Source organism: Danio rerio, chromosome 10, assembly GCF_052040795.2.
Source record: "Danio rerio strain M-AB ecotype USA chromosome 10, GRCz13ab, whole genome shotgun sequence".
Taxonomy (NCBI): domain Eukaryota; kingdom Metazoa; phylum Chordata; class Actinopteri; order Cypriniformes; family Danionidae; genus Danio; species Danio rerio.
The window spans coordinates 47,880,001-48,152,500 of record NC_141030.1 but is presented as its reverse complement, the minus strand read 5'-3'; the positions used below and the strand labels follow the sequence as shown (position 1 = coordinate 48,152,500).

At 36.4% G+C, this 272,500-nt stretch overlaps 7 protein-coding genes and 1 long non-coding RNA gene across 28 annotated transcripts in view; 4 read left to right on the top strand and 4 right to left on the bottom strand.

The window, feature by feature from the left end:
* The window catches only part of myo18b (myosin XVIIIB), an 880,426-nt gene extending 858,422 nt beyond the window's left edge, over positions 1-22,004 (bottom strand). For 3 of the 5 annotated variants that reach the window (XR_015501483.1, XM_087271234.1, XM_087271235.1), the window contains exons 1-7: positions 21,865-22,004; positions 15,508-15,639; positions 12,888-13,034; positions 12,006-12,380; positions 8,736-8,796; positions 3,997-4,109; positions 1,396-1,563 (exon numbers count right to left, since the gene is read on the bottom strand). Coding sequence is in view for 4 of the 5 variants with exons in the window: in XM_087271234.1 (XP_087127360.1) it covers positions 1,396-1,563; positions 3,997-4,109; positions 8,736-8,796; positions 12,006-12,305 (642 nt within the window). In the remaining variant the exon portion in view is untranslated. Of the gene's footprint in view, positions 1-1,395; positions 1,564-3,996; positions 4,110-8,735; positions 8,797-12,005; positions 12,381-12,887; positions 13,037-15,507; positions 15,640-21,864 lie in introns of all 5 variants that reach the window. The other 2 variants (XM_087271232.1, XM_087271233.1) reach the window with 2 other exon arrangements.
* A 9,395-nt stretch (positions 22,005-31,399) lies between these two features.
* Positions 31,400-177,869, bottom strand: grk3 (G protein-coupled receptor kinase 3). 9 transcript variants are annotated; one of them, XR_015500516.1, is made up of 23 exons: positions 175,996-177,869; positions 149,306-149,382; positions 106,030-106,103; positions 103,212-103,313; positions 102,678-102,752; positions 102,491-102,552; positions 100,556-100,607; positions 100,376-100,467; positions 100,190-100,289; positions 97,332-97,410; positions 92,954-93,084; positions 88,180-88,274; positions 86,818-86,925; positions 80,449-80,515; positions 68,009-68,109; positions 64,674-64,740; positions 57,729-57,824; positions 53,288-53,450; positions 43,902-44,038; positions 43,439-43,477; positions 39,438-39,551; positions 34,945-35,594; positions 31,400-33,808 (listed from the first exon to the last, which is right to left on the bottom strand). XR_015500516.1 is itself a non-coding variant. In XM_087269696.1 (22 exons), the coding sequence occupies exons 1-22, from the start codon at positions 176,106-176,108 to the stop codon at positions 35,433-35,435; spliced, it is 2,106 nt and encodes a 701-aa protein (XP_087125822.1). In that variant the 5' UTR covers positions 176,109-177,869; the 3' UTR covers positions 31,400-35,432.
* Positions 156,630-160,689, top strand: LOC147842216 (uncharacterized). Its single transcript, XR_015501674.1, has 2 exons — positions 156,630-158,583; positions 158,887-160,689. It is a non-coding gene; the product is annotated as an uncharacterized LOC147842216 (long non-coding RNA).
* A 4,753-nt stretch (positions 177,870-182,622) lies between the features above and the next one.
* cryba4 (crystallin, beta A4) lies at positions 182,623-194,518 on the bottom strand. Of its 2 annotated transcripts, none has more exons than XM_087269488.1 (6): positions 194,481-194,518; positions 193,786-193,832; positions 189,050-189,168; positions 186,834-186,975; positions 184,403-184,545; positions 182,623-182,846 (listed from the first exon to the last, which is right to left on the bottom strand). In XM_087269488.1, the coding sequence occupies exons 2-6, from the start codon at positions 193,822-193,824 to the stop codon at positions 182,699-182,701; spliced, it is 591 nt and encodes a 196-aa protein (XP_087125614.1). In that variant the 5' UTR covers positions 193,825-193,832; positions 194,481-194,518; the 3' UTR covers positions 182,623-182,698.
* Positions 194,519-206,559: 12,041 nt separating this feature from the next.
* Positions 206,560-212,834, top strand: crybb1 (crystallin, beta B1). Of its 3 annotated transcripts, none has more exons than XR_015500221.1 (6): positions 206,560-206,599; positions 207,574-207,720; positions 209,208-209,326; positions 210,431-210,918; positions 211,010-211,577; positions 212,484-212,834. XR_015500221.1 is itself a non-coding variant. In NM_173231.3 (6 exon segments), coding segments are annotated over 5 exon segments (699 nt in total). In that variant the 5' UTR covers positions 206,560-206,599; positions 207,574-207,594; the 3' UTR covers positions 212,662-212,834.
* Positions 212,835-214,298: 1,464 nt separating this feature from the next.
* On the top strand, positions 214,299-235,098 carry acads (acyl-CoA dehydrogenase short chain). Of its 2 annotated transcripts, none has more exons than XR_015500329.1 (10): positions 214,299-214,338; positions 216,412-216,572; positions 218,224-218,373; positions 226,033-226,144; positions 227,035-227,186; positions 227,758-228,900; positions 230,803-230,940; positions 232,791-232,886; positions 234,494-234,550; positions 234,628-235,098. XR_015500329.1 is itself a non-coding variant. In NM_001003743.1 (10 exon segments), coding segments are annotated over 10 exon segments (1,218 nt in total). In that variant the 5' UTR covers positions 214,302-214,310; the 3' UTR covers positions 234,781-235,098.
* Positions 235,099-238,295: 3,197 nt separating this feature from the next.
* Positions 238,296-239,935, bottom strand: cldn5b (claudin 5b). Its single transcript, NM_001006044.2, is given in 1 exon segment — positions 238,296-239,935. A coding segment is annotated over 1 exon segment (663 nt). The 5' UTR covers positions 239,852-239,935; the 3' UTR covers positions 238,296-239,188.
* A 28,302-nt stretch (positions 239,936-268,237) lies between these two features.
* septin5b (septin 5b) overlaps positions 268,238-272,500 on the top strand; it is a 26,655-nt gene continuing 22,392 nt past the window's right edge. For 3 of the 5 annotated variants that reach the window (XM_087269317.1, XM_087269316.1, XM_087269319.1), the window contains exon 1: positions 268,238-268,313. In XM_087269317.1, coding sequence (XP_087125443.1) covers positions 268,263-268,313 — 51 coding nt within the window. In that variant the 5' untranslated portion in view covers positions 268,238-268,262. 5 annotated transcript variants of the gene reach the window in all.

The window sequence follows — 272,500 nt, the reverse complement described above, 5'->3', positions numbered from 1 at the left end:
AAAGCAGTCTGAGATGATTGAGCTTTATGACATGCTGCGTTATCCTGCTGGAAGTAGCCATCAGAAGATGGAGACACTGTGCTCATTAAGGGATGGACATGGTCAGCAGCAATACTCAGGTAGGCTGTGGCGTTGATGCTCAATTGGTAATAATGGACCCAAAGAAAATCTCCCCCACACCATTACACCACCACCACCAGCCTGAACCGCTGATACAAGGCAGGATGATCCATGCTTTCATGTTGTTGAGGCCAAATTCTGAGCTGAGCGTCCAAATGTGTCAGCAGAAATGGAGACTCATCAGAGCAGCAACGTTTCTCCAATCTTCTATTGTCCAGTTTTGGTGAGTCTGTGTGAATTGTAGCCTCAGTTTCCTGTTCTTAGCTGACAGGAGCGGCACCCGGTGTGCTCTTCTGCTGCTGTAGCCCATCCGCCTCAAGGTTGGCGGTGTTGTGTGTTCAGAGATGCTCTTCTGCAGAGCTCGGTTGTAACGAGTGCTTATTTGAGTTACTGTTGCCTTTCTATCAGCTGGAACCAGTCTGGCCATTCTCCTCTGACCTCTGGCACCAACAAGGCATTTGCGCCCACAGAACTGCTGCTCACTGGATATTTCCTCTTTTCAATTTTCTGTAAACTCTACAGATGGTTGTGCATGAAAATCCCAGTAGATCAGCAGTTTCTGAAATACTCAGAGCAGCCCGTCTGGCAGCAACAACCATGCCACATTCAAAGCCACAGAGCAGTTGGAGAGGTGTACCTAATAAAGTGGCCGGTGAATGTATCTCACAATTCAGTCATTCTTAAATGTTTTTTTTGTTTGTTTGTTTTTAGAGTTTGTCTCTAAATGAAGCTTTTTTATGAGTTTTTATATTGTTCAATTTCAATTTAAAAAAACAATTTTGATTAATAATCACAACCCTTAAAAAAACAAACATAAAAAACTCAAAATGTAAACTGAATTTAATAGAGAGATTTTTCAACACATTTCTAACTGATTTTGTTAATCTACACCATGATGACAGCACATAATATTAGACTAGATATTCTTCAAGACACTAGTATTCAGCTTAAAGTGACATTTAAAGGCTTCACTAGGGTAATTAGGCAAGTTAGGGTAATTAAAACAAACATTGTTTAACAAGGCGAATAATATTGACTTTAAAACAATTAAAAACTGCTTTTATTTTACTTGAAATAAAACAAATAAGACTTTCCCCACAAGAACAAATATTAGAGGAAATACTGTGAGAAATTCCTGAATCTGTTCAATATTTGAAAGAGGAAAACATTCACAAGAGGGTGAATCATTTTGACTTCAACTGTGTTAAATACGCATATACAATACTAAATAATACTCTGCGCTAAAACAAAATGTAGAAGGTTCTGTAAGCTGACCTTGGTGGATGAAGACACTGGAGGCCACAGGGCCAGTAGATTGGGTCCGGCGTGGGTCAGCGGTAGATGAGCTTTAGCTCTACTGCTCAAAGTGTGAAGTGCACTCGACTCATTCACACTAACAAGGTCACTCAGGTCCTCACACAGGTCCAGCTCAGGTGGATTCAGCTGGAGAACAGCAGAGGTCAACACTGGTCACATATCATATGATGAGTTTACTACAGGATAATGCACACTTAGATGGCTGTTATTGCTGAATAAACTCAGAGAGGAAGATTAACTATAATTTTATGCCATGGGTTAATAATGATCATTCTAACTTTTATAAAAATGATCCATTTTCAATCCAAACAATTCAGATTTTTTGCAATTCTTAATTTGAATTAATAGTTTACAGTATATTTTGCAGCTTATTTTTTTCCCACAAAGCTCTGACTTTATTAATAGCAGTTTATTTCTTTATTTCTATAAGTTTATTAACAAACTTAACTCTTATATGTCTATACTTTGTTAATCAACGATGAAAACATTAAGGAAGTGCATACATATGAAATGAACAAAGGTCAATCTGTTTAAGTGAATGCTGAATATGCAGTGGGTTTGTTTTACAGTGGAATTAGTGGTTGTTTATCAGCCTACATGTATAAGGCTCCGTTTGTTTATTGCAAACATGCATACAAATTCAAATACTCCAGTATATTCAGAGCACAGAGACACCTGAGATGAAACTGTCACTGCAGTATCATGGTTCATGTAGTTTTTCCACAATAAAAGCTTCATGGTTGTTAATTTTACCTCATTTGAAGCCATTGAGATACGCTTTGTCTATTTTTGTCTCATTTTCATATGCTTATTTGCTTTAAAACAGTCTGTAATGTTGTGATTCTCCTTGTCAGATCAGATCTACCTAGCCTTACTGCCTAATGACTACAGCCCCATTGACACCCTCTGCCAGTGCATTGATGAAATGAGCAATTGGATGTGCCAAACTTTTCTTCAGTTAAACAAAGAGAAAACTGAAGTCATTGCGTTTGGGAACAAAGATGAGGTTCTCAAGGTGAATGCGTTACCTTGGCTTTAAGGGTCAAACAACAAAAAATAAGGTCAAGAATCTTGGTGTGACTCTGGAGTCAGATCAGAGTTTCAATAGTCATGTCAAAGCAGTCAGTAAATCAGCATACTATCATCTCAAAAACATTGCAAGAATCAGATGCTTTGTTTCCAGTGAAGACTTGGAGAAACTTGTTGATGCTTTTATCAGGAGCAGAGTGGATTACTGTAATGGACTCCTCACTGGTCTTCCTAAAAAGACAGTTAGACAGTTGCAGCTCATCCAGAACGCTGCAGCCAGAATTCTGACCAGAAGCAGGAAATCAGAGCACATCACACCTGTCCTCAGGTCTCTACACTGGCTGCCAGTTACATTCAGAATAGATTTTAAAGTATTATTACTGGTCTATAAATCACTAAATGGCCTAGGACCTCAATACATCACAGATATGCTCACTAAATACAAACCCAAGAGATCACTCAGATCTTAAGGATCATATAAACTAGAAATTTCAAGAGTCCAGTCAAAGCAAGGTGAAGCCACTACGCCCCTCGCTGCTGGAATCAGCTTCCAGAAATGATCAGATGTGCACCAACATTAGGCACATTCAAATCAAGACTGAAAACACATCTGTTTAGCTGTGCCTTTACTGAATGAGCACTGTGCTGCGTCCGACAGATTGCACTATCATGTTTTTCGTTTTCTTTTTTATTCTTTTATAACACATTATAAATTGTTTTTATCTGTTTTTAATCATTTTTATTGTCTGCATTTTATGTCCTAAACTTGTCTTTTTTTATTCCTGTTTATGTAAAGCACTTTGAATTGCCACTGTGTATCAAATGTGCTATATAAATAAACTTGACTTGCCTTGCCTTGTAAAATGGTTTATGTTAGGGATAAAATACATCCAGTAATCACAGAATAAAGCCTGATGCTGTTGTATAAGACTGGAGGGTTTATTCTGAGAAAACAACCAATGTTTATGTATTTTTATCCAGCTTATCACACAGCTACTTGTCACAAAACCTAAAAAGTTAGACATAAAACATTGTTCTTAGATGTAATAGTTTATTAATTATTTAATTAAATGCAAAGCTGACGGAAACAGAAAACAGCTGATGAGGGATACACTAACCAACACATTTTTCAGCCACTAGATGGCGCCAAACAGTCAAAAATACAAAGCTGACAGAAGTGAAACTGTTTGAATGGAGCACACACCAACCTATGTATTATCCATTCACAAGACAGCTCCAAACAGTAAGAGACACGTCTATGGAACGAATTCACTGAGGGTCAAGGTGATCATCAGTTCCCAGATGAGCCTGTGTTATTTAGCGGTTGTTATCTGGGAACAGCTTTCTTTGAAATGTCACAACTGACCAATCAGAATCAAGAATTCCAAACAAGGTGTATTAAGAATGTTTCCTATATATCATCCAAAAACCAGAGCTACTGGAAAAAGTGGGCGGGCACTAACACTATCCCTAGAACTGACTGACCAATCAGAATCAAGCATTAAAAATACAGCATCGAATGAAACTTACCTTTTCGATCTCATACTGGGACACATCATGAATGGACTGATCAGAGGAGAGTCGAACCCTCACGCGGCCGTCGGGGAGCTCCGGCGTGCCCTCGTCCGGCTTCAGCTGAGTGGCTGAGACAGGTCAGACATGTCAGAGATCAACGTAACGCTCACCGTAAACTGTGTTTTCACTCAATAGGGAACAACAATACATGTGCTAATAATTAATAATGCAATATGTCATCATAATGAACATGCATGACGTTATTCAGTGCACTTTAAAATACTGTGTAAAGCTGAGCAATATGATGATATATATCGTATGGACAAAATAAAAAGTGTACCGTTTCATATTATGCTTTTTCATAATTAATATGAGTGCAATATTACATAAGCCATTTCAGGAATGCAGACAGAAATGTTATTAATAACATCATCAGACAGTTTGCATTTTATTTAGCATTTGTTTACATTTTTATTTCATAATTCTACATTCAACATTTGCTCTAAAGTGAGAAATATGATCACATATGAATGAGGAGATTATTGAGTATATACATTAAAATATTTTTAAAAACTGTTTTCTTTGTGTTTGTATATATGTATATATATATGTATATATATATATATATATATATATATATATATATATATATATATATATATATATATATATATATATATATATAAATATATATATATATATATATATATATATATATATATATATATATATATATATATATATATATATATATATATATATAGTTGAAGTCAGAATTATTAGCCCCCCTGAATTATTAGCGCCCCTGTTTATTTTTTTTTCCACCTATTTCTTTTTTTAATAAATTCCTTCAAAAACAATATGCAGTGGTGCTCATTCATTTTTGTTGGTGCTCCTAAATGTTTTCTGGTGCTCCTAAATATTTGAAGTTGGGAGCACGGGTACTACAAAGTAAAAAAGTTCATTTCCAGCCCTATTATTTAACAACCTGTTTATTGGTTATTGAACGCATACCTATGCACCTTGCTATATGCTGATTGTCTATGGCATGTTTTTCTGTGTTCAAAAAATACAAAATAAAAGAAAAGTTTGATAGAAAAAAAGTGTTTTCTTTCCACTTTCCATGAGGTCAATGTGTAAACTATTAACTGATTGAATTCATACAAAAGGTAAATAGGGCGTCACGGTTGCACAGTGGTTAGCACTGTAGCCTCACAGGAAGAAGGTTGCTGGTTTGAGCCTCGGCTGGCGTTTCTGTGTGGAGTTTGCATGTTCTCCCTGTGTTGGCGTGGGTTTCCTCCGGCGGCTCGGGTTTCCCCCACAGTCCAAACACATGTGGTATAGGGGAATTGGGAAGACTAAATTGGCTGTAATATATGTGTGGGATTTCCCGGAGATGGGTTGCGGCTGTAAAACTTGTGCTACTGCGTAAAAACTTGCTGGATAAGTTGGTGGTTCATTCCGCTGTGGCGACCTTAATAAAGAGACTAAGCAAGAAAATGAATGAATATGTGTGTGAATGTTTCCCAGTGATGGGTTGTGGCTGGAAGGGTATCCACTGCGTAAAACATAGAATAGCTGGAATAGTTGGCGGTTCATTCCGCTGTGGCAGATATGACAAAGATATGATGATGCATTAAGAATTAGCACACGGAACATCAAATCTTGCATAACAAACCATACAGCTCATCTTTAAGTTGCTTCTGTTGTTTGTTTTCGAGCCTGGCAGCTTCAGCTTGAGTAAGTAACTGCAGTACTGAGTGCTTTTTTGCAGTAATCTTTTAATCTTATAACATGGCAGCTTCAGCACGTCGATTAGCGCAGCTATGAGCCTGATAAGATAAGAACACTAAACCCATTCATCAGTAAACTGAGAGGACGCTAAAGCTAACGACACCGCAGATCTGATCAGGGAGAAGATTAGCCTGTGAGAAACACAACCGCTTACAACGCTTTCATGCAGAGACCAGAACCTTCCAGCTGAAAAACGTGTTTAATGCAATAATGAGAGAGGGGTAGACTGCTTTTGTAGACATAGCTTGTAGTCAGAGGTAAAATATCTTTAATTACACATTTATAGTAAAATAATTTGACTACTTTTGGATTACTTTTTGATTACTTTTGTGCTGTTATTTGATTACATGATAAAATGTTTAGTCAGTAGTATAATCTCTTAGTTTAAACATTTATAGTACTGTAATCTGACTACATGTGGATTACATTTAGATTACTTTTGTCTAAATTTGCTATTTAATTAGATATGAATATGTTTAGTTAGTAAAAAAATATCTTAAATTAACCATTTATGGTAATGTAATCTGACTACTTTTGGATTACATTTATTGAAGATTACATTTGTGCTAACAATAAATGATCCATTTGTGCTTTTTAAATAAACGATAATGTTTAATCAGTTCTATAGTATAATAGATTACACATTTCTAGTAAGGTAATCAGACTACTTTTGGATTACATTTAGATTACTTCGATGCTAACTTAATTTAATTAGATGTTAATATTTTTAGGCAGTGATATATCTTAGATTACACTGTAATCAGACTACTGTTGTGCTACTCATTATTTGTTTAAAGTTAATATTTCAGGCAGTAATTTAATATCTTTGATTTATGGTAATGTAATCAGTTTATTTTTGGATTACATCTAGATTACTTTTGGGGTAACTTTCTATTTAATTAGATAATATTTTTCGTCAGTAACATAATATTTAAGATTAACCATTTACAGTAATGTAATCTAACTACTTTTGGATTACATTTATATTAATTCTACGCTAATATTCTATTTACCGTAATTAGATGATATTTTTCGTCAGTAACATAATATTAGATTACACATTTACAGTAATGTAATCTAACTACTTGTGGATTACATTTAGATTACTTTTACACTAATATTCTGTTTAATTAGATTATAGTTTCGTCAGTAACGTAATATATTAGATTACACATATACAGTAATGTAATCTAACTACTTTTGGATTACATTTAGATTATTGTTACGCTAATATTCTATTTAATTAGATGATATTTTTCATCAGTAACGTAATATATTAGATTACACATTCACACTAATGTAATCTAACTACTTTTGGATGACATTTAGATTATTTCTATGCTAATATTCTATTTAATTAGATAATATTTTTTGTCAGTAACATAATATTTAAGATTAACCATTTACAGTAATGTAATCTAACTTCTTTTGGATTACATTTATATTTATTCTACGCTAATATTCTATTTACTGTAATTAGATGATATTTTTCATCAGTAACATAATATTAAATTACACATTTACAGTAATGTAATCTAACTACTTTTGGATTACATTTAGATTACTTTTACACTAATATTCTGTTTAATTACATTATAGTTTCGTCAGTAACGTAATATATTAGATTACACATTTACAGTAATGTAATCTAACTACTTTTGGATTACATTTAGATTATTTTTACGCTAATATTCTATTTATTAGATGATATTTTTTATCAGTAACGTAATATATTAGATTACACATTTACACTAATGTAATCTAACTACTTTTGGATGACATTTAGATTATTTCTATGCTAATATTCTATTTAATTAGATAATATTTTTCGTCAGTAACATAATATTTAAGATTAACCATTTACAGTAATGTAATCTAACTTCTTTTGGATTACATTTATATTAATTCTACGCTAATATTCTATTTACCGTAATTAGATGATATTTTTCGTCAGTAACATAATATTAGATTACACATTTACAGTAATGTAATCTAACTACTTTTGGATTACATTTAGATTACTTTTACACTAATATTCTTTTTAATTAGATTATAGTTTCGTCAGTAACGTAATATATTAGATTACACATATACAGTAATGTAATCTAACTACTTTTGGATTACATTTAGATTATTGTTACGCTAATATTCTATTTAATTAGATTATATTTTTCATCAGTAACGTCATTTATTAGATTATACATTTACACTAATGTAATATAACTACTTTTGGATGACATTTAGATTATTTCTATGCTAATATTCTATTTAATTAGATGATATTTTTCATCAGTAACCTAATATATTTGATTACACATTTACAGTAATGTAATATAACTACTTGTGGATTACATTTAGATTACTTTTACACTGATATTCTGTTTAATTAGATTATAGTTTCGTCAGTAACGTAATATATTACATTACACATGTACAGTAATGTAATCTAACTACTTGTGGATTACATTTAGATTACTTTTGTGCTAACTTTTTTAAATTAGATGTTAATATATTTAGTGAGTAGTATAATATATTAGATTATAGATTATTATGAATATATTACACATTCATGGTAATGTAATATGACTACTTTTGGATTACATTTAGATTACTAGTTTTGATTACGATTGGAGTCTGATTAATAATACAGATTAAATATAACCCACTACTACCCAGCTCTGACAACAATGTAAAAAAAAAAGCTGTGCTGCTTTAACGTGATATGACAGCAATGGCCTCTGGGACAGACCCACAAACAATAATCAGGCCACACGTAAATATAGCATCCCTAAAACAACACGATATTAATAACCTGCAACTCAACACCACAGCAGAGCTGTTCTAGCGCTCACATATACATAAAAATGAGCAATGATGCAGCAAAACAACTCAAAATACCAGGCCAGGGCTTGATAAACACAGAATTCAGCGTTTTAAATGTCAGGTAAACACAGACTGACCGAGTGTGTACCCGTCTTTGTGAGTGAACCACACCTGTCCAGCTTCATACCACACGTCCTTCTGCAGACAAGAGGAGAGAGACAGAATTAGACATGTTAAATTATATGATTTTAGCATCAATATCGCAATGTGCGCATCTGTAATAGTCATATGTTGAGTTGATACTATAGTTCACCAGGAGCCACAATTGCAAAGTATAACCATAATAGAGTAAATATTAATCTGCTGCATGTGTTTTTAAGGCCTATGTGTTCCATTTACAACACTTTAAATGTCCTGTGAAATTAAAATAAAACATTTTAGATGTTAGTATTAGTCTGTCAGTGACAAAATTTGCATTTAGAAAATATAAACCTGATATAAGCACATCAAGTTTGCAGGTTGTTATTCCTCCTAAATGGATCAATGATTTTTTTGACATCACCTTATACTTCAGTTTCTCATCAAATATTCTGACCAATCAGATGCTCTATAGTATCTGACATGCTCCACCCCCTTGTTCTCATTGGCTGTTCATTTGATGCACTTGAGCTTAACCACTCTTACTGGCGGAGCTGTGTTAATTACTCTATCTAGGAATTAATTCTTAATTTTTTAGTTGCGATTACATCCCACATCAAATAAAAACATTGCACATTTCAAAACACTTCACGGGACATTTAAAGCATTAAGGCACATGAACTTGTAGTTTGTAACTTTAATAAAGGTTAAATGTATAGAATTATTAATATTATGAAGACTATGCAGTGCTGTTTAACATTGTGTTATTAAATTTCTATTATTATTAAAAATCTATTATTCGCCCCCTTCGATTTTTTTTCTTCTTTTTAAAATATTTTTCAAATGACAGAGCAATGACATTTTCACAGTATGTCTGATAATATTTTTTCTTCTGGAGAAAGTCTTGTTTGTTTTATTTTCGGCTAGAATAAAAGCAGTTTTGAATTTTTTATGAACCATTTTAGGGACAAAATTATTAGCCCCTTTAAGCTATATTTTTTCTCAATAATCTACAGAACAAATTATACAATAATTTGTATATAATAACTTACAAATAACAATAACTTGCCTAATTACCCTAACCTGCCTAGTTCACCTTATTAACCTAGTGAAGCCTTTAAATGTCACTTTAAGCTGTACAGAAGTGTCTTGAAAAATATCAAGTAAAATATTATTTACTGTCATCATGGCAAATATAAAATAAATCAGTTATTAGAGATGAGTTATTAAACTATAGTGTTTAGAAATGTGTTACAAAAATCTTCTCTTCGTTAAACAGAAATTGGGGAAAAAATAAACAAGCGGTCTAATAATTTAGGGGGGCTAATAATTCAGACTTCAACTGTATATATAAATATATATATAAATAATTGTTATTAGAGATGAGTTATTAAAACTATTATGTGCATAAATGTGCTGAAAAATAACTTCTTTCCAGGGGGGCTAATTATTCAGGGCGGCTAATATACACACACACACACACACACACACACACACACACACATATATATATATATATATATATATATATATATATACATATATATATATATATATATATATATATATATATATATATATATATATATATATATATATATATATATATATATACAGAGAGAGAGAGAGAGAGAGAGAGAGAGAGAGACTTATTTTTATCTTTGCATATCTTGTTTACAATTTTAACAATTATAATATATATAATATAAATTATAACTGATTTATTTTCTCTTTGTCATGATGACAGTAAAGAATATTAGACTAGATATTCTTCAAGACACTTCTATACAGCTTAAAGTGACATTTAAAGGCTAAACTAGGTTAATTAGGGTAACTAGGCAGGTTAGGGTAATCAGGCAAGTTACTGTATAATGATGGTTGGTTCTGTAGACTATCGGAAAAAAATATTGCAAAGGGGCTAAAAATATTGAACTTAAAAAATTAAAAACTGCTTTTATTCTAGCCAAAATCAAACAAATAAGACTTCAGAAGAAAAATATTATCAGACATACTGTGAACATTTCCTTTTTCTGTTAAACATCATTTGGGAAACATTTAAAAAAGAAAAAAAAATTCAAAGGGGGGCAAATAATTCTGACTTCAACTGTATATTTATATATATATATATATATATATATATATATATATATATATATATATATATATATATATATATATATATATATATATATATATATAATCTCTATAAAATAATTAACATTCCAGCTTCATTTAGTGTACCATAAATAATAGATTAAATACAAAATTGTAAAAAAAAAAAAACTATAGAAATAAACACTGATTTTATTATTAACGCTTTCAAAAAAACTCTCTTTTCTCTCTCTCTCTAAATAAATAAACATGTGTATACTGTATATATGTTGTATACATGTTTGTACTTTTATTTTAGTTGTCTTTTATTTCTTTAATTTTAATCCTCATTGCAATTAAGTTCACAATGATAATAAAGCTTGTTAACACATATTTAATGATTAATGGAGGAATCAATTGTTTCATTATTTCATCTTCATTTACAAGTAGCAGAGTATTTGCAGCTACTGTATATTTCCGTCCCTTTGTTCCCCCTGGTGGCATAGTCGTTAGCGGTTACACCTAAAAACCCGTTCTTAATCCCTTAAGTCGCCTTTCCACTGCACACGCATTCGGACACGACTGTCAAAACACACCCCCTCATGGCAATTGCACAGAATATTCAGTTTTGACGTGCACCATGTGAAGCTGATTCTCGAGGTAGTGTCCGAAATAAAGTAATGTGAAACCAGGAGCCTTTATCCTCTGTGTGTTCACCATTAAAAATTTTGCAGGGGATGTGGAGACAACATTAAAATAATAATATTTTTTACTAGTCATTTATGAATGGAAATGTTTGGACAACACTGAAATACATCACATCCGGTCGGCGGTCGCATACAGTCTAGTCGCAAATTTTTTAATGAATCTGCAGCTTAGTTCGGATCAAAATTTTCCACATACGGAGAGGATCGTAACTCTACGCAGCTCACGGACTAATCTCCATTGGAAATACATGACGTCCGGTCTGATGCTTGCCGTTTGTCGTGTGCAGTGGAAAGGGTGCTTTATGCCACCATAGGCTGTGGTAATGCTCCATTTATAGCATCACCCACTGTAAAAAATCTCTCTGTCTCTCTTTATATATATATATATATATATTAGAAACACAAAACAAAACAACATAAAGCCCAATAACAGAATCCCAGTGATAATTCTCTAACTCTGGATCTACTCACCACAGGCACCTTGCTCTCCTCCTTCATATGAGTAACAGTGATCTGACCCTCCGGCTCCTGTCTTACGCCCTTGACTTCCTGTTTCGGGGGTTGGGCTTCCTGCAGCAGCTTCACCTGCTCCTCCTTCTGCGGTGTGTGTGTGTCTGGACTGACCTCAGGACTGCAGGTCTGTGTTTCTGCTCTGGGGCTTTTGGGGTTTTCGGGTGAGATGATCCTCCTGGATGAAGATGTCTTCTTCTCTGACATAGCGATGTGCCGTCCGCGCTCCCCGTTCACCGGCTGCTCCGCTCGCAGCGACATCTCGGCCTCCAGAATCGGCGGAGTTTCATCGGGAAGAAGGAAATTCTGGACCAGGTTGTCGCTGAGTTTGCTGGGCTGTGAAGAAAGTTCAAATCCATCAATCAATTATATTTATGTAGCCCTTACTACCACCAGTTTTTACCCCAATTTCTCCTCACACTGATTATAAAATATTACTTCTTACATATAACGCTTTAAATAATCTTTAATGCGTTATATGTAAGGATATATATGTCTTGGTTAGTTTATCTAACCAACCTTGTCTCACTACAATCCAACCCATTCTCAAAACTCAGAGCTTCTGGTAGTACCTAGAATAGCAAAGTCTACTAAAGGAGGTCAAGCCTTCTCATATATGGCTCCTAAACTCTTGAATAGCCTTCCTGATTACGTCCTCAGTCCAGAACTACATTTAAGACCTATCTTTTCAGTAAAGCATACACACAATGCATCGCATAACAGTATGATGGACGAGGTGAACCATCGAGGATTTTATTATATAGAGCTGCTAATAATTCAGGAGGGTTTAATAGTTCTGACTTTCACTGTAGATCTGTTTTCTGCATCTTCAGAGTCACTCACCGGTTTGTCTTCCTTGATTTCGGGCTCTCGGTGTCGCGTCTCCTTCTCGGTTTCTCGGACCAGCTGCTTGAGGAATCCTCCAGGAACAGCAGACAGTGGAGGAGGAGGCTGAGCGGCGGCCTCTGGAGCTTTCTTCTCCTCCTTTATCTGTGGAGACGCAGGAGATCCAGTCATTGTCAGGGTTCTGCCACTCTGTAAATTCTTGTTTCGGTGGCAGAGCCCGGACACTTGGTCTTGTCCTGTCTCTGTCATTGTGTGTCTCCGTGTGCATGCGCGCCATCGTGGGTGTACGCAGAGTGTGCACGGGCTCTTGTACTTGTGTTTGTGTTTTGTTCTGTCGGCATCGCACTGTTTTATTCTTAGCGTCTTCATCTAGTTGGTTTCAGTTTTGGTTGACGCTGAGATGAAACATGCACGTTGCATATGTGTGAACGCACGGTAAGGTGTTCATCTATCGTGTGCTCGTGTCTTGCGTCTATTTGTGTTGTCCAAGCAGTTGGCTCTGTGTTGACACTGTGGCCGCGTGCTTCAGTCTTGTCCTGTTGTTGTGAACGCGTGGTTATTGAGTTCTCTCATTGGCTGTGTGTTCTAGTCTTGTCTAATGTGAGCGCATGGCTTGTGTTGTCTCTCTGTGTCATGTGCTCTCCCGTCTATTGTCTAGTCCCAGCCTCCTTGTTAACCCATTATTAGTTAATTATGTTCATCTGTTTGTGTGTTAATTTACTACAGTTTATAATCCCCTCATGTCTGCTGTCCTGGGCCAGTTCGTTATTGTATGTCACCGTTTCTCTCCTTGTCTTGTCGTGTGTTCGAGCCGTGATCCCTACCAGCCTGCCCAGTCAAGTTTGTTTGTTTGTTTATTTGTTTAGCTAGTGTTTTCCCCCTTGGGGTAGTTTATTTTGCTGTTTATTTTATTTTTACCATTAATAATTACCCATTTCTTTGCAATTGAGTCCTCGCTCCTTTTTCCCCAACCACCGATCGTGACAGTCATCACCTCCACACACACTACAAACATGCATCCTCCCAATATCTGGTTATATTTATCCGAAACACTAGATAGGGTGTACAGTAACAGCTCTTCCTGATGACTAGTCAGTGGGCAAAACCTCAGTGAGTGTGCGACAGTACAGTCATGACAGCTGATAATAGCTGGAAAAGTCATTTACATGAGTTTGTTTAGGATGATGAAGACCTGATGACATATTTAAGAGAGGTAAAACCCTAAATATACCATAGACCGTCAGCAATGCTAAAAATACAGTCATGCAAGTGCACACAACAGGGATTGAGACCCACTACAGAGAGCCACTGGAAACAACACGAGTCACACTGAGAGAATTACAGCATGCTTAAAAATCAGCTATGAAATATTGATGAATTATTTGGTGTTGGACACGTTTGGTGAGACGTTCTAAACAATGATGTCAAACTGAGCTTTATTATATGACTCTATAATATATTAACTTGTTATGTATTTCTCTTATTTATTAAAACAATACAATTATTTGAAGTATTGAGTTTGTCTGTGTTGTTGTATATGCCTCTGTTTGTTGTGGTTCTCTTCTCTCTGCCTCTATCCGCTGTCTTTCCGGCAGGTTTCATTTTGAGTGCACCGGTGTCAACATGTGGAAGCTTGCTGCCGTGTTGGTGAAGTGTATTTAAACCGGACTGGAACATCGTTTGGAGAGTCTCCTCTCTCCAGCTTGATTTGTGAAAAACTTGAGTTGTATTTGCTCGGCGACACTGCCGAAGTTTTAACGTTGAGTGTTGACTATTGAGATCAATACGGACACGCATGTGATGAGGATGGTGCCTTGGTGGTTTAGTAGGGAGGTGAATGTTCATTTGTTTTATTTCATGTGCAGGTAGGAGGTTTTAAAACTTAGTTGTTGAGTTTCTTGTTTATTATTTTGGCTTTACCTCCGCAAGATTTTTATGTCTCCTTTAAAGGTAAATGTCAAATAAATTCGACTTTACGTTATTTCTTTGGTCAATCATCTTTGTTGTTGTTTTTTATTTTGACCGGGAGACGAGACTCTGAGCTCCTCATTAATTAGGAGGTGTCCTGTTTATTTTAATTTTATTTTACTTATTGTTACAGGTTTAGCTTGCTTTGTGGAGCCGTGCACAGTTAGGAAATGTTACTACTACATAAAGTAATTTGTATGTTTACACACACATACAGTCAAAACTTTAAGCCCTTATGTGAATTCATTTTTTCTTTCTCAAATATTTGGATGCTGAGCAGATTCAGGTGCTTTTCACAGTATTTCCTATTATACTTGTTCTTCTGGAGAAACTCCTATTTGTCTTATTTCGGCTAGAATAAAAGCAGTTTTAATTGTTTTAAACACATGTTAAGGTCAATATTATTCGCCCCTTCAGCAATATTAGTGTTGAATTGTCTCCAGAACAAACCACTGTTATACAATGACTTGCCTAATTACTCTAACTTTACCCTAATTACCCTAGTGAAGCCTTTACATGCCACTTTAAGCTGAATAAAATGTGTAAAGTCCAAATATGAACTCGTATGTGATCAATTTCATTTGCATATATATACTGCAATATATCAGATTTGCACATGGGTTAGTAACGTGTTAGTCAAACGCTGCACCTCCCTTCTGCTCCCAGAGCTTTAAGCGCGAGGAGAGAGCCATGAGGACGAGGGTCAAAGGTCAAGCAGGAGATCCCGACCAGGAGACACGAGACCAGGAGAAGCAAAACCCCCAACAGTGACACTGTGAACCTGAAACACACACACACACACACACACATCACAGCACTGAGCTCACATCACATCTAAAAAGCATAGCATAACATATATTTAAAAACTTAATTCTAAATTGCTAACATTTTAGCATGCATGTACTGCAAAGACAAGAGAATATCACAGTATTTGAGTAAATCTCATGATAAATGCCAGGCGCACATTTCATCATCTTTTATTACTATTGTTATTATTATATCTCATTTCATATTTTTAGCATGCAAGCAAAGACAGAGAATATATTTTCTGGTATTTATAGTGATAATTATATTAATAACGATAATTAATTTATTCAAGCCCAGAGCTCAACTTTTTCTGACCTGACACGAAAAAGAAGGAAGATTATACACCGCCTTTTGAGAAAAAATAAATAAATATTAATATATGTGTGTATTTGTGTGTGAGGCGGCGAGGTGGCGCAGTGGGTAGCGCTGTCGCCTCACAGTGAGAAGGTCGCTGGTTCGAGTCCAGGCTGGGTCAGTTGGTTTTTCTGTGTGGAGTTTGCATGTTCTCCCCGAGTTGGTGTGGGCTTCCTCCAGGTGCTCCTGTTTCCCCCACAGTCCAAACACATGCGCTATAGGGGAACTGATGAAGTAAATCGGCCGTAATGTATGTGTGTGTGTGTGAATGAATGTGCATGGATGTTTCCCAGTGATGGGTTGCAGCTGGAAGGGCATCCACTGCGTAAAACATATGCTGGATTAATTGGCGGTTCATTCCGCTGTGGTGACCCCAGATTAAAAAAGGGACTAAGCCAAAAAGAAAATTAATCAGACCTTAAACGCGCCAATTCTGTAATGGCATACAGTTCACCGGAAGCGCTTAACCCTGGTTACTGGCAAATTAAAAGTCCTTCTGCATATACCCTATTGTACAGACATGCAGTGGGAAACCCCCTGTAGCCGATTCATCTTGCAGTGTGAACAGCACCGACTGAACACTAGTCCAGATAGTCATGCAGTGTGGAAACATCTGTGATGCACCTACTTTGAAAATCCTGCAGTCTCTGTTGGAAAAACATTATTAGATATTTCAAAACGCCAGCACTAACAGCCAAATATACAAATAAGTCTCCAAAATGCTGGCGTAACTGCGGATGCAATGAAGCAAACCATTATCATATATTTTGGGAATTTATATATATTCAAGAATATTGGAAAGAAATACAGGAGGCTCTCGAACATATATTTGAAGAAGATATATCTCTAGAGGAGGGCGAGGCAGTGGCGCAGTAGGTAGTGCTGCCGCCTCACAGCAAGAAAGTTACTGGGTCGCTGGTTCGAACCTCGGCTCAGTTGGCGTTTCTGTGTGGAGTTTGCATGTTCTCCCTGCCTTCGCGTGGGTTTCCTCCGGGGTGCTCCGGTTTCCCCCACAGTCCAAACACATGCGGTACAGGTGAATTGGGTAGGCTAAACTGTCAGTAGTGTATGAGTGTGTGTGTGGATGTTTCCCAGATATGGGTTGCGGCTGGAAGGGCATTCGCTGCGTAAAAACTTGCTGGATAAGTTGGCGGTTCATTCCGCTGTGGCGACCACGGATTAATAAAGGGACTAAGCTGACAAGAAAATGAATGAATGAATGAATGAATGAGTACTACTGTGTAGTAAATACACCTGACAATAATGTACGTAATTTTTATACCACTTAAGCTCACATACTGAGATGCCAATGTAGCTTGAAATGCTGTATGATTGTACTCAATTAAATGTTCACAATAAACATAAAATAAAAAAAGGAAAATACTCTGTAAAACTCACAAGATCCTAAAATAAAACAAAACCTTATATAAAAAATAAAAAATAAAGAAAATCCTGGACTTTAAATTCAGTAAAATGGGCGGAGCCGAGACGAGACAAGAAAATGACAACAGCCAATCAGAGTCAGAATATCTGCTGAGGTTTTCTGAATGTTTGCACCAGTTTTTTTGTCTGAATTATAATGAAATAAATCTGAAAAACATAATTTTACCTGTTTATTTTAATATCACTACATAAGTAATGATTTAAAATCATAGCTAATATAAATAGCGTTCTAGGGAATTGTTATATCATAAGAAATACAATTATCACAGTAATCAACAACATTGCATATTTTCCAAGTATGATGCAGCCCTGATACTGCCTAACAATTACTCAGAACACTTTGACAACTGCCTAACAACAACTCAGAACACCTTAGCAACAGCCTTACAACAACTCACAAGAGACAAGCAACCCAACCTCATAACAACAACTCAGAACACCTTAGTGACCTCATAGCAACCCCTTGACCAGCAGCCGGAGGAGTTCAGCCTCTTCACAGCAGACCAGCAGAAGATGTGAGCTACTGCAGGCAGTAATGCTGTAATAAAGCCGACTGTGCTGAGTGAAGAAAACAGAGCTCTGCTTCACAACACAAACAAACCCAGAAGCCGCTCTAATGAAGAACAAACGGCAGGAACGGCCTGGAAACAGAGCAGATCTGAGCTCCATTAACATCAGGCATTTGAGGAACAGGCTTCACTGTGTTGACTTACAGTTGAAGTCACAATTATTCGCTATCCTGTTTAATTTTTCCCCATTTTCTGTTTAACAGAGAGCAGATTTCTTCAGCACATTTCTAAACATAACAGTTTAATAACTAATTTCTAATGATAACTGATTTATTTTCTCTTTGCCATGATGACAGTAAATAATATTAGACTAGATATTTTTCAAGACATTTCTATACAGCTTAAAGTGACATTTAAAGGCTTCACTAGGGTAATTAGTTTAACTAGGCAGGTTAGGGTAATTAGGCAAGTCATTGTATAATGATGGTTTGTTCTGGAGACTATCGGAAAAATATAGCCTGAAAGGGCTAATAATATTGACCTTAAAATGGTGTTTAAAAAATTCCAAACTTGCTTTTATTCTAGCCGAAATAAAACAAATAAGACTTTCTCCAGAAGAAAAAATATTATCAGACACACTGTGAAAACTTCCTTGCTCTGTTAAACATCATTTGGGAAATATTTAAAAAAAGAAGAAAAAAAATTTAAAGGGGGCGAATAATTCTGACTTCAACTGTAAGATGAACAGTTCAGCACTTCAATGCAAACCAGCAACTTCAACAAATCTAACAAAATAAGACAGAACAAAAACCTGTGGTAAATAGCTTTTTTAGGTAACCAATTCTAAGTATTAACCAGTGGCTGCCTGTTATTGGCCATTCATTAGTAGTTACTTACAAAGTAAACATTGTGCATGATCTTTTTCCCTAGACCCACACGGAATCTGTGCACACAGAAATCTGCAGATGTTTAGTCCATCAATGAGTCTTTATATTTACTTGTCTAAATGTGTGTAAAATATATTTATTCAGTTTTTAAATTGATTTCAGTAATATAATTGACTATTATGAAAATGTTCATATAATTATTCAGAATACAGTGTGTAAAGTAATCATTTCTGTCTTTTAGAGGAGATATTATATGAGAAACTTACTTTATTTACCAATTTATTCTATCTAATTTGATTTGCATTGTAAATATTAAATAAAAGATAAAAAGGTATTATTTTATGTCATATATCAAAGTCCTTCCGCATAAATGCACATATTTAAAAAATAAATGTTTGCAGATTCTGTCTGGCCCTATTTATCCCTTATCCTACCAATCCTACCAGCTAATTAATGGTTTGTCAAAAGCAAGAATTGTACCTTAAAATAAAATGACCAAATCGCAGTTTTTTGTGGAGAAAAAAGTTCATATAAATTAAATGTACACAAAATTAAAATAAAAAAATAGACTTGATAAAAAAACAAATGGTGAGCAGTATATATATATATATATATATATATATATATATATATATATATATATATATATATATATATATACACACACACAGTGTGAAGCAAGAATTATTATCCGCCCTGTTTATTTTTTTCTGTAATTTCTGTTTAATGGAGAGGTTTCTTTAACACATTTCTAATCATAATAGTTTTAAAAACCCATCTGTAATAACCGATTTATTTTCTTTTATTCTTATTTTAGTTTTCTTGCTCTGTTAAACATCATTTGGGAAATATTTCAAAAAGAAAAATTCAAAGGGGGCTAATAAATTAGACTTCAACTGTACACACACACACACACACACACACACACACACACACACACACACACACACACACACACACACACACACACACACACACAAATGAATAAGTTAAATATATGTAAAATTGTAATAGAATGCAATATAAAGTGTAAAGAAAAGCTATAACTAATGAATAAATTAAGTAATTAACTAAAAAAACATTAATAGCTTGCTACAAAATGAATTCAAAATATGAAATTATTAACCCTGTACACAGTAAATGCTTTAAAAATGTATACAAATAATAAAAATGTATTGTTTGCTATATATATATATATATATATATATATATATATATATATATATATATATATATATACAGTAAAAAGTTACATGGCATAACGTTGTTGTTTTATTTACTTTTTTGTTTTTGAAAACAATAAATTTTTTAAGTTTCTTTAAGAATGAAATTATAACTATGTCTAAAAAATGTTTTTGTTTAATATTAAAATGTTGAAATCCTAGATAAATTAATTTCTGACATTGAAAGCATGGACTGCAAAAGATTTTGGTAGGGGTTACATACAGTAGTAGCATAACAAGTACCTTGGTGTACCATAAAAATCATTCGTAACACTTTAAGTACCAATTCTCACTATTAGTGGTTTATTATCCGTCTATTATAAAGATATTGGTTGTTTATTAATACTTATAAAGTACATTTTTTCACAATAAATTTCTACAAGACAAAATCTTGCAGACATTTTTTTTATATTTCTGCTGAGAATTTAGTTAAAAATCTGCAGAATTATGTGGAATTATTTTGGGAGTATCATAATTATAAACCTAATATATGAAATAAAAATAAAACATGTTTAACTTTTCTTTAAAGTTTAAAATGCAAATCTAATTAGATCCACTTATTTGGTAAACAAAGCACGTCACTCGTATGATAGATCTCCTAAAAGGCTGAAAATAAGACTTTACACGCTGTATTGTCACTAAATCATGTGAACATTTTCATATCAGTCAATAATATTACTGAAACTATAATAAAAACCGAATTAATATAAATTGACACACACTTACACAAGTTAATAAATAGACTCAATGATGGGCTAAAAATCGGCAGATTTCAGCAGACTACAACAGCTACCTTAATAGACCTTTTTTAGAGATGTAAACAAAAACAATGGTCCCAACGTATCTCCTGTTTTACATTTTTAATTTCTTTCGCGAACAAGAATCCTAAAAGATCGCTGTGATATATGCTGTTAATAGCTATTTTAACATTATGTTAAGTCTTGTCGTACTTATGAAATAGTTTGATAATAGGCAGGAAACATTTATTGGCCAATGACATGACCACATAGAAATGATCTATATCTAATAATAAACAGCAATTTAGGAGTTTATTTAGGCAAACGTCATCGTTAATGTTTTGTTAAAGCAGAGTTCACCCAAAAATTGACATTTTACTCATAATTTAATCACACTAAAATGATTCTCAGGTTTTTTTTTAAAGTTGAGCACAAAAGAAGATATCTGAGGAATGTTGGAAACCAGTAACCATTGACATTCATAGTAAAAACAAAAACACTATTACAGTCAATTTTTCCCCAACATTCTTCAGTATATCTTTTGTGTTCAAATGAAGAAACTAGTGGAGGATGAGCTAATGATGACAGAACTTTCATCTTGAGTCTTTAACTGTGTCTTAAAATAAAGTGTGACCAAATAATGTTCTGCAAATAAATCTACCTTTACGCATGGTCACATCAAACAAAATACAGATTGATGTGTGAGATTTAAATCACATTTCCAATCACCCCAAACCTCGACATCTTGTCATCCACTCAGACATTACACAGCAAACACAAAACAAATCAGTCACAGGCTGAAAATGATCCTGCGAGTCAGAGCTCATGTTTCAGCAGAGCCACGTTTAGTCCCTCAATCTCCCGCAGATCCAAGCGGAGGCCTTCAAATTCTGTCAAAACACTCAATATCAGGGCACCAAAACTCATGAGCTCAACAAACACCGGCCCTACAGGAGCTATTAATAAACGTGTCTCCACTAAAGAGGAACGGAGCACATTTGGGGGGTCAGTAAAACGACAAACACACGTCTGGTGAACACACATACCTTCCGATGGCTTCCTTTATGAATGGAAAATACATCCAATGAGAGAAAGTGTGTGTGTCAAACTCCGGAGAATAGATAGTTGGAGGCCAAAAAGTAAAGCTCAGAGTCTCACTGTCACTGCGAGGGTGAAGCTGCAATCTGAAATAGAGTGGCATGAACACACACACACACACACACACACACACACACACACACACACACACACACACACGGAGATAAGCATGGCAGCTGAGTTAACACAAGTCTCCGCTATAAATAACCCTCAGTCAGAGGAGGTGGGCCGCAATACCCTGTTTGGGAAACACTTGAGTGCTGTAAACGAGGGCAAACTGGACGGACACACCGGAGACCCAATTGATGATTTCAAAACACGGTACATTCATACGGGCGCGATAGATTTAACGTTACTCACCCATGCGTTTTTCCAAAGACACACGACTTTCGTTTGTTACAACAATGAGATATTTTAAATAACTTAACCGTGACGATTCAAGATGTTCGTGAGGAGAATACGACATGATTTAATTTAGTATTTATTAACAAACAACGAGCGTTAAACGTCGATTAACGAACTATTCAACGATTCCCGGGCAACATCAGAGGACGATCCTCATTGGTTGTTGTAAAGGCTCAAGAATGCCGCGTGACATGCAACAATGAAACTCATTGGTTGTCAAGTATGATCATAGACTGTATGAACATCTATAAACCATCCATTTTGGTTTTCGACAATAGTGATTTTATATAGACCATTTTGAGGGATGTAAACGAAAACAGTGGTCCCAACCTTCCTGTTTTACATTTTCAACCCCGAAAATCCAAAAAGAGACACATATTGATAAATAATGTTATTTACATTTACATTTAGTCATTTAGCAGACGCTTTTATCCAAAGCGACTTACAAATGAGGACAAGGAAGCAATTTACACAACTAAGAGCAACAATGAATAAGTACTAAAGGCAAGTTTCAGGTCTGTAAAGTCTAAGAAGGGAAGTGTTAGTAGTTTTTTTTTTTTTTTTTTTTTTTGTACAATTAGTGTGATATTCAAAGAGGCAATTGCAGATTAGGAAGTGAAGTGGAGACTAAATAGTTGAGTTTTTAGTCGTTTCTTGAAAATAGCGAGTGACTCTGCTGTTCTGATGCAGTTAGGGAGTTCATTCCACCAACTGGGCAGATTGAGCGTGAGCGTTCGCGAAAGTGATTTTTTCCCTCTTTGGGATGGAACCACGAGGCGACGTTCATTCACAGAACGCAAGTTTCTGGAGGGCACATAGATCTGCAGAAGTGAGTGCAGATAAGAAGGTGCTAGGCCAGAAGTCACTTTGTAGGCAAACATCAGAGTTTTGAATTTGATGCGAGCAGCAACTGGCAGCCAGTGCAAACGGACTAGCAGCGGAGTGACATGTGCTCGTTTAGGTTCATTGAAGACAACCCGTGCTGCTGCATTCTGGAGCAGTTGAAGAGGCTTGATAGAGTTAGCTGGAAGCCCAGCTAGTAGAGAGTTGCAGTAATCCAGTTTGGAGAGAACAAGAGCTTGAACAAGGAGTTGAGCTGCATGTTCAGATAAGAAGGGTCGGATCTTTCTGATGTTATAGAGTGCAAATCTGCACGATCGAGCAGTTCTAGAAATGTGGTCAGAGAAGTTTAGTTGGTCATCAATCGTTACTCCAAGGCTTTTCTTTTTTGTTATGATAGCTGTTTTAACATTAAGTTGAATCTCTTCCCTGCCGAAAAAAACAGCTTAAACCAGCCTAGGCTGGTTTGCTGGTTTTAGCTGGTCGACCAGGCTGGTTTTAGAGGGGTTTTGGCAATTTCCAGGCTTGTTTTCCAGCTATTTGCAGCCTGGTCTTTGCTGGTCAGACTGGGAGATGAACAGCTAAAACCAGCTTGACCAGCCTAGCCAGGCTGAGAGCCCAGCCAAAACCAGCTATGTCCAGCTTAAACCAGGCTGGAAACTAGCCTGGAAATGGCCAAAACCCCTCTAAAACCAGGCTGGTCAACCAGCTAAAACCAGCCTAGGCTGGTTTAAGCTGTTTTTTTCAGCAGGGTTGTTACAGTCATGAAATAGTTTGATGATAAATAGGACAAGACATGACCACATTGAAATATTCTATAGGTTGAATCATTAAAAAGCGTCTTATAAAATGTCAAAATATGGTTGAAATAGTGTAACAACAATGTAAAAACATTAAGCTGTACTTACTGCTATAAGCATTCACCATAGATACAGTAAATATCGCATACAGACCCTGAGCATGCGTCAACACCACCACCATATTTGGACAGTGCTCCCAGCACAAAAGTCATTCAACTGCACTAGTCAAGTACAGTAAAGTAATTCAATTAATCTATTGTTGTATTACTATTGTTGCTATGGTAACACAAGTCTAATATATCCCTACTGAAAAAAAAAACAGCTTGAACCAGCCTAATAAGCTCTTTTGACACTAATTTTGATCAAATCAAACACTGAAGTAATTGTTTGTTAGCGTAATGTTTTACACCATTTATGCCATAAAACCTGGTCATTTTCAGGAATCGCTTTAATAATCAATGACCTTACTGGCATGTCTGATGTTGCTACTTGTTAGAAAGTTTGTCAGAGTGTGCAGTTGGGTCTCCGCAACGGCCGCTTCAACAAACCCAACAGCAGGTGGCGCTGTCTGAGAAAACGATAGGTCTGTGCGAGCAGGTCTGAGCCTGCAGTTGGGCCTGCAGCTTCACCTTACTCCATTTGGCGGGTGTTAATGTCCAGCCCTGGGCCTAAGTATGGTCATTAACATGAATATTGGGGGCAAATTGTGATCAGCAGATGAATCAGAATTTTTTGATCTATAAACCATTTTACACTCATTATTTTGTTAAAAAAAAACAAACAGACACAGAACAGTACACATGTCAATGCACACAAACAGTAAAGGCACTGTTTGGACTCCTCTGTGTTCAAATGTGAATTATTAAATCAATTATTACCTCCAGAACGGTCTTGAGTGTCTCCAAAAGCCAGCGTATTGCGCTCCTTGCGTTTTCATCATCGTCTTCTGAGGCAAAACTCATTAATTAGAGATGTTGATACGGCCACAGCTGCCCAAGAGCGTTCACTCAATGAAGCTAAGCAGGGCTGAGCCTGGTCAGTGTCTGGATGGGAGACCACATGGGAACTCTAGGTTGCTCTTGAAAGTGTTAGTTTGGGCCAGCAGGAGCCGCTTAACCTGTGGTCTATGTGAGTCCTAACGCCCCAGTATAGTGAAGGGGACTGTATACTGTAAGTGAGCGCCGTCTTTCAGATAAGATGTTAAACTGAGATCTTGACTCTGTTTGCTCATTAATAATCCCATGGCACTTCTGGTACAGAGTAGAGGTGTAAATTACCCCCATCAGCCCTTACCCATCATGATCTCCTAATCCAAATCCAATCCCATGACCATACACAAATGTGCTGCTGTATGTAAAATATACACATTACATTACACGAAAAAACACCGCAGTGGCTTCTCCAACAAAACTAAACTCCATTTCTCTGATCAGTATGTGCTCCGGTTGATCAGGACGTGACTGTTTGTTCTCATTTGCGCTCTTATTGAATAAACTGCTGCTTTATTCTCTGATGTTTACGCTATACTCTAATGTTTTGCTCTGATTTGCATCTTCAGATGTAAACATACAGCAGGTTTCTTCCAGCGTTCTTCAGAATATCTTCGTTTGTGTTCGACAGCAGACAGAAACTCTATCAGGATTGAATAAACGACACATCTTCATGATTGTGTGAACTGTGCCTTTAACCTTGCTGTAAACGATCAATTTTAACAGTATACCCAATGGCAGACGATGATCCAGGATAAAGCAGTGAACCTGGAAATGGATCTGGATATAGATCTGTGTTGGCATCAGCTGAAAAAAGCGCAGTGTGTGTGTGTGTGTGTGTGTGTGTGTGTGTGTGTGTGACGGACAGACTCAGCTGTGGAGGTGAAGCTGTCGGGGAGAATTAGAGCTGATCTTCACAGTCATCTTCATCTTGCTGAGGATTCGCCGCCGGACACCGGGTGATGATGATGATGATGATGATGATGATGCACTTTATAAAACAGGCCAGATGATGAAGCTGAATATCTCAGACAAGCGTCCGCATCTTAAAATCTGTGCATTACAACGTTAATCTTCAGCCTTCTTGATGATCTTCTGCTAAATCAAACTTCCAATCACTGATTTATTTTCTCTTTGTCATGATGACAGCACATAATATTAGCCTAGATCTTCTTCAAGACACTAGTATTCAGCTTAAAGTGACATTTAAAGGCTTCACTAGGGTAATTAGGGTAAAGTTAGGGTAATTAGGCAAGTCATTGTATAAAAGTGGTTTGTTCTGGAGACAATCCAACACTAGTATTGCTGAAGGGGCGAATAATATTGAGCTTTAAATGGCTTTAAAACTATTATAAATTCTAGCCAAAATAAAACTAATAAGGATTTCTCCAGAAGAAAAAAAAATATTAGAGGAAATACTGTGAACAATTCCCGAATCTGTTCAACATCATCTGGGAAATATTTGAAAATGAATAAATATGTCGCAAGGGGGTGAATACTTTTGCCCTCAACTGTATATGCATCAGGCACTTTGTTAGACCCACTTTACGTTTTCTTTTCTTGGTATAGCTTCTTATATATATATTTATATATATGTTCTCCATATCTAAGGTTATTTACCTATTTTCTATAGCTTTAACTTCTATTTGCATGTCTAATTCTGTGTGCTTTTGCTCCTTGTCATTTTCAATAATTTAGAGTCTGATTATTTCGTTTTTTTAAGGTCATACTGAGTGTTGGGGGTAACACATTACAAGTAACATGAGTAATGTAATGATGACAATAATTAAATAATTCCTTACATTTATAATACACTCAAAGCGCTTTACACATCGTGGGAATCTCCTCATCCAGCGCCATTATGCAGCATCCAATTATGATATGGGGAGGGTTAGGAGGTCATGATGGACAGAGGCCAGTGGGCAGATTTGGCCAGGATGCCGGGGTTAAACCCCTACTCTTTTTCCAAGGACATCCTGGGATTTTTAACGACCACAGAGAGTCAGGACCTCGGTTTAACGTCTCATCTGAAAGACGGAGCTCACTGAGCAGTATAGAGTCCCCTTCGCTATACTGGGGCATTAGGACCCACACAGACGGCAGGTTGAGCGCCCCCTGCTGGCCTCACTAACACCACTTGTCAGCAATAATATTACATTTCTAAGTAACATTCATTCATTTTCTTGTCTGCTTAGTCCCTTTATTAATCCAGGGTAGCCACAGCGGAATGAACCGCCAACTTATCCAGCAAGTTTTTACGCAGCGGATGCCCTTCCAGCCACAACCCATCTCTGGGATTCTAAGTAACAGGTAACGCACATTCAAAATTAAGTAATAATATTCAAGTTACTTTTTAGTTTAGTTAATTTACTATTAAAAAATAAACTGCTGAATTAAAATAAAGGCAGTCATGTTGATTTCGCCTGCAATGAGAGAATGCAGGAACTGAAATGAAAATAGCAGAGCCTTACATTACTGTGATGGAAATTCATTCATTCATTTTCTTGTCTGCTTAGTCCCTTTATTAATCCGGGGTCGCCACAGTGGAATGAACCGCCAACTTATCCAGCAAGTTTTTACGCAGCGGATGCCCTTCCAGCTGCAACCCATCTCTGGGAGACATCCACACACACACTCATACACTACGGACAATTTAGCCTACCCAATGCACCTGTACCGCATGTGTTTGGACTGTGGGGGAAACCGGAGGAAACCCGCGCGAAGGCAAGGAGAACATGCAAACTCCACACAGAAACGCCAACTGAGCCGAGGCTCGAACCAGCGACCTTCTTGCTGTGAGGCGACAGCACTACCTACCGCGCCACTGCATCGCCCTGTGATGGAAATATTCTCATTATTTTAAACACACTGAAGAAAAGGAAAAGAGGATTATCTAATGAACAGAGATTTTACTGCAACTAATAAGACAAAAAGTACAAAAGCAGTGAACACATTGCTTTAAACCGTCATTAATCTGTTTGCAGAGCTCTGGAGTCGGGAAGTTCTCTGAAGATAACATCATCCTACATTCATTTTCATGTGTCTTTTTTAAGGTAAGTGAAGGTTAAACAGTAGAGAAACCCTGCAAAAACAGGTCAAGCCTCAGCAGGTCAGAGAATGCAATGCAAACGTAACTCAAAAGTAACAAAGCATTACTTACCACAAAAATTAACTAAGTACCACCACTAGTTACTTTTTTGGAGAGTAACTCAATATTGTGCATTACTTTCAGAAGTAACTTTCCCCAACACTGCTCACATGGATAATTTCACTGCATATACTGTGCATGTCACAAATACAAATAACCTGCCAACATTCTTCAGTTCATCTTGTTGTGTTCATCAGTAGACCAGGTTTGGAGGAAGCGGAGAATGGGGAAACGGCAGAACTCATCTGTTTAAGTGAACCGTCCCTTTAAGAAGTAAAACTTCAGGGTTTGTTTACATGCACAGTCAATCTGAACTGGTCTCAGATATGGAGAGTTACTCGTTTACATGAGGCTTTAGAGTTTCAAACTGATTGACCTAAGGGTTGTTGTAACACTACATTGGGGCAAATATGGACAAAAGATGTAAAGTGTGAAATAAACAAGTACAATGTTTATTTTGCTAGTGCAAATAGTGTTATTTTTTTAGATGAACAATTAATTTGACAAGTAAATCTGCTGTAAAAAAAAAAAGTTTTGGTAATCATCAATCAAAGTCTGATTGTTTGACGCTTCAGTCACAATATTGTCAACCCCAGATGTCCAAACTAGGGCCCACGAGCCAAAGTTGGCCTGTGGTAGGCTTTGATTTGGACCGCCATCCCATTTGAGGAAAAAAATTGTGTGAAATGTCTTGCTGTTATTTTTGATTAAAATGTGGTCGCTAAATAAACGCTGTCATATCTTTTTGTGCCATTAACATGTGGTGTTCCTCAGGGCTTAAGCTTGGGTCCGGTTTTGTTTTTCTTTTACTTACTTCCATCAGGAAAGGCTTTAATTGTCATGGAATAAATTACCATCGGCATGCTAATGATTCTCAAATCTATTTGCCTATAAAATCCAGTGAGAAATTCTTTCTTGAGTCTTTGTTTAACTCAGAGATGTCCAAACTAAGGTAAGCAGGCCAAAGTTGGCCCCCCATCCCATCTGAAAACAGGAGAATAGATGGTGAGCATTGCGGAGAATCCTTTAACAGAGATCATCGTTTGAATTTAATGTGACCTTTTTCTGTTTGTTTCATAGTTGAGCTATAAAAAAGCAAACTGAAATGAAACGTTTCAAATGAAATGTTGTAAAGAAAACAGATTGTTAAAAATATAAATACTGTCCCTTGACGAATAGAGGACAGTGCACAGAGTATCATATGCAAACGCTTGACTTGTGTAGCTAATCAGCATTGTGGGATAACTGAGAGCATTTTGTTTGTACTGTAATAAGTTCATTATATTTTTAATTTTTTTAATTATGCCGCAGGAGTTTATATAAAATAAAGTTTTCTAGTTTTTAATATTAGGAAAATAAATTAGGATTAATTAATTACTGATGGCAGCTTTAATGTAATACAGTTTACTATATTTCCCTTTGGCGTCCTCAATCAAGTTTGGTTTTTAGTCCTTCATAAGTTAAAGTTTGGGCACCCCTGCTCAACGAAGCCATTCTTACAGTTTGACTTTGTGATTATTTTTCATGATTTCTCAAGATAAATACTCAATTTTAGGATATAAACGGTTAAATTTTAAGGAAGAAAACTCAGATTTGTCAGTTTGTCGTCTTGAAATGGAGTTAATAAACTTGCATTTGGCTTTTTTTTGGTCAAAATTTAAAAGAAAAAGTCGACACAGCCAGATACAAACTGAGAACTGCAGAAATCAAACAATTAATACAATCAGCATTGTGAAATAGAAACTTTCAAGAGAGGAAAAAAAAAGGAAACATCGTGTTTCCAACATAATATTTTAAAATGAACTGCATAAACATGAATTATTCCTCTCTTTATTCATTATTGTTTTTAATAAAAATGCTATTGAATTATTTTGGTCTGTAAGTAAAACTGAAGCCGCCCAGGTTATTTTCAAAAATAAATCAGAAATAGAGCTTTTTTTGTTGTTATTAGAAAATAGAAACTTACTTATATGTTTGTTTACAGAAGAGGATTAGATCTAAAAAAAAAAAAAGATCAGCAGATGAAGCTGATTACATTTCTGCTGAAAGTTATGAAGATGTTTGCTTGCGAATCACAGATAAAATTCCTGAAGCCCTGATGAAGCTGCAATGCAAGTCACTCCGTCTACTGTAGATGTGTCCACCACATGCATAAATGAAAACAAATACTGTAACCGCATCCGCCAAACACATTACAGAAGACGAGTAAAACTCCAGTGGTGTTTTCAGAAATAATGAGTCAAAAAATGAGTATTTCTGTAAAATATGCCAAATAATCTGCCAATGGGACAGGGCTCAACAACACGAAAGCATGGATCATCCTGCCTTGTATCAGCGGTATCAGTGGTGGTGTAATGGTGTGGGGGAGATTTTCTTTGGGTCCATTAGTACCAATTGAGCATCAACGCCACAGCCTACCTGAGTATTGCTGCTGACCATGTCCATCCCTTTATGAGCTCAGTGTTTCCATCTTCTGATGGCTACTTCCAGCAGGATAACGCAGCATGTCATAAAGCTCAATCATCTCAGACTGGTGTCTTGAACATGACGATGAGTTCACTTTGCTCAAATGGCCTCCACAGTCCCCAGATATCAATCCAATAGAGCAGCTTTGGGATGTGGTGGAACGGGAGATTGGCATCATGGATGTGCAGTCGACAAATCTGCAGCAACTGTGTGATGCTATCATGACAATATGGAGCAAAATCTCTGAGGAATATTTCCAGTAGCTTGTTCAATCTATACCACGAAGGATTAAAGAGGCAAGAGGGGGTCCAAACTGGTGCTAGTAAGGTGTACCTAATAAAGTGGCCAGTGAGTGCAGTACTTTCAACCCAAAAATAAGTTCATATCCCTTTACCCCCCCCCCCCCCCCCCCCCCCCCCATTAGCAGATTATTGAGCTTGTTTTGAGGAAAAACTTGCTGAAAACAATTGAACACATCTAGAAAATGCTTCTTGGTTTAATTCAGGGGTCACCAATTTTGGCCCTGGAGGGCCGGTGTCCCTGCAGGGTTTTGCTCCAACTTGCCTCAGCACACCTGCCTGGATGTTTCTAGTATACCTAGTAAGAGCTTGATTTGCTTGTTCGGGTGTGTTTGATTAGGGTTGGAGTGAAAATCTGCAGGACACCGGCCCTCCAGGAACAAGTTTGGTTATCCCTGTCTTAATTTCTTTAGATAATTAGACTAGAAACAAAGCACAAACTTGAAGTAATGAAAACAGCATTGTAAAGTGGGTTTCGACCCGTCGCATGTCCAGAACAGAATGAATGTGGAACAGACGGAGACCACAGACACGGCAACACGAAAAAGGGGCTTTTATTTCTGAACTGTTTTATAAGCAGTCCAACACACACGTTTCCTAGCTGTTCTGAAAAACGAAAACCAAAGAAAATAATTGTAGTAACAATTATCATTCATTGAATAATATTATCATCATCATCATCATCATAGCCGTAATGGTAATAACCCCAGACAGTAGTATCTGCGTTTGTTTTGTGGCACATGAAAAAGAGTTCGGGCTGAGCGTGATCGCCCGGAAAACTCCGTGTCCCATAAACCCACGCACACAGGGACTAGCCTACTCCCCGAACAGACAATAAATATGAAAGAGAGCCGTATTAAACCAACAAAAATAATAATCTGGAACTCGTAGGTACAATATCTAAACGCTTTTAATGTGCAAGATCTGAGCGGATTCTTCACCACAAATACTCACATCCGACCCCATCCCTGAACCCAGAGTCTCAAATCATCTCCTGTGTGTGTGTGTGTGTGTCTACGTCGTAAAATCTTTTTAAATACCCTAAGCTCATTTGTATTCATTTCATATACACATATATATTTATATATATATATACTTGTTAGTTATTTTTTTCTTCCTATTTATCGTCCTCTTCTGCGTTCGGTTACGGAAAACAGACACACACACCAGCTATTGAATGAAGCAAACACTGAACGAAAAGCTACCGTTAAAATCAAAATTAAAATCATAATACAAAAACCCCTGAATAAAACATGGATATTTGGGCCTGGAGGTGCCACCCTTGTGGAGAAGCAGGCAGTTTCTGGCCTGTCGCCGCTCAGTAGCTCTCGAGGCGTTGCGGTAATGACGTTCAATCGCTCACGTCACCTGAATTTGGTCACATTTGTTTTGTACCCTTTCTCGAAAAGCCGCCGGCGCTCGCGCGTACCGATGTGAGACATCCGGCTGGAGCTTTTCATTGGTTCATTCTCCTACAGTCGTTTGGCACGTGTATTTTTCATCAGCTCGTGAAGCGTGGAGGAAAAAAGTGCAGTGATGAGATTTCATTTTGGTTTCGAAATAAAACTAAGCTCAGGATGGCACCTCCCCACACGTAAAGGCTACAAAAACTGATCCCACTCCTAAAACCCGGCAATATTTGCATGGCATAGGAGGAAAAAGAATCACTGCATCAAACGAAAACCTGAATATACATAAAGAAAATCAACTCATGCCTCCGTTTCCATTCAAAACACACACTCCAAAACAAAACGAATCTGCATTCGAGACCGACAATAGAAAAATGGAAACTATATTCAACTCAAGCCTTGCGACAAACAGTTTCGCGAACGCCTTACGGATGGACAAGAAGACCTCCATCATCTCGCACCTCATTATGAGATAAACCACCCAAACAACTCAGCATTCTCTCACACGCAAAAACACACACTCCTCCGTCTGTCAGCCTGAGGATTTAACCGACCCCCCCGCCCCGAAACCCCCCCGCCACAGAGACTAACACAGACAGGCAGAGACAGAGAGATTCGCCATATATGCAAACATTGTCAAGAGGATTATACTGTAGATGCACAGAGAAAGATTCATATGTACAGTCAGATACAAGACTCCAGGGATGCTGTTCTGCTGCTGCTCTTTCCTCCTGGTCCCTCAAACCGAGACATCATGCATGGAGGTTCGGTATCCGACACATCTCCCTCCGCAAACGGCAGGAGTTCTCAAAGGTTTATTTCATTGGCACTTTTTGCACTTCAAGTGGAAGGAGTTTAAAAACAAAGGGGGTAAACGTCCTGCCCCCCTCTCAAAGTCCTTCCCATCGTATCAAGCAGCGTAAATCACCTCCAACGAACGAACGAACGAACGAAAATAAGCGAGAAGAGAAATGAAAAATACATTCAAGGCCAAAAAGAAAACTTCTCCCCAACAACAACATCATCTTGCATCGCAGCAACCCAACCAAAACGTGGTGTATACCGGGGCTGAGCACCAAAACTAAATCAAAAGGACTGAAAGAAATCGCTCCCTATGTGGTGTTTGTACACTATACGGAGTCTTGATGCACACAACACTCGCAGCTCTCGCTAACGCAGTCAATCCAACAACTCGGGACGTCTCAAAGTCTGTACACACAAATGCTGTCTTACTTAAAACACTCGCCGTTTCTGATCTGAAATATCCCCAAATCAAGAAGCTTTTGCTGGAAGAGTAACAGCAGAGTTTTATTTCCTTAAAACAAGCTGAATGATCTGCCAATGGGGGAAGCAGAATAATCCTGATTTCAGTTGGAAGTACAGGCGTATTATTTAAGGTTTATTAAGGAAAGATCTCACTTAACTTGGACTAAATTCTGAAAACAAAACTGCACTTTTTACTCGTCTGTTAAAAGCTTCTTGATTTAACAATGTTTAGATCAGAAACTCTCAAATAAGGGTAACACTTGATAATATCTGCACACTGTCAGCCATTTATTAAGCATTAGCATCTAGTGAATTCATCATCTGTTCAGCATTAACTCAACATTAATAAGCGTTAGTCAGCAGTTTATAACTGCACATACAAATGCTGGATTCTTGACTTATAATTACATTTATAATGTGCTTAATACTTGTACTTTCATACTTTAATGATTTATTTTCATTAAATTTATTTACAAACTAGCTATATTTAAAAGTAGCTGAGGGTTTTAAGATGGTTCAGAATGAGTTAGTAAATGATTAATAAACTATTGAAATCAACGTTTCTATAGCTTATTATTCAGGCATATAGTAAAGGTGACTAATAAAAGCTTAACAAGTCAACTTCATGCAGAGCTAATCTAAAGTGAGGAGTAGTTATGCTTTATAAATCCCTCATCAATGACAATTAAAGGCTCGGTATCATATAAACTAGAATCTTTGCAATCTTATCTAAAAAGTTAAGCAACAGTAAAGTTTAAACATTGCTGAATAACAGGAGTGTCGAAATACCACATCAGATTTGATAAAACAACAACAAGATAATCATTTAACACTATAATAAGATGCAATCTTTAAACTCTACAGTCATTTCATGTTAGACAGGGTTGCAGAGGTTTATTTTTCAGGTATGAATAATGTCGTTTGAGCTATTTTCTTCTGTTTAGAAATTAACCGAGTCGTTAACTGTCATTGATAAGGTATAAACAGTCCTCACTTTAGATTAGTCCACAAAATTGGATGAAGTTGAGTTAATAAAGCATTTATTAACATATACATTAACTATTATAGTGTAAGCCTGATTAATGAGAATTAAAAATGTTAATTTGAATAGTTTATTAATCATTTATAAATAATGCAGTAGTTAATTTATTCATGAAATTAAATCATTAAAGTATGAAAGTATTAAGCACATTATAAATGTAGTTATAAGTCAAGAATCCAGCATTTGTGTGTGCAGTTATAAACTGCTGACTAACGCTTATTAATGTAGAGTTAATGCTGAACAGAGGATGAATTCACTAGATGCTAATGCTTAATAAATGGCTCACGTTGTGCAGATATTATCAAGTGTTACTGAAAGCATTTGTTGCAGTGTAAGTATGGAGGTCGATGCCATGACACTTCACAAATCTGCATCCGCTAGCATGAAACATGCATGCCGTACGCCACATCGTTGACAGACAGTGGTGCAGTGTGCGCGCTTCAGGAATGGCGGTCAACAGCGTTTCCTTGAAGAACGACAGGAGAAATATCAGTCATACATCTCCATCCACTGGATCAGAGCTCTCTCGGCTTCTGTTTCCCGCAGCAGAGGTGTTCATACAGTCGATCTGCCGCTTATGGAGGATTAAAGTTAGCCACTTTTTTTCATGTCTGAGCATGCCAGGAGAAGATTGGAGGAGAAACGAGTGCAGTTTCCCAGCCTGCACCGCTGATGATCATTATCCGTGTCTGCGAGTGCGTGTGCGCATTTAATTCACAAACTATTGAGGAACAGCAGGGCACAATCCAGCAGAAGCTTCCGGATTGGACAAGCAAGTGTGTGTGTGTGTGTGCGTGTGTGTAAGTGTGTGTGTGTGAGGATGAAGAGTGGATCAGGTGCAGGAGAAGCGGATCACAGGCCGTTGCTGTTGCGGTGTGTGAGCGGAGGTTTGGAGAGCTCCACCACGTTAGTTCTGCCCTTGCCGATGACTTTAGGAGCTCGACGCAGCAGCTTCTGGGCCTCGGTGAACGCTTCGGTCAGCTCCTTCTTCCACTGGACGAACTCTGGGTCGCTCTGGAGAAGAGGAAGAGCATTAGCTGTGCACTCTGAGCTGATTTATTAGATTTATTTTCAGCACTCATGATCAGTTTTGGGGGTGACACAGTTAGTTATATTTTAAGGAGCAACTCAAGATTGTACTGCATTACTTTCTAGCAACTTTCCCCAACACTCTCTATAACATGCACTACCTGACAAAGTCTTGTTGCCTATCCAAGATTTAGCAACAGCATATAAGAACTTCTAGTTCATGATTTTCTTCCCTCTTCATTATTTTATTTTATGTATTATAGAAGTATCGGATCAGCAAGGCAAACTTTATTAATAGAGCTCAATTTCACACAACCGTAGTTGATCCAAAGTGCTTTACAATAAAATAAAATAAATAAAATAAGGGTGCTTTCACATCTGTAGTTCGCTTCATTTGGTCTGTACCAATGATGCATTGTCGCATCTTCTGCCGTCTTTGGGTCGTTTTCACACCACACTGCTGGCTTTGGTCCGAACCAATTGAAATGAACCAAAATGCAGTCATCTGACAAAATCCACATCTCTCATTGGCCAGATGTTGTTGAACACATTTCCTAAACTGCTTATTGATTGGCCAGAATTCACGTGCGGGAAAATGCGAATGAACTCCCGCAGGTAAACAAACCGGCAGACACAACATGTCGTTTTTACTCTGGATGGATGACTGCGCTGACTGATTATATCCCTGCTTTAGACAAACTCTACATTTCGTGAATGAAGCGCGGCCGCGGCTGGAAAACAGTGTTTAATGCATCGCTCGTCACTTCAGGAGGAGGCGTGAATTAATAGCTAAACTGCGACATGCTCATCTTGCGGAAATATTACCAACGATCCATCAGCTAATGTTTTCCCCTCTCTCTGTAAAGCGCTGTCAACAAATATTTTTCCTTCATATCCCATAATGCACAGCGCATCGGCCTACGGCAACTGGATTAGTCCAAAAGGCGCAGTACTTTTTGCGGTTGGACCTGTTTTAGTACGGATCATATTCTCACCACAAACGAATGATCCAGAGTTCATTTGAAAGCGCACCGAGAGCACCTCTTCAAGCAGGTCTCGGAATGCTTATTTAGTGCACACTCGAGTACGATTGCTATATTCTCACCTGCCCAAACGACAACGCACCAAAACAGAAAACGAACTCTAGTGCGATTCAATCCAACTAAATAAGGCAGGTGTGAACGCACCCTAAAACACTGCGATTAAAAATATAAGAAAAGGAAATAAGTAATACTAAAATACAGATAAGATCTATAAATTAGATTTAAAAGCATCCAATAAAGGGAAACCCTGATGTTCAGAGGGAGATTGTTCCAGAGCCTTGGGGCCGCTACACAGAGAGCTCGATCACCTTTTGATTTGCAGCGAGACCGAGGGACAGACAAAAGAAACTGGTCATGGGATCTTAGCGCTCTACAAGCTGTATAAGGCCTAATACGCTCACTGACATAGGCCGGGGCAGAATTGTGCAATACTTAATGTGAAAAGAAGGATTTTAAAATCAACTCTGAATTTTATAGGAAGCCACTGCAATGAGGCGAGGACAGGGGAGATACAGCTGACGTCAGAATTATTCACACCCCTGTTAATTTTTTTTTTCTCTTTAAAAAAATATTTTCCAAATGATGTTGAACAGAGTCAAGAAATTTTCACAGTATGTCTGATAATATTTTTTCTTCTGTAGAAAGTCTTATTTGTTTTATTTCGGCTAGAATAAAAGCAGTTTTAAATTTTTTAAACACCATTTTAAGATCAAAATTATTAGCCCCCTTAAGCTATTTTTTTCTGATATTGTATGAAAATGGTTTGTTCTGTAGACTAACTTACCTAATTACCCTAACCTGCTTAGTTACCCTAATTAACCTAGTGAAGCCTTTAAATGTCACTTGAAGCTGTATAGAAGTGTCGTGAAGAATATCTAGTCTAATATGATTTACTGTCATCATGACAAAGATAAAATAAATCAGTTATTAGAGATGAGTTATTAAAACTATTATGCTTAGAATTGTGTAGAAAAAATATTTTCACTAAACAGAAATTGAGGAAAAAATAAACAAGGGGGCTAATAATTCAGGGGGGCTAATAATTCTGAATTCAACTGTATGATCTCTTTTCTTAGTTGCTATAATTAATCTTCTGCATTTTGGACCAAATATAACCTAGAGAGTGTTGACTGAGGTAGACCAATGTACAAGGAGTTGCAGTAGTCTAACCCAGAGGACATTAAAGCATGTGTTATGAACAGGGTCACACTTTACAATAAGGTTCATTAGTTAATGTTAATTAATGCATTTACTAACATGAACAAACATTGAACAATTAATTTACTACAGTATTTGTTTATGTTAGTTAACGTTAGTTAATGAAAATACAGTAGTTCATTGTTAGTTCATGATAACTCATGGTCCATTAACTAATGTTAACAAGCATGGACTTGGATGTTAATAATGCATTAGTAAATGTTCAGTTATGATTAATAAATGCTGTACATGCGTTGTTCATGATTAGTTCATGTTAGTAAATGCATTAACTAATGAACCTTATTGTAAAGTGTTACCAGAAACGGTTTAACTTTTGCCACCAATCTAAGCTGCTCTTCACAACTGCATTTACATGTTTATTATTATTATTATAACCTTTATTTTACCAGGAAAGACACATTGAGATTAAAAATCTCTTTTACAAGAAAGTCCTGGCCAAGATTAGGCAGTACACAAGTCACATAGTTCAACAGACAACAAATAAAAAACTATTTACAGTTAATATGAATCACACTGACAACTATTCAAAACATCTACAAACCTGTTCCAACTTCTAAAACTTTTATAGTCTTTTTAAAAGCATGTAGTGAAATCAAGTCTTTAAACTGCAACTGTGTTTGCAGATTATTCCAAGCAGAAGCTGCTGCGTACTTAAAAGCCTTTTTTCCCCATCTCAGTCCGCACTTTAGGGACAGAGAGTAAATGAATATCCTGTGAGCGAAGACCATAGTTAAGAACAGGCTTTTTACAAATAGAATTCTGGAGATATGATGGGAGGAAACCCAGTATAGATTTGTAAACAACAATATGAAAATGCTTTAGCCTACGAATGGACAAAGCAGACCAACCTACCCTAGTATACAGCACACAATGATGAGTAAGGGATTTAAAATTAGTTATAAATCTTAGTGCACCATGGTAAACAGTATCCAATGCATTCAGACATTGAGACGAAGCATGCATATAGATTACATCACCGTAGTCCAATGTCGAGATGAATGTTGCCTCAAACATCTTCTTTTTAGCACCAAAAGAAAGGCGGTTCTTAATTCTAAAATAGAAGCCTAAAATAACTTTTAATTTTTTCACCAATTGCTGAATGTGAGTACTAAAAGAAAGTGTATCATCAATTAAAATTATTGCAGTTTATCAAACTGCAAGAGTGGATCAAAGATACCTCCGAGATTCTTGCCGTGATTGTGCAGATTGTTATGTAGGAAGACTAGCTGAGTTTTAATTCAATAGTTGGCAGCAGCGGGACCTAATAATAACACTTCTGTATTATTTTCATTTAGTTGCAGAGAGTTTTTTGTCATCCAGGTCTTAATGTCGGTTATCGGTCAGGACCAGGGTCAGGTCAGGATCGGGTTTCGGTAGGTACTCAAAATCAAATGACTCCGACTCGAAAGCAAAACAAAAACCTGATCATGACATCCCTAGTATTAATCCATATGTCACGACTAACAAGCCAACAGACAAGTGGAGAATTCTACAGTCGACACTGAGAACAGAAGGACATGATAAGGTTTCTTAAAGCATTATAGCGATGCGTCTGAAGGTTTCCCACCTCACACTGCAGGACGAACTGCTTCCCTCCTTTAACCCTCAGCAGGATGCACTTCTTGTCCTTGATCTGCGTCTCCTCCACCGTCACGATATGCTCCATGGTCAGCAGGTTTTGCTGGAGGGACAAAAGGATAATCAGCACATCCCTTTATGAGTCTTCTGATAGACTTCGCTACGCTAAGTGGGATTTAGCCTAAGCTAGAGGTTTTACGCTTCTGTCTGTAGCTGTGTTTCCATCCAAAGACGTAAATTAGACTTGCAATATAAACAGCATAAAACAGTAAATAAAGCAGAAATTACAGTGAATGAGTATCAAAATCATCACTTCCTAATAAACTGGAGCAAATATCAGCTGGAGAAGTGCAGTTTGATGTGATGGGATTTGCCACTGTGGTGTTTTTCCTTCTCTAATAAATGAGTTGCACCTCAGAAGATGAAGACAAAACACAATGCATGCTTCTAAAAGAATAATAAAAAGTTTATGCATATATAAGTGCAGTTAATGCTGTAAAGAAATGATTATCTTCAATGCAGGCCATTTCTCACAAGATAAAAGTCATCACGGGCTTCTCTCAGCTCTTTTCTTGTTATCAGATGCTCTGATTGGATCAGAAATTGGTGCGTTCGTTGATGAGAGTCGGGGTGCATGTGTAAGATGCTCACTTTAAGTCTAATTAGACGTGTTTCCAAATTAGGTAATGAAAAAGAAGTGTGCATAAGTTTACACCCCCCTATAAAATAAGCAGAATTCAGTCATTTAAAGGGGAAAATGTCCTGTTGTTCTTATTTTGTTATATTATATGCTATACTTCCATCCTTAGATGTGAATTTATAATGCATAAATGTGAAGTATCTGCATACTGCATAAAACACGTCAATAAATTGGCTTTCAGTACAATCAGAAACAAGCAGAACATGCTAACATAACAGAAGAATAATAATACTGAAGCACTGTGATGATGGACTGATGGAGAGCTGAGGCCTTTTACAATCAGCACAACAACACTTCACATCTGCAACAATGGAGAGCTGGAGACATGGAGATCTGCAGACCAACATTACTGACGCAAACAACCTCACACACACACATTTATATCTGATCAGCATCTGTCAAAAACAGTCGACTGAAGCGCAGATACTGATGAAGAACAGGCTTTACTCAATACATCTGTTTATGAGCATCAGATAAAAAAGTTTTTCCTATTCAGCATCAAAATGTGCATGAAAATAGATGGATGGAAACACAGCTTGTGTCACTTACACTGCTAGTGGTTTTGTGGGAATACGGGGAGCAAAAACACAGATCACAAGCTTCTACTCAATGAGGAACAGCAGCCGCAGATCTCATGTCACTGATACCTGATTCCTGAAATCACTTCTGTACAATCATCTGCCCTTTAAACACTTACTGCACTCAGACTGCTTGATTTTACACCACACTCAAGATCTCCAGTGATTTGTCTGACAGTGTTTTGTTCACTGTAAAAGACATTGGGAATATCAATAATAGTACATTAATTCAAATAGATGGTAAACAAAAAATATTTGCATTTGAAATGCATTAGTGTATGTATGGGACATTATTTTTTAGAAGACAATTAAAATGAAAACAATTAACCAAAGTTCAGATCTTTATGAGCCCATGTTTTTGCAGTCAAACATTTGTATTAATCTATCGTGTCAGTTCCTAATCAGTTAATGAAATTTAAACAAAAACAATTTCATTTCTTTGATTAGGAACAGATATGATATACATAATACTGCAAGTAAATCAATCAATCAATCAATCAATCAGTAAAAGACCAAATATAATTATTTCACAAAGCCAAAACAAATAAATAAATAAAACAAAAAAAATGTAATATTTTGTAATTGTTTTTTGTGATTATGCAGTGAATACTAATTAAATAAATGTTTTGCTCTATTTTATCTATTTTGTATTATATCTTTATATTTATCTATTGTCAGTTAAAGAGTTAAATAGCTCAATATACAGTATAATAAATAAATAATTATCTTGTAATACTATATTTGACTATCCTATAAATATTAGGTAAAACAAAATTCTTGTTTTGTTCAAAGCTTAAAATGAACAGTTAAAAAGCACAAATAATAAACAATAAAAAAATCAAATGCATACTATTATTTTGAAATGCTATATTTGACTAACGTGTCAATATTAAACAAACTGCTTATTTTGCTCAAAGCTTGAAATGAACAGTTGAAAAGCACAACATAAAGGATATAAATTAATTTATAAATATATATATACATTTTGTAATGCTACATTTGACTAGCCGATGAATATGAGTTAAACTAATTTTTTATATTTTGCTCAAAGCTTGAAATGAACTGTTAAAAAGCTCAATATACAAGATATAAATAAATAAATAAATAAATAAATAAAACTATTATTTTGTAACGCTACATTGACTATCCTGTAAATATTATTTAACCACGTTCTCTGTCTTGCTCAAAGCTTGAAATAAACAGTTAAAAAGTGTAATATACAGGAAATAAATTAATAAACTATTATTTTGTAATGCTATATTTGACTATCTTATGAATATTAATTAAACAAAATCCTTGCCTTGTTCAAAGCTTGAAATGAACAGCTTAAAAGTGCAATATAGAAGATTTAAACAAATAAATGAATGAACTCTTTTGCTTCATTCACACTAGCAGCGACTTTGCAGACCAGACCCGTGTAGGTCTACAGCACAGAGAATACAACTGGCCTCTGAGTGAGCTGAGAGAGGATCATGAGAGCTCTGCTGGCGCTCCTATTGGCTGTCGCTCAAGAAAGTCGCTCTTCATTTGCATAAAGTTGAAGGATTCTTAACTTGGACACGCCCACCTGATCGCCAACGGTTGCTTGCGCAGATGGAGGTCGCCAGAAGTCACTCACTCTCCATTGAAATGAATGGTTGATTGGCGCTTTGCCACTGTGAGTCGCCCGCAGTGTGAATGAGGCTTTATTTGGCTTTAATTCTAATGGCTATATTTAACTATCCTGTAAATGCTAATTAAACAAACTCTTTATTTTGTTCAAAGCTTGATATGAACTGTTAAAAAGTGCAGTACGCAGGATATAAATAAACAAGCCTCAACAGATGCAAGATAGTCAAGCATCAGCCTTTCTAAAGCTCTTGTTCAACATGATGTGATCCACTCTTCAGATTGGAGATCTCGGAGTTTAACAGAAATGCAGTGGAAATCTGCACTTCTCCAGAATAATCTTAGTTACAGATGAGGACAGAAAGCGTGTGTCCCCGGGGAACCTGCACTGACCTACTTCTGATCTGAGCGCAGACGCAAAGCCTCTCTCCGTCCGCTGGGAAACACTGAGCTGTGCTGGAGCGCAGGAGTAAAGCAGAGGATGTGGATCACGGCTGCAGGTACTACAGGAATATACCGCAGCGGGATGGAGGAAAACCACACGCTAATCTCTAGAGCAGTGCTGTTCCTCCTCGTCTTCTTCGAGAAACAGAAATCACTCGACTGGAGGGCAAAGACTGCTGGAGACACAGTTATTAGCGCTCCTGCCAAATTTGGATCCTTTTACAAATATTTCACACGTCATGTTTAACCGGTATGAGTGTGTGTGCAAGAGTGGGTTGCATTTGGAAGGGCATCAGCTGTGTAATGCATATGCTGGAATAGTTGGTGGTTCATTCCATTGTGGCAACCCTTGATACCAAGCTGAAGGAACATGAATAAATGAATGAATGTTTACCCGAGAAAAAGGACTTTTATTCACAGTAGGGCTGCACAATATAACATTGGAGCATTGATATTGCAATGTGTGCACCAGCAATGGTCACACCGTAGGGTTAGCTTAATTAAAGATTAACAGATATAATTAAATATCATTAGTTTTCAATAATTATATAATGATGATAATCTTGTTTTGCCCTCCAGTGTGTGCCGTCATGTGAAAACTATTAATAGATTATAAAAACCGAGGAAGAGGAGGAATCAGCTCAAACGCACCAGACTCACCTTGAATTTACGTTTTTTTAACGTTTTAGTCCAACGTTCCTACAGCGTATGGACAAACAGGCAACATTCAATCTCAGAAATCTGTCGGTTAACCAATTATATTGATATAAACAGCACTGACAACACACACACCACACACACACATTTGTTTTTGTGAAAAGTGGGGACATTACATGAGTTTCCATTCATTTTATACTGTCCAAACCGTATATTGTATTGCCCTCACCCCACCCCTAAACCCAACCATCACAGGAGACTGTGTGCAGCTTTACTCTCTGATTAAACTCATCCTGTAGGATTTATAAGCATTTTGAGAAATGAGGATGTCACCAATGTCCTCATATTTCACCTCCTTTTTGTAATACCTGTGTCATACCCATGCCATTATACAGATTTGTGTCCTGATATGTCACAAAAAACACGTACACACACACACACACACACACACACACACAGCTCTTACCCGAGACTCTCCTTCACCTCTCCACTCCACACGGTTGGGGAACAGATAGAAATAGCGCCGCTGCCACTGCGTCAGGAAGGGGTTTCCTAGCTTTAGCATGTAGCCGTGCATGATGCAGTCCTTCCCCAGCGCGTAATCTGCACAAAAGTCACACACAAGGAGAATGATCATATGCTTATAACACTCATATGGAGTGTTATATCCAAATTGAAAAAAAAAGCTGAATTAATTTACATCTATTTTTAATTATTACTGTAGGAGCCATTTTTTGTGCAATTTTCTCACACCACTAGAGGGTGTATAATGCATTTTAATGTATTTATGCTCTCCTATTGATGACCTGCAGGGCGTAAAAGAAGGTCAAACAAACCTTTTGACTATGATGGACTTGAGAATGAGTTCATGTTTATTTGGATGTTTACTTTTGACTAAATGGACAATAAATAGATTGAGACATCTAACTTTATTCTCAAAGACACGGACATTTTATTTTATTATCAAACTGTTCAAGATACAAATGCGTCGGAACCAATGATCTAATCATACGCACCTACAATTACATTTAAATAAATAGTTCAAAATAAGGTTTTAAAAACACGTTTTTACAGTAATTCTTTACTTTTTGATTAATCGGCTACTTCGTATGACTTCGTACAATCTCATTCGTACAATTTAGTAGGATCTGCTTATCCCCAAATCATGGATGGGTTTAGGGGTGTGGTTGGGTGCCACTCCTCCATTTTACAAATGCTAATTAGTACAAGTTCAGTCATAGGAAAGTGTACGAATAAGCCACTAATCTGACATTAAAAAGTTTCCTTGTGAGATTAGCCTTGGTTTGAAAAAAAAAAAAGCATCCATTAAGAATAAAAACAATATTTGCAGATAAAAAATAAGTGGAAACTGCTGTAGCTTAATTTTCCTCCATAGTAAATTTGCTGTTCATAACATCAAGATAACATCATACAGCTGTATTACATCCAGTTTAAAAAGTCAACCTTTCTTAGTTTCAGTCGTACCTAATTTACATGTTTTCTTATCAAACAAAAAGCCATTTTAGTCCACATTTAAAAACTGCTGTATTTACACATTTTGGTGTTTGAATCCACCAATTTAACACAAAATCGCACACACACACACACACACACACACACACACACACACACACACACACACACACACACACACACACACACACACACACACACACACACACGAGTAAACGGATGAAAACAGAGCTATTGATGATTAAATGAAATGTGAGCTGAAATCGACACTTGTCTTCTGTTGGGTTGAATAACAAATGAACCGACGTAAACAAGACATGAACATCTTCTTTTAAAAATATTTTATAAACATTATATAGGGCAGGGGGTGGGGGAAGGGGTTAAAGTGCCTTGATAATCCAGAAAAAAACACTGGGAACTAAGAAAGCAACAACTACATTTGTAAAAGCAAGCAACCACTACATTTTTTATAATGCCATGTCCACTTGCTTCTATGGCTATTTTCATGGAGATATAGATTATATTGAGGTTTGGCTTTAGATTATTGCTAAAACTCTTAATTTACACTGTTTTACTTCAAAGGAATGAACAAACTTAAAGTTGACCTATTATATCCCTGTTAATGTTGTAAAATATGTGCCTAGGGTGTGTGTGTGTGTGAAGATTCAGCTCAAAATAGCACACAGATAACATCTCTAAGGGTGTACTCACACTATGCTATCCGAACCGTGCCCAGACCCGTTTCCTGGATCGTTTGAGAAGTGTGAGTGCGCTGAATCGGGCTCAGGCACGGTTCACTTGGCCGGCCCTGGCCCCGTTGGAAGTGGTGTGCCAGAGCCCGGTTCACTTGCGTGTAGTGTGAGTGCAAAGCGCTCCTGAGCCCATAACTGAAGACGAGACGTGACTTTTACGTGCGTGTCTCCGCATATGAAACAAATAAAACGATATAACTAAAGAAATCTCCGGCCGCTGTGCTGAGCGAGAGCGCTTACTGAACAGCACACCATCAATGAAGAGTGCCCAGGCCTGAATGTAATGTGAGTGTGGGCCGTCGGGGGAGGAGACAAGCGTGCTTCGGCACGGCTCAAGGCAACTGTACATAGTGTGAGTACACCCTTACTCCCTGAAACTGACCCTTTTAGGCTTAGATCCTAATGGTGGCGTTTTGGTGACTGTCGCTTTAAATTCAAATTAGATTGTGCTCTTTATAGAAGAGGGCGGAGCAACAAATGCCTGTGTCAGCATAGTGGCAGATTCAAAATTGACCAATATTGATTGACAGCCTCACGTAGCATGTCACGGTAGTCACGTGTATAATCATGTCGACAAGACCAGACGAGCGCAAAGCAACTGAGAATAAAAGGTGTGTTCAGTTCGCTAGGATCATCAATCGCCATCAAATGATGGTCAAGAGTGAGTTTCACAAGTTTAACATGTTTTAAAACAGAGCACGTGTGTAATGAAGTACAGCGATTCACTTCAGCTTTACTTCATCAGCACATCCGCGGTTAGTGGACGTTAAATCAGGTTTATTTTGTACATTAACATGACGGATATCCACACAGCAGTGGAGATTAACCTGTATCCTGTCACATATGCCTGCAGAAAGAGTGTGAAGCTAAACGCGCTCTGTCTGTCAGAGTGTGTGTGTTTATCTGTGTGTGCGTGAACTTTGTACATTGACTCATCGATGCATCTCCACAACAAATACTCATTGGTAAAGTTCTTCCTGTAGTATTTCTCACGAAAGCTACGTGAGATCTTCTTCCTAAGTCTGTCTGTCTGTTGTCTGACGCAGCCAAGGGAGGAGATTTAGGAGCGCAGAAAGACACGTAGAAACGGTGGGCGGGGCAGACTATCCTTAAAGGGCCATGAAAGCCCCTCGTTTCAGCAGCGTGTTTTCACACCTCTACTTTGGAAAAAGTCAGAAAAGTGGGCGTGTCCAGCTCTGTTTAGGGGGGAGTGTCGGAGGAAGAAAAGTGGGATGGTGTGGGAGTGTCTATTTGGGCACGCGCTGAATTTCAGAGTCAAAACACACAACCACAGTAGAAAGTGATGGTGTTTAACCTACATGGACATCTGTAGTTAAATTATTTGCCAAATGATTAAATGTTGGACTTTAACTGCAGTTTGGCTCTTTCATTCAGGGAATTCAGTCATGTCCCTCACGACAAATCAGATATTTGATTGGAGGAACTGCTGTAAGCGTGTATTTTTCATGCAATGTTTGATACCGCACGGCGAATGAGAGAAAAAAAACTCTGCATTTCCCGGAAACTTAGATGCACACGTCAGGTAGCGTCAGAAAGCCGCGTGTGTTATTCCGGTCACAAAATGCAGTGAAAACCCTACACGAGGTTAAAGTTTGGTTGTGGTGGTAACATGTTTACACTCGGTGCAATAGTTAACTTAGTTTGATACGAACAAACTGAATAAACAAAGAGCGCTGCTCGCTCACTTACCAAATCTGTAGAGACAGGACAATCACCAGCAACTAGAGCCGCGTCTTTATTAAGTGGAGACTACAAGCGAATCCGGATCTCAGCGTTTGCAGATGAGAACAGCTCTCAGGTAAACAATAATCCTCCTTAGACACGTAAGTTATTGTTGTCGAGCGTCGCGTACACTGTTAATCCACACGTGACTCCAGCTGAGCTCTCACAGAGAGAAAATGAAAACAAAACTGAACTGCAGCAAACTATAAAAGCAACACTTCACGCTTGTTTTGCCAACACAACGTGGCGTCTCTGTCGTCTAAACACTGTGACAGTAATGAATATTAATGAAGTTGCACAATAGAGCGCTCTGATTGGTTTGAACCAAGCCTTACTCATGCATTAATGCAGCACACTGTAAGACGTAATAAGATTCACTCTGGCACAGACGTCCAGTCTGCACGCTGGAATACACGCTATTATGTCATGACCGTGACGCAACTTCAAAAATGAGTTTCAAACCGGAAGTACGAATTTGCTTGAAATAACGCAAAAACAACCAATTTACGCTTTTTAGTGAAATATAGGTGTCCTAATAGTGTTTATAGCAGTGTGGGACACATATACCACTGTCAACAGCTCAACACATGTGTTCTGGTGTTTCGTGACCCTTTAAAGGCGCAGTACGACTTAACGGTCCCATAGGGGAAAAATGTTAAAAAAAGATCTTGTAAAAGGTATCATGACAAATCTGATGGGTGTTTTGAGCTGAAACTTTACACACACACATTCTGGAGACGCAAAACGAAGCCAACAAACATGCTTGAATGTTAAACTGCTTTTACAAATAGATCATGTGGGAGGATCTTCTCCAAGAGTTAAAATGTGTCTGTGATGCTATATATATATATATATATATATATATATATATATATATATATATATATATATATATATATATATATATATGTCGATATAAGTTGTTACTGCTTCTAGATTTAAAAGAGTATCCCAACAATGAATGAAGCCACAAAACTAAGAGGGTCCACTAAACATACTTCGGCTGATAAAATTTCGGTGGCCGAAAATTCGGTACATCTCGAAGATCAACACACTTGTGGATTTCCATTGTTGCAGTGATACTGACATCAATTTTATTGCGATTCAAAATGATATATTATCCTATGCTGAAACGAACAGATTATACAAAGAGATCAATCAATAAATAAATCAATATAAATATAAATAAAATAAACAAATCAATCTGATTGCACCTGTGTTCACACTGTTTTGCCTCATTCTCTTTGGCATGTGTTATTAATGTATGACCACAATCGTTCGTTTTACATCCAAAGCAGGTCACTATTATTCCTAACTCCCGTTGAGCTTTAACCAGCTCTGGATTCCTGCGCTTGTGTCTTCAGGTCACACGATTAATTCGGTGTTTGCTAAATGACACGGCCTCTTTCAGATCTATTTCTGACCATCACACAGCCGGTCATGTGATGGTGCTGTGTCTTTCCCTGGGGGGAAACAGCGCTGTGTGACAAACACACAGGGTTCAAGCCTCTGCTCGAGGTCGCAGGCGGAAATGATGCTGCGTCTGTGAAAGTCAATTAGCTGACGTCAGTCGTGAGCTTCAATTCAGGCTGGAGAATGTAGCACTGCTGTACAACAGGCCTTTAACTCCTGCACCACTGTGTGAAATTCAGTAGACAGCACATGCTTTAACACACACTAGAGTTCACATCAGAAAAAAAAGGATAATAATCTGCTTAAAGGAGACATATTATGCACCTTTTAACAAGATGTAAATAAGTATCTGATGTGTTTAGTGTGTGTGTGAGAAGTTTGAGCTCAAAATATCACACAGATGATGTTTTCCATCTCTCTGAAATTGACCCTTTCAGGCTTTGATCCTAATTGTGGTGTTTTGGTGATTGTCACTTTAAATTCAAATGAGATTGTGGTCTTTTCAGAAGAGGGCGGAGCTACAGATGTCTGTGCATCAGCATAGTGGCAGATTCAAAAGCAGCACTGATGTTATCTGTGTTAAAATGGTTGCGGTCAGTGTGTGCTTGATGCTTCTGTCAGTCTATGTCGCTCCTGTCGCTGTTCATCTAAAGCTCCACATCTATAATCATCCTCTGACATTATCTTCAGCAGCTCAAACACTCTAATGGCTAATGGACAGACGGCTGCTTCTCACTCAGGGCTGCTGGAGATGCTAATGAGGGAGAGATGGGCACTAGTAGGCGGGGCTTTCCCCCTTTGATGACACGTACAGGGAGGATGTCAATCACAGTGTTTCTGCATTAAGTCTGATCATTACAAATACAAATAATTCAAACATTTTACCTCCAAAAACAACACGGGTAAACAGGTAAAGGTACATCTGCGTAAATTTGAGACCAACCAAAAACTATCATTGGGTCACAAGACTCTTCTAAAGCTTAACAATACCATAATATGTTTGCAGATGTTAAATAAACATATGTTTAATCTGAAAAACAATACTTTCAATAAACAATAAAGTCTGATGTTCTGCTTTGAGGATGTGCATTTCGTGTCAGATTGTGTGTCTTTGCCACTACTAGTTTAGCCAATTGTATTGCAGCATCCCAGGTTGCCTTAAAAACAGTGTATTTCATTTCAGTCTTGAAGGCTCTATCGAAGTAAACAGGCACAGCTAAAAATACGACCTCTGGAGGACAGAAGCCGCCTCCGAAATGAGACGCAGATTCAGAGTTCCACATCCACATACGTTTTTTTAATTTGTTTTTTTAGAAAATAATACAAATATTACAGATGTAAACATTAGCTCAGCAGTTTAAAGTGTAAGCTAGTGAGCTAGCTGCTGTTTGTGTCGTCAATAAGTGTGTGCAACAAGTCAAAGTCAGAGGAGGGTCGCCTTTCCAACTGTAACACTTCCATCAACCACAAGGTCAATCCTACATTCTGCACCTTTAAGAGTGCGTAGTTAGCCTTGTGCCGCAGACAACATGTCGCCTGGATAGAGCGCTCATTAAAACAAATTTAAAATATGTGCCTTGACCATCTGGATGTCCGAAATACAAGCCGCTGTGGAGCAGACTCCCTCAGTTCTCAGAGGTTGAAAATGAGAGTGCGCTGAATGAGAGCAAACAGGATGTTTACAAACAGCATTTTGCAAGCAGCTGTTCTGTGTACACGGCCACGACACCCTCGCTACTCACAAATATCTGGACTTCTGGAAGAAAAACAATCCTCGAAATATCGACAGTATCTACATTAATAATGATGACACATTCCCCACACAAAAAGCTCTGCTTTACATAACATATAGAGTTAATTAACTTAATTATCAGCCCTCCTGTGAAAGCTGAAATCTTAGTTATTATTTACATATTTTTGATGTTTCAAAAAGCAAAAACAATTTTCACAGTATTTAAAATCAGTAGTCTTTAACTGGCACTTTAAGCTGAAAACTAGTATCTTGAAGAATAACTAGTCAAATATTATGTGCTGTCATCATGACAAACACACATGAAATCAGTTATGAGAAATGCATTATCACATGAAAAAAAAACTTTCTGTTAAATACTAAGAATTACCTTTATTATGTGTGTATAATATTGAAATTCAGCTTTTAATAACAGGAATAAAGAAATATATTATAATACATAGTATTTATTTCAAAATGTAATAATATATCAATGTTTCTATATTTAAAGGCAATTAAATGCAGCACCGGTGAGTAAAAACATTACTTTTTATAAAGTAAAGAGATAGTTGTCTAAAAGTATATATTTATTTTATATTTCTTTAAATATATTTAGTTCTTCCCACACATAAACTTTACTTAGGCAGGTATATTTGCTGGAGACACATGAATAATACTGTTATTTTCATCCCTTTATATTTTATTTGTATTTGAATATTTTTTGACTTTTGAGCCTAAATGTGTCTGACCGTAGTTTCTGAATCTCCTAAAATGTCCAGGATTCAGGTTTTACTTTCGCTTTCTAAAGTTGCTATTATTAATCAGGGTATATGCAGGAATCCTAAAGGTCATTTCAATACCTTTTTAAGACTTTTTAAAGAGCTTCTCAGAATATTTGAAGACCTCTTCGCCACTTCAAGTTCTAATCAGTATCAAATCTTTAACTTAAGCAGTAGTTAATGAACAGTTGTAGTTAAATAAATGAATGGAGCACAACCGTGCAACAGAACTCAGACAAGCCCAGAAGAAACAAAGCTTGAAAGAATAAATTATGCAGTTGTTTTCAGCGACAGGCTTCAGACACTGTTAAAACTCGTCTTTGTCCAACCAGGAGTAAGCAAACTTTCATTTTCTCATTTTGCTGTTTGTTTCTCTACATGTGGAGAGCGTCACATCACCTTCCTGCGTCTGTCGCAAATTATGTGACATTTCCCAGACGAGGTAGCCTTGCTGGATGCACCCCAGCCCAAACCAATCGCATGGATCAAGCGCACGATTGTTAATATTAGGAGGAAAATAAATATATTTATGCTTTTTTGGAGTCAAACACGTTGGACAACGCTCGAACAAAATTTAAGACCTCATAAAAACACAACTTCATTTTCTCATAATTAATCAACTTTTAATACTTTAAGACCTCGCGGACACCCTGTTCGTATGTGTTTTTCCATTACCTACTACTATTACTACTGACCGCATGCGCACAGCCACAAGAGAAACATTAAATGATTAATCACTGAATAAAGGACTCAGATAAACTCTACTGTATACTCGGAGAGAATAAAACACGCTCGCTACAAAATATTGGTTTACTATTAGAATCGGGTAATCAACTAAATTGCCTTATTTAAATAATCTACACTTTTTATTCCTAGCAAATATTATAATTTTGAGCAATAATGTCTATTTCTATACAATTTTTCGGATATTTATTTCTGATTTGCTGTATATTTTATTAATTTAATTATGTTAATATATTACATACTTTATGCAAGTATTATATCTATATTATATCATATTATATCTAAAATGCTTTAGCAATACTGTAAATGTCATGCCAATAAAGCAACTTTAGAGAGAGAGAGAGAGAGAGAGAGAGAGAGAGAGAGAGAGAGAGAGAGAGAGAGAGAGAGAGAGAGAGAGAGAGAGAGAGAGAGAGAGAGAGAGAGGCAGATTTGACCTGTCAGTGGGTGCACATGGCTCTTAAATAGCCTAAAAGTAAAAAAAAAATAGTGGATTTCTTTTATTTCAACAGCCTTTTTAAATAACTTTAACCCATTGTAAAGAAAAGGTGTTTAACAGTGTCATTATAAATAAAAATATAGTTAAAAATCACATTATTTATAAACAATAATGATCCTTTATGTGCTGTGGATAAAAGATGCGTTTCAATCCGGCTACCACACCAAGTATATTTCAAACCTGTGGGAAGCCCTGACATTTATATTTCTTTTTATATATGTTTTTATATTTCTATATGCCTTGAATATAATTATTTTTAGGGTTTTTTCATCTTTATTATAATATTGGACAGTGAGATTTCAGACAGGATAGCATCGAGAGCAGAGAGAGGGGACCGAGCTGGGAATCAAACTCAGGTGTATAAATGCTGGCACACAGTACTACTAGGCTGTTGGAGCAGATAAGTTTCCTCATTTCTGCTGAACACAAAAGAAGATACTTTGAAGAATGCTGGAAACTGGCATGCATAGTAGGAAAGACACATGTTATGAAAATCAAAGACAACATTCTTCAAAATATCTTCACAAACAAAAACTCAAACAGGTTTAAGAGAAGTGAAGGCTGAGTAAATGAGGAAAGGATGAACATTTTGAGTGAATTATTCCTTTAAACATACAGAATTTAGCATTTCTGATCAACTACAATGATTCCAGTAATAGGGATTTTAATAGGGAGGAAATAAAATCACAATAAAGCCAATGATGAAGTGCGGTGTCTGACCTTCTTCGTGGCCTTGCTGCTTGTTTTTGGCCCTCTTGCGAGCCTCGTTTTTATCCGTGTCGCTGTTCACAGCTTCATACACGGTCTCGGCCACCTCCTGCTGCCAGCGCTCGGAGATCACCAGCGGAAAGTTCTTATACAGCTCCTGATCGCTGTCCAGAAGCTGAGAGAAAACACAAACAACACAATAACTTTCAATTCAGACACTCTTGGTGCGTCCAAAATCACACACTTATTGTCAGGGTATATACAGGAATCAGACTCAAATTCAATACTTTAAGGCAGGGGTGCAAAAGTCGGTCCTGGAGGGCTGGTGTCCTGCTGAATTTTGCTCCAACATGCTTCAACACACCAGCCTGGAAGTTTCTAGTATACCTGGTAAGAGCTTGATTAGTTGCTTCATGTGTGTTTGATTAAGGTTGGAGCTAAACCCTTCAGGACACCAGCCCTCCAGGACAGAGTGTGGACACCCCCTGCTTTAAGAAGACTCTTTCCACACACATTAGGACCTTACTGTGCAATGCATTAAAATTTGGTTTTGATTTTGGCCTCGAACGATTATGAAAAATGAACTGAGATTAAATGATTATTGCATCATATCCCACCCCTTTCCAGCAGTACGCATCGGTTGCTATTCAAAGCTCAGTTTCATATAGAAATGAGTAAAAGCGTGCGCTGTTACAGGACTTTTGCAGCATCTGATGTGCTTTTATTGATGTGTATTCAATATATTCATGTTTGTAAAAGCATGAAAGAGAATGCATGCATGTCTGCGCGCTGAGCCTCAGAGATTAGCTAAACACACATCACACTAGGAGTGTTTGGTTCGGGGTTTTTGGAGTCGACTTCGATTCTCGACTCCTAATTTTGGAGTCGGTGGAATCGACTCCATTTGCATTCACTTAAAATAGCGCAAGGATTAAACATGCTGTCTTAAATCGCGCTTTGCACACTGCTATTGCGTCAATTGCAACACTGTGCAGTTCTCTGGTCAGACAAAACCAGCAGTAAATCATTTCCAGCCAAAATAAAATAGTTATCAACCTATGCTTTTTTTACAGCATATTTTAATTGTCTAGTTTAGATAACTTAGAAAATTACATTGCAATCTTGAAGACAGAAAGTTAAAACATTAATTTATTATTGAAATGTTTAATGGAAAGATGAGTAGCAGTTCATTAACAAATAATAATTAAAAAAACATCCCAATTGAGCCCAAACAACATTAAAAAAAGTATATAGAATAGTCTAAATATAACTAAACGCTCCAGGGACAGACGAGTCTTCGCTGAGGCCATCTTCCAGCCTCCACCGCGGTGACTGAAGCTCTGCACAAGACTTTTGGCCAGCGGAGAAATTAAAATGGTCGTGCCCAACTGAGTCTGGTTCTCTCAAGGTTTTTTTTCTTCACTCCCATCAGGTGAAGTTTTTTTTCCCTCTCTGCTGTCGCCACTGCCTCGCATGGTTCAGGATTGGTAGAGCTACGCATCGATGAATTTGCTCTTCAGTGTTTGAACTCTCAGTAATGATTAAATCACACTGAACTGAGCTAAACTGAACTGAACTGAACTTAAACACTAAAACCTGAACCACACTGTTCCAGTTACTGAACCACACTGTTCCAGTTACTATGACCATTTATGTGAAGCTGCTTTGACACAATCTACATTGTAAAAGCGCTATACAAATAAAGCTGAATTGAATTGAATTCTTAATATAAAGGTTTGATTAGATGTGAAGTAGAGATAGCTAATCACACACGTTTTGGTCATGATCTAAAATTACCACATTCTGGCAATTATTATTGAATTTTTTTTCAAATGTTTTACATGCATCAATTGATTCTTGCCCTATTATAGGAATATTTGGTTTAATCACAGATCCCAGTTAAAACGTTTAGACAATAATACTAAAACAACTAAAATAACCATCTTACAATGGAGAAGATTCAGTACTCCACCAAAGGCTGCAGTCAAAAATTTGATCTTATTTGGCAGCCAGTGCTGACATATACAAAACAAATGGATCCAAACTTAATATTTTCAGTTTAACCGTTGTTCAAATGTAATAATTTTATTTCTTTATTTTTCTTTTCCTAAGCCTGCTGTGACTCGTTGTGTGCGTATGTATGTACAATAGATGAGTGAACATATAATAGAACTTTTATCTACTTGTCTTGTATGTGTATATATTTCAAGACACAATGTAAAACAGATAAAATATGGGCATAGCATATTGTATAGAAATGGTGCAGTGGAGCGGGGGGCTCTGTTGGAGCAAAGAGAACTGTCTCTGTTTTTCAAATACTTTTGAAATTGTTTTATTGACCAAAATGTAAATAAAAAGATCAGAAAAAAATAAAAAGATCTATTAAAAAAAAAAAAAAAAAAAAAATATATATATATATATATATATATATATATATATATATATATATATATATGATGTGTGTATATGTGTGTGTGTGTGTGTGTGTGTGTGTATATATATATATATATATATATATATATATGTGTGTGTGTGTGTGTGTGTGTGTGTATATGATATATGTGTGTGTGTATACATATATATATATATATATATATATATATATATATATATATATATGTGTGTGTGTGTGTGTGTGTGTGTGTGTGTATATGATATATGTGTGTGTGTGTGTATATATATATATATATATATATATATATATATATATATGTGTGTGTGTGTGTGTGTGTGTGTGTGTGTGTGTGTGTGTGTGTGTGTGTGTGTATATAAAAATGTTTGTTAATAAATGTTTATGTTAATAAATAATTAAATGACCAATTAATTATTAAACCCCAAACACGAAAGATTTAACTTAATTCATACATAAACCTAAAATGATAAATAAAATCAGCGTGACAGACTGCGCCTAAAGCATCTCATATTGCTCTCTCTCTCTCTCTCTCTCTCTCTCTCTCTCTCTCTCTCTCGTAAATGTGTTTTCTTTAAAGTGTACTTTTCAATAGCTCATTACTTTCCTTTTAAATATCACTGTTTGCTTTGTGCAATTTGTTTATTATTGTAATTTAATAAGGGTGTGTTCATAATGGGACGACATAGTCTACGTCGGAAGATAGGGAGTGAGTCAGACCAAGTTTTTGAACATTTAACCTCGGCTATATTTTTATTTACAAATCCTCTTTTGGAAACGAATTTCATTTGGTAAAACTCTAATCTATTTTTGTGGTGATTAAAAAATTAAGTGTGTTCGGGGCCAAAACCAGAACACATGTATTGTCAGATTTTGTGACAATAATCTACTTTTGTCATTATGATTGGAGTTTTATTTATTTATTCGTGAAATGTGCATGGGTTAAATAAATATTTTAATTGAGCCTATAGCAGCCAACAGCCTAACATAACATCATACATTTACCTGCAGTGCTAATTTAAGACATCGATCCGCCAATATCCGATCTGCACCACATTCGCACACATATACAACTATATTTCATTTATATCACAGCAAGCTTGACATCGCAGGCAGATCCAAACCAAAATGCAAAGGTGCGTGTGCTTATAGGAGTTTGAAAAGGAAAGCAAACTTCATCCCGCAGCACTATTTAATAGCCTAGACTGCTTTAGGTGGCGGAATTCAAAAGCAAAAGCGTAAACAGTGTGATCGCGCATTCACAGCGGGCGCCTTCGGTGTTCATCGCACTCAAGAATAAGCATTATAACTGGAGCACGTAACTGCTTCATGCAGGAGGACTTGAAAAAACAGACGACTCTGGGAGAGGCGAGGAATCAACTCTTTTGGAGTCGTCTCCCCATCCCTATATTACACACACACCATGTTCACGATTCACAACAATATTCCCAGTATCACCCAGCTCAGTGTTATTGCGTATAAACGCGCTACTTATGACTGGTTATATAGTCCAGTCACATATAGTTATTAAAATCCTCAGCATCAATTTTCCATATTCTCCCAGTATCACCCAGCTCAGTGTTATTGCGTATAAACACTCTACTTATGACTGGTTATATAGTCCAGTCACATATAGTTATTAAAATCCTCAGCATCAATTTTCCATATTCTCCCAGCATCATCCAGCTCAGTGTTATTGCGTATAAACACTCTACTTATGACTGGTTATATAGTCCAGTCACATATAGTTATTAAAATCCTCAGCATCAATTTTCCATATTCTCCCAGCATCATCCAGCTCAGTGTTATTGCGTATAAACACACTAAGATCCAGCTGCAGGGAGTCATTTAAAGCTCACAGCATAGTGGAAAATTCCTGCAGATGTCCAAGCATGAAACACAAGCTCAAGTGCTCTTAGGTCTGACATGCTCCATCTCCAGTCCACTTTAAAACCTACACAAGAGTCAGTCAGTGAGCTGAAGCAGAGCCTGCAGAGCCCAGAGGGAAGAGGGAAGGTTTGCTCTCATGGTTCGTGGGTTTACCTTGATTCCCTTGGTGTCCTCTTCGTCGAAGGAGCCGATGTCGAAGGCGTCCGCAGCGTTGACCTCACCTCTGGGGGGAATGAGTGGTGGAGGATACTGAAAGCCATTATAGATAGATAGTTAATGAATCGCAATATTAATGCAAACATGAACAGGCTTTAAAATGAGCATGAGAGGGATGTGCTTATGCATTGTAGACCAATTCTGCTGCTATAATTTTTCTTTTTTGGTTTTTTAATCTCACACAGGGTTTGTAAACATTTTCCCTAATAACACTGCATGACTTCAAGACCTTCAGGGAAATATTGATAACGATTTATCGTTGTACGATTTATTGCGATGCAAAAATGTCTCGATATGCATCGTGGCGTTATGACGATTTGATTACGATATGACGTCCGTTTTCTCTTATTAGTTGAGCTGTTTGCACGTGAGCTACGTTCCACCTGCTGTCGCACGTGAGTTCAGATTGCAGCAGCAGTAATGTTAGCAGACCAAGATGAGTGGAGCTGAAATAGAGGATGGCCCATCCTCTCAAAATCAGACGTCTGGCAACATTTCGGTTGTACAGTCATTGCTTTAGTCTCGTCCGCTTTTTGACACGCATACTGGGTCACACATCCTAAGTTTTAAAGTCTTCACAGTGATTTACATACTTTGCACAGCGACAGGGATACCTCCTAATGGTGTTGAAAGAGTCACATACTGTATTTATAAGGTACAATTCACCCTAAAATATCATTCTGTCTTCATATAATGTTCCTGCCGCAAAATCACACATGACGTGAGCTGTTACTACAGAGGGCGGACTATGATAGACGCGCGCGTATGGCAAGCCGTTTTAGCATTTAAACCTTTGATCTGACTATCCATATTTAGTGATATCTCTAATTATATTTTGACTAGTCATAATTATAATTCAACTAGTCAGAATGACAATTAGAGATATCTGCAATTACAATTGTACTAGTACGAAATCAGATTGGAGATATCTGCAAATATATTATGACCAGTCATATTCCTCCATTGACTTCCATTGAAAAATATTTGCAGATATCTCTAAATGAGTTTTGACTAGTCACAATTGTAATTAGAGATATCTCTAAATGAATTTAATTAAATATGAATTAAATACCTGGAAATGTGGATTTTTTTTTTGCACACACAAAAAATAAAGTGACCAAGCAAAGCCTTAAGCTCTTACTGTTAAATTCAATTGAATAGAAAGCTTTTTTTTTTGCACCTTTACTTAAATTGTTCCTTAATTTTGTCTCTGTCATTTCAATAATATTTTTAAGAAGTTTTTAAATTGTTTTATTTTCCAGGGACAGGCCTGTTTAATTTATTTTCTTAAAGAAGGTTCAGTTTAACAAGTTGAAACAAAAGAAATACATAAAAAATAGTTTACTTGGTAAAATTTGCATTTCAGTTTCATTTTCAATTTTTATTCCAAATATCGTGATACATATCGAATCGTGAACATTATATCGTGATACACATCGTATCGTGAGCTGAGTGTATTGTTACACCCCTATTGATGACATAATGTGATTCATATTAAAGGCTGATTTATACTTCTGCTTCAAGTGTACAAGAGTGGTCCAGCGCAGTCTTCGCAGTCGCATACCCTTCACCTCTAGAAAAAAGACAGTAACTACACGTTGCAATGACATGTAGCGCAAGTTCTGTGATTGGTCGGCTTGGTAGTGCTGACAAGTGTGGCTAGGAAATGAGTGAGCCTGCTGGCACAACAAGTGTGGAATCCTGTGGAAGAGCTCCATCCGAATCATTATGCTTTGTGATTACTTTAACCACTTAAACTCTGCGGACTCGGTACGGGGTCCGTGACGTCATCGACTTTCGCTTTCAGATTTAAAGGGCTAGCGTTGCACCAGACCCCCGTAAGTGGTGTCATTTGAAAGTGTAGAATCTATATTTTATGCACATGTGCATCACTTTGGTTTTTGTTCTACTGTATATAAGTTATTTACACTTAAATACACATTATTTTGATACCCGAACTAGGTATTTTACATTGGTTCATTTTCCTATTTTTATATGACACATGTACAAGTTATAGCTCAAATGAAAGCTCTTGCCGGTGCTCATACAGTTCTAGCATTCTTTTTACTGAATTATATTCACATATCAAACAGTTGCCGAATGAATCGCGGTGTTTGCATTGTGCAGAAGTGAAAGCAATACATTCATGATCAATAAGCAGCCCCAGATAGCACAGACAGCTGTCATCTCTTACCTTATGCTGTGCGCTTCAGGGTCATTCTCCTCTGTTTTTGAGGTGATGTGCATATGTAATCCTTTTATATGTCTGACGTGCTCCAAACACAGTGAATTATGTTTGATCAAACAAAAGAATAGTGAAATATGTAAACAAGGATCTGTCTCTGTGGCTTGTACAGCACCTCTCATCAGCAATAACTTCTGCATAGATTATGGTGGAGACCTTTTTCTTTTTTCCTATGATTACAGACATGTGCAGGAACCACCAACATTAATTACAGCACGCTAGACCACACACAACCTAAAAGGTTCACTTTCACATTTAAGTTCATAAAAAAAAAAAAAAAAAAGCGCCTCTTTTTTTAGGTGTATATTTTAACACAGACAACATATTCAGATATTTTAAACACTTTCAATAGTGTTTTATGAAAATTCAAAGGGTTTTCTTTAAAATACTACCAAATTTTTGCATTTACACCTCTGCATGTGGATTTGGGAAGCTTTTAAATTTGGGTAGGCAAAATCCAGACGGAAATCCCCAAATAGCAGCAGAGTTTAAGTGGTTAAAATGTAAGTGGCTGCATGTCCGCCGGCTCCTGCCTCTAAATGAGTGAGTTCGAGCTAGAGGTGCAAAGATGAACTCGACACAGAGGAACATTAAACCCACTGCCAGCTAGCTACTGTTTCGGAAGTGTTATTGCAGAGCAACACAAACAGAAGGAGAGAATGCAGAAGTATAACTGCATGGCTACACGCAAGGCATGCGTCACAGGTTATGGCAATCACTCAATGCGGAAATACAACTCAGCCTTGAAGAAGACCTATTCTGCCCCTTTTTACTAGAAGTTAAATAAGTCTCTCATGTGCCCAGTGTGTGTGTGTTTATGTGTGTGGAGTTTCAGCTCAAAATAACACACAATTAATATATTCTAACTCTCTGAAACTGCTCATTTTAGGTGTCTAAAAGTTAGGTGTTTTACTGACTGTCGATTTAAATTCAAATGAGAATGTGCTCCTTTTAGAAGAGGGCGGAGCTACAAACACCTGTGTGTTGGCATAGTGGCAGATTCAAAAACAAAACTAATGTAATATGTTAATGAGGAGGGGTTCCCCCTCTGATGATATGTTCAAAGGATGAATGTCTCCTATTTAAAAGAAATATTAAAATTTTACCATTGGAACCTGTGTATATTCACACAGCAACTGTGTTTAAACCGCTTATTAATGTGATTTTTTAAAGAAGGTCCCCTTTGAATAATTATGTACAAATTTATTACAGGAAAAATTAAAATACATGACAATTTAAGCAATTTATAATACTAATAAAATTGTATTTAATGTTTAAAACCAACTTTAGCTGTGTGCTTATCTGAAAATAATGACGCACCTTAAATGTGCAGTGTGTAAGTTTGACACCCAGTGGTTGAACTAGGTATTGCATTCCTGGATCAAAACGCACAAGTGCAGGTTGCCAGATTAAGGACCAACAGAAGTGAGTCTGAAGATCGAGACTAAAGGCTGATTTAAACCATGTTCTAAATAAAAGCAACGGCACCCGATAGAAGAAATTTCCCATATTAAAAGGCGTTTTTGTTTTAACCAAGTCCTCGAATTCATAAATTAGAAACGGCTTCTATTTCTCACAGCTGAACAACAGAAAACTGACAGCTTAGGTACTGCTCATGAGCGTGTTAAATGCTAATAATTCGAGTTTGAATGCCATTTCAGGTTACATTTATTGCCATACTACTGAAAGCATCAAGTACATTTAATCATGTTAAAGAGGTTTAATATGTATTGATTAGATCAGGGTTTTTCAAAGTCTAAGACAGTGGGCCTCCCTTTTGACACAACTTATCCATTGGCGCCCCCTCCTCCCAAACACGCACGCATGCACACACACACACACACAGACACACACACACACACACACACACACACACACACACACACACACACACACACACACACACACACACACACACACACACACACATATATATATATATATATATATATATACATACATACATACAGTATATTTAAAGACACAGACAGATGTCAGACTGTTAACTCACTTTTATCATCATTTGCATGAAAGTGCAAATATTTACAGAGTAATAACAAATATTTTAATATAACGTTTTCAAAACTAGGATGATGGTTCAATATGAATAGAACAGTTTCAAGAACTGTCCATCCCAGTCAAAACAGTCGAAGTTTAGCGGGTCTCATGCTGTCATTAGCCAAAATATCTTGACAAACCACACAAAGGTCGTGGTTCATCAGCTGGTCCTGTCCACGTAAATCCTAAACTCAAATACTGATCATCATATCGTCGTCTTTTGGGTATAAGCCCTGAACTTGAAGGCTTTGAATAGGGGGGTCTCAGAAACCGATCCATTGCATTAGCAAGCATATACCTGTATTGGTGGGCTTGCCAAACAGAAGCGAGTTCACAGCTATGGCCTTCTGGGTAAAAAAGGTTTTCTTATATTTGACATATTATTTTTTTTAGCTTTGTTTAATTAAAACGTTTAAATATAATAAAAAATACATATAATAATTAAACTTAATAATTATATTTTTATTATGTAATATTTTTTTTCCCGCGCCTCCCCTGAAATGCTCTGGCGCCCCCCAGGGGAGGCGCGCCTCACACTTTGAAAACCCCTGGATTAGATTATAAGCCTTACCATTGTGCTGGAGTGCAGTGAGTGCACTATTGTGTGCTTCTGAATGGCTTTATTTACAATTTTGTTGTGTTTCGTCTGCTGCAAACAGGCCAACTACTTATCACGACAAATCTTGTCTGGTAGCGTGTTGTTAGGACACGGGGTTACAATGTAGCTGCTCACCTAATGTTTACATTCAAAATATTTATATTATTCGCTACATAATAACTACCTCATGTGGAACTCTGAATCTGCGTCTCATTTCAGAGTCTGCTACTGTCCACCAGAGATCACATTTCAGTCACAGATGCGTTTTTAATTCTAGAGGCGTCAAAAAACTGACATACAGCACCTTTAAAATGAACCTCCATCAGCCAATCAAGTATAAATGTCTGAAATGATCAGTGAAAATGAATGTAGATTTTACTTGTGGAACCGTTGTGCTCTCTGGGCTCAGTTACGAAGCTTTTATTTCAGAAACCTGCCCTCATGATACAGAGATCTACAGATTGCGCAGGCTAATGAGAATTAAACTGCTCACAGGAAGTGACTTGAGGTCTGACAGTAATCGTCTTATGAAAATGTGCGCTTGAAAGCTGCGCTCTGTGCTTTGATGGCGGTGCTGATGGTGCTGTAAAGGGAATGAAATTACAGTCACAACTTCCCGGAGAGGATTTTAGCGAGCTAACAGCTACTGTCAGCACTCTAACACAATCACATCGGTTTAAACTCATTCCTTTCAAAGCAGAAAGACCAAGAAAACATCTCCGGCCTGCCAATCGATTGCTGGATGACGACCACAAAGCCATGTCATAAGGGTCAAGTTTAGGAAATGGGGATTTATGCGGTCATGCGCAACAGGTGAATTAGATAAACAAACAATTGGCCGTAGTGTGTGTGTGTGTGTGTGTGTGTGTGAATGTCTGTGTATGGGTGTTTCCAGTACTGGGTAGTGTCTGGAAGAGCATACGCTGTGTAAAACATATGCTAGAATAGTTGGCGGTTCATTTCACTGTAGTGACCCCAGATAAATAAGGGACTAAGCCGAAGGAAAATGAATGAATGATTGTGTATGGTGTCACAAAAATGATGCTATTTTACCACAGCTGTATCCCTTCTAGACTTTACCTGGCGGTTCATTCAGCTGTGGCGAGCCCTGATAAATAAAGGACTAAAGCTCTGAACAGATCACATGAATTTGTGATGACTTCCGCACAGTTTTCTTGATGTAGGACAGGGGTGTCAAACTCAATTCCTGGAGGGCCGCAGCCCTGCACAGTTTAGTTCCAACCCTGCTCCAACACACCTACCTGTAGGTTTCAAACAAGCCTGAAGGACTCAATTAGTTTGATCAGGTGTGTTTAATTAGGGTTGGAACTAAACTGTGCAGAGCTGCGGCCCTCCAGCAACTGAGTTTGACACCTGTGATGTAGGGTGTCGTGGGGATTCGTAAAAGACAAATGGGCGTCTCGATCAAAAATATTGTAGTTCAGTAGAAATCTCTGCCCTCCTCATGATATAAGGATCATGCCCTGAACATATGTGGATATTTTATATTTATATCTCCTTGGAAATATGGTTTAAATCGCTAAAATATGGACTTTCCCATTCAGTTTTCCTTCCTGCCCTCCATCTGAATTTCACACATCACCAGAACCACGTGAAAACAACCTATAGAAATTCAGATTTTTGTGTTTTATTCAACAACATCAGCATTAGTGTTATTATCGTCGTCTTATATTTATATATAGAGACAGTTCACCCAAAAATGAAAAATCTGTCACTCTCACTTCACATGTTTGAAACCTTTACAGATTTCATTCTTCTGTTGCACACAAAAGAAGACATTTTGAAAAATGCCACAAACCTGTAGCCATTCACTTCTGTAGTATTTGTTTATCCTACAATGGAAGTCAATGGTTACCGATATTCAGACTTTAAGGATGAGTAAATAGTGAGTACATTTGAACTTTGGGTGAACTACCCCTTTAGGCTCGATAAAAGAAAAGAAAAAGGGCAAAGGTCTCACCTTCTGGAGATAAACCTGCTGCCAATCGATTCCCTTGAAGAACACGTGCTCCTTCACCTCTGACGCCCTAGTGGATTATTTTAAAGCAGGAAATCAATCTAGTGTTTATCAATAACATATATTAGCCACATTGTAATGCAATACAGTTGTATTTTAAATATTAGAGAAGGCTGGTAATACACTTCAGGTTTTTAAATAACAAAAGTAATCGCTCTCACTTTATTTTGATGGTCCCTTTAATGCATTTAGTTGAATTTGGGTTACATTGCATCTACATGGCAACTCATTCTCATTAGATTATAAGTAGACTGTCAGGTTAGGGTTAGTGTAAGTTGACATGTACTTGCAAAGTTTCTTATGGTCAGTTAAATGTCTGTTGAAGGAGCGGTATCAGCAGATATGAAGCAGACAGTCTACTCATACTCAAATGAGAAGTCATTGGCATGTAGCAATGCAGCTTTTAGTCAACAAAACGTGCAATAGAGACCATCAAAATAAAGTCTGACCAAGTAATCAAACTGAAATGAGTTAAACAGTATATCTCTCACTCTCCCAGAGCTGAGTGTAAATATAAATACAGGGTTCATACATATTTTTACTACTAAAACTCCATGACTTTTCCATGATTTTTCCAAGACTTTCAAGTAAATGTTCACCTGTGAACCTAATGTTCTATGCAATGTCTACTTATGTGTGGTAAAAGAAAAACAATGCATGTTCACATTTATTACATCATGTCGTAAAACACGCAACAACCGATTTAGTTTCAATTTATATCCATGTAGAAGTGATTGAGATGATGCTTACAGAGCACTAATAATGTGAGAGTATGTGATAGGCCAAGAACAGAAAAGAAGTAAATAACCTATATCCAACTACACAGATGCCTGTCTTCCATGGGTTTTCCAATACTTTGTGGGTTTTCTGTTTTTTCAAAACTTTTCCAGGCCTAAAAAATGCAATGCCAAAAACCCCATGACTTTTCCAGGTTTACCATGACCGTATGAACCCTGTAAATATATTTTGTGCAAAGTGAATTATATAACATACATTTATATATTTTCTGTAAGTGATTTATCATTTTTATCATATTTCCTTGTGACAGATAAATAAATTATATATATATATAAAATATTCAAATCAAATCACTTTTATTGTCACATCATCAGCAGCACGTGTGCTATGATGAGTGAAAAGCTTAGGTGCTGGCTACAGACAGTACAAAATACAGACAACACAACGACAATGCAAAATACACACAGTGCAAAATACAATGACAATGTGAAATTGACAGCGATATGTACAATGTATAGCTGTCCACATAGTTGTATGTATGTGCAGATATGAAGATGCAAGTATATATACCACCCTTTGATATATATATATATATATATAGAGAGAGAGTTAAAGTCAGAATTGTTCGCCCCCCTTTGATTTTTATTTTCTTTTTTAAATATTTCCCAAACGATGTTCAACAGCGCAAGGAAATTTTCACAGTATGTCTGATAATACGTACAACTATGTGGACAGCTATACATTGTACATATCGCTGTCAATTTCACATTGTCATTGTATTTTGCACTGTGTGTATTTTGCATTGTCGTTGTGTTGTCTGTGTTTTGTACTGTCTGTAGCCAGCACCTAAGCTTTTCACTCGTCATAACACACGTGCTGCTGATGATGTGACAATAAAAGTGGTTTGATTTGAATATTTTTTCTTCTGGAGAAAGTCTTATTTGTTTTATTTCGACTAAAATAAAAGCAGTTATTAATTTTTTTTAAGCCATTTTAAGGACAAAATTATTAGCCCGTTTAAGCTATATTTTTTCCTCATAGTCTACAGAACAAACCATCATTATACAATAACTTGCCTAATTACCCTAACCTGCCTAGTTACCCTAATTAACCTCGTTAAGCCTTTAAATGTCACTGTGAGCTGTATAGAAGTGTCTTGAAGAATATCTAGTCTAATATTATTTACTGTCATCATGACAAAGAGAAAATAAATGAGTTATTAGAGATGAGTTATTAAATCCACTATAATTAGAAATGTGCTGAAGAAATCTGCTCTCCGTTAAACAGAAATTGGGGAAAAAATAATTCAGGGGGCGAATAATTCTGACTTTAACTGTATATATATATATATATATATAAATGTTTTTAGTCTTTGCAATGACGACAGCACGTAATATTTTACTAGATATTTTGCAAGCTAGTGTTCAGCTTAAAGTGTAAGAGCTAGGTTAATTATGTAAACTAGACAAGTTAAAAGAATTTGGTTTTGAATGTATATAAGTTAAAATATTTTCTTCTTGAGGTTAATAACAAATATTTGGCGATAATAAATTCCAATCTCATTCCTTTTTAATTCATTTTTCTATTCAGAATTATTAAATGTAAATATTTTTCTGTGTATAATGCAAAATCTATAACATCATGTTATAATGCAATATTATAATAATAATAATTATAATAATAATTCCTTACATTTATAGGCGCTTATTGTTTTAATTATAATATATTATAATGTTTGGAAAAAATACATTTCATCCAGGAGTATTGTACATCATTTCTGGATGAATTTATACAATGCAATATTCATCAATATGTTTATTTGTTTGTTTGTTTTGATCCAATGGCATTTAATTCCCTGCTCATGCATTGCAATAAAATAATAAAAACAGTTCATAATGTATAATTGTGGCAAATGGAGTGCTGTTGGCCTATGATGTGATTGTATAGTTCATTTGTAATATACAATAGTGGCTTCAAATCTAACCTCAACAGTGTTCACTCTTCAGTATTTACTGCTTCATCTGAGAATATCTATTATAATAACCAACACCGCATCTGACCAGCAGGTGTCAGCAATTCAGAACAAGCTGCAAACACTTCCCAGCATGCTCTTCTGTCTTTCATAAACCTCAAGTGTGTGGTTCTTTCAGTGGTGTAACTCTCTATTAACCAAAAGCCGATCATGTAAGGTGTGGGATAGGGGTGCAGCATTACAGACTTCTCACGGTTTGGTTTTAGAGTCACAGTTTTGGTATGGTTCAATAAAAGAAGCACTGTTAAATATAAAATAAAGACAGGATAAAACGAATGCAATATCGCAAAGATAACACTAAAACAAACTGATTTCAGGAACCAAACAGGTACATAAGCTGAATAGCAATCCAATATAACACTGCATACTGTATATAATTCTCACTGTATTACTGAAATAAGAGGTTAAACATTACTGAGCTTCAGCTATTCCGTGGAGCAAAGAGTGTGACTTGATTATCATATATGACAGAGGTGTCATCATGAAGACGGTGGTGTCTGTCTCTTACCCTCGTCCCAGGCAGCCCAATCGTTTGGCCACATCTCGCTGTAGGAGTCCTTCCAGGAGAGACTTGAGCTCGGGAGTGAAGGAATCAGGCAACTCCACATTCTGAAGAAACAGGAAGAAGACTGATGACGTCAGAGATTCACTGATATCACATGGCGGCTGCTGTTTGATTACGTTTCATCACAGTGTGCTGTGTTATCATGATTTTAACACAATATTAACCTAAGCTGTGTTAAATTACTTTAAGGCACTTTAACGTGTCCACCGATGAGATTATCCACTGTTTGTGCAACCTCCAGGATTACAAAGCCTTCAGTCTTATTCAACAGCGCTCCACTTCACATCAGGCTGGTGTAAACCTGTCAGGCTTTAGTCTGAGATAATAACCTCCTGGATCTACTTCATCACTGACCTCACTTCATTTAAGAATATGACTTTTGATTTGAATGCATAATAAATTAATAACATCACCTAAAATTATAAAAAAAATTTTAGCAGATTTCATTGCCATTTTAATTGACTATAGCAAAATGTTTAAGTAGGATAGCGTGATGAAGAGTCACAGAATCTTCTACCAGTATTTCAGCACTTATTAAGTCAGATTAAAGGGTTAGTTCACCCAAAAATAAAAATAAAAACTCAGAATTTACTTATGAAATCAGATAAGTCTCAAAAGAAAATCACGCAAAAGACAGGATGTACACATGCGTAGCCAAATTTACGTGCGTAAAATATTTATTTATATTCACAAAAAAAATTCACATGCACAAAATAAAAATACGTTTCACAAATGCAAAACACCATTTGCAAATGTATAAGAGTGTACAAAAAGTTTTGAATGTTTAAAACTTGCGAGTTCATCCTGAATGAGGATGTGCAAATCCTTTCACGTACGACTCCCCCTGGATACGTGTGTGTGTGTGTGTGTTTTTAAGACTTTCCTGCCAGAGTCAGGGCTACTCGTACCTTTCAGCCAATCAGATGACAGCTGTAAACACATGATAATGTAATTAGAAACTGAATGAAACTGAAATAAAAAAAAAAGATCCTCACCTGAGTAAATCTTTATTTATTTCAGTTTCATTCAGTTTCTAATGACACTATCTTTTTCAAGAAAACAACTGCTTTAGAACTCGGTTCAACAACCTTACAGTTTAATATGTCTTAACAATAAAAATGAAAAAAAGAAAAAGGATATACTCAGGTGAGGATCGAACACGGGCCGAAGGGCATCATAACGCAATATGCTGACCGCTGAACCACAACAGCACTGTTATGTTTGTGTGGCTGGAATGATACTTAATCCTCATCATCACCCTGCAGGCTACATTTTACTCATGGGGCTGCGAGACAATAAGTAAGAAGAGCAGAGCTGCGGCAAAATAATGGATAAAAAGAGTGAAGATATGGTCAAATAAATAAATAAATGAAAAAAAGTGCAACTGTGACTGCTGGCGGCTCCGTTCGCCATGCTGGAGAGGAACAGTCTGCGCTTAAGGAGCGCAAAGTGGGTGTCCTTGACTACAGCTCTCATCTGATTGGCTGAAAGGTACAGGAAAGGCAGGAAAGTCTCAAAAACACACACACACGTATCCAGGGGGAGTCGTACGTGAAGGAGGATTTGCACATTCTCATTCAGGATGAACTCACACGTATTTAAACATTCAAAACTTTTTGTACACTCTTATACATTTGCAAATGGTGTTTTGCATTTGTGAAACGTATTTTATGAAAATGTATTTTTATTTTGTGCATGTGAAATTTTTTTGTGAATATAAATAAATATTTTACGCACGTGAATTTGATTTTATGCACGTGAATTTGGCTACGCATGTGTACATCGTGTCTTTTGTGTGAATTACTTTTGAGTCTTTTCTGATTCCATATTTACTCACCCTGAAGTGTTTCCAAACATTTATGAGTTTCTTTCTTGTTGAACACAAACAAAGACGTTTTGAAGAATGTTGAAAACCTGTGACTGTTCAAAAAAACAAATACTATGGAAGTCAATGGATACATGGCTTTAAAATGTCTTCCTTTGTGTTCAACAGAAGAAAGTCAGATGTTTGAAATGAGTAAAGAGTGTGTAAATTGACACATCCCTTTAACATGTGAAACTTTGACTATGGGGTATATGCCGAGGCTTGCTAATAGCACTTTTAATTTGCCAGTAACCTGGGTTAAGCACTTGCCAATGCAAATTCAGCGTGTTTAAGGTCTGTTTACTTTAAAAATCAGCGATCTCCACTGGCTGAGTGATATCTAATATAAAGAGGGTCTCAGATTGTTCAAAAAGCACTGCATTAAATGACATGTTTCCCCCGCCATGTCTTTATAATATGAGCATTTATTTTTTACTCCAGTATATTCTGCGCTAGTCTGCTGATTTTGATGTGGGCATGTGTGTAAACGGCTTTTTGTCTCGTTTTACACTTGAGCCACTAAATGAATGCCAAAGTCTGTTTAACTGATGGTATTTTCAAGAGTTCACACTTAGCTGATGATTGATTATAAGCAAGTTTGGCATGCTGTCACGGGAGCTCAAAAGTTCCTGAGCCCTGGGCTCCCTCCAGTTTGCAGGGCGAGAGGGGAGCCTTGAGCTCAGGTAGATCTCGACAACTCCCTCCTTGATAAGAGCTGATGACCTAAATGAATGCTATGAAGAGATCTGCTGCGGGGTGAGAGATTGACTGTAGTGTTAAATTTAGATTGATCGATTCACTTGTTGTGCATGTCTTGGAATGTGGGAGGAAACCGGAGGAAATGGGGAAAACCCACGCGAGCACGGGAAGAACATGCAAACTATATGCACAGAAACGACCACCGGCCTGTTGGAGGACTAGAACCGGTGATTGTTCTTGCTGCGAGGCAACAGTGCTAACCACTGGGCCACCGTGCCGCTCTATGAAGGGAAAGGTGAAGAGGTAGGGGTGGAAGGGGGGATTCTTCAAAGCAAAGATGACTGTAGTGAAAACCCTGGTTCTTCATAGTGGGTTAGGAATGGCCTGATTGGTGGATCATACATGCTAATGCATAACCAGCCGTGTCCAATCATAATCACGTGATCCTCTTTAAATTAGTTTATGAATAAACTTCACTTAATGACATTACAACACAGATGCTGTAAAAGGAACCGTATAAAATGGAAAAAACTCAATAACAGGTCACCGGAAGTGTATCAGTACATGAACAACACTAGCTCGTCATATACCCTATTCTCACTGTATTTCTTGATATCAATATTGTGCATGTTCATTATCAGCATGTATTGACTTACGCAACATCAGCGTGTGTCTAGTTTTATTAGCTTTATCATCTTTGACACTGAACGGTCATTACTAAAATGCAAATACGCAGTTAAAGGCAAACTTTCTAGCTGTCGACAGTGCTGGTATTCAAATATCCTCACAATCATACAAATGAAAGCCAGCACAAGCAAAACACAGCCGGCTTATATAACAGGCAGAGCCTACTGCACATTCAAATCAAGGTCAACACTCAGAGTAAATGCAGACCAAGAAACTTTTAGGCTGTCAGTAAACTAGACAACAAGGCATCGCTTTTTTAGACAGGTCAGAGAGTGGTTATGGCATGTTGCTATATACAGCTGAAGATAGTGTGAAATTTGAATTCTTTCACAAATATTTCCCACATGATGATTAATGGAGCAAGAAAATTTTCACAGTATTTTTTATAATATTTTTTCTCCTCGAGAAAGTTTTTTTTGGGGGGGGGGGGGGGGGGGGTGAAAGCAGTTATTAGCCTCATTAAGAAATACATATATTTGTGATTGTTTACAAAACAAAGCCCTGCTGTCCAATGGTTCGCAGAATAAACTCAATTAAGCCTTTAAATTGCACTTTGATTTGCATGCTATCTTGCAAAATAACAAGTAAAATATGATCTGCTGTTCAAAAAAAAAAAAAAAGGAAATTAGTCATAAGAAATCAATTCCTAATACTGTTATGTTTAGAAATGTGTTTAAAAAATTAGCACTTGGGAAATATTTTTTAAATAAATAAACTTTCATAAGAGAGCTAATCATTGTGTATATTTTTATTATAAGGATTATAATAAACTAATAGTGACTTAATTGCAGTATATATGAACAGTTATTATAAGCCACTCCCCCCCCTTTTTCTTTTCTTTTTTTTTATATTTCCCAAATTATGTTTAATAGAGCAAGGAAATTTTCACAGTATGTCTGATAATATGTTTTCTTCTGGAGAAAGTCTTATTTGTTTTATTTCGGCAAGAATAAAAGCAGATTTTAATTTTTTAAAAGCAATTTTGAAGTCAATATTATTAGCCTTTAGACTACATATATTTTTTCTATAATCTGCAGAACAAACCATCATTATACAAAAACTTGCCTAATTACCCTAACTTTACCCTAATTAATCTAGTGAAGCCTTTAAATGTCACTTTACACTGAATACTAGTGTCTTGAAGAATATCTAGTCTAATATTATTTACTGTCATCATGACAAAGATAAAATAAATCAGTTATTAGAGATGAGTTATTAAAACTATTATGATTAGAAATGTGCTGAAGATAATCTGCTCTCCGTTAAACAGAAATTGGAGAAAAAAATAACCTAATAATTGTGACTTCAACTGTACATATGTAGCAGGAGAATTGATAATGAAATGTTTACTGATCATCAAATCATCATATTAAACTGATATAGATGATCATATATTAAACTGTGACAGCTGCTTAATTTGTAAATGGATAATTTCCGGAAGAAAACAAGGAAATAAAAGTAACCGTGACCAACGTTTTCCTGGAACATGACGTTACTTTGCGGTTAATACAACAAAAAAAAAACATTTTTGATCGGTCTTTAATTATTTTGTGCAATAAATTGTTATGAGTCAACACACATTAATCGCATGAATTATCAATATCCAGTTTACTAACACCACTGACATTCAGTTCAGTTGTGCGCCAAGCGAAAACGACTCAGTCAGTCCAATCTTCAAGAAGTCACAGTTACCTCTTCTGTCATGTTTTCTGGCTGACTTAAGATGGCTTTGCTTCTGTCCCATGTATTCCTGATCCAGGGTCGCAGTTTCATCTTCTCTTGATCAGGCTCATTATGAGATTTACTCATGGTTTTAAACGATAATATATGCTTCACTGCTTCGGGCATTGTGAAAACACAACTATTATTTAGGCTGGCCACTATGTCCTTATTTATGAGAGTGATTGTAATTGTAAACCTACAAATGCAGCTTTACATCACAGAATTTACCTTTTAAATAAGAATTCATTCATTTTCCTTCGACTTAGTCTTGGATTTATCAGAGGTCGCCACAGCGGAATGAACCGCCAACTATTCCAGCATATGTTTTACACAATGGATGCCCTTCCAGTTGCAAGCAAGTATTGGGAAACACCCAAACACACTCATTCACACACAATTTAGTTGATCAGTTCCCCTATAGCGCATGTGTTTGGACTGTGGGGGAAACCGGAGCACCCGGAGGAAACCCACACCAACACGGGGAGAACATGCAAACTCCACACAGAAATGCCCACTGACCCAGCCAAGGCTCGAACTAGCGACCTTCTTGCTGTGAGACCACAGTGCTGACCACTGAGCCACTGTGCCAGCACAGAATTTATCATTCAGCTATTTTAAATGGTACTTTTTCAGTTATTCCTGTATGGAAAATCTATGAACTATTGAATAGTAATGTACGTCAGCAAGTAAACCTGTGTCATGATCGAGTTTTCCAGCCCATTCTGAAGTAAATCTGATCAGGGTATGAAACAGCCTATTTCACAAAATACCCTCAAAATCCTTGACTAATGAAATCTGGAGATAATTTTCCGTGTGAGGTCGGCATCCAAACGCAAACCTCAAAAGCTAAAACTGCTCTGGGTCCACGGGAAGACCTTTTATTTCACTAATTAAAATATTTATAGTAATAATAAATATAAATATATAATAATACACTCACCGGCCACTTTATTAGGTACACCTTACTAGTACCGGGTTGGACCTCTTTTGCCTTCAGTATTGTCTTAATCATTGTCGGTGTAGATTGAACAAGCTACTGGAAATATTCCTCAGAGATTTTGCTCCATATTGTCATGATAGCATCACACAGTTGCTGCAGATTTGTCGGCTGCACATCCATGATGCCAATCTCCCGTTCCACCACATCCCAAAGCTGCTCTATTGGATTGAGCTCTGGGGACTGTGGAGGCCATTTGAGTACAGTGAACTCATCGTCATGTTCACCAGTCTGAGATGATTGAGCTTTATGACATGCTGCGTTATCCTGCTGGAAGTAGCCATCAGAAGATGGAGACACTGTGCTCATAAAGGGATGGACATGGTCAGCAGCAATACTCAGGTAGGCTGTGGCGTTGATGCTCAATTGGTACTAATGGACCCAAAGAAAATCTCCCCCACACCATTACACCACCACCACCAGCCTGAACCGCTGATTCAAGGCAGGATGATCCATGCTTTCATGTTGTTGAGGCCAAATTCTGACCCGAGCATCCGAATGTGTCAGCAGAAATGGAGACTCATCAGAGCAGCAACGTTTCTCCAATCTTCTATTGTCCAGTTTTGGTGAGTCTGTGTGAATTGTAGCCTCAGTTTCCTGTTCTTAGCTGACAGGAGCGGCACCCGGTGTGCTCTTCTGCTGCTGTAACCCATCCGCCTCAAGGTTGGACGTGTTGTGTGTTCAGAGATGCTCTTCTGCAGAGCTCGGTTGTAACGAGTGCTTATTTGAGTTTCTATCAGCTGGAACCAGTCTGGCCATTCTCCTCTGACCTCTGGCATCAACAAGGCATTGAACTGCCGCTCACTGGATATTTCCTCTTTGTCGGAGCATTCTCTGTAAACCCTAGAGATGGTTGTGCGTGAAAATCCCAGTAGATCAGCAGTTTCTGAAATACTCAGAGCAGCCCGTCTGACAGCAACAACCATGCCACGTTCAAAGTCACTTAAATCCCCTTTCTTCTCCATTCTGATGATCGCTTTGAACTACGGCAGATTCTCTTCACCATGTCTACATGCTGAAATGCACTGAGCTGCTGCCATGTGATTGGCTGATTAAATTGCATTAACGCGCTGTTGGACAGGTGTACCTAATAAAGTGGCCGGTGTGTGTGTGTTTGTGTATATATATATATATATATATATATATATATATATATATATATATATATATATATAAAGAAAGGAAGAAAATTGGACTTCTGATCCTTTTGACTCGGTCAGTCGGTTTTGTGGTCCAGTTTCTAACAAAACTTGAACATCTTGCCAGTCAGATGAAAACTGTTGGATGCCGGACAGCTCTTTCTGCTGATTACTGACCAGTCCTTTATATCCAATAAATTAAATTCAGGCATTAGCATAATTCTTTTTGGTACTACAACTGAAAAATAAATGTCAGTATTGGAAATAAACTAACACTTGTAATATAAAAACACTGGCATTTGCAATAATGTGTGCTACACTGTGCAGTTGAGAGTGCCAAAGTATTGACCGTGTTATAAAGACTATTATGCATAATTCAAGTAATGAAAGCAAAAAAGATTCCTCTGAGTTTGTGTTTTTGGACATAATAATCACACAAACAAATAAAGAAAAGCAGTTTCTCTGAATATCGTCAATTGTGATCTTGATTTCAGACAACAGTTTAACAAAACAAAAAGTTCATTTTAGATCCCATTTTGTGTTTTTTTTTTACTTAATGATTTGTTCAGAAACTGATTTAATTGGGATGGAAACATACAGTGGAGAAAAAAACATTTGTGGATCTCAGACGCAACATGGTGTTTCCATCCTGAATGAATCTGTTTCTAAATTAATTGTTTAAGTTAATGATTCAATGATCCATTCATAAAACACACAGTTGCTTAATTTCTTAATAAATCAGTTGATTTGGCTGAAAAGTAGGAACAAATGATTCAGTGAATCACTTTAAAATGATTCCTAAATGACTCAACTATTTCTCCATCCATCCATCCATCCATCCATCTGTCTTATGTTATATTATTCAAATCTAAATGTTTAGATAAAATTTTATTAATATTCATAGTAAACAAGTTGCTGCAATTGATTAAATTTACATAAAATTATTTTAAATTATATTTTAAATAAAAAAATTTAATTGTTGAAATTATTATTTTTAAATTATAAAAAATATTATTATTATTTTAATTTTTCAAATTTAGTATTATTTATTATAAAAAATGTATGTTTGTGAAGCTCTTGAAATCATTCCACATAAATATTAAATAAATAAATAAATGAATAAATGAATAAATAAATAAATAAATTAATTAATTAATTAAAAGTCCAGAGATTCTCTGTTCCTAGCAATATTGCAGACCCATATTAGTATTCTGGGAGAGCCTTATCAATAAAGGACACATGCCATGTTGTTTTTGAGTTTAAATGGCTTAAGAGTGAAACTATGTGCTAATTTAGATTTTTGGGTGAACTCCTCCTTTAAGACCCCTGACACCTGAACAGACTGCCCACTTGCGTCTGCATATTAAAGCGGAGCCCCAAATGGTCCCACATGAGCAGTAAAAAGCAGCGAGTTTGCTCCTCGCGCCTGCAGAGCAGTCAAGATCCTGGCAGCTCTGTCAGGACTAAATTACTGCTGTGGTGAGAGGAGGACAGTAAATGCAAAGTGTGGATGCAAATTCCTCTCCGTTCGCATTCCCTTGTTAAACACAGTGGGTGTAAAGCACAGGAGCTCCAGTCATTAACTGTTCCCTCTTCACTTCCATGGAAAGCTCTGGCCGCTTTATCCATCTCCCGTTTCACCTTCAGTCTGTTTAATGAAGCTCTCCTGAAGATGCTTTCTGCTTTAAACTGATCCACTCAAATGTCTATTGCGGTTATAATATTGCATTTATTTTAGTGCTGTCAATCGATAAAAAAATGAACTAATTAATCACACTTTTTTTTTATTAATCCCGATTAACCGCATTTAAAAGACTGAAACTTGTAATTTTGACTATTTGAATGTAAAATTAATGTAAACGCAAGACAAAAACTATTTAAATTCAAAATATAATTGTTTATCAGAATTTTTGCTTAACTTGTAACACAGATTTCTTCATGTAAACAACAAACCCACAATAAACCATCAAGATCCTGCTTGACAGCCATATTTATTACAGAAATAAAAACACAGGCATGTTAATGCCATTTGAATTTCAAAACAATCAATGCCAATAAAGAAAACATTGATTTCCATGTTGGATTCTAAGTGGACTGCAAAAAAATACAGTCAAAATACAGGCATTACAGATATGGAAAATTATAATAATAATAGTAAAAGTACTGAATACAAACAATTGTACTCATTGTAAAGTTAATTTGCTGTGAGTTGAGAACGTTAATTATAAAGTAGAAACAATTTTGCTCAGTCCTCCTTTACATTCAGACAGTTGCTAAGACAGTCCAGTCTGTTGACATTATCTAGGGACAATGTGGACCTTTTCTTTAGAATGATGTGAGCTGAAAGTGCAACGCAATCAATGCAATTTGTAACTTTTTGTGGCTACGGACAACGACGTTTAGAAGCCAGAGCGACTCCCTTCAGATTCAACATGCATGATCGCGTTCATCAAATTTGCTTAAACTAAGCGTTCTAAACTATGACTGTATTTCACAAGGATCCTGACACAACATTGTGAAGCAGACACATTTTTGTTGCGTTTAAGAAGGAAACACGTCAAACTTAATGATTGGAGGGCTCATGCAGAACGCCATTGAAATGCACTTTCTTTGACAGCTCGCGACTTCATCTGACACATTCTGAGTACCTTTACATGGACACCAATACTCCGCTTTTAATATGATTAATATAATACTCTTATTAAGATTTGACCATGTAAGCAGCGATTTTTGTCTACCTTAAAGGACCACGAAAGTCACGAAATGCTGAGGTTTTTCTCTCCATTCGCCATGCGGTATCAAATTCCATTGAAACAGAAGTCAAAGTTAAATTGCATAAAACTCTGGAGAGCCTGGTGATGCCACATTAATTGTTTTATACAGAAACTTGCCTTCAAAGTGCTTCCTTGGTCTTATCCATATTTCTTTGCATGTTAAACACACGTCCACCACAACAGGAAGTAAAAAAAACCTGCAACTGCGTTAATTGTATCAATATTAATCTCTTCTTTTCTTTTTCATTATCTTATAACCTATTTTAACACATCTTTATCTGTTTTATCTATTTTTTATTTTTATTTTTATAATTCTTATTATTAGTTTTTATTTTCGTACACTTGTCTCTTTTATTTCTGTTTATGTAAAGCACTTTGAATTGCCACTGTGTATGAAATGTGCTATATAAATAAACTTGCCTTGCCTAATTTTTTTTAACGCGTTAAATATTTAAAATTAATCGCATGCGTTAACGCACTAATTTTGACAGCACTAATTTATTTATTGACTGTAAATGCAGAGAGACAGGGCCTGAAACTAAGGCTGCATTTACACTGCACATCTTGATGGTCAATTTGGATTTTGTGACTGTTCCTGATTTTTTTGCTGACCTGCTTACATCATTTTTCAAAAGTGACTCATATCCGATTGCTAGGCCCACACGAAATCTGCATGTGCAGAATTCAGCAGATTTTAACCCATCATTAATTATGTTTACTGAAGGCTGATTTATACTTCTGCATCAAACATCGGCGTATGCTACGGCGCTGACGTATAGCCCTTTGCCGTGGCCGTCACTGACGTGCACCTCTCAAAAAATGTAACTACACGTCGCAACAACGCGTAGCGCAAGCTCTGTGATTGGTCGGCTTGGTAGCGCTGACGAGTCGGGGCGGGACCGAGAGCCGTGCGAATGGCGCGAACCCAATGTAGCGATTGTTTACAAGTGTGGAGTCCCGTGAAGGAGCTCCAGATGGAAAGTTTTGTTTTGTGTTTACCTCATAGTTAAAGTTGTTGCACGTCCGCTGGTTCCTGCCTCAAAATGAGCGAGTTTGAGTCACTTGTACATCCAGGAAGTGTTCAGGAAACGCAAAACAGAAGCGAAGAAACTCGACACAGAGGAACATTTACACCACACTGCCAACTAGCGTTTCGGAAGTGTTAATGCAGACCAACAGAGACAGCGCGCAGAAGTATAAATGCAAAGCTACGCGCGTTGCCTGCGCCGTGAGTTATGCCGGTCACTTGATGCAGAAGTATAAACCAGGCTTTACTTGAGTAAAGGTGTGTAAATCTATATCTATTCAGTTTTTAAAAAGTTATTTACAGTAATATTATTGACTAATATGAAAATGTTCATCTGATTTATGTATAATGCAGTTTGCACAGTAATATTTGCTGTCTGTTAGTACATATATTATGAGAGACTTGCTTTGTTTACCAAATAAAATGCATCTAATTGGATTTACATTTTGAACATTAAATAAAAAGTTAAGAAGATATTATATTTTTTTTCACATATTAAGGTTTTAGTTATGATACTCCCAAAATAATTCAGCAGAAATCCGCAGATTTTTAGCAAAACTTTCAGCAGAAATAGTTAAAAACGTCGGCAGCTTCCGTCTGGCCCTACTGATTGCCTGCATTTACACTGCACACAATGACAAGACGCAATGAGCAAGAAAAAAAAAAAAAAAGAGCGGGCGCTGACTGACAGCGGATAATAAAAGAGCCATTCTCCATTCCTGTATTTATTGTGTTCTGTTCTTTTATTATTTCTGACAAGTTATTTTACTGTAGTTTATGACAGAAAAGTTCTCATTTGGCCATCTTCTTTTAAACTAGGCCAACCCTGTTCCTGGAGAGCTGCCTTCCTGCACATTTCAGTTGCAACCCTGACCAAACTCACCTGTTTGTAATTATCAAGTGCTGCTTTAGGTACTATTAATTGGTTCAGGTGTGTTTGATCAGGGTGGGGACTGAATTCTGCAGGACGGTAGCTCTCCAGGAACAGGGTTGGTGACCCCTGATCTAGGCTTTTTTTAAAGCAGTAGGCAACTTAATGTCATGTCCATGGCATGATTTATGCTTGTGACGTTTGCCACAGTTTTATATATTGGTTACGTGTCGGATGTAGCTTTCAAAGATATTAAGCTAACAGACAGCATTTTGGCAGATCACCTACTGCCTCTTTAATTTGTGCTAAATATTGAGGATTCACCAATAGTAGATTCATTATCCGTCAACTCAATATTCACTGAATTTCTCAGTCACTTTTTCAAAACGATACACTTTTGATGATTTTGCACTCACTCATGAAACGGAAATGACGCTTTATTCCCAAATATATCCAGATTGTTGCACATAACTCGATTGTGCATCTTTGAATGGAAATAAACCGACTGTCCCCATTGCATGTGAGAAGTGTGTATAGATTAATGTTGGACACGGTTTATGTGTGAAAATACAAAGAGAGCGAGAGAGTATGGTGTGTGTTTACCATGGTAAGCGTCATGCGGTCGATCTCGTGTTTGTCTTTGGTCTTGTGCTGCCTGAATGGACTGTGCCTGTGAGAACAGAAGAAAGAAGAGTCAGATCAGGAGCAGGTAGGCGGGGAGGGGGTTTCCAGAAACCTTTCAATCTCAGTCAGCGAGCGTGAGACACACGTGCATGCACTATAGAAATAAACTCTAACTGAATTGAATGCATGCATTAGATTGTTTATAATCAGTGTTGGTGGTGTTAATTTCTACTATTAAAGACTATAACATCAGCGCTAATGTGAAGTCTTCTGCAGGTACTTTCATCATGATACAATACACCCATTACTGTAGTGAGAATCGAGTGCTGTCCACTGAGTAAACACTGCACAGAGTTTGTGATGATGATGATGATGATGTTTCTTCATGCAAAATAGATTCGAGGATCGAAATGAAACAGGGTATAAGCACAGCTAGTGTTTTTAGCCAATGATAAACTTCCCGTGAAAGCTTAATTTGACTATTTTCAATTTCATATGATTGATTTTACAGCAATGATGTTGTAATTAAATAGATTAAGTTAAAGAGACTTCAGCATTCATTTAGCTGTTAACCATGAGATGAAAGGCTGTGTAGCTGCTAGAGCAGTCAGCATCAGAATCTCCATTGTAAGCACTGGAGTACAATACACTGTCCATACCTGTCAACCCTCCCGTTTTTCCCGGGATTCTCCTGTATTTTACAGTTCTATCCCGCTATCATACCGTAAAGGTATTTTTCCATATTTCTCCCGTATTTTCAGTCTTTTTCTGAAGGGTGGCAAGAAACATTAAAGAGTCGAGCCTCCCTTTATGCAACCCATACCGCCGAACCACTAGGGGCCGCCCCTTGCTCTTAAATGAGATTCTGTTTTGTGCTTTCACTTTGTTTAGGCACGAAAACACTTTGAACTAAATATAAAAACGGCGCAATTCGCTTTCCTTTTCATTACAGGTGCCGTCTCTGCTCCATATGCAATCCTTATAGCATATATATATATATATATATATATATATATATATATATATATATATATATATATATATATATCATATAGCAGTGCGTGGCTGTCAGCTGACGCGCTCCATAGTGATAGACTCTGTTTCCCAAACGGATTCTGTACACGCAATTTGAAGCCGATTGGAAGTCTGGCTTTTGTGTGCGTGTTTAAACAGACATATACACATAGTTAATAATAATAATAATATATAAAGATGTCGATTTTGGTGTTTTTTTTTTTTTTCAAACACAACTAATTTAGTCTTAAATGAGCATAAAAAGTTAGCAAAGCAGTCGAAAACCTTCATTATATTGTTAGATTTGTGCATTTTTAAAGTGACACCTCTTATTTAATGTAATCAAACAAAAAAAAATCTAAATAAATAAGAGATTCATTCATTGCTCTTTAATGAGAATGTGTAAGTTATACAGTGGAGAAACGGCTAATGAGATTTGATAGCTTAATTCTATTTCATTAGCTATTAATTTTAATAAGCTGAACTGTTTGCTAATGTATTTCCTGCTAATGTATATATTTATTTTTTCTTTTGTAAATAATAATAACAAAACATATTTCTGGCCATTTATCTGTTTATTTACAACAAAACAGCTCTAAATGAACATATTAGTAATTTGGGGATTTTTTAAAGAAGGAAAGGGGGGGTCCCTTATTATGGTGGGCATATCCCTTATTCTCACATCCCAATCTTGACAGGTATGACTCTGTCATCAGTGAAGATTGCTGATTTAAAAAAAAAAAAATCAGACCTTAAACGTGGCATTTTAATAATGGAAAGACTGGAAGCGCTGATGCTGGCGGGCTGGCTGAGAGTAAAAGTCAGTGTGCATATGTGTGTGCATGTAGAACGACTGTTTTAAACATACCACTTTTAAAATGTTGAGTAAAAAATGGTCTCAGCTCATGGTTCAGTACCGATTTAGCAAAGATCATTCGCCAAAAACACCTTCTATGACGTAGAGCAAAGACTTCTAAAAATATGTCTGACTGACTGATCTTTTAGAGCTATACGAAATAAATGTACTCAATATATTGAAGCTTCAAAAACTCTCCATCACACACTGGAAGTTATTTACCGTGCTGCAATTGGTTTTGATACTGGTTTGCATTTAATACTCATCATGGTCAACTGTATTCTTTAGTGAATTGGCCTTCTCTTCAAATCACGTCGACAAACTCATTGGTTTCTGTTCATTTACAAAACTCTTATTGGGGAAAACTCCACTATATCTACAGTCACTTCTTAACATTCAAAAACACGTCGAAATCTGCGCTCTAGTAGTTTTAGTTGAAGTTAGCTCTTCATTTCGTAGCTACTCTAATCAGTTTTTATGTTCCCTCTTGGCCAGGTCATCATTGTAAATGAGAACTGTTTCTCAATTGACTTCCCTGATTAAATAAAGGTTATAATATTCCACATTGATTATTTTATTTTAGATGTTTAGTGAAGGTGGCTCAATTTTGACCCGCAGGATGAACGCTGTGTACAGAATTAAAGGCAACAGAAGGGTTAAACGGGGAGAGAGAGAGAGAGAGAGAGAGAGAGAGAGAGAGAGAGAGAGAGAGAGAGAGAGAGAGAGAGAGCTTTTCATACTTGCTCTGACACACTTCTATCCCGCTTTGAAGTCTAAGTGACACACACACACACACACACACCTCAATGGAACGACAGACTCCACCCCCTTTAAACATAGTTGAAGTCAGAATTATTCACCCTCCTGATTTGTTATGTATATTTCCATGATGACAGCACATAATATTAGCTTAGATCTTCTTCAAGACACTAGTATTCAGCTTAAAGTGACATTTAAAGGCTTCACTAGGGTAATTAGGGTAAAGTTAGGGTAATTAGGCAAGTCATTGTATAACAGTGGTTTGTTCTGGAGACAATCCAACACTAATATTGCTGTAGAGGCGTATAATATTGAACTTAAATGGCTTTTAAACAATTAAAAACTGCTTGTAATCTAGCTGAAACAAAACAAGACTTTCTCCAGAAGAAAAAATATTTGAAGAAATACTGTGAAAAATTTCTGAATCTGTTAAACATCATCTGGGAATTAACAGATTGTATAGATGATATTAAAATGAAATGACTAATAACTTATTACTAAATTCTAGATAATACTGAGGTTTTGCTTATTGGACCCAAAAACCTTGATGAATTCTTACGCCCGTTTCATACCGCAAGCAAAAGCAGTGCGTGAGCAGCAACAACCTCCTCCTATGCTGTTTCTTTAACCTGCAAGTCTTTATTTAAGAAAGTCTATAGATCATACAGTACTGTCTGCTTCTCAAGCTCTATGAGGAGCGTCATTCATGTCTGGTGCACTCAGAAGACAATCGCCTGTGACATCATGTCATTTGGTTTTTGATTGTCAGGATGTTTTAGGCCTAGTTATAATAATACTAATACAATATAGTTATAACGATATTTATACATGATCAAACTAGTGTTACTTTCGCCGCTTCAGTGATGTCCAGCAGCAGAGTAACAGCTCGTGCAAAGAATGAGACGGACTAAACTAATTAATGCATGCCCTTCTTTTAGTGTTGTCAGGTTTACAGTGCAACTTGACTGAACATAAATCAAAGCCGAATAAAACTTTCTTCCTCTGCTTGAGCTGCACAGCACACAGCGAGCTCACATCATCCAGCATGCGTGTCGAACTACACTACCCACAACACACTTCGCTATGGACTACAACTCCCGTACATATTCTATTTCCCCTCTCCTGCAACACCAGCGTGCAACTTCAGCAAAACTGATACTAAAATTGTTTTACATTTGGTTTTGTAGTTCGGGCCTGAATAAATGTTGCAGTTTTTAATTGTTTAAGTTCATTTGATTGACTATATACACTTCAGTTGATATCATTAACCCATTTATTGGGTAAAATTGCTACATTTTTCTGTCATTCACTGTGTTTTGGTCATTATCAATGCACTGTCACTTTAATTGAGCGTGAGCAGCGCGGCAAAAATAGACCCAGCGCCGAAACGATCGCGGCACTGCTGCTTCAGTGACGCTTATGCCTAGTTCAGACTGCATGATTTTAGCCCCGATTTTGGCTCGCCGACAGGTTTTGAGCAATCGCCGACAAATGCCTGAAATCACAGGCAAATCGCTGCTCGTGCACGTGAGAGACAATCACACAGTATGAACCATCAAAGACACGATCTGAGAGAATCGCAGATGAGTCGCCAATGCCTGCGAGATATTTGGCGTGCTGAATATCTGGAGCTGTCGGCGATTCAAATCATGCCGTGTGAAATGAGTTTTGACTGAAAATAACATCAGCCATCGCCTACAGCCAATGAGAGAGCAGTATTCACTGGTGTGTGTGTGTGTGTGTTGTGTGCCTGCTGCAGGCCAGCGGGAGGCTGGGGGAGAAGTTAAAGCGCTCTTTTTCGGTTTATGTGGACCCACGAAATGGAGGAAAAACTAGTGGAGGTTTGACAGGACTCAGGAGCAACCGTGTCTGTTTGACGTTTCATACAGAAAGAAATTAGTTTATTATCAACGTTGAGGAGAAATGGCTAATTCCCTTTAAACCCAGGTGAGCAAACATGTACATGTTCTACCCCATTAAAGGCTTCTTTCTCATTATGTAGTTAATAACAAAAGATATACGACGTGTTTTGTGCAATGTGAATGTCTATGTCGCCGAACCATCTTGCAGTGTAAACAAAGCAGCGATGAAACGCCAGCCCAGATAGTCAAGCAGTGTGAAAACATCTGTGACACGACTAGTTTGAAAATCCTGCAGTCTGAACTCGGCATTACACCTCGCTCTGACGTCCTGCTGCGTGCGGTGTGAAGCCGGGTTTAGTTCAGTCCTCATCTTCAGTCAGTAATTTGGGGTGATTTTTGATAGCAGCCTGTCATTTGAAGGCCAGATTTCAAGCATCTGTAAAACTGCATTGTTTCATCTTAAAACTTCAACATATGCTATCAATGTCTGATGTGGACAAGCTTATTCATGCTGATTAGATTATTGTAATGTGTTACTAGGCGGTCGCTCTGTTGGCTTAATTAACAAACTTCATCTGGTGCAAAATGCAGCTGCTAGAGAGCTTTCTAGAGCAGAAACATGATCATATTACTCCAGCTCTTTCATCACTGCATCGGCTCCCTGTTAAATATCCTATAATTTAAAAACATTATTGACTACCTAAAAAACCCTGAACGGCTGAGCTCCCCAGTATTTGAGGGAGCCCTGGTGTATTACAGCCGCTCACGTCCACCACGCTCAACTGATTCCGGACAATTTATTATTCCCCGAATATCAGCATCAACTGTAGGCGGTAGATCTGTCTCATATCTGGCACCTAAACTCTGGAACAGCCTTCTTAGCACAGATCGAGAAGCAGACACACTCTGCCAGTGTAAAACTAGATTAACGAAACATCTCTTCGCAGCAGCATACACATAAAACACACATGCTTTTGAAATACCAATCCTCAAAAGGATTGTTAGTCTGCATTATTCAGGGCAACCGGAGCTGGGAACACTTCCCTAAAGACATTATAATTTGAACAGCATCTGCGCTTATGTTGGTCTGTTTTATTATTCCTGAGGTTTCCATAATCCTGGACCAGGCCGTATCCTGAGCAGCTGCTGTGGCAGTCATAGAAGAATGGAGAGCATGAGACGGATCCATGTAAGACCCCAGTGACAGACGAGTCTCCGCATTGATCCTGAAGGGCCAGCCTGAACACAAGCCACGATGGACCTCCGGCCTTCTTCAGCCTCCAGCGCCTACACTGCAGCTCTGCACAAGACGTTTAGCCAGGGGAGAAATGGTCGTGCCAACCTGAGCCTGGTTTCTCTTCAGGTTTTTTATTCTTTCACTTTGGTCAATTGGTGAAGTTTGTTCCTCCACTGTCGACACTGGCTCGCTTGGTTTGGGACTTGTGGAGCTGCACATGGATGGATTTGCTCTTCAGTGTTTGTTCTTTCAGCAGTGAGCAGTTAAACCACACTGAACTGAACTGAACTTCAACTGGACTGACACAGTTTCCATTTACTAGAACTTCTGTGTTCAGCTGCTTTGACGCAATCTACACTGTGCTAGAAAAAATAAACATGAATTGAACTAAAAACAATTGAAAATTCACAGGAGACTGAATTATTCTGGCTTCAACTGTAGTTTTCCCCCACTCTCCACCTAGCAACGGTTGCCGTGGTCTTTCTTCTCTATGATGTTGGCCGGTGGCCTCCTGCTTCCAAACCCCTGACATTTAAGCAGTACACTCAAAAACATCAAACACCGAGCGCGACTGAAAGCGAGCGATGAAGAATTGATGAGCGTCTGCGTGTCTCTCTTACCCTCGCAGGAGTTTGAACAGCATGCAGCCCAGAGAGAACCAGTCGGCGCTGCTGTCGTACGCCGTTCCCTTCTGCAGAACCTCAGGTGCCATGTAGCCATGAGTCCCTCTGCAAACACAGCAATTAAAGCAGATTACAGTCAAAGCGTACACACGTATACACACACACACATGCCGCAGGCCCAGCGCTAAACACAACAGCTCAAACACAGCATCACTGTGATAAAAATAAATAAATGCTGAATTAGTTGCCTTTTAAATGACAATGTACAATCAGGTCATCTCTAAACAATACAAATAGTAATAAAAATAAAAATAAATAAATAAATAAATGTATATATGAATGAATAAAAACATGAATAAATAATTGAATAAAAATGAATAAAAATGACTAAATGAAAAAAATTACAAAATTAATAAGTAAAATAAATTAAAAATTAATAAATTAATGAATAAAAAAATTATAATAAAAAAAAATGAATAAATTAAAAATAATAATAAATGAATAAATAAATGATTAAATAAAAAAATAACAAATAAATAAATAAAATAATAAAAAATGAATAAAGAAAAAAAATGAATAAAGAAAAAAAAATGAAAAAAATGAATAAATAATTAAATGCTGACTTAGGTGTCTTTTGAAAGACAATGTACAATCAGGTCATCTTTAAACAATAAAAATAATAATAAAAAATAATAAATAAATAAATAAATGTATGATTGAATAAAAACATAAATAAATAATTGAATAAAAATGAATAAAAATGACTAAATGAAAAAATTACAAAATTAATAAGTAAAATAAATTAAAAATGAATAAATTAATTAATAAAAAATGATAATAAAAATAAATGAATAAATTAAAAATGATAATAAATGAATAAATAAATGATTAAATAAAAAAATAACAAATAAATAAATAAAAGATTACAAAATGAATAAAGAAAAAAAATGAATAAAGCAAAAAAAATGAATAAAGAAAAAAATGAAAAAAATGAATAAATAATTAAATACTGACTTAGGTGTCTTTTGAAAGACAATGTACAATCAGGTCATCTCTTAACAATAAACACATAAATATATCTCTAACAAATAAATAAAATAAATAACTTAATATTTAAAACAAAATAAATTAATGAATGAATAAAAAGTCTACTTCAGACGAATCCTGAAAATCAGTTGAAACTATTAAGACTGATATACAGTATGTGTATGACTGTTCATATGCAGCCTGTTGAACTCTCTATAATAAAAAAATAACTCCCTGTGTTTCTGCATGAATATGAGCCGCTGAAGAACAGAAGCTCCACACCTTCCCCAAACAGCAGACGAATAAAAGAGGAGGACTTGAGGAGGAACTTACACGCTGGCGTGAGGCTTCTTCTTGGAGAAATCACAGGCCAGACCCAGGTCAGAGATGCGGACGTGTCCGTGCTCATCTAAGAGGATATTCGCAGGCTGTGAAGAGACAGAAAGAGCTAGAGATCAGGACACACGCTCCAAACCCTGCTTTTTAAGAGCTTGATAAAGAACAGAGCACGATATCTACAACCACAGCATCACTGTGATTAAATGGAGAACACTACATTAACAACAACTAGGGGTGTAACAATTTATCGTTGTACGATTTATTGCGATGCAAAAATGTCACAATATGCATCGTGGCGTTATGACGATTTGATTACGATATGATGTCCGTTTTCTCTTATTAGTTGAGCTGTTTACACGTGAGCTACGTTCCACCTGCTGTCGCACGTGAGTTCAGATTGCAGCAGCAGTAATGTTAGCAGACCAAGATGAGTGGAGCTGAAATAGAGGATGGCCCATCCTCTCAAAATCAGACGTCTGGCAACATTTCGGTTGTACAGTCATTGCTTTAGACTCGTCCACTTTTTGACACGCATACTGGGTCAAACATCCCAAGTTTTAAAGTCTTCACAGTGATTTACATACTTTGCACAGCGACAGGGATACATCCTAATGGTGTTGAAAGAGTCACATACTGTATTTATAAGGTACAATTCACCCTAAAATATCATTCTGTCTTCATATAATGTTCCTGCCGCAAAATTACACATGACGTGAGCTGACCGTGAGCTGTTACTACAGAGGGCGGACAATGATTGACGCGCGCGTATGGCAAGCCGTTATAGTATTTAAACCTTTGTTCTGACTATCCATATTTAGAGATATCTCTAATTATATTTTGACTAGTCATAATTATAATTCGACTAGTCAGAATGACAATTAGAGATTTCTGCAATTACAATTGTACTAGTACGACATCAGATTGGAGATATCTGCAAATATATTATGACTAGTCATATTCCTCCATTGAAAAATATTTGCAGATATCTCTAAATGAGTTTTGACTAGTCACAATTGTAATTAGAGATATCTCTAAATGAATTTAATTAAATATGAATTAAATACCTGGAAATGTGGATTTTTTTTTGCACACACAAAAAACGCAAGTGACCAAGCAAAGCCTTAAGCTCTTACTGTTAAATTCAATTGAATAGAAAGCTTATTTTTTTTTGCACCTTTACTTAAATTGTTCCTTATTTTTGTCTCTGTCATTTCAATAATATTTTTAAGAAGTTTTTAAATTGTTTTATTTTCCAGGGACAGGCCTGTTTAATTTATTTTCTTAAAAAGGTTCAGTTTATCAAGTTGAAATAAAAAGAAATACATAAAAAATAGTTTACTTGGTAAAATTTGCATTTCAGTTTAATTTTAAATTTTTATTCCAAATATCGTGATACATATCGAATCGTGAACATTATATCGTGATACACATCGTATCGTGAGCTGAGTGTATCGTTACACCCCTAACAACACAACAGAACTTGTGCATAAACACTAACAATCACAGTCAAAAACAAATATGCATGCTGTACACTATTGAATGCTATGTTTTCACAAGAAGTTCTATAAATAAAGTAAGATATGCATGTATGTATATACAGTTCAAGTCAGAATTATTCGCCCCCTTTTGATTTATTTTTTTTTCTTTTCCAAATTGTTTGACAGATTCAGGAAACTTTCACAGTGTGTCTGATAATATTTGTTCTTCTGGTGAAAGTCTTATTTGTTTTATTTCGGCTAGAATAAAAGCAGTTTTAATTTTCTTAAACACCTTTTTAGGGACAAAATTATAACCCCTTTAAGCTATATTTTTCTAATAGCCTACAGAACAAACCATCGTTATACAATTACTTGCCTAATTACCCTAACCTGCCTAGTTAAACTAATTACGCTAGTGAAGCCTTTAAATGTCAGTTTAAGCTGTGTAGAAGTGTCTTGAAGAATATCTAGTCTAATATTATTAATATACTACTAATTACTAATATAACTGTCATCATGAGAGAAAATAAAACAGTTATTAGGAATGGGTATATACAGGGTATATACAGAATTTCTTGACTTATTAATATTTGTGCAAAACAAAGGTATAATAATTATAGAATATTAATGATGATGATGATGATGATGATGACAATAATACTAACAACGAATTATATTTCTCAATATCATGCTGCCTTGATTGTGCGTTATCTGCTATATAAAGTCCCGTTGTTAGATTATGAAAAATAAATTGATGGTTTGCATCAAACAAAAATGAAGCATTGCAGTAAGAAATGTTTATTTCAAGTTAAGGTCAATTTAATAAATAATATTTCTGCTACAAAACAAACCAAAGATTATAATAAATCATTCAATTCAATGCTGAAAGCTTCAAAGCAGTCATCAGTGATTAAACATACATCTCAAGAAAGAACAGACAAAAGAAAGAAAAGTCTCACTTCTGTCACTCTTTATAAGTTTTAGTTTCGATTTGTGTCATTGTAAATGCTCAGTCTCGTTACGCGCTCATTTACAGTTTTCTGTGTTTGTGGGAATAAAAGCAGGCGAGTCAGCTGACCAGGGCACAACACAATTCTGGTGATGACCACTGACGCAAAAACGCTGTTTGTTATGAGCTGCAGATTCAGTTTAAACTCAGTAAAGGCGAGCTTCTTTGGCGGTGATGTGTGCAGTGTTAGATCTTACACTTATAGCGGACATTTGCGCTGAACATGCAGTGAATAACGCATCGAGATTCGGGAACCTTCTCGGCTGGCGGATCAACATTCAACACGTAATCGCTGTCATCGGTTCTCACTCTTCCCTCGTTTGCATTTCCCGCATTCCCCACACAAGCTCCCTGTCATCTGACAGCGGAAAGCCTTCAGGGATTGACATGCTCATTGATATAAGCTAATATAGCGCCAATATAACCGTCTTCTTGCAGACGTGGCTATAATCCTCACGGCTGTTGCCAACTACAGGCCTAGGCCAGTCTTTAAATCTTGCTTCCTCCAGCCTGAGGTCCGAAAACTTGCATTTCCCCATTCGTTCATTTTCCTGTCGGCTTAGTCCCTTTATTAATCCGGGGTTGCCACAGCGGAATGAACCACCAACTTATCCAGCAAGTTTTTGTACGCAGCGGATGCCCTTCCAGCCGCAACCCATCTCTGGGAAACATACTACTGACAATTTAGCCTACCCAATTCACCTGTACCGCATGTCTTTGGACTGTGGGGGAAAACCGGAGCACCCGGAGGAAACCCACGCGAAGGCAGGGAGAACATGCAAACTCCACACAGAAACGCCAACTGAGCCGAGGTTCGAACCAGCGACCTTCTTGCTGTGAGGCGACAGTACTACCTACTGCGCCACTGCCTTGCCTGCATTTCCCCATGTTTAAATTTAATTACTGAATCAAAGGCGAGCTCACCTATATGGTACCCGCCGGTTTGTTTTAGCGCACGCGCGAACTCCAAGAGTGCTCAGGTCCTATTCTCAATCTATAAATAAATCCATGCAAAATTTAAAATAAAGGCCTACACTTGACACAAATTAAACGTTTATCTAAAAAACTGGGCTCGAAAATTTAATACCTCGTCAGAGGACGTCTATTACTTTTTTTTACTTTTTAATGGCCTTAATTTTGGCTAATTTTATTTACTATTTACAACCCTATTATATTAACCCTATTAAAACTATTATATTTAGAAATGAAATATAGAAATCTGCTCTCCATTAAAGAGAAATTGGAGAAAAAAAATGAACAGGGGGGCTAATAATTCTGACGTCAACTGTGTGTGTATATATATATATATATCAATCTCTCTAATATGATCTATGACAATTTGGACCAATGAGATTTCTCATGAGTAAAATGATTTGTGCACATGTTTCTGAAAATCTCTCTTGTGTCTGAGCAAAACACAGCAGCAGACGGGTCGGAAACACCATGTCAAGCTGTAAGCGGTGACAAAAGCAATGTCTGAACTACACGAGACGCATTAAACTGCAATCCTCATGTGTGGAGATCTTCAGAAACGACTCTCAGCGCAAGCACAAAACAAGCAAGCCTGATCGTTTCTCAAACAGTGGAAAACCAGCAGCGTTCGCATGTGCATCTCGCAGCAGAGAAGATCCTGCATATCTTCAGCAATCTGGCAAACATCTCACTTCAAATGGCAGAATTCACAGCCATTGCATAACCGCACACACTCCTGCTGCTCGCACACTGAATTACGTGATATTAGCGCTCATCAAAACTCCACGTTTGGGTTCACCTGGACTCGCTCCGTCAAATGACGCACTTTTCCGTTTAGAGACAATAAACAGGACAGACAGCGAAGCCAAACGCAATAAAAGATCACGGCGACGCAGAACAGATGCAAGCTCACCTTACTGAATACACAAACTCCCGCAGAACACTTCATTTGCTCAGGTTTTCTAAGTAATAACTAGGTAAAAGGTTTAAACAGTATGGTAATCTTTGATATAAACATTACAGTGTTGTGATAACTGCTCTAAAATGTGCTCTTTTTGAATGTCTGGCTAAAAAACAACAACTATTTTCCCTATTGAACATAATATAAGAAGCATTTATAATATTTTGGAGCAGTAAAAATGTCAGGCTAAATGATGCAAATAAAACATTGACTTCTGCGGTCTTCATTAGTGTCAAAAGATGTCCTTGCGTCTTTATAAGGCATCTTTGGAGATCTTTCTTCTCTGTGGATATGAAGTAAAGCCTGGTGTGAAGATCAAAGAGAGCGTGCGGATGGTGTTGAACTTACCTTGAGGTCTCTGTAGACGACGAAGCGGTTGTGCATGTGTTCGAGGCCCAGAATGATCTCCGCTGCATAAAAGCGCATGTCCTTCTCGCTGAAGACGCCGTGCTGAGACAGGTGATAGTGGAGGTCTCCACCTGAAGATGATGGAGGACATGTGCAGAGCGTTTAACAACAAGTTTAAGAAGATCAGTGCATTTGATAAATTAAAATGTAAGCCATTCATTTACTTCAGTTTTATGGGTGTTTAAATAAATGTTTAATTCTGTAGTCATGCACAGCATGATATGCGGTAAAATGCTTACACAACCTCTTGTGACCCAAAAAATAATAGGAACAATGACAAAATAATAATAATAACAACAATATAAATCTATATTCAGAGAAATAAAAGTTATGCTATAGAAAGTAAAGGCAAATGTAAACTATTTAAAGACTTAATTAAAGATTTAAAGACTTTGGAAAACTTAATTAAAGGTTGTTGTTGATGTTTTAGAGTTAGTTATTAAAAAATAAATAATTTAATTATATATAAAAAATTATAAAATTAAATAAATAATAAAACTAAATTTAATAAAGGAAAAATTAAATAGACAAAAAGATATATAAATTTTTTTTTTTACTAATAATACATTTTTTAATTCTTTAAATAATGAATTAAATAAATAATTTTTAATTCAGCAGGATCACTGATTATTTTCATTCAAATCTCTTTTTTTTTTTTTTTTACAAAATTTACTGAAACTTGTTAGACATTTGTGTTTGAGAGACATTCAAGAAGAGATGATTGAATAACACGTAACCAAATAATTGACTTTAGTTTTATAGCAGTTTAAAAAAAGTAAAACTAAAGATGCTTTGTTTAGTAAAGCTTAAAAAATATTTAATATTAAACATAATATTATAAATAAATGAAATAATTTAACAAATGAATAAACACATTTCTGAAACAACAATCAGAAACATTTTAAAATTTAAGAGAACAAAAAATTATATCAATCAACAATTAATAACTTCAGTTTTATAGTTGGTTAAAAAAAAATTAGGTTTTTTTTTGTTAAATAATGATTATTAACAAAATAATAAAATTGAAAAAATTAAAAAAGTAAATTTTTAAAAATTATTTATAAATAAAAGTAATAAAATTATTTAAAAGTAAATAATCCGAGTTAAATGTAAACTTAAATAATTTTGAATAAAATAAAAATGAATAATTAAATTAATAAAAAAATATATTTTAAATAAAAAACATTTAAATTAAATATAAAATAAAATAATTTTGAACAAAATCAAAATATATATTAAAATTAAACATAACCAAAATTAATTTAGAGTAAAAAATGATTATTTGAATGAAATAACTTAAATAAATTTTAATTAAAATAAAAATATACAATTAAACGAAATAATGTAAATATTTCAAAATAAAATAATAAAAACATATTTAAATGAAATATAATCTAAATAATTCAGAATAAAATAATAACATTTAAATGAAATATATCTTATAAGAATATTGAATAAATTAAAAAATAAATATTTAAATGAAATAAAACGTAAATTAATTTTGAAATAAATAAAAAAGAATATTTGAATTAAATATAAACTAAATTTATTTTAAATAAAATAAAATAAAAATTAATGAAATAAAATCTAAATAATTTTGAATAACATAAAAAATTTCTATTTAAATTAAACATAACCTAAATAAATTTTAAATAAAATATAAAAATAACATTTAAATATAACCTAAAATAGCTTTGAATAAAATAAAAAAATAAATGTTTAAATTAAATATTAAATAAAGTACTTTTGAATAAAAAATTTACATTTCGATTAAAATAAAATCATTTAAAAGGCAATTATGTTCATAAAATAAAATAATTATCCAAAAAAATAAACCCTTATATTAATAAAACCCTGGAATCATCAGGGTTCCTGTTACATTTTCAACTTTCTGTAACTTGCTAAACAGTTGTTTCTAGTTAACATATAATTATGTGCAGAAACCCTTATTCTCACTAGTTACGTTTCAAGCAAAAGTTTTCTAGTCAAGAGTGATGTAGAGATGTCTCTCAAGCAACCACTGTAACTTTGCCCACATCTGAGACTTCTAGGAAAATCTGCATCGTCTAATTTGTAAAAGGCTTATTAGCGTCTTCAGCAGAGTTTAATTCCACTAAATGGGATGTTTCTTTAATCCAGAAGCACATTCAGAGAAGTGGCTCATGCTGTAGAGCAGATACAGGAAGCGTGGGCGTGTCAAAAGAGGAAGCTCCACCCCCTGCGTGGACTGACATTAACTTAAAGAGGAAGGTTAAAATAAAAGAGCTAAAAGTGTTTTCACAATCTCCCAGCGGGTGCCGTGCACGTCAATCCGTCAAGATTTCAAGAGTACACGAATAGACTCAGCACATAAATACAGAAATTACTTCAAATCAATGAATCAGTCAATCAAAGTGTATTTATAAAGACACCCAAAGTGCTGTAGAGAAGACTAAAACTCAAACAGGACACGAAATATCATTTAGAAATGCGTATAAACAAACATAAGTAAGCAGAATTAAATCATTATGAGCCAATAGCACAGACTGCTTTTTTATTTTTTAAGTCTTGTTTGTTTTTTTAAGCTCTGCCTTTCGCTATTAAACTCCTGTATTTCCTGGAAAGTGCCCTGTAAATCCCACTGTGTGAGAAATGCATTGGTATGCAAGTCTCATTTCATAACTTCAAGCAGAAATCATGTAAAGCAGGCTACCGGTCACTCCAAATAACACTAAAAGCAGGGCTGCAGACTGACTTAATTGCTGCATTTAAAGACCTTTTCTCCCGAAAGTCCAACTATATATATATATATATAAATATATTTTTAGCAAGTCACACATTTGTATTAGATCTAAAATGTCACAGAATTATGCCTTTCATAACTAACATCATGGAAATCATTTTATCAATCTAGGTGCAGAGCATAGATATATACACTAGATATCGCATAGGGACCCTGAGCATGCGTCAATAGCGCCGCCACATTGGTACAGTGCTCCCAGGACAAATGTCCTTCAACCGCACTAGTCAAGACAGTGTTACTACGTGAAGATGCGGGACTTTAGCGCTGTCTACATGTGTAGTAACGAGCAAACAAAGAAAACAAAACACAAAGGCAGAACATTTCATAGGTAAGATTAAGTTTTTTTTTCTATTTTTGTATGTTCTGAACTGTTGTGCTAATCAGGTAACGTTATTGATGATAACAGTCACTTACTGCATTCACCATACGGCAAAGCAGCTCCAACTCACACTAAACACTCGGCTTATGCTAGTTTTGTTGAATAAAATCAGCAAACAATGCAGGAAAAATATGACAACGAGATGCTGCGCTGCCAGAAACTTGTATTATTGTTGGCTAACGTTAGTGAAAGAGTCGTTCGGGGGATTCATTCACAAACGAATCGCTCCCTCCGTCAGTATGAGCAGTGAAAGCAGGAGAGGAGCTGTGTTTCAGGACATGATCAGATCAAATTTAACAGGGAGGGTGGATAGTACATTTCTGTACACACAAACACAAGCTTTTAGTCAGGAATGCCCGTGCGGTCACTGATCCATCATGTAAAGTGATGTAAAATTATAATATTCGTAATTAGAAAAAAAAATTACATACTAACATCCAGGAAAACTCCCGATCATAGATATATGTGTATATGTGTATATCTCTGGCATTGAATGGCCACAGTCCTCCACTGTACCTTGGTCCCGCATTCATTTTAAAGGAGCGCTACCCTGTACCAAGATGGCGGCGCTATTGACGCATTCCGTCCAATAGACAACAATAGGCCAGGCGACATCTAGTGTATATATATCTATGGGTGCAGAGTCTAAAGTGCAGGGCGCAAAAGCATTTAAGGCAGGCTTGAATTAATAGCAAACAACAAACATTAGAAAACTGAAAATAAAATAAAGGTTTAGCCTATTAAAATGAATTTATTGATCACATTGGTGTTTTTTAACTTTAGTAATACCTCCAATTGAGACGGAGATGTTTTTTGGAGTTCTAGCATTCATGTGTTAACGAGATGCTAGCTAGTTAATTTATTTCAAGATCTGAGGTGAACTATCTGCTTCCCCTTTTAAAAAGGTCACATTACATGGTGTTTAAACTCATTTAACACTGAACAAAGCACATAATCAATACATGAGGTGCTTATTGTCATGGTAGTTTATGCTGTTGTTCAGCGGTGACTATCTGTGTGTAAATCAGCAAGTATTTGCAGCATGTTTAAAACCAAAACTCTGATTAAACTGGAAAACATTGCTTTTATTGGATGTTGCATGTGGTTTGGACAGTGTGTTAACACTTCTATGAGTAAGATATGATGTGTGCTCTTACCGTTCATCAGGTCCAGGATGAAGCACAGTTTATCAGGGGTGTGGAAGGCATATGTCATACACACTATGAACGGGCAGTCCTGCAGAGACAGAGTAAAGCAAGTGAGAGTGTGAAACAAAACACGCTGATGAGCAGAGTCCCCTAATAATATTAATACTTTTTAAAGTAATAAGTAATGCAAAACTACTCTGACTGTGTTACTTGGACAGGAAAAAAAGTCAGACACTTACTGGCCACTTTATTAGGTACACCTGTCTAACTGCTCGTTAATGCAAATTTCTAATCAGCCAATCACATGGAAGCAGCCCAATGCATTGAGGGATGTAGACATGATCAAGGTGATCTGCTGCAGTGCAAGCTGAGCATCAGAATGGAAAAGAAAGGAGATTTAAGTTACTTTTGTGGCATGCTTAATGCTGTCAGACAGGCTGGTCTGAGTATTTCAGAAACTGCTGATCTACTGGGATTTTCACACACAACCATCTCTAGGGTTTACAGAGAATAAAGAGGAAATATCCAGTGAGCGGCAGTTCTGTGGGCGCAAATGCCTTGTTGATGAGGCCAGAGGTCAGAGGAGAATGGCCAGACTGGTTCCAGCTGATAGAAAGGCAACAGTAACTCAAATAAGCACTCGATACAACCGAGCTCTGCAGAAGAGCATCTCTGAACACACAACACGTCCAACCTTGAGGCGGATGGGCTACAGCAGCAGAAGAGCACACCGGGTGCCGCTCCTGTCAGCTAAGAACAGGAAACTGAGGCTACAATTCACACAGACTCACCAAAACTGGACAATAGAAGATTGGAGAAACATTGCTGCTCTGATGAGTCTCCATTTCTGCTGACACATTCGGATGGTCGGGTCAGAATTTGGCCTCAACAACATGAAAGCATGGATCATCCTGCCTTGTATCAGCGGTTCAGGCTGGTGGTGGTGGTGTAATGGTGTGGGGGAGATTTTCTTTGGGTCCATTAGTACCAATTGAGCATCAACGCCACAGCCTACCTGAGTATTGCTGCTGAGTATTGTTTATTGATTGTTTAAAATAAATATTTAAATTGAATATAACCTAAAATAACTTTGAATAAAACAAAAAATAAATATTTAAATTAAATATTAAATAAAGTACTTTTGAATAAAAAATAAACATTTCAATTAAAATAAATTCATTTAAAAAGCAATCATGTTCATAAAATAAAATAATTAATAAACTAAAAAAAAAAACCCTATACTAATAAAAACCTGGAATCATCAGGGTTCCTGTTACACTTTCAATTTCCTGTAACTTGCTAAACAGTTGTTTCTAGTTAACATATAATTATGTGCAGAAACCCTTATTCTCACTAGTTACGTTTCAAGCAACAGTTTTCTAGTCAAGAGTCTGTCTACCTGAGTACCAGCCTACCTGAGTATTGCTGCTGACCATGTCCATCCCTTTATGAGCACAGTGTCTCCATCTTCTGATGGCTACTTCCAGCAGGATAACGCAGCATGTCATAAAGCTCAATCATCTCAGACTGGTTTCTTGAACATGACAATGAGTTCACTGTACTCAAATGGCCTTCACAGTCACCAGAGCTCAATCCAAAAAAGGAGCTTTGGGATGTGGTGGAACGGGAGATTGGCATCATGGATGTGCAGCCGACAAATCTGCAGCAACTGTGTGATGCTATCATGACAATATGGAGCAAAATCTCTGAGGAATATTTCCAGTAGCTTGTTGAGTCTTTGCTATTAACAATTAATACAGTACTGAAGGCGAGAGGGGTCCAACCCGGTACTAGTTAGGTGTTCCTAATAAAGTGGCCAGTGAGAGTATGTGAATTATTGACACATGAATCATTCTTTTAAGCAAGCTTGCAGTAAACACAACAGTCCATGCTGTTCAAAACATGTACCATGATCAAGGGCGTAGATTTGGTTTGAACATTTTTTTATTTCATTTATCTGCATACTCAATCAGCATTTTATGAGAATGTGTGATGTGTTATTTTGACCAGTAAATCAGAATAGTCATTATCTTGAAATCACACCTTTTTTTTTAAACAAAGAAGAAAATAGTAAAATATTAAATAGCAAAGTGCAGAGCAATAGTTGGACATTTCCATTTTCAAGCAATGGAGGGAAACCTAACAGACAAACTCTCAATAAATTCAACACGGATAAAAAAAAAAAATTAATCCATCCATAATATATCGCAAAATTATTGTTATTGCAATAATAGTATATGCAACATACGTATGTGACGTGTGATCAGTTACATTAATCTTATGCTTTGGTTGTTTATCTAAATTTGACCAATCAGATGGGGCCTTACTATCTTAAGCCCGCCTCCCCAGTAGCTGCTGTTCTGCTATTGGCTATATGGTGAACCCAGAGCTCTAGATAAACACTAATGGGTGGAGTCGAGACGAGAGAAGAAATTAACCACAGAGTCAGAATATCTGCTGTGGTTTTCACTCATTCATGGTGTATCAAAGACAAAGATGTTAGCACCGTTTTTTTTTTGTCTGAGACTGAGACAATTACTTGCTTAATTTAATATCAGAACATAAAAAATGATTTTAAAACAGCTAATAAAAATTGTGCTTTTCAAGGGAAATGTTATATTCTAAGAAATTTGGTTATACTCATCAACAATATTGCATTGTCACATATTTTTCCAGCATCGTGCAGCCGTAATACTCATTGTACACATTCTTCAGTGGATATTGGGGCGGTTGACGTTGCATGTTATGTTTTGTTTTCTTCATTTAACATGCAAACTGATTTGAATCATCACATATTCGACAGGATTTTGACTCTGAATCTTCCGGATATAAAAAATTAAAATGTTTATTTATATAGTGTCACTCACCCCGGTGCTGACCAGCGACAGCATGATTCTCTCATTAAGCGCCAGAGTTTCTCCCTGCTTCATTTTGATACGCTTTTTATCCAGACACTTCATAGCATACCTGAGACACGAGCGTTAATGAGCAGGTGCTTTTAAACAACCTCAAAATGAGCTTATTCAGGGTTTAAATGTCAGGAAAGCACTTACATCTTCCCCGTGTCTGCCTTTCTGCATCCATAAACCTCTCCAAAGCCTCCTCTGCCGATGATGCGGTGCACGCTGAAGTCATTCATAGTCAACTGCAAGCAAAATCAGGAGAATATCAGAGAAAACCAGACTTATGGATGTAAACAGAAAGTGTACAAGTGAATAAACATGCAAACTCACATGGATGTTGAGCTCTACATTCTTCCACTGGCAGAAACGTGTAAACTTGTCACTACACAGCAAAGCAAAAGACTTTTAGATGATCAAATCGTTCTCAAGAAACAAATTAGTGTGGTGAAACGACTGTATGCATGCAAAATAAAAGTTTTATCTACATGTGTGTACTGTTTACATCTAATATGTGTATATCAGCACACAGGTATGTAAATACATGAGGATTTATTTTTACATTTATCTATAAAATATGGATTTAAATGCAACATATCCTATAACTATATATGTAATAATATACTAACTATATAGTTATTATATATATATATATATATATATATATATATATATATATATTTATATATATATACACACACACACACACACATACATATATATATATATATATATATACACACACACACATACACATACTCACACTAACTTTAACTATATATGTAAATGTGTTTGCCTGGTATATTTTAAGTATATATGTGTGTATGTGTACATATTATGAAAATATACTTTTATTTTGTATGCAATTAATTTAGGGCTGCACAAAATACCAGCACAACGTATTATCACGATGATAATATGTTGTGTTGGTATTTTGTGCAGCATCCAAAATAAAAGCATATTTTTTAACACACAATACACACAATATCTGCATTGCAGAAAAATGTTTTGAATAAAACAATTTTATCTGCCAGGTAGTATTATGTTGCTTGCATAATTTGTTTAATCAAATTCGACCAATCAGATGGGGCCATTATCTTTAACCCCGCCTCCCAGTAGGTGCTGTTCTGCTTTATGCAAGACTCGCCCATAGAATTCAGTCATTTAAAGTGCTCTAAAGTATTTTTTTTAAGTATTTTTGCCTGAATTTGATTTCATAATAAGTTTAGATTTTTATTTAAATCATTATATAAATAATTTTTTGAATTGCTAAAAAAATGATATTATATTATATCACGAGTAATATCGTTATTGCAGTACTCAACAACCAGTAATTGGAATAGCAGAGCTATAAATAAACAGCATTGCTAACAGTTTTCAGTAACGAGTAATTAAATGAGTTACTGTTTCTCCTGCTACAACAACGTTACCGACAATAAAAAATGCGCGATACTATAACTGAGAACACTGAAGATGTTTTCATGCGAGTGGCATCTCTTTCAGCCTTTCAGGACCTCTCTTTCTCTGGGGTGCAAGTGTGTGTGTGTGCGTGTGTGTGTGTTCAGGGCTGGGGCAGGACACATAACCAACCAGTGATGATGATGATGATGATGATGATGATTATCGTTTGCCAATCAGAGGCGAGTAGTGTGGCTGTTCATGCACAGTCAGCGGCGCACACACATCAACGACTGAGAGTCAGAACGACGGCAAATGCAAGTTCAAGGCTAGGGTTTGCAAACTGGAAATATAAGCACTCCTTTACTCTCAATGAGGTGAAAGGCAGGAATGTTTATGTATCATACAACTTATGCCCAGGAGAGAAAAAATAAATAAATAAATAAATAAAAAGAGAGTCTCTCTGCGTTGCTGACGAGTAATTCTACTCTAATGAAGTGCCTCACGTCATCATTCCGCCACAACATCAGTGGCTACGCAGGTAATAACGTGAGCTCTGCTACCACAGGAGGAGATGAAACCCTGACATTAAAGCAAATAAAACTTCCTTCTTCTCCACAGCAAACACTTATTACTAAGACAGAATTAAACAGAATAATATCTAAATATATAGATGAAGACATGCTGCCGTCGTCTCTCACATTATCCCACAATAACATTAAGATACTGTACGACGTGTTTATATTTATTTTACAGTTATTTAAGAAATTAGATTTGTTTAAAGTAAAGTAATAGCTACTTTCCCTGGTAATTAGGTACGTTTATAATTCATATTTATTTATTAAATATATTAGAGGCCAGTCATGTCACCTTTCAATGAACTTCTGAAAGATATTCCCTCGAAGACTGTCACAGATTTCAACAATATATGGCTGGAAAGAGAGCAAACAAATGCGTCAGGATCTGTTTTCGGTCCAACTAACCAAACACTCGACAACAAAAGCCAACGTGCACTCAGATAAGCAGGTTGGATTTACTGTGGTGTAGGGGGTCTCACCTGAAAGAGATTTGGAGGAACTTGTTTCTTTGCTAGGTGAGTCTGGACATGGTCGACGGCTTTCTTGGAGAAGGGCTGTGAGAAAGGAAGGTGGATTAAGGGACATTTGTGATAAGAGAGGTCAAAACACTAAAACAACATGAACAGTTTCCTCTGGATAAACGTCAGGCATGGACATGAACCTGCTCAGCGTTCATGGCTATCACAACAGCAACACTGTGACAAAGGCGGCAGCGGCCTGGAGTGTCCTGTAGGCCATTGTGTTGGTGCATTCGGGCTTCCTGTTTCTAAAAAACTATGACTGGAGACTGACGGAGGCTAATGGCACTCAACAGAAAACATCTGAATGGAGTCTCTGGATCTCCAGTGCACAATATAAACCATCATCCCTCCAGCGTTAGAAAAGCAGAAATGCATCATACTAGGAATTACCATCATAAAGAACTTCAATATCATTATGCTGTGTGTGTGTGTGTGTGTGTATTATATAGAAAAGTGCTAGAGATGGTGCAAACTGTGGCCTGTTTTTCTTACATGTGAACATGAAAGCAGCTCCTTCATTATGTAGACGTCATAAATCTGTCGACTGCGAGTTAGCCTCTCCTCTTCTGAGTCCAACTTCTCGTACTCTTTAATCTGAAGGGCACAAAACAGGATTAGCGTGATTATCTCAGACACAATCCCACGCTCTTTAAAAGAACACGCCGACTGTGTTATTCTGGCCGAGCAGAACAAAACTCGGTCAGGTCAAACACAGACAACCTGGAAACTATCGAGGAGAAAACACACACTCTACTGTCTGCAGTGTTGGATAAGTTACTAATTAATTACATCTTTAAAATTGAATTAAAATTTAGTTTCTAATAAGCAGGGGCGTCGCTAGACCCCATTTACTGAGACACGTGCCCCAGTAAAAATCGCCAGTGCCCCAGTAAATGCTTTGAGATATGATTTACTTTACATTCAAGTGTATTTATTAAGAGTGGTAATCCCAGAATAAAGATGTTATTCTCTATGTGCAAGCGAACCAACGCTGATAAAAGCAATGCAGCTTATTTAAAAAGAAAACCAAGCATGCTCCCGGTCCAGTTGTGAAAATGCACACTGAAAAAATAAATGTTGTGAACCCGACGTAACGCTGAGGTGTCTGCACGCACTGAGTTTTGCAAGTCGACCAAACAAAGTTGAAATAATATGATGGTGATCTTCCTTCTGCATTGTTCCTAATAGATTTTTGTGAAGCAGAAAGGAGAGATGATAAGTCAGGGAGGTTACACTTAATACACCTAGTTCTCAGCCATGAGTCAGGGCTAAAGATGTGCGGATCAGCTGAAATGACACCCGAATCAGCGGGTTCATACTAATCATCCACCTGCTCGCACATATAGTTTTTATAGAAATCGCAAATCTACTCATAATTCTCTCTTCATATAGCCGTATGCCATATCCATAAAACACTGTGATATAACCGTGCTCGGATCGGATCGCTTTCTCACTGTAACCGATCAGCTCTAGAGTTTGTTTCAATCGAGCCGAGACCACCTCATTCAAGCGATCTCGGAGCGATTGATTTGGCACGGGTCCGAGAGCGATTGGTGGTTTCACATATGCCACAGTAACCGCGCTAACTGGATAAACGAGACAGGTTCCCAAACAAAAGTGTAGGTGTGAAAGCACCCTTAAAGGGTCACGAAACACCAGAACACATGTGTTTGAGCTGTTGACAGTGGTATATGTGTCCCACACTGCTAAAAACACTATTAGGACACCTATATTTCACTAAAAAGTGTAAATTGGTTGTTTTTGCGTTATTTCAAGCAAATTTGTACTTCCGGTTTGAAACTAATTTTTGAAGCTGCGTCACGGTCATGAGATAATAGCGTGTATTCCAGCGTGCAGACTGGACGCCTGTGCCAGAGTGTGTCTTATTACGTCTTACAGTGTGATGCATTAATGCATGAGTAAAGCTTGGTTCAAACCAATCAGCGCGCTCTATTGTGCTACTTCATTAATATTCATTACTGTCACAGTGTTTAGAAGACAGAGACGCCACGTTGTGTTGGCAAAACAAGCGTGAAGTGTTGCTTTTATAGTTTGCTGCAGTTCAGTTTTGTTTTCATTTTCTCTCTGTGAGAGCTCAGCTGGAGTCACGTGTGGATTAACAGTGTACGCGACGCTCCACAACAATAACTTACGTGTCTAAGGAGGATTATTGTTTACCTGAGAGCTGTTCTCATCTGCAAACGCTGAGATCCGGATTCGCTTGTAGTCTCCTCTTAATAAAGACGCGGCTCTAGTTGCTGGTGATTGTCCTATCTCTACAGATTTGGTAAGTGAGCGACCAGTGCTCTTTGTTTATTCAGTTCGTATTTTATTCGTATCAAAAAAACTATTGCACCGAGTGTAAACAAGTTAGCACCACAACCAAACTTTAACCTCTTGTAGGATTTTCACCGCATTTTGTGACCGGAATAACACACGCGGCTTTCTGACGCTACCTGCCGTATGCATCTAAGTTTCCGGGAAATGCAGAGGTTTTTTTTCTCTCATTCGCCATGCGGTATCAAACATTGCATGAAAAATACACGCTTAGAGCAGTTCCTCGAATCAAATATCACGTTTGTCGCAAGGGACATGAATGAATTCCAGTTAAAGTCCACCATTTAATCACTTGGCAAATAATTCGACTACAGATGTCCATGTAAACACAGTCACTTTGTCCGCTGTGGGTGTGTGTTTTGACTCTGAAACTCAGCGCGCCCAAATAGACACTCCCACACCAAGCCTCTTTTCTTCCTCCGACACTCCCCCCTAAACAGAGCTGGACACGCCCACTTTTCTGACTTTTTCCAAAGTAGAGGTGTGAAAACACCCTGCTGAAACGAGGGGCTTTCATGGCCCTTTAAACTGAGCGGGGTCATGTGACTCTACACATGGTAATCGAAATAAATCAACCCGGAAAAATTTGATCGATTATAGGTTCTGAATGTCGATTACTTTTAGATTAATCGTCAGGCCCTAATTTATGCGGAAGGATTTTGAGTGTGTAAGAGCTGAGAACACTTTATTTACATTTTACAACCAAAATCCAATTAGAACCACTCAATTGGTAAACAAAACAACAGCAGGTCTCCAAAACATCCAGAAAATATTATTTTACAAACTGCACTGTACATAAATAATCTAAATATTTGCATAATAATCAATAATACGGAAATTAATATCAAATCTGGAAAAAAAAAAAGCTGTTGTAGCACTAAAATCTGAGAGCGCAGATCCTGTGTGGGCCATCACATTACATCCAATGGCTATAAAGACTGTTAGAATGCTAGCAAAGCAAAACCAATTTTACCTCCTCGTAAAACTTGAGCTGCGGAACGGCCTCGTCGATCTCGTTCATGCAGAAATCCTTGAAGAGGAGGAAACCTGGAGGAAACAACAAGAGAAGGAAGGAGAATAGAGTTAGATAAGGTGCCAAGCAGAACCACCGAAGGAAAGATCTGACCTTTAAAGCAGGCACAATGCAAGAAAACACATTATATACAGCTGAAGACAGAATTATCAGCCCACCTGTATATTACTCTGTACACATTTCTAATCATAATAATTTTAATAACTCATCTCTAATAACTGATTTCTTTTGTCTTAGTCAAAAAGACAGCACATAATATTAGACTAGATATTCTTCAAGACACTTCTATACAGCTTAAAGTGATATTTAAAGGTTTAACTAGGTTAATTAGGGTAAAGTTAGGCTAATTAGGCAAGTTATTGTATAACAGTGGTTTGTTGGGATGTAACGATTCACTGTGAACCGGTTGAAAATCAATTCATATATGTGACGATTTAAACCGGTAGCAATGTAGACTGAACTGCAATACATGTTTTGAACAAAGAGGGCGCTGTGTTTACAGGCACAATCTCGCTTTACCTGCACATCAGCGGCGAGCAAGTGTGAAGAGGTTTTTCAGACTGAAAGAGAAAGTTGTGCTGTTACAGAAGCAGGTATTAGATTATTTTACCCTTTATTTTATTTTATTTTATTTTATGTTTATGACTATCTCTTCTTAAGTGTATTACACTGACACTTATACTAATTAATTATACAAGCAATGCTAATTATTCACCTTTACAATCAAGTTCAACTCCTGTCTCTATCCTAGTCGTTTTATAAGCAGCATGTTATGCCTGTGGAGCAGAGGGCCTATTGACCACCTCTGTACACACTGCTCTCTGCTTTAGGAAAGGCTTTACTCTCCACAACAGCCATCTCAGTTCCTAGTGAAAAGGTTTTTGCAGCAGGGGACATTGTATATGTGCAAAAACCTCAGCTTATGCCAGAAAACACAGATATGCTGATAATTCTTTTAAAATATGTATGTAAAATACCAGCAAAGTCACAGTTTCAGGTTGCTTATATTAATGAGTCTTCTTTAGTTTCTATTATTGTAGCTGACGCTGATCGGTCAGCTTGTATTTTTGTTTATTGTTTCGTATTTCATTATTTGAATGAGTATTGGTGTGTGTTTATGTTACAAATTTCTTTGTTTCTGGTTGGCTTGAGTGGGAGGTCACATGATTCTCTCTGATCGATTTAACCTGCGAGAGTTTGCATGGTCACTCAGCATGGTGAGATCTCAACGCAAGCACCTGTTGAATGCCCCTGCTTATTCTACAGCTGGTTATCAGGCCAACACGGTAAACTAAACATTGCTTTGTATATGATTTGTTTATTTTCATGTCCTTTTGATTGTGTTTGTGTGAAACGGTTGGTTTGTTTATTTGTTTATCCTTTAGTTTTCACGGTGTTCATTAAACTAAACGCACGGACATCAGTATTTGGGAGGCGTGGACTGTTTTAATAACCGGCGGGTAGCTACAAATATTCTTTGTTGTTAAAATAGCAATTTAGTTATGGCAGAAAATGTTTTATTTTGCAGCATTTAAAAAAAAATGAAAGGGCTTTTCACTTTAAATTTGTTTCAAATAATTTTGTTTAAAAATCGTGAATCGTATCGAATCGTGAGTCAGGTGAATTCCTAGTGGTTTGCTCTATAGACAATACAAAACAAATATTGCTTAAAGGGGGCTAATAATATTGACCTTAAAAACAGTTAAAAACTGATTTCATTCTAGCCAAAATAAAACAAATAAGACTTTCTCCAGAAGAACAAATATCATCAGACATCCAGTGAAATTTTCCTGAATCTGTTCAACATTATTCTGGGTATATTTAATAAATTCACATATTACATAAAACAATATGAACAGACGCATTAATGAGGCCTGTTGAAGTTCCTGAAAGGCGTTCATGCCAAAGTAAACTTAAGTATAAAGGAAGGGAAAAACAATAAAGAGACGCTCAAACAACAGCTGAACCACCATGAATAAATAACACGATTTACTTTGAAGGTGGAAGCAGTGTTGGCATAACCGAATCAACATCACGAGCTGAAGAAACACCACAAGGCAGATACAAGATAACACTATATCTGTAATCATCACAAACTTTCAGTCTGGCAATGAAAGACTTTCCTGAAATATTATTCAATGTATAGTGTATTACATTTTTATTTATAAAACAAGGATGTCGAATGCTTGATTCTGATTGGCTGATGAAGGTTCATTTTAAAGGAGTACAGTTATTTTCCAATAAACGCACAGATAGTAGTTCCGGCAGGTTTTGATCTCTTTACAGCTCCATATCACTACACTGTTTATATTAATGATTTCAGTTATTTCACAGCTAGATGCTAATGGTCTAATCTGATTCAATGACCTATGCTAAGCTAAGCTAAAGTTCTCCCATCAGACCTGGTTCTACTTCTGTTGATATTTGATTCTGATTGGCTGATGATGGCTCATTTTTAAGGTGTGCTGTCATTCTCAGATAAATGCAGAGATAAAGTAGTTCCGGCAGGATTTGAGCGCAGTTTACCTCCAGATCTCTACGCTGAATGATTCCAGTTTTTCACAGCTAGATGCTAAGGGTCTAATCGGATTCTATGATCTATGCTAAGCTAAGCTAAAAGTACTTCTGTTGATATTTGATTGGCTGATGAAGGTTTGTTCTATGGTGTATTGTTATTTTGAGATAAATGCACAGCTAAAGTAGTTCTTGTAGGTGTTGAGCGCATTACAGCTCCAGATCAAGATTATTTTGATAATTGATTCTGATTGAAACATCTTATTGTAAAAATTAAAGTGGATTACTTCTAGGATTTTACCTATTGCGGACTATTTTTAGAACGAAACTCCCGCAATTAACAAGGGACCACTGTAATCTTATTTTAAAACTGGACTTAATAGGAAAATCTAGTTCACTCACGATGATGATGTACAGAAAATTCCACCAATCACAAGCACAAGAGAATAAAAATAAACCACAATATAACCCACAAATTGTGCAACAAACAGTATATGAAGTGCTGAGAATGGCAGCATGGTGTTTTAGGTAAGATAAATAATGATAATAAAAAGAAAAGAACAATTTAAAAGAGAGAAAAAGGGGAATATATATTAAACTGAATAGGCTTGGGGTGTCATGTTTTTCAAACTAGTGGTATTTCTAAATTACTGTCATTTGCTCTGCTTCATTGGATTTAAGTTGTTTGTCATATTAATGTCAGATAAGCATTTTGAGCAATTTTCAGAGGTAAAGAACCAAAAAGCAAATGTGTAAAAACAATAAAACAAAACAGAGACAGATTACATAATATATTTTGCATTATGATGATAACAAATCTACAAGCTTTGTCTGGCAAAATTAGATGAAATAACTCTTCATTTAATCCCCACTGTTTAATTTGGGATCAAATGTATGACGCAAGCCCCTTGTGAGAGATTCACCCAAACAGTAGATCTGTCATCGGTGACTCAGGGATGCGCTGACGGTAAACGCTCTCAATGAATGATAACAATCGGCTAACCAGCTGACCGTGGATTAGTTACTGTTGAGAGGATTATCTGGAAATCACAGGACAGACACCACTCTCCTAATTCAGAAAATCCTCCATCAGACGGCCACCTTCACCTTTCATTTGACTTCTTCATCTGCCTTTAGTCAAAGCACGAAGCAGAAAGTCACCAGAAAAGCAACCCTGCTAAAATATCTTGACTGTTATTTTAACAATGTGCAATTTTAATAGTGTAGTCTCTGCTTTGACGCACTTTATTTTACATTCAATTGATAAATAAAACCATAAATGTTTTGCTTTCCTCCGGGTTAGTCCCTTTATTCATCAGGGGTCGCCGCTATGCTGACACACAGGCATGTGTAGCTCCGCCCTCTTTTAAAAAGAGCACAATCTAATTTGAATTTAAAGCGGCAGTCACCAAAACACCACAATTAGGATTAAATTCTAAAAGTGACACTTATGAAGCATTATTTGGGAGTATTTTGTCAGAAAACACAAAATACAAACTCTAGAGACATTAAACTTAGATTAAACAAGATTAATCTAGATTTTAAAAAATGAATCTATGCCCACCTATAATTTTAACTCAATGGAAAAAAAATTTCTATAGCTGCACTAAACTGAATATGAAGAAAACCCTCGCTCCAAGGCTGCCCTTAAGATGCCAGAACAACCATTCAGTGAAACATCATCATCAATAAAACCCCAGAAAATATCAAGATTTGTGTGTGTCTGTATCGCACAGCCCTTCAACTGCAGTAGAAGATGATCAGCACTGACAGCAAAGTTGGGACTGTTCCCATGGCAACAATAACAGGCAGCATCATGACCTCGGTGAGCGACTGATGCCCGTCTCTGCGTCTGATTGGACACACACACACAGCCAAAGTCAGAGCGAAATGCAATTCAAGGGTGTTTATAAGTGATGTGGCCTTCACTAGTGATGTAAACGCAGCAGATTGAAGACGCTCACAAGAAGAACCGCGGATGGTTTGCGTGAGAGATCCAGGATGGAGCGATGAGATGGGAGGACGTGGCTTTTCTGATACCCGCAGCATTAGCGCGAGCTGATTACTGCTGTTAAAATAGGAGGGTAATGCAGCCCTTAATTGGATCACAGCGGAATTATCTTGCAGGAGATTAAAAGCAAAAAAATAAAAAATAAAAAACACACACAACAAACATGATGCCGCTGGGCAGATACAGCACAATTTCTATAGCTTTTCATTTAAAATAATAATAAATGTAAAAATGATAATAATAATAATAAAGAAGTTTAAAAAATAGAACTAAACAGCTGAACTTAAAAAGGACAGAATGAATGATAAAATCACAGAAATACATTTCTATTAATGTACTGTTTATTTTTAACATATATTTATGGGTTTTTAAGCACCGAAATAATGAAAGTGGAATACAGTTTTTGGTTATATTCTGGTTATGTTCAGGCTATGTTCAGGTAACATTCTGGTAATATTCTGTTACGGCTTAGGCTATGTTAAGGTCATGTTATGACTTTGATCTGGCTATGGTTTGATTTTGTTCTGGCTATTTTCAGGTTATATTCAGGTTTTGTTTTGACTACGTTCTGGATATTTGCAAGCTATGTTAAGGTCATCTTATGGCTATGTTTTGGTTATGTTCTGGCTATTTTCAGGCTATGTTCATGCTATGTTTAGGCTATATTCTGGTAATATTCAGGCTATGTTAAGGTCATGTCATGGCTATGTTCTGACTATTTTCAGGCTTTGTTCAGCTTATGTTCTGGTAATGTTCAGGCTATGTTAAGATCATGTTCTGCCTATGCTCTGGCTATGGTTTGGTTATGTTCTGGCTATTTTCAGCTTATGTTCAGGTTTAGTTTAAGCTATGTTCTATTTATTCCCAGGCTATGTTCAGACTATGTTTTGGCTATGTTCTGGTAATGTTCTGATTATACTTAGGTTATATTCTGGCTGTGTTTTGGTAACGTTTTGGTCATATTCAGGTAATGGTTCTGTTATGTCCTGATTATGTGTAGGTTATTTTCTGGGTATGTTCAAGTTATGTTTCAACCAATAAAATAATAAGTGGAATACAGTTTTTGGTTATGTTCAGGCAATGTTCTGGCTATGTTAAGGTCATGTTGTGCCAATGATCTGGCTTTGTTTCGGTTATGTTCTGGCTATTTTCAGGTTATGTTCAGGTTTTGCTTTGGCTATGTTCTAGTTATGTTCAGGTTATGTTAAGGTCGTGTTATAGCTATATACTGGATATGTTCAGGCTATTTTTAGCCTATGTTCAGGTTATGTTCTGGCAATGGTCAGGCTATGTTCAGGTCATTTTATGGCTATTTTCAGGTTGTGCAATTTTTTATGCTGTTTGTGCTATGCTCTGATAATGTTCTAATTATGCTTAGGTTATGTTTTGGCTATGTGTCGGTAATGTTCTGGTTATGTTCAGGTAAAGGTCAAGTTATATCCTGATTATGTTTAGGTTATGTTCAGGCTATGTTTCTGTTATGTTCTTGTTACGTTCAGGTAATGGACAAGTTATGTTCTGATTATGTTTAAGTTATGTTCTGGGTATGCTCAAGTTATGTTGTTTCAAGCACCAATATAATAAAACTATGTAGCAAAAACATCAAAATATTACAACTATGTACTTTGATACTTTATTCATATCTTTCCCTCTTTCAGTAATAGTCTATGGGACTTTTTTGACATAACACAACAGGACCTTAGAGTATGAGCAATAGTATTAGTGATACTAATAAGAGGCTCTCGTCAACATTTTTCTGCTTTCAGTATCTTCCCAGTCGTCCTCTTCCTCCTCTGTTATCTTTCGCACACTCATCTTTCGTCTTCCTCCCTTTCCTGCTGTCTGCACTCACTGTAAAGTCTCAAATACACCATCCAGACAGAAATAAACCCAGCAGACACAGATGTATGAAAACACAGCAATGGATCACAGTGAAAACATATCGATTAGATGGCGGAGGTAGAAATGGAGAAAGAGTCATCGGGAAGAAGGTAGAAAAAGTGGATTAAATGAGTGGGTCCAACAGCTCCAGGGACCTGTACCATGAAGTTGGTTTAGCAGGTTAAGTTTTAGTTTAGTTTAAACCAATCCTGTGTTTTAGGTACGATGAAGGTGGCTTGACTTTAATATCTTGTTGTCATCATGGTATAAGATGCTGCAGAGTTAACCTCTTTGGATCAGGCTATGTTCTGGCTATGTTTGATTATGTTCAGGTTATGTTTTGGCTATTTTCAGGCTATGTTAAGGTCATGTTATTGCTATGATCTGTCTATGTTCAGGCTACTTTCAGGTTTTGTTTTGACAGTTCTGGTAATGTTCAGGCTATGTTCGTGCTATGTTCATGTTATGTTCTGGCTATGTTATGGCAATGGTCAGGCTATTTTCAGGCTATGTTCAGGTCATGTTCCGGCTATGTTCAGGCTATGTTCAGATAATATTATGGTTATGTTCTGGCTATGTTTTGATTATGTTCTGGCTATGCTCAGGTTATGTTTGAGCTAGATTCTGGTTATGCTCAAGCTATGTTAAGGTCATGTTATGGCTATGTTTTGGTTATGTTCAGCTTTTATTTTGGCTAGGTTCTGGTTATGTTCAGGCTATGTTCATGTTATGCTCTGGCTATGTTATGGCAATGGCCAGGCTATTTTTCGGCTATGTCCAGACTATGTTAAAGCTATGTTATGGCTATTTTCAGGTTATGTTTTGGTTATGTTCCGGTAATGTTCTGGTAATGTCCTGAACATGCTTAGGTTATGTTCTGGCTATGGTTCAGTTATGTTCAGGTAATGTCCCGATTATGCTTAGGTTATGTTCAGGACATGGTCAAGTAATGTTTTGGATTTGTTTAGGTTGTGTTCATGTTATTTTTTGGCTATGTTTAAGCTAGGTTCTGGCTATGTTCAGGTAATGTTCTGGCTATGTTTTATTCATGTTCATCTAATCCACTATAAGCAAAAGTGACAGCCTTTTTCTTGATTTCTCTTTCTCCAAATTATAGGTCATTGTATAGAAAAAACACAAAGTGTGTATTATAATTATTTTAGATGATTTATGCACTTTATGATATATGTAATTCATTAGACAAGCAGTTTTAGTTAAATAACCAATTAATTTAAATAAACAAATCTATATACAGCTCTTTTTAATCACCTGTTTTTAATCAGTAATCAGTTTGTCAACACAAAACTAATATTGTAATCCTGAGTTTGTTAAACTACCATCACGGTACAGGCCCGAAGTCTGCCGGAGAATCCACATAAACATGCTGACTGCACATGAATGGAAATTGAAAAATCAAACGCTCTAATTCAAGGTTTGCTCACGAGGAATGAGTAGGTGAACCGAGTGACAGAAATAAAAATCCAGCTGAAGAGGCCTTACGTCACAGAGTTAATGGATTACCCTTAATCGTACATTCAATACGCAGAGCGATCACTCTCGGCCTGATTGCAGGATTCTCACTCTTGTCTGAGTACAGGTGGGGTTAAAGCTCACTGACAGACCACTCAGTGTTTTTCTTCTTGATGCACAGGAGATCTAGGAGGACTGTCATCATATCACAAACTCATCAGTGCCATAATCTGCTAGAAATCCAATGAGAGCTTCTCTGAATACAGCTGGGGAATAATTACATGCAGGTCTGCAAGGCATCCACTGATTTGTCTCTTCCACACAGCTGATTTAAAGACATCACTAATATTTATTTCAATACGAAGGGTGTATAGGCTTGAGTAAATGATATTATTTGTTTTTTTGTAGGACAGTAGATGTGGGCGAAAAAAAATGATGGTAGGGGATGGTCGGGTCAGAATTTGGTGTCAACAGCATGAAAGCATGGATCCATCCTGTCTTGTATCAGCGATTCAGGCTGGTGGTAGTGGTGTAATGGTGTGGGGGAGATTTTCTTGGCACACATAGGGCCCATTAGTACCAGTTGAGCATGGATTAAGGCAGTTTTGAAGGCAAAAGGGGGTCCAACCCAGTACTAGTAAGATGTACCTAATAAAGTGGCCGGTCAGTGCATGTTGAAAGCATATTAAGTGCAAGTGACGACTATCTCATCAAATTAGAAAAATATACTCTAATTATTTCAATTAAAACACTTTTATATTTACATTAGAGATGCACTGAAATGAAAAGTCTGGCCTGAAATCAAAACAGAGATTTCTGCGTGCACTTGGCACGAAAACCAAAATGCTTAGTAATAATTATTTATAATTGCATTAAATAATATTTAAAATAAGTCATTTTGTAAGACTTTTTAAATTCAACACAACTTAAATGATAATATATTTTTAATTTAAGCCAGTAAAAATAACCATAATATTACTGAAAGTATAATTTTATCGACAGTGAAGATGTGGAGAGGCACAGTGGCCATTTCACAAGCAGCAAGAACAAATGTACAAAATCAAGATGATTTATTTGACCCAAAGCCTTTTTTGTGGCTCATTATTATTATAAAATAAAATGAGTTATGAATGACAGATTATTTATATCACGGTGGCTCGCAGAATGCTTAAATGCAAATAATTCTGAATGCAATTCATAAAGTGTCTATCAAATGCATAAATGTAAACATAAGATATGAGTGTTTGAGTGTCAGTATTAGCATGATCAAAGAGTCTAACTGCAATATAAACAATGAGAAGATAAAAACAGAGAAGCGGATGTTTGTGCACGGCATGCGTCTGAATTCTACAGAAATTTCTACAGTATTCTGAGTGCATCATTAGGCTGAACCCAAAGTCTGGACTCTCTTGAGGACTCGCTTGACAGAAGTGATTTTGTCGTTTTCACCAGACACCCGGAAGCAGGCAATCAAGCCAGAGAGGAGGGGAGAAGCTCACACACACACACACGAGCAAACGTACAGATCACACACTGCCCACGCACTGCCCAAAACACAACAAGGAACTACATTAGAGTTTACTGTGGGCCATCACGAAGGGAAAACAACCACCATTTCCTGGACGGCTTAGCGGGCTGGGTTAAACGCTCTGGATTTTACAATACCTTGCCAACAAGGTGAGTCTCTTAGTGATGTTTACAAGGCAGGAGAAGATGGAACATGGAAAAACGGACAGCCCATTAAACACACACGTACGCGCGCACACACACACCCACACATACTGCAGACTCAGCAAACAAGAGTCCGTTTATTTTAGCTCTTAATTTCATGACTCCATTTCACACACGGCCTCGCCTTTTCTTATTCTGACACACACACATAAACACTTCCCCATGCAGAGTTTCAAGATCAACAGCCCTTCAGAAGTGTTTCTGAGAAGACGCTATACTGAATGGAGAGTGGCGATTACGACTAAACATTTATTTTGAATATGCAGGTCATTTATTTTCCTTCCCTGATTAAAGTATGAAGCTCAAGACACAACTGCGGAAATCAGGATTATAGTTCAGTCAGATTACAAACAAATAGTTGCATGCCCGCATCAGCTTTGAGGAAACTCCATGTGCAAAATATCACCTAAAAATAAAAGTTCGTCATGATTTCCTCGTGTCATTGCAAATTTGTTTGTGTCTTCTGTGGAATGAAGAAGAGTTGATCTGCGTTTTAGTGTTGATTTGACACATATAAAAAATCTATTCTGCTTCTGACCTTATTCTGAATGTCAGTGGCTGCTTTTTGCCAGCATTCTTCTGAATGTCATGTGTTCATTAAAGGTGCTGTATGTCAGTTTTTGACACCTCTAGAGCATAAAACACCTTAATATGTGTGCAGATATTCAGAAACATGCTCAGTGAACATTCTTGTTTATCTGAAAAACAATGCTGAAGTCAGATATTCTGATTGGTAATGTGTGTTACGCGCCGGACGTCTGTCTTTGTTTTGGTCATTTTAACTGCCAGTGTAGCCAATTATATTCCAGCACTCCGGGTTGCCTTGATGGAAAACAGTGTATTTTATTTATTCAGCCAGGAAGGCTCTTATAGTATGCATCTGTGACTGAAATGCGACCTCTGGTGGACAGTAGCAGACTCTGAAATGAGACGCAGATTCAGAGTTCCAACATTAGGTGGTTATTAATTAGCTAATAATATAAATATTACAAGCATAAACATTAGGTGAGCAGGTTACATTGTAACGCGGTGTCCTAACAACACGCTACTTGACAATATTTGCAGTGATGAGGAATTTGGCTGTTTGCACAAGACAAAACACGACAGTAATGTAAATACAGCCATTCAGAAGTAGAGGTCTGCGCCGGAATAAATTTCCGAATAAATCGCGGGAGCGGTCGGTTAACGGGTTTAATTTGGGACGGGAGCGGGCTGTCTAGCAATATCGCGATATTGCTATGAGAATGAGAGAGAGAAAGAAAGAGAAAGAGAGCGAGCTTTGCCTGTGTGTGCTTGGTGCTTGTGTGTATGTTAGTGAGAGAGAGAGAGAGAGAGAGAGAGAGAGATTTCCCAGATATCAAAATACACTCGGGTCAGTTCCGGCTACATTCTCGCCTGCCAGAGACTTACCACTCAGCCCGGCTCCGGCTGCCGGACTCTGGATGCTTGTAGACTCACTGCCCGATTCCGGCCCGAATCAATCGGGCCAGATGCGGCGGCGGTAAGCGAGCCGACGCTGCCGTATCCGCGCCGGAATTGGCCCGAGAGTAATGTGCGCTGCGGCCCGGAAGCTGGCGCGACTCAGTATTTATATACCTTTATATAAAACCTTTTGGTATTACATTGGTACTTGATACATGGTATTACAAGCCTTTGAGTTGATATAACAGCAAACGCCTGTGTGTCTGCTTGGTGCTTGTGTGTGTGTTAGTGCGCGCGCGCGTATGAAAGAGAGATTTGTCTGTGTGTGTGTGTGCTTGATGCTGTGTGTGTGTGTTTATACAGACAGCTTGGCTGTCTGGACTGTATAGCTGGGGGATTTTCGGTTTTGGGCGCGGCGGGCAGAAAACAGGGCGGGTCGGGCAGCGGGACAACAAATTCTTAATATAAGCGGGAGCGGTCGGGTTCGGCCTAAAACCTGGCGGGTGCGGGCGGGAGCAGGATTCAAAATTTAGTCCCGCGCAGATCTCTATTCAGAAGCACAGAATAGTGCACTCACTGAATATATATTGGAATATATAGAGGAATGAACCGCCAACTGAATATTTATGAATATATATTAAACCTCTTTAACATTTTTAAAAGTAGATGATGAATCACTGAAATGTGTTGGTTGGTTGAGTCTCAGTTCTAAAGTTACGTTTCAGACGATTTGTTATATTCTCCAGATCTGAGGTGCTGAGATCTGCTGCTGCTTTCAGTAGTATGGCAATAAATGTCATGTGAAATGTCATTCAATCTCACATTATTAGCATTTAACACTGAATAAAGCACATGAACTGCACCTGAGCTGATCATTGCCAGTTTATCCATATTGTTCACCTGTGTAAAATAGAAGCCGTTTCTAAAATATAAATATCAGCTGTTGTGTTAGAATAAAAACTCCTTTTAATATGGAAAATATTCCTTCTATTGCGTGCCGTTGCTTTCATTTAGAAAACTGTTTAAAACAGCCTTAAAATCAGCCTTTAGGCTCGCAAATCAGTCATGCTCCTGTTGGTGTCGTCAATCTGGCAACCTGCTCTTGTGTGTTTTCAAGCAGGGGTGCAATATCTAGTTCAACCACCAGGTGTCAAACTTACATACTGCACCTTTACCAGACAAAAAAAATCAAAATAAAAAAACAAACAAAAGCTTAGACCAAACCTTTATTTTGAGAGGTTGTCTTAAAGATGACAAAAGAAAACTCCCTTGCCTAAACACACTAGTTTAGAAGTGAGCGCCACCTGCTGCAAGTTTTCTCCGTATTTTTGGTTAGAAGAGTAGTTTTAGTTATAGCGTGCAAACGCTGAAGATGTTTTGCTTGTTTATATTGTATTAGATAGTTTAGAGGAGGGATCATAAAAAACTTGTTCCTGGAGGGCTGGTGTCCTGCAGATTTTAGCTCCAACCCTAATCAAACACACCTGAACAAGCTAATCAAGCTCTTACTAGGTATACATGAAACTAGGGGTGTCAAAATGAATTGTTTCCTCTGTGCACTGTGATGCAGACGCGGACAATTCGGTATCGGTTCATAAATAATCATAACCGGTTATTATGTTCTGACGTCATTTATCTCCTATGCGCTCTGTTGCGAGGGACGTGAGCGCCGGTATTTATAACACTCAGGAGCTAACTCAGGGCCGGGCCATTGCATAGGCAGTAAAGGCAAATGTTAAGGGCACTGTACATCCACCAGGGCGTCAGAAATGAGCACGGTTCAGCTGGTTTTGTTTTCGATATTCCTGACACATTCAGTTATAGACGGCAATAACTCTAAAACCTCTTACCCTAAAAAGATCTAAAGTGTGTTTCCTAAAAAAGACAAAGCTGGTTATGTTTCACAGCTGTCTTTTTCTTTTTCGCTCGACATAATGACCACTGCTTTCTTTAAGCCCTTGCAATATGCATGTAGCCGGGAGAGCTTGCGCAAAGCGAAGCTCTTAGTAAGGGACCGTCAGAAAAGTGCTTATTTTTTCAGTTTTTTTGCTCTGCTCATCGCGAGCTCTCCAGGCTAAACGCATATTGCGAGGGCTTAAGTGTGTGTGTGTGTGTTAGGTGCTCTCTATGTTTGAATGTTTGTGTATGTGTATGTGTATGAATGAGAGACAGTGTGGTGCTGTGTGTTTATACAGACAGCTTGTTATGGCCTCCCTCCAAAATATAACACTGTGTATGGAAAGCATCGTCAATGCACCGTGATATCGAATTGAACCGAATCAGTAGCATGATAATAGTAACCGAACTGAACCGTGAGACAGGTTCACACCTCTACTTGAAACACCCAGGCAGGTGTGTAGAGGCAAGTTGAAGCTAAACCCTGAGGGCACCGGACCTTCAGGAACGAGATTGGTGACCCCTGGTTAAGAGGGTAAATTTCAGCTAGTTTAGGGGTTTTGTTATATTCCTTTCTTTTATTTGGTGCCCCTTAATTCTCGTTTCCCTATTCATAATATACATTGATTTTCTTTAGTGAGATCTTGTATATAATATTTTTGCTGTTTGACTTATTTTCACTTTTGTAAATAAATGCTCTTATTTTTGCAGTATTTTGGTTGTTGTTTTACTATTTTGCCACCAATTCACCACAAAGTTTAATCACATCAAATGCTACCTCTTTTAAACCCAAGAGCCAAACTTGAAAGTCGTAGCATTATATATGTACATAACATCATGCAGATATTCTTACATTAAATGGTAAATGACATTCATAGTGCTATGACAGACATTAAATAACCAGAATCTGCATAATGCAGCTATTTACATATTTATGCCTGTATTCTGCCATTCCATCTATGTTCTCCAGATCACAGAAACTACAGCCGACTATAAAGCATTTTAACACTAAAGATAAACTTCATCTTCAAGCAGGAAAACAACCAAGCAGTGAATGCGCACAGCAAGAGAATCAGCCGCTAATGGAAAAAAATGGCTGTGCTACATAAAATGACGGCTGCTCATTAAACTCAGATCATTGCCATGCTCTGAATGCAGAGAAAACAGCTTTAACGTTATTTGCTTCCTACGAAAAGTAATAACCAATGTGGCGGATGCGGCTTCCATGAAGACTGTCATTTTATGCAAATCACATGATGCAACGCTGCTTTCTGCCAAATGTGTCAGTCTTCAAGCAGGTTATTTGCCATCTGTCATGTAACGCAAACCTTTCATCCAAGAGCCCACGTCGCAAGCTGATGCTCTTGCTGCTGCTTATTTAAAGGAACACTCCACTTTTATTAGAAATGGGCTCGTTTTACATCTGCCCTAGAGGTAAACAGTTAGCATTGTTGAATCCATTCAGCTGATCTCCATGTCTAACAGGAGCACTTTTAGCTTAGCTTAGCGTAAATCATTGTATCAGATTAGACCATTAGCATCTCACTCAAAACAATGATCAGTGTTTCCATAATTTTCTTATTTAAAGTTCGACTCTTATCTACACTTCCTGACAAATGTCTTGTGGCCCATCCAGGATTTAGGAACAGCAAATAATAACGTGACTTCTAGTCGATCATTTGGTATCAGAAGATGCCATTATGAAAGGCAAAGGCCTCTAGATTTTGCTTATTTGAGCACAATGTAATATGATCATGCCTTGATTATTAATGATTTCATTGGGACAGTAGGGTCTGACTCTGCTTAGACTAAAGTCTAATCACTGAACAGAATTAATGTCCAGTATAGAATATAAAGTTTAATAAAAATATATAGAATTTTCAAGGCCGATGAACTTCTTATGATCAATTTTGCCCGCTACAGCTAAATTTCGGCAGCAAAATTCCCTGATTATTACACTAGAATGAAAGTATCAGCATAGAAAATAACAGCTTTTCCTTTTCTGTTGGTCTTAGTCTTACCACAGAAGACTTGAGCTCTAAATAGAAAACGTATCAAACCTATGGTAATTTTTGAGCGAGATGCTAACGGTCTAATCTGATTCAATGATCTATGCTAAGCTAAAAGTGCTCCCACCAGACCCGGAGATAAAAATAAAACTCAATTCTAGGAAAGCTGTCCAGTAAACAAGTGTGGTGTTCCTTTAAGGCAGGGGTGGTATGTGGTCCTGGAGGGCCGGTGTCCTGCAGATTTTTGTTTCAACTTGCCTCAACACACCTGCAGAATGTTTCTACAGAGCCTAGTAAGAGCTTGATTAGCTAGCCCAGGTGTGTCTGATTGGGGTTGGAGCTAAACTTTGCAGGACACCGGCCCTCCAGGACCGAGTTTGGACATGCCTGCTTTAAGCGACACAACATCAGGTTAATTTTCCCCGGTATTAAATTCTGACTTGGCATTCTGAACGTATGACTTCATTTGGATGCAGGAACATCCACCGCTCAGCTGGAAACTCAGCCTTTTAGAGCAGAATATTGCTCTTTTGGACGCCGGAGCTCATTCTTCAAACTGTCATCTCACAGCGTCAATCAGGAAGGTTTGGCAAAGCGCCGTGAACACTGGGAAGGTCACAGGCTTAATTTGAAAAGCAGTAAACATCTCTGGCTGTGCTCAGGAGAATGCATAAGAGTGTGCGAGATATATATATATATATTAAAATATATGATGTATATATATTAAAATGTTGTTGATGGCGACAATTAGAGAATAACTACGTTTACATGGACATCAGTAATGGAATGATTTGCCTTCATCTGAATAAGAGAATAATATAATGAAGGTGTTTACATGAGTTGCTTTTTGAATGCTTCTTTAATGAACCCATGTTATAGCACATCATTCAATTAACTTCTTTGCTTTACCATGCTGTCCACATTTCCTCCGGAGATTCATGTAGTTTCAGGTGTTTCATTCTTAATTTTAGGACTTTTAACTACAGTTTCACTTTCACTTTCATTCAGGAGCATTTCATTCATGCCCCTGTGACAAACGAGATATTGGATGCAATGAACTGTGCAAGAGTGTAGTTTTAATGGCGATTAATACCGCATGTCATATGGGGAAATAAACCTCTGCATTTCACGGTGCAGGTGCTTGTGGTCCTTTACTGACTCGGTAGGTGCAGATAATAGTGTCAAACAGCTGTATGTGTGTGTATAGACTATCCTGTCGCAAAACGTGGCGAAAATCCTACACATGGGTAATAGTTTGACTGCGGTGTTTACATGTCTGCACTGCACTTTAATGATGCCACTAAAATCCCATTAAGGGATTTAATCCCATTTCTGTTTAGTTTGATTATGACTTTAGTCGGATTAAGGTCATCAAAAATACCTGTTCAGACTTTTAATCAGAGTATTGTCTTAATCGCAGTGGTGTAAAATAACTAATTACAAATACTCAAATTACTGTAATCGAGTAGTACTTCTTAGAAATTGTAATTTGCTAAGTAGTTTTTTAAATGTGTACTTGTACTTTTCCTTGAGTGCATGTTTAGTGCAGTATCAGTACTTTTACTCCACTACTTTCCTTCAACCTGCAGTCACTACTTTATTTTTTCTTGTTAATGGGGATTAGAAAAATCAGTCCTGTAATTCCCGTCCAATCAAATCTCACATAGAAGGAAAATTGCATCATAATGATCTACCTCAAGACATGTGCACTTTACATGGCAGCAAACTGTTTGGAAGCACTAAAAGTGTCCAAGAAGATGTTCAAAATCTTTACACGTATTGACGCAGAGACTGTTTAGATCAGGGATGCCCAAACACAGTCCTGGAGGGCCGATGTCCTGCAGATTTTTGCTCCAACTTGGCTCAACACACCTGCACGGATGTTTCTAGAAAGCCTAGTCTGAGATTGATTAGCTAGCCCAGGTGCATCTAATTGGGATTGGAATTAAACTTTGCAGGACACCGGCCCTCCAGGTCGAGTATGGGCACCCCTGGTTTAGATGCAGGTCCCTAATGAGAAGATGATGGATATTTACAGTATGATGACTGAAATGGCCCTAAACACCCAACTGACACAAGCCGTCAACATGCCGTCAGATTGAAATTGTACCCCAACGTCGTGGAGACACTGCATTTTGTTTGGAAATGAAAATCAAGTTTACATTAGAACTCAACGTCAGGCCGATGTCAATGTCTAACGTCCAACCTAAAACCAATATATATATATATGTGTGTGTGTGTGTGTGTGTGTGTGTGTGTGTGTGTGTTTGTGTATTATGGAATTATTTTAATTATTTCAACTGTGTTTCTCGAAAGACTTACATTTTTAAAATCTTGAATCTTCTCTAGGCAAATTACAGTTGCAACACTCATCAGACACTCCTGTATAAATTCTCCTTCAGTGAAGGGTTTCCTGTGCATAACTAGCCAGCATAGAATTTTTTTGCACTTTAGCATGAAAAAACTGCTGTTGTTGAGCTGATAGAGCAGCTGCTAATTATTTTACTTTTTGATCTTGTTTGGCACCAGTGTAAAAGCTGAAGGCCTGATGTTTTGTTTCATAATGTCTTTTAATATTATATTCCTTTATTACTGCAACTGATTCCTGGCAAATTAGACAGACACATATTCCACTGACCTCTGTGAAGAAATATTCTTTGCCCCAACATGACTGAAATTTCCTGCTCTCACTGTTGATTTTTTCTTTTTCTTGATTGTAACATGGCTCGCCAAAACGAGATTAACCATTATGTTTCCTTCAGTTTGTTCGGTTCGTTTTGCTTCATTACAGGAACTGCTGCCTAATTGAAGGCGCGTCATAGCAACACCCGGTGGTTATTTTTTGAGTTACATTCATTTTTGTATAACGGGCCAGATTCTATTAATATTTATAAAAAGCCTCGCGGGCTGCCACAAAACTGATTGCAGGCCGCAGATGGCCCGCCGGCCGTAGTTTGGACACCCCTGGTTTAAGATGTTGGGTGGACATTGGATTTTGGTCACTTTCTAACCACCTAAAATCAACCAAATATCAACGTCATTTGATGTCATTATTGGATATCAAAATAATGTTGCTGTTAGACGCTGGCTAGACATTGAATTTTGGTCACCTGACATCAAACTAAATCTAACCTAGTTTTAATGTCTTATGACATTGTGTGCCTGCTGGGCAATCACTAAATGCACTACAGAATGTTACGTTTACACACACATCCACAAATTACATGTAAATGCATCAACTTTTAAAAGCATAATACTCCTCATTACTCATGAGTACTTTTAAAAGGGCTACTGTTTACTCCTACTTTGAGTAATATTTACAACAGGTACTTTTACTCTACTCGCACTACATTTTTAGGCAAGTAATGGTACTTTTACTTAAGTATGCTTTTTTTGTACTCCATCACTGCTCAGTCGTATTAAAATCAAATTATTGGTGTCCATGTAAATATACTCATTGGCTATTTTTCCATGCAAAAATGCAAATTAAATATCTGCAACTAACGCAAAACTGGATTATCACATAAAAGACGTGCGAAGAAAGCAACGTTTCTATCCAACGAGTCTAAACGAACAAAATGGTCACTTCCTTATTATCTGGCACCAAATATCAACAGTAAAAACTGAATTTGCATTGGTAGGAGAAACTGCGTCAATCTTTTCTTTATTTAATAAGTGACTTGTGCCTCAGAAGGCAATCCTACACACAGTGAACGCGCAGTGGCGTTTGAAGGCGTAAGATGCGGAGCACAGACGCTCTTGATTCTGCAAGTCATTAATAATATAATAACACTAATACTGTAACGGTTAAGGCATTTTAAAAAGACCAAAACAACATTTCAGATGGATTACAATGTGATTTGATTGGTAAAATCAGTGGTAAGAAAAATACCAAAGAGCCATGTCACACGACTAAAATAAACAGCAATTATAGGGCAGAGAGAATATACAGATACGGCCTGGGAAAATAACTGTACTACAAACCACAGTGTGTAAAAACCCACATGGGCCCGGGGCCAAAGTGGACAGAGGACGAGAGACTGCGGCAGAGAGACAAAAGAGAAAACAGCCCAAAATGATTAGAGGAATACACAACATGGTGACAGTGATTCTGTGGGAGAACGCAGGCAGTCACGGCATACAATAGAGAATCTTTCAGAGGATCAAGCTGCTTGGACATGAATCAAAGCCAAAACACAGCAGGGAAGGTCATTTTGCTCATTCAGAATTTAGTTGTTTTTTTAATGTGGCAGATCAAATACAACAGGTCAAATGTAAAGCAATGTGTTATTGATCACATGCACTGGTAAAAATGCTGGGTTCCAAACAATCACAATTTTTTAGGGCAGCATAAAGAGATTACGTTTAGTTGTCCCACCAAAAACCTCAAGATTCGTGTTGTTTCAGCTTCATTCATTCATTTTTCTTCAGCTTAGTTCCTTTATTCATCAGGGGTCACCACAGTGGAATGAGCCGCCAACTTATTCAGCACGTTTTATACATCGGATGCCCTTTTAGCCGCAACCTAGTACTGGGAAGCACCCATACACACTCATTCACACACACACACTCATACACTGCGGCCAATTTAGTTAATCAATTCCCCTACAGCGCATGTGTTTGGACTGTGGGGGAAACCGGAGCACCTGGAGGAAACCCGCGCTAACATGGGGAGAACATGCAAACTCCACTCAGAAATACCAACTGACCCAGCCGGGACTCAAACCAGCGACCTTCTATATAAATAAATACAAATATCATTTTATTGCCCAGCTCTACAAGCACATTAAAATCCAAATTCATGTTTGTTAACATCAGTTAAAGCACTTTGAGTTAACATGAACAAACAATGAACGACTTTATTTTCATTAATGAATGTTAACATTCATTGCACACATCACTGTTTGCTCATGCAAGTGTAAAATGTACCAATAAAAGAAAATGTCCTAGCAAAAATCCTGAAAGCACTGACTTACGGTCACTTCTGATCAATTTAATGCACTTTAATGCGATTTAATTGATAAAACAAATGACTTGTAATCAGCAGCGCATGTAAAGCATTTAGTAAATCAGTTTATATTAGCCTAAATTTAAGTTCAGTGTGAAGACGTGGCAATAATGACCCATTTATAATAGACGCCATGTTTTTGCATTGGATTTCGCCATTGGCTTTCACATAAGATGGCAAGGAAAATAAAATGGGCAGCTCAGTGGGATTGTGAGCTCAGCAGCCTCCTTCAGCCGTCCACACAGCAATGAGAAGAGACACGCAGCTCTCCAATAACAACACTGGCTCTGGGCGATCACAGTCCAGCCACAACACCACAAACCTGCCCTTATTATGGACACTTCTCTGCCTGGACTCACGCAAGCCACAGAACGCAGAGGCATTATTTAGCACCGTAATAAACGTTTAAAAGATTTAATTCGAGCGCGATGTGAATTTGAATGCATTGATTGACTGGAATTCAAATCAAATCAAATCACTTTTATTGTCACATCATCAGCAGCACGTGTGCTATGATGAGCCCGTCAAAAGTTTAGGGTCAGTTTTTTTTTTTTGATTATGAATTATTCAATAACTTAAATAAAATACTTCTGTTAATCAAGGCGGCATTTATTAAATGTAAAAAATTATATATTTATTAAATATTTATTAGTTACTAATAGTATGTAGTTTAAAATGAAATTGTTACTCCAGTCATTATTGCTTTTATTACTATTACCACTTACAATAATAATATTAATAATAATAATAATATTAATAATAACAATAGGTAATATTAGAGTGATTTCTGAAGGATCATGTGACTCTGAAGACTGATTTTGAATTATTAATTTAAATTATAAACTACTTTTGAACAGTTATTTTATAGTGCAATGACTGTTTACAATCTGTACTGTGTTTTAAATAAAATAAATGCAGCTTTGCTGAGGAGGAGAGGCTTATTTTAAAACATTTAACAATCCTACTGACCCCAAACTTTACTGGTAGTGTAGATATTGTCTATATTAACTGAGAAATTAAGAAAAGAAAAATCATTTTTAAAAGGGTGTACTCATGTATTTATTTATTTTTTCCTCTCAAATTATTAAAACTTAAATATTCAATTCACCTTTATTTGTAAAGCGCTTTTCACAATGTAGACTCTGTCAAAGCAGCTTCACATAGAAGATCATGGTGAATTAAAACAGTGTAGTTCAGTTCAGTGTGGTTTAATAGTCAATACTGAGAGTCCGAACACTGAAGAGCAAATCCATCCATGCATAATCCTTTTTATTGTTTGCTACCTTGTCTGCAACCTGCCTAATGTTAATTTGCATTGTGTCACACAAAAAATAAATAAATACATAAAAGAAATGAAGTCAGTTGATTCCTTGACCCCAGTCACCCTGTGTTTTCTAAAAGTGTCCCGAAAGCTGCGTAATTCCAGTGTCCCTGGTGAAGCCCAGAGAGAGAGAGAGAGAGAGAGAGAGAGAGAGACAGGGCGAGTGAGGTGGAAATAATGACATTGACTGGCCAATTAATTCTCCAAATCCCAGAGCAATTAACAGAGGCTGGTGGATCAAAGTACTGTCAATTAATGCTATGCTAGCACACACGTATGCATGAACTCACACACACACACACGCAAACACATCTGACAAACACAGATGATCTGACTGTCTAACAAAAGATGCACATCCAGATATATGAACACGCCTGCGTTTAAACAGACGGAAAAACGAAAGCTAAACTGGTAATGTGCATCGATCAATCTGACCAATCAGAGCATGCAGCCTCTGGCCAGGAAGAGGACGGCTTTAATTACCTGATTTGTCAGACTATAATCTGTCAGGGGTTTTTCCCCCTCGCTTTGTCTGAATGGAAATCATCTAATTCCTTCTTTAATTCATCCTTTAATTTCATTTTCCCGGTCGCCAAGCAAACAGAGAATATCTTTGGCGTTCCTATGGCAACAGCAGTTGCTAGGCAACACAAAACTCTCAAACATCCATTCCAGAACTCTGACAGATGGAACAAGACAGAGAGAGAGAGAGAGAGAGAGAGAGAGAGAGAGAGAGAGAGAGAGAGAGAGAGAGAGAGAGAGAGAGAGAGAGAGAGAGAGAGAGAGAGAGAGAGAGAGAGAGAGAGAGAGAGAGAGAGAGAGAGAGAGAGAGAGAGAGAGAGAGGGAACACACACACACACACAGAATTCTAGAATGTTATAAAATACTTAATATACTGCCAATTAGCACATACCAGCTGCACATATAACACTGTACATAGTAATATACCTGTACATACACTTATCATTGTTGTATATTTGCTAGGCCAACACGATACATATATATATATTTTTGTTGTACAATAGGGTTGCATGGTTTACTGGTACTATGCTAATATCACGATACTATGGCTCCAAAATACTGGCAGTGCCACTGTAGTTTGTAAACGGTGGTATCATCAGTAACTGTTTATCTACAATATATAATGTTGGATGTGGAAAAATCCCTAAAATGCTCACACGTTTGTGCAACAATAAACAATAAAAAAAAGTATCACTACTGCTGTGTACCTGCTGTATGTGTTCTATTTAATGTAAACATTGCAAAGGCTTTGGCAAAACATTTGTATCATTTGTCAGGCCAATAAAGCAAATCTGAACTGAAATGAGAGAGAGAGGACAAAACTAGTCAGAAAAATTACACATCTGAATGCACATATATTATATATATATATATATATATATATATATATATATATATATATATATATATATATATATATATATATATATATATTGTGTAATAATGTGTTCTCAACATTTCCATACTGTGAACATGGTTAACAGTATGTTACTGTAGATTTTTCAACAGATTTTGGGAAAAAAATCAGCTACTGTGCATTTAAATACAGTGCTGCACATGACCATGAAAAACTCCACACATACTAAATGTTATTATTATTATGTTCATTTTTTTTTTTGACAAATTATTTTGTGAAATAAATAACTAACCAGTTTCTTCAGACTGTTCAGTGCATTAAACTGCCCCCTGGTTTTTAATTTTAGGGTGCATTGCACCTTAATTTCATAAGGTTAACAAAGACATATTAAATAATTTTTAATGTGTAATTGTATAATTTTATTGCATATATATTGTGTATTTTGTTTATATTTTTCTTATTCTCTTTAATTTTGTGCAGTTTATTTTTATTTTTACATCATACTAATCTTTTTCTTGTTTTTATTTATCTAAGTTCAGGTTTGTTTGTAGTTATATATATGTTTTTTCATCTTGTTTTTTGATTGAACAGCTAAATGAATGCTGAAATTATTTAATCTATTGTATTTTAGTTGCATTACAACATCGATGCTGTAAAAGTAGTTATACAAAAACATAAATTGTTTACACCCACTTAGCTTAAAAAAAATAGTAAATGCAATGCCAATGCCAAGTCATGCCAATAAAGCTAATCTAAATTAAAGAAAAAGAGGTTACTTATTTTTTTTTCATTAATATAAATTGTTTAATAATTTATTTTATTTATTTTTATGCTAAATACTAAATTTTATTGTTCTTTTTTAATATTATTTAATTTACTCATTTATTTTACTTTATATTTAATAAACATGTAATTATATGTTATATATATTGTTTTATTTTTAAGTATTGTATTATTTATTTGGCAATACTGTGCATGTCATGCCAATAGAGATAAATTACAGAGAGAGAGTAGTTATTTATTATTATCATCATCATCATCATCATTTTCTATATATTTATTTATAATGTTTTATGCTTAATACTTTTTTTATTATTGATTTACTTTAATATAATTTAATTTACTTGTTTTTTTACTTTATATATAATATACATCTATACGTTTATATAAAATACATTAATAATTGTTTTATTTTTATGTATGATATAATTGCTTTGGCAATACTGTGCAAGTCATGCCAATAAAGCTAATCTGAATTAGACAGAGAAAGAGGGCGAGAGAGAGATGTGAATGATCCAGAAGGAGAAGGGGAGGAAAGGCAGAACTCAAATGAAGAAAGCAGGAGAGCAGAGAGACAGATAACATCATAACAACAGATCGCAGCATTCAGGAGAACCGTGAACGCCTCCCTCGAGCATTAAAGCTCACGCAGAATAAAGACAGAGATGTAGAGATGCTCTTTACAATGTGTGCTGCTGCACGCCGTCATCCTGAAGACACAGACCCTTTTCACAAGACTGTCAGGATGCGTTTACACTCATCAGCATCATAAATCAGACATTTTTAAATATTTTTTTTTTCAATTGTATGAATATTTATATGTATTTATGCATGTATTATATCATATTTAATTGCATTAAATTACAAAAAAAAAAACAAATGAGCGCTTGCGTGAGGTGTGTGTGTAATGCAGTGTGTATTGGAGCAGGACAGTAAATCCGACATGATTCTCTCTTCTGGCTGCCGTTATCAGTCTCATACTATGATTTTCCTTTTCTGTAAGTCTTTATTGTTGAGTTTTTCTGAGCTAATAAGATTGTAAAAATACATATATTTGTCGTACTCTCTCTTTCACTGCACTCTGAGTTCATCAATTCTGATGACTTCCGCTGCTGAGATTACTGACGATAAAGAGGGAGGCAGGTCTGCATGAACACTGATGGTTAGGAGGACGGGTGGGCCAGGAAATGAACAGACCACTCATCTGCTTGTGTAAACAACTACACGTCCTCACAGCTGCACAATCACAGCTATTGCATGTTTTGAGAAGTTTAGTAGAATGTTCAAACTGCTCGTTTCCATACAACTATACAGTGATTCCTCTAGGATTGCTTCCAGCTGTGGTGGCAGGCCTTTTACACAGATCTTCCAACTACCTACGGTGTTCTTTCACTAATAAAAATCATGAGCGCAGTATTACAAGTCGAGATTGCATTCATGCAATACGAGCATGCAAATCTGCAGTTTGCATGCAGATTTCCTCTGTTCATGCATAAAACTTCTTGCACACCCTCACATACACACTGCTCAAGCGCAGATAAAGTGCAATTAAGTGTGTTTACGTGACGAGTATGTCTCCAACATTTGTTAGATCTGTTTTTATTATACTATTTAATATTTATGAATGTCTCCAATAGACCTGCAAAACGACATTACTGAGTCCTGGAGTAAAGTGAAACAGCTATATACTCCAGCAAGGTGAAGTCATTGTTTGCAGAACCACAGACCTTTATTTATAAATAAAGTGTAATTATGGAAACGTTGTTCATCGTCACTGAAAGCTACATCTTAATTGCTGACCGCAGGCATCGCACAGCCCTGTCAGTCAGTCAGTCAGCATGTAACCTTACAGGGTTAAACAAATAACAGCACTACTACGATTACTGAAAAGTTCACTCTTTTATAATTCACCTACATTTTCATTTGTTAATGTGTGATTATAAGCCGCTATCATAAAAAAACAGCAACAACTGAAGGATTTGAATGAGCTGTAATGTAGCTGTAGTGGGAATGAATTTTGGTGTGGCGCCCCGACATGGAAGAATGAACGCAGCGGAAACCATGCTATAGCATATAGTGACCTGGAGCTGTCAAAGTGCAAAACAAAACAAAAATAAAAGCTTTTATTGTAAATTTTGCACTATAAATACAAGTTAAACAATAGCTTTGCTTGACTAAATTAAATATTTTTATTTTATCATATGCAGACAGACATTTTTAAGAGAGAGTTTCTTGGACAAGTGAACAGACTCACAGCAGAGCAATATCAGAGCAGATGTCTGTGGTATAATGTATAAGGGTGTCATGATCCTCCAAATCCTCGATTCGATTACATTTTCGATTCTAAAGTCACGATTCGATTCGATTTTCAATTATGAATAATTAATTAATTAATAACGAATTAATTATTTGTAGCCTACCGTTTAAACTACCTGACCTGCATGGTCTTTGTTTTACCCATAAACAAATCATACAGTAAATGAATAATAAATGCTGTCTCGAGCGCATGGCTGTGTGTGCGTCTGTGTCTGTGTGGTCACGTGATGTGCGTTTTCAGAGGCAGAGTGGAAGGAGGGCTGCTCAGATATGCTACACGCCACTGTGGATGTCAAATTGTTGTCGTTCTAAAATGCCATTTTAAAACAAAGACATATTAGTGTAAACAGGGCCCGAGTGTGTACTTTTCGCTAGCGGATTTGCAACGGGGGGGCGGAGGATCGTGTTGCCGGTGTTGTCTATCGGACGAACCCTAATATGTACATAGCAGAGCTTGCAAAACTGTGTTTTTTTTGTCGACAACATGAACGTTGTCAGCATAACTCACTGGAAATCCGAAATGCTTCCACACCGGCGACTTCATTGACAGAGGAGAGGGTTTAAGTTCTGTCGACGGGTCTCCTGCTTCTGCAGTTCAACAAGCATGTTTTTCCCTGCTTGGCAAGCCAAGCTGACGTGACATGGGGGCGTGGCAGCATCGACGATTCTATTTTTTGATTCGATAATCGAAATTGAGCATAAATTTCGATCGATTTCGATTTTAAATCGAAATAGTGACACCCTTATGCACAGCTACTGTTATTTCCCACACCGATAAACTTCCGATAAACGGGCAATGTGACTTTTTACAACTCTACCATCTCCTTTTACAGCATCGATGTTGTAATGCAACTAAAATACAATAGATTAAATAGACTTCAGCATTCATTTAGCTGTTCAAGCAAAAAACAAGATGAAAAGCTGTTTACATCCGTCAGGATCAGCAGGCGAGTGCAAAAAAACACACTGGAGTAAAATAAATGTTCATATTTTAAAGACATGCACGGAAAAATTTAATGTAATGCACTGCTTCTTGTACAATCTGAGACCCACTATATATCGGATATCAACTCGGCAGTGAAGATCATTGATTTTTAAGGAAAACAGGCCTTAAACGTGCCGATTTTGGAACTGCATACAGTTCCCTGGAAGCGTTTAAGTCCAGCATATACTCTATTATTGACTGTTTTGAGAAGTTTTGTAGAAAACAGAAGAGATGGTATTTGACCCTAAGTGTATAGGTGACCATCATCAAGTGGTTGTACATGACCATCCTATTACTCAGTCAGAAACCTGTAAGTACTTGGGCATTTACATCGACAGTTCTTTCACATGGAAAACACACATTGAGTGGGTTTGTTCTCGTTTACACCAGAGATTGTATTTTTTACGGAGGTTGTGTCTTTTTGGATTTAACAAGAAGCTCATGATGTTGTTTTATAAAGCAGTACGTGAAAGCATTGTTAGATATGGCATCACAGTGTGGTTTGGCAACCTGTCTGTTCAGTGTATATCTAAACTGATGCATCTCTTAAAGACAGCATATTTAGGGTGAATATTTTAATCCTCAAGTTTTATATGAGAACAGTGTCCTCAATCAGGTGGAAAGGATTGTAAACGATCCAACTCATTTCTTGTTTCCACATTATAACCTGCTTCCCTCTGGTAGAAGATGCGAGGTTGTCGAAGATGAGGCTGTTTCTCAATTCCAAGAACGCAGAGAATGGACTTGTGGAGAGCGGTCTTGCCAGGTGTCCTCGGAAGAACGAACTCAGGAGACCACGAGGGCAGAGAATGCGTCCTTTGAGAATTGAGATGCTGCGTTCTTCCTGATGGTCACATGACCTTCAGGTGTTTTAAATGGTAAATTATTTAAACATTACAGCACTCATACAACGATGTATTGTTTCCCCCCTCTTCAAAATATATACTTTGCATAAAAACATTATAAATATATTCTGCACAATATAAATAAAACAGATTTTAATACGAATTTCAGCAAACAAACACCCTTAATGTGTTTATTCCTTTATTAAGATGTCCATGGTAATGTTTACTTTCATCGTTTCATTTAGGGAAACTCCTGAGGTAAATAAGTGATATCTCTGAACTTGAATAATAAATCTAAATAAAATGCCGCGCTTCCCACCTCCAGCCGCAATGACTTCTGGGACTTCCAGAGCGAGTTCGCTGCTCAAGTCTGCATCATTGCGTCCTCGATATCAAGAACACATCCGGGATGTTTCACGCGTCCTCCGTACTTGCGGTCTTGAGTATTGGAACTGAACTTAGGCAGCTGATGATGACGTTTCACGAGAACACGAGAACGCAAGACCGCTAAAGAACGCATATTGAGAAGCAGCCATTGAGTCCTAAAGTGTAGGTTAAACCGCTATAAGAAATCCTTTGCACCTGTGTCAGTGGGTTTATTTAACAAGAGTCTATCTTGATTAGCATTATACATTTTGTAACTGCTGTATTTTGTATTGTTTTTATTGCTTGTTTTAGTGAATGTCTGCAGCAATATGGCGTTGCCCATAACAAATCTCCTGTCAAGGACAATAAAGTTTTACTACTTTACTACTGCTTCTACTTTAGAATGTTCAAGCAACTCCTTCTTCATTAGTGTCATTGCGATATTTAAAATTCCAACTTCAATTCAATACCTTAAAAAATATCGGTATTCAATATTATATTTGATAAAACCCATTATAAACAAGCCCACTGACTCGCATGCAGCACTCTGTGGTATTTTTGTCCGTTTTGGAATGATGAGAGTAAATGAGAGGCGTAACTGTACCAACAATACTTCAGAACTAACATTAATTATTCATCAGCTTCATCTGAAATGATGTGAAGAGTGGTTTGAAGGATTAGTCCAGCCAGAAATGGAAATGAGGTCACCATTTACTCACTCCTGCTTGTCTTTTGTCCCAAATACATAAAAGGAGACGTTTGGTAGAATGTTCAAACTAGGGCTGCACAATAGATGAAAGAATTATCATTATCCAGATAACAGAACGTGCAATGTTCATAATGTAGGCAAGTGGAATAAATTACATTAGTTTTATGTGCCGAGCATTTGTGTGCTGCATGCATAGATTGTTTATCAAATCTGACCAATCAGATGAGGCCTTTACTATCGTCATCCCCGCCTCTTTAGTTGCTGAACTTAGAGCTGAAAATAAGCACTGGAAGACAACAGAAGGGAAAGAATGACCACAGCCAATAGTGCTGAGGTTTTCAGTCATTTGTGTTGTTTTAAAGTCGGAATGTTTGCATCTTAACATTGAAATAGCTCCAAAAAAAAAAAAAAACCTATTGCCTGTTTATATTCATATGCTCATGACATAAATAAATGATTTATTTTTAAAATCCTGATAAAAAAGCGTTAGTTCTATCATAAGAAATATCATTCAAAAATAGATATATTGAAGGATTCGGATTTCTACAGGGCTCAACAATAAGGACTGCCCAGTGGCCCGGGGCCAGCGTGTGAGATGCTCGGGACAGTAGACAGGATTGTTACTGGCCCGATCGGTGCTGACTGTCAATTGCGTGCAAATTCAGTCTTAGAATTGAGAAAAAGTTTGTGTTTTCAAGCCTTCAAATGCTGCCTTCTCTGTTCTTCTTATCTGATTGGATGGTGTGAGCACGTTATTTTTTTCCGTATAAACCAGTACAGCGAAGAGACAGAAACACGGTGGTAATGATTATGCTAAAGGGAAAAACATTTGTTTCTAAAGTCTTAGAAGCGGACATTTACGAGGGTGCACCACTACTAAAAAAACTAGATATTAAAGTTTGAAGACAAACTTTATGGTGGCTTGAAAAGCCGAATCTGAAAGTTTGAAGTGGTTTTAAAGTGTAAATAGCATGTTAGTATGATTTTAGCTTGAGTTAACATATTACTAGCATAAATTAGCATGTTAGTAGCATGATTCTTACATGAATTAGCATGTTGTTAGCATGATTCTAGCATGAATTAGCATGTTGCTACCATGATTCTAGCATGAATTAGCATGTTGTTAGCATGATTCTAGCATGAATTAGCATGTTACTAGCATGATTCTAGCATGAATTAGCATGCTACTAGGATAATTCTAGCATGAATTAGCATGTTAGTAGCATGATTCTTACATGAATTAGCATGATTCTTACATGAATTAGCATGTTGTTAGCATGATTCTAGCATGAATTAGCATGTTACTAGCATGATTCTAGCATGAATTAGCATGTTGTTAGCATAATTCTAGCATAAATTAGCATGTTACTAGCATGATTCTAGCATGAATTAGCATGTTGTTAGCATGATTCTAGCATGAATTAGCATTTTACTAGGCGGTTGCTAGGGTGTTTTAAGTGGTTGCTAGGTGGTTGCTAAGGTTGTGCAAGGCAGTTGCTAAGGTGGTCTGACTAGTTGCTAGGTGGTTGCTAAGGTGTTGCTAGACGGTTGCTACGGTGTTTTGAGTGGTTGCTAGGTGGTTGCTAAGGTGGTGCTAGGCAGTTGCTAAGGTGTTCTGACTAGGTGCTAAGTGGTTACTAAGGTGTTGCAAGGTGGTCGCTAGGGTATTCTGAGGGGTTGCTAGGTGGTTGCTAAGGTGTTGCTAGGCGGTTGCTAGGGTGTTCTGAGTGGTTGCTAAGGTGTTGCTAGGTGGTTGCTAAGGTGTCCTAAGTGGTTGCTAGGGTATTCTGAGTCGTTGCTAAGGCGTTGCAAGGTGGTTGCTAGGGTGTCCTGAGTGGTTGCTAGGTGGTTGCTAAGGTGTTGCTAGGTGGTTGCTAGGGTGTCCTGAGTGGTTGCTAGGTGGTTGCTAAGGTGTTGCTAGGCGGTTGCTAGGGTGTTCTGAGTGGTTGCTAGGTGGTTGCTAGGTGGTTGCTAAGGTGTCCTAAGTGGTTGCTAGGTGGTTGCTAAGGTGTTGCTTGGCGGTTGCTAGGGTGTCCTAAGAGGTTGCTAGGTGGTTGCTAAGGTGTTGCTAGGTGGTTGCTAAGGTGTCCTAAGTGGTTGCTAGATGGTTTTAAATTTTTAAACATTTAAATTCTAGATTTACAAATATAAATAAATATAGATATTTTTTGGAAAAACTGTTATAACTCTTCTTAAAAGTCAAGTTTACACAATTAGATTATACTGTCTCTGTAAAAGCTCAGATGATGATGTCAGGGTTTTGGAAGTTTCTGATTGGTTAATTGACAACATTTGAGTTAATGTGAGGCAAAACTGTGGAATAGTATTGAAGAAAAAACTCAGACACACTGCTCCCTTGTGTGACAACATGGGGAAATCAACAAGCCAGAATCAACAACAAAGCCAGATTACAATTAGCTAAATGACACAGGGAAAAAAATCATGTTTAGAGACATGTCCTGTGCTCTGATGGATATAAGATTGAGCTGTTTGGCCATAATGAGCAGTGTTACATTTGGAGGACAAAGGGGAAAGCGCACAAGCCTAGGAACACTATCCCAACGGCAGCATCATGTTGTGGGGCTGTTTTGCTGCAGGAGGGACTGGTCCACTTCACAGCATAGATGGCATCATGAAGAAAGAACATTATGGAGAAATACTGAAGCAACATCTCAAGACATCAGCCAGCAAATTAAAACATGGCCACGAATGGGTCTTCTGAACCGACCATGACCCTAAGCACACTGCCAAATTAGTTTAAATGTGCTTTAAGGACAACAGAGTGAATGTTTTTGTGTGGCCATCACAAAGCCCTGATCTCAATCCTATAGAGAATGTGTGGGGAGAGTTGGAAAAGCTTGTGCGAGCAAGACAGCCAACAAATCTGACTCAGTTACAGCAATTCTGTGAGAAGGAACGGGCCAAAACTCCTGCAAACTATTGTGAGAAACTTGTGGAAGGAGACCCGAAACATTTGACCAAAGTTATACAGTTTATACAGTTATTAAAAATACCAAGGAAATGTGTGTAAACATTTGACTCTCTAGAAATTAATAAAAAATTCTCAAAAACATTCTCTCATTACTCTCGCATTTACCAAATGTAAATGATTTAGGTAATCCTGACGGACCTAAAATAGTAAACGTTTAGTATGATTTACCAGCAGACATTTTTACAAAATGGTTATGTTCCTTTTTTTAAAGTGCATGTAAACTTCTGGTTTCAACTGTATGTATACGGTTGTGTTTGTCTTTTGACATATTATTTAAAATATGTGGCTAAGAAATAGCTATTAACTTCTTTTTCCGATCGGGCCAGTAGAAAAATCCTTAGCGTTGAACCCAACCAGTGTAGTTTTAAAAACTGAAAACTGTCTGAAAACTGTGATATAAAATATTTAACTTCTATCTTTTTGTGTTCAACAGAAAAATTAAATGTTACAACCACTGTGACTAAATTGTGAGGAAATGTTCATTTTTTGGTGAACTGTCGCTTTAATTTTGCCAGTAGTAGCACAATACAACTACAACTGTAACATTTATTTCAGTCAAAGGTTCAAAACCTTGCTCCAAAAATTCCACAGGCCAAAATAAAATGTGTCACACCTGCCATAAAAAGAAAGATGCTAACAAGCAAAAGAGCAGCAGGAGAAGAAAAGTGCAAATGAGAGCGAGTGGCACTGCAGTGCAGCATCTCTGTATCACAGTCCAATAAATCATGTGTCACGGAGAGGGGGATGGAGAGACATCATTATCAGCCCAAAACTGCCTGTCCAACTGTCATGTTTCTGCACAGATACATGCACAACAGGCTCCAATGGCGTTCTGCTAAACAGGCTGCTCGTTTTCGCCGTGAGCCGCCCTGCGTTATTTATTAAAGCCAGTCGTGTCTTCTCAGACAGGACAAAGACTTAAATAAAAAGCATCAAGGCAACAGGTTTATCGATCTGCAGAGCATGCAGGATCTTTGGTGCGTGCAGGAGTTTGAGAACAGGGATATGAAATGGCTTTGGTTCAACCTGTGACCGTAGAGAAAGAACAATGTGAAACGCTCCGCTTGTCTGGCACAATCAGAGAAAGAGCGTGAAGCCTTTTCTCCCATTGCGTCGGAGAGTTATTGGTCACATGGATCAGCACTGTTAACCATTTCAAAGCTTTAAAGGCCTCAGAACATTAGGACAAAAATCTCTTTTAAACATATATAGACAGTAATTTGTTTCTATAACTTCATCTATCTATATCTATAACTAATCAATTTAGAGTTTATATACATACACCGGCCACTTTATTAGATACACCTCACTAGGAATGGGTTGGACCCCCTTTTGCCTTTACAACTGTCAACAAGGTACAGGAAATATTCCTTCTATATGGATTTTGCTCCACATTGACATGATAGCATTGTCAGCTGCACAACCATTATAATCTCCTGTTCCATCACATCCCAAAGCTGCTCTATTGCCAATTTGAGTACAGTGAAGTAACAGAAGAAACCAGTCTGAGATGATTGAGCTTCATGACATGGTGCGTTATCCTGCTGGAAGAAGCCATCAGAAGATGGAGACACTGTGCTCATAAAGGGATGGACATGGTCAGCAGCAATACTCAGGTAGGCTGTGGCGTTGATGCTCAATTGGTATTAATGGACCCAAAGAAAATCTCCCCCACACCATTACACCAACAACACCAGCCTGAACCATTGATACAAGGCAGGATGATCCATGCTTTCATGTTGTTGATGCCAAATTCTGACCCGACTATCCGAATGTGTCAGCAGAAATGGAGACTCATCAGACAGGTGTACCTGATAAAGTGGCCGGTGAGTGTATATACTCAGCCTTAACTAACAAGAATAAAGCGCTTTTATGAAGGTCAAATTAAAGATAATTCAATTTAAGATTCTAACTCAAAACTAATTTCAATTAAATTCTTGATTCAATTCTCACTTTTATTTAGGAAATATCGATACCTTGAACATTAGCTTGCAAACGTTCAATTAATAAAATTGTAATAAAAGCTTAAGACCAACAGACTTGTACACATAAAAAAATGACCTTTGCTGTTTGTTCAAACTACTTATTTAAAACAAGCTGAAACAAAACAATTCTTAAGAGTTTTTTGGGTCAAACTAATGTTCAATCTACTCACAATAACTTAATCCCTTCATGTTGTCTCAATTAATTGTGTGGAACCCAGCATTTTCACAGTATAATATACTATTTCAATTCTCTATATAATCAAATACATACAACAGAGTTTCTACAGGTTTCATCAAGTCAAATTTAACACTTTAGGTGCTTTCACCCTTGGTTCAATAGCCTGGACCATAGCCAAATTAGATTATCCCCCTTTGCCATCTTCTCAGTTGGTTTTTGTTCACACTGTCTTTTCCTTCTGAACAACGTTACGTTAGCATCATTGAGCTGCTAATGTGTGTACTGCTGTTGCTAGGTGAGGCTACGAAAGTAAAGCAACAAAATGAAAAGACGTACATCGTACACACATCACAGTCATTCTGCTTTTACTGAATCTTTTGGTTTTGAACATACAGAAAGCGACTCGCGTGCGTCTATCAGTCGCAAAAATATTGTAAACGTTAAGGACATTACGCGGTGTCTGCAGAAGACAAATAGCACAAGTGGGGAATAGGGTTGGCCAATAGACGATACCACCGTCCATCGCTGATGGCCAATAGACAACACGCCGATCGACCACCCCCGTCGCAAACCCGCTTGTGAAAAATACACACTTAGGCCCTGTTTACACTATTATGTCTTAGTGTTAAAATGGCATTTTAGAATGAAAATGATCCACATCCACACAGTGTTTTAACTAGCATTTCTGAACAGCCCTCCGTCTGCTGAAAACCCACATCACGTGACCACAAACACACACGCACACACACACACACACACACACACACACACGCACACACACACACACACACACACGCACACACACACACACACACACACACACACACACACACACACACACACACACACACACACACACACACACACACACACACACACACACACACACACACACACACACACACACACACACACACACAGTCATGCTTTTCTGAGCTCCAAAATGCAGTGCAGGTCAGACCGCAAGGATATACCGCTAGATCGAGTCTCACTATAGTTGTTAAATGTGATATTCAGACATCACAAGTGTCCCGGAAGTTCCGGGAGTCTCTATCCATTTGCGGGACTATAATGCCCACAAACGAGTGATAATCTCCCGGAAATCGCACGTCTCCCAGTCCTCAAATTAGTCGCGCACTCATCGCGCGTACTCTTTTAAACACAGCTTCCAACCTTCATCGCGATGTATCACATTAGACATCGTACGAAGCCAAATTAGTGGACATCGCCCAACCCTAATGTAAAAACCCCCTTTAAGAAATTTATAACAACATTATGAATGAAATTTCAGACTTTAACAAGGCTAAATGCTAAAGATTCTTTCTAATGTCCCAATTAAAACATAAAAAACATAATTAAAACAAATGTTATTGTAAGGACGATGACTAAACCATATGGTTGTAAATAGAAATAGAGTTAGTAAATAGAGTTAATTAATAATCTTGTCAAAACTTTTATTGAGATAGAATGTTAGGGATTGGATGGGTGTTGGTCAGATTGGGTAGCTTTGCATAGACAAAGGAAAATTAAGACTTGTTTATAATGATTCACATAACACACTATTTCAATCAATTTAAGACTTTAAGACCCTGCGGATTCCCTGATACAATGAGCAGTCAAAATTTGTAATATATAGACTAGCCTTTGATAACTAATATCAAATTGATCACATTTTCTAGACATTTCTTAGCACTAGACTGTTCTAAGGCCTTTTTGGGAACAAGTAAAGCAAATTAGAGGTCCAAACTAAAGATCGATCCTTAAAGTTATTTTAACCGAAATACTATGTGAAGCAAAACTATGCATGTTGATCAAAATTAGAACAACTAGAAACAGGGTTGGCCATGTTAGAGCACTCACTTTGGTCCACCGGGCTCAGCGATTGGTTGAAGAAATATCAAATCAAACCAAAACAAACAATTACAATGTGCATAAGATTGGCAATCAAAATTCGGGACATAGCAACCTGCAAAACCTGGGAAGTGACTAAGCAAGATCTATTAACATTTTGCATTTCAATTAAACTCATTTTAAAGACTATATACATATTTGAATTAGAAAAATAGATCAAAAAAACAGCATTTAATCCATTTTAAAAAGAATTTAAGCCTTATTGCTTGGACTTGAAACCTGTTAAGGCCCTAATTTATGAATGGATGAATTAAGACTGCACTCGAAACCATCTTAAGCCAAGTATTAAACTTCAGCACAACACCTCAGACCTGACGTGTGAAGAGAAATAAACATCTCAGACTCGGCTAAACAAAGCCCTCTCTGCTCCATCGTTCAATATTTAGAGACGCTTTTCATATTATAACATGTATAGACAGCATTATCTAGACTATTCCAGATGTTCCAGTAAATCGAGTTCTGCTGCCAATAAAGTCCGACATCAAACGTTGCTTTTTACCACGCAAACATCTCGGTGGCTGCGACTGTCAAGCCGAATTACATCAATGATGGAGGACGGCATTTTCCTGTCATTCTGGGCCGACAGACACCCCTGAGCCTGAGCTTTTCATCCATGTGTTGTTCTCTGCGTCTCCTCCTGCTAAGCAAGATTCATTTCTATTAATTTCTCATGCAATTTTAATGGTGAAAGCCACTTGTTGCTCCCTATTAGGTCTGCGATGACTAGGCGGATCACAGAGACTGAAGGGTCTTCACAGAGGGGGATTCTGCAGGAAATAAACACTACAAACAATCCAGAGCCGACATTTGCTGGACATTAAAGCCCTACGTTTGGCTGAAGATGAATTTACTCACACTATGGGTGGGCGTTATTGATCAATTTTCATGATAAATAATTATTTGTGATGGTAGTTTTACTCTGTAATACTCTGTAAGTTGTCTGAGCACTACAGCCAAACTAATTCCCTTATTCTATAGGTAACAAGCAATAAAAAGAAGACATTTAAGCCAACGCAAGCAAAGATTTTACACCATAAATACACATACACAAATAAAACAATGGCTTATTTTTCAGGTGCAGTACAAGTATTTTGCAGTTTCATTTAAGAAATTATATGAAAACAGATCAATGTTTTGTTCTTTTATAACAATATAATAATAAATAAAGTCAATATTTTGGTTATTCCTTAACAGAAGATAATGCTCTAAGCTAGTGTTTAACAGCAGACAGCACTAGGCTCTTATTTAATGTCAGACAACAGTAGTTTTTAACATCAGATGGCGCTCTAGGCAAGTTTTTTAATGGCAGATGGTGCACTAAGCTAGTTTTTAACAGCAGAATATACTGGTTTTTAACAGTAGATGGTGCTCTAAGCTAATTATTAACAACAGATTGCACTCTAGACTACTTTTTTGACAACAAATGATGCTCTAGGCTAAAGTTTAACAGCAGATGGCGCTCTAGGCTCATATTTGACGGCAGACAACAGTAGTTTTTAAACATCAGATGGCGCTCTAGACAAGTTTTTAACATCAGATGGCACTCTAGGCTAGTTTTTTATGGCAGATGGTGCTCTAAGCTAGTTTTTAACAGCAGAATACACTAGTTTTTAACAGTGGATGGTGCTTTAGGCTAGTTTTTAATAGCATACGATGCTCTAAGCTAGAGTTTAACACCAGATGGTGCTCTAAGCTAGTTTCCTAATGGTAGACGACACTCTAGTCTTGTTTTTAATGGCAAACAACACTAGTTTTTAACAGCAGATGGCGCTACAGGCTGTAGTTTAACACCAGATGGCGCACTAGGCTAGTTTTTAATGGCAAATGGTGCTCTAGGCAAGTTTTTACCAGCAGAATATACTAGTTGGTGCTCTTAGCTAATTTGTAACAATAGATTGGACTCTAGATTACTTTTTTAACAACAAATGATGCTGTAGGCTAGTGTTTAGCAGCGCATGGCGCTCTAGGCTTAAATTTAATGGCAGACAACAGTAGTTTTTAATAGCATACAATGCTCTAAGGTAGAATTTAACACCAAATGGTGCTCTAGACTAGTTTTTACCAGCAGATGGCGCTCTAGGCTAGTTTTTAAGAGCAAATGGTGCTCTAGGCTCGTATTTAACTGCAGACAACAGTAGTTTAACAGCATACGGTGCTCTGGGCTAGAGTTTAACACCAGATGGTGCTCTAAGCTAGTTTTTAATAGCATACAATGCTCTGAGGTAGAGTTTAACACTAAATGGCGCTCTAGGCTAGTTTTTACCAGCAGGTTACTAGACTGGTGTTTAACAGCAGAAGGTGCTCTGGGCTAGAGCTTAACACTAGATGGTGCTCTAAGTTAGTTCTTATGATAGACAACACTCTAGTCTTGTTTTTAATGACAGACAACATTCGTTTTTAACAGCAGATGGTGCTCTAAGCTAGAGTTTAACACCAGATGGCGCTCTAAGCTAGAGTTTAACACCAGATGGCGCTCTAGGCTAGTTTTTAACCGCATATAATACTAGTTTTAACAGCAGATGGCGCTCTGTGCATTTATTTTTTACTGTAGACTTGTTTTTAACAACCGATGATACTCTAGGCTAGTTTTTAACACTAGATGGTGCTCTAGGCTAGATTTTAAGCACAGACAATGCTTGTTTTAAACAGCAGATGACGCTCTAGATTTGTTTCTTTAACAACAGAAACCGCTCTAGATTCGTTTTTAAAAACAGATGACACTCCAAGTTAGTCTTTAACAGTAAATTGTGCTTTAGGCTAGGTATTAACGAAAAACAATGTTAGTTTTTAACAGCAGATGGCACTATAGACTAGTTAAACAACAGATGACGCTCTAGGTTAGTTTTTAAATAGTATATTGTGCTCTAGGCTAGGTATTATTAGCAGTGCAAACACAGTGACCTGTACCAAATTAAACTGCACTGTACTGAACTGAACTGTACAGCAGAAACAATCATTTAGAGCTTCTAAAGCTCCGCTAAATCCGCAATTCAGAAGTTTAAGTCACTGTGCACCACGCAAGTACAATATGGGGAGAAACATCCTGCAACTGCATTTAAAAAAACCTTTTAACTTAAGACAGAAGAAATGAACATCTTGGATGACAAGGAGGTGAGAGAATAATTCAGAAATCCTCATTTTAGAAATGAACCAATCCTTTACGATAAAACCAAAAGCAACATGCAACAGCTAAAGGCATGACAAGTGAATGCAGCGTCTCTAAAAAGCCCAACGGTAATGTATATCGTTACATCACGCAACATTACACGGTTGATCGAATAAACATGAAATGCCACAGCAACGAAGGTTAAAAGACAAAGACAGAAGGGAAGCATCTGATTATGCAACCATCCCCTGAGTCATTATCTCCTTCCACTGGTCAGATGCAAAACCCAGACATTTGTCATTCAAATTCAGCATGGCAAGCTAGCGGCTCCACAGCAAACTCTGCTTTCCTGCTTCACACCTCTCATCAGAGAGGCCTGGAACATTTGCAAGCTACTTCACATATTTGCATTAGTGAAAATCCTGCTTTTAGTTGAGTAATGCATTTGGGCATGTTGTTTAACTCTGGCAGGTCCGCTAGCAATGCAGTGCTTTAATTTCCCTGTTAAGATCACGAACAGGTTTCCCACTCGAGTAGGCCAGTTGTTTATATACACATAAATAACAGTTTGTGATCGTGACTCATCATATACTATAGTAACACTTTTATTACAAGTCTGAAACATTCTCAATAAGAACACATAAACACTTGCAGTCTGAGGTTTGGACACGAGCTTTATTTATTATTGCTATTTTAAAACGGCTCATTGACTGAAAGAGGTGCATTCTGGGATGCTTTTCAAACAGTACTGTTTTTATGCACAGAGTTCACCAGCACACAGGACTCATCACCTGATTTTCCTTCACTATCTAATCCTACACCACCCATGCATCCACAGATCAATACAAGACATTATTATAGTGTCCTTAAAGAGGTGATGTCGATAGTTCAGTGCACAAGAGTGTGCTGTTTCATTGCTACATGTAAATCGTTGTTTACATCTCATCAGGCTGGTTTAGTAATTGTTTATTTACTAGCTTTCATTTGAATATTTATTATAATATTAGGGTTGTGTGTTGGCAAGGGCCTCACGATATGATACATATCACGATACATGGGTCACGATACAATATATCCCGATAAATTGCGATACAATAAATTTTGTTATATATTGCAACAGTTTGTATTAGTATGCGTCATGTTATATTGACAACTTGATAAAGTCAGCAGACGAATTAAAATTCCAATTCCAATTTATTTTCTATCCATTTCAATTCATTAGAACTGCACAGTGTGATTGAACAGAGAACTCACTGAACTGTATTAAATGCATATTGTTAACAAACACTTAACTAATAAGCCATTTATAAAACTAAAGTAAGTAAAAAAAAATGTAAACATAAAACAGGAACACAGTGCCCTAATATGCGGTAAACTATTAGAAACTAAAGTGTCCAAAATCAGGGATCGAAATTGCGACGGTTTTGGTCGCATTTGCGCCCAAAATTTTATGCAACCTCAAAATATTTTGGGAGCATTTGTGCGAGTGCATAAAATTGTTGTTGTGCGGCCAGTTTTCACAGCAAAATGTTCACCACATGCGCAGATTTAGGAGGCATTCACGCATTAAGCATCTTTGCACCTAAAAACACCAAACGCAGGGCTCAGGAATGGTTTAAAACAGTTGACATGTCAACTTGACGACAGTTCCTTCCATTTTATGTCCCATTCCTCCTATGCAGTATTAAGTAACTCCGCAATGTTAGTTGAGGTAGACGGAAGCTTGTTGATGTTATCCAATGTAGTTTGCCTTGAATCAGGAGGTTTCGGTTGAGGTCACAGTGCCGCAAATTCATCTGCGTGGTGGCTTGTTAAGTGATAACGCAAGTTCGTGGTGTTTCTTGAACATTTTAAGATAGATTTGCAAAGCTTGCAAATGACATTTATTGTCTAATTCAGTACTCTGGTATAGTGTTAAAACCAAAGTGCAGCCACACGTCAGCTTTAAAAAGCTGGAGGTGCCTTTACATTTTCCACCATGCTCACCCTTGTTTACTTCTGATACCGTACTACTTAGCGTTTTGTTAGTAGCGAGTTAGCGACATCCACATGGTGCAGAGTAGGATGCTGTTTGGCACAACTTGCATCGATACTTCAGGTTGGACTATTGATACACTATTGTGAAAGAAATAATGGCGATAGTTAGATATATCAATCTTTTTGCACAGCCCTATATAATATATGCATATTTGATTATATATTTTTTTAAATATTCATTTTTATTAGTTCACAGTTTAAAATTTTTTAAAAAGACATATTTATATGCACAATATATGGGCTGGACAATATATCGTTTTAGCATCGGTATCTCAATGTGATCCTATGCAATAGTTACATGGCGAGTATATGCAACGTTGAGTCTGGATTATCTTAGATCATTTTGCTGTGTTTTTGAGGCCTGAGACTGTGTGTGGGTCTTTAAAGCATTCAGGTATAAGAAATTGTACAGTTTGTAACTTTGATGAATTAAAAACAAATAATTGTATAGAGTTGTTTTTCAAACGAAGACTATGAAAACTATTATTTTACATTTGACTACTAAATTGCTGTATACCTGAATACAGATCAAGTCCTCTGAAAGCAATAAAATGCTGTTTATTTAATTGGCATTTATTGAATTTATCTGTGATTGTAGATTGCTTGCTATATTTTATGCATATACCCTACAAAATCATCCCAAGCAAATCTAAAATGATAAATTGTTTCCAAATAGTTATTTAACACATCTAGTGAAATTGTATTCCTATCGCAATATATTTCAAAATAAAAAACATTGCAATGTTAGACTTTTCCAATATTGTGCAGCCCTAATATATACATATCTATATATACAGTTGAAGTCAGAATTATTCGCCCCCTTTGAATTTTTTTTCTTTTTTAAATATTTCCCAAATGATGTTTAACAAATTCAGGAAATTTTCACAGCATGTCTGATAATATTTTTTCTTCTGGAGAAAGTCTTATTTGTTTTATTTCGGCTAGAATAAAAGTAGTTTTTAATTTTTTAAAAACCCTTTTAGGGTCAATATTATTAGCCCCTTTGAGCTATATATTCTTTCTATAGTCTACAGAACAAACCATCATTATACAATAACTTGCTTAAATACCCTAACCTGCCTAGTCAACTGTGTTTTCAGTGGTGTAGTGTGGACAGAGGTATTTTCAGAAATGCTAGATGAAATGCTAATGTGGACGTGGATTGTTTACGTTCTAAAATGCCATTTTAAAACTAAAATGCATTAGTGTAAATGTATTAGCCTAAACCGAAAGAAAATGAAGCAATGAATGCATAAAAGTTGATACAAATCCCATTATATAATCTGTCAGCCTTGTGCATGTGTTTTTGTGCATGGAGACAATGTAAGTGAAATAAAGTTGATCACGAGAGAGAGAGAGAGAGAGAGAGAGAGGAAAGAAAGAAAAATCACAGAAGCAGATCCTCACTTGGGACTTCAGACACAGAAGTAAGTAAAAATTAAAGTTAATCAAAATCTGGGTCTGTCTGCCGCATTCCCATGGTGCCTCCACAGCTCACAGATTACTGCAAACGCCGTTCTCCAACAGTGGTGAACGTGAAGGGGAAACTTGGGTACTTGAGGTAAATTGGGCACATGCACTCATCAAACCGCAACAGCAGTACATTTGTACAACACACAGCCTGACAAAGAGTTGAACTGTTCAGGTGACTGAGAGAGAAGCAGATACAACAGCCAGCCATTACAAAGAACAAAGAGCGGTCTTTGACTAGACAGATAAGAAAAAAGGAAGAACAAGATCCTTATTTAACTTCATGCTGATTAAAATGTCCTCCTCAAGGGTCTAGACGCTTATTTGAAGAACTACTCTGTTTGAATCCTCAATGATGGCACATTAATAAAACCTAAATGAGGGATTTCTTTAACACTTTCAGGATGCATAGCTTGCAATTTGAAACAACCAATTAAGTCGTAAAGATATAGCACAATTAAAATTATAATTCCGTCATCGTTTCCTCATCCTACACTAGTTCCAAACCTGTCTGAGTTTCTGTCTTTCATGACATTGTTTTCCTATTATAATGGCTATTGGCAAAGTCCCTTTAAGGCAAGCCATTTCACTCGGTGGCCATCTTTCATACCTCTCTCAGGCAGTATGTTCAGGCATTCTGTCTGAATGGGGAAACACCACATTCTCCAAAACTGTTAGCCAACCTTATGATTACATTACATATTTATAATAACAAATACAATTCAGCAAAAACTGTCTTATAAGTTTTGTTTCTAAACAATCAAGTCAAACAAAATCTGCATATTTTTGGTTCGCCCGAGCTAATGCCAATGCGCACTCAAAATTTACAGGAATTTTACTGCCAAATGAATCTAGAATTTGTCATTTCGACAACCCGAGCAAAATGGAACTTACCGATCTTCTGGTTGAAGATTTTGTCAAACGCCAGTTCATCCCTTTCCTCCAGATACTTCTGCATGACACTTCGAATACTGCAGGGAAATAGGAAACAAACAAAGATACAACTTTAGTTCAAAACTTTACATAAAAACCCATTAACACACCAGCATTTGACGCCTTTGCATGGAGTGGTGTGGTTCGGTATAGTGCAGTACTGTATGCCAGTGTTTTCATAATACTGAAATTTGATACCAATCCGTATTGAAATTTTACAAAAGTCTATTTGCCGCTAACGTTTGAGCGCGTTCTTAAACAGCGCTGATTGGCCATTGTGTTCACGTGCTCAACAGAAATGACTGTAATTGGCTGTGAAGGTCATCAGTTCACCGAACTGAGTGTAAACACAGATACTGGGACACTGGAGCATTTTAGCGCCGTGAAGATCTGTCGATTCATCAGCGGATCACTCATATGTAGACCCACATGTAATTTGCGCACACAAGATTCTGCAGATTTCTGAAGATTTTTAGCCCATTATTAATTCTATTTATTTACTTGAGTAAATGTGTAAATATTAATTTATTCAGTTTTTATTCAGTAAATTTTTTTTTTAAACTTTTTATTTAATATATTACGGTTTTAGTTATGATACTCCGCTGGATACTCCCAAGATAATTCCACAGAAATCTGCAGATTTTTACCAAAATTCTCCGCAGAAATAGCAAAAAACGTCCGCAGATTCCGTCTGGTCCTGCTCATATGTCAGCTCATAAACAGACCAGCTGATGTTCGTGGCTTTAAAATGCTCCAGTGTCGCTGTATCCGTGTTTACACTCAATAAACAGCGGTGAATCCGGTGATTACACTGGATTCACGACCAAACGCAGTCATTTCTGGTGAGCAAAATTGCAAATCAGCACTGTTTAAGCACATGCTCAACAGCGCTCAAATGTAAGCGGGAAATGGACTTTTTTTTTATTTCAATACTGATTGGTATCAAATTCCAGAATCATGACAACCCTACCATATGCATTTATTTCCACTGTCAGAAGTATCAAAACTGTGTACTCTAACGTACCACTTTCGTAAGGGTGTCTAGAACAAAAGTGCGATACCAAAATAGCGGAGCTAGACTGCAGGATGCTGATTGGTTTACAGAGAATGAAGATAGAATCTGCTTTATGTCCTCTAATGTTGTTTTTGTATCGCAAAAGATGCTATACATCCTGTAGATAGATACACTATGTATATCCTGTATGGGTTTCTTTGAGTGTGAATGACGTCAATTGCAACTTTCTGGTAATTGTCAGGGATGTTATATCAACACCAAAACATAACCTGAAAATCTAATATAGCCTCTGTTTAACTTGATGAAAACATTTGGTATTCTGCCCTTCTGAAAACACCATTAGATCACAATACAGCATGCCATCTTTACTTTACATGTCATGTAAATTTAATTCAATAAATCATTAACAGCAGACATGCAGAAAACAGTTCAAGTCCAGTCTCTACTAAAAGAGCATCTTCCCTTGTATGTTCCCTTTATAGTGCATTGTTAGATAGATTTTACATTCAATTATCTGTAGCCCTGCCACGTTTGTTTTCTGACAGCAATCACTCGCTCCACATTATGATTGAGAGCTGAGTGACCTCTGAGTGACAGCATTTATTTTTCTTTTAAACCATTGCATGGGATTTCTTTGTTTTTAATTGAGGAAATAAGGGAGGGAAAGGGAGAAGGCAAAAGAAGGGGGAAATAAAAAGAAATATGAACACCGACACAGAAGATAGGTTAGATGCGGTATGTGTTGGGCATGCATGCTTTTTTCTCTCCCCATTGCATTACATCATCATTATTGTTAGTTATATAATATCATCATTGTCATGTTCATTAATATTGATATCACTGTTGCAGTCAATCATCACAGAACATTACATCCATCATCACAGCTATATTATTATTATAATGGCTGTGAATGCTAAATACTAAATAATTTAATACTTGAAATACTACCAATATTATTCTGATTGTCACTGCTGTTTATACAGATTGCTATACACACTGTGTTTACCTTATGTTGTGTTTTGCACTCCTAATATTATTAATAACAATAATAAATGCCAGCGTTGTATTCGTCTGATGAAGCACTTTTATTAATATAGGTCAACTATGCCTTAAAAAATAAAAAAGGTAGTGTATGCATGCTTGTTTTCTTCACACAATGATTAAAAGCCAACAGACTGATGAAAATGCATGTTATTTTCTCTCTACGTGATGTACAGGAGGACAAACGGTGAAAATGCTGTGCTGCACAACACTAAGCGGGACGGGTGCACACACACGACCTCCCCTGCTGCCCTTCCACCTCAATCCCGGCCTTAGTTTCTGTCTCTCCACAAGCACCTGCTCAATTCTCCGCCCGCCGCTTCCCAAAGGAGGCACTGCCGCTGCCCTGGGAGAGGGTGTTAATGAGCGGCAAGTTTGGGAGACTGAATCAATTAGCACCCCCTCCGAGGGCTCATTATCACCCATGCACAGCCCAACAGAGTCAGCGCAGGTCAGGAGAGATAGAGGTTCCCCAAACATGCTCCTGCAGTCCTAGACCAGACACTCCTGCTGAGACTGACCTGACACGTTACGGCCAATAGACGGCTGAAATCAGGACTGCTATTATGAACAAGGCTGTGTGTATACTGCATGTGTAGATGCAGGTGTGTTTTATTAGTGCTGGGCAAAGATTGATCACATCCGATATAAAAGTTTGTTTTGACATACTGTGTGCATTATACAGCTGAAGTCAGAATCATTCAACCCCCTTTGAATTTTTTCTTCTTTTTTAAATATTTCCCAAATGATGTTTAACAGAGCAAAGACATTTTTACAGTATGTCTCATAATATTTTTCTTCTGGAGAAAGTCTTATTTGCTTTATTTCGGCTAGAATAAAAGCAGTTTTAATTTTTAAACACAATTTTAAGGACAATATCATTAGCCCCTTTAAGCTTTTTTTTGTAAGCTTTTTTTTTTTTTGATAGTCTACAAAACAAACCATCACTATTCAATAACTTGCCTAATTACCCTAACCTGCCTAGCTACCCTAATTACCCTAGTTAAGCCTTTAAATGACACTTTAAGCTGTACAGCAAAGATAAAATAAATTTTTTAGAGTTGAGTTTTTAGAGATGAGTTATTAAAACTATTCTGTTTACAAATGAGCTGTAAAAATCTGCTCTCTGTATAGCAGAAATTAGAGAAAAAAATAAACAGGGAAGGTAATAATTTAGGGGGGCTAATAATTCTGACTTGAACTGTATATATCGATACATTTATTATGTATATGTGAGAGAAACAAATCAATTTTGTTATGTAGACATTTAAGTAAATATATTTTGTATCATATGAATACATATTTTATATCTAAACATATAGCACAAAAATATATTAGAAAGAATAACGTTCTCAAAAAAATGCATACATGTGTGTATTTAAAGACACATGATAAATATACACAGTACACACACACACACACACACACACACACACACACACACACACACACACATACATTATATATTTATATATATATATATATATATATTTATATATATATATATATACATATATATATATATATTAGGGATGTAACGGTATCAGAATTTCACGGTACGGTAATACCTCGGTATGAATGTCACGGTACGGTATTTATTGAATCATTTACAGGAAAAAACAAAACTTATGAAAATACTTCAAAAAAGTGCCAAAAGTGTCAATGACATACAAATTAGCCATCTATCTGTAAGCTTTGAAACAGGAACTTCAATTTTAATAACAAAAAATTATTAAACCATGTAAAAAAATAAAGTTTCAATTTAGTATTGTTGAAAACTCATCACATTCAACATTTAATCACACTCAGCCCATCTACCCAGATGAGAGCTCTGCTAGTCGGACTTCTCATCAAGCATCTCCCGCTGGATCTAATCTCACTATATTTATTAAACGGGATATTTCATTCATCTTGTTGTGTTTATCTAACGACATATTCCCTGACTTTGGGCATTGGAATCTATTACTTGTTCTCAGGTAACGTGTTTTGGCTGAGCGCAAGGATAAGTTAATGATTAATGTAACCACGTACATTCTGTATATTGACTGATCGCTTGCCTTTATTTCCTATAATGTATAAACTTATTGTATGTTATACTTTTATAATGGCCATTATCGATTCTTAAAACTGATACTCAGCAAAAGAGAGGCTGTGTTTCGTATTTTCACTGAAATTGAAAGGAGGCCGTTGTTATCGGCTCCGTCTTGTTATAAATATCCACACAGTGAAGATGACGCTCATGCAGCACGACGCCTCAACATGTCTGCTGTCTAAGTTGCTAATATTAAAATGAAAATAGGCAGTTCCTTAAATCATGTTTACATTTTATTGTTGAGAAAGTGAAACAACGAAGCCAGGGTGATGTGAATGAAGTTATAAAGTACACTGTTCCCTTTGAAGATTTACCCGTGTCCTCGGTATAATCTGCTTTTCCATATCAAACTGAGAAGAAGAGACTGCAGCCTTGATCAAACTTGCGAAGTCTGAACTTACACGGAGATAATGCAGGACTGAACTGTGCGTGTAAAGCAGGTCGCACACCAGAAGCGACGCTCGGCGGCGCGCCGCGCAGCGCCACGTATTTTAGAATTCTAATCATAGGTTTCTATCAGGATACACACACCGGCGCCGCAAGTCGGCGGCTGTCGGCGGCGCCCGGCGACGGCTCAGGACGCAGTTCATTTTTCAGCCGCGCCACAGAGCGCCATCTGATTAGTTTCATGTTAAATATCATTCGAATGTGCGCGTCTGGTGTGCGATATTTTAATCTGTCATGTACGCGCCGTGTCGCGGCGCCGAGCGGCGCTTCTGGTGTGCGACCTGCTTTAGAGTTTTCCAGCTCTTTTCATCCCCGCTTCTAGCAGCACACTCCATTTCCGCATTACTGGATCTGTAGCAACAACAGACCGCAAGGGATGATGGTCAAGCATGGGCTGATGGCAATTGTAGTTTTCGTTACCTCCCGTTCGCTTCATTCGCCTGAGCAAATTTTCTCAGAAGACCTATAGTTTTACCGAGTCATGCGACTTCGGTAATATCGAAAAAAATTAATATTGCGGTATGACGGTATTTACAATACCGTTACATCCCTAATATATATATGTATATATATATATATATATATATTGCAAAAACAACTTTTTTTGGTGCGATTAAAAAATGAATTTGCTGCAGTAGGTGAACTGCGAGAATCTTTTCTTCATTTAATAAATGATTTGCACTTCAGAAGACAATCCTGACACGCAGTGAAAGCGCAGTGGCGTTTGAAGGCGTGATACGCGGAGCACAGACGCTCTTGATTCTGGAGGTCATTAATAATATAACAAAACTAATACTGAAACGGTTAAGGCATTTTATAATGTCCAAAAACAAAATTTCAGATGGTTTACAATGTGCTCAGCCTGCTAGTTTATCCATTCACACACACATCTTTATCATCACATGATCTCTTATTACAAAATCACATGGCCTTTTTTAATGTGCATACTGGATTTGTTCGGAAAAAGTGTTTCTATCATAGTTTATGCGCATCTTTTCTTATAGAATTAAAAGTTTGACCTACTCACTTATGTGCATACGTTTTTATGCATATTTTCAAAATTTATGCACATCTTGACATTTTCATCAATCGTTGTTATGCGCATATCTAAAATGCGCATAAAAGAGATGGATGGAAACGTAGCTAATGGTTTCAAGTTCAGCTTTCTTCAAATAATCTACTTTTGTGTTAAACGTAATTTAAAAACAACAACAACAAAGGTTTTGAACCACTTGTGGATAAGTAAATAGTGAATACATTTTCCTTTTTAGGTGAACTACTCCTTTAATTCAATTAGAAAATAGTCATTAATTGTTAGTTCTGGATTACTAACAGTGCATTAACTAATAGTGAAAACCAGCAAACATGTGGCGACACTTCATATTAAAGTACCACTAAAGGTATAGTTCAGCCAAGAATGAAAACATACTCACTGTTTATTCATCCTCCATAGCAATAAACTGCAGAACAGAAAATAAATTACTCTGAAAAAAGCTGAAAACTTGTAACCATCTACACTAGGAAAACAAATCTATATGGATAATATGGAGGACATCGGTTTCCAGCTTTCTTCAAAACATCTTTGTGTGTAACAAAAGAAACTCAAACAGGTTTGGAACAAGTGAAGGATGACAGAATATCTTAATTAGATATTAAGACACTCGGTAACAGTGCAAATTGCTACTTAAAGTGGTACTAAGCTTGGAATTAATTGTATTAAAGCGTTAGTAAATGTTGAACTATGATTAATACATGCTGTTCGAGTAGTATTGTATGTTCATGTTAGTAAATACAAGTGACTTATATTAACTAATGGAACCTCACTCTAAAGTGTGACCTTTATATGTGGGCATTTAGATCTGTAAAGACATTATGTTGAAAAGTTCTGATTCATTTAAACGAATCAAAAAAAATTATCTGTACCAGCGAATCAATTGATGTCTCTTCAATGATTGGGCTTGATTTGCATTAGTGGAAATGTTAGTATGCTATTTTAAAATGAAAAAAGTTTGTTGTCAATAAGATTGATTTTTTTTGAAGAAATGAATGCTTTTATTCAGGGAGGAAGAATTTACATTTATCAAAACTGACATTGAAGGATGATGCAAATAAATGCTGTCCTTTTGAACTTTCTATTAATCAAAAAATCCTGGATAAAGGCTAAATAAGTCACAAACAGTCAAGCCGTTTCATTACAAGTAACAGTCACACTTTAAAATAAGGTTACATTAGTTATAGTTAATTTATTGACTCACTTGAACTAATAATGAACAATAATAGTACAGCACTTTACTAATGCATTATTAAAACCCAATGTTGTGCTTGTTAACAGTAATGCAGCTAGAGAGCAAAAACTAACAATGAGTGACTCCATTTACATTAACTAATGTTAACAAAGATGAATAAAAATAACAAATAAACAGTAATAAATGCATTGGTCATTATTTGTATGCATAATCTGACATTAACTAATGAAAGCTTATTGTAAAATGGAACAAAATACCACAACAATAAATGTTTTAGAGCTCAAAACATCTTACAATGACTTCTGAAGAAACAAGAAATCCTTAAAACTGTGGAGATATTAGGGGTGTGATGGATCACCGTGGATCAGTGATTCTTATGGATCACAACCCATGTGTCGGAACACAAATGGCCTGCAGATACATTTTTTTCACCTGTAGATTAATCCTAAATTCGTAATGATAGCAGAGAGATCGCCTCTAGCGTCATTCAGATCACATGTATAAAAGCATTAACGGGTCACGAAACACCAGAACACATGTGTTTGAGCTGTTGACAGTGGTATATGTGTCCCACACTGCTAAAAACACAATTAGGACACCTATATTTCACTAAAAAGTGTAAATTGGTTGTTTTTGCATTATTTCAAGCAAATTCGTACTTCCGGTTTGAAATGAATTTTTGAAGCTGCGTCACGGTCATGACATAATAGCGTGTATTCCAGCGTGCAGACTGGACGTCTGTGCCAGAGTGTGTCTTATTACGTCTTACAGTGTGATGCATTAATGCATGAGTAAAGCTTGGTTCAAACCAATCAGCGCACTCTATTGTGCAACTTCATTAATATTCATTACTGTCACAGTGTTTAGACACAGAGACGCCACGTTGTGTTGACAAAACAAGCGTGAAGTGTTGCTTTTATAGTTTGCTGCAGTTCAGTTTTGTTTTCATTTTCTCTCTGTGAGAGCTCAGCTGGAGTCACGTGTGGATTGACAGTGTACGCGACGCTCGACAACAATAACTTACGTGTCTAAGGAGGATTATTGTTTAACTGAGAGCTGTTCTCATCTGCAAACGCTGAGATCCGGATTCGCTCCTCTTAATAAAGACGCGGCTCTAGTTGCTGGTGATTGTCCTGTCTCTACAGATTTGGTAAGTGAGCGACCAGTGCTCTTTGTTTATTCAGTTTGTTCGTATCGAACAAAGTTAACTATTGCACGAGTGTAAACATGTTAGCACCACAACCAAACTTTAACCTCGTGTAGGGTTTTCACCGCATTTAGTGACGGGAATAACACACGCGGCTTTCTGACACTACCTGCCGTGTGCATCTAAGTTTCCGGGAAATGCTGAGTTTTTTTTCTCTCATTCGCCGTGCGGTATCAAACATTGCATGAAAAATACACGCTTAGAGCAGTTCCTCCAATCAAATATCACTTTTGTCGCGAGGGGCATGAATGAATTCCCTGAATGAAAGAGCCAAACTGCAGTTAAAGTCCAACATTTAATCATTTGGCAAATAATTCGACTACAGATGTCCATGTAAACACAGTCACTTTCTCCCGTGTTTGTGTGTGTATTTTGACTCTGAAACTCAGCGCGCCCAAATAGACACTCCCACACCATCCCTCTTTTCTTCCTCCGACACTCCCCCCTAAACAAAGCTGGACACGCCCACTTTTCTGACTTTTTCCCAAAGTAGAGGTGTGAAAACACCCTGCTGAAACGAGGGGCTTTCATGGCCCTTTAAGGCTTTCCTGTAAAATATAATGAGGACGGAAGAATTTGTGGTGGGTTATTGGTTTACTTAGGTTATTAAAGGTGTTTTCTGTAGCTACTTGTTAAGCCTGCATTAATGCATTCAGTGTAAGCTGCACGATTAATCATCAAAAGATCGAGATCTCAACTAGGCATGGGATGATAACCGTTTTCAAGGTATGCCGTGGTTTGGAAAAGTCAAGGTTTTCAAATTGCCAAAATTTTCTGTAATACCGTACAGTGTAAGATTTTTTTATGTACTTTTTTTGTTTGTTTTTTAGGACAAAAGTATCTCCAGCAGAAAAAATATCCAAAGATTCATGTCTGATTCATTTTCATTACATATCCTGACATGTTTACTGCTCCAAAATATTTGAAATCTTTCAAAAAATAAAATATATTGTTTTCAAAGGGGGAAAAATAGTTGTTTTTGTTTCTTTTTAACTCATTTCAGAGCAGTAATCGCAAAACCGTGATACCTTAAAACTGTGATATTTTTATCCAACTTATCATACCATCAGAATCATATACCGACCCATGCCTAATCTCAGCACCCACGCAACATCAATTATAAATGATAGTGATTTGCATGTTCCTTAATCCTACAACAGGAATGCCCAAACTCCGTCGTGGAGAGCCGATGTCCTGCAAAGATTAGTTCCAACCCTGAGAACACCTGGGCTAGCTAATCAAGCTCTTTGGTTTCTAGAAAAGTCCTTGCAGGAGTGTTGAGGCAAGTTGGAGCTAAAATCTGCAGGACACCGGCCCTCCAGGATCAAGTTTGGTATTAATTGCATTTGAAATCAACAGTTATCAAACTAACAAGCAAAAAAATATATATGCATGCGTGAGGAAAATATGTCCCAACGAAATCCCGTTATCTCAAGAAAGCGTTATTATATGCATACATCATGTTAATAGCAATACCGGTCTTTTCATGAGTAGCGATGTTAGTTTACTCAGTGTAAGTCTGTTTGCAATGGTGTATGTAGTGTTAAATTTGACATATAGCTGAAAATTGCATGGCGGACAGCATCTGGCGATTGTATGAAGGATTAAAAAGAAGCTCTCGTGCTAGATGTGGCAAACAGTTACCTGAAAACTCCACCCCACAGACTTTTCATAGCGGACTTGAAGCCAACGGAAGTCTTTTATCCACTTTTGGAAAAGTGTGGATTGTGGATTAACATTCAGCACATGATCACTAGTAAGATGTGTCATTATTTGTAACTTTAGATGCCATGGTGTCTAAAACAAAATCTGTCAGTGTTATCTTCACTCTCATCTTCAGCGCTTTACAGTTTTTTGCGGTAGTAGCTCTCTCTGTCATCCCAAGCCAGAAGGCATTGACTGAGTGATTGACAGCTGATATTTCAGTGCTAGAGCAGTGGTGCGCCAATAAGAAGAGCGCGAAGGCGGGGCAAGCATTACGGACTTGGCTTTGTTTACTGCAGCAAGTTGACATGACAACTGTTTTAAACCATTCCTGAGCGCTGCGTTTCACGTTTCAAGTGCAGACAAACAGCTTAGAGATGCATTCTGCGTGAATGTCTCCCGAATCCGCGCATGTGATGAACATTTTGCAGTAAAAACTGGTCGCACACAACAATTTTATGCACTCGCACACATGCTCCCAAATATATTTTAAGGTCGCACAGATTAAACTTTGGTCGCATATGCGACCAAAATGGTCGCAATTTCGAGCCCTGTCCCTGTCCTAAGAGATTCTGTCATTAGTCTTTTGAGTGAGTTATGAAGTTACAAACAGTCAAATAACACAGCAGTACTGGGAGAACAGTTTACAGTTTAGATAAAACCACTGATGTTTATGGTAAAGATTAACATCACCATCATACGCATTTAACTTGACATTTAAAATGAAAGTTGTAGGCAGCAACTACATTATTTGATCAATAGGTGGCCGCCAAAGATATGCCACTGAATAATTCTTCAGAAATTACCATCACTTCAATCTCAATATGGTTCAGAGAGCAAGGAATGTGTTTAATTACCACTCAGTATTTTATTTACACTGTGAAATTAATGTGTTGTGGTTTTTCTTTCCCTCACTTGTACTGCCTCTCTGATTGAGAATTGTCAATAAAAAGAGTTAAACTAAAAAAATAAATAAATAAAAAATAAATAAAAAAAGAAATGACCATCAGGCAAAGAAACATGAAGTTTTATGAGAAGAACTGAATCATTTATTGAAGAGGAGGCTAACAATAAGTATGGGTTGTACAAATGATAATGTATGATTTATACATTTAGCGTTATCAGCAACAATAGAAGTAACAGTGAATTTCACACAGTAGTGAACATTTTAGTTTATTTTTATTTGTAATAAAATAACAGATTATCAGTTCTTTTTGCTAAAACTAAGTGTCCTGCAGTGCTGTTTCTGCAACAAATGGAAAGCAAATTACATTTTTGACTGATCGGAAAAATAGTCCGATACATGACCAGGGTTCAACACTAAGGATTATTTCTACTGGTCCGATCGGGCAAGTGGTTCAGATTTTTATTTGCCCTGCCAAAATTTTCACTAACTCCACCAAAAAAAAAGAGGAAGTTAATAGCTATGTTTTAGCCGCATATTTTACATAATGTGTCAAAAATAAATATGATGTATTTGATGATAATAAATATGTGTCTGCGAATCTAGAATTTCAATACTTAAAAAATTGTTAATAAAAGAGTTATGCAAACAAAAAGAGCAGTATAGAAAATGTGGAGGTATTTTATTGCGGTTCGAAATTACTTAACAAAAGGTGGGTGACTTGTCAAACTGACAGCAAACTTTGCAAAACATCACTTAATTTTTTTTTGTTATTACGATGTTCACACGTAAATGTCTGCTTCCAAGACGTTAGAAACAGACATTTTCTTTTAGCCTTATAATTTGATGTTGCTGCCATGTTGCTGTTTGATTGTTCGCTGTACTGGTTGATACCAGGTTACTGAAAAAAATAGCATGCTTAAAACATCAAATCAGAGAAGAGGAACCAGAAAGCAATATGGTGTTTACAACATCACAGAGAAGGTAATGTTTAAAGACTTAAAAGCACAAAATTAAAATGCACGCAATTGACAAATAGTCGCAGACAAATTAAATGTTAGTGACAAGTCAGCACTGTCCCAATCGGGCCAGTAATGATCCTTTTTACTGTCCCAATCGTCTCTCACTCTGGCCCTGGGCAACCGGGCAGTCCTTATTGTTGAGCCCGAATGACTAAAAAAAATTACGTGATCTTGATCTGAACCATGAGATCTGTGATCCATTACACCACTAGGAGATATGAGGCTGTGAAAACTCAGCTTTACATCACAGCAGTAAACTATATTGTGAAATATATTGCAAATGCACAAACGTTGAGCTAAAGAGACTTTTAAAAACATAAGACACATGTGCATTGAACAGCACTGCACTTGGGTAAACACTGCTGTTAATTAGCATGGATTTGTAATATTTGTGTATTTAAAACCAAATAAGTTAGCTTTACTTCATTAAAAACCCACCTTCAACAGTTTCCTGGTGCATATATACTGCTTCATGAGATCAATATAGGCTAAAAACACCATTTTAGCGCCCTGCCCTATTAAACGAGCTCACACATTACCGTAAAAAGCAAAAGCTGCTATCTGGAGTGCTTCTAAACCGCACAGTCGAGTGGCTGAAACCTCAAACCTGCGATGAGCCCTTTTAAGACATAAACAAACTTCTCATTTATTAATGACTACATGTTCTACTCACACAGCGCATTCATATTTTATCGCCTGGCCTACATTATAACGACACATTAACTGGCCTTTTAGCATCTCCAAAGTGGTGAGCAGCTCAAAACCACCGACTAATGGGTGCAATTTAAAACACAAAATTCGACCGCAACATCCGCGACCCCTCGGTGCCCGTCTCTTTCTTCATTCAGACACACATTCATCTCTTTCTCTGTCAGTCTCAGTCAGGCATGGGTTCCGTCCCACGGTTCGACGTCTATGTGACTCAAACAATCTCCAGTCTCTTCGCTGTCAAACAATCCCGGCAGCTCCTCAAACACTTCCAGTCATGCTGTCAAAATCTCACCTCTCTGCCAGCGGGCCGGCGACCGGCTCCAGGAGAATGTAGCAGAGCTGCGCTATCTCTCTCCGCCGGCACAGGACAAAGTTCCTTCTATTTATTAACAAACGCCTTTATTGTACCGTCAGCTTACGCACACTGGATCATTACAGCTGCCAATATGGGCTACTGATACTGGAAGTGCTGGAAATCTTTAGGGGTTTCATGATACGATCCCAATTCTGGGAGTCACGATTAGATTCCACAATGAATTGTGACTTGTATGTTGATTTGATTTTCCACATTTTCCCTTCAGTTTAGTCCCATTATTCATCAGGGGTCGCCACAGCAGAATGAACCACCAACTTATCCAGGATATGTTTTATACAGCAGATGCCCTTCCAGCTGCAACCCAGTATTGGGAATAGGGTTGTAACAATATACCGGTATGACGGTTTACCACGATTTGAACGTGTACGATTATCATACCATGAACAATTGCATATCAACGGTTTTAACCCTTAAAGACCGAGACAGCCGCCCGCGGCTAAAAATAAGTATTGCTCTTAAATGTTTTATAACTTTTGATCCGCTGATCCGATTCATACAATTCAAAGATTGGCATAAAGAAGAGAATCTCAGCTTTCCATTGATTCAGAGGCTCCGGAATCAGTGCGGTTACGTCATCAACATTTGACAACGCTGATTTGACAAAGAAACGCTCGTCACTGTGTCTCCGGACAAATCAGACATGATACATTGATGCATTGTCCCTCCTCCATGCCCAGATTGGTTCAAACTCGCTATATCACAACCAATAAGCATAGGTTTCGCTTTTGTTTGTGGACCAATCTTTTTGAACAACACTGAATGAGAGATAGGCATACATTTATGCGCGGCTAAATAAAACGCAAAAAAAAAAAGTTTTGCATGAAATAATTCTCATACTAAGTACTTTTGCATGCACAGCAGCACAGAAACATGACAAAACAGTGACACAGCAAAGACGAACTGCTGCTCTTGCTGTTTTCAAAAGACGCAAATGAAGGTGCAGCTGTTTGTCTGCATTGCAGACAACCATATCCAAATCCATGCTGGCACATAGAACCTAAGGATGTTCCATATTGAATCTAGTTTCGTTATGTAACTATTTATAGTATAGTAAATATTTATATCTATTTTTTTACTGAGGATTTGCACCATGTTTATTTAGACTTTGACACATTATTTATTATTTTCTTATTTTTATTTGTTCATTGTAAGTGGTGTTGTTTATAGTAACTAAAAATATATTATTTGGAAAAAGTCAAATTTGCTTCACTGTTCTATTATTTTGTAACATTTGTAACATACCGTATACCGCAAAACCGTCAAACCGTGGTATTGTTTTAGACGATTATCATACCGTGAAAAATTCATACCGTTACAACCCTAATTGGGAAACACCCACACTCATACACTACGGAAAATTTAGTTAATCAATTCCCCTAAAGCACATGTGTTTGGACTGTGGGGGAAACCGGAGCACCCAGGGGAAACCCAAGCCAACACAGGGAGAACATGCAAACTCCACACAGAAACGCAAACTGACCCAGCCGGGACTTGAACTAGTGACCTTCTTGCTGGGAGGTGACAATGCTAACCACTGAGCCACCATTCTGTCCCATATTCAGCCGTGTCAAACTTTAAATAAAGCAAACAAATGGGTCAGAACACATAATTTGTGGAGTCATTAGAAAGATTATAATATAATACAGTGAAATTGTATCCACAGTAATCCAAAAAGCACTGTTTATTTCATTTGTGTTCATCTATGCTTATAATTCGCTCATAATTTATGCAGATGCACTCGAAATCACCCTAATCAAGTTACAATTATGAATTTCATCTGGAGAGATTGTATTAATCTCTCAACATACAGTGCACAGTACAGCGCCATAGGAAATGAATACTAAATGAATACCATTTCTCAGAGAATAGACAATACAGGCTGTTAAATCAAAAGTTTCATTAAACAGTTATATTCATTGAAGAATGGGGTCACCTAACATCTTTAGAAATAGAAGCATAATGCATTTAAATTTATTTAAAAAACACACTACATAATTTCAAATAAATGTGATACCTTTTTAAGGTTCTGCTGATTCCTCTTTATTTATCTTCGTTTCCCTAATACAGTGGTTCTCAAACTTTTTTCATCAAGTACCACCTCAGAAAAGAATCGTCTCTCCTAATATAATGAGCAGTATTGAAATACAGTAGCGTAGTAGGCCCAATGAAGCAGCTACAGCACTGCACAGTTCAAAAAACAGGCAGATTAATTCCTACATTAAAAATATTTATTATTGTCAGCCACTTTTAACTTTATCAATAGTTGAACATTAACACTGTACTATGCCTAAATGTAAAAACTAACAAACAAACAACAATAAACATCAACGTTTAAATCAAAATATGCTTTCAAAAGATAAAATGAAAGGTGACTGTTCTTAAAAAGTAAAAAACTCCTGGACTTAAAAGTACTTACATATAGTAGCCAATTTATTAATACTTCGAAATGTTGCCTGGACCACAAAAATATAGACTGTATGTCATCATATTCCCATAAAAATGATTTTTGATCAACTTTGAAATATACATAGCATGTACATATGACATATTTGATTCCTCCGCGCACCACAGTTTGAGAACCACTGTCCTAATATATTCATTGAGATGTACACATTTTCGCACTGTGATCTTTAATTCTTTTGTTAGATCAGTTTCAGTTCTGACTTTAGTACTGACTAATCTAATGTAGGGCTGCTGCACAATATTGGAAAAATCTGACATTGTGATCTTTTATTTTTCTGCTATAAATATTGCGACATGAATATGGTTTCAGAAGACTGTTTGAATAGCTCTATTTTACAGTTTACTGGGGAGTCTAACTGTATTTGTGTACAGAAATTAAATAATCACAATCCAAAAAAAAAGCTTTTTTTAATTTTTTATTTGTTGTCTTGTTTTTAGTCCAAATATTAAAAAACAAATTGTAGATTTCACCGGCAGAAGAAATAAGTGCAAATTAAGAGATTTTGCTGGTATTAAGAAAATGATCTGCAAGTGAGGTACATGAAATTATCTTGTTTTTGCTATGAAATGTAGATATTTGTCTAGAAACAAGACAAAAATTCTAAGTAAGAAATGTTTCATAAGTATATTCTTGGATATCGCAAATATGGAACTGTCTGTGGCAAGGATGCATGGCGCCTCTACAAAAACTATTAGTTCACAAATATGTGCAATAACTAAGATATAAGATATGCTATTGTGATTTTTTTTCTTTGCATTTTATTTAACCTGTGTAAAAGTCCAATGTGCCTTTGTTAAAAGTGTTCTTATAAGAAGTTAAATGCAGAGGTTAATTTATTTATTTACGTATTTATTTATTTATTCTACGTCTTTTTAACTACTATTATTATTATTCTTACTCTTTTTGTTTTGTTTTTTTGCTCTGATTTATTTCCTTTTTTGAAAATTATTTATTGTTTTCGCCAGGGGTGGGTGGCATGTATGTATGCAAGATTATTTTCATCTGTTCAATAAAAATTTGATCACAAAAAAAGAAATGTTGCATAAGTCATATAAAGTCCATATAAATACAGTGATTAAATACAATTCTGTAGCTCCTGGTCAACTATAATTCAGACTGGACATTGCATATTTTTGCAATATTGATGCTGAAACAATTGTGCAGGCCTAATCTAATATATATGCACAAACATTTTACTGTATAGAAAGCACTCATTTAAAAGAGAGATCTGTAAACGGTGTAGTCATTTAAGCACTGTAGTTTACTGCAGAAAAACTAAATATCGCTATGTCAGTTTTTTCTATCATCTAAAAAAACTGCTTCCGCAAAACAACCAACAAGCAAGTTTGACATTAAACAGCTTGGCGTGTTAGTCAGAAGGTGCAGCAGGGAGTGGCGCGAGGTTTATAGCGGCCGTAATAATGCTAATGATGGCGACACTGATGTCAACGGCTAATGCTTTCACTGGATCTGTGGTAATGCCGCCCTGCTGTGGACTACAGTAATCCCTCAGAGCAAACAGAGCCACTAAAGCAGACTAATCACAATGAGGAGCGGATGTATGGCTTACCACTTTGTCGGACGGAAAAGCCAACCCCTGTTATCATTTCAGCATCGTACCGAGCATTACCACATCATCATCCGGGGAGGCTAAATAGCCCACCGGCACACGCATCATCTGAGCCCGCGGAGAGAGAGGGAGACGTTTATATTAGCCTTGGCGTGGGAAGGGAGATGATTAACCGTAAATGAATCTCACCGTGAGTTTACGCTGCCTGTGTTCTGCTGCAGAACACTTTAAACGCTTGCCTGATGCTTTCGCTGAATCCTGTAGTGTTTACATGACAGGCAAATCACTACGACAGAGCACTAGAAGGGTCAAAACATGCAAGGCATTCAGCTTTAGGTTAGTCTTCTTTTATATTAGATTATCTCCAATAGAATTGATGCACAAAATTATAGAAAACAGACAAATCATACAGTCGGATGGTCATGAGATTGGACCATGATTTTCAGAAGATGTCCTGTAATATCTTAGTATAGCAATAGTTCGCAATTTACTTTTTTAAAAACCCTATTTATATCTAGAAACTAGTGTTGTCAGTTGGCCTGTCACAATAATCAATATATGAACTGATCGCACAACACATGGACATGAGCTCAATCATTTTTAGTGACGCAATATATATCGCCCACACATACAAAACAATTCTAGCTGAAGGTGAACGTCTATCTCTATTGGAGGTGTCAGTGTCAGTATAGTTCAAAACACTGTAGTATTTACTATGAATGACTATAGTATATTTTCATGTGGTTGTCTAACAACTAAAAATAGATCTTGCAGCAGATATCACAGCCTTTGTTACTCTTTTGTCTTCGCACTTTTGTGGTACTGTTTATTATCATTTATTTAGGATGTGCATTTTCACATTGTGACTCCACTGCCTCATTATCAACTGTTAAAATGACAATATTTCAATGAAATATTCTTCAGAATGAAATATGATGTGTTCTTTGGAAGAGTGTACTTGCATTGTGATGATATTATATTGTCATTCTGGTGTTATATAATGATGAGTGGCATAAAATGGTCCTAAAATGACAACAATATTGTTTATCACATTATATTTTGGAGCAATACATCACACAACAAAAAAATAGATATCATGACAGGCCTAGTTGTCAGAAGTATCGAGTTTAGTACCAATATGTAGTGTCAATACTTCTGACAACATTACTAGAAACATTTGATGACATAATAAAAGACCATATTTAGAGATCACACTAAATTAACTGTCATTTCAAACTATTCACACTTTGCCAACTATCCTGTAAACACGAAAGCTTTACCCATTTAACAGCAAGATTTCACTAAAAACTGAATAAAATTGAATCAATACAGTAAAGGCTCCTACACACTGGGACGCTTTTCGTTTGCGTTTATCGTCAGCGTTTTACAAGACGTTTTTCCGTAATCAAACCCAAGCGATTTTCACTGGCGTCAAGCAGACGAGCATGCAAAATCACTCTGACGTTAGATGGCGCTACACAACTTTAAGCTTCTGACACCCGCTTATAACACAAAATAAGAGGAGAGGAAGTTCACGAGTATTGTGATAATATTTCTTACTATATAACATTTCCTTAGAAAAATGCTGTTTTTAGTTTCTATATTTTAAAATCATTTAATGAATTAAAATAAGCAGGTCAAATATATATTTCAGATCTAATTAAATCTAATTTAGGGTGCTTTCACACCTGTGAATCGATTCAGTTGTTCTGAAACAGAGATTAAAATTGTTACATTGTTGCTCTTTGCTCTTGGAGCGGTTCGCTTTCACACTGCAAAGTTTCTAATCAGACCAAAAGAGCTAAAACAAGTCACGTGCGAGTAAACTCTCCCTACATTGGAGTGTCAGGGTTTATTTTGTAGCGTCCCGCTGTCAGGAGAGGTGGTGGTTTGGTGGTGATTGACAGGGTGCACGACGTGTCTGAGGAGAGACGCGGTGGGGTGGGGTGAGAAGGGTGCACGACGATGCCTATTTGAGGACCGGGAGGGAGACGCGAGATTACCGGGAGATCATCACTCGTTTGCGGGCATCCGGAGACTCGCGAAACTTCCCGCCATACTCATAATTCTCTCTTCATATAGCCGTAAGCCTATTACATATCCATAAAACACTGTAATATAACCGCGCTCGGATCGGAGCGCTTTCTCACTGCAATCGAACCGCTCCAGGGTTCGTTTCAATCGAGCCGAGACCACCTCACTTAAGCGATCTTGGAGCGATTACTTTGGCGCGGAACAGAGTGCGATTGCCCTGTTTACATATGCCAAATGAACCGCGCTAACTGGGCAAACGAGACTCGTTCCGAAACAAAAGTGTAGGTGTGAAAGCACCCTTAGACTAAAAAAACTTTTATTATTAACTTTTGTTTATTTTCAGCTTGTGGTTCACCTTCTAGCCAATTGCAGAACAGCAACTTCTAGGAAGGTGGGGCTAAAGATAGTAAGGCCCCATCTGATTGGTCAAATTTAAACAACCAAAGCATAACGGTAATCAATCAGGCATGTCTGCAATATATATATATTATTTCATGATGATAATGATAATTTAGTGATATACTGTGCAGCCCTAAAATACTAAAATTAGAATTAACATTTTGCCAAACATATTAATAACAATAAAGCATTATTTCATCCATATTTGTATTCAGTTTGTTTACATTGTTAAAATATCTGATCAATATCATATGTACACAGATGCTATCTGAAATACAAATTAGACTATTTTATATACATTTGATACAATTACATCCATTTAATTTGAAGACACCAAAATGGGACATCTTTGACCCAAAATCGGGCCAACTGAAAAGGCCAGCGTTACCAATTAAGCACTTAAACGCACTAAAGATAATCTTGGATCAAGGTTTTAGACTTGTCACGCCAACAAAAAATTCCTAAAGGCTTAAACTCTATCTACAAGCTGGAAAACTAGTCACGATGGTGACACAAAGGTAATCCATTCAACCCTCCATTCATCAACAACTAAAAAGTGCAACAAAAATATTACTCAATTTATGTTTTAGAGTGGTGCTTTCTACAGATACTTGCATTGAAAATTAGCTTTGACTTGTATTTATCTTTAAAGTAGACACACACCTTGTGTTATTGATAATAATGACATTATTAGTTGGGTTGTGCAATTAATCAATGATTCAATGATTATAAATATACAGTATTCAAGATAAAATGATCATTGTCAAGCTGAAATGGTTCTTGCAATCAATTACATGCAGTGTAACTTTAGATAGTTTAATCACATTCAATCATTTTGAGGAATGTTTTGTTTGTTTGTCAGTAATTTGAGTTACCCTAGGACTCTTCTGTGGTATTAAGAATTGTAAAGTTTCACTGGTCTCTATTCCACTGAACACAGATATATATACATACATACATATATATACATACATACATATATATATATATATATATATATATATATATATATATATATATATATACATATATATATATATATATATATACATATATATATATATATATATATATATATATATATATATATATATATATATATATATATATATGTATGTATATATATATATATATACATTTAAAGCCATGTTAGATGTCAAGGCAACAATATTTTCAGAAACAAAAATTATTTATTTATATATACCACTATTTAAGTCAATCACTTATATAAAGCTTTTTGGTCATAAGGTCCACTCCACTCCATAATCATGCTACGTTATTGTGATTACAACATGAAACAAAAACAATTGTGATTTTGAATTTTACTGAGCAGCTCTGTGTTTTAGGAAGTCAAAACCATTTGAATATGATAATTCTATAGGGTAATATGACCACTTTGAATAAAGAAACTCTAAAGCATATAAAACAAGCTGAATATATCATAAGCAGAATATTAAAGGCTATTTCTGGAGACTCAAGAATCAAAAAAGCTAGGTGTCTCCAGGTTTTATGAGTGTAAATGACTTTAAGACCATTTTTTTTTACTTAAGGGAAATAAAATTGAAGGGAAAACAAATAATTATTATAGGGCTGCACAATATATGGTTTCAGAATCAATATCGTAATGTATTCATTCACAATAGTCACATACCACAATTTGTAATGCTGAGTTTGTATTACATTTTACCATTTGCTTGTGTTTCTGATGATTTTAAAGCCATTTAATGTTATTAATGATAAATGAAAATAAAATAATATAAATAAAAGCATTAATAATGATTAATTTTATGAAATTATTTGTATTTTTATTCTTTATGATGTACCTGAATACGAACACTGTTCATTTCAATTGTATCTTTTTCGTGATTGTATTAATCTACGCTTGAAGATTAGATCTATTATATCTTTGGCATGATTCACTCACATATAGGATCATCATAATCAATCTAACATTATTAACTCTTCCTAAACTGAAATATTAAATTTTACTCAATCGCAATATATATCACAGAATAACAAAATATCGCAATGTTAGATTTTTCCAATATCATGCAGCCCCTACATCGATATATTAAGAGCTATGTTTGATGTCTAGGGAGCACATGAGAAGTGGTATTTATAGCAACATATCAAAGTAAAAACTGATCTGACTGAATTTAATACATTTTACATAAAATATATTAAGGTTTGAACACCTGAATGTGTAAATAGCTTTTACCTTCTCATCATCAGACTCTTGAATTTAAGATCTGCTGCTCTGATTTAAGACCTTTTAGAGACATCCTGTTTATAGTATTAAAATGACAGCATTCTCTGAGCTTCTCCACCTAAATAATGGCTTAAAAACCTATATTTCCAAGAACTGGAAGTATTGCTACATACTGACTTTAGACAAGTCTAATCTGTTTACCTGACAACAAAACCTGCAGCTTCCAGAGATCACTAATCACCTTTGAGTGTTATATAAACTTTAAAACATTCCACATATTCCAGTTCCACGAACAGGCAAGCTATATCGAGACACGCTTTTGTGTAAACTCTACAATAAAACCTTTGTGTTGAACCACAGGCTATATACATCGCAAACTGACAGTAGAGTCGCCATGGTGATCCCGCGAGATGAGCCAACTATGAAATCTGAAATATGATTTCCTTTTGCATTGACCTCGCTTTCTTACCAAAAGAAGGTGTAGAGAACATTTACAGTGTTACAGTCTCCCGATGGGGCAGTAAATGGCCAAATAACTGCATAAACAGTGAAGGCATGGACGGTTTATCACTTTTACGGTTGCCATAAAAAATACAATATACACAAGGGACTCCTCACGTGATTTATCTGAGAGATCAGGTACTATCAAACCCAACAAAGGACATAATTAACTTTTTTTTTTTTGGTGTCTTTTTATGTTGAATATGGACTTCGAGCTGTATTTGTTTTCTGATTGGCAAGTATTGAACACCTAGATAATGTGAAATGGCTTCTGTAAATGAACTGATTCAATTAATGACATTTTACACAACGATCATTCAGGTATTCAGCTGAGTTTTAGGTCTTTTCTTTGATGAACTGATTGATAAAATTACTTATTTATTGGTTAATTAAGTAGTGCTGCGCAATATATGATGATATACAGTTGAAGTAAGAATTATTAGCCCCCCTGAATTATTATCACCCTTTTATTTTTTCCCCAATTTCTGTTTAATGGAGGGAAGATTGTTTCAGCACATTTCTAAGCATTAAAGTTTTAAAAACTTATTTCTAATAACTGCTTTATTTTATCTTTGCCATGATGACAGTAAATAATATTTTACTTGATATTTTTCAAGACACTTCTGTACAGCTTAAAGTATATTTTCAAGGCTTAACTAGGTTAATTAGGCAGGTTAGGGTAATTAGGCAAGTTATTGTATAACGATGGTTTGTTCTGTAGATTATCGGAAAAAAAATTGCTTAAAGGGGCTAATAATTTTGTCCCAAAAATGTTTTTTTAAAAAATTAATAACTGCTCTTATTCTAGCCGAAATAAAACAAATAAGACTTTCTCCAGAAGTAAAAATATTATCAGACATACTGTGAAAATTTCCTTGCTCTGGTAAAAATCATTTGGGAAATATTTAAAAAAGAAAAAAAAAATCCTAAGGGGGCTAATAATTCCGCCTTTAACTGTATATCGTATGGACAAATTACATTATGGTAATTAGGGCTGAACGATGTTGAAAAAACTCTGACATTACGATATTTTGTTTGTGACATTTAGTTACAGCTCTATTTGGAAAGATTTCATTAATTTAGATCATCTGGGATGATCAAGTCTTTTTCTATGCAGTGCATCTGCATGAATTATAATAAACTACAAGCAAAATGAAAAATAAACAGTGGTTTATGGTTTTCCGAGGAGTCTAACAGTATTTATGTACATAAATTAAACAATCAAATGTAAAAAAAACATGGTCATAATTGTATCAAATTGAATAATATCTTAATCTTTTATTCTTTAATACATAATCTAATCCCGCGATGTGACTATTGCAGATAAGGCATGGGCCGGCATAAGATTCTGACAGTATGATAACCTTGGATAAAAATATCACACATACACCTTATCACAAATCTTACACATACATACCTTAGGAACGGTATTACAGAAAATGTTGGCGGTTTTAAAGGTGTAGTAGGTGATTATCTTCAGAAGCATTTGTTGTTGTGCTGGTTGAAAGTCTCTTCACAGTCTAATAGTACTGATTACAGTAAATGATCTAAATGTATTTATATGTATTTTTATATTTTGGGTAAGGCATAAAACAAAAAAATAATTAATCCAATTAAATAGAGTCGGACTGACATCTCTCATAGTTCCGATAAGTAGCCCAAACTGTCTGTCAGCAAATGCAGATTTGAACAACTGCACAGCTGTTTGTTCGCAGCTCCGCCGCGCGTTCACGAGAGAGAGCACGCGCGCACGATTGGTAAAAACCTGCTGAATCAAAACCTTTTAAAAACCTGAATCTATTGGAGTTACCTTTGCACGCTGGAGAAAGGATGACACCATGTCAGAAGGATTTCTCTTATATAGGTAATGTTTTAAAACTGTTTTAGCTTCACGCAAAGCTGATGTAACGTTAGATGTTGTTGTTACAAATGGGTTATATCTTCACAGAAGTGTTGTTCAGCTACTAAAATCTTTCGATGAAAGATTGAAAAGACTATTTTCAGTTTCATAAGGACCTTTTACAGCATCGATGATGTAGATTTTAATTAGTTTAACAACAAAACACAAGTAAATACCGATATTCCGTCTAGCCTCTCCCTATATTGTTTACCATGCAACTCTAAATATTTGCTCTGAAATAGCATGTCAGTTTGGCTTGCACGTCGCCGGACAAGCACTAGTTGCTTTTAGCACATGAGAGAGGGTTCTTTTGCTGTGCACGTGTTTCAGGAGGCGTGGCTCCAGATGGCAGGGAAGGGCCTGTGATTCAGAGATTTATGCTAAGCTGTTAGCATTGTGGAAGATCTATGCAGGAATCCTAAAGGTAATTTCAATACCTTTTTAAGACTTTTTTTAAAGTATATTTGAAGACCCCATCACCCCAACAAGTTCTAATCAGTATCAAACCTTTAACTTAATAAACTGCTGTTGATACACAGTTGTCGTTAAATAAATCAATGGAGCACAACCGTGCAACAGAACTCAGACAAGAACACAGCTTGCAAGAGTAAATTACGTAGTTGTGTTCAGTGACAAGCTTCAGCCACTGTTTAAACTTGTCTTTCTCCAACCAGGAGTACACAAACTTACATTTTCCCATTTTGCCGTGTATTTCGCTCTATGGTTTCACTACATGTGGAGAGCATCACATCACCTTCATGCGTTTGTCACAATTTACATGACATCACCTGGACGGAGGAGCTTGGGCAGGGCGGCCCGACCCGAACAAATCACGTGGATCGAGCACGCCGTTGTAAATATTAGGAGGAAAATAAATATTTATGCTTTTTTGGAGTCAAACACTTTGGACACGCTTGAACAAAATTTAAAACCTCGTAAAAACGCAATTAAGACTTTTTAATACCTTTTAAGAGCCTTCATTTTCTCGTAATTGATTAATCAAGTTTTAATACTTTTTAAGATCACGCGGACACCATGTTTTAACCTGGAATCTTCCATGAAGTTCTACATAAGGTGAGAAATATGATTACATATGAATAAGTAGTAGATTTTTAGACGTAAACTTTAAAATGTAAAAAAGAAATAAGTCTTTGTCATCAAAATATATTAATTGGTTGAATTTACAGGAACAGTACTATCTAGTGATATTTATTTTTATCAGGACATGAGGTGACTTGCATTGCGATATGAGATTTGTGTCTCATTACTAGACCCACGTGGAAACTGCGCACGCAGAAATCCGCAGATTTCCACAGACTTTTAGCCCATCATTGAGTTTATTTATTCATTGTGTAAATGTATGTACATTTATATTATTTCAGTTTTTACATTATTTTCAATATATTTGACTAATATAAAAATGTTTATATGATTTATTTACAATACAGTTTGTAAGTAATATTTTCTGACTTTTAGTAGAGATATTATATAAAAGACTTGCTTTGTTTACCAAATAAGTGAATCTAATTGGATTTGCATTGTAAACATTTAATCAAAGTTAAAAAGGTATGTATTAATATATAACATTTTTAGTTACGATACTCCCAAATGTTTGCAGACATTTTTTTTTTTACAAAATTCTGCGCAAAAATAGCAAAGTCCGCAGATTTTGTGTGGCCCTGCTCATCACCCAGCTCTAATTTTAATCTGGTTATCTACAAAATTGGTAATACGCTTTCTTGATCAATGTTATCCTTAAACTGATGTGTGATTTGAATGCAATAGAAACCAATATATTGAATGTATCCATGTGCAAATAAACACTGTGCAAAGAAACAGTTAAATGCATAAACCAAAAATGAGATATAAAGAGCATACTACACACATTCACCATGTCATACTACAGTACAATAGACACAATGTCTTCTTAGACGTTTCCAAGGTCTCACCATTCAAAACAGCCATACAAAACACCAACAAAAGGAATTTGTATGCCTTAATGAGTATGCAACACCAAATGTGAAGCCAATATCAGAATTTCGACCCGTTTACAGTGAATATCACTGCAAATCTACAGGTGATAAGAGCCATTGATTCACATGGGGGAATTTTCCCAGCAGGCCTCACTCAGTAACTGCTGAATAACCTCAAAAACATTAAACACAGCACTAATTGTGTCACATTGGCTTTCTAAGTTAACGAACAACCAATAATCAGGATTTTGCAGATGCTTAGAATAAAGTGCTGTAGAGGTGCTATGGGATAGTACTAGGCAGTAGTTTAAAGAGATCGTTCACTCAAAAATGAAAATGTACTCACTGTTAATGCACTCTCATTATGAGATTCTTCTGTTGAATACAAAATAAGCTGCTTTAAAGAGAGCTGAAAACCTGAAACCATTATCCAAATACTGTGGAGGTCAGTGGTTAAAGGTTTCCAACATTCTCCAAAATATCTTCCTTAGTGTTCAGCAAAAAAAAAAAAAGAAAAGGGTGTGTAAATCATGTCAGAATTTTCATTTTTTGGTGAACTAGCTCTTTATTACTGAACAAGACATGTAACATTCACTGTTATAATAACCCAATATGGTGTTTACCTCCAAACATAATGGCACTTTTATGAAGAGAAAGAAAGCAAACAGTGTGAGAATGAGAAGCCATTGCTTAAGATGGTACAGAATTTCAAGCGAAAAGATAAAATTGCACAGTTCACATCAGATAAGGCAAACATTCAGATGAATTAGTAGCCGATTGTGTTGACATGTCAACAAAACATGTCGGAAATCATCAACGGGGTCGTTTTTGCTCACCTGGGTTCGGGGAGGATGATTTTCTTGCTCGCGCGGGCCGCTGGAGTCGATTTGCTCTTCTCCATCGCCATCAGGTAACTGACGTCGGCGAGAACTGCTTCGAGGTCCGCCATCTTCGCCCTCTGGGTCGAACCGAGTCGCTAACGGTACCGGAGGCGGCCGTGCGGGAGCGCGAGGGCCGGTGATGGTGCGCGCGCGGGCGGACTCAGCACGAGACAAGCGCGGGAGCCGATCTGATGATGAAGATGATGATGTTGATGCGCGAGAGAGGCGCGAACATCTATTCCAGCCTCAGGGTTTTAATAGTCGTGTTTTTCCCCTTCTGAAGTCTCTCAGAAATCAACCATAATGAGACAAAAATCCACAGAATAAATGTACGGCGTGCTTGTGTATGAAGCAGATCCAGTGGAGTTGCAGAAATGGCTTCTGTTTTCACTGAGGAGGAAGAAGAACATACGTGCGTGGCATCACCTCCAAAATAATAACACTTCTTCTAGATGGTGATGATATCGATTAAGCGATGGAAGCCTGCAGAAGCCCCCCATCCAGCACCCACCCCCTTCGGGTGAGTTCACCGAGAACGACCCACCTGCCACCGGTAGAAACACCGTCAAAAAATGACGTTAAATCGAGCTATACTGATGGCGGGTGAATAACGAACTGACCACTAAATCAAGATAGCCAAAACGACCGTTAAAACCGACAACTGACGCTATGTCAACGAGCGGGGTATCCTTGTGGTTTAAAAATAAAGCAAAAAACGGACGGTTGACGTTAGTATGCGCTAACGTTCAATCACATTTAGCACACTTATAATAAGGGTTTCATACACATATAGCATCCTCCTCTTCTTAAAGATGGTGGAAATCTGCGTGGAGAAACATAAATAACGGCTGTCGATGCGACGCGGTTTGCATCCAAATCCGCGAAAATTGAAGATCTGAGCGTCAAACCCTGCAGATCTCACAAACAAATCCCCATTTTAGATGCTCGAGATCCGCCTGTCACTCCTGTTTGCTGATCTCCTTGATCTCACAAGCCAATTAAACGGGAGAAATTAAACTGCGCTGTTTTATTTTTAAAGTGACAAGTCTGTTGCATTGTGCCGTGCGAAGCACAGCAGTTCCTCTCGGTAACAAAAATGGATTTGCTTGCTCGACACTTTATTTATATAATACGAGGTGTGCTGTGAGATACTGCTCTACTGTAACCTTACAGATGAGAGGGGGGGCGCTAGAAAAGGAAATAAGCAAATGTGAACGACAGCAATCCGAGTTTCCTTTTTCTAAAAACAAAAAAATAATAATAATCGAGTGGTGTCACAAAACGTGGTCCGATGAAACCCTCGAGACAAGTAAACACTGACAAAACGCTCTACTGTGGTGTTTCAGTACACAAAAACACGCGTTAAAGCTGGAATCTGTGCGCTAGATCTTGCGGAACTTCATATGCATGGCTGTGCGTCTCGAACTCCGCTTATATGGACGAGTTTCGACAGAAAAAAAACAACAACACGACGTGGCTTTTAACCCAAACACGCTTCGCTCTACTCTTCAAAACGCGCTTTCCTCCCAAAGAGATTTAGGTTTAGATTTTTCGACGCTTTTACCGAAAGAAACCACTCTTTTCTTTTCCATCCGTGTTTGGGTCGCAGATCCAAGTCTTCATCTCTTCCGACATCACTCAACAAAAACACAATATCCGTCCGCATAAAAGCCTCCAGTCCGGCTCCACGCAGAGCCTCCGGGGAAGAGTGCTTCTTGAGGTTTCCCTGTGGTTAATCCAGATGGGAATATGCTAGTATTTTCTTGTTTTAGTGCTTGTGTGTGAGCTGAGCCCCACGGCGCGTCGTGAAGTGAAATTCAGGCTCTTCTGAGAGCTGCACTTCCTCCCAGAGTCCCAGCGGCCAGTGCGGCGCAAAACCCGGCGCTGGAGCTCTGAAAAACACGAAGCGGGTAGAGTCATGACGCGGAGCTGGATTCTAGTGAGACCGGACAGGGAATGATCAGAAAAAACGGGTTTTGCTAGAGGAAAAGAAGCGATAAGAGACGAGTACATTTATTTTTTTATTTTTTTTTAATTTATGTTTTAATGCCATATCAGCAGCAATGGCTATATAATTATGGCAAAACATATACTAATAAATATACAATATATAATCATAAAATCAAATTAGTTTCTTAACAAACATACATTGCAAAAAAAACAACAAAAAGTATACAAGTAGCAACAACACTGAAAAGAGTCATTTACAATCTTTTAGTTTGATTAAAGATAAATATATATAAAAAAAAAAAATATATATATATATATATATAGTTTATATATATATATATATATATATATATAGTTTATATATATATATTGTTTATATATATATATATATATATATATATATATATATATATATATATATATATATATATATATATATATATATATATATATATATATATATATATATATAGTTATATAGTTTATATATATAAACAATAACCCATCCATAAAAATCTTTTTGATAAAATAGGAGGTATAGAATTTTTTGCTTAATGGTAATGTTAATGTTTTGAAATCAACGGGGTCCTAAAATAATATCTTTAATAATATATTTAAGTCCCCCTAAATTATTAGTCGCCTGTTTATTTTTTTCCCAATTTCTGTTTAACAGAGAGAAGATTTCTTCAACACATTTCTAAACATATTAGTTTAATAACTCATCTCTAAAACTGATTTATTTTCTCTTTGCCATGATAATATAAATAATATTAGACTAGATATTATAGACACTTCTTCAAGACACTTCTATACAGCTTAAAGTGATGTTTAAAGGCTTAACTAAGTTATTTAGGTTAACTAGGCAGGTTAGGGTAATTAGGCAAGTTATTGTATAACGATGGTTTGTTCTTTAGACTTTCAGAGCTTAAAAGGGCTAATAATTTTGTCCCTAATTTTTTTAAATTAAAAACTGCTTTTATTCTAGCTAAAATAAAACAAATAAGACTTACTCCAGAAGAAAACATATTATCAGACATACTGTGAAAATTTCCTTGCTCTGTTAAACATAATTTGGGAAATATAAAAAAATAAAATAAATCAAAGGGGGGCTAGTAATGCTGACTTTAAATATATGTATATTTCACTGTTGCGACCCCAGATTAATAAAGGGACTAAGCCAAAAATAAAATGATATAATGAATGAATTTATTTTTTATTTATGGAAAATTCAGTGTAAATGCCCAGTAACAATAACATTTTACTAAATTTAAAATTGAAATGGGTCACTAGCTTCATTTATTAAAAGAGACCAGAAAAATAAAGAAAAGAAAAACAACAATATTTTAAAGCCTTAACAGTTGTTTTTAATATATATATATATATATATATATATATATATATATTTAGAGCTCTGGATGGGGATTTATTTTATTTTATTTATTAAACGACCAAATATATTGTTTTTTTAACATCAACCCCAACCCCAAACTTACCACACACTAACACAAAAACCATATTAATTGTTTTAAACTGTCACAAAAAATATTATATTGAATGTGAGGATCTGTATCTCATCTAGACTTGAATGAATAACCTTGTATGTGTATATTATATTTAAATCTTATATTCGAAATACGGATCTATCGTACATTTAATTTAATTTCGATCTTATATTTTGCTCTTTCTCTTCTTTGTAAAAAGAAACTACGCGCCAAAGTTACTACAGCGAAGGCTTGACTCATGCATATTCAATAGATCCTTCTGACGTTGCTTAGTAACCTTCCTGAAGCGCCCAGTCACGTTACTTCATTAATATTCATGATTCAAACCTTCCCCATAGAAGGACTTTTCAATTCGCCGTCTGAATGTCGCCCACTCATCTGCCAGCAAATCAGTGAGGCTTACCGGCGTACGTCATCATGCGTAATTAATATTCATGACCCACGGCTAGAGCGTAGTACTGTAGGAAGCTCTGCTTTGCTGCCTGCGCCATGTTATCTAAATAAAAATGGTTGTGTAAGCGCATCCCACCTCTTTTATCAACACTGCATCTGGACAAAACAAATGCAGATTTCTTGGTTTGTTTGAGTTTCTTGTTTCAGTTCCTGATCTTGCGATTTAGTCTGACAAACAGTGACATTTAAATTAGGAACAGGTTAAACCATGCTGTTCTGTTCAGTGAGTTCAGATTATATCGAGTTTCTCTTTAAATCTGATTAATTTATTATCGATATTATTTGTGATCATGTGGCTTGTATGATTATTGCCCCCTCTGGCGGAAAAAGGGAGAAAATGCATCTAAATAAATAAATAAATAAATAAATAGGGTTTTTTTTATATAGAAAGCATGATGGATTCAAGAGACTTATGCATCCTTTCCAAAAATAAATAAATAAATATCAAAATATGGGTGAAGTATGAGTGTCTCCATCTTCTGATGGCTACTTCCAGCAGGATAACGCAGCATGTCATAAAGCTCAATCATCTCAGACTGTTTTCTTGAACATGACGATGAGTTCACTGTACTCAAATGGCCTCCACAGTCACCAGACCTCAATCCAATAGAGCAGCTTTGGGTGTTTGGGTGTTTGGTGGAACAGGAGATTGGCATCATGGATGTGCAGCCGACAAATCTGCAGCAACTGTGTGATGCGATCATGTCAATATGGAGCAAAATCTCTGAGGAATATTTCCAGCAGCTTGTTGAATCTACGCCAACAATGATTAAGACAATACTGAAGGCAAAAGAGGTCCAACCTGGTACTAGTAAGGTGAACCTAATAAAGTGGATGGTGAGTGTAAATGTGATTCTCTTTGAATTATGAATAAATTCTTTCTCACAAATTGATTAAAATAAACACAGTGGTTTAAAGGACGATTGCAAAATATAAATCTTTAAGATGACAATTAATGAGTATCTTGGGCTCAAATTGTGACACCTTTAATTATGTCATCAAATGAATTTTAAATATGCCTAATAAGAAAACTATGAGCAAACATTGGCATTTATTGGGCGTTTTTAGATCAAAATAAATAAATAAATAAATAAATAAAGTGTTTTTTTTTGCATAAAAGTCCAAATTTTGTTTGTTTATGTCTTTTGAGTGTTTTCTGTGAAAACTGTAGAAAAAAAATCATTTTCAGTGAAAAACAAATCAGTCCACATTCATTTTAGCATATTTTCAGTAAAAAACAAAAAACTAAATAAGAGTCATTATTATTATTTTTGTTTCAGAGAAAAGTTTTACATTATTTTTCATGTGCTTTCTGTAATAAAATACATACTTTTTGCAGAAAAAAGTGAAAAAGGTCAATTTTTTGTTGTAGGAAGTTCACATTCTAGTTTTTATGTCTTTTAGTGTTTTCAGTAAAAAAAAAAAAAAAGGAAAAATATGAGTCAGCTTTTGAGAAAAATAAATAAAAGTCCTCATTAGTTTAAAAAAATATTTTTGTTATTTCATTACATATTTTTTTGTTTTTGGTAAAATATACAGTTGAAGTCAGAATTATTAGCCCTCTTTGATTTTTTTCTTCCTTTTTTTAAAATATTTTTTAATTGATGTTTAACAGAGCAAGGCCAGATAATATGTCTGATAATAATTTTTCTTCTGGAGAAAGTCTTTATTTGTTTTATTTTGGCTAGAATAAAAGCAGTTTTTAATTTTTTAAACACCATTTTACAGTCAAAATTATAAGTCCCCTTAAGTTAATTTTGTTTCAGATACTCTACAGAACAAACCATCGTTATACAATAACTTGCCTAATTACCCTAACCTGCTGAGTTACCCTAATTACCTAATTAAGCCTTTAAATGTCACTTTAAGCTGTATAGAAGTGTCTTGAAGAATATCAAGTCTAGTATTTACTGTCATCATGACAAATATAAAATAAACCAGTTATTAGAAATGAGTTATTAAAACTATTATGATTAGAAATATGCTAAAACAATCTGCTCTCTGTTAAACAGAAATTGGGGAAAAAATAAACAGGGGGGCTAATATATACTTCAACTGTATATACATACATAAATATGTTTTTTTTTGTAGAAAAAAAAATCAGTCCACATTGTAGTTTTTACATATTTTTTAAAGTGTTTTCAGTAAAAAAAATAAAAATAAAAAGTCTTTATAATTATTATTATAATTATTATTCTTGTTTCAATTCTTTTGTAAAAAAAATTGGGAAAATATGAGTCATATTATAATGAAAAAAATACAATATTATTGTTAATTCAGTAAAAAAAGAAAAATATTGTTTATTGCAGAGAAAAAATTATTTAAAAATCTAATTATTTTAAAAATATCTTTCAGTAATAAATTATTATTATATTATATAAGTCATTATATGTATATATATAATTTTTTTGTTGTTGTTGCAGAGAATTTCCTTTGAAATACACTTTTTATTTCATTTTTTACATTTCATTTGCAGAAAATAAATAATGAAGTCCACATTCTATTTGCCATATCTTTGCACCAATAATTACTTCTATAATAATTCTAAATGTGTAATTAAATGCACACCATATCCCTATTTTAAGTCTGAAAGTGTCCAAAACTCCTCTGCGTTTCTGTGAGGCTTCAGCAGATGCGTGTTTGAGTGTTTGGACACAGATGTATGACAGGAGGTCAGTGAGGTTTTAGAAAGACAGTTTATTTAGCATTGGGCAGAAAGGGGCATGAGAGATTTGGCAGGGAGCAGGGATGCGTTACTGCTGGATACGGCGGATGGACTGGATCTGAGGAGTCTGGGAATGAGAACCGAACTCACGGAATTGTTTGTACTCGCCACAGTGGCGGTCGCACTCCATGATGTACTGGTATCCACGGTAACCAGGGAACTGGTAGCACACAAACCTGCCGGGGGGAAAAATAGACAAGCGGAGATCAGAGATGAGGAGTGAAGCCGAAATCACACAGGGAGAGTCATGAAACTGTTCTACTTTTAGTAGTTTGTGGCCAATTTGTACAAATTCATAGAGTTCAGTCGTATATTTCCCCCCCAGTCCAAACATGCGCTATTGGGGAGTTGATGAACTAAATTGGGCGTAGTGTATGAGTGTGTGTGTGTGTGTGAATGAGTGTGTATGGGTGTTTCCCAGTATTGGGTTGTGGCTAGAAGGGCATCCGCTGAGTAAAACATATGCTGGATTAGTTGGCGGTTCATTCGGCTGTGGCGATCCCTGATGAATAAAGGGACTGAGCTGAAGGAAAATGAATGAATGAATTAATATAATTTTCATAAATAATAATATGAAAAATATATAATTATTTTCTTTTTTGCAGAAAAAGCTTGTAAAAAAGAACATTTTCTTTTTGTTTTCATGTCTTTGAGTGTTTTCAGTAAAAGATTGTAGTAAAAATCTAAATTTCAGTAAAACAAATCTGTCTACGTTCTAGTTTTTGCACATTTTGCTGGGTTTTCAGTAATATCATAGGAAAGTAGAGTCATTATTATTATTTCAGTCTTTCAGAGAATAAATAATAAAAAAGCACATTATTTTTAAGGTATTTTAGAGTTTTCAGTAAAAAAATCAATAAACCTTTCAGAAGAGAAGTACTTAAGTAAAAAAAAAAAAAAAGATCCACATTCTAATCACAACTGGAGCTGGAGATGAGCAGATCATACTAAAATAAATGAATGAGATCATGCACATTCATATGAATTAGTCACGAAGTTTAAAAAAGGGGAAAAATATTCAAATATTAGCAGAAAAAATCTAATAAACACTCCACATTATATTTGTTTACCTTTGAGAGTTTTCAGTTAAAAATCTGTACATTTCAGTCATAAAAATCAGTCCACATGCTAGTTTTTAGGAAAAATAAAAACATTATTATTATTTTTGTTTTTCAGAGAATAAATAATAAAAAATGCACATTATTTATATCTATTTTAGAGTTTTCTATGAAAAATATATATACTTTTTTTGCAGAGAATAAAATAATAAAAAAGCTTCACATGTCAATCCCAACAGGAGATGGAGATGAGCAAATCATACTAAGATATTAGAATTACAGTGTACAAATGTATACCAATTACACACTGAAATAATATATATATATATATATATACATATATATATATATATATATATATATATATATATATATATATATATATATATATATATATATATATATATATATATATATATGTATATAAGTAAAAGAGTAGTAGTAAAAAAATGTGTAAATTTCATTATAAAAATCTGCTGAGTTTAAAAAAAATTTAGTTTAAAAACAAAAGTCATTCTAAAAAATATATTGTTTTTAGTTCCAGATTCTAATCCCAACCAGAGATCGAGATAAGCAAATTGTGCTAAACTGTTTAATGAGATGCAAATTTATGCATTAGCCACTAATTCTGAATTGGCAAGGATAGTGTTGATAGAGCAGAAACAGATACTCACGCTCCGGACTGAACACGCAGAGAACCCACTTCGTTGTTGCACCATCCCATAGCCTGAAGGGAAGGATAATCGTCGCTCAGCTCGCCTTTACGGCCCAGGTAATTCTCCCTCTCGTAGATGGTCATTCTGCACTCCCTGTGGTTCTGCAGAGAGATGAATAAATAGAAAATAAAGTTTTTAAAGTAGATGTTGTATCAGTATGTTAGTTTTAACGATATCCATAAGCTAGTGTGCTTCAGTACAGTGACAACGTTCACATTTAGAAGACATAACCCTGATATAAACATTCCAATCTTTCAATTTGCCACTTCCACCTAAATGAACCAACGATTTTATTTTAACTTCACCTCATACTTCAGTTTCTCATCAAATCTTCGGACCAATCAAATGTACTGATAATATCCTAGCAACCAATTGGAAACACCCTAGTGACCTCCTAGAACACTCTACTCTCTCCATGGCAACTTGTAGAACACATAACTAACTACATTGTAGAACAATGTAACTAACACATGGAATTAACCCGGCAACCACCCAACAGCTGGAATTTACCTAGAAACCTCCTGGAACACTGTACTATCTCCATAGCAACATGTGGAACATTTTGAAATAATGTAACTACTACATAGCTATGCCCCGGCAACCACCCACCACCTGGAAACTCCCTAGCAACCTCGTAGAACACTGTACTATTCCCATAGCAACATGTATAACATTTTAAAACAATGTAACTAACACATAGAAATACCCCGGCAACCACCCACCATCTGGAAACTCCCTAGCAACCTCGTAGAACACTGTACTATCCACATTGCAACATATATAACATTTTAAAACAATGTAACTAACACATAGAAATACCCCGGCAACCACCCACTACCTGGAATCTACCTAGAAACCTCCTTGAACACTGTACAATATCTGTAGCTACATGTAAAACATTTTAAAACAATGTAACTAACACATAGAATTACCCCGGCAACCACCCACCAGCTGGAATCTACCTAGAAACCTCCTGGAACACTGTACTATCTCTATAGCAACATGTGGAACATTTTGAAACAATGTAACTACTACATAGCTATGCCCCGGCAACCACCCACCACCTGGTAACTACCTAGCAACCTCCTGGAACACATTTTCTATCTCAATAGCAAATATGGAAGAATTTGAAACAATGTAAATAATACACAGCAACGCCCCGGTAACCACCCACCACCTAGAAATTCCCTAGCAACCTCTTGGAACACTGTACCATCTCCATAGCAACATGTGGAACATTTTAAAACAATGTAACTACTACATACCGATGCCCCAGCAACCACCAACCACCTGGAAACTCCCTAGCAACCTAGTAGAACACTGTACTACCCCCATTGCAACATGTATAACATTTTAAAACAATGTAACTAACACATAGAAATACCCCGGCAACCACCCACTACCTGGAATCTCCCTAGAAACCTCCTTGAACACTGTACAATACCCATAGCAACATGTAGAACATTTTGAAACAATGTAATTAATACATAGCTATGCCTCAGCAACCATTAACCACCTGGAAACTCCCTAGCAACCTCTTAGAACACTGTACTATCTCCATAGAAACATGTAGAACATTTTGAAATAATGTAGCAAATGCATAGCAACGCCCTGGCAACCACCCACAACACAAACATCTGGTGGTTATTATTTACAGTTATGAAGAATGTAAATGGCTAAAATGCGAACATAAATTAAAATAAGAGTGTATGCAATATTGCGTAAGTTACTTCAAAAAACAATTTATTACTAATTATATAATAAATTAAACTATATTTAAATTACATTTTTAATTACTTTGTCTGAAAAGTAACTTAACTTTAATTAATCGACTCACTACTGCACCTAAAATCTACTGAAATCTCAACTTAATCTAGTGGTAAAACAAATAATACAGTTATTCTGCCTCTCTGAATTGATTTAATCAGAACTGGTACATTTCTTCACAGTATTTAAGGCAAGCAAGTTATAAGTAACTGCAATTAAATGACCTGAAAATAAGAAGACAATCTTTTTTTAGCAGAAAAGTAATTTAATTACATGAACAAGTTACTTTATTTCTATAAAATTGATCTATTTATATAAATGCTTAATGTAAAATCACCAAATGTGGGTGTATGCTGCAAATAAAATTCCCTACGGCGACAAATAAAGTTAACCAACTAACTTTGTTACTAATTACACTTAACGATGTGTGCAATAACCCTCAACCACTCCATTCTCACAACACTGTCATGTTTACTTTGCATTGTACATTTAAAATCAGCTAGATCTATATAGAAATACATTTTAATATTCACTCTGATCTGATCAAAGCAATGCCCAAAACCCATTGATAGCAGTTATTGTGTGAGTTTATGTGTGTTGTGATTGGCTGAGCTGGACTTACGGCGCAGGAGATTGGTCTAAAGGAGGTCATTCTCTCGATGTGGTAAGCATTGCTTCCTCCAAAGGAGTCGCACTGAGGATATTCTCCACGCTCCAGCACAAACTGATGACCCTGGTAAGAAGCGTGCTCATAACCGACCCACCTGTGGAGAAACACACAGCGGTTAAACATCTGTGCAATAACTCAACAATAAACTACACAGAAACAACCTTTTCTTAGTACATTTCTGATTTTATGTCCAAGAAAGTTACTAAAAAGCAGTTTTAAACAGTGTGTTTTTATTTATTTGTAATTTTATTTAAAATTTATCTTAATTAATTTATATTTAAATATATTTTACATGTATTTATTTAAATATTTATTTACTGTTATTCATATTCTTTATTTGTTTATTATTTATTATTATTTTATTCAATACTGATTCAAAATAAAGCTAAAATAAAATCTTATTTACCAAGAAAATATAAAGCATGAATGGTGTGAATAAAATTAAGTGAAATAAATAATAATAAATAAAATATAATATCAAATGTCAAAAAATGAAATAAACATAAAAATGACAAAAACATAATGGGATAAATTTAATCTAAAAATAATAAACCAACAACTAAAAACTGTGAAAGCTTATCTAAAATATTAACATAATACTATAATAGTGTAAATAAGATATATATATATTAGAAACATTTACCCCAGGAAATTAAATAATTATAAAGAAATATTAAATTAAACCTAATATTTTTCTCCAATAGTCTGTTTATTGACTACTTTAAAGAATATTTTACAGAATAGCATGATTAGATGTTATTTATTAAGTAAAATAATAAAACAAATTATAAATATTATATTAAAACATGCTTAAAATAAATAAAACATTTTCCTTAGCTACAAAATAAAGAAAAATAATAATAAAAGTAACTCCATGCCTTACAGTTAATGTGAAGTAGAAAGACTGAATTAATTTGCTCTTGTAAATCACACTTCAATAATCTTTTTCTTCAAAACGAATTCTTGGCTAGAGCACATTAGCGTTTCATTTCAGCCCGACCTCATCCTCCCAACATCAAAACATTTTCCTAAGTGACCTGCCTGATCAAATTAAGGTCATATAAATGAATGCCACACAGAATAAGGACACGGTTGTTACACAAAGCCAAGAATCACCGCTACCATTGCTCATATTTAGGATTAGTGACTGAAAAAACAAAGAATTAAATGTTCGTGTTTAACTTCTGGCACTTAAGCACTGTCTGGGATATGATCATGGTGCGAATTACAGGGGGGATTAATAACCGTGCTAATTAAAGCTTAATCCACCCCAGAAGGACATCAAAACAAAATGTAAACAGATCAGTTATTTAATAATACGAAGAAGTGTTTTTCATCTGTATTTTAAATAATACTAATTATATTTACAATAATAGATACTATAAATATACATTTGACCACCCCTATAACGGATCATACCATTGTGAACGCATAATCGCGCCAATCAATTTGTGCGGGAAAATCCTTCAACAGTCTAACCGGCTGATCTACAGCACCGATTGACATCGTAGGTATTCACAAGACACTTTTCTCCTAAAATAGGTGTTTGCAAATACATATATTCTTAAAGTAAAGTCAAATTACACTATAGTTTGATCTAAATTAACCTAATTATAGCTGGATATTTTGTCCTCTTGGATATTTTGTCACCCAATTTCTGTTCAATAGAGATTTTCTTCAGCACATTTCTAATCAAAATAGTGTTAATAACTCATCTCTAATAACTGTTTTCCTTTCTCTTTGTCATGATGACCACATAAAATTAGACTAGATATTCTTCAAGACACTAGTATTCAGCTTAAAGTGACATTTAAAGGCTTCACTAGGGTAATTAGGGTAAAGTTAGGGTAATTAGGCAAGTCATTGTATAACAGTGGTTTCTTCTGGAGACAATACATAACAAATCTTGCTTAAAGGGGCTAATAATATTGACCTCAAAATGGGTTTTAAAAAATTAAAAACTACTTTTCTTCTAGCTTAAATAAAACAAGTAAGACTTTCTACAAAAAAATATATAAATATATTAGAGGAAAAACTGAAAAATTCCAGAATCTGTTTATTATAATTTGGGAAATATTTGATAAAGAGAAAAAATAATAATTGGAGGGTGAATAATTTTGACTTCGTAATGGAGTTAAAGTGTTTAAATGGCTAGTGTAAAGACTCACGCTCCACTCTCCACCCTCAGTGAACGCACGCTCTCAAAGCCGAACTCCATCACGTTGCAGCACTCGGAGGTGAACTCATGATGACGGCCCTGGAAGCACTCCTCATCATACACGATGATCTGGAAGACAGAGGTTGGGCACCTTTAAAGATTTCAAGCGCAAAGTCAAACTTGTGCATGCTGGAGAACAGACACACAGGTGAAAAAATACTACAGTAATGTTTATTAAATATACACTGTTTTAGAACCATACTATATTAAAGTACTTGAGTTAATCTGTTGTGGTGATTCTGCAGTTGCTATGGTAACACAACAACTATAGTAATGTGAGCAAATAAATCGGTTGTGGTGATTCTATAGTCGCTATAGAAACACAACAACTATAGTAATGTAAACAAATGAATCTTTTGTGGTGATTCTGCAGTTGCTATGGTAACACAAAAACTACAGTAATGTTAGCAAATAAAACTGTTGTGATTCCATAGTTGCTATGGTAACCAATAACTATATTAATATAAGCAAATAAATAAATCGTGGTGATTCTATAGTCGCTATGGGAAAGCAACAACTATAGTAATATAAAAAATAAATCTGTTGTGGCGATTCTACAGTTGCTATGGTAACAACAACTATAGTAATGTGAGCAAATAAATCGGTTGTGGTGATTCTATAGTCGCTATAGAAACAAAACAACTATAGTAATGTAAACAAATGAATCTTTTGTGGTGATTCTGCAGTTGCTATGGTAACACAAAAACTACAGTAATGTTAGCAAATAAAACTGTTGTGATTCCATAGTTGCTATGGTAACCAATAACTATATTAATATAAGCAAATAAATAGATTGTGGTGATTCTATAGTCGCTATGGGAAAACAACAACTATAGTAATATAAAAAATAAATCTGTTGTGGCGATTCTACAGTTGCTATGGTAACAACAACTATAGTAATATAAAAAATAAATCTGTTGTGGCGATTCTACAGTTGCTATGGTAACAACAACTATAGTAATATAAAAAATAAATCTGTTGTGGCGATTCTACAGTTGCTATGGTAACAACAACTATAGTAATATAAAAAATAAATCTGTTGTGACGATTCTATAGTTGCTATGGTAACCAACAACTATAATAATATAAACAAATGACACAATACTGTCATTTTTTACAACTATACGATATATTATATTACAACACACCACAGTTTACTGTAGTAAAAACTAAAGTAAACTACAGAATTTATTACGGTTTATCAGCTCACTACAGTTAATAAATAATTAAGTATTAACTGAACAATAGTTAATTAGTATAATACACTTTACTATAGTATGGCTCAAAAACAGTATTTACTATATTTACTATAGTATGTTTTTCATGTGGGCACACACGGGATGTACACTAAGTAGCCTACAAATTATAAACAATTAGCAATGCGAATCCCTGTGTTCACATTTATAACAACTCATTAACCCTTTATTGGATGAAGAAGAACCATATATGGTAACTTCATTGACGTTGATTATTAAGGGCCGGTGTCCTGCATATTTTAGTTCCAACCTCAATAAAACACACCTAAACCAGCTAATCAAGCTATTTTTAGGTATACTAGAAATTTCCAGGCAGGTTTGTTGGAGGTAAATTGTGTTGGACACCCCTGTTTGGGTGTCTTGTAATAACCACTAATAACCCTCCAGGGGAATTTCCATTGAGTATTGTAATTAGTGTCCTATAATGAGTTAACTTAATGTAGGAAGAATTGTTATTGAGAGTTTTGAGCTTACTGCCACATCAGCTTCAATGGCTGTTTCATGGCAAAAACAGACCAAACTTGGCTAAAGTCACACTAAATGTTAATTTCATGCAAAAAAGTCCATGCTAAATCTTATCTTCAAGGGAAAGTCGTGAAGTTAAGACAATATTAACTTCATAGGAAAGTCAAATAAAGCCCTAATTTAATCTTTAAGAAAAGTAAAGTAAAAATCTCACAAATAACTTAAATTTCATGCCAAATATGTTTTTTAACAGTGTGACTTGTAAAGACCTAAATAAATATTGTAAATGAAAAAATATCCTAATTTCATGCAAAAATCTAATCCATAATGTAATGCAAAACCTTCATTTTTACGTACAAGATGCACACACACACAAAAAATCACATTAATCCTTAATTTTTTATTTTGGACTGGAATTTTTTATTGGACTGTTTTGGAGTATCCAAGTTAAATGTAAAATCTAGTGTCTCCAGTAAATCTAGTGCCTCCTATAAGACATCTTGTATAAATGACCTTATAGCTTAAATCAAAAGAACAAATTCACTTTCTTCCTACTAATGGCTGGGTTTTAATATTTGGGCACTGATCGCATTCTGCTTGCCACATATTTTTAGAATATACAATAAATATTTGTTAACAATTTTAAGCCAAAGGAGTGGTCTTGTACAGCTAAAAATAATGATACCAGAAGTCTCGTTAAAAATTTGGCTCTATCTCTTATATTAAAAAAAGATGGATAAAAGCATCTGTTTTTAATTTTAGTAAAACAAACTTTACTTAATTAGCTCAATAATTGCAGTCCTATATTCTGAAGTAGAAAAACGGCAGCAGTGTTTTCCGAAACAACAAAGGCTTACAATCACTTTATACAGTATACTCAAAAAACACTGTGACTGATCAGTTCCTATAATCAGTTTTTAAAGTATACTAAAATAACAGCGTAACTAATCAGTTCACAGATAAGCACATTAACATTACATTTTAACTGTCTTTGTACATAAATAGTAAACTTAAGTGACCTGCATGGGTGAATTAAGGTCTCATGAAAATTTGATTTCATGCTAAAAAATATAAAGCAATTGCACAAGAAAGATTAATTTCATGCAAAAAAAAAAAAAAACCTAATAAAAAATAAATGCATAATAAACGCTCCAAAATAAAACATTAATTCTGAAATTAATGCAAAAAAATATTATTAATTATTAACAAAAATTATTTAAAAAATTATTATTAATATTATATATATATATAATACAAAAAAGTCACATGGATCGTTGATATCATGTAGAAATCTTAATTTTATGCAAGAAAATGTAAAATATGCAAAGAATTTAAATATAAATTCATTTTATGCAAAAAATGTCAGCTCAAAAAGCTTTTTAAAAAGTACAAATTAGAAAAGAAAAAAATACACAATGTTAAATTTATGCGAAAAGCAAAGCAAAAAGGACGACACAAAATTTGAACTTCATGCAAAAACACACGCATGCTGGAGAAAGCAAAACTGCAAAAAATGCCACAATATGTTAATTTTTATGCAAATAAAAATTTAAAATCATACAATAAACTTAAATCTCATGTAAAAGATTACTTTTTTTTTGCAAAATATTACTTTTTAAAATAAATAAATCAATAATTGCATGCAAAGAAATCAAATGAATCTTAATTTCATGTAAAAGATCTAAGAAAGATCTAATGTAATGCATAAAAGTCAGTTTTTGTTATAAAATTAAACCTTAATTTTATGCAAACAACACAATTAAAAACTGCTCACATTAAATCTTAATTTTCTACAAAAAAGCAAGATGCAAATGTCAATTTCATACAAAAACACGCATGATGGAGAAAGCAAAGCTGCAAAAAAAGTCACGCCAAATGTTAATTTTACAGTCAAGTAAAAATTACAAATATTACAATTAAACTTAATTTCATGCAAAATATGAAAAATTTTAAATGTGATTTCAAAATAGAAATTTGCAAAAAAAATGAATTCTAATTTTATGTGAAAGATGCGAAAAGGATCACATTAAAACTTAATTTAATGCAAAAAGAGTCAGTTGAAACTATAATTTTATGCTAAATAACAAAAATGCTCACATTAAACCTTAATTTCGTACTCAAAAAGCAAAACGGCAAAAAAGTTTATGCAAAAAAAAAAATCTCACTACATCTTATCTTCATGCAAAAACACATGCATGCTGGAGAAAGCAAAACTGCGAAAAAGCATCAGACAAATTGTTAATTTCATGCAAATACAATTTTATCCAAAAGAAACATTTTAATCTAATGCAAAAGAGTACTTTTTTGGTGTGATTTCATAATACAAATTGTAAAAAATAAATTAGTAATTTCATGCAAATAAATCAAATTAATTATGTGAAAGATCCAAAAAAGATCACATTAAATGTTAATTTCATGCAAAAAAAAAACATTGCAAAAAAGGTGACACTACATCTTAACTTAACATCTTAATGCAAAAACACACGCACGATGGAGAAAGCAAAACACAGCAAATGTTAATTTCATGCAAAAAAATCTCAAATTCAAAAGAAAATTCAACAAATATTACAATTAACCTTAATTTCATGCAAAATACAACCATTTTAAGTGTGATTTCATAATAGCAATTTGCAAAAAACAACAAGAAGATAAATAAATCGTTTCATGCAAAGAAATCAAATGCTAAAACTTTAATTTTATGCAAACAACATTATTCAAAAATGCTCACATTAAACCTTAATCATTCCTAAAAATGCAAATGTTAATGTAATGCAAACAAAAACACCACCAATTTAATCCAACACAAAAGCAAAATAAAGAAAGGCTCACAATAAACCTTAAAATCATGCAAAATTAATCGATTTAAAAATGCAAATTATACTAATCAAATACAAGCAAAACCTTGCAGATGACAGCATTTACGTCTTTCAGATCTTATGCATCTCTTTATGCCTGTCATACATACCTTCCAATGGCCAGAAAACTTGGTGCAGTGGTGAGTCATCTCGTCTGCTTGAAGAAAAGCAAAAAAAACTCAAATTAAACACATAAAACCTAATAAAATAATTTAAAATCTCAAATTAAACTCATAACTACTATTAAAATAATAAAAAAATCTCAAATTAAACACATAACTACTATTAAAATAATAAAAAAATCTCAAATTAAACACATAACTACTATAAAAAAACTCAAATTAAACCATAACTACTATGAAAATAATTTTTAAAAAATTCAAATTAAACACATAACTGCAATCAAAAAAAAAAAGATTAAAAAAATTAAACCATAACTACTATCAAAATAATAAAAAAAACTCAAATTAAACACATAACTGCAATAAAAATAAAAAAAAACTCAAATTAAACCATAACTGCAATCAAAATAAAACAAAACTCAAAATAAACACAACTACTATCAAAATATTAAAAACTCACATTAAAAACGTAACTAATATCAATAATAAATTAACAAGCCGATCTGTACATCTCTAAAAAGCAACATGAACACTACAAAAATCCTCAGTTTGAGCATGTGCAAACTTTTCGGAGCCGTTCTCACATTATCAGACCAAACGCAAAGGCTTCTCGGTGTCAGTATGAATAAATGAGGGAGGTTTTTTGGGGACAGAAACGGGGGCCGTAGCGGAGCAGAACTCACCTCGCTTCGATGCCCTTGGGACGTCCTGATGTGAGAGTGAAAGCTGGGCATGTGCATGGTCCCTTTTAAAGCCTCCCCTGGCAAAGGGCCCAGCAAAAGCCCCGGGTCAGCAGCGAGGGAGGAGTCTGCCATTGTCCCATGCACAAAGCAGGGGTTAAATGTATACAGACTGGAGAAGTGCAAACGCCACACTATCAGCTTCTACATCCACAGCCGGACACACATGTACAGTCTATAGGGAGGAACATCTACAGTCATTATCTGAAAGATTCTCATCTCTTTTTAACTTTAACCCTTGTGTGCTGTTCACATTGACTCCCCTTTGGTTATGTTGGTGCGGTTTTTGCCTCATTGACTTCCATTATAATCACATTTATTGATTGCAAAGCCATGACGGCAGATCATCATGTGTTCTTGATTGTTGCTGGTTTTCTCAGTTGAGGTGGAATTTGCGATTTCAAAATGTCAAGTTTTTAAAAAATGCCAAAACATTTACCCAAAATATGTCAAAATAAGATTTGTCACCAAAAAAAATAGTCCATTTGCATTTCACAGAGAAAGTTATGGCCAAATTAAGACTCAAAATCACCCAAGAGTGGATGAAAACATCCCCAACAGCACACACAAGGGTTAAACTATGCTAAAACTGTAATGTTTTTAAACATATGACGTGTTCAACTTGAAAATGACAGTCAATCTTCAACGTTTTGCTGCATAGATTCATGCTTGGTCTCATTTTAAAGAAGACCCTTTTCAGATTGTAGCTGAACTTTAAAAAGTTCAAATGAACTTATTAAGTGCATTCATTCATTTTCTTTTCAGCTTAGTCCCTTTATTAATCTGGGGTCGCCACAGCGGAATGAACCGCCAACTTATCCAGCACGTTTTTTTTTACGCAGCGGATGCCCTTCCAGCTGCAACCCATCACTGGGAAACATCCATTCGCATTCATTCACACACATACACTGCAGACAATTTAGCCTACCCAATTCACCTACTGCATCTCTTTGGACTGTGGGGGAAACCAGAGCACCCGGAGGAAACCCACATGAACGGGGGGAGAACAAGCAAACTCCACATAGAAATGCCACCTGACCCAGCTGAGGCTCAAACTCAAATCACTGATTAATAAAGTCATCTGGAATGGCGAAGAAAGCGTTCTTGCAGGACTCCCAGAGTTCATCAAGACTCTTTGTGTTCATCTTCAATGCCTCCTCCTTCATCTTACCCCAGACTTGCTCAATAATGTTCATGTCTGGTGACTGGGCTGGCCAATCCTAGAGCAGCTTTGCTTTCAGGAGCTTTGATGTGGAGGCTGAAGTATGAGGAGCGCTATCCTGCTGGAGAATTGTCCCTCTCCTGTGGTTTGTAAGGTAATGGGCAGCACAGATGTCTTGATACCTCAGGCTGTTGATGTTGCAGATCTCTCACACACCCCCATACTGAATACAACCCCAAACCATGATGTCTCCTTCACCAAACTTGACTGATTTATATGAGAATCTTGGCTCCATGCTGGTTCCAGTAGGACTTCTGTAGTATTTGTGATGATTGGGATGCAGATCAACACGATTTATCAGAAAAATCCACCTTCAGATACTTTTCAAAATAATAAACTAGAAGTCGAGTTATTTGTTGCACTTTTGTTAGGTAGTGTTATCATTTAGTTAAATGTATACAGACAGGAGAAGTGCAAAAGCCACACCATCAGCTTCTACATCCACAGACGAACACACATGTACAGTCCTGAGCTCAATGCACATCTATAGGGAGGAAGATCTCATGCATGTACAGTCAATATCTGAAATATTCGTATCACTTTTTAATTGATCTTTTCTCCGTCTATATTAACGCTGTCCTCTTTTTAAACATATGACATGTTCAACTTAAAAATGATTGTCAATCTTCAATGTTTTGCTGCATAGATTCATGCTTGGTCTCCTTTTAAATAAGATATCTGTCAGATTGTAGCTGAAGTGAAAACCTTTAAAAAAGGTAAATAAAAAATATGTATGTGCAATTATGTTTCATGACAATAATAACACAGTAAATGTATATTGTATTACATATTATTAAATATGTCATTTGTGCAAAATCAGTTTTAACCTAAAATCAGTCAAATGTCTAAACTAGTTATTCAAAATTTAAAGTTGATCTCACCAAAAAATTATCTTTCAGTAGCATTTTGTTTGTGTACAGTACCAGACATGACCACCAGGTGGCATTTGGTTTACATTGGTGACCACATAAGTGCTAGTTATAAGGGATATGAACAATATTTTTTTTAAATACTTTTGGTCATATTAGTAAAGTAGACGTCAAATTCTAAAATTGTATTGGTAATTTAGTGATATTTGACTTTAATTTAGAATCCAAAAAGTTGACACGTGTATTATTGCAGTGGAACATTAATGCTTTAAAAGTCTGATGAGATTAAGTTTAATAAATATCTGATGCTCATTAATATCTCTCAAAATCAAAAATCTGCCACCAGATATGGAAACTAGAATTTTTTAAGCTTTTTAATGATTTTAAAATATAATGATATATAAAATATGAAATATAATTTGTCATGATTGCTTTTTTAAGACTACAATATTGTAATTTTTTTAGTGTAATCATGGTTCCACAGATTGTAGGGTGACAGTAAATAAGTTTTAATCTAATACTCTTCTTATGTAAAAAAGAAAGAAAGAAAAGGAGGTAAATATGTATTCACAAATGTGAGGCCTTTCCAGCAATATAAAGTTTGTCATGATTAGATTAGGATTTAATTGCATTTTCAAGAGTTCACACTTAGCTGATGATTGATTATAAGCAAGTTTGGCATGCTGTCACGGGAGAGAGCCCTGAGCTCAAAAGGCCCTTGAGTCCTGGGCTCCCTCCCATTTGCAGGGCGAGAGGGGAGCCTTGAGCCTCAGGTAGATCTCGACAACTCCCTCCTTGATAAGAGCTGATGACCTAAACGAATGCTATGAAGAGATGTGATTACCCGCTATTAAAAAATAAAATGTTTTGAATGAGAAGCTGTTATGTAGCCGTGGCAGGATGAACTTTGTCCTGGCGACCCGCCATGGAAGAATGAATGTAGCGGAAGCCATACCATTAGAATACAAACTACAATGTTATATTTTGAAAATTGTGAAATTCAGCTGCAATTAAATGATGTAATTAAATGTAATCACAGGCTTTCATTTAGGTCATAGATAATTACCCGAGAAAATCAATAAAATAAAAAAACTGATTTGGGAACCCCTGATCTATTTAATAATATCAGAAGAGGATCAATACATGTTAAATGCATGCAAATGTTTTCACTTTTTGTATTCAAATCTACAAGGTAATGAAAATATGAATCAGAATGCATTAATTTACTTAATATAATTAATGTTTGATGATCTGGATTATGCATTTACTGCACTGTTGCTTACGGCCAGACTGAATATCTGAGCTTCCTTTATTAGCATGTTCATTAGGGCTGCATGAATTGAAAAAAAAAATCACAATATTTAGTTTTTCTGCGATATAAAGTTAAAGATAACATTATTCCTTTACTACTTCTGGGATTTTTCCCCATATATTTAACAAATGCTTTTTTAAACACATTTCTAAACAGTATTTTTAATATCTAATTTCTTTTGTCTTTGTCATGATGCCAGAGCATAACACTTTACTAGTTATTTTGCAGGATATTCAGCTTAAAGCGCAATTTAAAGGCTTAACTAGATTAATTAGATTAACATGCACAGTAGGTTAATTAGGCAAGTCATTGGAAAGCAGTGGTTTGTTCTGTAGCCAATTAAAAAAATCTTGAATGGGCTTATAATATTGACCGTAGCTAATTTTACATGTTTTTTTTAAGATGTATTTTATATTCCAGCCGAACTAAAAGGCTTTCTCCAGAAGAAAGATATATTAGTAAATACTGTGCAAATTTTCCTTGCTCTATTAAACAGCACTTGGGTGTTATTTAAAAAGGAATTAATATTTCACAGGAGGGTGAATAATTTTGTCTTCAACAGTAAATGTGTTATGAATATTAATACACCAGATGACATCAATAGCTGTGTTTGGAAATAGTTAATTATTGTAAAATAACTGTAATGATTTGCAGTTCATCTGCATAGATTAAAATAAGCAAATTACAAGCACAGAATGGTATGAAGTGAAATAAACTGTGCTTAATGGTTTTCTAAAGGCTTGATCACACTCTAGCTCATGTGCAGGACACGGCTCAAGTTTTAACCGTCTGTTGTGTTTTTGCCGTTGCTCTCTGCACTTGCAATTGAAAAAAGTCACGTCTCTGCAGAAAAAGCATGCTATATAAGCACGTCTCATCTCTTTCATTGTCCGATTAAATTGAAAGAAGAGGAGAGATTTCAGTCGAGGTGAAAGCAGCGTTTGTCTTGTCAAGATGACAAAGAGACTTGTAGTCGCTATTTCAAGTAATCCAGACTCCAGAGCTATATGACTTCACAAAATTTGTGAATGTAACAATATCATTAAATATGACAATATCAACAGTAGTGGTGTAACGGTTCACAAATCTCACGGTTCGTATCACACTATAGTTTTGAGTCACGGATCGAGTCATTTTTTGAATCAGCAAAAAAGGGAGGTGACAACTGTCATTTGCTTTCCATTTATACAAAAATATTACTGCAAACACCACTGCTTTAAACAAATACAGAACTTAGAAGCTGTAATTTGAATAAATCAATAAAGAACCAGCTAAAAAAATTTAACTATTAAATAGGAAAAACAATCTTTGCTACTGTTGCTGATAATGCTAAATACAGATATGTAACCTCTTGTACAACAGATCATATTTGTTTTCAATTACAGTTGTTCTCAGTGGCTTTGCTGCATTTCTCACAACAGTTAATGCATTTATCTAAACAATTAGTCATTTGTATCATAGCAGTTTTTAATTCCTTCCAACAAATTGCAAATGCTTTTGGACATGCATCAATTGCTTTCATTCAACTCTGCTGTTTATACCATTATCATTCGCCTATGTCATGTCAGTCAAAATTAAATAAACTTGTAAATGCTGAATAGTCACTCTATATAAAACTAACAGTCCTCATTTCAATACTCGAGTCATTACATACAAAACTTTAAAGTTTGTGCATACAAAAACTACTTGTCAAAATTTGTCGAGCAAATAAAAACAATAATGTTTTTTTTTTCCTGAAAATGTTTTCTAAACTGAACAACTTGATGAATGATTTACAGATCTGTGTATGCTGTAGGTTCAGTTCCAGCAGGTTACAGTTGTGCACAGCTCTACCCAAAGCAAGAGAATGTTTGTTGTAAATAAGGGTGTTTATTTTTCTGCACATTGCTGTGAATACATTAGCATTGCAAAGAGCAAATTCAGTAAACATGTGAAACATACATATTCAGTGTCTTGTATTCAGATACCTCACTAAATGCAGTGATGTCTAACTTTACTGTAGTCTTCAAATAGCTGTGCAAATAATATACAGTGCTGTCTTGAGCATTTTCAGGAAGTGTCACCAAAATCTGACTTTTAAACTGTCATGATGAAAACAGGCCAATCTTGATGACACTGACGCTTTCATTGACATCAGTACTTGCTTTTGAGGAATGAGCTCTCCATATTGAGCATGTGACACGCTTTTGCAGGTTATCAACTAGGTTTTGCCGTTTGTACTAATTGTTTTGAGAAATGCACTAGTGTTGTGAGAAATGCACCAAACCTGGAATGTTTCAACAATTCACACATAAGACTTCATGTTTTATTAGGGGTGGATCATTTTTGAAAACCTATTCAGTGGCATAATTTTAATGGTTGTTTGTCGCCACCTGTTGGTTAAACATTGTAATTGTTACACATTCACCGAGAGGGGTCTGGATGCAGACCTGGTGCAGTGCAATCTGAGCTGCATCCAATGCTTTTTTATGCGCTTGCCTTACCCCACCCCTAACCCTACCCATCACAGTGACGTCACTCACTCCATTAGGTGCATTGTGTCTGACATTGCATCATGATGCAATTTCAGCTTGCATCATAAAGGCTGCATCCAGATACTATTGCATTCACCAGCATAAAGTTCCATTAAACTATGATATTAAAGGGCACCTATGGTGAAAAATCTACTTTTCAAGCTGTTTGTACAGACATGTGTGTAAGTAGAGTGTATAGACAGTCATATTGGGGTGATATAAACACATGTAACCCCGCCGGTCTACTAGCTGGCCTCCGCTTCACACACACAGTCCTTTTTTTAAAATTTAACAACATAAAAACGGTGGACCAATTGGAGCAGTTTTCAGACCGACTGCAACTTGACGTAGGAGTGTGGTCCCCCCGCCCACCAAAATTAATTGACAGGCGCTTCACCTAATCCTTATTTGTTTTCTTACGTCTGCCATTTTCAGCGTGTGAGTCAAAGCTATATCACTAAAGGAACACCCTTGCTCTATTTTTCTAGATGTAAGGCTCATTGGACTCAACACAAGATCAGTTTTCTCCACATTATCGCTTTAATCGGAATTATTGTATGCACCTTTTGGTAGGTTTGCAAACGTGTACTTTTCATTGCGTCTACCTTAAACTTCAGCCAGTCGCATCACAGAAGATCCCTGTGATCTTAGCTAAGTGCAAGCGTGGTGCCATGCATTTCGGAGTTCTAGGTGGGGGTGTCTGTCGGGGTGCATGCGGCGGCGCTTTAGGTCGGTGGCCACCGACTTGTGGTGCCGTTGTGTTTGCCCTGGTGGAGGCCTGTGTTTGGGGTTCTGGAATGCATGGCGCGATGATTCGGGAAACTTCATGTTTCTGCCGTGCTACTGAGAGTGTCTGGTGTGCCGTGTCCGGCATCCGGTGCCTCAGTCAAAGTTAATTCAGTGTGTGTGGTTATTAGTCTCGGTGTACAAGCTCGGCACTTGAAACTAGCACACAGTTGGCTGTAAAACTATACATAGACACAAATGATTTTGTACTCTCTGCTTGGTCTGTGTCAAGTCGTACATGTACGGCTGAATGCTGATGCTCTCACCCATGCTGCTGCTTCTCTCTGTCTGCCTGTCTTTTGCCAAACACAGAGTGGGGGAGTTCTTGGCTCCGCCCCCTTGTTATGTAGGGTGGGAAGCCGAGACTAATTTTCATGTGAAGCAACACACCCCTAAAACAGCAAACTGTGTACACGCCCACAACATGACACTTTTAAACACATTATAATAAAAACATTGAACTGTGTGTTGAACTGAACCTAAACTGGCGCACTCAGAACAACCATAATATTAATATTGAATCATAAAAAGGGGTAAACTATGTGCCCTTTAATCTTCACCTTAAACATCAGTGTTCATTCATTCACTAATTTTCTTGTTGGCTTAGTCCCTTTATTAATCCGGGGTCACCACAGCGGAATGAACCACCAACTTATCTGGCAAGCCCTTCCAGCCGCAACCCATCTCTGGGAAACACACACTCATACACTACGGACAATTTAGCCTACCCAATTCACCTGTACCACATGTCTTTGGACTATGGGGGAAACCGGAGCACCCAGAGGAAACCCACGCGAAGGCAGGGAGAACATGCAAACTCCACTGAAACGCCAACTGAGCCGAGGCTCGAACCAGCGGCCTTCTTGCTGTGAGGCGACAGCACTACCTACTGCGCCACTGCGTCGCCCCAAACATCAGTGTTTATATCTGGAATATAAACTGATCTCGCAGAACTTTTGTCTTTATTTGATTGTAACTAACTGAAAAGGTGTAAAAACAGAATCTCAAACACAGAATTAAATGCACAGTACAAAGGATTAATAAACATATGCAAATCACTATCATTTATCATTCATGTTGCGCGGGTTTGAATTGAGATCACGATCTTGTAATGTTTGAATTGAATTGAATTGAATTGAATTTTATTTGAAAAATTTTAGACAAACTGTACAAAAAGTATTCCATACACTTTGTTAAAAAAAACTGTCGAGGATAAAAACACAATAAAGTCCTGGGCTTATTTCCATTGTGGTCCTCTGTTAGATAAAAACAATGTATGACTTCAAAATACTAATGAAGAATAAAACAAACAGTCGCCACAGCGGTACGAACAGTCAACTTATCCAGCACATGTTCTACACAGCTAATGGCCTTCCAGCCGCAAACCTTTTCACACTCAAAGAAACATTAAAACATCCTCGTCCACCATGCAAACGAATTATCCCCATCAAACAACCATCTTTTGATAGCTTTTTTGAACAGCCTCAAATCTTTTTTTTTCCTTGATTGATTTTGGTAGTTTGTTCCACATGATTGCACTTGTATATAAAAACATATTTTCCCCACTAAACTTCTAAATTTAAATAAACAAATATTAAAATCCCAACCCCTAGTACTGTATGAATGCTGTTGCCTCACCATTTGAAATTAGTTCACCAAAACATTTTACGCACCATTCCCAGTTTTAAAAAACACACTCTATTACTAACAGTTAACATACCTAATTTATTAAAAGACTCGTTGTGCAAATGTGCTCTAGGATGCATTTTTAAAATTATTTGCACTAATTTATTTTGTGCCTTTTGCAATTTCTCCTTCAAATTCTGTGAGCAGCTACTGTACCAAAATGACGTAGCATAATCAACTGTGTTTAACTGTGCAGCTTTACACTAAATGCATTAATGCAGGTGAAACAAACAGTGACTGAAAACACCTTTAATCAATAACCAAAGAAAGCATTAAGGTCCCACCACAACTTCTTCAGTTATCATAACATTTTACAGGGAGGCCAAAACGCTCTCATAAACGTGATTTAAATGACGCGGGAGGCGATCTCTCTGCAGTTGTTATATGATGGATTAACCTACAAGTTCAAAATAATTTATTAATCCGCAGTTTTTATATTAATTTCAGTGATATTATTGACTAATTTAAATATGTTTATTTGATTTATTTACAATAGTTTGTAAAGTAATATTTTCTGTCTTTTAGTCGAGATATTTTATAAGAGACATGTTTTGTTTGCCAAATAAGTGGTTCTGATTGGATTTGCATTGTAAGCAATAAATAAAAGTTAAAGTTATTTTTTTTTTATTTCATATATTAAGTTTATTGTCCCAGAGATAGGTTGCGGCTGGAAGGGCATCTGCTGCGTAAAAACTTGCTGGATAAGTTGGCGGTTCATTCCGCTGTGGCGACCCCGGATTAATAAAGGGACTAAGCTGACAAGAAAATGAATGAATGAATATTAAGTTTATACAAAAATCTGCAGATGTTTTACTAAATCCTGCGCAGAAATAGCAAAAAATGTCCGCAGATTCTGTCTGGTCCTAAATACTGCTAATGATTGAGAGCTTCAGCAGAGGCTCACAGCAGATCCAGTGCAGATCTTACAGGTTATTGCAGTGTTCATTTCAGGAGATTATTAGCTGTAGGTCTCACATTTCTCACAGCGCAGGTTCAAAGAGCGCCTGCAGATCCTATTGCATAACACACACATTCTGCGTCTGCTACTCTACATTTAAAGAGACAGTACACCCACAAACGAAAATGCCCTCACGATTTACTCACCCTCAAGTGGTTCTAAATTAGTGTGTGTTGTGTTCCTCTGTTGACCACAAAAGAATATATTTTGAAGAATGTTGGAAAACTTATCAGCTGTGTTTCCATCTAAAGATACGAATTAGACTTATGGAAAACTGTAATACCGCATACAATATTTCCTATTAAAGCCGCATTTCCATTAAGCATATAAGACAGGCAGTGAGGATACATAGATAGAAATAAACCAACTAAATAATACAGTGTTTAAGGCAGCAGACAGACTGACAAACAGATACATATAATGATAGATATATGGACAGAACAATAAATAACAACAGATGATAGATAGATAGATAGATAGATAGATAGATAGATAGATAGATAGATAGATAGATAGATAGATAGATAGATAGATAGATAGATAGATAGATAGATAGATAGATAGATAGAACAGAATATGGCAGTACACAAAATAAATAAATATTAATACACTTATTACACTGCACACAAATATTAAATACACAAAATATATTATGGGACAATATGCATAATAAATAATGTATAAAAGAATATAAAAACACAAAGAAATAAAAATGATAAACTATTAAATTAAATGATTAAACATTAAATTATTTTATATTTAAAAATAAAATAATAATCCACAAAAATAAAACAAATGAATTGAAATTAATAAAATAAAAGTTGGCATTTATACACTGCTACTCTGGTCATTTGAAGTGCTTCCTTTATCATCACTTGTAAGTCATTTTTGATAAAAGTGTCAGCTAAATGAGTAATTTTTACACAATATTAATAATTAGTTATTACTAGGGCCAGACGAAATCTGCAGACGTTTTTTGCTATTTCTGCTGAGAATTTTGACAAAAATCTGTGGATTTCTGCTGAATTATTTTAGGAGTATCATAACTAAAACCTTAACATGTAAAATAAAAAAATATAATATTTTCTTAACTTGTATTTAATGTTAAAAATGCAAATCCAATTAAATTCACTTTATTTGGTAAACAAAGCAAGTGTCTCCTATAATATCGCTACTAAAAGACAGAACATGTTACTGTACAAACTGCATTGTGAATAAATCATATGAACATTTTCATATTAGTCAATAATAATACTGTATTTAATTTAAAAACTGAATAAATATAGATTTAAACACATTTACTCAAGTAAATAAACAGAATTAATGATGGGCTGAAAATCTGAGGAATTCTGCATGCACAGATTCAGTGTGGGCATTGTTATTATACAATAAACAACATAAACAATAGTAGACGTTGAATAATATAAATATTTATATGACTTATTGTTATTTAATTAAATTAATTTAAAAAAATGCATTACCTAATTAATAGTTGCACAAAGGAAAGATTTATAACTAATACGTCTTAATAGAGTTCTTAGTTTAGTTTAGTTTAAAACTTTATGAATCCCCTTGGGGCAGTTAATTCTGATGTGTGGTCTGGCCTGTGCTTCACAAGTATGTAACAACCCTTAACACAATGATACTAGCGCATAACACCAAATAGAGATATGTATAGATACACTATATACAGTTGAAGTCAGAATGATCGCCCTCCTGTGAATTGTTTTTTCATTATCAAATGTTTCCCAAATGATGTTGAACAGACTCAGGAATTGTTCACTGTATTCCCTATAATATTTGTTCTTCTGGAGAAAGTCTTATTTGTTTTATTTTGGTTAGAATAAAAGCAGTTTTTAATTGTTTTAAACCCATTTTAAGATCAATATTAACCCCTTAAGCAATATTAGTCTCCAGAAAAAAACCACTGTTATACAATGACTTGCCTAATTACCCTAACTTTACCCTAATTACCCTAGTGAAGCCTTTAAATGTCACTTTAAGCTGAATACTAGTGTCTTGAGGAATATTTAGTCTAATATTATTTACTGTCATCATGACAAAGAGAAAATAAATCAGTTATTAGAGGTCAATTATTAAAACTATTATGATTAGAAATATGTTTATTTCTCTTAAACAGGAATTGGGAAAATATATAGGGGGCGAATAATTTTGACTTCATCCGCATATAGTATAATAATAATAATAATAAATAATGCATCAGTAAATACCATCTAAATACGCTACCATATATATATATATATATATATATATATATATATATATATATATATATATATATATATATATATATATATACACCATCTAATATATGTCATGCTACATTATTAACTTCAGTATGAAATCTACTCTGCTCTGGAGTGTATCAGCGAGCGACTCCTCTGCTCGGATTATCATCACGTGACCTTTGACCTGAACACAGACCTCTCTTAGCCATAGGTATACAGCCTATAGCATAGAGCTCGGGCTGAGAGGGAAAGTGCCGCCGTCAGGGCTTTCCATTGACAGTAAAATGCTTACGGCCTTCTGGGCGATGCGATGACCCTGCGCTTCGGCACGGCTGAACTCTGATGACGGCGTGTTTCTATTGTCCGCCGCGCGCCGCTGTGCTGCCCTTGCCAGCGTATAAAAGCTGCGGCAGTGGTGAGGAAGGCCAGAGCGAGCCAGCCTTCCCAGCACAGCTGTACTCAAGCAGGTAAGAGCGCACAGCAAGGGGATTTCAGCTACAGCTACAACTATTTGTCAAAAAAAATAATAATGTAGTTAAATAAATTACAATTACAATTGAAAAACTAATAACATTCATTGAAAATAACTGAATTAAAAGAATTATTAGAAAAAAATAAATAGTAAGTTTCTAAATTTGACCTGCTGCTGTTTAAAGTTACACCAGTAGATGGCGCTTATACAGTCAAACGTTCTCTTAATTTGCCAAAAACTCAATTAATTGGCTTGTTTAACTGCATATAATCTTATATATGAAGAAGTTTGTCTGAAATCTTGCAAATTTGTTCTCTCATTTGTTGACGTTGCATTTGCATGGCTTTGGCTTCAGTGTTTTGTTCGCTCTTATTTTATTAGTTTTGCACTAAGCGTTTTTAATTAAAAGTTTAATAAAAATAAATACATAACAACTAAATACAAATCTGTTCACAAACTAAAAGTTAAAGTAAAACCAATAATTAACTGAACTAAAGCTAAACTGAAATTAAAAGCTGCTTTTCTTACTTAGTGTTTTAGCATCATTTCTAGTCCAAATATCTACAAACTCTTAAATTAAGAAGCATTTACTAGTCTTGCATTGTAAAATGCACTTAGTTACTTAATTATAAAACACATTGCCTCTAACTAGACAAGCTGTCTTTACTTAAAAGTGAGTAAACCAGTTGTTACTTTTAAGCTGATTTAACTTAATATTTGTAACTATGCACAGTTCAATTACCTAAAATGTTTAAGGCAACAGGTTTACCCACTTATTTTAAGCCAAGTCAACTAATCCTTTTTAAAGTGTAGTATTAAACTATTTATATATTTTAAATGCTAAACTATAATAACTTCAGTGCTTAGATTCTGAGACCATCCAAATACATCAACCCCTACCATTCTAGTCTTGTCCCAAACACTAGCCCGGCACGATATACACCAGTTTGCTTGTTTTTCCCCCCACAGACGTTCTTGAACCCCTTCACCATGTCTCAGACCGCCAAATCCGCCACCAACCAGGGCACCGATGCCAAGGAGAAGGGAGCTCCTGCCCCCGCTGCCACCAGCAAGGCTTCCAAGACCGGAGACCCCGGATTCATGGGTAACTACAAAGTAAGTACCAGACAAGATCCACTGGAATACATGCTTGTCTTAATTAGTGTTTTAGTCTTGTTTCTAGCCCAAATATCTACTAAATACACTGCAAAACATGCCTTACTCATTTGGTGTTTTAGTCATTTAGTCTAGTCCAAATATCTACTAAATACACTGCTTTTCTTATTTAGCATTTAGTCTTGTTTCTAGTCCACGTATATCTACTAAATACACTCCAAAACATGCTTGTCCTATTTAGCATTTAGTCATGTTTCTAGTCCACATATATCTACTAAATACACTGCAAATGCTTGTCTTATTTAGCATTTAATCTAATTTCTAGTCTAAATATCTACAAAATACACAGCTTTTCTTATTTAGCATCCAGTCTTGTTTCTAGACCAAATATCTATGAAATACACTCCAACACGTGCTTTACTTACTTAGCATTTAGCCTCGTTTCTAGTTCAAATATCTATGAAATACACTTTTTATTTAATATTTAGTGGCATTTTTAGTCCAAATATCTACAGTATACACTGCTTTTCTTACTTAGTGCTTTAGTCTTGTTTCTAATCCAATTTTCTATTAAATACACCCCAAAACATGTTCTTTTTATTTAATATTTAGTCTAATTTCTCGTCCAAATATCTACAGTATACACTGCTTTTCTTACTTAGTGCTTTAGTCTTGTTTCTAGACAAAATATCTACAAAATACACTGCAAATGTGCTTTCCTTATTCAGCATTTAGTCAGATTTCTAGTCAAACAATCCACAAACTCTTAAATCGAGAAGCATTATCTAGTTTTGCACTGTAAAATGCACTTAATTATTAAACACATCGCCTTAAAATTGATAAGCTGTCTTTACTTAAAAGTGTGTAAACCAGTTGCTACTTGGAAATAGTAAGTTGATTTAACGTTTCTGATTATGCACATTGTTAATTTAACTAAATCATTTTAAGGCAATGAGTTTACTCACTTTAAAGTAGTCAACATGCTAGATAGAAGTAAGCTAACCTGCCTAATTAACCTAGTTAAGCCTTTAAATGTCACTTTAAGCTGAATACTAGTGTCTTGAAGAATATCTAGTCTAATATTATGTGCTGTCATCATGCAAATACAAGAAATAATTATTAGAAATGAGTTATTATGTTTTTAAAATGTGTTTAAACCTCTGTTGAATGATTAAGATATATTGTTCATACTTTATTGGCGATTTGGTTAAGGTTATTTCGGAAACCAAAATTCATTTTTCACAATAATAATCAGTCCAAAGCACAAAATGATTGTTCTGGAATCTTAAAAAATCCCCCCGAAAAGTACTTTATATTTTGAAATGGTCCTACAGGGTTTATTTTACCCACTGGAACTTTATTTTTTAGGTTTGTGGCATAATCCAGTTCATAATTATATCCAATGCATGAATAAATTGATAAAAAAAACATTAATCACAGAAAGATGTTGTATACCTGCTCATGCTCATGGTCTTGTTCTCCTGCAGATCTTCCTGTTTGACCAGGAGAACTTCCAGGGCAGGATGATGGAGGTCCAGAATGAGTGCATGAACGTTTGTGAGCGCGGAATGGACAGAGTCCGCAGTATCATTGTTGAGTGCGGCCCGTAAGTCACCGGATTTCATCTAAAACCTAAAGGAAAAAGCATTAGGGCTGCTTACAGCTTGGCAGAGTGCTTTAGATTCAGAACATCAAGATAAAACTGAAGTAATTGCTAGGCTTGGCTAAATCTAGACAGCTGTTGGCACATTGTAAATAAGTGATGCATTCAGGAGTCTAGTAAACTTCTGACTCATTCAAATGATCCATTCAGAGTGAGTCACTAGTAAATGATTCGCAGATTCAAATGATCAGAGTAAGTGAGTGAGCCTTTGTTGAACAACTAACTGATTTAAATGATTTATTCAGAGTGAATCTCTGTTAAACAACTCACTGATTCAAATGATTCAGTCTGAGTGAGTCTCTGTAAAACAATTCACTGATTCACAATATTCATTCAGAGTGAGTCTCCAATAACAACTCACTGATTCAAATGATCCATTAAGAGTGAGTCTCTGTTAAACAACTCACTGATTCAAATGATCCAGTCTGAGTGAGTCTCTGTTAAACAACTCACTGATTCAAATGATTCAGTCTGAGTGAGTCTCTGTTAAACAATTCACTGATTTACATAATTCATTCAGAGTGAGTCTCCAATAACAACTCACAGATTCAAATGATCCAATCAGAGTGAGCCTCTGCTGAACAACTCACAGATTAAAATGATCCATTCAGATTGAGTATCTGCTAAACAACTCACTGATTCAAATGATTCATTCAGAGTAAGTCTCTGTTAAACAATTCACTGATTCACATAATTCATTCAGAGTCTCCAATAACAACTCACTGATACAATTGATCCATTCAGAGTGAGTCTCCATTAAATAAGTCATTGAATCAAATGATCAGTTCAGAGTGAGTCTCCATTTACAACTCACTGATAAAATTGATCCTTTGAGAGTCAACTTACAGCAATTACAGGCTTAAAACTCCTGATTGACCTATTACTATAAGTTAGAGTAGCTTAAACATGTTTGTTGTCATGATTTTGATCATATTCCACTATACTCATGCTGTTATTTCTCCATTCCTCTTTTTCCCCTCCTCCTCCTCCTCCTCCTCCTCATGTTGCTGTCTGGTTGGCATCTCTCTCTGCCGTCCACGTCTTCAGCTTTGTTGCCTTCGAGCAGACTAACTTCCGTGGTGAGATGTTCATCCTGGAGAAGGGCGAGTATCCTCGCTGGGACACCTGGTCAAACAGCTACCGCAGTGATTGTCTCATGTCCCTCAGACCCATCCGCATGGTATGACACTCATCCTGCTTTACACTTGGTGATCACTAATGCATGTTTTACTTAATTATATATTTCAGAAATAGAGCCAAGTAAAAAACAAATCAACACCGTATTTACTAGAGTGAATCCATAGCAAGCAACTCATTGACTCAAATGATCTGTTCAGTAAACTTCTGACTCAGTTCAGTGCAAATCTTTGAACAACTGCTTCAAATGATTCATTCAGAGTGAATCTCTTGTAAGCAACTCACTTATTCAAATGATTAATTCTGAGTGAGTCTGCAGTAAATAACTTGTTGATTTATTTGATCCATTAGAGTGAGTCTCCAGTGAACAACTCACTGATTCAAATGATCCATTCAGAGTGAGTCTTCATTTAACATCAGACAGATTCAAATGATCTGTTCAGAGTGAGTTTCTATTAAACAACTCACTGATTCAAATGATTTATTCAGAGTGAGTCTCCTGTAAACATCTCACTAATTCAGATGATCCAGTTATAATGAATCTACTGTAAACATCTCACTGATTCATATGATCCATATTGTGAGTCTACAGAGAAAGATCATTGATTCAAATGATCCATTCAAAGTGAGCCTCATGTAAACAACTCATTGATTCAAATGATCCATATAGAGTGACTCTCCAGTAAACAACTCACTGAATCAAATTATTTATTTAAAGTGAGCCTAATGTAAACAACTCATTGAAATGACTCACTGATTCAAATGATCCAATAAAGAGTGTCCTGTAAGTGATTCACTAATTCACACATTAGATAACCAGCATGGCTAAATAGCGTTTTTTTAAATGTTAGCTAACACATATTTTACTGTTGTTATATTGTTTGTAATTTATTCGCCTGTCTTCATGCCCACAGGACCCCATGGAGCACAAGATCTGCTTGTTTGAGCTTTCCGACTTCAAGGGCAACAAGATGGAGATCCAGGAGGATGATGTGCCAACCCTGTGGGCGCACGGTTTCTGCGACAGAGTGGGCAGCGTGAGGGTCCCCGGTGGAGCGTAAGTGCCAAATCCCAACCTCAAACAACCAATGATATACCATAAATATTAAACAACTCACTGATTCAAGTGATTCATTCAGAGTGATCCAGTAATCAACTTACTGATTCAAATGATCAATTGAGACTGAGTCGCTAGTAAACAACTCTCTGATTCAAATGATTCTTTGAACAATTTACAGATTCAAATGATCTGTTTAGTAAACTTCTGACTGATTCAAATGATTCATTTAGAGTGAATCTCCAGTATACAACTAACTGATTCAATTGGTCCTTTCAGAGTTAGTCTTTAGTAAACAACTCACTGATTCAAATGATCTGTTCACTAAACTTCTGATTGATTCAAATGATCAATTCAATGTGAATCTTCAGTAATCAACTGTTTGAAATGATTCATTCAGAGTGAATCTCCAGTAAACAACTAACTGATTCAGCTGATTCAACCAGAGTGAGTCGCTAGTATACAACTCACTGATTCAAATGATTCTTTAAACAACTCACCGATTTAAATGATCTGTTCAGTAAACTTCTGTCTGATTCAAATGATTCATTTAGAGTGAATCTCCAGTATACAACTCACTGATTCAAATGATCTGTTTACTAAACTTCTGACTGATTCAAAGGATCAATTTAGTGTGAATCTGCAGTAAACTACTAACAGATTCAAATGATTCATCCAATGTGAATCACCAGCAAACAACTCACTGATTAAATTGATCCATTCAGAGTGAATCTCTAGTAAACAACTCACCAAATGTACAAACTGAATAGGCTATAGCTTTTGTTTAAAATTGCACACAATGCTAATGCTAATGTTTTACTACTGTAGCCCAAATAGATTTAGACCTTAAAATGCAGCTATAACCATGATGTCCTATCATTTACACGTCTCCTCCTTTGTTTGCAGTTGGGTGGGATACCAGTACCCCGGCTACAGAGGATACCAGTATCTGTTTGAGTGTGGCGACTACAGACACTACAACGAGTTTTGTGCCTTCCAGCCTCAGATCCAGTCCGTGCGCCGTGTGCGGGACATGCAGTTCCACCAGCGCGGATGCTTCAACATGACCGCCGCTAAACAGTGAATTTAGCCCTTGTAGCATAGCACCTCGCCTTCTCATGGCGCTTTTTATCCCCGTACCGCCCCCTTTTTTCTCTGACTCCTCCCCCCACCACAGAATAGGTTAATTTAAATTGTCCCGGAACATCTCACTGCCTTTTTATGATGCCAATAATAAACATGTTTTGGAAAAATAAAGACGCTGACTTGTGCTGTTGTTTCTTTCAAAATTTTTTGGTCACGTAAACATTTAGTTACTGTAAGCTTAAAAATAAATGCTTAAATAATATATAATAAAACATACTTAAAATAAACACTAATGAAATAATAAATACTTTAAATAAAAAATAATAAATATTTAAAATAAATACTGATAAATAATAAAAATACTAATAAAAAATAATAAATACTTAAAATAAATACTAATAAACAATAAAAATGACATAACAATAATAAATACTTGAAATAAATACTAATAAATAATAAAACATACTAATAATAAATACTAATAAATAATAAAAATGACTAACATTAATAAACACTTGAAATAAATCTTAATAAATAATAAAAATACTAATAATAAATACTTGAAATAAATACTAATAATTAAAAATAAATACTTAAAATATATACTAATGAATAAAAAATACTTATAAAAATAATAAATACTTGAAAAATACTAATAAATGATCAATAATACTAATAATAAAAATACTTTAACTAATAAATAACAAAAACACTCATAAAAATAAATATTTGAAAAATACCATTAGACAAAAAATACTTGAAATAAATAATAATAAATGATAAAAATAATAATAAAAAGTCATTATTTAAATAAACAATAAAAGTACTAAAAATATATACTTGAAATAAATACTTATACATAATAAAATACTAATAAAATAATAAATACTTGAAATAAATTATTAAATAATAAATACTTGAAATAAATACTAAGAAAATAATAAATAATTAAAAATACTAATATATAATTTAAAAATAATTACTAATAAATAATCAAAAATAATAAATACTAACATACAACTGAAAACAAATACTAATAAATAATTAAAATAATAAAAATAAATACTTGAAATAAATAATTAAAAATACTAATAAACAATAATAAATAATACTAATAAAGAATACTAATACTAATTGATAAAAATTATAAATACCTGATATTACTAAATTATTTTTGCTACTTGAGGTAGTTAAAAAAATACAAAATAAATATCAAATAAAAATAGACAGTAAACACAAAGTTTTATACATATTTATAAAAGTATAACTATAGAAACTAATATTTACTTAATATCAAATTAATGTACAACTCAAAAACTAAAAATATTAAAAACAAACTGTATTTACAATCGTATATTCATTTTAAGTATAAAACACATGTATATATTGTTGTTATTTATTATTATTTAACTCAAGCATTAGCCACCTAGTTTCCTCTTTGTCCATAGGTTATCATTGAAATAGCAATATAAAAAGTTAACAGTGGTGTCAGGAATAGAATTCAACGCAAGATGTGGGTAAAAAAAATCATAGTGCACATTAAAGGGTTAACCAAAATAAAAGTCAACGTGACACGATCACATGGCACGAGCGCTCGCACGACGCTTCCTGTTTGCTTGTTGCGAAACTAAACCCATAAGAGCCAAGATGGCGGCGCTTTTCAAAGCCCAGAGAGGTCAGTAGTGTTGCTGATTATTACTGTATATTTTACAGCGGTGGCATTCACAGACCAGCAGCGACTCTCACTGATCCACCTTTGCTTAATGCATCTGCAGATCGTCATTAAACAGACCAATGCGCATGATTATTCACGTTATATTATGTAATGCACAGTGCACACATATATTCACGACTGTCTAATACTTTTCGGTTGTTGAAAATGTAATGCACATCAATACAGAACATACATGTTTATTTGTGCATGATACTGTTTAGGGTTGGGTTCAATATCAGACAAATAATCAACAGAATGACATAAAAATCCTGCAATGCTAATTAAAAAGTTTGACGGATTCTCGGCATAAACTCGTGCACTGAGAGATTAAATGAGGTGAAATATAGACTGAGCTGCTCGTGTTGTTTCGGGTGGATTATTTATTATCATGTGTGTGTTTAATCTTGACCCTCACAGCTGACCGCTTCATTCAAAACAAACCACTCATCATGGTGAAATAAAGTGAAACTATTGAGGTTTAGATTAAAATACACGCGCTATGAACTTTTATTTGTTCTATATAACGAATTTGACAAACTTATTTTTATAACTGAAGGCTTTTTTTTGTTATATTATTGGTATTACAGTGAACAAACTCACTGTGACCTTTTACCTAGTTCACCCTGCTGGTTCTGCGCATGCGCATAAACTTAATATTTACTGATCGCTAATAACAGCGATTTATTTTTTTGGAAGATGTTCGGTTTTTACAGATTTAATCGATTTCTTAGGTGTGGATTGAAGAAAAAAATAAAAAAAAATAAATACTCGAAATAAATAATAAAAAATACAAATAAAAATAATAAATACTTGAAACTAAGACTAATAAAAATAATATACTTGAAATAAATAATAAAAATATTAAGTACTTGAAATAAATACTAATCAATAAATAAAAAATAATAAAGAGTTAAAATAAATACTAATAAAGAATAAAAATACTAATAAAAATAAATAAATACTTGAAATAAATAGTAATAATAAAACATACTAATAAAAATATCAAATACTTGAAAAAATACTAATAAATAATAAAAATACTTTAAATAAATACTAATAAATAATACAAACAATAAATATTAGAAATAAATACTGATAAATAAATAAACATATACTAATAAAAATAATAATGATAAATACTTAAAATAAATACTAATAAATAATATAAAATACTAATAAAAATAATAAATACTAGAAATAAATACTAATAAATAATAAAAAATACTAATAAAATAATAAATGCTTAAAAATACTAATAAATAATAAAAATACTTAAAATAAATACAAAAAATTAAGAAATGCTAATAAAAATCATAAATACTTGAAATAAATACTTATAGATGATAAAATAATAAACAAAATAATAAATACATGAAATAAATAATATAAATACATGAAATAAATACTAAGAAATGATAAAAAATAAATACTTGTAATAAATACTAATGGATGATAAAAATACTAATAAAAATAAATACTAATAAAATAATAAATATTTAATCGATATATTAGGTGTGGACATGAGTAAAATGTTAATATTGCTTACTTTCTATAAAGGTTTGCTAGCATTTCTTCACATTTTCAGATATTTTTTGTCATTTAAAGCAGTGCTTCCCAAAGTGGGGATCGCGGGACAATGACAGGGGGACCCCCTTGGTGATTTATACATCTGATTAAATTATTAGAATTATCATATTTTATGCAGAACCCACAGAAGATAAAAATAGTAGTTAATAGTTACATTTAAATACAGCAACATGCAAATAGAGCATCACAGTGGCGCAGTTGGTTGGTTTTAGTCCTAGCTGGGGCATTTGGCATTTCTGTGTGGAGTTTGCATGTTCTCCCCGTGTTGGCGTGGGTTTCCCTGTTTAAAAAGCATTAAATAGGGGGGTCATATTTTTGTGCATCTTTAGGTTTGGTCTAAAACTTGACCACTAAGAGGACCAGGCATAAATGTAGAGGCATTACACTAAAGCTCGACTTGAAGAAATAAGCATGCTGATATTGTCTTGTTTCTGTGTGTGTGAGCAGTGGTGATGGCGTTGGGTCGAGGTGTTCGGTGTTTAACCCAGCTGGCGGAGCTGCCGGAGCTGCATCAGATGATGAGGCAGACGTGTCGAGATTACGCACAAAAGGAGCTCGCGCCAATCGCTGGACTGCTGGACAAAGAGCACAGGTTTCCAGCCAAACAGGTGAAAGAGCCACCGCCGCTAGCTGTGTTTCCATATACCTATTTTCATGTGCATTTTGGCAAATATTGCAAAAAAGCTTAATACAAACACTAAGATTAAAACATATTTTTGAAAATGCACTTGAAAAAACACAACTGAGTAGGATAAACATGAAAAAATGTGCATAAACTGTAAGGATAAATGATAATCTAGGATGTTTTTTGTGCCAAGGAAGGCTTGTAATCTTAAACAGTCAGCATTTATTTTATTTCATTACATTTTTTTTATTTATTACATGTTTAGTTTTTTTTACTAGTTTTTTTTTTACTAGTCACTGGCCACTTTATTAGGTACACCTGTCCAACTGCTTGTTAATGCAATTTTTTAATCAGCCAATCACATGGCAGCAGCTCAATGCATTTAGGCATGTAGACATGGTCAAGACGATCTGCTGCAGGTCAAAGCGAGCATCAGAATGGGGAAGAAAGGGGATTTAAGAGACTTTGAACGTGGCATGATTGTTGCAGCCAGAAGGGCTGCTCTAAGTATTTCAGAAACTGCTGATCTACTGGGATTTTCACGCACAACCATCTCTAGGGTTTACAGAGCATGGTCTGAAGAAGAAGAAATATCCAGTGAGCGGCAGTTCTGTGGGCGCAAATGCCTTGTTGATGAGGCCAGAGGTCAGAGGAGAATGGCCAGACTGGTTCCAGTTGATAGAAAGGCAACAGTAACTCAAATAAGCACTCGTTACAACCGAGCTCTGCAGAAGAGCATCTCTGAACACACAACACGGCCAACCTTGAGGCGGATGGGCTACAGCAGCAGAAGAGCACACCGGGTGCCGCTCCTGTCAGCTAAGAACAGGAAACTGAGGCTACAATTCACACAGACTCACCAAAACTGGACAATAGAAGATTGGAGAAACGTTGCTGCTCTGATGAGTCTCCATTTCTGCTGACACATTCAGATGCTCGGCTCACAATTTGGCCTCAACAACATGAAAGCATGGATCATCCTGCCTTGTATCAGCGGTTCTGGCTGGTGGTGGTGGTGTAATGGTGTGGGGGAGCTTTTCTTTGTGTCCATTAGTACCAATTTAGCATCAACGCCACAGCCTACCTGAGTATTGCTGCTGACCATGTCCATCCCTTTATGAGCACAGTGTCTCCATCTTCTGATGGCTACTTCCAGCAGGATAACGCAGCATGTCATAAAGCTCAATCATCTCAGACTGGTTTCTTGAACATGACGATGAGTTCACTGTACTCAAATGGCCTCCACAGTCACCAGAGCTCAATCCAATAGAGCAGCTTTGGGATGTGGTGGAACGGGAGATTGGCATCATGGATGTGCAGCCGACAAATCTGCAGCAACTGTGTGATCCTATCATGTCAATATGGAGCAAAATCTCTGGGGAATATTTCCAGCAGCTTGTTGAATCTATGACATGAAGAATTAAGGCAGTTCTGAAGGCAAAAAAGGTCCAATATGTGTTTGGACTGTGGGGGAAACTGGAGCACCCGGAGGAAATCCATGCCAACAGATCTAGCCGGGACTCGAATCAGCAAACTTCTTGCTGTGAAGCAACAGTGATAATCACTGAGCCACCGTGCCGCCATGAGAACCGGAACTGTGTGTTTATAATGTGTGTTTTTCCTCATGGATGCAGGTTCAGGAGCTGGGAGCGATGGGTGTGATGGCTGTGGAGGTGCCAGAGAGTTTGGGTGGAGCAGGAATGGATTATCTGGCCTACTGTCTGGCTGTGGAGGAGCTCAGCAGAGGATGTGCATCGACAGGAGTCATCGTCAGTGTCAATAACGTGAGTCATGTTTTATTGTGGTAAAGTCTGCATGAGCTAGAATCATGCAGATTTTTTTTTTAGTATCGTAATGCAGTTCCTGGAGAAACGGAATAGTAAATGAGAAAACTGGGCGTGGCTTGTTTTTTCTACTGCAAGCTGATTGGATGTAGTAAAGTAGGTGTTTCATTCTGAAAGATGGGCAAAAAGGTTTGGGGGGAGTTATTACAGCCTAACAGAGTCCTCCTGCTCACCATTTCTGTTTGATGTCAAAACTGACAGCTGGAGGGGCGTGGTTTCGTGTGTTAGCCACACCCAATACCTCAGACAGGCCCAATCTGAGAATTTAACTGAAAATAAACAGGAAGTGCATGTTCAGATTTGAACTTTGAAGAGCAAACAATGTCTTTGTTCTTAATGACATGCACAGATGAATTAACGATGTGAGCTCACAAAATCAATTTGGTTAGTCTTGATTTCATGTGGACTTTAATGAAAAAATGTTTGCATTTAATTCTGCTTGAACTTATGCTACTTATGCTTATGCACTGTTTAACCTTAAAATCTCACTAAGCTTTGTATTTAATTAATCTCGTGCCATGAATATCAATGTTTTTTATACAGTGTATATATATATATATATATATATATATATATATATATATATATATATATATATATATATATATATAAATAAATAAATAAATTATAGGTGGGCATAGACAATTTTTTTTAATCAAGATAAATCTCACTTTAATCTTGGAATGAATCTAGATTAATCTAGATTAAAATGGTTCATTTGAATTCTGCTGAAGGCGTTCAGAATATGTGTGCTACCCGAATAATGACTAAAGTAAGTCTTTGAGAGCAGGTTTCTCAAGCCAGGTGGCGCATTAGATCAGGGGCTCATCTCCTGTTTCCAAAATGCATCTTAAACTGCTTGAGGAACTGTTCTACTCTGATAATTGGGGATGAAAATAAATGATGTTCAATAAGATGTGCTTGTGTTTACTCACTGCTTATTCAGTTAAACATGAATGTTGAGCTGTCGGCCTACATAAGCTCCAAACAGCCATTTTTGATCACCTTAATCTGACTAAAGTCATCACTGAACTACACAGAAATGGAATTAAGACATGTGGAGTCTGCAGACATTAGTGGCATTATTGAAATAAACACCGCAAGCAAACTATTATCGTCATGTAGGACTTTGCTATTATTTTTTCTGTCCATTTGGCGTGCGTTATTAAACTCCATAACACTCTAACCAGTCCTCACTCCTTATTTGCGTCTAATACTCCAGTTTCAAGAGTTCACACTTAGATATTGCTTGACAGCTGTAAGCAGGTTTGGCATGCTGTCCCGGGAGAGAACCCTGAGCTCGGAGATAGTTGAGCCCAGGGCTCCCGCCAGGTCCATAGAGCATGTGAGGGGAGTACGAGATCAGGTGGTTCTCGAGAGCTCCCCTTTTTGTAAAGGAGAAAAGGAGGAGAAAGGGGTGGATGGGGGGTTTCTTCGGAAAACGAAGATAAGGGAGTAATGTCTAGCTAGGCTACTTATAGTGGGTTAGGATAGATCTGATTGGCTAACTAATGAGTGTAGATAGGTGGCCAGCTGCTGTCAATTATATCACGTGCTCCTCTCGAAATTAGTTTAAAAACTTCACTTCAAGAGTTCACACTTAGATATTGCTTGACAGCTGTAAGCAGGTTTGGCATGCTGTCCCGGGAGAGAACCCTGAGCTCGGAGATAGTTGAGCCCAGGGCTCCCGCCAGGTCCATAGAGCATGTGAGGGGAGTACGAGATCAGGTGGTTCTCGAGAGCTCCCCAAATGCATGAAGCTCGGGACAGCAGCCGTGTATTCGAAGAAACTCCCCAAAAGGCTTGAAATGCTATATCCGGCTGCTGGATATAGTTATTTGAAAAAGAAAAGGTAAAGAGGGCTCCTTTGGAGCAAAGGGTGAAACAGGTTCCTGCGGGAACCCGAGCAGAGTTGGCTTGGGCTGTGAATACTCCTGCTGGAGTAGAGACTCGGGGAGACCCCTGCGGGGGTCAGAGCCATGGGGTGGGCGGGAATCCTGCTGGAGTCATTACAAGGGAAGGGGAGTGAAGGACTCCGGCTGGAGAGGGGGGTGAAGGGGGGCAGGGGGGGCGGGGACTCCAAAGGAGTAATTTGCTCGAGGAACACTCCTTGCGGAGATTGAGCTGGGAGGTGGCAGCACTATATATAATTATATATTTATATGAAACATATAGATATATAAATATATAATGGGGTAATCTAGGGCCTTGGGGGGGCGTTTTTACTGACTCTTGCGAGAGTCGAAGCTCTTGGCTCTCCTGCGGGAGAGAGAGCTGTATGTGCCATCTCCAGCTGGAGTCGGGAAAAGGAATGGTCGGTGAAGCCCCAGCTGAAGGGGGAAATGGCAGTTGGGCGATGACCCCTGCGGGGGTCCGGTGCTCGGGATTAACTCCGCGGGAGTTAGAGCTTGAGGGTGACAGCACTATATATAAATATATATTTATATGCGTGGGTGCATATATATATACATATATATAAATAAATTTAAAAATAAAAGATAAGTGTGAGAAATAAACAAAAATAAACATAAATAAAAGCTAGGGCCGGGGAGGGTCGGTGACATGACTCGTGTCACAGCTCGGGGTTGGGTGAGCTATTTAGCTGCTCCAGTAAGAGTCGGGAAAGATGAGGGGGAGGTGAAGACTTCTTACTGGAGGGTGACGGGCGGTATAGGTGCTCTGGGGGTGTTCCTGCGGGAACAGAGCGTGAGAGTGACAGCACTATGTATAAATTCATATTTATATGCGTGGGTGCATATAGATATAAATTTATATAAATAAAATCAAACAGAGAGAAAAATAAATAGTGCTATACTATATGTCATTATGGAATGACATAATATAAAAAGCTAAGGCCAGGGCAGTGAGATGATTCCTGCGAGAATCGAAGCTCGGGGTAACGCCCCTGCGGGGGCCAGAGCCATGGGGGGGGCGGGGTCCTACAGAAGTTAGAAAAGTTGGGGGGCAGTGAAAACTTCTGTGGCAGCGGCCGGGGGGGGCGGGGGTGACAAGGGGGCCTGGGCAGGGAGAGAACTCCTACTGGAGTTAGGTGAGTGAAAAGGGGGAGAAGGCTGAGTGCAAATCAGCTGGAAGGAAGAAAGGAAGCTAGATGGCTGGGTCATGCCCGCGCCCTTGGGAGACTGGGTAGTTCCTCTGCCCTCGGGAAGCTGGTATGGTTGGGTCGTATTCTCTCCCTGGACTAGGCCCATGCCCTTGGCCGCTGGGATTACTGCGTCTGCTGGTGAGGGTCCTCTGAGCTTCCCTGAGATGGCTGTGGCTGAGTCAGATATAAGATTTGAAGGCGTCGGGAGACTACTTTCCTAGTGTTTGTATGTGTTGTTACGATAGCCCTTGTGTGCTGCTGTGGTGGTGGCTCCAATTCTGAATGAGTGACTGGATTATGAATCTGGTGGGAAGCCTGAATGGTCCTATGACTTTAAGGTGTTATGAAACCAAAAATGTTATTGAACGGAATGTGTGGATGTGTTGAGCAGTGAGAAACTGATGAGGTGTTCTGGGGTAACTTAAAATGTATAAATGAATGCTGACGCAAATTGTGTATGCTGTGGTTATGGGATTATCATCTTAAAAGGAGAGATGGAGTCAGCTGCGGCTCTGCTTCTGATACCAGTTTCTGAAAATAAAGCAAAAGAGAGTCAGCGATTTCCTATGCAACTAGGAACATGTACAGAAGTTTTTTTTTTTTTTTTTTTTTTTTTTTTCAGAATGTATTGACTTTATTGCCAGTTAGAAGCGCATTGGCGGCCCCGATAATATACCCCACGAAGGGGGCAGCATCTGTGTAAAAAGGATATACTGAGGATGAAATTGGATAGCTAATAAATGAATGGCTTCTATTCCAGCGCTTAAGGAAGGAAGCATAAGCAGGTCGCATGCTTTAAGCGCTACCTGATGGTTACGAACCTTTATGAATTTCATTTCTGTTAAACCAGGAGTCACCAAATATGGTACCGATGGGCACCAGATAGCTCACGAGGCTCTCGTGTGTTGCTCACAGGCCTGTTCTAAAATAGCTCACCATAACACCACTTACAAGTAAGCTTTCTCTAATATAGAAGTAATCATTTAAAAATGTAAATATTTGCAAAGATAAATAAAATAGTGTTGCACGTTGATATATTAATTACGGGGTATTTCCTACCCTGTTAAATCATTGTTGGTAACTTTGAGAGAATCATAACATGATCAGTGACTACACCTGGATGAATATTATTCATTATTAAAAAATAACCAAAAACTTAAATTATAATTATAAGTAATTTGAGCAATTTGTTATTTGAGAAGTGTTTATCCAACTGGTAGCCCTCCACGTTAATCGGTGCCCGAAAGTAGCTCTTAGTTTCAGAGGTTGGTGACTCCCGTGTTAAACGCTAAAGACAACATTTTGAAGAAAGCTGAAAACCTGTAACCATTGACTTTCACAGGAAGGAATAAATAATAAGGAAGTCAATGCGGCTGTCCGTAGTGCCCAGCCACAATTCATGACACTTCGTATTCTGCCGCGCCGCGGAGCGCTATTTGTATAATTGATTAGTTTATTTGATAAAGTATGAATGCTTGAGTCTGGTGCGCATTAATCTACTATTCTCTGTCGTAAGTGCGTCGCGTCACCGCGCCGTCGGCGCCTCTGGTGCGCGACGCCCTTCAGGCAGAGTTTGTTACGGCCAAGATCGGATTTAGATCATTTCTCTTCTATTCCGGAGATTGCTGCTGCGAGATGAAATAGGTGAGTGACGAAAAGGCATCCCTGCGGGATAATGCGCATGTGTGTTTGATGTTCTAGATGGAGAGCAGTTTATGCTTAGCGTGATATTTTTCTTCCAGAATATAAAAGGGGACTGATTGTCGATTTATTCAAGTAGCTTATTAATGCTTGAAATTCTATCACTCCAAATTGATGCTTAAGAATTCTATAGAAGTGCTTAAGCCGGAGGTTCTTCCGCAATGAGAATGCAAATATTAGAAAACCGGTCACTAGTTTAGCTGGGGGATATTAGGGAGAGAGAAACGGGAACTTGTAGGTGAATTACGTGCAAACACCGTAGTTATTGGCGAAATCCAGCGGATCGTTTTTAAGCATAAATGTGTGGGCTACTTTTGCATCCGAATGTTAAACGGACTACGAAATGTAATTGTGACCTCCGATTGCCAGAAATCGGGTGGCGGGTGTAATGTTGATTGCAACCGAGCGCTGCAGCCGTCTAGATTAGAGAGATTGCTTGGTTTATAACGTGATAATTTAAGCATATTCATCTGGCAGAATCATGCTGTTAAAGCTGAAAAAGGCAGAATTATGAGGAGATGAAAGAGCCGTTATTAGACGTTTTTAGAAACGTTCTAATGTCCATTTCAGTAGGGCTGGTATGGATGTGCTTAACAGGGAATTGCTCTGTGATTTCTGGTGTAGCGTTGGTGGACGGCTAGTGAGGTTGTGGGAAGGGAGCGCCGAGATCGGCTGTGCTTCAGTAGACGAAACCTGGAATGAGAAATTCAGAAAATTAGGTCAGTTACAAACGTAATTCAGTAAAAGCATAAACATATTGACAAAAGTCGACAAGTAATTTCTATTTTATAATAGAAAATAATCAGCAGTAGCTGCGAGCTTGTAAAAATGAGAGGGGGAAAAAGCAATGATACGCAAGGTAGAGGGGCGGGGTGCGTAGGTGGTAAGGATCGCTGAAAGAGGAGGACTGGAGTGTGCACTGGAATCGGGAGCTGCAGGATGGAAGAGGTGAGGTGGGATTCCCAAGAGTTGCTTTATTGTCCGGGTTTTATCCGTGTTTAGAATTATGATTGCTGCAATATGTCCAAATCCAATATTGCTTTTTAATCCTTTCCTTGATTCTCCGGGGAGGCGGAGAGATTGCGGGTTTAATGTCTGTTTAGGATAGGGGGTGTGGCAGGAGCGTGTTATGTCCTGGGGGTGGCGGTGAAGACGTGGATTCGCAAGTGTTTTGGGTTTAATGCAGCGGCTTTGAATTATGGTCCCGGCGTCTAGGAGTTTGGAGGAGTTCAGTGACAGTCGTTGTTGGATATGAGTGACACATGATGATGCTGGAGAAGGTACGTAGCGGAGCTGGGGATTGCATTGTGATCTGGCTGGAGTGGATAGGCCTACGGCCTCTCGTTGGAGCCTCGGTCTCGAGCTGACTTTCATGCTGGGCTGGTTGTTGTTAGGACGGGGCTGGTGTTTCAGGGAGTCCGGAGCTTTCTTTCTTGTATGTAGCTGCGCTGAAGCTGTTGTGATCTCAGCCGCCGTCGCTGTTGTTGTTGTTTTTGTCATTTTTTGTAGTTGCTGACGATGGTATTAAAGGTGGTGTGGTTTTGTAGTTGAAGAATAGTAGGAGATGTGGAGGATCCGTTTTGTCCGTGAGTAACTTTTGGAGGAGCTAGAGCGGACCTGTCGTTTGTTTCTTCGGAAAACGAAGATAAGGGAGTAATGTCTAGCTAGGCTACTTATAGTGGGTTAGGATAGATCTGATTGGCTAACTAATGAGTGTAGATAGGTGGCCAGCTGCTGTCAATTATATCACGTGCTCCTCTCGAAATTAGTTTAAAAACTTCACTTGTCATGGGGGCATGAATGAAATGTTCATGAGTTAAAGTAAAACTGCCGAACTGCAGTCATTCAGAATTACAGGAAACTCTTACATTAAACACTTCACTTAAAGACCTTCATTATATTATTGTATATTTAGGCGAATAACTACACTACAGATGTCCATGTAAGCGTAGTCAGTCGTGTTTTCGAAGTAAGTGAAAGATCCAGAAGGGCATTCTGCTTATATAATTCAGAAGGTCACTGGTGTGTCAGACGGCTCACCGGCCAGGTATACATCCACGCTAAAATATTGAGGTAAAAGTCATCATAGCTTGGGTAGAATAGACCCAGTTCCCAACCCAACTCTGAGAATAGATTAACGGCCATATTGTTTTTTATTGCGCGATAAGAGTCTCGCGTTAACGTTGCTGGTTAATAAAAGAGATTTTTTTTTGGTTTTAGTTTAGTTTTAGATTTTGTTTTTTCATATGTTTATATAATTTTAATTAAGTTTTCTTTTCTTTTTTCTATTTTAGTTGGTCTAAAACTACATGTTTTTCTTTGGAAACTAGTTTAAATTGTGTGGCGTTGTTGTTGTTTATATTTACACATTAAAATGTACCAGATTTGGCAATATTCAGTTTAAGAAAAATCCAATCTAAAAAAATCTTCACTTCTAAAACACTGAGACCACTTTACCATAAGGTTTCATTAGTTAATGTTAGCTAATTTATTTGTTTACATGAACTAATAATGAGCAAATCATGAACCGCATTTATTAGTCATATCTCAACATTTACTAGTGCATTATTAAATTGTTTTCATTAGTTATTGCACTTTCAGTTAACATGAAATAATAATGAATGACTTTATTACCCTTAATGAACATTAACAAAGCTGAGTATATACTGGAATGACTCTATTATTCATTGTTTGTTAATGTTAGTAATTACATGAACTAATACAAACCCTCAAATGTAAAGTAATAGCAAGACACTTTTACCCTCAATATTTAGCATGTTTTCTACATGTTTTAGTCGCTGTACATTGGTCCAATTCTGAAGTTTGGCTCAGAGGAACAGAAGAAGCAGTGGATTACACCCTTCACCACGGGGGAGAAAGTGGGATGTTTCGCGCTGAGTGAACCAGGTAAACACGACTGCGTTTCCATCTACTCTGCACTGGTGAAGTACACTAGAAGGCATTGTGTTTACAACTTTAAAGGTCCAATGAAATTAAAATAAAGTTTTTTTTTTTAGATGTTAGTATGTGTATTATTAATCTTTAGGATATCTCTAAGCTAGTGTGCTCCAAAACCGTGACAAAATTCATTTTTAAAACTGATATAAACATGTAAAGCTTGTAGTATGCCTCGTCCGGATCAATGATTTTATTCACGTCACCTCGCACTACAGTGTCTCATCAAGTCTTCCGACCAATCAAACACTCTCTAGTATCTGACATGCCCCGCCCCCTTCTCATTTGCTTTTCATTTGATCCTCTTGAGGTCAACCAGTCACTGGCAGAGCGGTGATTAAACAAAACACTATTGGCTGTTTTTTAAAAAGGGGAGGAGCTACACTATGTCCCGCCCTCTCTTCGTGTTTCGGTTGAGATTACATCAAATAAAAACGCACATTTCAAAGCACTTCACGTGACCTATAAGGCCAATTTATACTTCTGCGTTGAGTGCATGTATTAGGTCTGGTGTAGCATCAAAAATATCAATATAGTGATAAATATCGATACTGATATTATTAAAACAATACAATCTTGCTTTTGCCAAGTACCGATACTGGCTTTGCTTTGTTTTTTAATTGTAAATGCTGGCTGCAGAGCCAAGCGCTTAGCACAATAACGCACTTAAAATTGATAGCAACAGAAAAAAAACATTCAGTTGGCACTTCTGCATCGCAATAACGCTTCGGTGGACACGTACATGCAAGCCAAATGCTATGTGGTATGGCAATCACTCAACACTGAAGTATACATTTTTGTGTGATGTTAAATGCTGTGCTGAAAATGTGTTTGCTATGAAGGTAACGGCAGTGATGCGGGTGCGGCGTCGACATTAGCGCAGCAGGAGGGAAACGAATGGGTTCTCAATGGAACCAAAGCCTGGATCACCAACACCTGGGATGCTTCTGCCACCGTCGTCTTCGCCACTACAGACAAGAGCCTCAAACACAAGGTGCAAATTAGGGCTGTGTGATTAATCGAAATCAAATCGTAGTTACAATTTAAAACATTTTGATTAGCTTAATCTCAAGAGGCTGTGATATGAAATATATAATTATTATTTAATTTTTCCCGCCCAGAGCAAATGCGTGACTGCAGTCTGTGTGTGACAGTCTTACTAGTCAATTGAATGAGCGCACTTTCTTTCGAACCAATCAGAATTGCGCAACCAAACTATGCGGAACGCATAATGCCGCATGAGGAGCATTATTAGACAAATAGTATCAAAGAAAAACAGGACATCGGTAATATGGGATTATTTTGGTTTAGAAGTCACAGACAGCAAACAAAAACAGGTCGTTTTTAAGAGTTGTCGCAGAATTGTTGCCACAGTTTACAGATTATTGACCTGAAGCTGGACCACAAAATTAAATCGCAAATCAGTTCGTAATATCTGTCAGAAAATTCCCAATTAGATATTTTCCCCAAATCCCACAGCCCAAGTGCAAATGATTATTTTTATTCTGACTATACAGTATAGATTTTTAATTAGCTGACATTATTTGATTTTGTGTATTCATTAGGTGTGTTATGCTGTGTTCACACCACTGTTGATGGGGTCGGCTGGAGAATTTCCCCCGGGACACCAACAACAGAAGCTATGTCATAATCACGCCCCCACAAGAGGAAACTCCTGATTGGTTAATGTGGCGCGAATGTCACTCGCACAATCGCACAAAACGCTCAATTCGCGTATCGCAATTCACACCGCGCCATCATGCAATTCGAGTCATTTGTGCCACGCCATTTGTGCGTATCGCGCTGCAGAATGTCTATTCGCGCATTTGCATTGATTTGCATTCCGCGTCTGGTGTAAACACAGCATAACAGTACCCAAAATTCACAGTTTGGTATGCATTTCGGCTTCTAAGTCTAAGTAAATTTTAAATTTAAGTGACATTGCTTGTCATTTTTGTTATTATTAACATTCGTGAAGATTTAATGTCTAAATAACTGTAAAACAAATTTAAATAAATAAAACAAATCTGAAAATTGTATTCAGTTCTCTTAATAATATACTGTATTTAAATTAGGGATGGGCTTTCTAGTCTGATATATAGATATGGACAATATTTCAGTAATTTAAAAAGATATTTTAAGCATTTCCTGCATAAATTTTAAAAATTATATATCAATTTTAGTAATTGCGTTGAGGTTTTCAGCAATTAAGGTTAAATAGATAATGGTGGGCTGCGATGTCAAGCAATGAAAAATGATTATATGACTTGTATGAATCACATGTCATTATCAGGTACAAAAAGCTTAAAATGCACATCGATTTCGCTCATGCAGACAAGAGGAAGCACCTAATATGTGCGTGTAGGAACTAAGATTTGAACTCTACCTGTAAAACAGGGATTGCATTTGGCACACATAATGTTAATAACTGTTACACACCTAGTGATCTTAAAATAGCCCATGACAATACATTTAAATATGAACATTTGTATTCATTCATTCCTCATGCTAATGTTTTTGTTATATTTGTGAATCAGGGGATTAGTGCCTTCCTAGTGCCGATGCCTCATCCAGGGCTGTCTTTAGGGAAGAAAGAAGACAAACTGGGAATTCGAGCTTCATCCACTGCCAACATTATCCTGGAGGACTGTCGAATCCCGCTCGGAAACATGCTGGGGGAGCGAGGAATGGGCTTTAAGATCGCAATGGTAATTTCTCCAGAATGCCAATTGCATTCATTCTAGGGCTGCACAATATACATTTTATTTTAGTTTTATTAGCCCCCTTTGAATTTTTTCTTCTTTTTTAAATATTTCCCAAATAATGTTTAACAGAGCAAGGAATTTTTCACAGTATGTCTGATAATATTTGACTGATGTATATTTGTTTTAATTCGGCTGGAATAAAGCAGTTTTAAATTTTTTAAACAACATTTTAAGGTCAATATTATTAGCCCCTTTAAGCTATTTTTTTTTCGATAGCCTACAGAACAATCAATCGTTAAACAATAACTTGCCTAATTACCCTAACCTGCCTTGTTAACCAAATTAACCTAGTTAAGCCTTTAAATGTCACTTTAAAGGTTCACGAAACCCTCGAGTCCTTGTTTTGAGATTTTACCAGATGTGTGTGTGTTGAGCATCACTTAAGACAATGTTAGCACCTGTCAGCTTTAATTGTGGGAAAAACTGGATAAATTTGAGCTTTTTTCAGCTAATTTCAGCTTCCGGGTTTAAAATGATTTTTGGAGTGGATCGGAGGAGTTTTTTATCCTATGAGAAGAGCCGGCATGTTTTTCCCAGCGATGCTGTCAAAGCCGAAACAGCAAAGCTGTTTGTGTCCAGCAAACATTTTTGTCGAGAGAGCAGTACGAGAATTGGGGAATGGCATACGTTGTCTTTTATCAGGAGTTCGTTCACATTTACACACATCGCCGTGCTGCTGTGTTCACCTAAATCCTCCAGATTACCAACAGGGCTAATAGTTAAAATAGACAGGGCAAGAGACCTGAGACACTGAGTCTGCATTCAGACCCGGGGATTGAGGGAGAATCCTCATTTATAGTGTTTACATGAACATCATTATCTTTATAATGATATAAATTGTGGTTGTCTGTGTATGAAATTACGAATAACATATGAAGCAGGGCATTAAATTACTGATTATTTCTTGCATTTTAACTTTGTAAACTATAAACTCATGCGTCTCCTCACGGTTTGTGTCTCATTTTGTGAGCCGACTGACAACAGTTCCGCTCCCCTCCTTCTCTCCTGCTGGCCACGCCCACTCCTGCCCTTTGTTCGCGAAGCTCCACCCCCATTATGATGCATCTTTTGAAAACATTCTGAGGTAGACCTAAACCGAAAGTGGGGGGTGTCATGACCCTTTAAGCTGAATACTAGTGTCTTGAAGAATATCTAGTCAAACATTATTTGCTGTCATCATGGCAAAGATATAATAAATCAGTTGTTAGAAATGAGTTATTAAAACTATTATGATTATAAATGTGTTGAAAAAATTTTGTCTCTGTTAAACAGAAATTGGGTAATAAAATAAATGGGGGCGAATAATTCAGGGGGGCTAATAATTCTGACTTCAACTGTATATGCAACACTATTTAAAAAAGAGAGGAAAAACTTTGTCCATTTTTGACTACATTGTTGTTGTGTAAACCCAGCCTTCATTTATTAAATTTCTTCAAACACTGGATAAAGTATATTTTTATTCCTGTGCTAATAGCTGTTATCACTGTAGAGAATACTATAAAACAATATGATTTCCAAACCAATACGAAACCATGAAAAGAAGTTATTTTAAACACTAGACTGATGTTATGAAGGGAATTTGGAGAAAGGTAAGTTTGCACACATGCTATAAGAGTACATTTATTCATTCTCCAGATTTTTTCAGTCCCAAACCAGTCGCAAATTGTTTGTTTTATTGATATTATTCACTAAAGGACAAATTCTTATTGTGGGGAGAATATTCACTGGTATATCTTATCATTTGGAATATCCCCCATTCCTAGTTTTATACTAAAGCATGTTCACATTTGTGTTTTGTTATCAGCTACTCTTTGTAATCTAATTGTTTAATGGTTTTCCGCTCAGCAAACTCTGGACAGCGGGCGGCTGGGGATCGCAGCACAGGCTCTCGGTATCGCACAGGCAGCTCTGGACTGTGCCGCTGACTATGCTCATAAAAGAACAGCTTTCGGCGCTCCGATTGGGAAACTGCAGGCAATACAGGTAATACACTGACTGGAACTCAGCACATTTGAGTGACATTTAGTAAAGGTTTATATATATATATATTTTTTTTTTCTTTCACCAGGGATAAATTACTGGATTTGACATTAAAGCGGACCTATTATGCAAAAATCACTTTTATAAGGGGTTTAAACACAGTTGTGTGTCAGCAGTATGTGAATATAATCAGCTCCTAATGGTAAAAATGTATTAATCTTACTTTTTGTAGCGGCTTTCCTATACCGCTATTGTTGTTGGTAGAGTGAGCAAGCTTTTAACGCGTAAAAAGTCAGAGTCCATAAGCAAATAGCTGCAAATAAAAACATATTTATTTTCCAATCAACTTCCAATCAACAGAATTACTCAATCACTTTCCTTTATCTATAAGCACACTTCTCTGTTACCTTCAGTTACGAGACGTTCAGTTACGATATGAGACGGTCAAAAACTGTGTGCTTCCTACCAACACTGTCTCACTCCATGCAGTGAAGCCACAATTATATAGTCTCCTACTGACACCTTGTGGCCAATAGCCAAAATACAATGTATGGCTCCTACACTTTTTATAACCCGACTTGATAAAAACAGCCTGCAGAAACACTTTGATTGACATTTTCTCTTTGTTTGTGTCATCAGAGGGGGAAAGCCCCGCCCACTAGTGACCATCTCTCGCTCATTAGCACAGGGAGTCTTTGAATCTGCCACTATGCTGACACACTGGCATTTGTAGCTCCGCTAGGGCTGGGCTGATAACCAATATAATATCAAACCGCGATAAAATTTGTCAATAACAAAGATAAGCTCTGGACTTTTTACTCTATATTGATTTAAGAGCAGAAATGTGCAACAATGAGAACGTAAAAGTGTGTTGATACTAGAGTTGTTCCGATTTTTTGGCCACCAAAAGTTATATATATGTTAATATGTTGTGCCAATTAATGGATCCTCTATTTTATGTGGCTTTAGTCATTGTTGGGATACTCTTTTCAATCTGGAAGCATTAACAACTCCTCTCAAAATATATATCATTATCGTTCAATATGCAAAATAATTATCGAGATAGCATTTTTGCCATGTAGCGCAGCCCTAAGCTCCGCCCTCTTCTGAAAAGAGCACAATCTAATCTGAATTTAAAGCGACAGTCACCAAAACGCCACAATTAGGATTAAAGCCTAAAAGGGTCAGTTTCAGACATTATTTGTGTACTATTTTCAGCTGAAACTTCTCACACACACTAGGCACATCAGAGACTCATTTTACATCTTGTAAAAAGGGGCAGCATAGGTCAACTTTAAAGTCAGAGTGAACCGTAAGTTGCTGAGGCTTTTATTTCAGTATGATGATGTATTTCTAACTGAAACACTATTGAGTAGCTCCTCCTCTTTTCTTTCACTTATAGCCAACTAACAGTTTAAGGGGCGTGGCTAGGCATATTTTGCCCAATCAGAGACGCACTGCCATTCCAGAGCAGAAGCAGATGGGCAGATTCATTAAAGATTACCATACAATTAATCAGTGGATTAGCTTCACAGATTAATTATTCACCTTAAAACCAACAAAGTGCGCTAGCAAAATATACATGGTGAAATTAGATTTCATACGGACTTTAAGCCTTGTCATGGGAACGTCCTTTGGAATTGTTTTGTTGTTGTTTTGTGTAAATGTTGTTTATTTAGGAGCAACAGATTATTTTAATAATACATGAATACAATAAGTGTCTGTAGGGCCATCTTTTCTGTGTTTCTTTGTGTGCTCATTTGTTGTCATTTCTCCATGGATGTCAATCTCTGCCCTGTCCTGTTGAGCCCTGATTCCAATGCTTAAAGTTTATCTATAAATGTCTCTTTCAGTTTAAACTGGCAGACATGGCCGTGGCTATAGAGAGTGCTCGACTGCTCACCTGGAAAGCTGCACTTCTGCGCGATGCAAAGAAACCTTTTACTAAGGTTAGTGTGTTTTCTTATTGCAGACTGTTGGAACTACTTGGTAAATACAGTTTGTTCATATTCAAGGCCAGTGTACTTCAGTGGTACAGTGAACATCATTGTGTCTCCAAATACAATGAATTATTTGGAGCAAAATACACATTTGGAACACCTTAGTAACTGCCTAGAGACACACAGAAATCGAACAAACATTTAGGCCATAGCTGCGTGGCAACACAAAATCATGTGGCACATAGCAACTGCATAGTAACACAATAAAAGCATTTGTAACATAGCAACTGCATAGCAACACAATAAAAGCATTTGGAACATAGCAACTGCATAGCAACATACAAAAGACATTTGGAACATATTTGGACCATAGCAACTGCATAGCTACATACTAAAGAAATTGGGAATGTATTTAGAACATAGCAACACAATAGAAGCAGTTGTAACATAGCAACTGCATGGCAACACAATAAAAACATGTGGAACATAGCAACTGCATGGCAACACAACAAAAGCATTTGGAACATAGCAACATACTAAAGACATTTGCAACATATTTGGAACAACACAATAAAAGCATTTGGAACATAGCTACATACTAAAGACATTTGGAACATAGCAACACAATACTAGCATTTGGAACATAGCAACTGGATGGCAACACAATAAAAACACGCGTAACATAGTAACTGCATGACAATACAATAAAAGCATTTGGAACATAGCTACTTACTAAAGACATTTGGAATGTATTTGGAACAGCAACTGCATAGCAACACACTAATGAAATTGGGAATGTATTTGGAACATAGCAACTGCATAGCAACAAAATAAAAACATTTGGAACATAGTTACATACTAAAGACATTTGGAATGTATTTGGAACAGCAACTGCATAGCAACACAATAAAAGCATTTGGAACATAGCAACTGCATGGCAACACAATAAAAACATATGGAACATAGCAACTGCATGGCGACACAAAAAAAGCATTTGGAACATAGCAACATACTAAAGACATTTGGAATGTATTTGAAACATAGCAACTGCATAGCAACATACTAAAGAAATTGAGAATGCATTTGGAACATAGCAACTGCATGGCAACACAACAAAAGCATTTTGAACATAGCAACATACTAAAGACATTTGGAACATATTTGGAACATAACAACACAATAAAAACATTTGGAACAGCAATTGCATAGCAACACAACAAAAGCATTTGGAACATAGCAACTGCATGGCAACACAATAAAAACATGTGGAACATAGCAACACACTAAAGAAATTGGGAATGTATTTGGAACACAGCAACTGCATAGCAACGTACTAAAGACATTTGGAACAGCAACTGCATTGCAACACACTAAACCCGGAATATGCTAGAAGTTGCATAGCAAAATAATAAAAACACATTTGTAACTCATTGGAATGATTTAGAACACAAAAACCTTTGGGTTGTCTTAGCAATTCCCAATACACATTTGTAATATGTTGCATGTGCCTAGCAACAAACAAAAACCGAAACACACTTTAAAAACTCTTAGAAACTACATAGCAACGAACTATACAACAAATCTTTTTTCTGCATATGTTTTGTTTTGTTCTCTAGGAAGCTGCCATGGCCAAACTGGCAGCATCTGAAGCTGCTACTTTTGCCTCTCATCAGGTAAGGCATCGTGAACATTCTTAATGTATATATAGGTCATAGGTGAACTAAAATCAGTATTGTGTTTGATTATGAAGGCCATCCAGGTGCTTGGAGGAATGGGTTACGTCACAGATATGCCTGCGGAAAGACACTACAGAGACGCCCGCATCACTGAGATCTACGAGGGAACCAGCGAGATCCAAAGACTGGTCATCGCAAACAACATCCTAAAAGAGTACCAGCAATAGGAGAGCTGATGTTTAATCTGTCACTGTGCCTGGATTGGCTAATGGGGTCGGTCACATGATCTCAGGACTGTATTATTGTGACTGGCCAGTGCTGAATGAAGATGTTTTTGAAGTGCATTTGCTTATTTGTGCCACAAGAGTGCAATAGAGCGTCCAGATCTTCTGCCTTGTATGGGTCAGAAGGACTAACCACAGTTAAACTGAAAGAGCCTCACTTGATGATTTCACTGGGAATGTAAAAGCATATCTGACTGTACATAATGAGTTATATGTATTTCTAATGCATTTTAAAATAAATAAATGATGATATCAAGTTTACTACTGCAAATCACTTCACATCGTGTTATTTAAATGCCATATTCTTAATATAGTTTTAACAGGATTAATCTGCAGCAAATGCAATTGATATACTATTTTTATATAATGTGTTTATTAGATTTTTTTTTTGATAATTATACTTTAGTTTTAGTTTAATTTAAAAATGCCATCTTGAGTTTTGGAAAGGAACTTTGGCAGTTGATAATGACTTTACATGAGGACGCTGAAGAACGTATATTGAGAAACGGCCACGATTTTTATAAAGTCTGATTATAACAAATACTATTAATTCATGTTTAAGTTGGTTATATTCACAGACTGCTGCCACACAACTGTGGTTAAACCCCTTATAAAAGTGATTTTTGCACAATAGCACCCCTTTAAAAATATACATTCAATTAAATTAAGTTTTATAGTCAAAACACTCCTACACAAGTCACAGTTTTATTTCTTTTTTTTTGCCTTTCTATAAACATGAGTTGGTAAATTCTTGAGTGAGCTAAGATGAGATGTCTCAGAATGCTGTTTGTTCAATCAGCGTTTAATGCATGTGCATCTGCTTCTTCCTGCGCTCATGTGGAAATGAGCGCTTGACCAGATTTGGCTTTCGTTCAGTTAATCTACGGCCACATCAGGAGAGACGAGGCGCCATCATTTCTCGCGTGCGTTTTTTCTGTCATGACAGAGCATGAGCTCTTCCCACTGGACTAAGAACTGGGTCAAAGTTCCATAATTCCTGAGAGCTCAGATGATGCTCGTGGGTTTTATGAGAATAAAGGTTACGACTCTTGACATTCCTTGTCCTTGCTTTAACAATGCATATTCTTAACTTGCACTGATTACAGTGACATGTTACAATTAATAAAGGGGTCAGAGATGAAACAAAAATAATAAAAGTGAAATAAGGCTGTGCATTTTCTCTCTTACATTAGAATGTACTGTTTAAATGAACTTTTTATGAGCAGAAAGAAAATACTGTAATTTTTCTATGCTTTGCTAAAGGTAACCACTAAAATATCACTCCAACAATATTATGTTTATTATGTTAAACAATATTGTCATGCATATTTACTAAAATAGAAATGTCTTAATTTAAGAATTACAGGTTTGGTTCAAGTATGGATTAATAGTCGGCGCAATAGCCTAGTGGTTAGCGCGTCGACATATGGTGCAGTAGCATGTCAGGGCATCCCGAGATCGAATCCCGGCTCGAGGGCATTTCCCTACCCTATCCTCTTTCTCCAACTTCGTTTCGTGTCTAAATACTGTCCTATCTAATAAAGGCCAAAAAAACAAAAAATTAATCTTAAAAAAAAAAGTATGGATTAATAAATTGGATGTATAAATTAATTATACATATATATATATATATATAGACACACACACACACACATAAAGTTGAAGTCAGAATTATCAGCCCCCCCACCTTTTTTAATTTTTAATTTTTTGAATATTTTCTAAACGATGATAAACAGAGCAAGGAACTGTTCACAGTGTGTCTGATAATATTTTTTCTTCTGGAGAAAGTCTTATTTGTTTTAATTCGGCTAGAATAAAAGTAGTTTTACATTTTTAACACCATTTTAGAGTCATTATTATTAGCCCTTTTAAGCTATATTTTTTTCGATAGTCTACAGAACAAACCATCATTATACAATAACTTGCCTAATTACCCTAACCTGCCTAGTTAACCTAATTGACCTAGTTTAAATGTTACTTTAAGCTGTATAGAAGTGTCTTAATAAGATCTAGAAATTATTTACTGTCATCATGGCAAAGAAAAAACAAATCAGTTTTTAACTAATATGCTCAGAAATGTGTTGAAAAAAATCTGCTCTCCATTAAACAGAAATTGAGACAGAAATTAAACAGGGTGGCAAATAATTCAGGGGGCTAATAATTATATATATTATGGAATATCTAGCCTGTTCCATGCATGTTCAATAAAAAAAGGTCAGAAGAGGGTTTTCTTCAATGTCAAAAATCTTGGTAATTTACTAGATACAAATTAACAATTCAATTTCACAGAATCCTGGTATCCTCAATGCACCGCAAAAGTAACATTCAGGATGTGCGCAGCAATTTCCACTTTCTGACTCCAACTTTTATAGGCAGCTGATATTAAAAGGTGTAGTTTAGTGAAATTTGTCAATCATTCTCCAGTCCTCCATTGGCCGCAGCCATACATACTTCCTCTTTTTCTACGAATTCTCTGCACAACATTAAAAGCATAAGGCACATATTCTGTGTTAAGTCAATCAACTGACTTATTTTATCTTTAACATGATGACAGTAAATAATATTTTACTAGATATTATTTAAGACACTAGTATTCAGGTTAAGACTGACTTATACTTCAGTGTCAAGTGGCCGTGGCCATGTGCTATGACACGCGCTTCTCAACAAACGTAACTACACGTCACAACGATGCGTAGCGCGAGCTCTGTGATTGGTCGGCTTGGTAGCGCTGACGAGTGTGGGCGGAGATGAGAGCCGCGAGAGCCCGATGCAGAAAGTGTGGAGTCCCGTAAAGGAGCTCAGGATGGTAACTGTTGTTTTGTGTTTACCTTATGATTAAAGTTGTTGCATGTCCGCCGGTTCCTGCCTCAAAATGAGCAAGTTTGATCCACTTGTAAATTACACAAACAAGCTGAAAAAAACAAAACACCAGCGAAGAAACATATGATATCTTTTATTAAAAGAAAGTTCAAGGGGGGCTTATAATTCCGACTTCAACTGTATATTTTAAATTTTTTATATAATATTTTATTTCATTTATTACAAAATAATTTTATATTCATCAATTATAAAATAATTAATTATTATTATTTTTATTATTATTCTACATTTTTTATCACTATAATTCAAACTTTAATTAGTTTTTAATTAGAATAACTTTTCACATAAAAATAAAATCCTGTATGACCACTTTATCTTTTATATATTCTTTTATTTACTATACTCTGAATGCTGATGGGACATTATAGCTTATATTTAAACATTTTATGTTCACTAAAACAATTGAATTAAGCAGTAAACTAGACTTTAACCTGTATTTATACATTAATTATTTTATAATTCCTCTAGAAAAGGTTGACTTATTTTAAAAAGATAGATATCACAAATGTAAAAGAAAATCACATTTATTATTAAAGCGTACGCATTAAAAGCACACATTATTAAACATTAGGGACACGTTAACAAAAAAACATTTTATTTATTACTTTGTATATGCACAAATTTACTAAAAAGTTTCATACAATTATGTACAATCAGGAGGTTTAGATGATCAAACCAGCCTGCCTGCACGTTTACAGGCAGAACAATAGACATTATTCAGTGTCTCGTTGAAGCACAGACCGTGTCTAATTAGTAAAGCAGAACAAAAACAAGAAATATGGACCCTCCCTTCACCCCCCTTGAGCCACAGTGATAAAAATCGAACACAAACAAGTGGGTCGCGGACCCTAATATCATTAACGAAGACCAAAAATACCCGTGTGCATTTAATTCGTTATTACCGCGACCTTCGGTTAATAGAGCATTTTAAATAGCTTTCAAATGCAAGTATGCAATGCTGTTTCACTGAAATGAATCTACAGTACATTTGAATTGGATTAAAAAAACTAGGAAAAACTTCAGAACAATACCCACTCTTGTCTTGGGTCACTCTTGATCCAATTTAAATGTTGACTAGTTTAATACAAGACTTGTTGCATGTAAAAAATGGCATTTTTATCAATATGACCTGCAACATTTGCACTTTAAAAATAATTCTTACACTGTACAGTCATATAAAAGAATTGAAGATCAGTACAAATGTGTACAAAACATAAAAAACATGCTTATCGGTAAGCTACCCTTATGCTGATGATACACAGGGCGACTTTTTGAGCGATTTTGCAATGTTGTAAAGTTGCTTTTCCATTAAGAATAGGCAACAATATTGTATCTGGATCCCATTGCCCTAATTAATAACACCTAGTTGCCTATGGGATCATTTCCCAAAGTAGGTCCACGGTGTATCATCAGCATTATCGTTTTAAAAGTCCATTTGCACCTGCAAAAGTCCATATAGTTAGCCTCTTGATCAGACGTAGTTTCGCTTATCGTAGTCCCCATTGATCGATGTGCCTTTTGTCGGCGGAGGGATATATTTAAGTGGATATGTGGATTTCTCATCATGTGGACGGGAGAAACACAGAATCGCTCCTCCGACCAGAAGCATTGCAGATGCTGCCCATCCGATGTACAGCGCAGCTCCGATTTCTCTCTTTTTGGCGTAGGGAACTTGAGGATCGTAGAAGTCTGAGATGATGTTATTGGCCATCCAGCACAGAGGAATCAGAACAAACAAGCCTGCGACGATGTACATCACGCCTCCGGCGTTGACCACTTTGGATTTGATGGACTCCGTGTTGATGCAATTGGTGCATTGAGCACCGGCGATGGTTATCATGAGAGCCAGGACCCCCAAAACCGCAGAGATGACAGTCAGAGCCCGAGCTGTCTGGAGGTCAGTGGTCAGCGCCAGGACAGAGTCGTGCATTTTGCATTGCATCTGACCTGTGCTTTGAACAACGCAGGACATCCACAGCCCGTCCCAGATGTTTTGCGCCACCACAATGTTGCCTTCAATGAAGGCGGACACTTTCCACATGGGCAACCCACAGGCTACCATCACCAAAAGAGTCCCGGTGACGGTCAAGCAGAGTCCAACAATCTCCAGACATGCAGAAATCATATTTGCCATTGTTTTTTTTTTCTCCAAACTCTAAATCTGTCAGAAGCAGCACAAGTGTCTCTACATCGCTCAGATGAAGTGCTTGAGGAGTTTTTGCTCTGCAATGAAGGGAGGATGCTGTTATAGAGCGCCCGCAACAAAGAGGAGCGGCTCCAGCCAATCAGAGCGCGTTGCGTCTGCCAGCAGCCAATCACAAGTTAGAACAGCCGAACAAAAAAATTAGCATCCCGCAGTCAGAGTTTTTTAAACGTGACGGTAGTTGCTACTGGAAGTGTGATTTCCTGGCATTCTTTAGGAAGAAAAGCCCCCTTTACACAAGAGGGGCAAGTGTCAATGCAGGCACACGGATGTGTAAAACAACAGAGAATTAGGTGATCTTGTAAGGCAGCCAGGGCAGGAATAGTTTGTTACGGAGCGCTGATAATGAACGCGCACCTGAGGTAACGTTAAAGCGGCCACGTCTCGAATAACGCTTAGTTTAATTAGAGCCCGTGATACTGACTAAGGTAAAGTTAGTTTTATATTCACATAGACGTTCAGTGACAACTTGTGACACGGTTCCAATATTGTTTAACAGTCTACTTTGAAAATTCAGTCTGAAATCACATGTAAGGATGATCTCAGAACATTAGATTGAGGTAAAGTTGGTTCTACATTCGCACATTCGGACAGCTTGTGACACGCTCCCTATAATTAGTGTAACTATGATAACGTTTCTTTGAATATTCGGTCTGAAATCAGACGTCAATTTAACTTCAAAACAACATTAGCACTATTTATTTGACTGTAAACTTGTACTTTAGTAACTTAGTCGGTGGCTGCTTGTGTGATTTTACTATTTAGAATTAAAAGGAGAGAGTCTGAATGTGACAATATAAAACCAATGTACCTCAATCAACATTAGCACCATTTGACTGTAAACAACATTGTACTTTCAACAATTCTTTCATAAAGCGCAATAAATTTAGTGTAACGTTATGTTTGTGAGGGAGAGCGAGCTCTTACCTGTGTTTGTTTCACCTCACAGTCCAAGCAAACTGGTACTGTTTACATTGGTAATGTACTGGTAATGTTACATTGTTTCTCTCATTTTATTTCTTAAAATTGGTCAGAATAGATTTCTTAACCTGAATGTCTAATAAAGTTATGTTTTGGCGATGTAATAAGCGACTGTAATGCGATCAGCAAACCTTCTGAAACTAAAGTTACTTCTAGTAGGTCAGGAAAATCATAACAACGCCAAATAGCCAACCGGAACATCATAGCAACACCCAGCAACCAATCAAAACAGCTTGGCAACGCCTAGCGACCAACCAGAATACTTTAAGGGATAGTTCACCTCAAAGTTAAATTTTACTCACTGTTTACTCTCCCTCAAGTTGTTCCAAACATTACATTTTGTTATATTATATTATATTGTATTATATTATATTATATTATATTATATTATATTATATTACATTATATTATATTACATTATATTATATTTTATTATATTGTATTATATTAAATAAAATTTTATTTATTATATTATATTATATTACATTACATTACATTACATTATATTACATTACGTTACGTTACGTTTTGTTTTATTATATTATATTATATTATATTAAATTATATTATTTTATATTATATTAAATTATATTACATTACATTTTATTTAATTTTATTATATTATATTATATTATATTATATTAAATTATATTATATTATATTATATTATATTATATTATATTATATTATATTATATTATATTATATTATATTATATTATATTGGTATCAAACGTCAGTTATTATGCTGGTAAAATAACTTTTATTGTATTTTTTTATGGGTGCCAACATTCTTCAAAATATCTTCTTTTGTGTTTGACATAATAAAGAACTCATGAAGCTTTAAAATACCACGAGGGAGAGTAAATGATGAGAAAATTGGATGAACGATGCCTTTAATGTCCTTAAACTTGCGTGATAATGGATTCATCTACGTGCAGCCCTGTGTGTCATGTGTACAATCATAATGTATGCTTAGATTTGTTACTTCCTCTGCTGAAGCATGCTGAGGAGTGGTGCAGGAAAAACAGGAAGAGGGGTGAACTGTCTCATATTTGTGATTGTGAGCATGCCGCTGCTAAATGCAGTTTTTGTCCTGCCTTGTCAAATTTTCCAACATTATAGCGCAAAATAATTTCACTCTCACTCACTTTCTTGCGACCTAGTCCCTGATTTAGAATTCAACAGTAACAAAGTTGACAAGAATGCAGAGACAGGCACATAATATATTAATTTATTTATAACTGACTATACAAGTAATACAGAAAATAGATGTGTCATGCAAATGTTTATTTGCCTAGCAGAGTAAAAGGACTGAAGTTTTATACTTAAATATGTCATGATATTTGAAGCTGAAGGTATGATTCAGGGGGCGGAGTCAAAAATAGGTATAGTGGTAGACTTTAAGATGATAAATATAAGACAAAATAGCCCTAATTATACAGACAAACACTATATTTTGGAGATAACTTCACATAATTTGTTTTATTATTGCAAACTCTTTTAATAAAGTTTTTACTTTTGAAAAATAATGTAAGGTTTATCTAGGAGATGCTGAATTTACCTTCAATTCTAGAATCAGTAACAGTCATTCATTCATTTTCCTTCAGTCTAGTCCCCTATTTATCCTGGGTCGCCACTGTGGAATGAACCACCAACTATTCCAGCATATATTTTACACAGTGGATGCCCTCCCAGCTGCAAACAGTACTGGAAAACATCCATACACACTTATTCACACACACACACACACACACACTCAAGCACACTGGCCAATTTAGTTCATCAGTTCCCCTTATAGCGCATGTGTTTGGACTGTGGGGGAAACCGGAGGACCCGGAGGAAACCCACACCAACATGGGGAGAACAAGCAAACTCCACACAGAAATGCCAACTGGCCCAGTCAGGACTCGAACCAGCGACCTTCTTGCTGTGAAGGGACAGTGCTAACCACTGAGCCAACATGCCGCCCAGAATCAGCAATATAAAAGATAAATAAAAACACCTTACGTTAAGAAATCCATGCGCCAGTAGTGAAAACCAAAAGCCATTGACATCCATAGTAGGAAATATACAAGATATACAATGGAAGTCACTTGCATTTTTTCCCCCATGCATTCTTCAGTATATCTTCATCAGTGTTCAACAGAAGTAAGAAACTGAAACTGAAATAATAACAGAACTTTAATTTTGGGGTGAACTGGGCCTTTAATTCCATGGAAAGCGATACTGGAGAGATTTACAGTAACTGACATGTTTATCGTAATAAAATATGCTGTTTAAATTCCAATTAACAATGCAGATTCTAAAAAAGTAAGTGTACACATAATGCACCAAAAATAAGTGTGTTATCAGCAGTAACTTCACCATTTCTCAAAAGTGCAATAAAATTGCTGTGCAACACTTTCGGTGGAATCAGGGCTAATCTCGAGCGAGACTGAAGCAGGAAGCTCAGAGGAAGAGCTCTGTTGATTCAGGCTTCTGTTACTCGGGGTTGAAATCTTCAGCGTGCACCAGCTTCCACCTCTTCTGTCTGGACTGATATGTTTGTGTTAGAGATGCAGGTGCGTGTCTGACTCACAAGATCTGCATCCCAGAACTCTTTGTTAGTCATTTTAGGTGATAGGTTCGTCTCAGTGGAACAACTCGAGAATAAAGTGTTTTCCCCATGTGTCATCAGCTGGCCATATTGGAGAGCGGAATGTAAACAATCCCACTGATCCCAACAAAACGTGCATATTTTGCTAATTACTGCTGCAGAACTGGGTCATGCAGAGGGGTTGGGGCTCAATTGGAAAAAAGGGCACTTGTCTTATTTATATGAATTTTCTATAAATATAGTATGTTGACGAATAGTTCAGTATATACTAGGGGTGTCTCGTAATCGATCGAAATTTATGCTCAATTTCGATTATCGAATCAAAAAATAGAATCGTCGATGCTGCCACGCCCTCATGTCACGTCAGCTTGGCTTGGCAAGCGGGAAAATAACAGGCTTGTTGAAGTGCTTGTTGAATTGCAGAAGCAGGAGACCCGTCGACAGAGCTTAAACCCTCTCCTCTTTCAATGAAGTCGCCGGTGAGGAAACATTTTGGATTTCCAGTGAGTTAATCCAGTGTGTTTGCAAAACACAGCTTTGCAAGCTCTGCTATGTACTTATTAGGGTTCGTCCGATAGACAACACCGGCATCGCGATCCTCCGCCCGCCCCCGTTACAAATCCGCTCGCGAAAAGTTCACACTCAGGCCCTGTTTACACTGTCTTTGTTTTTAAATGGCATTTTTAGAACGACAACGATTTGACATCCACAGTGGCGTGTAGCATTTCTGAGCAGCCCTCCTTCCTCTCTACCTCTGACACACACACACACACACACACACAGACAGACACAGACGCACACACACGGCCGCTCGAGACAGCGGGTCCAGGCAGTCAGAGGACTGCTTCAATCTTTCACTCACTTGTACTTCGTCATTTTAGCGAACACCTCAGATACTGTTGGCTGGTTCCTGTTGGTTGTTCGTCTTTTTTACCAACGCCATTATAACGACACAGATCACTGCCTATTCACGAGTCCCGCAGAAAAAGTGATTGACAGGTGGTAATTATGTGTGTATCTTGCCTTTATTCATTTACTGTATGATTTGTTTATGGGTAAAACAAAGACCATGCAGGTCAGGTAGTTTAAACGGTAGGCTACAAATCATTAATTGGTCATTAATTAATTAATTATTCATAATCGAAAATCGAATCGAATCGTGACTTTAGAATCGAAAATGTAATCGAATCGAGGATTTGGAGGATCGTGACACCCTTAATATATACTTAGTCTTAAACGCTTACAAACCCAGAGTTTCTTTGTCTGTTGAACAAAATTACTTTTTCTATATTTTGAGGAATGTTGGACACCGTTAGCCACTGACTTCCCTAAAAGAGATCGAGCCTTCTGATTTATGGCTTCTAAACTCTGGAATAGCCTTCTTGATAATGTCCGAGGCTCAGACACTCTCCCAATTCAAAACTAGATTTAAGACCTGTCTGTTTAGTAAAGCGTGCTCACAATGCATCACATAACGGCGCATGAGGTGAGTGGGCTTGACAAACCACCTGTAGGACACACACCTCCTGTCTTAATACACTAGGCATAGTGACTTCTAGGCTGGATTACTGTAATGCTCTGTTTGCTGGCTGCCCAGCATCCTCTATTAATAAACTTCAGCCAGTACAAAATGCAGCTGCCAGAGTTATTACCAGCTCTAGAAAATGTAATCATATCACCCCGATCTTATCCTCCTTACACTGGCTGCCTGTTAAGTTTCATATTGAATTTAAAATATTACTTCTCACCTATAAAGCTTTAAATAATCTAGCTCCTGTTTATCTAACCAACCTTATGTCTCGCTACAATCCAGCTCGCTCTTTAAGATCTCAAAACTCAGGGCTTCTGGGAGCACCTAGAACAGCAAGGTCTACTAAAGGAGGTCGAGCCTTCTCATTTATGGCTCCTAAACTCTGGAATAGCCTTCTTGATAACGTCCTAGGCTCAGACACACTCTCCCAATTCAAAACTAGATTAAAGACCTGTCTGTTTAGTAAAGCACACACTCAATGCATCACCTAGCGGTATGATACATGAATGTGCTCCACGCAGGTTTCTGCATCTCGTTTATATACACTTTTAACAGCAGCTATGCTAATTATTCACTTTATTTTCTATTTCCACTTGGGGATACTCATCAGACTATGCAGCGCCATTGATTTGATCCTACTGTGTTGCTATCATGTCAATATGGAACAAAATCTCTGAGGAATATTTCCAGTACCATGTTGAATCTCTGCCCCTGTATCTTTTTTACCACTGTTACGAGTCGTTGTAGTGTAGTGTGTGTGTGTTTGTGTGGTATTTCTTTCCCTCTCTTGTTCTCTCGCTCTCTCTCTATTCGAATTAACAGCAGATGCAGCAGAACATGTCGATTGATGATTGGCGCTTGGAGTGGTGGTGGTTGTATTTAAACCTTCAGAGAGTATGGATTCAGTGGCTCCCTGCTCTCTCTCGATTCTCGCTTGTTCTCTGTGGAGATTTTATTGCTCAAGTGATAAAAATTAGTCTTTGTTGCTTATGTCTCTTATGTGGCGTTTTGTGAGATGCTTTTTCATTTAGTGGCTAATTCGTATGAATTCGTACGATCTAATTCGAACAATTTAGTACGATTTGCTCATCCCCCAATGACGGTTGGGTTTAGGGGCGGGGTTAGGTGCCATGCCTCCTTTTTGAAATCGTACCATTTCGTACGACTGAACTCGTACGAATTCGTACGAATTACCCACTAAATTGGCAAAACGTAAAACACATTTTCTCGTGAGATCAGGCTGGGTTTTCTGTCTCTCTGTATGACTTGGAGCATTGTAGGAACGTTTGGTGCCTTCTGTTTTCATTTTCTCCTGTGTTTGTAGGGAGATAAGTTTTCTGTATTTTATTTTATTAACTACTTTCCATGAAAGTTACTCTAATTTAGTTAGCTTGGTTTATTGTCATTTTTTTTGGCTGAACCCCTCCTGATGTTATTTTTGCTCCTTATTTTCTGTAAATAAATCATAATTTCATGTTAATTCTCGGTGGTTGTGTTTTGGGTTTATATTTTGGGGAGAGAGAGCGCGGGGGCACCAGGGATTATATTTTAAATCCCTGTTTTTTTGTTACGTTTTTGTTAGACCTCTTTTTAATTAAGGATTTTTAATTTAATTCTTAACAATTACGAACTTCCTTTGTAAGCTGACTATTGTTGTTTTAATGCACTGCAGCAGTAGCAAAAAAGACAATATTAACAAACTTAAAAACTTGGTTCTTTTGTCATATTAGCTTTAATCCAAAGCGTCTTTGTTGTTTGGTGTTTATGTCGCCAACATGAGCCTGTGAATTGACGTCTCTGCGCTGTTTTGAAGTAAACAGTTACAGGATGCCAGTAATTGCCTGATGACAGTGACAGATGCTCTCATTGGCTGATTCAAGCTTTTCAAATTTTGTGTTTATCGCAAAGTAAATGTTGCATGTTGATCCCTTGATAGACCACACCAAACCGTTAACGTTTACTACTATTTATGCTGATCATAGCAGGGGATACATTTATACCCCCCCCAAGGAAGCCAAATGTACTGAAAAGTCTCCTTATTTAGTGTGGCATCTGAACAAACCTATAACAAACGCTGCCCTCGTGGCCTAATTTTATAGGGAGAAATCTGATAAGGAAATCACCAAATGGAAGGAAGAGTGGGGTTTTATGATAACAGAGTAATAGCAATGAGAGCAGAATGCATTAGGGACATGACGCTATACCAGTGTACAAAACCAAACATCAGCATTACTATTGTTGACACTTTGGGTAAGAGGTTTTTTGTTTATTATAATTGTAATTAACAAACTTTGAGGGCAGGCTCGATTAAGACTTGATGTTAAATACTAAAAACATTTTTATTTTCTCTTTGCCATGATGACAGCACATAATATTTCACTCAATATTTGTCAAGACACTAGTATTCAGCTTAAAGTGACATTTAAAGGCTTCACTAGGTAAAGTTAGGGTAATTAGGCAAGCCATTGTATAATAGTGGCTTGTTCTGGGGACAATCCAACACTAATATTGCTGAAGGGGGCTAATAATATTGACCTTAAAATGGGTTTAAAACTATTAAAAACTGCTTTTATTCTGGCTGAAATAAAACAAATAAGACTTTAATTAAGTCATAATTTCGTCTTCAACTATATACACAACTGTTTTTGTTTATTTTAACACCCTGATTAATTAATTCCTTTGTCTTATTAGTCTAAATAAACTGACGATTATCTGGGAATCCTTATTAGATAACTAAATTAACCTAAAATCCTTAACTAAATATGAGTTCAGGGTTAATAAAAACAAAACAAACTTCATTGTTACAACAAGGACAAAATAAATCACAGGTAAGTATTATAGGTTATTCAGTCATTCATTCGCTTTCTACCGCTTTTCTGGGTCCGGGGCAGCAGTCTTAGGAGAGCACCCCAGACTTTCCTCTCCCCAGACACTTCCTCCAGCTCCTCCGGGGCGATCCTGAAGTGTTCCCAGGCCAGCCAAGAGACATACTGTAGTCCCTCCAGCGTGTCCGGTGTCATCTCAGAGGCCTCCTCCCAGTGGGACATGTCTGGAACACCTTCCTAGGTGGGCGTCCAGGAGGCATCCGAAACAGATGCCTGAGCCACCTCAGCTGACTTCTCTCAATGTGGAGGAGCAGCGGCTCTACTTCGAGCTCCTCCCAGGTGTCAGAGCTCCTCAGGAAACAAATTTCTGCTGCTTATATTCGAGATTTTGTCCTTTCGGTCATGACCCAAAGCTCATGACCATAGGTGAGAGTAGAAATGTAGATTGACCGGTAAATAGAAAGCTTTGCCTTTCAGCTCAACTCCTTCTTTAACACAACGGACTGGTACATCGTTTCTGTGCCTGAAGGTTGGGTTGTCGTAGTATTAACCTTTGACTACCACCTGTTCCACAATACACCGGCCCCTTACGGCTTCCCTTGAAGGTGGTGGGCCTGCGGGTGGCTGGTCCCACGTCGCTCCGTGGGAACCCGGCCACCAGGCACTCGTATGCGAGTCCCAACCCCAGACCTGGCTCCAGGGTAGGGCCCCGGCTGTGCCATACCAGGCGACGTCAAGGTCCTTGATGTTCTTGAACTCATAAGGGGTTTTTGAACCGCACTTAGTCTGACCTGTCACCTAAGACATCGTTTTGCCCTGGGAGACCCTACGAGTGGCATTAGCCCCCGACAACATAGCTCTTAGGATCACTCAAGCACTCAAACCCTTGCACCACGATAAGGTGGCGGTTCATGGAGGAGTATAATAGGCTATTTATAAAAAATATTCAGAACCTTTCTGTAGGCTAAAGGACAACATAATACAAATATAACCTGCTAACTTCAGTCAGTATCTTTGCATTAACTTTTTTTAAATAAATTCCCTCTCAAATCAACTTTCTGTACAGTGATTAGACTCAAAACCATTCATTCATTCATTCATTCAGTTTTCTTTGGCTTAGTCCCTTATTTATCAGTGCTCGCCACAGTGGAATGAACCACCCACTATTCCAGCATATGTTTTACACCGCGGATGTCCTTCCAAGTGACTTTTAGGATAACTTTTAATAGTTTGGAGCGCTATATTGTGTGTGTGTTGTATAAGTGCTCTTAAAAAGTGGTTAAAAACAAAACAGCAGTGTTTGCACAAATAGTCTACTGTTGGTTGGTTGGATCATGTCGCCTTTGCTTTTGCCTGCAGTAATTTTATGTAAAGAATTGTAATGTTTTGTATGTTTTATTATATTTCTATTTTGTCAATTTTAAGCCTCCTGTGGACAGGTGTTGAAAATTAGCAAGTCTGCTAAAACACTTAAACAAATGCATTTGGTTGTCCAGTGTAATTGTGATGTCCATGTCAAATAAATAAATAAATAAATAAATAAAAATATTTTACGCTACAGAAACTTTGTCATAAACTGCAGCACATTTTCAATTATTTCTCCTGATATTGTTTCTTATACATTATGATATTACTTCAAACTACTAAAATGTCAATAAAAGTTCCTATATTAAACTGTAGAGTTGAAGTGAACAGAGCCGAGATCAACATCCCATAATGCTGTAAATAAACACTTGTGAATCGCAAAAGGACACTGTTAACCAACAGATATTTCTTACCGTGCAGAAAAATCAAGATGAAGATGTGCAGTGCAGAGTTTATTGTAACTGAACCAACTCTGACAATTGTGAACACACCCTTAATGCAGAATGTGGACGCACACGTTTAATCAGAGCACACATAAAAACAAGGTCAGCTAATAACTGGCGTCATTTCCTGGGAACAATCAGCCGTCCATCCGCATGCATGCACGTATAATTAGAAAGAACACAAACAACGCTGCATTAATCAAAGCTGATCTCAGCTCATGTTCACGTGCCAGCCATGAATATCCCAGCAGGGACAACCCTTGTAGACAATGCGCCTGGTGCACAGACTGTTTTTCCCAATAGTACCAATCACAAATGATACCTCCACCCAACAGGGAAAACAAGCAAGAGTCAAGAATGCATGATTAATGTATATGCTGTTATGGCAATCAAAAAATTGTTCAAGGGTTGGCACTGTCACCAGAAGGTCGCTGGTTCGAGCCTCGGCTGAGTCAGTTGGCATTTCTGTGTGGAAAACCCTCATGTTGGTGTGGGTTTCCTCCGGGAGTTCCGGTTTCCCCCACAGTCCAAACACATGCGCTATTGGGGAATTGATGAACTAAATTGGCCGTAGTGTATGAGTGTATGTTCTGGTCCTCTAGGTTGGGGGTTGAGCGTCAGGCTAACAACCCACCTCATAAAACCTAGATGTTACGAAACACCAATATGGTGCGGCTTAATATCAACTTCCATATAAATGGCCCCGGGAGTAAGTCATGGAAGTCAATGGAGCAAAAACAGCCACCATCATAGCAAAGGGGTTGTACATTTTCCCTGAGAGTATTGTTGAGTTTTTGTAAAATTCAAAAGCATTTTCACTTTTGATTTTTGTCACCAATAATCAGTCCATTTGTTGAAACACAGAGAAAGCTGTGGCCAAATTAAGACTCAAAATGACCCAACAGAACACATGAAAACATCCGCAATAGCACACAAGGGTTAATGCACGTAGGTCCAAAACACACCCTCAACTCATTAAGACAGGGGTGTCCAAAGTCAGTCCTGGAGGGCCGGTGGCCTGCTGACTTTAGCTCCAACTTGCTTTAACACACCTGCCTGGAAGTTTCTAGCTTCCGCTTGTTAAGCGTGACGTCAGGCGAAGTTGCTTCCAGGTCCAAGCGCTCTATTCAACTGTATGGGAAGACTCATGAAATGGTAATAATAAACGTTTACAAAGCGATTTAATCCTTTCGAAAATCACGATCGCAATATATATGACCATGCCTAATATGCGATAGCCAGAAAGTGATTCATTTTTTTATAAATTGTTCAAAATTTGGTGTTTGTGATGCAGCAAGCCCAGAGATTGTTGTGTACACTATTGACCCGTTTCCACTGAGTGGTTCGGTACGGTACGGTTTGGTACGCTTTTATGGCTGTTTCCACTGTCAACAGGCATACCGAACCATACAATACCACTTTTTCAGCACTCTTTTTGAAAGGATACCAAACACGAGAAAGGATACCAAAAGGCGGAGCTAGACGCACAGCTGAACGCTATTGGTTTACAGAGATACGTCATTCGCTTACGCAACAAGCCAGAATGAAAACAAAAAACCTGCCATGTTTAACATACACAGCAAGAGATTACAGCGGAATTATATATACATATAATAACGAGCCATGGTCAAAACGGGCTCAAACAAACCTTGTCATCGTCTTGATGAACAGCCACAAAGCCATGGAGTAGAACCCTGTGCTTCATAGTTGTTTCCGAGCCAGTCTGAAGCGGGAGCGGTTTGGCTTTCTTGCTTGCGCTCGCCGCACGTCTATATCTGAAATAACAGCTTCTTGAGCTGATGATAATCACGTGCGCTTGATCATTGACGTGATTTTAAAACCCGATCCTGTCAGATACTGACAAACGCGAGAGTGAAGCATTATTTCTTCAGCAAACGCGAACAAACTGCCTTGTTTTAATTTTTATCATGACCTTTTGGACTAATATGAACTGGGAGTGATGGAGTGACTCTCTAACAGAGGCTACATGTGCTGCTGAAGATTACACACACAGATGAGAGGTTTGCGCTGACTGTAGGCTATACTTTATGTTGTTTTGAACCTAATTAAGGCTGAAATGTCGGCTGTGTGTAGTTTTTCAGTAGTTGGTAACATATCTGAGACTGTAAGTGTCTGTATGTGTTCATATATGTTCATTTATTTATTTATTTTATATAGTTACAGACGTTACAGTATAGGCTATTTAGCGCTGTCATTGATCTGCAGTAATAATCAACTCCTGTTCATAGAAAAGTTAGTAATAAACATTTATACACAAGTGTTTATGTGTGTAAAGCGTCTGTTTTGTGAGAAGTGCTTTTCATATGATGTGAGCGACCCGTACAGCTTTACTGTAGACATTTCGTCAAGCGAGAATGATGCGACTGAAATTTTCTGTCATGCACCACCCACACCACACAGCAAAATCCACAGTAAAAATAACTTAATTTAGGTAGTATTTGGTCCCTCTTCAAATTGATGTAATGTGTATTTATATAGCGCAGTTATTGTGTATGGCCATACACCCAAAGTGCTTCACAATCATGAGGGGGGTCTCTACACACCACCACCAGTGTGCAGCATTCACTTGGATGATGCTTCGGCAGCCACAGGACAACGTTGCCAGTGCGCTCACCACACTCCAGCTATTGGTGGAGTGGAGAGACAGTGATAGATAGGTGGAAGGGGATTATTGGGAGGCCATGATCGTAAGGGCGGATAGAGGGACTTTGGCCAGGACACCAGGGTTACACCCCTGCTCTTTCACGAGAAGTGCCATGGGATTATTAATGACCACAGAGAGTCAGGACCTCAGTTTAACATCTCATCCGAAAGACGGCGCCCACTGACAGTGTAGTGTCCCCTTCACTATACTGGGGCATTAGGACTCGAACAGACCACAGGTTGAGCGCCACCTGCTGGCCTCACTAACACCACTTCCAACAGCAACCTAGTGTTCCCTAGTGGTCTCCCATCCAGGTACTGACCAGGCTCAGCCCTGCTTAGCTTCAGTGAGTAACCGGTTTTGGGCTGCAGGGTGATATGGCTGTGGCAATTGAGGTAATGTTACTTAGCCTTCAATGAAAGGATTGATGAGATGATGATTGAGGACTGAGGATGAACACCAGTTGTTAATAAGCAGAAACACAGAAGAGAAACTCAAAACTACAACTGACTTCAGATGAAATTACAGCCTTAAATGAAATCAGCTGAAGTATAATACAATGGATTTCTCAAAATCTCAGCAGAGGATCAACTTGATCAATATGCAACTACACAAACAGCAGCATTACTTATTACTAAACTTACTAAAGTAAAATAAAGTTTGCCTTACTATTTCAAGAGTTCACACTTAGCTGATGATTGATAATAAAGCTAGTTTGGCGTGCTGTCCCGTAAGAGAGCCCTGAGCTTATAAGATCCTCGAGCCCTGGGCTCCCTCCCATTGCAAGGCGAGAGGGGAGTTTGAGCTCAGGTAGATCTCGATGACTCCCTCTCTTGCTTGTTGTAGCTAAGTGTCAGATATGGATGCTGAATGTGTACTCAGAGTTTAGCTAAAATATTTTGGATTAATTGTTTAGAGTGCTTGTTTTTAAACTGTGGGAGGAAACCGGAGGACCCGGGGAAAACCCACGCGGCCACGGGGAGAACGAGCAAACTCCGCACAGAAATGCCGTCTTGTTTGGAAAGGAATTAAACCAGGGGCGTTCTTGCTGTGAGGCAACAGCGCTAATCGCTGGCCACCGTGACGCCCGTTTGAAAGGAGGGAAAGTAGGGTTGGGTGGGAGGGTTTCTTCAAGACGAAGATATTGAGATGAGAAAAGTCTGGTTATTTATAGTGAGTTAAGAATCGTCTGATAGGATAATCAGTTATTAGCTAAAGTTGGAACAGCTGTGAACAATCATCATCTCGAAATTTGTTTCAAAATAAACTTCACAAAGAGGGACCAAATACTCTCTGAAGTGAGTAGATACCCTTGGTTGGATACCCTTGGTAGTGGAAACGCAAGTCTGATAAAGGTGACTCGTACCGACCCGAACCGTACCGTACTGTACCAGTCAGTGGAAACGAGCTATATGACTTAATATAAAATTCACTTTAATGTGTGATATGAACAAAAAGTGATCATAAACGAATAGTTTCTTAACTCAAATGAGTGGCGGCTTGGACCCGGAAACAGTATTACATACGTCACCAACACGTCACCACTAAACAAGCGGATACCTAGTTAAAGCTTGATTAGCTGGTTCAGGAGTGTTTGATTAGGATTGGAGCTAAACTCTCCAGGACACTGACCCTCCAGGACACCCCTGCATTAAGAGAATAAGGACAACCCTTTTAGATCATGCGCCTGGTACACAAGACTGTTTTCCCCATCGTTAAAATAGCAAAAGTCAACTCAGATATGGAGGTGACGCAGTGGCGCAGTGGGTAGCATGTTCGCCTCACAGCAAGAAGGTTGCTGGTTTGAACCTCGGCTCAGTTGGCATTTCTGTGTGGAGTTTGCGTGGGTTTCCTCCTGGTGCTCCGGTTTCCCCCACAGTCCAAAGACATGCGGTACAGGAAAATTGGGTAGGCTAAATTTTTCGTGTATGTGTGAATGAGTGTATGTGAATGTTTCCCAGAGATGGGTTGCGGCTGGAAGGGCATCCGCTGCGTAAAAACTTGCTGGATAAGTTGGCAGTTCATTCCGCTGTGGCGACCCCAGATTAATAAAGGGACTAAGCAGACAAGAAAATAAATGAATGAACTCAGATATGTGTTCACCTGCGCTATGTGTTTTAAACTTTCCATCATTAACATAGAGACCTATAACTTACTTGGGCTCAGTTTAATTACAGCAGCTATTTACTCTGTAAGTCATACAGTACATAACATAAGCAGGAATCCTGAGTGCTCTCCAGACAGACGGCAGAAGTGCACAGAAGCTCTGATCTGCATGTTCTCTCCAGATGTTTCCTCTGGTGTGAGCTCACTGCACGCCAGGTGTCTGGGATTCAACACGTATCTATCCGACCTCATCGCTGACATTGGGCAGGACGTGAACACAGAAAACAAAGCATCCAGACCTCCTCCTCTGGCACGGCGTGGAGGATCTCGACCTGTGGATGCAGATTTGAGCCGGTCGGAGTTACGTGGGCTGTGGACAGATGGAGTTGTATAGTGTGGAAATCCTGTCCTGTCTTATTATTTCCCTCTAGACTATTGTTCTGACATGATGGCCAATCCAATCCAAGCATCCATCAGTTTTCTCCAATTATTATTCTTTCACATGATTTCTGAACTAATTTTTTTCAATTTGATTTTGATCATATTTTAATTTTTCGCCTTCCTGTGAACTTTTATTCTTTTTCAAATACTTTTCAACAGAGCAAGACCATTTTTACAGTATTTCCTATTATATTTTTCCTCTGGAGAAAGTCCTATTTCTTTTAGTTTGGTTTGGAATGTAAGAAAAACATGACAAAATGGTTATGCCAGGTGCTAAGGCCAAACGTAGCAACTGCTCAGGCCAATTGTCAGTATTATTATCTTCATGTCATGACTTTACTTGGAGGGGCACATTATAATTAACTTACTTACTCACTACCATTCTTAACTACTCATGGACTCCTGTTTAATTGTTATGATAAACAGTTATGCATATACATCTAAGTCGCATTTACATCTTAAAATTCATCAAAATGAACAGTTTAAACACAGGAGTGGACAGGTCCGGATTGGCTAATCGGGAGCACCGGGAGAATTCCCGGTGGGCCGGTCCGTTTTTTGGCCGTGAGGGCCGGTGTCCCTAGCTGCTTGCACTCTCAGCAGTCACACTTTTTTTGCATCTATTTATTTATTTGACCATATCTTCACTCTTTTTATTCATTATTTTGCCGCAGTGCCGCTCTTCTTATTTATTTTCTTGCAGCCCCGTGAGCAAAATGTAGCCTGCAGGTTAACTAACGTTAATGATGATGTAACGTTAACTATCATCATTCGACCCCAAACAGCGAATTCGAGAATTTGAATAATTAATATTAATGAATAATACACCTGCTCAATGAAAATCAGATGATTCACTACATTAATAAATCTGACATAACTTGATCAGAAAGCTAAAAGGGGAGAAAAAGATTAAGCCATCAATAGAAAGTAATAACGTGTCTTGCAGGTCACAGTCCAAAACAATTTTGTATTTCTGCTGAAATAGCTCTATTGTGGACCAGTGGTAAACACGTTGAAGTGTGATGCTGCTGACCCGTGTTCGAATCTCACCTGGGAAATATATATATATATAAATTTTTCATTTTTATTGTTAAGGCATATAATACTGTTAGGGCTTTTGAACATTTGAATTTCTAAAGCAGCTGTTTTCTTGAAAAAGACGTGATAGTGTCATTAGAAACTGAATTGGAAATGACCTTATTTTAATAAAGTCAGTCGTGAACTGAGGTGGGCCGGTCTGGCTTGAAACTCCAGGGCTGAAGATGAGTCCCACTCCGGCCCTGGGAGTGGATGAGAAGCTACGAGAAGATAGGGCCCTATACACCCGGCGCGATACGGCGCAAGACGTGTTTGGCGTGATTTGTTGCTATTTTCAGATCAGCGCAACCCTAATTTTCCAGTTTTGCGCCACATTGTTTAAACAGTAAATCCATTTGCGCTTCTTTGTGGACTCATTGGTGTGCTGGTCTAAAAAGGAGGTGTGTTAAGGTGCATTGTTGAACTGTTGCTATTTTAAGGAACTGAAATAAACTGCACGATTGACCTACTAAAAGTTTCTCTTAAGTCAAGTAGAGCATGTTAGTTATGCGCCTATGCAGGTCCAAACGCTTACACACTGCTGAATACACACAGGATGGACAGCATTACACAAATATCTTTACAGATGAACACAATTATTTTCTACATAGAAAAAAAAAATCACTGCTTCCATGCTGTCATGATCACCAGTGATCTAACCTTCATAGATCGCTGGAGAACATTCACATTTACACGGACTACAATCCTGTCTCATTATGAACTACAAGTCCTGTCATGCAACACAGACACACACACACACCTGCTCCAAGTCTCCATTGGTTACACTCGCACAGCTGAAGCTGCTCATGCACTGATTACACACACACACACACACATATATATATATATATATATATATATATATATATATATATATATATATATATATATATATATATATATATATATATATATACGGCTCTGTCTGCCGCCTGTACTGACCATCTGTCTGTTACCTGACGACGCCTCTGGATTTCCTTGATTGTACCCGCTTTCCGCCTGTTGTTGATCATTGCCTGACATTGTCTGACCACCTATTCTGAATAAAACCTGCATAAGGATCCTCACTCCATTGTCCCTCATCCCCCTCGGTTACACATGCCTTCTTCACCTCGGGGGGCTTTTTAAGTTCATTCATGACGATCTACATCTGTATAATGTGATTATTATTAGCAGTATTATTTACTATCTGCAGATTTTTATTTGTTTTAATAAACACGAGTGTAGATGTGTCCAGCTGTGGGGTTTTGGAGACGTCTGCATCAGCATATGGGGCATAAGAGCAGGACGTGTGTTTGGATATAACTCAGTTTTCTGACCACACTTCATTATTATTGTTCATTCATTCCTTTGCCGGTGATTAGAACTGAGGTTTCGACACAAATCTTAGTGTTTAACAAAGGAAATTAAATATGTGGGCTATTGGATGTGTTCAGTGGAGTGAGTTTCCACCGTTTCCTCACTCCACCAAAGTAAAGGAGTAAAGAGTAAAAGTAAAGAGAAAGTAAAGAGGCTGAATGGAGGAGGCTCGTTCTTTATCCTCGTGCTGCAGAAGCTCTGTTTAACTGTTTTCTCGCCAGTGAACTGTTCAGTTTTTACACTTACAAACTCCGCCATGTAAATGGCAAATGCTAAAAAAGAGGAGAAGCATTTTAGCAACGAGACCAGCCATGTGTAAGTACATTTAGACTCGTTTTCAGTGTCTGTGTGTGGTTCTAGCTGTATTGTAGCTGTTTTTCAGCTGTTTGTACAATAATTAAATATATATATATATAAATTTTACTTCTTTTTTGCTTCTTATATTTTCTTTGCAGACCTGAGACTTGCCTACAGCACTTATTCATTGTTGCTCTTATATTTGTGTAAGTTGCTTCCTTGTCCTCAATTGTAAGTCGCTTTGGATAAAAGCATCTGCTAAATGACTAAATGTAAAATGCACCATGGAGCAACACAACTGACTCTTAAAGAGAATGAGAGACGAGACTCTGATTGGTTTAATGCACCTTGAGCTTTATGCTGCGTTCACACCAGACGCGGCACGCGCATCAAGCGCGAGTGATTTACATGTTAAGTCAATGCAAATGAGCGAATAGACATCCTGCGGCGCGATACGCGCGAATGACGCGGCGCGAATGATGAGAATTGCGCGGTGCGCATGGCGCGAATGGCGTGGCACGAATTGAGCATTTTGCACGTTTGACGTGCTTAATGCGCGTTTCGCGTGAATCATTTGAGTTCGAAAATCTGAACTTCAGCGGACATTCGCGCCGCATTAACCAATCAGGAGCTTGCTCTTGTGGGGGCGTGATTGTGACGTATCACCTGTTGTCGGTGTTCCAGGGGAAATCCCCCTGCAGACATCGACAAGAAGTTCATCAAACTGAGCTGGGCTCAGTCAGAAGCACCGCTGAAAACCTCCATCAGACAGATGGCAAAGGAAGCGAGTAACCTCAAATGTTTACGCGGCTATTAACGTGCGAATAGCGTGATTTATCCGCGCGTTCCGCGTCTGGTGTGGACACAGCATTAGACTTTGCGCCTAGATCATTAAAATAGAGCCCTTAATAATAAAGTGCCCCTCCAAGTAAAGTCATTACACAAAGATACATGGTCATGAGTTTGATAACAGGTCATGAGTTTGTGTTGGTTACATTTAGCTAAAACTAGTGTTCATTAATACATTAATTAACAAATATGTACTAACAAGTAATTAAGGTAGCCATTATTCACACATAAACTCATCTTGTAGGTAAACTTAGTTCATAATTAGCGAATAACTTAACTCATCATCAGATCAAAGTAAAGTAATGTTTACATATTATTCATTTTCTTTTCGGCATAGTCTCTTTATTAATCTGGGGTCACCACAGCGGAATGAACTGCCAACTTATGCAGCATATGTTTTGCACAGCGGATTGCCTTCCAGCTGCAACCCATCACTGGGAAACACCCATACACATAAATTCACACACATACACTACGGACAATTTAGCTTACCCAATTCACCTATAGCACATATGTTTGGACTTGTGGGGGAAACTGGAGCTGTTCACATAGTAGTACATCATTATTCATGTACTCTTATAGTAAAGTGTTACCTCTTCTTCATTATAACGTAAATGTAATCCAAAAATAGCCGTATTGCAATATCATAGGCATGCAATGTCATCTGTAAATTCATTAAAGATTTGTGCTAAAATTATTTACCTTAATATTTACTGTAATGGCTGAACAATGAGCTTCTGGAATGTGGAAAAGCTGGTGCTGATGATTTATGCGAGCGGGTGTTTTGTTTATATTCACAGTTCTCTCATATAAATGGCCAAACGCCAATCTTTAAGACTCATGGAGTTCATTTGACAAATCAACCCACCCATCATGATTCATGCTGGTTTATAAACGGCAATGCATTTAATAATGTGTTCCTCAAGAGCAGAACTGGCGTTTATATATCCTAGTTATCACCAGGAAGCAGATCCGATTGTATCTGGAACATTAATGTTGTCACTTCAGGAGGAAACTGTGAGTCAAGTACTTCATATACAGCAGTTATTGTACAAATATGAGTAACATTTAATCTGAAATTACTCACTTGTGCCCTCGGGATGAACTGGTTTTTACTGGTCACCCGCAGCTGTGGAAATCCACTCATCTGACTCAGTTTCCTTCACATTTCCTGAGCCGTTTTCCTTATCGATCCTCAGATCAAACGTTTGCTTTTAAGTCTGAGGCCTGTTTCCTGTTTCCATACAGTGCAATCCTCATAAAGCAGCGCTTATGGGCTGTACAGCTCCTCATATTCCACACAATGTAAACAAATCCTTGCTGTCTTGAATGTTTTAGTTCAGTCAAATTAACTTCACTAGTCATCTCCACTTACATCGATCAAACTGACTACGATAAAGCAGCATAAAAATATTTGTTGTCTTGACTTTTTGTCATTCATTTCTTTTACAGTGCAGGGTTGCTGCATCCTGCTCCAACAGAGTCTGGATGCAACCCACCCTAAATAGTTAGTGAATACAGAATTAGTGCATCCCAAATCATCAGGGGCGTTGCAAATCTCATACGTATGCACTTGGGAGGCACGGTGGCTCAGTGGTTATCTCTGTGAGCCTCGGCTGGGTCAGTTGGCATTTCTTTTTTGAGTTTGCATGTTCTCCCTGTGTTCGCATGGGTTTCCTCCAGGTGCTCCAGTTTCTCCCACAGTCCAAACACATGCGGTACAAGTGAATTGGGTAGGCTAAATTGTCTGTATTGGATGAGTGTGTATGGATGTTTTCCAGATATGGGTTGCAGCTGGAAGGGCATTCGCTGCGTAAAACATATGCTGGATAAGTTGGTGATTCATTCCACTGTGGCGACCCCAGATTAAGCTGAAGAGAGAATGAATGAATGTATGAGTGTGTGAGTGAATGGTAGTGTATGGGTGTTTTCCAGTACTGGGTTGTAGCTGGAAGGGCACGGCTGTGTAAAACATAAACTGGGATAGTTGGCGGTTCATTCCGCTGTGGTGATACCCTGATGAATAAAGGGACTAAGCCGAAGGAAAATGAATGTATTTTTAGGCGGCTCTTAACTAATTTGGCTACTGCACACATACATAAATAAGTAAACAAATAAACAAATATGAAAACGAGTAATCAAATAACAAGTAAACAAATAAGTAAACAAACAAGCCAGTAAATTAAAAAATAGGTATGTAAACAAACAAGCAAGTAAATGAATAAGTAAACGTATACATAAACAAGTTAAGAAACAAGACAGTAAGTAAACAAATTGTTATGTGAGTAAACAAAAAAGCAAGTAAACAAATAAGTAAACATACAAGCCAGTAAGTAAACAAACAGGCAAGTAAACGAATAAGTGAACAAATAAGTAAACAAATAAGCCAGTAAGTAAACAAATAAGTTTGTTAGTAAACAAACAAGCAAGTAAACGAATAAGTAAACAAATAAGCCAGTAAGTAAACAAATAAGTATGTGAGTAAACAAACAAGCAAGTAAATAAATAGCTAAACAAATTAGTGAACAAGTAAACAAACAAGCCAGTAATTTAACCAATAAGTATGTAAGTAAACAAACAAGCAAGTAAACGAATAAGTAAATGAATTAGTAAACAAATAAGTAAACAAACAACCCACTAAATAAACAAATAAAGTAAACAAACAAGCAGGTAAATTAACAAGTGAACAAATAAGTAAACAAATAAATAAGCAAGCCAGTAAGTAAACAATAAGTAAACTATTAAGCAAGTAAATTAATAAGTAAACAAATATATACATATACATATACATATAAAATAAATAAACAAATACATTCTTACATAGATAAATATGTAAATAAATAAATAAATATATTTTTACTTAGATTTTATATATTTATATTATATTATATTATATTATATTATATTATATTATATTATATTATATTATATTATATTATATTATATTATATTATATTATTCATTCAGCAAGTTTTTACGCAGTGGATGCCCTTCCAGCCACAACCCATCTCTGGGAAACATCCACACACACTCATACACTACTACGGACAATTTAGCCTACCCAATTCACCTGTACCGCATGTCTTTGGACTGTGGGGGAAACCGGAGCACCAGGAGGAAACCCACGCGAAGGCAGGGAGAACATGCAAACTCCACACAGAAACACCAACTGAGCCGAGGCTCGAACCGGCGACCCAACGAACCTTCTTGCTGTGAGGCGACAGCACTACTTACTGCGCCACTGCTATATGATATTAAATGATATTAAATGATATAATATTATATTATATTATATTTTATTATTATATTATATTATATTATATTATATTATTATATTATATTATATTATATTATATTATATTATATTATATTATATTATTATTATATTATATTATATTTTATTATAATATTATTATATTATATTATATCAATATATGATATTAAATGATAATATATTATATTATATTATATTATATTATATTATTTTATATTATATTATATTATATTATTATATTATATTATATGATAATAAATGATATATTATATTATATTATATTATATTATATTATATTATATTATATTATATTATATTATATTATATTATATGATAATAAATGATATTATATTATATTATATTATATTATATTATATTATATTATTATATTATATTATATTATATTATATTATATTATATTATATTATTATATTATATTATATTATATTATATTATATTATATTATATTATATTATATTATTATATTATATTATATTATATTATATTATTATATTATATTATATTATATTATATTATATTATATTATATTATATTATATTATATGATAATAAATGATATTATATTATATTATATTATATTATATTATATTATATTATATTATTATATTATATTATATTATATTATTATATTATATTATATTATATTATATTATATTATATTATATTATATTATATTATATTATATTATATTATTCACCAGAATGCATTAGTTTCCATTTCACTTTATCATGATATTTTGCATTATGTTGAAACTCTACTGAGTATTAGTTTGGCTTGATTTTTTACAAGCACAGACAGCAAATTTCTCCTGACCCCCCGCCCGTCTCGCTTCAATTGTTTGCCATGAGAAGAGAAACGAGGAAACAGCTTGTACACAACAATAAACGTTTCCTGCAATGTCCCGGGCATCTTTACCAGGCTGCTGCAGAGGCTCTCCATGCACATTTAATGAGCTATTGTATGGATGCGTAACACAAACTCAGTGTGTTCCTGAGATGCCAGTTTCCCAACAACAGTTATTGTGGCCCGCGGGTGTTTCTGTCCACTGGAGGAAGCGTTCAGAAAGCCTCCATGCCCATTTTTTGACCATGACGCATCCTGTGGTACAGTGTGTTTTACAGAGCACTCTACAAACAGAAACAAACAGAGTTCCTGTGATTGGCTCGGATCTAGATGTTTTGCGCAGGGCTCATGTCATTACTTGCACTGCTGCCAGATCTGAGAGATTTCTAAATTTTTCTGAACTCAAAGACCTTGTGAAAAGCATTTTTAAAAATTTGATGTTGAACGTAACCTCAAGTGAAAAACGAAAAGAGGGCAGGACATTTATTAGCTCCTCCCCCTTAAAAAGTTGATTATTTTATTTATATTATTATAGCTGTTGTGTTACAATAGTAACTATAGAATCAACATAATAGATAAATTTGTTTATATTATTATAGTTGTTGTGTTACCATAGCAACTATAGAATCAACAACAGATTTTTTTGCATTTGAGACAGGAAGTGAAGTGGGAGAGAGAAAGAGAGGGTAGGGATGGGAAATGTCCTTTAGCTGGGATTCGAACTCAGGACGCCCTGAAGTGCTACTGCACCATATGTCAGCGCAAAATATTCATTTATGACCACTTTTTAGTCATATCACACATTAAAGTGAATTTTATATCAAATCATGGTGTATACAACCGTCTCTGGACTAACAAATTATAAAACATTAATCACTTTCTAGCTATCGCATATTGGCTTTATATATATATATATATATATATATATATATATATATATATATATATATATATATATATATATATATAAATATATTGCAATCAAGATTTTTGAAAGTATAACATCGCATAAATGTTTATTATTACCATTCGTTGAGCCTCCCAGTTCAGTTTGATATAGCACTTGGTCTCGAAAGCCACTTCGCGTAGCGTCACACTTAACAAGCAGATTACTAAAGTTGTTGTTGTGTTACCATAGCAACTATATCCAATAAAACAGATTATTTAATTTATATTGGTCGTTGCGTTAACATAGCAACCACAGAATCAACAACGGAATATTTTGTTTATATTACTATAGCAGTTGTGTTACCATAGTAACTACAGAATCAACACAACAGATGATTTTGTTTATATTACTATAGTTATTGTGTTACCATAGCAACTCTGAACAACACAACAGATTATTTAACTTATTGGTCGCTGTGTTACCATAGCAACTATAGAATCAACACAACAGATTCTTTTGTTTATATTACTATAGTTGTTACCATAGCAACTACAAAACTTGTGTCATTACCATAGCAATTATAGTTCTTGCGTTACCATAGCAACTAGAGAATCAACACAACAGATTATTTTGTTTATATTCATATAGCTGTTGCGTTACCATAGCAACAAAAAAATCAACACAACAGATTATTTATGTTATATTACTAGTTGTTGTGTTACCATAGTAACTATAGAATTACCACAACAGACTAATTCAAGTGTTTTACTATAGTGTGGTTTAAAAACAATTGTTGCATCTGAAATTGCATACTTGCATACTATATAGTACGCTAAAAACAGTATGCTAGTCGAGCCGAGTAGCAGAGCTCAAAAAAGAGTATGCGAGAAGTATCCAGACGACCTACTCCTTCCGGCTAGATTCTGAAGTGCGCATTTGATGGATGCTATGCTATCCCAACGTGAGAGAATTCATGAACGGCAGTGAAGCAACACGGGTAGGTCACATGATCATGACTTAATGGTGGGTATAGTATGTCCGAGTTCCGTTCATACTACTCACATTCATACTGTATAGAACGTACTTTAATACATTTAAATTCAAATGCAGTACCTACTGAGTAGTACGCAATTTCAGACTTAGCCCATGTAATATTTTCTGTAAATCACTATAAGCCTGGCAACAATAGCCTCAGCTTCAGGTAAAGAGACCCTGTTGGTTAACGCTGGACTGAAAGAGCGGGAAATCATAATGACATCAGAGCCATGATTCCAATTAAAGAACTAATGGTAAATGAGTGATTGCACCAACAATGCTTGGGTGTCTGCCAAACAGGCGGTCTGTGATTTTAATTGCGCTGTTAATTGTTTGGCTGCTGTCTAATAAGCACAGGAAGGTGAATGTGGAGAACAGCTGGACTTTACCACGGTTTGGACAGGATTTTCCCATCATTGTGTTCCTCCGCTGTGCTGGTTTGGATTGCAGCTCTGTTTATGATGTTTTTGTTTTGGTGCACTATTGTTTATAACCATCAGATTTCGTCAGGCCTAAAGCACAACAGAAACCCAAGAGCTGAATGCAGACTAGAGGTCAACCAGTTTTGTTTCTCATTCCTCAAATGCTTCATAAAGCTAAATATGGAGCCACTGAAAAATGATTTAAAATAAACGAGTTTGACTCTTTATTCACACAACACTTGGCACTTACACTCACTGGCCACTTTATTAGGTACACCTTAGTAGTAGCGGGTTTTACCACCTTTTGCCTTCAGAACTGCCGTGGCGTAGACTCAACAAGCTACTGGAAATATTCCTCAGAGATTTTGCTCCATATTGTCATGATAGCATCACACAGTTGCTGCAGATTTGTCGGCTGCACATCCATGATGCCAATCTCCCGTTCCACCACATCCCAAAGCTGCTCTATTGGATTGAGCTCTGGGGACTGTGGAGGCCATTTGAGAACAGTGAACTCATCGTCATGTTCAAGAAACCAGTCTGAGATGATTGAGCTTTATGACATGCTGCGTTATCCTGCTGGAAGTAGCCATCAGAAGATGGAGACACTGTGCTCATAAAGGGATGGACATGGTCAGCAGCAATACTCAGGTAGGCTGTGGCGTTGATGCTCAATTGGTACTAATGAACCCAAAGAAAATCTCCCCCACACCATTACACCACCACCACCAGCCTGAACCGCTGATACAAGGCAGGATGATCCATGCTTACATGTTGTTGATGCCAAATTCTGACCCGAGCATCCGACAGCAGAAATGGAGACTCATCAGAGCAGGCAACGTTTCTCCAATCTTCTATTGTGCAGTTTTGGTGAGTCTGTGTGAATTGTAGCCTCAGTTTCCTGTTCTTAGCTGACAGGAGCGGCACCCGGTGTGCTCTTCTGCTGCTGTAGCCCATCCGCCTCAAGGTTGGACGTGTTGTGTGTTCAGAGATGCTCTTCTGCAGAGCTCGGTTGTATCGAGTGCTTATTTAAGTTTCTATCAGCTGGAACCAGTCTGGCCATTCTCCTCTGACCTCTGGGATCAACAAGGCATTTGCATCCACAGAACTGCCGCTCACTGGACATTTCCTCTTTGTCAGATCATTCTCTGTAAACCCTAGAGATGGTTGTGCGTGAAAATCCCAGTAGATCAGCAGTTTCTGAAATACTCAGATCAGCCCTTCTGGCACCAACAACCATGCCACGCTCAAAGTCACTTAAAATCCCTTTTCTTCTCCATTCTGATGCTCGCTTTGAACTGCAGAAGATCGTCTTGACCATGTCTACATGCCTGAATGCATTGAGCTGCTGCCATGTGATTGGCTGGTTAGAAATTTGTGTTAACCAGCAGTTGGACAGGTGTACCTAATAAAGTGGCCGGTGAGTGTATTTGTAGTTAAATGTAAAGTTAGTCGCTATCCTGTTTCAATATTTCTTCAAATATTTCTCAAGTGATGTTTAAGAGAGCAAGAACATTTTACACATGACTTCATATTATATTTTTCGTCTGGTGAAAGTCTTATTTCTGTTATATGTAGGCTAAATTAATAGGCTCAAAAAATAAACACTGATAACAGATTTACACTACTAATGTAAGCATCCTTTGATGTATTTGTAGAATAAATGAAAGCTCTGTTTCTGCCATGGAGAGGATCCTGACACTGGGTTTCCTGAGCAGTATTTACAGAGCTGGCTCTCACTATTGTGTGGCTCTCCGGACGTCTTCCTCTCATTCTCCCCTTCAGTGCATGAGAACACACACATGCATGACCTACATCATCCTCATTCAAGCACACAAAGGATTTCTCACATGCATACATCTAATGCATATAGTGATAGACCGCATTTGAGCTCATACTGCCACCGTGTGTCTCTGTGAGAGAACTACATCTGCTCTACACTAATCAGAATTAGAAATAGCTTTATGGCCAGTGTAACCCCGCCCGTCCTACGCCACCCTACCCGCTCTGAGCTGGTATCGAACCGGCGACCTTCAGCATGGGAGTCGGTTGCTCTACCAAGGAGGCGAAAGACCATGATCTCAAGTGTAGCTAGGGCACCTTTAGAGGTCAGAGGAGTGAGTTTAGTTGTATTATGTATGTGTTTACAATCAATTTATTTATTACAGCATAAGAGTCAATCAAATTATAAAACAATAATATATTAAATATAAAAAAGCAACTGTTGTGATTATTAATTAATATTTTGATATATTGCTATTATTTATTATTTTATTTACTAAAGTTTTGGATATTAATAATAATAATAATAATGATAATAATAATAATAATAATAATAAAAAATAATAATAATAATAATAATAATAATGTAATTTAATCATTATTAGTATTAGTTTTAATTATATATTTAATTTATTATTGATTAGGCATGATTAAGGTCTAAGTTGATACTAAACAAATTTTACTCTCGAAATATATGCGTGGGTCGATTTATTTACACGTCTTTACAGTATTTAAAGTTTATCAAATTAATAAAAATAGAACTAATTAATTAAAATGATATTAAATCATGTGATAAAAACGATTGATTCAAAACCATTCAAAACCAATGCTGTGATTAATTAAAATTGTAATTAAATATATTAATTTATTAGATTAATATATCAATAGTTTATTATTATTATTATTTTATATATAATTAAAAAAATATAAAATATGATTATATATATATATATATATATATATATATATATATATATATATATATAATTTAAAAATTATATTATAATTAATAATAATTAAATAATAATAATAATAATATTCGTTTAAATATTTGTATTTATGTTTTATTAAACAAGATTTGGTGTAAGTTGATACTTAACTAATTTATCCAAGTCTCTCGAAATATATGGGGTAATTTAGTTGCATACAGTATCTATAAATCATATGACGTTATATTATGCACATATATCCCTATATATAAGTTTTAATACATTTTTAAATGATCAAAAAGCGCTTTTCGCAAAAGATAAGCTTTATAATAACAAACCACAACACAACAGAATTACGCTTTTAATTCGACGATCCTCCCCCAGCGCATCATATTTACTCCAGCTGTTCCCGAAGCGAAAATACGAATCCTACTATGATTAAACACCATCTTATAAATATTAATTACGTATAAGTGCTGTTGCGCGGCTTCCATCCAATCGCGACACACTCCAACCAACAGGCGTCCAATAAGAAGCGCAGCTCATGAATATTAACGATCCAGCCTTCAGCATAGTACTAGCTAGTCATTCGGCGTTCGGAAAGCGGCCGGGATGACGAGCAGCGCCAGGTACAAGAGCAGGACGGTGAAATCAGGTGAGAAAGCTCAACTTTTATCAATATATGACTGAAATAACAATAAATGACATGTATTTGTGTGTTTCCATGACTCGGCGCGAATGAATGAATGGGCGTCTGCGCGTTCACCTGCCGCGGGCACACGCAGAGGATGGAGAGGTCGGTATTTATCTATATTCACATATATAAAACATATTTATAAACACTATTGTGATGATGTTGTGTGTGTTTGGCATGAGCTGTGTGTTTCTGGGATACTAGGACGAATATTTAAATAGATAATGACATCTGCATCACATGCTGTCTGCATCTGTTTGGGTTGGAGAAACAATAAAACACCGAAATATGAGATAAGAAATATAAAATATGACATTTTAAGGATTGCAGATGTCCTTTTCTCACGTGAATGAAGGATGTTTTGTGCTTTTAGAGATGCATGAAAGTAATCCTCGCTGCTGTTCTCAGTGTCCCACATTTCAGCTCAGTGTAAAGCAGGACAATGCAGACATTATTTATGTTATTACAGATATTTTTGTAATGTTTGCATTGCAGTTCAGATTATTTGCATTGCATTTCATGCATAAGGAGAATTGGAGGAGCAATGTGATTAAATGAAATGTTTATTTGGCAGCTAGTAAAGTAGCCTATTAAAACTGAATATATAATGTTTTGAAAAAAAAAAGCTTTTTTTAGGTACTAACATTATTCAAACTGTATACAGAGCTCTGCATAAATGAGTATAACCCAACAGTTTTCTCATTTAAATTCATATTTTTAATAGGAAGCTCTACAATATTACATTTGTGCATATACATTAGATTAGTCAGTTCTGAAGCCAGATCTGGAGCTCATCTAACAACATAACTTATATAAAATGCTTTAAAAATTATTAGCCCATATTTATATGTTAGGAAAAATATTAAATAAAATTATCAAAAATAGCAAACAATAATAGAAACAAATAATATATACAATGTTGTAGTTTTGCAATATTTTGCATGCATTTAATTTTATTATCTTTCTATTTCTAAAGATGCTCTGTGACTAAAATATTATTTTAATAAATATATCTGTTTAATAAATCTGTTTTGTTCGAATGCAGCAATATATATTACCTATATTCACTGGGAAATGGAGAAAAATATTTAATTAAGCTGAACACTGTAAATAGTACTTTGAAATAAAAAAATATATTATTTAAGAAATAAAATGACTGAAACTGAAATAAACATGAATTAAAAATAAATAAAATGTTTATCAAAATAAAATTTAGTTTAAGCACTAAAATGACTGAAACTGGATTGAACATATATATATATATATATATATATATATATATATATATATATATATATATATATATATATATATATAAGTAGGAAATGTTTTTGTTTCAGTATTAAAATTACTGAAATAGAAAAAAACATACATTAAAATTAAATATAATATTTTGAAAAAAAAAAATATATATTAGATTGGAAAAATGTCAAAATATCAGTTCCGAATGTAAATGTCAACTAAATTAAATAAAACGTTTATTAGTTTAAGTAAAATTACTGAAGCTGAAATAAACTAAAATTAAAATATTTTAAATTAAAACAAAAAGGAAATAAAGAGCAAAAAAGGTTAAAAGCTAAAATAAACTATTAATTTGGCAAATAATAAAATAAAATATGTTTTAATTAATAAATTAGTACAAAAATGACTAGACTGAAATTAATATAATTTCAACTTAACAAAAAAAAACAATGAAAATAAAAATAGGAATGAGAAATGTTAGTAATTACCTATTAAAATAAGTCTTTAAAATACTTAAAAATTGTTATTAACATTTAAATAAATATCTTTTAAAATTGATCTGAAAATTCTCAATATTGGTAAATACTTTATTATATTAATTCTTTGCCATTTTTAATGGTGTTACAATTCATAATATTTACATTGCATTTTATGCATGTCAAAAGGGAGAAGAAATAATAATGTCACCTTCAAAATTATAGCATAGTTTCAAAAATAGCATAATTTTTTTAATAATTTTTTTTCTTATAAATATAAATAAATCTTTATTTTTTTAATTTTAGGAATTAATATGCTTTTAATTAAAATGTCCTTGTTAATTAACTATATATATATATTATACAAGGTTTTCTTGGGATGTTTGTAATTTAATATTCCTAAAAAGCATGATATATATATAAATACCCTTTTAAGCTATTTTTTTTGATAGTCTACAGAACAAACCATCGTTATACAATAACTTGCCTAATTACCCTAACTTGCCTACCTAATTAACCTAGTTAAGCATTTAAATGCCACTTTAAGCTGTATAGAAGTGTCTTGAAGAATATCTAATATTATTTTATTTACTGTCATCATGGCAAAGATAAAATAAATCAGTTATTAGAGATGAGTTATAAATGAGCAGAGCTGATGTTTTCTCTGTGCAGCGTCTTAGAAAATGTGTTTGGCTCTCCGTATGTCCAGCCGGGGGCGAAGTGTCAGTCAATCTGGACTGAAGATGAAAATAACACTAATGCTTCTTACTGCTGGGAAACATTCAAAGCATTGGTTGCATCGAACGCCCACAAGAACATGCACACGGCGTCCAGAAACTGTGCAGGAAAGCCAAATCCAGGAGAGATATTCACAGACAGAACAAACAATCCACTGATTTCTATCTAATATTGCATTTATGTTATGTATTCTCACATGCAAACGCTACTAATGAGTCTCATTTATCAGCATTTTCATACAAACGTACATTCGAAGTGAGCCACTGCATATACAACAGCAGATTTGCATATTCTAATTTGCACTGGACCAACAAAAAGGGCTGATTTTGCATATTTGGTGATGTTAAAAGTGTAAGTAAAAAAACTAATAAACATAAACATAAATATTCTAAAATATAAATAATAAATTATTACTTAAAAAAACCCTAAAATTAAATAAAGACATTTGGCGACTAATTAAAATTAATAAATCTGAAAATAATTAATTAAATTGATCATTTATCATATTTCAGATACATATAAATGCAGATTTGCATATTCTAATATGCACTGGACCAATAAACAGGGCTGATTTAGCATATTCAGTGATGTTACATTGTTAAAGTAAATTAAGTAAATCTTTAAAAAAATTATAAATGAAATAAAATGTGTTTAAATACTAAAATTACTGCAAGTAAATATAAATATTATATAACAAGCCTTATAAAAAAAGCTGAAAAGCTGAAAAGTACAAAAAAAATTGTAATTAACTGAAATAAAATATATTTTAATTACTAAATTAATACAAAAATGACTAAATGTTTAAGTATTAATACAAGTCTTTATGTTTTATTTGTAATTTTTTTTCCATTACCAGGTTTAATAACTGCTAAAAATGAATTGTATAAATATTGTTTATTTATTTTATGATATTTAAGTGTCATCTTTTATTAGTGTTTTCATATGCAAATAGGCCACTGTGCATGGAACAGCAGATTTGCATGTTCTAAGACCAGACCAATGAGCAGTGCTGAAAGAAAAAAAAAACATAAATAATCTAAAATATAAATAATTAATAAAAAGTAAAAAAAAAAAAAAATTTATATAAATTAATTTGGCAACTAATTAAAATCACTAAAACTGAAAATAATTAAATTGATCTTTTATTATATTTCAGATACACACAAATGCACATTCAAACTATGCCACTGTGCATAAAAACATCAGGTTTGCATATTTTAATTTGCAGCAGGGCTGATTTTGCATATTTGGTGATGTTAAAAATGTAAGTAAAAATAAAATTATAAAAAATGCTAAATTATACTCAAATAATTCAAATTTAGTTGAATTTAATTGATGTTTTAGGATATTTAGGATCTCTTAGTCTTACATTGTTTTCATACAAACACACATTCAAAGTGAGCCACTGTATATAAAACAGCAGATTTACATATTGTAATTTCCACTGGATCAATAAACGGCTTATTTTGCATATTTGGTGTTGCTAAAATTGTAAGTAAAAATTTAGAAAATAAAAACATAAATAAACATAAACATAAATATTCTAAAATATAGATAATAAACCACAATTTAAAAAGTATTTCAATTAAGATCATTACATTTGGCAACTAATAAAAATGACTAAAACTGAAAATAGTTAATTATATTGATCATTTATGATAATTCAGATACATACAAACATTTTTTTTTAATAACTATTT

Excerpts from the sequence above, each read along its gene's own strand:
- grk3 (XM_087269696.1), bottom strand. The coding sequence starts at position 176,108 with ATGGCGGACCTCGAAGCAGTTCTCGCCGACGTCAGTTACCTGATGGCG. Across the intron at positions 57,825-64,673 it reads AGCAGGTTTATCTCCAGAAG|TATCCTCCACCACTCATTCC; the intron begins GTGAGACCTTTG and ends AATGGCTTTCAG. Across the intron at positions 39,552-43,438 it reads TAAAAAAACGTAAATTCAAG|CAAAACCTGCTGACCATGGA; the intron begins GTGAGTCTGGTG and ends TTGTCCCTCCAG.
- cryba4 (XM_087269488.1), bottom strand. The coding sequence starts at position 193,824 with ATGACTCACCACTGCACCAAGTTTTCTGGCCATTGGAAG. Across the intron at positions 189,169-193,785 it reads AGTTTTCTGGCCATTGGAAG|ATCATCGTGTATGATGAGGA; the intron begins GTATGTATGACA and ends TCTGTCTTCCAG. Across the intron at positions 182,847-184,402 it reads CTGCGTGTTCAGTCCGGAGC|GTTTGTGTGCTACCAGTTCC; the intron begins GTGAGTATCTGT and ends TCCCCCCGGCAG.
- crybb1 (XM_087268790.1), top strand. The coding sequence starts at position 210,330 with ATGCTGTTATTTCTCCATTCCTCTTTTTCCCCTCCTCCTCCTCCTCCT. Across the intron at positions 210,564-211,434 it reads CCCTCAGACCCATCCGCATG|GACCCCATGGAGCACAAGAT; the intron begins GTATGACACTCA and ends TCATGCCCACAG. Across the intron at positions 211,578-212,483 it reads GTGAGGGTCCCCGGTGGAGC|TTGGGTGGGATACCAGTACC; the intron begins GTAAGTGCCAAA and ends CTTTGTTTGCAG.